General features: G+C 46.3%; 2 protein-coding genes across 4 annotated transcripts; one reads left to right on the top strand and one right to left on the bottom strand.

The window, feature by feature from the left end:
- Positions 1 to 52,104: 52,104 nt before the first annotated feature.
- On the bottom strand, positions 52,105 to 64,445 carry ACKR3 (atypical chemokine receptor 3). 3 transcript variants are annotated; one of them, XM_033424601.2, is made up of 3 exons: positions 64,301 to 64,393; positions 63,113 to 63,155; positions 52,105 to 54,052 (listed from the first exon to the last, which is right to left on the bottom strand). In XM_033424601.2, exon 3 carries the CDS (start codon positions 54,024 to 54,026, stop codon positions 52,938 to 52,940), a length of 1,089 nt encoding a protein of 362 aa, XP_033280492.1. In that variant the 5' UTR covers positions 54,027 to 54,052; positions 63,113 to 63,155; positions 64,301 to 64,393; the 3' UTR covers positions 52,105 to 52,937. The 3 variants fall into 3 exon arrangements, with proteins under 3 accessions (XP_033280492.1, XP_033280486.1, XP_004262605.1); XM_033424595.2 differs by having other exon boundaries at positions 63,060 to 63,155; positions 64,301 to 64,376; XM_004262557.3 differs by lacking the exon at positions 63,113 to 63,155 and having other exon boundaries at positions 64,301 to 64,445.
- Positions 64,446 to 114,106: 49,661 nt separating this feature from the next.
- Positions 114,107 to 284,619, top strand: IQCA1 (IQ motif containing with AAA domain 1). The gene is made up of 19 exons (XM_004262558.3): positions 114,107 to 114,469; positions 123,361 to 123,685; positions 127,280 to 127,399; positions 131,212 to 131,403; positions 133,832 to 133,903; positions 152,622 to 152,827; positions 178,267 to 178,351; positions 187,351 to 187,473; positions 199,108 to 199,183; positions 206,176 to 206,282; positions 206,440 to 206,541; positions 227,217 to 227,269; positions 230,702 to 230,784; positions 238,425 to 238,532; positions 242,785 to 242,984; positions 256,563 to 256,649; positions 266,933 to 267,110; positions 274,361 to 274,599; positions 282,316 to 284,619. The coding sequence occupies exons 1-19, from the start codon at positions 114,459 to 114,461 to the stop codon at positions 282,442 to 282,444; spliced, it is 2,496 nt and encodes an 831-aa protein (XP_004262606.1). The 5' UTR covers positions 114,107 to 114,458; the 3' UTR covers positions 282,445 to 284,619.
- Positions 284,620 to 288,358: the final 3,739 nt, after the last annotated feature.

Below are 288,358 nucleotides of genomic sequence, written 5' to 3'. Positions count from 1 at the left end.
ACGCTCCCCGCGCTGGAGCCCCCGCTGAACCAGGGTCCCCCGTGTGGCGGAAACGTGGGTCCGTGGATGCCCCTTTGCACGTCGGGGCATTAACCACCAATCCGTGTCGGGGCCCTTGGCCGCGGCAGCTCTAGAGAGCTCCTGTGAACTGATTTCATTGTGAACTTCACCTAGGCCACTCCAGCAGCTCTCAAACACCCCAGAAAGCATTTGAAAGGCCCTTTCCAGAAGATCCTGATTCACTTGGTGTGGGGGGACTCAGGAGCCCACAGTTTTTAAAATGTCCCATTGTCCCACTGGGGATGGGAACCCCAGGCCATCCTGTGATAAAAGGTGTCAGGAAAGACTGTGCCGACCCCCAGGTGACTTCCGGCCTTCCTTGGAGCCATGCCACTGTGTCACATCAGCAGGACAGAGGCTGAGGTCAAGGTGCCTGTGGTGTGTTGTTTTAAACTGCCTGCCCGTCTTGGGGCTGAATTCATCACCCTATGAACCTATGTACACCCAGTTCAGCCCACAAAGAGTCAGCATGGCCTGTCACCCTCCTCCCAGTTTCTTTTATAATAGAACGTTAAAATACTCAAGAATTGCAAACAGTTTTCTCCTTCCTGGCTCAGAGGGTCAGGGGAAGACTGGCTGCAGGGGAGCCTGAGCGAGCGAGGTTCCCGTGGCAAATACCAGAGAGCAGCCCTCAGCCTGGGTCTTGAGGTGTCCTCCATAAAGCCCCCGGGAGGGGAAAACACTGATTGGGAGGGGAGGGGAGGGAAGATAAAAATAATATCTGGTCCAGGCACCGAGCCAGACCTACTGTCTCACTTTGCCTTCCCATCTTCCCCATGGGGGGAGGGGGCCGTGGGTGCCAGCTTCCTGTGCCTGTTGTCCCAAAGTACCACGAACTGGATGGATTAAAACCACAGTGATTTTCTCACACAGTTCTAGAGGCCAGCAGTCCAAAATCAAGGCAGGGCCACGCTCTCTCTAAAGGCGCTGAGGGAGGCTCATTCCTGTGTCTCCCAGCGGCTGGGGGCTCCGGGCGTTCCCTGGCTTATGGCAGCATCCCTCAGTCTCTGCCTGTGTCCTCGCATGGCCGTCTTCTCTGCGTGTCTCCCTTTGTCCTCGCCTCTTCTCAGAAGGACACCAGTTGTCCCTTTGTCCTCTGCTCTTCTCAGAAGGACCACAATTGATGGTTGTGGATGAAAAATGTCGCCTCCCATATCAGTAAATAAAGGATGCTGCGGCCATCGAGACAGCAGCTACTGTAGCCTCCCCCAGCTGACTCCCCTCCCTGAGGGGAGTCAGGATGGAGAAAAACAGGATACTAGCCGTAGATAGTTAAGGTGCATATCAAAGGAATGATTTCAAATTTTTAAAATTTTTTAATTGAAGTATAGTTGATTTACAATGTGTTTATTTCTATTGTACAGCAAAGTGATTCAGTTATACATATATATATTCTTTTTCAGATTCTTTTCCACTATACTTTATTACAGGATATTGAATAGAGTTCCCCATGCTCTACAGTAGGACCTTGTTTATTTTATATACAGTATTTTGTACCTAATAAGCCCAGATTCGCATTTTCCCATATATAGAAAAGTGCTGAATTCATTAACTTGAGATGTCTGGTTTTTCCTTAATTAACAGTAATCTTTTGATATTTCAACTACGTGTTTTTTGTTGCAAAACTTCCTATAGATCCTGGCTCCTCCCTTCCCTCTTCGGAGGGGTCCCTCAGAGCTTTTCTGAGAGGCTGCCTTCTGGACTTAAGTCCTCAGCCAGCCCACCAAATAAAACATAATTCTCAACTTTTAGGTTCTGCCTTTTTTTTTTTTTTTCAGTCGACAGGGTCCACATGAACCCAGAATAATCTCTTCTCAAGATTCTTAGCTAATTACATCTTCAAAGGCCCTGTTTCCAAATAAGGTCACATTCACAGGTACCAGGGCTTAGGGGAGGGTCACTATTAAACCCACTACAAGGGGATCACCATGTTACCCCTATTTCAGAGATGAGGATATAGGAGGAAAAGTGCAGTAACTGGTAAGGGTATAAAACTGGCAAAAGCAGAACACAGAGCTGTGATGTGCGGGCGTGAGTCTGAGTGTTTGTTCTAAAGGAGAAAGAGAACTCCTTTGGGTGATGACACGCAAGGCAAAGTTTAGTTGCCAGATGGCATTGGTTTTGATCCTTCTAGAACCAGGGCTCTTGAGTAGTCTCTGTCTATGCATAGACTGTAGACCACCCATCCGTGGCATGGCCTCCGGCAGGCACCCACCCTCACAGCCAGGGTCTGTGACATTGGCCCCAGTGACAGTACCATGAAATAGAAAGATGCCATTTTAGCAAACACACTCACTGGCTTTTATCCCTGAATAAGCAAGGACGCTTCCTATGCTAATTAACCAAGACTCACAGGCAAGGGTCTCACCTGGGGCTCACAAGGCAGCCTTAATTTATGAGGATTGATCATAAATTCTCATTTAATGCGAATCATTCCGCAGCTTGTGGGGAATATGTCAGCTGTCACAAGCGCCCCGGGGCTGCGCTTCGCTGCCCCCGGTGAGCTGAGCCTGATGCTTGGAGAGAAGACACCTGAACCAGCCTCTGAAAAAATTACAGAAATCTAGGAAGAGACATCCAAGATCTCCAGATCACTGATCCAAGACTGAAGGAATTACAGTAGAAAATGTGACACTAGCAGGACAGATTCATCAGAACACACTTGCCACTTAGAGGAAGAGGGAAGTGGGAGAGAGAAGAAAATATGGAAAGTTAATTAACCTGCAAAATTTATAATCCTTCACCTGTAATTGAGAGCTAGAATGAGAATGACAGGGAAACAAAGAAGGAGAGGCGTTTCTCACGTGCAAAGAGCTCTTAGTAGCTGACCCTCCAATCCCGATACTGGACATGAGGACACAGGCCAGAGAAATCAGGAGACACAGCCGGAAGTCACCCTGCCCCTCAGGCCAGGCTGCTGGTGGAAGCCGCGCTCCTGGCTCAGCTCACCCCGTTACACCCCAAAAATGGGTTTCCCACTAAGAGAGTTGCCAAGTTTCCCTCTGACTTTAATCACCACCAGCTGAGGATTTTGCTTTCTCCCAAAACCAGTAGCTGGTCTCCGAATGTGCTGGTGCAGATCTTAGCATGGGTGTCAGGTTAGAGATGCTCGGGCTGAGTGGCGTCAGACAGAACTTGGGGTTCATTGTGCAGCTTCTTCTGCAAAGATGCCCCAGCATGAAAAAGCAGAGCCCAGAAATTGGTTTTCAACTGGTTGGAGTGAGCTTCTAATACTATGAAATAAATGCTCCGGAATCTTAGAGACATGGTAATGATATTTATCCAAAATACTCTAACATTTATAGATCTGATTAGTTTTCCACCACCGATGCCCCATGGACCCTGCTCCTGACCACCTCCTCTGCTCATGCCATGGGGCCATTTTCCAGGCATCTCACCCCCCACCACCACATCCAGACTGATGACTTGCACATCCTAATCTCCATCCCGACTCCCTCAACTGTCCAAACAGAGCAGATCCCCTTCTGTTTCCCCTCAGCTGCAAACCTCCTCTTCCAGCTTCAGTTCCTGGTGGGGATATTGGCCCCGCCACCCATTCAGCCTGACGTAAGGAGGATGTCGCCTCCCCTGGGGTTTCAGGCTGGCCCGCGGTCTCCACTTAATCCCCTCTTTGTCTTCCTCTCCTAATTTCGTAACTCATTTGATCCTTTTCTCCCCACATCCCCACCCTGGCTGAGGTCCTCTCCTTTTTGGAGCCTTTCGCAGGAAGCCATTGACCACTGTCTCACCACCCATGTCTCCACTGAGTGTCCCATCCACGGTGCACCCAGGTGGTCACGGACCCGCCTGAATGCCTTCCCAGCCTTCCTGCCCAACACGCTGCCTCAAGGCTCTGTGCCTGTTCATCTGCTGGCCCCCGGCCTGCACTGCCCTCCCCATCACCTTCCTGATCAACTACACCCTTTAAAAACGCTTTCGTAGATCGTACCTATGAAGCCTTCTCTGAACGCCCCCTGCCCCACAAGGTCAGTTCATTTACGCCACCCTCGCCTCCTCGGGCTGTCTCACACCACACATGTCATGCTCGTTCACTTTTTGCAGGCCTCCATCCCTCTGCACCATGGCTGGGAGCTCCTTGAGAGAGACCTGTCTTATGCCTTTCCAAATCCCCAGAGCCCATCTCTCTATACAGCACAGATTTACGGGTCAAATCCCCCTGCCTCTCCTCAGGGACACGTCGTGTTGACAGCCTGTACCTTTGACATGATGTGATGAAGGGTACTTCAGCTCTGTGGGCTGCCCCACCCAAAACCCACAACCCCAGTCCGGCCATGAGACACAAGGGCAGACAAACCCAGAGTGAGGGGTGTCCTACCAAACAGCTGATGAGACTCCTTAAAATCCCCCCACACTCAAAAGGGGAAAGCACAGAGAGAACTTCTCCATAAGTCTGAAGCCTGGTTTCCCAGCCAAGGTCAGATTCCAGCATCACCAGGGCATTTGGTTGTCAGGATGAGTGGTAGAGATGCAGTTGCTGTCACCCAGCTGCCTCTGCCTCACTGATCCCAGCACTGCTGGCACAAGATCCTATTGTAATAGTGAGTCACCCCCCCACCCAAACTGTCCCATGCTTCTCCTTGCCCTTGGAAAGAAACCCAGAGTCCTCACGCCGGTCTAAAAGACCCTGCTGGGTCTGGCCCTGCCTGCCCCCAAATTTATTTCACTCCCCTCCCTCCCTCCTCTCACCGTGGACCAGCCGCACTGGACCCCTTCCATCCCCCGGACACCCCAAACTCCACCTTTGCTGCCTGCCCTCCCCCAACCCCGATATACCTGACCCTTCAAGTCTCCTCTGAACTGTCCCCTCCTCAGAGCGGGCTGCCCTGCCCACCTGGGGAGCAGGTGCCCCCTCCAATGCGGGGTTTTGTCGCAGCCCTAGTCGTCCTCCTGATTTGAGAGGTCCTGCTTACTGGCCGCGTCTGCCACTGACCTGTCAGCCCCTTGACAGCAGGGATCACACATGCCTCATCCAGTAGATCCAGGGCCCAGAAGCTCATTAACACTTACTGAAGGGATGAAGGAATGATGCTGTCCGTAGTTAAACTTCAGGGAAAGACGGTGAGTTCTGGGGCCAACTAGACGGGGATCTGAGACAGGACTTCCAGAAAATGTGTCTACAGCAGAGCCTCCTTCCCTGTAAAACCCCAGATGAAAGACGCCATGTCACAGGGTTGCAGGGATTAAGCAAGATACGGGCTTTGAAGAGCCATGTGCTGCGTCTGGGGTAAGATGCTTGTTATCCCCTCATTTCTTAAAGATACAGTTAAGCCAACAGTGTACGTGTTTCAATCCTTTCCCAAACCAACCCCATGGCTGTCATCCTTCCAACCTGCAGAAAGGACTCATGTTTTAGCTCGAACGTAAGTCATCCAATATAGCCCATTAAAAAAAAAAAAAAGTCACCTTTCTACCCTTCTCATGTATCCTGAGTTCCAGAAAGATTCTAACAATACGTTTCGAAGCAACTTTTTCTGCTGGTAGAAAATAAAAGGTGAATTTGAAAGCTCCACTCGGAGGTGAAGGATGGTGAATTCTGTGCCTTTGTGGGTGGAAGCTGCAGTCAAAGGAAGAATCCAGAGAGAAGACGACTGTGAATAGGAAACCGAGAGGGAGAAAATAAGACAATGGCACTCAGCCCTCAGTCGCATCTTTGCTCTGAAACATCCCTCTCGTCCAATTATAAAAAGGAAAAAAATCCCCTTTCTTGGTGATAATTAGAACACTTATCTAAAAAGGTTAACAATGGTGGGAAAAGCATAATTTATTGCAGTAAAGACAAATGTCTGTCAAGGAAGACAATGTACAAAAAGGGAGAGAGAAACACCCCTCGAAGCAATAGCGGCTATGGGAGACTTGAATGGGGACACCAGGCCTGGCATCACCGTGCCCAGGAATACAAGAAGCATCGCACAGCTATTTGCCCCAAAAGAGGACACACGGAAGTGGCGAGGACCTGCTCCTGCCGGAGACGTGTCGCAGCCTTGTGTTGGGATGCTGGACTGCGCTTGGCGGATCTCTGTGAAGTGAGGGGCATTGCACACAGCAGTAAAGAGACATCCGGCAAATTCCCTCTCTGAGAGATTGGGACCCGTGGTGCACGAAGCCTCCTTCCCACCGGACGGCCCTGTGGGCGGCTGGCTCGTCGCCCTGGCAGTGTTCCCTGAGAACACGTGCAGACTGCAGCAACAGAAGTAACCTCGGGGGCCTTGCTCGCAGGCCTGTAGGCTGCAGCTGAGGAGGGCGGAGCTCAGGGCCCAGACCTCTGGCCCCCGAACACACGGGAGGCCCCCTTGCACACACCACATGGCCTGACTTCTGAACTCCGAGGTTCGAAGCAAAAATCGCTCCCCCTGCCCCGCGATGCCGGCTCAGGAAAGTACCTAAGATCGTGGTGTCGCCAGACAAAGAGCCAGTCCCAGACCTCAGCAGAATGACTTCCCTGTGCTGGGTTCTGAGTCACCAGAAAACGCACCACTGCCAGGCAGAAGGTCAGCCGGGGATCCCTCCAGGCTGGATTCTGGAAACGGCGGGCAGGGCAGCACCGGATGTGGAGTGCTGCCACGTCCGCTGGGTCACTGGAACAAATCCCAGCTCAGGCGGCTCGGCAGAGGCCATATCCGCGCCTGTTAGGGTAAGTGTGGTGGTTGAATGGTAGCCTCTCCCAAAAGATACTCCACATCCTGGAGCCTGTAAACGTGACCTGATATAGAAACACGCCTTTGCATATTTCATCCAATTACAGATCTTGAGATAAGATCAACTTGGGTGATCCAGGTGGCCCTAAATCCAACTGCAAGTGTCCTTAGAAGAGACAGAAGAGGAGACACAGGAGGAGGAGGAGAAAGCCACGCGAAGACAGAGCAGGGACTGGGGAGGGGCAGCCGCAAGCCAAGGAGCGCCGGGCGCCACCGGAAGCTGCAAGGCGCTGCCGCGGGAATCTGCCCCAGGACCTCTGGAGGGAGCGCAGCCCTGGGGACACCTTGATTTCGGACTTGCAGCCTCCAGAAGTGTGAGCAGGTAAACACCCGTTGTTGGAGCCGCCCAGTGTGTGGCGATTCATTATGGCAGCCCCAGGGAACAAATGCACTCAGTTTCTTTAAGTCCAGCCAGACTCAGAAGGTGGCTCCGCCCCCAGCAGCCACCTGCGGGGATCAGTGGACGACGGTGTGAGGGACCGAAGAAATCTCATGTCAGAACAAGGTCTTTTCCTCCCAGGTCACTCTGGAAAAACACCAAGGTCAGGTTTTCAAAGATGGCACTGGGCCCCCACCGCCAGCACCTCCGCCATGGTCCCTGAGCCCAGCTGTCCCAGGCCTCCCCTGGCGGCACTGCAGGCTGGCATTGCTGCCCCGCCCCACCCTTGGCCCTCTCCCAGACTCTGATTGTCGCAGGAGACTGTCCCCTTTACGAAGCGTGGGTCTGTGCGGCGCTCAAAGGCTGGCTGTTCAGACAGCAGCAGAACTTGAACAAATAAAGGGCTCCATTTCCACGAAAAGTTTGGAAACTCTGGGAGGAATTAAGTCAAACAGGTTTGTTTCTTACCTGAGTCCTTAGAGCAAGCTAAGGACCGTGGTGCCTGTCGTGAGGGAGCAGGGTGGGTGCACCGGGCCACAGAGGGACCCCCCCCCAAATTCACATCCACCCAGAACCTCAGAATGTGATGTTATTTGGAAATAGGGTCTTTTTGCAGCTGTAATTAGTTAAACTGAGATGAAGACATATGGGATCGTGGTGGGCCCTGATCCAGTGGGACTGGTGTTCTCATAACAAGGGCACAAACACACAGGGGGAGGCCAAGGGAACAAGGAGACAGAGATTGGAGTCACGCAGCCACAAGCTAAGGAAGCCTGGAGCCACCAGAAGCTGGGAGCGGCCAGGACGGACTCTGCCCTGGAGCCTCTAGAGCCTTGATTTCACGGCTTCTGGCCAGAACTCTGGGAGAATGAATGTCTGTCGTCTTTAAACCCCCGGTACCATGTCATGGTGGCCACAGGAAACGAGCACCGTGGGTACCCTCACCCCGTGCTGTGTGATCCCGTGGGGATGCCAGGTAGGGGCCATGCCTGCTCACCACTGTATCCATCGCTCCCTGGCCCTGTGGCCCTGGGAATGCTGCCTGCCCTGCCTCCTCCATTTCCCCATCTGTGAAATGAAATAATGATGCCCCACAGGGCAATGAAGAGAAAACCATAATTCGAGAAGAGACATGCACCCCAATGTTCATAGCAGCACTATTCACAATAGCCAGGACATGGAAGCAGCCTAAGTGTCCCTCAATAGACAAATGCGTAAAGAAGGCGTGGCACATGTATACAACGGAACATAACTCAGCCATGATAACGAATGAAACAGTGCCGTTTGCAGCCACGTGGATGGACCGAGAGATTATCGTACTACGTGAAGCAAGTCAGACAGAGAAAGACAAATATCATATGATATCACTTACATGCGGAATCTAAAAAAATGATACAAATGAACTTATTTACAAAACAGAAACAGACCCACAGACATAGAAAACAAACCTACGGGTACCAAAGGGGAAAGGTGGAGGGAAGGGATAAATTAGGAATTTGGGAGTAACAGATACACACTACTATGTATAAAATAGATAAACCACAAGGACCTACTGTATTGCATGGGGAACTATATTCAATATTTTGTAATAACCTATATGGGAAATGAATCTGAAAAAAGAAAAATCTATATATACGTATATAAAACTGAATCACTTTGCTGTAACCTGAAACTAACACAACATTGTAAATCAACTATACTTCAATTTAAAAAAGAAAACAGAGGGCTTCCCTGGTGGCGCAGTGGTTGAGAGTCCGCCTGCCGATGCAGGGGACGTGGGTTCGTGCCCCGGTCCAGGAGGATCCCACATGCCGCGGAGTGGCTGGGCCCGTGAGCCATGGCCGCTGAGCCTGCGCGTCTGGAGCCTGTGCTCTGCAACGGGAGAGGCCACAACGGTGAGAGGCCCGCATACCGCAAAAAAAAAAAAAGAAAAAAGAGTAAAGGAGGTCACGATCTGTAAGGCCTCGGGGACAGCGTGGGTCCTACACACACCAGACACTCCATCCACGTGCATCGCCTGCCCTGCTCCCACGCTCTGGGCTCACAGACCCTCCCCAGGAGGCCCCGGGGAACCCCAGGGCACTGGAGCCGCTGCCGACGTCTTGCTGTCGCTCCCTTCGGCCCCTCTGCATCTGGGCTTGGGGCGGGGGGAGCTGACCTTCTCCTGGAACTTTCACATCCCACGGCCACATCTTCATCACTCCCTTCCACCGCCCAGCCTCCAGCACGGCCCAGCGCCCCGGCTGTCCGCAAGGTCAGCTTCAGCATGGCCAGCCGGTGTGGCTGGGGCCTCTTTCCCTAAGTACTTTCCTCCAGGTAGGAGATTCCCTCTCTGCCCCTTGCCCAGGCCCCTCCGCTGGATCCAGAAGCTGGGTGTTCAGCACTCGCCATCCTCCTCCGGGTAGGACCAACCTCCCGGTCTGCCCAGGATCGCGGGACCTCGCAGGACGCAGGACTCCCAGTGCTAAGCTAGCACCGTCACAGCAGATCAGGACAAGCTGTTTACACTCCCCTCCAGCCCTGCCGGGCCCCTGAGTCTGGTAGAAAGTCTGCGCTGATCCCAGAGTCCTAGGTGAGTCAGTTGACCCGGGTCATACCCCCCGCCCACATCATACAAACCCTTCCTGGGGTCACCTTCTCCCATCTCCCCAGGAACCCACAGCCCAGAATGAGCAGCATCAGGACGACTTTCTCATTTGGTGAGAAAATCAGCAAATATTTCCTCAACACTAATCAGGAGATCTTTGCTTTCTGGGGTCTCACTTGGTCACCATATCTTCTAACTGACAGTTGCCCCCTTGAGACCCAGCAGCTGCCCATCAGCACAGGGAAAGCCTCGGGGCACAGCTGCCGATCTGCCGCCCTGGTCCCACTGATGTCACTGTCGTGCAAGCTCTTCATCTCCCGAACCCAACACTGACCACTGATGCTATGTGACCCTGCCTCCCCGCGGGCGGGGGGGGAATGACCCCGAGGTGGAGGGGTGTGGCCATGCAGGAAGAGGGTGTGAGAGCCACACTCGTGGGAGCAGAGGTCAGGCAGATACGAATCATCCCTGCCCTGCAATCCTAACATCGCAAGCTGGTCCCCAGAACAGTTCACCCCAACTCCCACCGCACACCTCAATTTCACCTCCCCTAAAGAGCGCGACCACGTTCTAAGCTTCCCTTTACCCCCGTGCACCCCTCACAGCTCAGTTCCCTCCCAGTTCACTGGGCAGGCAGTGACCCTACAGGGACAGGAGAAACTTACTGGCCCTGCCCATGATATCTCTCCCATGTTGATTACTTAGTTACGTGGTTCTTTTTCCGTGACGCCGAACTGAACTTGAGGGAGAGAATCACACCTGAGTGTTTGGGGATCCAGGGCACTGGGGACATACCGTTCGCACGTGAAGGTGGCTGGCCCTCCTGTTGCACCCATTCTACAAATAAGAAAGCTGAGGCTCAAAGACAAACCATTGTACCCGGGTCACACGGCAGGGTCAGCTCTGCGCCTGGGTCTCCTGACTCCTGCCCCTGTGCTCACGCATTCATCTAACAAACAGTTATCAAGGGCCGACACGAGCCAGCACAGCCTAGGGGTGAGGTAAGGCAATGAGCAAATGGACAGAAGTTCCTGCCCTCGGAAGCTTGAGTCCAGTGGGGGGGACGGGCCCTGAATAAACACGCAGGTGCCCATTGGTCCTCGGTAAAGAAGCCCAAAGCAGGGCACATCCGGGATGGGCCTTCAATGCCTGTCTGCTACACGATGGTCACAATGTTTCTTAAGCAAAAGAAAGCCTTTCCCTGACCCCCCCCCCAAATCTTACATTGAATTGCAATGAGTAAGGCTGACCCAAGGGGCTCTCTCTGGGTGGGTGGGACCCTGTACCCCAGCCCAGCCCTCCCCCGGCCCCTGAGGCCTGTCTGGGAAACATTGGGGTCTGTGGGCCCCAGCGGGAAATTCAGTCCAACGGCTGGGATCTCGTTTTACTCCACGGGCTTCACGGCCCCGACTTCAGCTGGGAGGCTGGCAGTACCAAGACCTTCCACCAGGCAGGCCCCGCTTTCGGGAGCCGGCCAGATTCCCTAAGTGACACCCAGGGGCTGCCCCTCGCTGTCCTGCCCACTCCGGGTGCTTCCTTATTGAGACAGAGGCGCTGAGAGCCTGGCACCCCCATAGAGAAGGGGGCCCCCCCTCGAGGGTGCTTTCCTGGAAATCGATGACGGTGACAAATGGCCCTCTTGTCTAAAAGGCTCAGATGTCTGTAACGGTGGGCACCCAGGCCATGCCACATTAGTGGGTCCTGAGAACAGGGGGCCGCCTCCCACAGGCCTTTATTCACAGGCCCACACTCTTTCCGCAGCGGAGACGGATGCAGCCAAGGGGCCAGCGAGGTAGGCGGCTGGTTTCTGAGCCCTGGACGGCAGGTTCCCTGGGGACTTGAGAGAAGCTTTTGACTGTGTTTACGCTGGAGGCTGAACGTGGAGAGGATGCTGAAATGAGGGTGGGAGCTGGGGGGAAGCGCCCCAAGTTCACCATTCTCCCCGCCCCCATCCCCAGGCCCTCCCCACCCCTTCTGTTCATTCCTGGTTTGCTTGAATTCTCTAAACCCTTGCACTGGCTTCTCTCTGTCTCCCCTCCTCTTTCCTTCCTCTCACTTTATTATTCCTGCCAGCTCTTTTCCTGGGCTGCATTAAGTGCTCACTCTAGAGTGGCTGGTGAATTGGATTAAAAAGCTGGAAATTATTAAAGGGAAATCAAGGTCGGGAAGCCTGGTCCCGCTGGTGATTGGTTTCCCGATTGCTAACAAATGGGCAGGATGCCATGAGGGCCCCGAGCTAGGAAACGAGAAAACTAAGGAGCGGCGTCCTGTCCTGCTGCCAGCAGAGTGGACGCTTGTGCCCAGGCCCCAGTGGCCTGGATGGCCTGCTCTCCCACCTGATGGGCACAGGTGTCGCCCCCTCTCCTTGACACCCTTGCCCACGTAGGCTCACTGCCCTAAGTTTTGTTCCCTCACACCTCGTGCTGCGCACCCCGATCCCCGACTGCTGGGATCTCCGTGTGACACACCTCCCACATCGTGCCCCTCACGTGACATCTCAGGTCACCTGGGTAGGCATCTGCCTCTGCACTATGCCCTCACCTTTGCAACCCAATACCTCCTGCTCCGGACGCATGATGGGGGCTCAGCCTGGCTCCTCTTCGACCTCCACCCCCACCCCCCCATCAGTCCCACGTGGACCCCTCACCACACTCCATTTCGATCCACCCTGAGGACGAGGGGCTGTGGCTGCCTCAGCTTTGACCCCAGGAGCTCCATCAGTGTCCGAGGCCGAACCACTGAATGTCACCCAGTGACATCCTGGGGCTCTGCCCAAGCTCCACGCCCCCATCCTGAAATCCAGAAGTGAACCACACGCCCTGAATACAGTCGCCAGTAAGGCAAAGTCACCAAAGATGCCCCACAATCCAGAAGACCTTTAGGACAAAGCTGAGAACCTGCCCAAGGTTTGTACTTCCAGCAGGCAAGGCTGCTGCGGCAGAGAAACACTCAACTCCAGAAACAAGGAGGCCACCAGGCCCCCATCCTTTTCTCTGCCCGTCCCCTCCTCCCCAAGGTTTCCCCAGAAAGATTTCCAAGTCCTCAACATCCCATTTCACACCCAGAACCTACCCCCCAACCTGCACAGAGCAGACGACCAGCAGGCTGCAGGGCAAAATGTTGATTCTGAAACATGATGAACCAGGCTACACTCAGACACTGGGAAGGTCCTACCACCCCGGGAATCTCTGCGCAGCTGGGTTCACCTGCCCACGTCTCCCACGTCAGTCCATCAGCGGGACACGAAGTGATGGATTTTCAGGGTTGGAAACTCAACCCCACTTCAGGCATAAAACTCCTCCACATGGTCCTAGGGAAGTGCGTGAATGCCTCCTCTTGGAAGCCTCTATTGACTGGAACCTCACCACCACTAACTCACAGTAGGTGCTGATGACCTGAGGGATCTTTACACTGAGCCAGCCGCCAGCCCCTCACCTTGGACCCCCATCTGAAAGCACATGAAGGGGTCTAACCCATCTGGCACTCACACTGGGATGCAGAGGCAGGCCCGTCAGGACCACATCTCAGCACCCTCAGCTCTGTTCACTGCAGAATCCAGCCCGTGGTGTCTTTTTGGATCCGGAGTTTGTTTCCAGCAAACTTAAGGTAACACAGAGCCTCCCATCATTTGAAATTTTGATCAACAGGTCATCCAAATTTGCATCAATGTCACTGATCACTGGTTGAGCAGCTAGGAAGAGGGCAGGGTCAGAGGGCCCTGCACGGGGGCACTTTGGCCAGAGGATGCTGGCTTTGCATCCCAGCCAGAACGGTCACACCGACCAGCCACCAGGGAGGAGGAGGGCCCCTGAGGGGCCAAGAGCTGAGTGTATATATGTCCCTGCCTCTCTCTGCTTTGTCACAGCTCACCCTTCTCCCTCCCCATATCCTCAAGTCCATTCTCTAGTAGGTCTGTGTCTTTATTCCCGTCTTACCCCTAGGTTCTTCATGACATTTTTTTTTCTTAGATTCCATATATATGTGTTAGCATACGGTATTTGTCTTTCTCTTTCTGACTTACTTCACTCTGTATGACAGACTCTAGGGCCATCCATCTCAATAGATGCAGAGAAAGCTTTGGACAAAATTCAACACCTATTTATGATAAAAACCCTGCAGAAAGTAGGCATAGAGGGAACTTTCCTCAACATAATAAAGGCCATATATGACAAACCCACAGCCAACATCGTCCTCAATGGTGAAAGACTGAAACCATTTCCACTAAGATCAGGAACAAGACAAGGGTGCCCACTCTCACCACCCTTTCTCTTCTTTTAAAAGAGGAGGGTGCTCCCCTGGCCGCACTTGGCCATCTCCCCTCCACTCCCGGAGCTGCCGTCCTCAGCCGGTCACTCCGTGTCCCTGACAATTCACAACTGTCCTCAGTCCTCCAGCAGCGAGACCCACAGCCTCTGACACTTCGGGCGCCCCTCCACCTGCCTCCATGAATTCCCATCCCCTCTGCAACCCTTCCTCTTCCAGATTCTCTCCTAACCTCTTAGAGTTTTCCTCCTTGGTTCATTTCTCCGGTCTTTCACCAACTCCCCAAATCCCCCCTAAACCCTACTCTTCCCCCTGTGTCCCTGAGATAATGACAAAGCCCTTCGCCATCTGAATGAAATCACAGAGGCAGCCCAGGGTCTCCAGGCAGAACTCACTTCTATCCCCCGACCCTGTCCCTGTCTGCCCAGGCTGCTGTAGCAAAGCACCATGGCCCAGGCAGCTTAAACAGAAATCTATTTTCTCACAGTCCTGGACTCCAGGAGGCGAAGGTCAAAGTGTCCGCAGGGTTTAATTCCTCCAGGGCCTCCCTCCTTGGCTCACAGACAGCTACCTTCTCCCTGTGTCCTCTCATTCTTCCCTCTGGATGTCTGTGTTCTAATCTCCTCTTCTTATAAAGACACCAGTCAGATTGGATCAGGACCCACCATAAAGACCTCATTGTAACTTAATTGCCTCTTTAAGGATTGTCTCCACATACAGTCTGAGGTACTGGGCTTAGGACTTCAACATACAAATTATGGGGGGCACGGTTCAGCCCAGAACATACCCCCTAACTGAGTACCTCACAAAACCGTTCTCTCCCTCCATCCCCTCTGCTCAGCAATGGTCCTTGCAGTATTGCCCGGCAGCAGGAACACATTCCCACCCCCCACCTCCCAGCCCCCAGCCCTCAGCCCTCAGCTCCCTAATCCACCTGCCACCCCGCCTCCAGTGCCATGCTGCTCTTGTGTTTTAACATCACTGTTGTAACCCTGTTACTTGCAGGAGAAAAAGATTTATGTCTCTTCACCCTCTGTCCCAGCTGTTTCTCTTCCCCACCCTCTGCTCTGCCCATCTGGCGCCCTGAATTGACACATGAACAAACTCTCAGGCAGGGGTCAGAGCTGCCCTTTCCCTTTCCCTGGACCCAATGCTCCCTTGTCCCTTACTTCTTTACCTGGAAAACCAAACCAGTCTGCTTCCTCCTCCAAGACCCCACCAAGGGGTCATCCTGCCCTCACCCCCAGTTGATGGTCACTCCATCCTCTGTGCACCCGAGTGCTTTATGCAGACCTGTCTCCTGCGTGGAGCCCGAGGGAGGCTGTTTGCCTCTCTGTCACCCACTCCAGCCAACAGAGAACAAGCCCCTTCCATCTCTGTATTCACTGTGCCTGGCACAGGGCAGACACCCCTTGGTCCTGGATAAATGAACGAATGATTAATTCAGTGAATGAACCTACAGCCTGGGTGCTCCTCCCCTCAGAGTAAACACAGAGCCTTGCAGAGAGTTGTTTTGCCCTAACTTGCAGTCTCTGAAAAATGAATCACTGTCTCTGAATTCTAAGAAATCCAATATCAAAGCCCCTAACAGGAAGCTGACATGTGCCTGTTACAGACCCAGCAGAGGAATTTAAGGAGGTCTGGGCTTCGCAGCATCCTCTGGTCTGCTTGAGCCTCAAAGCCCGGGAATGTTCTTCGGGGAGAACATTCATCCTGCCTGCCACGGTGTCCACTTAAGGGAATGCCAACCGCTTCACGCCACGCTGATTTTGCAGGTGCGCATAATTACATGTGAAGTGTTCCAGCAGCTCCAGTGAGGAAACAGCAAGGAAAGCCGGCCCCCGTCTGCTGGACGCAGCAAGCAGGACAGGTCGTGACTTTCATTGGCTGCAAGTCTTGGGTTATAGCTGGAAAGCTGGAACATTTCGGTTCTGTCTCAGAAGCCAGAAAGTTTGGGAAAAAGGGGAAATTTTCTGAATAATGAAGAGCCTGTTTGTTGGCGTGAAATCTACTCCTTGGCTTCTAGAAATGAATGCACGCTGCTTTCTAAATCTCACGTAGTCTCCTTCAGAAAGTGGGACAAAACCCAAAGCCTTGAACTTGTTCTGCATATGCCGAATCCCCTCAGTATTCTAGCCCACGTGCCTGCACCTTTTCTCTGGGTTCAATGCCACCTTACACAAAGCTCACACTCTGACGGCGGCCCCGAGCCCCTGAAACACAGCAGGTGGGGCAGCCGGCTCTTTGGGCCCCATTCTCCTTCCTGGCACAGGTCACAGCAAGCCCGCATCTCAGCTTCCCACAGGGGTTTACAGAGCCCAGCCTCGGGGAGATGCTGACCCAAGACTACCCACACAGCTCCTGCCCAGTCACTAGCAATGTCCTTATTTATGCATTCATTCAACAAACCCTTACTGGGCACCTACTCTTTGCCAGGCATGGTTCTAGGTGCTGAGGATACTACAGTGGAAAAGTCAAGAAAGATGCCCACGTCCAAAGCCCTGTAAGCGGTTGCTATTTCCTTATGCAGCAGAAGGGACCTTGTGGATGTGAGTAAGACGGAGAGATACCTCCTGAGACGGAGAGATGCTCCTGGATTATCTGGGTTGGGCCCTAAACGTAATCACAAGTATTCTCCTAAGAAGTCTTAAAAAAATTCTCTGATTACTCCAACCTCACAATAAAACCTAAAAAAAAAAAAAAAATCTATCCACACATCCTACCTGAGAACGGAGGATTCTATAATCCTAGGAGGAAAGAGCACGTCTTCTTTGCTATTTATTGGCTATCTAGAACATGAGGTATGTCAACAAAGGCTCAAAGGAAGAAACAAGAGATGTTATTTTAATACAAGCTTAAAAGGAGAAAAAGCCAATTGCATTTATGCACATGATTTTCTTCAACCTACACACAATAAGCTAAACATATTTCAAAAAAAAGAGAGAAGGAGGCAGAGGGAGATCGGACCACAGGAGAGAGAAGGCAGTGTGATGACCGAAGCAGAGGCTGCACGTGCTTTGAAGGTGGCAGAAGGGACCACGAGCCAAGAAATACAGGCGACCTCTAGAAACGGAAAAGGTAAGGAAACAGATCCTCCCCTGAAAGCCTCCAGAAGGAACCAGTCCTACCAGTACCCTGACTTTAGCCCAGTGAAATCAATTTCGGACGTCTGAGTTCTCAAACTGTAAGCAAATAAGTGCGTGTTGTTTTAACTCCCTAAGTTTGTGGAGTGTGTCACAGCAGCCATAGGAAACTAATACATACCTTCTCCCTCAAGAGTGGATTTCAGGGAGCCAGGGTACCCAGGCCTGGAAGGCACACCGTGGGCTATCTAACATGCCACCAGATTTCTAATATGCATTAATCCACTAATTGGGCAAATGTTACACAGCATATCTCAGTGGGGCATGGTGCTAATGCAGGGAATGGAGGTGACAAGGACAGCCCTACTGCCTGGCCTTGTGGAGCTCCGGCCATGAGGTTCCCTGCCCATGTCCAGCCACAGGGACCTCGCTCTGACCCAAGGAAGCCCATTTATCCGTGGACAGCTCACTCTTAGAAAGTTTTAAGGACTCCTTGGAAATTATAATATTTCTTCCAACCAGTTTGGAGAAAGGCTGCTGCCCAGAGATGAACGTACTGTCCCAGGGGCTTGTTCTGTGTCTTTATTCCACAGTCTACAAGCGTGGGAATGCAGCCCGAAGCTGAATCGCTCACCCCTTGACTTCATTACATCATCCTCCCAAATCCCCAGCCTCTTACACACCTGCCCTCATTCAGACACATCTTCTTTGTACCTACGCGACTGGTTTTCTTGAAGCCAAGTTAACTGTGCTTATGAAATTCCATCTTTTTAGGTATGCTCCAGTATTCCTCCCTGATTATACATCCAGCACATTCGCAGACTCCTTAGCTATCTGTCATCAGAAAAGTATTTCTTCTATTTTGTGTGTGTGTGGAAGTAGAAACTTCAACAAGATCCCCACGCAGATCATTCCAAGGTCTCCCCTCTCGCAGGAATGCCCTGCAAGGACATACATTCAAACGTCCTGCAACCGGATGCCTAGCGCCCTCCTTGTCTGTCCTCCCAAGGCAGCGCCAGCTTCTTGCCAAGCAAGAAGTGGTTAATGCATCTCCTTGCTTTCCTCTATCTGGAGACCCAGACATCAGCCCTCTGGCGTGCACATTCCATGAGCATTAGGGTACCAGGCAAAACCCTCCCAGGCGGATTCCACGGAAGATGCATGGAGGCAAAGAGCATGTTAATCAGGAGGCTGGCTTCCAACAGAGATCGGTGAAGCCTGCCTTATCGGTCCTGGGAGCTGCAGCCGGCCGCCCAGCACACTCACCAGCCCTGCCAGCAGGAAGCAGACACCAGTAATTAAGGGCACGCCGTTTACTAGAGACAAAGAAGGGTATCACCAGAAAGCTGAGTTTGGGAGGACTGAAAGGGCACAATCAAAATGTAATTGGGGGGTGACAGCCTCTGTGCATCCTTGCCAACCCCTCAGCAAAGCATATTCTCAAGCCTTGGTTCGTGCTGTACTTTGCTCCCACGCTGGTCATAGCATAGGAGTAAAGAGAGGAAGACAGCCTCTCTGCAAAAAATAGAGTAAGTTCCCAAAGCCACGCCAGCCACAATCCTTCCACTGCCCAGAAAGAAGCACTAATACCTTTAGGGCTTCATTTTTTGTCTTATCTTTGTGTGTAATCTTTATTTGGTGTTTTGTCTTTCCAGATCTTTCCAGCTCTGAGCGTAGACACACTGAAAGCTATGCTGGACACATGCTAGTGCCTTTGAAATATACATGAGGTTTGTTTGCTTCTTCTCTGCATACATGTAACCCATGGGTTATGCACTGTTTTGCCGCTCGCTGTTTCCAGGCAACAGTGTGGGTTGGGTTTCCTGTCGTGTCTGCGCGGATAAATCCACTCACTCTTCTTCATGGCAGCCGAGCGCTCCGCTGTAGGGACACATCTGAGATTGCCTCACCGTTCCTTCCATGTTGAACATTTGGGCTGCTTCCAGCGATCTTCTGTCCCTGACGTCTTTGTCAACCTGCCACCTCCATCATCCTCTGTTGGGGCTGGTGTCCCAGATCCGGGCCCTGAGCCTCCTCCCATCGCTCATCCATGAGCAGCACAGAAAACCATGTGCCACAGCCTGAGCACACACTGAGGTCCCTCCCTCGCCGTGGTCCACACAGTGACCTGGACGGATGGTCTCTGCCCGGCCTCTTGGTCATCCACCTGGTCTGCCTCCCCTTCCTGCACTCTCGGCTCCCTGGAGACCTCTGCAGAGACTGTTACGGGTCTGCTCAGGCAGAATGCGCTGCTCCCCGTTTGTAGGACACTTCTCACTGTATCACCCTCATTTTACATCCTAGCCCCTAGCACCATGCCTGGAATAGAGCAGGCATTCAGTAAGTATTGTTGAGTGGATGTAAGAATGAATTCACTGGGTTCACACCCACCCAGAGACAATGCTCATCTCCTCGTGGTAGACCTCTTTGGGCTCTACATGTTTGTGTTTCCTTTGTCATTATCGGCCACCCCTCAATGCCACGGCCATTTAACCAATGAATGTCTATGTTCTTCCAGATGAAGCTCTTGGTGGTGCTGCAGGAATCAGAGGGAGTTTACTGAACTCCCCATGTGCCAGGCAGAGCTCTCTAGGCATCTTCTCACCCAGTCTCATCCAGGAGTGACCAAAGGTCCTGGATGGCCAGGTCCAGCTGTACTGGGCTGAACAGTGTCCCTCAAAAATTCATGTCCACCCAGAACCTGTGAATGTGACCTTATCTGTAAATGAGAGTCTTTGCAGATGTAATCAGGTTAAGTAGAGGTCACGTTGGATTAGGGTGGGCCCCCGATCCAACATGGCTGGTGTTATGGACTGAATGATTTGTCCCCCCAAAATTCGTATGTTGAAATCCCGATCCCAAGGTGATGGTATTCGGAGGTGGGGGCTTTGGGAGGGAACAAGGTCATGAGGGTGGAGCCCCCATGAATGGTATTAGTGCCCTTATAAGAAGAGGTTGGAAACTAGGTGGGTCTCTTCCTGCCACATGAGGATACAAAACAGAAGCTGGCCGTCTGTAAGCCAGAAGTGGGTGCTCCCCAGAACCCAACCGTGCTGGCAGCCTGATTTCAGGATTCCAGCCTCCACAACTGAGGTAAATGTGCTATTCATAAGCCAGCCAGTCTTTGGTACTTTGTTACAGCCACGTGCACGGAGACAATCAGTGTCCTTATACGTAGAGAAGAGCCACACAGAGACACACAGGAGAGAAGCCGTGTGATGATGGAGTCAGCGATTGACATGCGGCAACATCAAGCCAAGGAACCCCGAGGATGGCCAGCAGCCCCAGAAGCTGGAAGAAGCCAGGAAGCCTTCTCCCCTACAGGCTTCAGAGGGTGCATGGCCCTGGGGAACCTTGATTTCAGACTTCCAGCCTCCAGACCTGTGCGACAGTACATGTCCCTGTTTAAGCCGTCTGGTTTGTGGCACTTTTACAGCAGACCTAGGAAATAATCCTGCCATCCTTCCTTCCACCCTTTCCTCCTCAGCCAGGCGAGCCAGGGAACCCGATGACACAAAATCCCCCTCCCGTTAGATTGATCACACACAGCCCTGCTGCCCTCAGGAGGGGCAGCCACCCGCAGAGGCAGCTACATGATTGGCAAAGCCCAGCACAAAATGAACATGCAGGCTCTCTGGTCAAAAATCTGTTCTTCTGTGGTCTCTCTCTTGACCTATCATGTTAGCTTTTGTTTGTTGCTTATATCCCTCTGGCTTGGGCACAGGGATGTTTGTGGGGTGACTGCAGACCTTTACAAGTGTCTGGTCCCACAACTCAGCACACCTACCCTGGCTCCCCACTCCTGTGCCCTCCCAGACCCTGGGTGCAGGGGTGGGTGGGGGAAGAGGGGCAGGGAGGCAGCAGGGGGTGCCCCCTCCATTGTCCCATCAGACGCCCATGAAAAGCACAAATTCAAAGATAAGACGATGAAGGATTCCAAGATGGCGACTGCAGAGCGTTACACCCCAAGGGCAGGGCCCTCCGAGCTCAGGCCCTGTGACTGGCCTGTCACACACGCAGGAGACCAGCCCTGATTAGACCAAACCAAGGCCACTCAGAAGAGGACACAACATTTATTGAGTCTGTGATGTGCTCAGGCTGAGCAATTTAAAAACCTTACCTCCACCAGGCCCTGGAAAGCCACACGGTGTGATTGTTCCTTTTTCCCAGATGAGAAGGCTAAGGCTCACAGGGCAGAGCAATGTTTACTCCAGAAGGTTCTTTCCGGACTCTGGCATCATCATTCCCTAAACACTCAGCCCCCTCTGACAGTCAAGTCTCAGCCACCAGCTGGCCCACACCACGGGTGGAGAAAGTGGCCTATTTCCAGACAAGGTTTGGGGCAATTTACACTAAAAAAAGATGCAATAAATCCCAAAACCACTGAAACAAGAATAAAAAGACTAGAAGAAAAGAATAAGGCGGGGGAGGGGGGCTTCCCTGGCGGCGCAGTGGTTGAGGGTCCGCCTGCTGACGCAGGGGACACGGGTTCGTGCCCCGGTCCGGGAAGATCCCACATGCTGCGGAGCGTCTGGGCCCGTGAGCCATGGCTGCTGAGCCTGCGCGTCCGGAGCCTGTGCTCCGCGATGGGAGAGGCCACAACAGTGAGAGGCCCGCGTAACGCAAAAAAATAAAAAATAAATAAAAATAAGGCGGGAGAGGCAAATATTTTTCCCAGAAAACCTAAGCTGGGATAAGCGACCTCCATTGCAGCACAACCTGCCACCAAGGGAGGACATGGGGCCCGCACGGCCCTGCTGCGGAAACAGCGTGCTGCCTGGGACCCGCGGGACGTGGGACCCGCGCGGCCCTGCTGCAGAAACAGCGTGCTGCCTGGGACCTGCGGGATGTGGGACCCGCGCGGCCCTGCTGCGGAAACAGCGTGCTGCCTGGGACCTGCAGGACGGCCGCAGAAGAGCACGACGAAGTCAAGAATCGGGGGAGGGCAGTTCTACAAAAAACATGCAGATGCGCCAAATCTGGCCTTTTCATATAATTATGCTTCTTATGAAAACTGAGGGCATCATGTCAAGGTGAGTGTGGGGGAGGGGAAGAGGCAATGAGTACAAAGGGCAGAGATCGCTTTCCCGCAGACCCAGTGTGGACACCCTAATCCCTAAGGACCTGGTGGCCTCTGGAAGGACTAGCGGGGAGTCACCACTTTCCCCCTGGCCCCGGATGCTCCATGTTGTCGACAGGGAGGAGATGCAGACACACACGAGCAGCTGGTGTGTGCGTGTTGGATGGCAGGGTCTGTGCCGAGAGCCGACGTCCTAGAGGATGCCCTGCCCCCCGCTCCTCCAAAACAGACACCTGTGCACACTACCCACACACACAAAATACCTATTTTTTTAAATAAATTTATTTATTTATTTATTTTTATTTATTTTTGGCTGCACTGGGTCTTTGTTGCTGTGCACGGGCTTTCTCTAGTTGTGACGAGTGGGGGCTACTCTTCATTGCGGTGCGTGGGCTTCTCATTGCAGTGGCTTCTCTTGTTTCGGAGCACGGGCTTCAGTAGTTGTGGCTCGTGGGCTCTAGAGCATAGGGTCAGTAGTTGTGGCTCACAGGCTCCAGAGCGCAGGGTCAGTAGTTGTGGCACACGGGCTTAGTTGCTCCGCGGCATATGGGATCTTCCCGGACCAGGGCTTGAACCCGTGTCCCCTGCACTGGCAGGCAGATTCTTAACCACCGCGCCACCAGGGAAGTCCCAAAATACCTATTTTAAGTAAAATAAGCAGTTAAAGTAGTCAAAAGAACATTGTCTTCTTTAAAAGGGTGGTGTTTTGGTCTTAGTTGAGATAAAAGTCTGTTACTAACAGAATTGCTTTTGGGCCACATAAAACGTGCCCTTGGCAGGAAGCCGCTCATTTGGTGGCCTTGGCAAACGCCGCCTTGGAGAGACTCCTAGAGAAGAAGCAAACCTGGTAGCTCATGCGATAGACCCAGCTCACCCAGTCAAGCATGGAGGAGAGGCCACCCAGCGTCTCTAGGGGCCCCAGCTGGAGCGCAGAGCTCGGGGCTGAACGACCAGCTCTAGCAGGCAGGGCCAAGGCAGCACCTGCAGGAGACTGTCAGGCTCCCTCCCAGCCCAGCACGGACCAGGGGCGCGCCCACCTCTGGCAAGCCCAGTGCCCCCAACTGTAGACGGGAGGAAGATGGTGAGAAGGGCTCAATGAACAGCCCAGGGCTGGAAACACGTCCTCCGAGATGCCACTTCCCTCCCACACCCCTGTGTGCCCGCCTGCGCGGTGCACAGGCAGTCTGGTCCCTTGGGAGAAGGCAACATGACAATAAGAAGCCGTTCGCGGGAACGGCTGAGCCCAGAGTGGCCTGACTCTTTCACAGGGATCTGTGGTCCCTGGAGGGAGGAGCTGCTGCCCTCCTGGGTCATTGTAGTCTGAACTCAAGCAAAGAATAATGAGGGACCTTGACTGATTGGAAAACATGACGATGGGTCCTGCTGGCTTTCCTTAAATCCCACTGTTCTGCGGGTGCTGGCAAAGATGGCCCAGAGAGAACTCACACACTGGAGCCGCGAAACGGGCCCCAGTGAGCCAGGGTTGGTGGGTCTTCTTCCCAACCAGGTGAGGACGCCCAGTGGTCGGCCAGTGTGCACAGCAGCCCCGGGTTCAGCGTCCTGTGGCCTTCCCGTGAGGACTGCAACGCCAGGAAGAACGTGCCCTTCGGAGACACAGAACGGCGGCTCATCAGGCTAAATGGGCAGCTTCCAGCTCTGCAACACGGCAGGAGGGAGAGCCTGGAACGGGGCACGGTGGTTCTGTAGCTCACGGAGCGGCCTGGATCATGGGGCTCTCGTCTTCCGACCCGGGTGCTGGCAGCAGAGAGCAGGGAGGAGGGCGAGCATGGGCCAGTGGCCTTCTTACGTCACGCTGCATAGGGCCTGCCTGCAGGTCAAGTAGAAGCCCCAGGGTAAGGACACAGGGCACAGGACTCAGGCCACCCTAGAACTCCTGTGGGAGCCCAGAATGTGGGCCCAACACTAACCCTCCCTTAGCGGGAAGTGGAGACGCAGAGACCCAGCAACTAGGGCTTTTTTCAAACTGTGTAACTGATCCGAGAGCCTGGGAGCCTCTGGGGATGCTTTAAGAGATCCGGAAGTTTCCAGGACTCACGCAAAGCTGGACTCACCCCTTACAGGGAGGCAACTGCAGTAAGGTGGCAGGTGAGCAGTCCCTTAGCTTCCGTGGGTGACACCCTTAGTTATCCCCAAACTATCTTTCTTAGGGATGTGAAAGAAGACTTGAGCTTGAGTCAATCATTTGTCGCTTTCCACAGAGTAAACTGCTCGCCTCGTCTCTTCTGGGCGCCTGTTCCAGGTCCCTCAACACTCACGTCTTGAGAACCTTGTGCCACACGCAGGTGCCACAGCCGACGGAGAGGTGAGCGAGGTACGACCCCTGCCCCTGGGACCTTGAGATCTAGGACAGAAGGAGGACCATGGGGTCAACATGGTCAGACACACGGTTAAGGAGCAATGAGCTCCAACCCCATGGCTTCCAAGGCCAGACTCGACCATGCGCAGCAGGCAATGGCCACGTTGTCACGTCCCCAGCTCCCATGTTTGACCCAATGGGAAAGCCCCCCGCCAACCTCAGGCTTCCTTAGTGTTGGTCCCCTAACACCAAGGTGACCAATGAGCTGCCCCTTCAGGGTCAAGCCCAGATGATTGGCAATGGCTCCTGCGGTCACTGCGCTGAAAGGATTTTGAGCCAGGCTTGCTAGCGGGGGCTGGCAGGGAAGAGAACCAGGACAGATAAGCCGTGCCTCCCACTGACCCCAAGGTGCCCGTGCTGCCACACGTTCACTGCCGACCTTCAGGTATTTCTGCCCAACAGGTCGGTTTCCCCAGCTCGACCCAAGTGAACGATCCAACTCCATCAGAGCTCCTGTAACTCGGTATCACATTGACCGTCACAGCTTTCCCAGTGCAGGCTCCATCCCACCCAGCTCACCGCTGGCTCTGAGTAAGCAGCAGGAGACCTGCCTGGCCCTGGGCACAGCTCGTGGGAGACTGTTAGCGAAATAAATTTGGACCTAATTTTTTCACTCAAGCCATCCACCGCCAAGGAGCAGGCTAGAAGGTTTGGGCTGATTAATCATTGTTACTGAAGCTGAAGGGAATTAGCTGTATAATTCTGAGCAGTTGAACTGGAATTCCACTGAGCTTTCATCACGAGACTGAAGCGTCAGCAAGGATGCCTTTCACGGGGCTCAGAGGTGTGATTACGCTTTCACGTTCTCTCCACTTGCCTCTGAACTAAGTCCAGTGCCAAAGGCTCACTATCAACTTACATTGTTTGCATAAAACGTTTGTGGAGCCACAACACACGAGGATTCCTTTATTGAAAACCCCGATGCCCACCCCAGGACTGAGGCACCTGCTCCTGGTGGTACATTTTGCACTGGCTGGTTTCCCCACTCTTCCCAGTGAGGCACTCTCGTTGCAGCTGTCCCTGTCACTCTCTGCCCAAAGCATGGCTTTCTTCGCTGTCTCCTCTCTGTCAAGACGGTCATACACAGGGCTTTGTTCCATTCGCTGTTGCACTGGCCTGTGGCCTTTGTCGTGGTGACCTGAAGAAAGCCCCTTGACCTCGTCTTCCTAAATCTGCCCCTTTAAGACCACAGGTTGTCGGCAGATTCTACTTGTGTACACTTTGGGTTATGTTTTGTTTGCAAGGACGTGAAATCTGCCTCCTGACACTAATTTCTAACATAAGTGTCTACAGCAGACAGATAACGCTCAAATTCCTGAACAGCCCTGGACCCCTGTCATTCTCCCCGTTTCTAAATTAAGCCACATGGGTGCTTGGGGTGCCATGGTGGTGTAGGAGTTGGCTTCCCGTTCTTCTGTGGTGTTGCACGTATTCGCATATAAAACATGTAGAAGGGGGCCTGATCCTGAATACGTGAAGCCATCACTTTCTAATTCATCCCAGCTCACATCAAAAAGAAAACCCAGGGCTTCCCTGGTGGCGCAGTGGTTGAGAGTCCACCTGCCGATGCAGGGGACACGGGTTCGTGCCCCGGTCCAGGAAGATCCCACATGCCGCGGAGCGGCTGGGCCCGTGAGCCATGGCCGCTGAGCCTGCGCGTCCGGAGCCTGTGCTCCGCAACAAGAGAGGCCACGATAGTGAGAGGCCCGCGCACCGCGATGAAGAGTGGCCCCACTTGCCACAACTAGAGAAAGCCCACGCACAGAAATGAGGACCCAACACAGCAAAAATAAATTAATTAATTAATAAAAAAATAATAAAACCCAGCCCACGGTCCCGTCGACAGAAGAAGGTCTTAGAATGAAGCAGACCCAGGCACCAAGGGTAGGAACAGCACTCCAGGCTGATGGCTGAGCGATCACAATGATACAGTCTTGCAAGGTGGCCTTGACAGTAAGAGACACGCTGGCTGAGAAGCCCTGGTCACACCGCAGGAACCCAAAGAGTTAGGGCTCTTGTCATGGGGGACCCGCTGGCACAAAGGAGCAGTACCTTCTCCTGTTTATTAAAATTCTAGCTCCGTGGCCCGGGAACACTGGTCTCTCCCATCCATATTCAGGGTTTGTCCCTTGTTAAGTGTTATCTCATTAAGGAGCTGTCATCTAAAAACTTGGTTTATTTTGAAAATCTATCCCTACATAAACAAACGGGGGATTATGCTGATTGAGTGATTCATCGTTTAGTTATTCATCATCAATCATCATTTAGTTATTCATTTATTTCCCCATTTTGTTCTACAACAAATCCCAAGGAGATTATAATATACATAATAACTTCATTTCTTTAAAAATGCCAAGCAAAAGTATATCATAAGTCAGGTGAGCTAAGAAAGTGTCTGGGAGGAGCTCCGAGTCTTGCATTTAAAGACGGCAGCTTGAGTTCATGGACTTCACTCCCCCTCACCTTAAACATTCTCACTGAATTCACTTTCAAAATAAGAGAGGAATTTTGTGACTGAGCTGGAAAATGATGCTGCTGTCACCATAGGCAATAAATAACCAGAACTTTCCGTAGGTACGTGGCTGGTGGGACACGGACCCCACCTGTATTGGAGGAGTGACAAAGTCATGCTGTGAAAGAACATGGGTCAGAATACGTTGCTGCAAATATCTTTGAAAAATACAAAATGCCATGACACCATTGACTATTTCACCATAGCCTGTGTTATTGTTTCAGTTAATGAACTAGTTCAACAAACTGATATGGAGATGTCATCATTTATCTTTCATCAAAATGAAATTAATAAGGAGTCATTGGGTGATTTTTCATGATGAAGCGTAAGCAAAAGGTAGCCTTCTTTTTTTTAATTTATTTATTTTTATTTTTGGCTGTGTTGGGTCTTCGTTTCTGCACGAGGGCTTTCTCTAGTTGCGGCGAGCGGGGGCCACTCTTCATCGCGGTGCGCGGGCCTCTCACTATCGCGGCCTCTCTTGTTGCGGAGCACAGGCTCCAGATGCGCAGGCTCGGTAGTTGTGGCACACGGGCACAGTTGCTCCGCGGCATGTGGGATCTTCCCAGACCAGGGCTCGAACCCGTGTCCCCTGCATTGGCAGGCAGATTCTCATCCACTGCGCCACCAGGGAAGCCCCAGAAGGTAGCCTTCTTGATCAGCGAACATTAAAAAGCATAAGCGCAGTTGCTGACAGCTCTGGGTCTTATACACAAGTGGAATCAATGACTTTTGCACCGTGTTCCATAGCAATGCCGGATTCTCTCGTAGAGGTGAAGAGGGAAGCCTCGACTTCCTGACTTCCCCCTTAACCAGAGCAGCTTGGATTTTTCTGTATTTGTTTGTGTTTTATTTTACCTGAAAAAGTTACGCATCTGAAAACTGTTAGAGCAGCGTTGAGCTAACGCGATTGCCTTGTTTACAGATAAGGAAACCGAGCATTGCCCAGGACCCAGACTCTCACCCTTACCTGGGATCTTTGCTAAATCAACTGGCTGCAGCCACAAGTCTGCACTTGCCTGCATTTCTGTCTCGCTATCAGTCAGGTTCATCCTGATCATACCTCTGGGTGATTGCGTGGTTTTATTATAACCAGATATAAAATAGTTTATAACAGGGCAGAATCACACAATGCAGGCAGACCTGACATTTTTCTCATAGGACTTGATGAAAAATGGAGTTATGACATTGTTTGAGATTATTCCAGAAAGCAAAATGCAAAACAAACTAGCCTGAGGATACAGCATAGCCCTCGGGGTATGTTAGATCCTCAAAGCCCTTTTGTTCTGCTAGAAGGTTTGCTAAATAATGTCAAGAACTGAAAATGTCAGTGACATCTAGTACTGAAGACTACAGGTTTTTTTTTAATGGTTAAACCCTAGGTTTTTACCTCCTGTTCAGCTTGGAGAAATGTCAGGACACATACCATGTGAGAGTAGCAAGCCTGAGGAGTGTCTGGGACAGGCTCACAGACCTAGGATTTCAGATCTCTCATCTGGAATCCATTAGGTGGTAATATTATTAAGCTTCTAGTCAAATAGAAAAAAAAACAAAAAACACTGTATTCATTGGAAATGGAAGGCATTTGAATGTCAGCAAGGTTTCCTACAGCCAGGGACAAGGTTTTCTTGAAAGAAATGGAGCAGCAGTCAGTCTGTTTTCCTGGCAATTCCACCCTGTTTGCACATGGTTGGAATATGTAGCAGTTCTTCCCTGGGCAGGGCACTTGACCTCCCCATAAGCCCTGTCTCCTTTGTCATTACCTCAGCCCTGTGGGGTAAATAAGACTCCTTTTGGCTGGTCGGAGAAGTTGTGAACTTAGCTGAGGTCACCCAGCCGAGAAGTGACAAAGGCGCATCCGGAATGCCACCCTGGGGCTCCTGGCCCAGTGCCCCATCCTGGGCACCCCCCTCCACATCCCTGAGCCACCGAAAGTCTCTGCGGTGGACTGAATTGTGCACCCCCAAATTTATATGTTGAAGCCCTAACCCCCCACAGGACCATATTTGGAGATAAGGTCTCTAGGGAGGTAATTAAAGTTAAATGAGGTCATAAGGGTGGCGCCCTAATTGAGACTGTGGCCTTACCAGAAGGGGAAGAGACCCCAGAGATGCTCTCTTTCTCTCTCCCTTCTCCCCCCACACACAAAAGAAAGGCCAAGTGAGGACACAGAGGGAAGCTGTCTACAAGCCAGGAAGCAGGCCCTCACCAGAAACCAAGTTCACCAGCACCTTGGCCTTGGATCTCTGGCTTCCAGAACTGTGAGAAAATAGACGTGTGTTGTTTAACCCCCTCATATGCGGACTTTGTCGTGGCGGCCTGAGCAGGCTGAGACAGCTGCTATCATCCAAAGCTGTGGGGTGTGAGTAGAAGATCTCAGAGAGGCCAAGGGAAAAGATCCCGGAAGTCAGAGCATGGGGGCCCCTTTCTAAGAGAAAGAGCAAATGAGGGGTCCAGGCTGAGGGCCCAACAGGGCCGGTCTGTGTGCTCAGGACTCTGTGGAGGTAACTGCTATGGGGCCTCCGATCTGGGGGTGAATCCACTGAAGGGAGGCCCAGCCATGGCGGGAGGCCATGGGCCCCACTCCCGCAGGCTTGGGGTTACACGGGGACTCCAGACTTACCCTGGCCAGCCTGCCAGGTCAGAGGCAATCCCAGAAGGGACCCAGAGTCAACGGCAGAGGTGGGACCCTGAAGGCCTCGCTGGACTGGACAGTCAGGCCCAGAAGAGCTGCCCTCCTCTCTCCCTTCCAGCCAGTGCCAGGAGGGAGCATCACAATGCCCCAGGGACATCACCAGGGGTCACGAGGGAGCTGAGGACCAGAGGATATGCGTGAGCCTGGATGGTCCCATCTGTCCAGGCAAAGCAGGTTCATGTGTTCATGAAACGTCTGCTGAGCCCTGACTACAGGCAGGGACTACAGTGCCCACTGGAGACCCGACGGGGATGGGCTCAAGCACGGGGTGGCGTCTCCTAGGGAACCAGGGCTCCCAGGGAGCTGCCAGCCAACCTGTAACTGAGACGTGGGCACCTTGGCAAAGAGCAGTGCAGAGCACGGAGGCTCTGCTGAGGCAGCTGCTAAACGAGGAGTTTGAACTTGTTAAGTGAAGAGGCATCCCTGGGGATTTTCAGGCAGGTGTGAAATGCCTAAACGTGCATTTCAGAAAGGTCACTCAGGTGGTGTTTTTGGAGAAGGGAAAGGCTGGAGGGGATGAGGCTGGTGGGAAGGTGGTACAATAGTCCAGACAGGGAGCCCCTGCACCAGGGTGGAGATGGCAGAGACAGAGAAAGAGCTGGTGATGGACCAGACGTGCACATCAGGGGATGGGGGTGTGCTTCCAGACCCCCTGGTTTCTGGTTTGAACAGCTGGCATGATCAGCCATTAATAAGGTGGGAGCACAGGAGGGCAAGTGGGGACGGTGGAGGCAAGGAGGCTAGCTTGCTTGAGTTCCTGAGACATCACCGTAAAGGTGTCCAGGGGTGGATGGGACACAGATCTGGGTCTCAGAGGAGAGGTCTAGACTGGATGCATGGAGTCAAGGATCCCTTGACCCATAGGTGGCATTTCGGTGAGATCACCTGCTGTAGGTGAATTGTACCCTTATCCAAATTCATGTGTCAAAGGCCTAAGCCCTCGTTCCTCAGAACATGACCACATCTGGAGAGCGGGCACTTAAAGTGGTGCTCAAGTTAAGATGAGGCCGTTAGAGCAGGCCCTACTCTAGTCTGACTGGTGTCCTTATAAGTAGAACTGTGGACACACGGGGGACCCCAGGGATGCACGTGCACAGAGGAAAGACCGCGTGTGGATGCAGCGAGAAGACAGCCTTCTGCAAGTCGAAAAGTCTCTGCAGAAACCAGCCCTGCCGACACCTTGATCTTGGACTTCCAGCCTCCAGACTGTGAGGAAACAAATTTCTGTTGTTCAAGCCCAGTCTGTGGCACTTGGTTGTGGCAGCCCAAGCAGAGGACAACCAAGGAATCCTGTAGGAAATTGGGATACTAGTGAGATGGAGAGGAAAAGAAGCGCAAATCAAGATGATTGCTGATGGAACCGTGAGAACCAGAGGAGCATCACATCAAGTGGACACTTCCTGGTGAGGCCACACACCAGTGAAAAGCAAGAGCTGTTTCTGTGGAGCAGTGGGGACCAGGCCAGACTGGATGGCTGGACGGAGCGGCGGGAGGGCAGACCATGGACATAGCAGGAGTAAACAGCCCTTCAAGAGGCTTGGGGTAAAGGGCAGAAACGGTGGGGACAGCGGTGTGATGGGACCAAGCGCCCAGGGAAGATTTTAAAATTCTGTTTTCTTTTGTTCTTGGTGAAGAGCATGTGTATTATGCGAGAAACTCAAGACTGCTTTTGTGGACAAGGAGTAGCACGTGGCTGGCATTGGACGCATCCTGCAAGATCCAACCAAACACGTACAGAACACTCCGCTGGGATCGTGCAGGGAATTTACCGAGGGAACAGTGGGCAGCATTACAGAAACGAAAAGGGCTGCTGAGACACCCAAGGAGAGTCATTCAACAACCAGAGCTGAACAGAAGAGAGAAAGAAACGCTGATGCCCGCACCAGGCTTGTCTAGCAGGACGGCACGGGGGAAGGTGCCCAACGAAGTTGTGCATCAGAGGACCTGGCACTTTCGGAACTGCAGCATCATCACAGGAGGGTCAGAAAGCAGGGCTGGATGCCTCTTTCACCTCGCATCTGCTCCTGGAGGCTCCTAGAGACAAACCCAGCCAAGGACCTAGGGCAAGAATGCCAAGCGAAGAGGCCAGAGAGGCCATGCCCCCCGGGTACAGCGTAGAGCTGATCATGGATTTGGGGCTGTTCTGGGTGAATTTTGTCTGCCCAAAAAAGATACATTGAAGGGCTTCCCTGGTGGCACAGTGGTTGAGAGTCCCCCTGCCGATGCAGGGGACGCGGGTTTGTGCCCTGGTCCGGGAGGATCCCACATGCCGCAGAGCGGCTGGGCCCGTGAGCCATGGCCGCTGAGTCTGTGCGTCTGGAGCCTGTGCTCCGCAATGGGAGAGGCCACAGCAGTGAGAGGTCCGCATACCGCAAAAAAAAAAAAAAAAAAAAAAAAAATACATTGAAGCCCTAACCCCGAGGACCTCAGAATGTGACCTGATTTAGAAACAAGGTCGATGCAGATATAATGAGTTAAGGTGAGGTCACACAGGGGTAGGGTGGGCCCGACTCCAGCATGACTGGTGTTCATATAAAAAGACAGCTGTGTGAAGCCGGACACACAGGGAAAGCACCGCGTAAAGACGGGGGATTAGACTGAGGATCTAAAAGCCCAGAAACACCAAGGATGGCCACCAAAGACTGGAGCAAAGAGAGCGGAAGGGGATAGATCCTCCCCTGGGGCCTCTGGGGGAGCAAGGCCCCGCTGGTCCTTTGGTTTCAACTTCCAGCCTCCAGAACGTTGAAACAATACTTCCCTGTGGTTTTAAAGTACCAGTTTGCTGTACTTTGTGAGGGCAGCCCTGGGAAACTAACACACGGGGATAGAGGCTAACCATCAGATTTAGGGAACAATGATGAGCAAAGTTCCTGGTTGGACTGGAGGGTCATGAACAAAAGGCGGGAAGTAAGGCTTCCTGGGAAGAAAGAGGAGGGGGCGGTGTGGGTGCAGAGAAGGAAATTGAGGCCATGCCCTTCCTTCCCCTGCTTTCTCCAGCGTGTGACAGGCAAGGTCCTCAGCCATGAGTTAGGAGTAGTGGCTGGGGTAGGAGTGGGGGAGCCGGGGAACAGCGAGGCACATGTGGCAGGGAAGGGACAGGAAGGTTTCTGAAGAAGGACGTAGTGGCCAAGTGCCTGGGCGACCTGCCTAGATTCAACTCCATCCCCTTGTCTGGCACCTGTCTTCACAGTCTTGCGATCTTTCTCCAGCGGCTACTAGCCCGGTATGGGGCGAGATGTGGGCTGTTGGTATCAGTCCACGGTGGGGACTTGCAGTGTGGACACTGCCAGGCAGTGCTGCCTGATAGGACTTTCTGCTGTGAAGGAAGTATTCTCTAAATCTTTACTGTCCAGAGGGAGGGCCACAAGCCATGCCTGGCCACTGAACGCTTTAAGTTGCTGGTGCAACTGACAAACGGAATTTGTTTTACTTTCGTTAATTCCAATTGAAACCACAGGTGGCGCTGGGCTGCCATACTGGATCTGGCATGGGTGAGCCGTGGTGGGTGTAGAAAAGGCCAGTTTCAGCCAAGGAGCTGGACCCACAAAGCCCGAGGCCAGGTTGGAGTCTCATCCAGACAGAGCAACAGCCTGAAATCATTAGATTCTCTCTTTACTAAATTAACTCCTCAAGGGGAAATTGGCACTGGCCCAGAAGTTGGTGGGTAATTTTGCGGAGTGAGAGTTGTGTTGAGGTGTGAACCCTGGAAGGAAAAGTCATTCTCTAACATCTTTTCTTAGTTGGCCAAGGCCACCATGCCCTGCAAGTACCTTGTGCTTGTAGTATGTGTGAGAAGCTTTCTGAAACGTTTTAAAACTTCCCAGATGTGCTGAAGAGCTTTGTCCTAGAGAAGTTACAGACCTGGTATTTTCATGGTGCTTTATCGTATCCTTGGGTCCTTCTCCCAACATTTTAAAGAAAGCTCTTGAGAGGATAAGTCGCCTGTTGATTCATTAAACTCAGTACAAGCCATTTGCCCTCTCCTGGGGCTTATTAAGCCACAGAGATTCCATAAAGAAGCCCCTGCTCAGATGCAGGAAAAATAAAAGAATTGTAAACAGTCACACAAAAGAATTCTAAGGATACAAGAAAAATAAATGTTGGGAAGTCTGTGCCCTGCCAGCAGTGGAAAAATACACACACTGATACCTGCTAGGATCACTGGTAAGTGGTCCTCTTCTGAGGGTCGGAAACACAGCCACAGGGCCTGGGCACCACGGCTCATAAACGCATGGAGGGTACGCAGCTTCCCAGATGCTGACAACCGGTCTTCATAAATCCCCGAGTGTAAAGAGGCCAGGGGTCTGCCATGTGTTTCCAAACGATAAAATTCAAAGGATTAATGACAACTTAGCTTCCTAGATTGATTAATAAAAAAAAAAAAAAGCATGCTACCCCTTTGTTTAAGCTGGATGTGGTGTCTGCGCTGCCCGCCCCAGGACCACATGGTTCTGTGTCCTCTCCACCCCAGCCCAGGCAGCTGTGGCATGGGGCAAAGTATCCCTTTGTGCTCTGTGAATTTTTCATACATAGACTCTTAGTGCTCTGGGGTTTTTTCCCCCCATTTTTTCAAACCTAATTGGAAAAAAGTCATTCCAAGAACCCTTATTAAATACTGTCATTTCAGAAGTGAGAGTGTAATGATGAAGATGTCATTTGGGGATTTGGAAAAACAACATTTTTTTCAAAATCTATGAAGTTAGCCTGCCCTCTTGAAGTTTGGGTGTTATCTCAGTAAAATGAGTATCCCTAGGCAATATTTTTGGAAGGGAAAGGGCTGGTCAACCCGCACACAGGTGACTAAAACAGCAATATTTCTCTCTCACCAAATAGCCCATGAGGTTTCTCTTACTAAAGCAACATCCAAAGCTCGCCTTTAGCTCCTGCTGGTAAAAATCAATTCCAGCAACAGACCGGGGAGCAGGGTTTCATGATGAATGCATTCATTCTCTGTAGAATGTTTGGTAGCGGAGCTAAGTCTCTCATAAGCTGCGGAGCCAAAGGTAAGTAACTCTGGCTTGTGAGTTTTGTTCTCAGTAGGAAAAAGAAACTATTTAAAATAATATTTCATGGTTACCTCTTCTGGAAGTTACATGCCAGGTGCTGGGGTGGAGGTGGAATCGGGGAGACCTGCCCGAGGTCGGTTTGGAGGCTGCCACCTTGTCCGTCTGAAGCAATGTCTCCATCACGCGATGCTCATGGAGAAGGCAGGGCATTGACAACTTGGGTTTTGTTATGATGACTGCTATTACTTACGTATCTGTCCAATACTCAGCCCCCACTGCCAGCCGCCGCTCCCCACAGAAAGAATGCAGGTAATTGGAGACAAGCCTGCCTTCCCGGGGCCGTAGCTGGTAAGTCCTGGCATGATTTATGTTGTTTGGTTTCCACTAAGGAACCCGCAGATAGCTGCTTTCAAAAACCCAGCCTGCCCTGAGGATAGATGTGGTAAGTCTGGGTCAAATTTATGAGAGTTTCATGAAGCACATACATCAATCAGCTGGATCTGAATAAGCGAAGTCCCTTCGTTCCCTCAAACGGCACGAGTCTCATTCATTCACTCCTTAATTCAGCGAGTATGGATGGATCCTCCTGTGTTCCAGACACTGGAAGGACCCGAAGACACAAAGAGGAGCGGACAGTCTCCTGTTTAATCATTCCACTGCCCTCCTCCCAACTCCTTTTAGGTGAAAAATACAGTAGAAGTTGGAGAACACACAAGTGAAACAAAACCCAGACCTATTCTCTTACATGCCATGGTGCTCACAGGTGGGCATGGTTCCCAATGTTCACATCCCTTCTCTGTCACACCTGAGATGGAAGAACAAGCAATGAGCATCAAGGGGGCCAGGTGCTCAGCGACAGAGAGGGGGCATGGCTGCCCTGATGGGCGTGTGGAGTAGGTGCTGATTAAGGCCCCTCGGGGAATTCCACCTCCTCCAGGCAGCCCTCAGGAGTCTGTGAGGCAAGCTGGAGCCCCGTCCCTTGGCCCCAGTGTTGCTCCAACAAACTGAATTAGTTGACTTTGGGGAACGGCGCCCCATCATGACTTACTCAGGCGCTGGCTAAGACAGAAGGTTACATGAATTGAGTCATCATAGCTGGGGCCAAGAATGTTTTTTATGTTCCCCACTGTTACCAATTTTCAAATATATGGATTCCTCAAATATTATGCACATAACCACAGGGCACGGTTCTAGAAACTAATAGCAGAGGGCTGTTAAAATGGAAAAGAACTTTGCATTTGAAATGTAAGAACAAACAACTTCTGGTAAATCTGTTTAAAAAGAAGGAAGATGTGGAAAGAATTCTTGAGAGGACCAAGAAGGCTGCAATGCAATCGGCTGCTTCTGGATCAAGTTAGAGTCTGCCACGTTTGCCAATGGTGACATTGAACTAATGGACTGATTCATTTGATAACAATCCTCTGAGATGAGTACAGGGCACTCCCAGCATCGTCCAAGCCTGTGTGTCACAAGTGTGCTCACCCATCCTCAACTGTCCTTTCACGATAATGTCCAACATTGGAGGAAATTAGAAAGAGAAGACTGTCAGGCGAGGGGAAAGGGGAGCCGTCCCTGAAGGGACAAGTGTGCTAGGCTGTGTGTTACCAAATGCAAGTTCATGTGCCTGACCCACAGTCGGCCAAACAAACGAAAACGGCAGAGTTCGGAGCAGAAAAAGATCTATTGCAGGGCCCTGCAAGGAGACGGGTGGGTCGTGCCCGAAAAAGCCTGAACTCCCTGAAAGGTTTCAGCAAAGCACTTTTGTATTTAGTATGAACTTTTAAAGGCAAGGTGAGGAAGGGGCGTGGTTTGTTGTTTCAAACTTCTTGGTGTCGGCATCCTTTGTTCTTGCCGCAGTCCACCTAGGTCAGGTCAGGTTCCTGTAAACCTCCAACAAGCCGAATGTTATTCTCTGTTCTGCAACTTTGTACATCTATATGAATGTAAAAGTGTTATACCCTTAAAGGTCAGAGCCTTGAGAACAGCCTATCCTGCATATTTCAGGCTCTAGGCAACATTCTTTTACAAAAGGTGCAGAGCCAGCACGACTAGGCCCAGGCAACAGAGCACAGGGGTTAAAGTAAAAGAAATAGATCCAGCATGGAGTCAGATGTGTTCTTCCCCATTATGTGTGTAGTAAGGGTCATTACAGAACTGTCTCAATTGACTCTCACCACACACTTTGAGATGGACGTTAGTATGGAATCCGTATTCTAGAGGAGAGAACGAAGGCTCAGAAAGGCTGAGTCACTTGTCCAGAGCAAGACTTTGAATTTAGGTATGTCTGATGTTGCCATCTATGAACTAGAAAGAAAGCAGCGAATGTTTGGCTGGAGGAAGCCAGCCGTGGGGGATGGGCAGTACTTGCTTCCAGAGCTGGGCTGTGAGCTTGGTGGTCCTTCCCAGGGAAATCCGGAATAAAAGTCTGGCTGGCTGAGATCCTGGCTCACAGATCTGAGTTGGCGGGATCCAGGAAGACTAGTCTGTTGGTGGCATTTGGCCTGTCCTGAAGTCAGGGATATTCAGAGAAACACAACCCAGGGTGGGGTGAAGCACACTTCATCTGACCCAAAGCCAAGCCTGACCCCAGCAATCATTAGCTCCTCGGCCTTGGCCACAGCTTCTTGGAGCTGCATTAAAATCCAAGTGGGTCCGCTCTGACTGCCGGTTCCCTCGCTGAGGGGAGTGTTGCCAAAAGAGCAGTCATCTCCTGTATTCACGCAATCGCTTATTAAGTCAACGAGCATCTCTTAGGCCTACTGCGTTGCCAGGCTTGGCATGAGACCCTGGAGGTACAAAGGGGCAGGAGGGGCCTCCCCAGCTGCCCTTCCCTTGGAATATGATTGAGTGAGAAGCGCAGCAAACACACACTCCGCTGAGCCTTCAGATCTATGGGCATTTTGTAGATCAAGTAACCGAAAGTAGGCCCTGCACAGAAGCCAATAACTCCCCATGGAAACAGCCATCTGTTGAAGGAAGTTCTGATTCGTGATTGGAAAGCAGGAGATAGTTGGCCACCTCTCGATACAAAACCTTCACAAAGCCTCAGGGCCTCTGATTGGCCCTCTCTAAGACAATCTCCCGTTTCAGACATTTCAGGACTTTTCACCAAAAACAACCCATGTGGTTAGGGTGTCCAGTCTTCACAGCCCACCCTCCCTACATGGCAGGGGTCTGGCTTTTAAGTTTGAGCTTTCTAGCCACATGAGGTCGATATTATTTTTATGAACTTCCAGGAAAAAGAATGGTCAGTTGAATAACCTGCAAGTGATCTTAGAAGACCCGACCCAGCTCTCAGAAAGGAAAGATGGGGAAAACAAACCACGAAGTAAAAATCAGTGCACTTTCCTTTGCTTAGTTTTAAACCCACCCCTTCATCCTTTGCTCCCTTTGACTGGAACCCCAAAGGCCCGATTTCCTATTTTCAGGTAGTCCTCCTGGGCTGCAATCCTGCTTGGCCTGCAGATAACTTCTGACTTTGGGAAATTCTGTAAAATAAATCTATATATCATCAGGTATATCTGCTCTTGAAACCAAAGACTCAAGGACTTACGCCTAACCGCATAGCTCAGCAAAGAGGGAAGAGGAAACAGAATTCTTTTGCAAATTGGGTTTGGGTTTGCGGCAGCGCTGGGGTTTGCTCTAAGCAGCTGGGCTGACCGGCCCAGAAAGCCCCCCGGGTCCCTGTGCGAGTCTGCCTGGACTGATTCCTTTTCTTGGCGGCAGCTGGAGGCAGTGGCCTCAAAACCAGCCAGTCCTAGGTTCAAAGTCAGGCTTCCTCCCCTTATACGCCTTGTGTGGGTTCCTTTATACATGAAGCAGGGGTGATAATCACACTCGATCAGGATGCCGTGAGATGAAGACATTTGGGAAGGGCTCAGCCCAGCATTTAGCATCTAGATGGGAGCTCCCTCCCTCTCGTTCCGTCTCAAACCTGAGACTGCACAGGGCTCTGCTCGGGACCTGGTCACCGCCCAATCCACCGTCTTCAGTGGGCTGCTCCCGTGGCACCATTGCTGGAGCTGTCAAAGCACCCAAAGCTTGAACAAAACTGCCAGGAGCTCCTGGTTTTGTGCACCAAGAACACAGGAGTTTTTTTTGTTTTTCTTTTTTTTTTTTTAATTAAAGTATAGTTGATTTATAATGTTGGGTTAGTTTCTGCTGTACAGTAAAGTGATTCAGTTATACGTCTATATACATTTTTTTATACTCTTTCTCATTATAAACCATGTTTTTATTCATTGTGTGGGCCTTTATAAGTTGAAGCACATGGAGGTATTTCACCAGGGACTTCCCTGGTGGCGCAGTGGTTGGGAATCTGTCTGCCAATGCGGGGGACATGGGTTTGGGCCCTAGTCTGGGAGGATCCCACATGCCACGGAGCAGCTGAGCCCGTGTGCCAAAACTGCTGAGCCCACGTGCCACAGCTACTGAGGCCCACACGCCTAGAGCCTGTGCTCCGCAACGAGAGAGGCCACCGCAGTGAGAAGCCCACGCACTGCGACGAAGAGTAGCCCCCACTTGCCGCAACTGGGGAAAGCCCTCACGCAGCAGCGAAGACCCAACGCAGCCAAAAACAAATAAATAAAAAATTTAAAAACAGAAAAAGAAAATCCATAGACTGTTTAGTATCTTAGTTTTCAGGTCTCTGAGCAGGAAAACACTGGATCCTGTAGAAAGAGGGTTCCCCACCCCCCGGGCCTCGGACTGATACTGGTCTGAGGCCTGTTAGAAATCGGGCTGCACAGCAGGAAGTGAGCGTCAGGTGAGCGAGCAAAGCTTCATCTGCCGCTCCCCGTCGCTCGCCTTACCCCCTAAACCATCCCCCACCCCGTCCATGGAAAATTTGTCTTCCACGAAACTGGTCCCTCGTGCCAAAAAGGTTGAGGACCACTGCTGTAGGAGACCAAGTCCAGGGATGCCTGCTAAGGCGGGGCGTCGTAGCCTCCAGGCCCCCTTGGTTATCATTTCTGAATGTATCTAGAGGCCATGGCACAGGACACCATTGTCGAATGGGTTTAAACCAATCGTGTTCCTGCTTTCACTGTTTGTTGTCATGGCATCTCTCTAAAGGCAGCAGATTGTAGCATGAAGAGCTTGGGGCTTAGTGGTAAAAGCTCTGACTCTCCTTCTTCTGTTCATTCATCTGTTTATTCAACAGCTCCGCATTGAGCGACTAGCAAAGAGCGAAGCCCAGTGCTGGGCGGTGGGTGTGCAGAGACGATCTGGCTCCTGGTTCAGGGCGCTCACGTCTAGCTGGGGACGCGGGACACAAAGGAAGCCAGGTCTAAGTGATGCAGGAGCCCAGAGGGACCATAACTTCTGTGACCACACCAAACCTGTCTTGAGTGTATACATTTATCAAACATTATGCCTTACAGTGAATACACTTTCTCTGAATGAATCCTCAAAACAAGCCCGTGAAAAAGATACCACCTGCATCCCCATGTTATAGTCATCAAAACCAAAGCTCTGAGATGTGTAACTTTCCCAAAGTCACACAGAGACTAATGGAGAGTAAAACCCAGACCTGCTAGGCCCCGAAGCTCCAACATTTGGCAATCCCTTCACATGCTGTTTGTTTCCCCTTGTACCTGAGTTGCCGCCCACACCCCTTTCTGGGTCGTCTGCCATTTAAAATCCCCAAAGCACCTTGATGGTAGGGGTAGGGAGGTAAAATAATTCATGATGCAAAGTATCATTAATAAATTCCTGAGTTTTCTACACAGCGAAGTACTTGCTGAGCTAAGCAAGATTTTGATGCATTTTCAACAGCCCTGAACTTAATTTGAGGCTGAGATATGGTCTCTTATTAAACATGATTGTTCAACTGATTTTCAGATTCTTTTGTGCAGCCAGGCTTAACCACGTGAGGTTCATAAGAGCCGTAGAGTCCTGTCTGGCCCGGCTCTCACTCACTGCGGGGCCACCCAGCCCAGGGTGCTATTGCTTCTGGATCTACTGTACCACAACTCAGTGGGACCCGATTCCACAGGAGTCGGACAGCCCCGTTTTTGCGGGTCCCTCTGTCCTACACGATGGTTTCAGCACAAGATTTGAGGCAGCCAGGCCCACCTGCCCCACGCACATCCCCTGGCCACTCACGCTCGCCTTAGGGGATGTGGAAACAGGTCTAATTGCCTCTCCCGTTACTAGAGGTGCACGTGGATCAGTTCTAATCCACAAGCTCAGGCTCTTCCTCAAGTGATGGGTCGGTCCATGCACTTCTCAGATGTCTCTTCCGACGTGATTTTTCCAGCGAATGTGGAACACATTTCCCAGGATGGGTAGAAATGCACTAGAAGACTTGCCTGCATATTGTGCAAGCCAAGGGTGAATAAACATTCAAGAGGAGACCATCTCCTCCCCCTGCTTCCCAAAGGGAAAGCTACTAATTTAGCTGTTTGGTCTCAGCACAATCTCACAATTTTAGTGCAATCTTAGAGCAATCTCACAATTTCACTGCAAGCCACTAACAGAAAGTTACTTTCCCACCTGTAAAGTTACAGCCATCTTTTCCAGCCCTCAAAAGGCATGATTGCTCTATCGGGGTCTCTCCTGAGACAGTGTTTTCCAAGATATTCAACTCAAAGCCACGGGCTCCTTGTTCCTGGCCAGACTCTGAATCAATGAATCCTGTCCTTGAACTTGACAAAGTCTCCTGCCCTTGGCAGGGAGAAGGTGGGGACATTCTTGATTCCCACCCATCACGCCCACTCCCTTGCAGTTGATCTTTTTCTTTTCTGTTTTCTTTTTAGTAAATTCTTTTTAGCATCTTTCCAAGATGCTCCTTTCTCAAGGAGAACCAGGACTCCGGTTGGGCTGGGAACTCCTGGAGAAACTCTGCCAGGACACAGAGTGCTGGGTGTCCACTCATCCCTCATCCCCACAGTTGTATTTGTGCCCTCCCGCCAGCCAGTGTTGCCTGGAGCATAACTCATCTGAAATCCACTACCCCAGGGACAATCCCCCAACCTCAGCTAAGACACTTGCCCTCCTTGTGTCTCTTTCTTCTCTATAAAACAAGTGCTGGCCTGAACCCCAGAGTCTGGCATCCGAGAAGCAGAGTTTGTAACTTGCGATCAAAGAGCCCGGGGCTTTGGGGTTTGGTCACAAATGAGGGTGATGACGAGGCTGGTCTCCTCATGATTTGTTTCACCCAACGGGGACTCAAACCAGGAAGATAAATGTGCAAGGTCCCCACAGTCAGCTGAGCCTGGGCGGTCCAGAAATGATGCGTTGATTAAGTCAGCCTCCAGGCAGACTACCAGTGACCACACCTAATTACTCACTGACCACTCGTGGCCTGACCCTTGGAATTCCACACCTGTGAGTCACTCACCCTCCTCAGCTGCTGGGCTGTGTATCCTTCTCCAGCCCGCTTGTCAGTGGTCACCCTGCAGAGCTGGTCCTTCCGCCAGCACCAGGGCCTTTGGTCACCATCAGGCAGGAGGTTAAGCCCTGAGTGCTAGAGAGGAGATATTCTGGGTTTCAGGATTCTACGTGGGCAGTAGTAGAAATAAGGTGGAGTTTTACCCATGCTAGTGTCGAGTATTGGAATTCGCTAAAAAGAAAACAGAAAAGAAAAAGATCAACTGCAAGGGAGTGGGCGTGATGGGTGGGAATCAAGAATGTCCCCACCTTCTCCCTGCCAAGGGCAGGAGACTTTGTCAAGTTCAAGGACAGGATTCATTGATTCAGAGTCCGTCCAGGAACAAGGAGCCCATGGCTTTGAGTTGAGTATCTTGGAAAACACTGTCTCAGGAGAGACCCCGATAGAGCAATCATGCCTTTCAAGGGCATAGAGACCTTGGTGAACGGTGTGTGACCTGTTGACCGTGCTGAAGAGCCATTCAAAGACCATGAGGCCCACCGGAGATCAGCATTTGGCAAGGAACGGAGCAGAGGTGGTACCCGAGCAGAGGCCAAGGCCACCCAGCAGGAGAGGCTCTGTGTCCGGGCACCACAAGTGGGAATTAGGATCACAGAGACGATGTAACCACTGCCAGAGACACTGACCAAAGCAGAGACAGGGAGGAAGGGACAGCCTGGCTCCTCCCATGTGCCCATCCTCCTGCTGGTCCCACCCCGTGGCCCAGGGTGGCCAGAAGCTGGGGACCAGGAGTCCCCCGAAGTGTAGCTTGTAGAACATTTGGAAGGATGTTCCATGCAGAACATTTGGAAGGATGACTCTGTCATATGTGTGAAGGGTGAGTTGGAGGGACAGAGATAAACCAACAAATGAAGCTAGAAAGGGCTTAAACTGAGGTGACGGCCCTGGTGGGAGAATGACAGGGTGGCTGCAGACCGTCAGGGAAGACAAATCCCTAAGACAGCTAGCTTGCTTGAACTTGAACTTCCCGTGTGACACAGCAGGTCGACTGCACTGACTCATCCGGCACCACCCCATCTCAGTCAGGGCCCAATCAGGAGAAGGAATTTGAACAGGGAAGGTTTAATATAAAGAATTATAAACTGTAACAAGGAATAACTGGCACACCTTCCCAAAACCTCACTACAAGGGCAATAGAGAAAATAAAAAGAAATATAAATACACATATACACGTGTGTGTATACGGATATACACATATATATCAATATATCAATGTATTCACCTTGACTACTCACTCACCGTCTACTTTCCATCTTCTAAAACTGCAACGAAATCAGAAGGCTTGCAGAGGGAGACACCAGTAAGAAACAAACCTATTTATGCCACAGATTCCAAAAAGCCTTAGAAATCTGAGCTACCAGGTGCCAATGAGAGGGTGATGTGGCCCAGTGGTGTGGTGCGTAACATACAGTTTGCAAGAACCAATTGCTACATTTCCAAGATGTCTGTGAGTCAGCTTTTAAACATGGCCATTATCAAAACTTAAATTATATAAACTTAGAATTTAAAGTATTTTATTAAAAACAAAGATAAAGGGCTTCCCTGGTGGCGCAGTGGTTGAGAGTCCACCTGCCGATGCAGGGGACACGGGTTTGTGTCCCGGTCCGGGAAGACCCCACATGCTGCAGAGCGGCTGGGCCTGTGAGCCATGGCCACTGAGCCTACGCATCTGGAGCCTGTGCTCCGCAACGGGAGAGGCCACAACAGTGAGAGGCCCGCGTACCTCTCAGGATGCATCACTTCCTAATTCTTCTATCACGTTTTGCCACCGTCTGCTCTTGAGGGGACCCTGGTCACTTGTGTCTATGTGAAGAATGTGCTACAAGCATCTCTTCCCGAATCTGCCTTCAGTGACATCACATGGTAGCTTGAAATGGACCATGATGGGAATATTGACACCACAGGAATCAAGAGACAATAGAAATCAGGGCTGTTTTTTCCTTCCAGAAGGTAGTTGTTAAACATTTAACAAGATGCCACTGGATGCAACTGAAGACATGTGATCTTAGACCCTCTCCATATCTCGCCCCTACTTCACACTCAGGAGACCAACCGTCCCAATCCAGACAGAAGAGTGTGTCCTATGGGGAAACTGAATCGGAGTCCGGGAAATCGGAGTCTGGGCTTTGGGAACTCAGGCCCAGCAGACAGTGGGTACAGGAGGAAGGACTAAAAATAGGGCAGTTAAGCAAAACTGTCCCCCCAGATGGTGAGACTCGCTAACCCCCTTCCCTTGTTTCCTTTCCAGGATGCCACGCATCAGGGTTACACTTCCCACACTGAAGGAGGAAGATCTGGAGAAAGAGACCAGCCTGAGAAGAAAGGCCCACAGCCACTCACCCTCAGGGCGCCGAGGTGAAGCGTCTCGGCCCCGTCAGCTAGTTCTGCCCCAGGGTTCGCTGGCCTCAGGGCCCCTCAACGCACAGTCAGTCGGACTTTCAGCGTCTCACTGTGATCGGTGGCTAGATCACCAAAGATCAGTAACTATTTGAGAAAAATCCTAATGTGAAAGACAGAAACCGAAACCAACCAGCAGGCAAACAGGGGGAGAAGGGCTTGGCCGGAGCCCAGTCCGTGCCAGGTCCCACGCGTGCAGGGCTGGGCTGGGAACCCCATCCCATCCGTGGGCAGGAGCGTCCCCGCAGTGGGTTGACCAGTGTCCCCGCAAAAGACACTGCCAACGGGAGCCTGTGAATGGGGCCTTATTGGGAAAGGGTCTTTGCCTAGGAGTGTAACTTGCACCTGGAGTCCTCCCTGCCTGAAGCCCCTATACTCCCACACGCCCAGGCAGTAGCCACGCGCCCTCTGGGGCATCCCCAGCCATCTTACAGACCAGGAACCCCAGAGACCAAGGGCAAGAGCATGAGGTTCCACTTAGCTTACAGATCCTGTGTGCGGTGGGGAGAGAATGTGACGGAAACTCTGGGAGCCCAGCTTTAAAAGTGGCCTCCGTGCCCTTCTCCGTGAACCTCCGGAGACCCTCCAGCTGCGATCAGCCTGCAGCAGGGCCGCCGAGCAGGACGGGAGTCCAGGCTCTCTGAGAACCGCCCATTCCTTCTAGAAACACGGGTCTAGTGGTCCATCCTACAGCCGTGAGAGCTGAGCACCCATTCCCCGAAGCCTCTGTCCGCTGCCCACGTCCTTGTCCTGAAGCCTCATCTTCTGTTCTCTGGGTGTGGGTGGCCATGATGACCTTGGCTTCTCACCTAGAAATAGGCTCCGATCACGCAGTGATTAACGACATCAGTGTTGATTACTTCTGGACACCTCAGATGCCTTCACTTCTCCTGAAAGCATTTACTTCTAACAGTGACGCCATTCCAGAAACCGTCCTGGGGACTGCCAGCCCACATCCGTCCCCTGGGCCTGCCCCCTGGGGTCCCTCAGGCTGGGAAGGGAGGACCCCTCTTTGTAAACGTTCCCTGATTCTTCCTGGGAAGGATCACTTCCCCCTCTTGGCTCTGAGCATCTCCAGAAGAGGCCACCAGGAATCTTCTCAGCATCCTGCCCATAACAGTTTCTCAGCATCTCCAGATGAGGCCACCGGGAATCTTCTCAGCATCCTGCTCATAACAGTTTCTCTGCATCTCACTGTCCAAGCCCCCTTCCAGGCTGGGAGCATAGAAAAAACGAAAAACTGGGACTTCCCTGGCGGGCCAGCGGTTAAGACTCCACGCTTCCAATGCAGGGGGCGTGAGTTTGATCCCTGGTCAGGGAACTAAGATCCCACATGCCACGTGGCACGGCCAAAGAAAGTTTTTTTTAATTTTTAAAAATTAAAGACAAAATAAGAAAAACCAAAGCCACAGCTGTCTCTAACATGTTAAAGACAAGCACAGAGCCTGGCACACAGTGGGCGCTCAATAAGGCTCCTCCGATCCATGACTGAATGAACACACGCACGGATGGATGAATAAATTAAGGGGAGCCAGTGTGGAATAAATCACAGGGAAAGATAATCACGGGCTGCACAGCTGGGCAACGGGCGATTTTTCATTGACACTCCAGCTCTGCACAAAATTCAAATTCTCATTAGCACACAGCCTAAAACACAATTCTCACTTTTAACCACGACCCTGAGAAAGGCAACGGTGGGGGAACCTTTAATGCCTTCTTCCTATTGATCACAGCCTCGCAAAAAGGAATGAAAAGCTCAGCTTCAAACACTTTGCTGTGAAAGGCTAAAAGGAAGCAAATTCAGCGTGGTATCGTGAGGCCCGGGTCCCTTTCAGACACACCGCGGCCACCGACTCGCCGGGTTTGTGACTCGCCCCGTGACATGCCGCCGTGCCAACACACATTCTGAGTCACCCAAGCAGATTTAATGCCCTCGCCACAATGACTCTCTCGGCCTTTTCTTCTAAACATGGTTAAAGGGAAGATTCCGACCTACCTAGGAAAGGATTTTAATCAGTTTAGTTCCGGAAATAACTATGGAAATTCAGATTTTTCCATTCTGCTGCTTCTGAACATTATATGCTAACAAATGGCTGATGAAGCCACCCCCAGCCCCGTTCTTTTCTTCCCCAGCCCATCGGGAGAAACGACTTGACTGGCAGCCCTTCTGAATCCCACATGGAAAGGTCTGAGTGAATAAGCATATGAAAAGGCAACAGAAATGAAGCTTCGGAAAATAAGAAAAACCCCAAAATCACCCATCACTCTTCACACACCCTACAGATAACCAGGCCCTCCCATGAAGAGCCCTCCCGCTATCGCCAATTATCTCAGTCCTTGGGAAGCACGAACCTGAGAAATCTAGACAAGGACGTGTGTACGGTGACCAACTGTACATTGTACGGGTGACCATAAACTCATTTGTAGACTTAAAACAAGCCCGGAAGGTACAGGCTGCACTCGAGGTACGATATTGAAGACACACCAGGCTGCATCGTAGTTAAGCACTGGGGCAGCATGAAATGAATCATGCAAAAAGCTTGGGGAATGTTCGGGGATTCTTTGGGTGGCTTCCCAGCATCTTGCAGCGTTCACCCTTTTAACCCGTCGCTCAACAGTACTTACTGGCCTAACTGCTCCTTTGACCTTTGCAAGAACCCTTTAATGGAGGTGGAGAAGTCTTTTTTTTTTTTTTTTTTCGTGGCCTCACCACGCAACTTGCAGGATCTTAGTTCCCCGACCAGGGATCGAACCCTCTCCCCCTGTACTGGAAGCACAGAGTGTTAACCACTGGACTGCCAGGGAAGTCCTGGAGAAGTCATTTTAAGGGTGAGAAAACTGAGGTTCGTGGAAGAACTTTTGCCAGCATCACAGAGCTATCGAGAGGCAGAACTGAATCTGTCACCCCGGTCTCCTCAAGCAGCCCTGTCACTAACAGTGTTCTTTCTGGGGCCTTTAAAACTAAATGGTGTAAATATTAAATTGGAAGGTGAAACCTCCCAAGGGCGCTTCAAATGTTGACTGAAGTTTAATTGGTGTGTGCCTTTTTTACAAGCATGTCTTTAGCTCTTAACCAGATTTGCGGAAGTGAAATCTCTTCAGGCACCATGAGGCTCTTGGTCTGAACCCTGCACGAGGATTGAAGGTACGTCTTGCCCTTGCCTGTCAGCTCGCAACCTTCTGCAGAGTTGAGGGGCAAGAAAAGGGAAGCTGAGGGCTCGGAGGCCCCCCTAGGATATACCCCCAGCCCCGGGATTGCCAAAGGGCCCTGCTCCGAGCGGATCATAGGAAGTCATTGCATAGCAGCCAGAATTCGTGTGTCTAGTGGTTGGCTAGTCCGAGACCAGGGTCCCTCAGTCTCAGCTCTACCGGCATCTGGGGCCAGTAATTCTTTGCTGGGGGCCGTCAGTTCATTGTAGGATGCTCTGCAGCTTCCCTGGCCTCCACCCACCAGATGATGGGAGCATCCCCACCCCAGGGGAGACAACCAAAAATGTCTCCAGACACTGCCCGATGTCCCCCAGGGACATAATGGCCCGGTTGTGGCAGATGTGCCTCACTCTTTCAGTCACTGCCCACAGGTAGATATTCTCTCCCAGTATTTCTCTGGAGTGCATTGTTTCTTGCAAAGAAGATGCAGACTGTGCCCCGAGGCTGTGGACAGAGCAGCCCTGGACCTGAGCACGTGCTCTGTGTGCCCCGGGGCTGCTGGCGAGCACCTTGTAGAGGCTGTGGAACTGGGTCATCACAGGAACCTTGTGAAGCAGGTACTACTATCATCCGACTTTATGAATGAGGAAACTGCGAATTCCCAAAGATTCCCCAGGACGTTAGTATTGAGGGCTCTTTGGGCCTCACGCTCAGCTGTCCCCACTCCAGCAGAGGCCCTCACTTCCCGAAGGCAGACCTCAGTGCTGTGGCCCAGACAACGGCTAGGCCACCCTAGACACGACCGTTGAAGCCGTGTCCGTGATGCGTGTGTTAGTGACCCCGTATGGTAACGAACCCACGTGTGTGTGTGTGTGTGTGTGCGTGTGCGTGTGTGTGTGTGTGTGAGTGCATGAGAGCCGGCTCTAGGGAAGTAAACTCTTAGTATTTTACAGAAATGTCAGGCCACCATCAGTCACTCAGAAAGCAAAAAACAAAAAAATTTTAAAAATTGCTGCAAATACAAAGTGCCTACAATAAGTAATCTAATTTCCTACGAGCCCTTTTGCCTAAACGAGCATCATTCCATGTGAAATGTCCCTGGATATTTTAGGATCCTGGCAGGCACTGCTTGTACGTGCACCATCAGGGGTATAAAGGAGCTTTCCTTGGAGGGTCCAAGACCACAGGCAAAGAGGAGTAAAGTGTTTTTTAATGCTGAGTGGACCTTTTCAAACATTTAGCTCACCGAAAACCATTGCTCTGGAGAGATGAAATCTCAGGGGCTTGTATCCACACAGAGTGTCACCCTGGAGCTTAAGACTGAAGCCTGGTCCTTCCAGAAAGGAGCTCTGCGGACCTTCCTGCACTAATCAGCCACCCCACTCACCCCATTCAGGGCAGATTCATGTGTGTCCCCAAATTCTGTGATACTGGGCTTACCTTAGATGGAATGTCTCCTGGACCCCTGGTTGGGGGTCAGTGTCCTCACAGGAGGAGCCCAGCAAAGGCAGAATTTCCACATTCCTGAAATGTTGGGTCACATCCCTGAGCTGTTGTCTCCTGGGGAGACCCTGAGAAAAGGCCAGCTGCGAGTGAGTTAAAATTCCTCGCTGCTCCGTCAGAGATCTGAACACAAACACGCACGGGGTCTCATCCCAGTTTGCTGCCAGGCTCCTGCGAGGACTAAAGTCCGTCGGCCAGCGAAGCGTTTTATGCCCACAGGATTTTCCATCTGGGGTTTTCAGTGGCATTATTTTTCTTCTTCACTTTCTGGGAAGCCAGTAAATTGCTCATACGTTGAACAAAGTGGAAAGCATTTATCCCTGACTGACAACAGCCTGCCGTCAGGGTGGCTTGCGGTGGTCCCGCTGGTCGCTGCCATTCGGAGCACAGTGCCAGGCGGGAGGGAGGGGTGCGGAAAAGCTTCCCCATCTCGGGCTCCAGCCAGGGCCTGTCGTGGAGCTGATGGCTGCTTTCCTCCCCAGCCCAGACCCCACCCTACGCTGGAGCTCCCGCCATCCACATGGGGTCCAAATGACTAACAGTGTTATTACTATCTGACGAGGCTGGCATTTTCAAAGATCTTTCCATCACAAAGGACGCCAGAAGAATGGGCCTCGCATGGCAGAATTCAGACTCTGGCCTCTGTGTTTGAGGAGGGCCAGGGTCTTCTGCCCAGCCCTTCTTCCCCACCAACGCCCACCTCGTACCCCAAACCTGGCACATGACCTCTGCCCACCCCAGGTCCACATCCGCGAGGTGGGCAGAAATTGTTTAAAATGTTAACTGATGATACCCCCATGGGTATTCTGTACCCTTGACCTGGGCCTCTGTCATCACATCTGCAGTGACACCATCCAGTACCGCTGCTCCCGAGAAGGATGTTATAGCCAGAGATCAAAGGGAAGGCTTTTGAGTCTGTATAAGCAAGTCTTCAAGCCCCAGGCAGGGCAAAGAAGGGGATTTCTGGAAGGACCAGAGAGACCTTAGTCACTGGAGCATCCCACAGATGGAGCCTGCATCCCGGAGACCTGTAGGGTCTGCGACACTGTGTGCTGAGCCCTGCGGGGAGACGAAAACTCCACACGATGCGTCTAGGTTCAATTCAGCCTCCCTCCCTCTGCACCTCAGCGCAGGAGGAAGCAGCTGGTGATTCTCCTGGGCTTCAGAGAAGGCAGAAATGCAGAAAAGAGCCAGGGGCAGCCCCCCGAGTACCCGAGTACGCCGTGGTCCAGAGAGGTATGGGACGGCAGAAAGAGACCCTTGAACAGGGCTGTCAGAAGGAGCCCTGCATGAGGACCAAGCAGGCAAGAGGACATCTCAGCAGATGCCGACAGGGGTGGGGGAGTTGGGCATCTCTGAACTGACCCAAGATGGGGCCTCAAAAGAGAAATTCAGTTGAATTGCTTCTGATACGCCTATGGTGGAGCTGAGCTTGGGGAGCAGTCAGCGCCCCACTTCACACTGGCTACGTGCTAAGTACGTTTCTGTCTGAATTTAGGCCACCAGAAAGCACAGAGCAAACCTGCAACCCTTTTCTATTCTCAGGAACCTGTATTTGGGTCATAATTTTCTCTGATTTCACTTTGCCATTCTGCTCTTATTTCTCCTTGATCTTGGTGTCTCGCCTATGCTTATGCCGTTATCCCACTACCCACATTATTATTATCTGACCCGAATCCTATTTGGAACAAGGCAAGGCATATATGGACCTGAGAACATATGTGTGTATCAAGTAGATAGTTAAAGTAAGTTATAACCCAGGTTTCAAAACTCTCAGGCATAAAGCCCTCTGAGAAGGGGGACCCTTCCTGCAGGAGGTTGGATCTGAGGCCTGGGGGCTGCAGGAGGCTATCCACTGTGGGCCGGCAGGGGAGCTGAAATGCACGAGGTGCTTTCCTATAGGATAGCAGCCCCCAAATTCACAGGTGAGACTTGGATCCTGGTCCGGGTTGACCTTTATGTTGGCAAATAGCTCTGTATGCTCATCGGTCCCATCAGAGGTGGAGCTGGTCATGGCAGCGTTGGGGCACCAGGTCCTTCTCTGAGCTCCCACTGAGGCTCAGCTGCTCCTGTGGCCCAGGTAGAGCTGGTGAGGGCACAGCAGAAGCGGCCATTCAGAGAGCGCGCTTTCTAACTACTAGTAAAGTGGGTTTACTTGGTGATGCACAGGCCAGGAATTTACTCACTGCAAGGCTGGAAGAAGAGCGTCATGGATAGGTTAACTGTTAAATGAAGAGTCTGTCTTGACCAGAGAAAGAGAGAGAACTTAAACCACAGAACCTCTGCAGGGAAGGTTCAAGGCCCATGCCGGATGGCCTGGGGGAACACGGGGCATATATGAGGATCGGTTCTGGGGCCCAAACCCTTTGGGCAGACACAGAAGGTGGGGACATTTCTGCACCAACTTTGTGCTGACAGGGGCACCTACCAACCATCTCCCCTCCCTCAAACACAGGGCATGAATTTTTTTTTTTTTTTTTTTTTTTTTTTTTTTGCGGTACGCGGGCCTCTCACTGTTGTGGCTTCTCCCGTTGCGGAGCACAGGCTCCGGACGCACAGGCTCAGCGGCCATGGCTCACGGGCCCAGCCACTCCGCGGCACGTGGGATCTTCCCGGACCGGGGCACGAACCCGTGTCCCCTGCATCGGCAGGCGGACTCTCAACCACTGCGCCACCAGGGAAGCCCCAGGGCATGAATTTAAAAAAAAAAAAAAAAAACACTCACACTCAAATTTTTCTCCTTTTATATCATTTCATCCAAGTTAATCTCTCGGGCTTTGCCTTTACGGTAGTACTCTTCTTTAAACACATTTATTCGGTTGATCATCTATGCTGTAAATATTTGTATTATCATCAAACATGCCACCTAATGCCAAACATGCTTTTAAAACTTAGACCCAAATGCCTTTTTAGGAAAAAAAAAACTTTATTAAAAAAAAATAACTTACAAATGGAAAGAACTCTCTGAAATACAAGGTTTGTTTCGTGCGCCGTGTTACAGACTGGAATAGTGTTGCTTTCTTTATTTTCAATGTAACTTTACAATAATATTAATGTCCCAAACTGCATTACAGAGCAGTTTTCGTTCCATATCCCAGACCGGGTCAAAATACCACACAGATAGAAAACTATCGTAAATAAAACATTTCAGCCGAGACCGGCATGTATTTATATATATATTTATATGTATGCGTGTGTGTGTGTGTATATATATATATATACTTTCAAAACAGCTAACAATTAATGTCATCCTTAGTCAAAACGGAAGTCAAACTAATGTCGAAACTACAACACTGAATATATGTCAGCATTATACCTCCCATACAATATTTAAAATATATTTAAACTTTCAAATACATTTAGAAGGTACATCAAGGGTGAGAAAAATAAAGTCTTAAGATTTAAATACAAACCACCATATAAAACCTTCAGGGAGCACAGAAAAGTCCTATTTTACAGAAGTGCAGGCAAGGCTGTCCCGCAGCTGGTGTGACAAGCAGCGGGGACTGCTCGGCACAGCCCCGCACGGTGGGTGCCACTCCGTCGGGACACACGGCCACGCGACAGACAGCCGCATTGGCACGAGAGAGAGAGAGAAAGGAGCCACAGGGACACACGTTCCCCTTTTCACGCAACCGCGGCATCAAGCCTGAAGCCACTTTGCTTTACTGTGGAAAATGACGCAGCCCGGTGCCCTGCTGGAAGCAAGCACACCATCCCGGAGGCCGTGCAGAGCGCGTCACTTGGTGTTTTGCTCCAAAGCCGAGTACTCGGTCTCCGACACTCGGGAGGCATCGATGAGCTTGGTGAGACCCGTTTTGGCCGAGTACTTGAAGATGAAGGCTTTCATCAGCTCGTACCTGTAGTTGCGGTTGATGAAGCTGTAGAGCACGGGGTTGACGCAGCAATGCACCAGGGACAGGCACTGCGTGACGTGCAGAGCCGTGAAGAGGAAGTTCTCCAGCTGGCAGGTGAAGGGGATGTAGTGGAGGATGGAGAAGATGTCCAGCAGTACCACGACGTGGTAGGGGAGCCAGCACACGAGGAAGACCACCACGTAGGAGAAGATGATCTTCCGGCTGCTGTGCTTTTCCTGGTCACTGGAGGAGGAGATGGCTCGGGCGAGCAGGAAGTAGAAGACGGCAATGATGGAGAAAGGGAGGGCAAAGCCCAGGACCACAGAGATCAGCTCCATGCTGATCAGCCACTCCTTGACGCTGTGCTCGGGGTAAAACGACCGGCAGTAGGTCTCATTGTTCGAAGCGGACGTGACAGTCTTCAGGTAGTAGGTGTCGGGCAGGGACACGCAGAAGGCCAGGAGCCACGCCAGGACACACACGGCGCGACGCATCATCTTCTTCTTGCGGCTGGAGGTGTTGGTGAAGTAGGCGACAGAGAGGTAGCGGTCCACGCTCATGCACGTAAGGAAGAAGATGCTGCCAAAGAGGTTGATGGAGAAGATGAGGTGAGTGACCTTGCACGTGAGCTCGCCCATGGGCCACTGGTTATGCTGCACGAGGCTGACCACCCAGACCGGGATGGTGACCACCACCCACAGGTCGGCGATGGCCAGGTTCAAGATGTAGCAGTGCGTGTCGTAGCCCGTGGTCTTGGCCTGGATGTTCACCCAGACCACCACGGAGTTGGCGATCATGCCAATCACGAAGATGAAGATGTAGATGAAGGAGAGCGTGTACAGCAGGACGTGCTTGTTGGGCATGTTGGCGCACTGCACAGTGTCCACAACGATGCAGTCACTGCTGTTGCACGGCCAGCTGATGTCGGAGAAGTTCCCCGGTTCCGAGTAGTCGAAGACGTGCAGATCCATGGTGTCACGGGCAGCGATCAAACGGCCTATGTGCAAAGGCAAACGAAAGGATGGAAGACCAGAACGGCTCCATTAGCAAACACTCCAGATCTGTAAAACGCTTTCCCAGTGCCCCTGTGTGCTCAGCGGTTTCCCCGTAGCTCCCTAGTATCTTTGCGAAGAAAGGAGAAAAGAAACCAAACATAACAGAATCTGCAAAAGAAAACACACCCAGATTCTAAATCCCTGTGGATCTAAATCCATCTCTCTCAAAGAGAGAAACAATGTTTGCTTTCTCTGTCTTTGCAGGGTTGTGTTCTCAAGACATCGTCAGCCTGGCTGTGCCCAGGGTGTGAGACCGACACAGTCCAGAGGCCAGAGGGACATCAGGCCCTGAGCCTCAAGCCCAGTAGTGCCGAGGGCCCGCTCATTCTCTGCTGGGGAGGGCAGAGCCATCTCACCTATGTCCCCAAGAGCGGCGGGGTGGATCTGTTCCTGGCACTGGTGTATTACAAGTGTCCTGCTCGCCTGTCTCAGGTCCACTGCGGTTTGCAGTCAGGAGGCCCCTGGAGATGCGGGCAGCGTGTGGCACGCCCTGCAGCTTCCCTGCACCCCAAACCTGCAGCCTCTGACTTTGCCATGTGGTTCACAACTCAGCGCAACCAACCAGCTGTCTCAAAGTGTGGGCCATTGCCTAGTTTTCCATCTTCTATTTGTCCAACTGCTTCAAAAGTAACTGGTACAAAGACCTGAAGCACAAAAACCACCACCTGCTGCATCTCTGGAGGGGCTGACTTTTCTCGTCTTCCCTGCTGACCTGGCATGAGGTCAACACTCTCAACTGTCACCATTTTAACACCCATGGAGAACCCAGGCCCGAGGCTCCACTATGCCTGGAAATGATTCCCCCACAAACACCAGCTTCGAGAGCTGCCCAGGGCTGTCTTCTGCTGACTGGTCCACCCAAGGGCCCTGAAATCCCTCCACCACCTGCCGTGGGATGGCAGCCTCACTGCATGACTACGGGAAGGAAGATGTAAAATGAAACTATTCAACCTGAGGGTGCCCTGATCGGAGTTATCACCTAGGGTAAGGAGTTTGTGCTTCCTTTTCACCTGTTGCAGGTAATGACTGACCACGGGCCAAGCTTATTTGCCAAGTTCATTTAAAGTGGACTCCAGGACTTCCCTGGTGGCACAGTGGGTTAAGAATCCACCTGCCAATGCAGGGGACATGGGTACGAGACCCTGGTCCGGGAAGATTCCACATGCCGCAGAGCAACTAAGCCCGTGCGCTACAACTACTGAGCCTGCGCTCTAGAGCCCACGAGCCACAGCTACTGAGATCACGTGCTGCAACTACTGAAGTCCGCGAGCCTAGAGCTTGTGCTCCGCAACAAGAGAAGCCACCGCAGTGAGAAGCCCGCACACGGCAACGAAGAGTAGACCCCGCTCGCCGCAACTAGAGAAAGCCCGCGTGCAGCAACGAAGACCCAACACAGCCAAAAACAAATTAATTAATTAATTTTTTAAAAAAATAAAGTGGACTCCAGGCCACATGTAAGAGCTCCCAGAGGATGAGGACTATGGTCCCTGGGTCAGTGCCCAGGTGACCGGGCTAAGGGTCTGCAGAGGCCCAGCTGGGAAAGCACCCATCTGGTGATCAGACCTTCCTGGATTGGGCTTCAGGTTCCTCACTCATTAGTGTTTAGTTTGAGACGAGCTAACCTGTCGTGTGCCGCTGCTTTCTCAGGACACCAGCACACATCTCACGGAGCTTCTTAAGAATTCACGGGCCTGAGACAGAACCTAACACAAGCAGACACTCAAAACTCCATGCCCGCCCCTCCCCCTCTCTTTACCTATTAGAAAGCACAGGCTCACTTAGCTTTTGCTCCACGTTCAAAACTGACTCTTCCCAGCTGCTGGGAAACGTCCTGCCCTGGAGGGAGACGCAGGAGCCACGCAGAGAGCGCGGTTTGATGCTCTCACCTCCAGGCTTCATGAACAGAATCCCAAGAAGTGAGACCGTCTGCTGCCTCCCAGGGCTGCCTCCAAACTCACGGCAGAGGACCTGCTCTTGAATCCCATTTACGGATACAGCCCTCAGGCTCCTGTCCCTTCTCCTCCGTGGGTTGTAAGCGGCCTCTGGTTCCCCTCCAGGTGACCTGACCACACCTCAGTGTCCCCTGCCACTGACAGAGATGGCTGGACCTTCCAGGAGGTGGCTGGAACCGCGGGCCCTGCAACCGGGAAGCCTGGTGGTCCTCAGTCACCCCACCAGGAGGACCCTCGGGCCCTGGGACCACCAGCTTGTCGCAAGACCTGACCCGTAGCGCGCCCATGCAGAGTCAGCCGGGTCAAGTTAGGACAAATAAACTGCTCACGTTAAGAGACTCTGGAATGCCCTGTGCTAAGAGGCAGCTCCAGGACCCCAAGAGGACACGGATACACAGAGGACGCCTCTGAGAAGCCAGGCCCCCGACCCACTGGATGGGCCTCAGTGTGGGCAGCCACCCCCAGACCAAGCCTTCGAGGTACTACCGCCCCCTCCCGCTGCCCGGGCTGCTCACCTGCCTGGAGCTGACTGTGCCCGCGGCACCCCTGACCCCAGATGAGGGCAACAGGGGATTTGCGCTTTCCTCGCCTGCCTGGCTCTAGCGTGCTGACGCTTCTCCCCCGTTTCCTTAAAATGAAACACATTTGCAGCATGGCTTAGTTTTATAAAGCGCTTGCACCCCGTGACCTCATCGGCCCCGAGCCCCTGCAGAGCAGAGAAGCTCAGCTAGAGGACGAGCCACAGCCCCGCCACAGCCCCACAACGGTGGGCTGGCCCCTAGCTGGGGCTCCTTCATCTGCCCGCACTGGCACAGCCCTAGCAGGCCTCGGCGGACACAGGCAGAAACCCTGGAGTGTGGGTCATTCACAGGGGCTGGAGGAGAAGGAAGGACCCCCAGCCTGTGCTGGCCTGACTTGGATGCCATGTCCTCACCTCTGTCTTCAACCCAAGGAGTCATTCCGCTCGCTGGGACACTCTTGTGCCCTGCAGGGTCCAGGTGGCGGGGCACTGCTCAGTGTGGACAGAGGGACGCACGCACGCAGGGGACCTCGGGGAAATGCCTCTAGGACCCCACTTCTCCCACACAACAGACCGTCCGCACTCACACCACTGGGGCTGGGCCAGCCCTCGGTGTTCCCTGAGCCGGAGCCGCGGTGGGAAAGGGCTCAGGGACCCTGAATCGGTCCTTTGGTCTCTGCCCTCTGGGTGACGAAAACCTGATTTAGTGACCACTGGTCCTCTGAGCCCAAAATGTTACTCGTGAACCGGGCACGTCACTCCCTGCAGCCGTCCTTTCCCCTCGCTCCTGGACAGCATGAGGGAATCTTCCAGAAAGGGCTGAGGGGAGAGCAGAGGCTGGGGGGCTCCTCGCTGGAGCTTGAAAGCCAATTAGCCAGGCTTCCCTGGTGGCGCAGTCGTTGAGAGTCCGCCTGCCGATGCAGGGGACACGGGTTCGTGCCCCGGTCCAGGAAGACCCCACATGCCGTGGAGCGGCTGGGCCCGTGAGCCATGGCCGCTGAGCCTGCGCGTCCGGAGCCTGTGCTCCGCAGTGGGAGAGGCCACAACAGTGAGAGGCCCGCGTACCACAGGGAAAAAAAAAAGAAAGCCAATTGGCCCCACTGATCAATCATCAATCACTGATCATCTATCACTGATCACCCATCAGCCCAGGAGATGAGGCCAGAGGCCCATGCCTTGGCCACCAGCCTCCTGCTGGGGAACCCACCCACCCCGACCCCACGGCCGAGGCTCCAGTGGTCCAGAGAAGGAAGAGAAGCACCAAGAGAGGAGGTTAAACAAGGAATGCAGTGATCCAGTCCTTCCCCGATTTAAGCGGGAAGCTGAAGGGGGAAAAAAAGAAAGAACGCCAGACGATAGCGTAGCTTCGGTCATTTGTTATTTTACATGCATTCTGTTCTGGAAACAAACAAGGGCTCTTTCCAGAAAAGAAACTATTATGATATAAAGACAATCTGCCATGTTACGTCACATGTGGTCCGTGGCTGTCTGAGCGTGTGTCCCAGAGGTCTGGGGCTAACGGTGTGCGCCCCTCACTGCCCCACTGAAGACAAGAATCTTCCTAAGTCACTGGCTTAGGTTTTAACAAGTGATGCTCTCAGAGCTCCTGACCCAAACAAACACATGACACAGCAACTACGAAATATCGACCCAGGCCCCTGGTTCCCCAAGACCTGGCCAAACCTGAGGGAGGAGGGGGTGAGGGAGGCTTTCCACCGAGCCCCTGGGGCCACTCAAACCCCCTGAGATCCCGCAGCAGAGTCTCATCTCCAGGAAAAGCGGGAGTGGGGATCACCCCATCCACTATGGAGGCCCCACTGCCTGTGCCAACCAGGAAGGACCTGCGGGCCTGACACTCCGCGTATACACAGTGACACCTCCCAGCCGTGTGGCTGGGCTGCGGACCCCAGGGCCTGGAGCAGATGCCCTCATCCACTGGGACCTGACCCCCTCTGCTGGAATAAACCAGCAGTTCTGTTCCTGTCAGCTTGGGCCAGAGCTGAGGAGGGACTTCTGGGTGTTAGTCCCACCTGCCCACTGCCTGCCTCCCTGTGGGCCAGGCCCCCCACCGGGGTGGACAGGAGAATGAGAGACCACTTCTGACACAGGTCATAACATCTGCATAAAGATTCCTGATGGAAGGAAAAAAAAGGGGCTTGGAATAAAAGATTCTTACCATTGTTTAATTTTACAAGTTCACATGTTCTCCTCTCAAAATACATATTCCCAGGTCCCCAAATGTACATGCAAAAATGTTTACTGAAGCACTATTTATAAACCAGCAAAAAACTAGGGACAACATAAATGTCTACCCACGGAGGACAGCAAACCACTGTCTGGAATATAATGCAGCTGTACAAAGAAACAGGAAACCTACTTTTACGAACGTGGAAAGTTACACTTATACATATACCGTAATCTCATGTACGTTAAAAAAAACCAAAATTATGTGTATTTTTATAGATAAATATATGGGTGTAAAGGAATGGGAAAAAGATCTGTAGTAAGTATAACTTTGGGCTGGGAGTGTGGGATGAGGGGACAAAGGGGGAACTGTAGTTTCTACTCTATACGCTTCCGTATGATTTGAAACTTGCTATCAAGAATTCTGTAAATGTGAATAGAGGGAGGAATGTTTCCCAGAACAATAAAGGTTCACGGCCCATTTTTTTCTAGACCAGGGAGATCCCACTGAGAACAAAGGAGTAATCATCACTTTTCATTCCCTTTTCCCCAACACGTACTGCTTTATCTCACCAAACCCCCCTCCAGGGATCACTTCCCATAGATTCCATGCCCAACACCTGCTTCTGGAGAGCATCGCACTTCTGCCAGGACAGGAAGTGGATTTTCCTACAGCCTGAGGATGGAGGGCCGGCATCCGTCCATCCCGCCTCCCGCACCGGCCTGGGGTCTGTAAAGGAACTCATCTGCCACTCGCATCCCCAAATGGTGGAAGGGAGATGCACCACTCATTTCTCAGGCTTATTATTCATCAATCGAGTATCCTTGGCAACCACTTCAAGCGGCCTGACACATTGAGCTGCTTCCAAATGGTTGCCCTGCGCTCACCAGGCCAGCTGGGGGCAAAGCCAGAATGAGAATCTCCAAGTTCAGGGTCCCCATGGGGTGGTAGTTTGGCCTGCAAGGAATATGTCCTTTCACTGGCCAAAAGTCACTCCCCTCCAGGACACAGACTGCCACGTGTTCAGGCGTCTGGCCGGTGTTCCCCAAAACTGCCTTCAGTATGATTGCAATTTCCGATCACAATCCCGGGAAGACCCTTCCCGACCAACCCCTGAGCCCCTCGCTCCCCAAATAAATTCCATCCCAAATATCCCCTCTGTTTCTCCCGCCTTCTCCCAGCCCGGCCGCGCATCTCCAGTCTGCGTCACTGGGCTATTGGTGTGTCTCTCCTCATCCTCAAGCTCCCACCTCACGACATCTTACTCTCTGTGTACAGAGCAGCCAGCAATGGCACCTGGACAAAGTAGGTGTTCAATGAATTCATAGTCAGTGAATCGACCTCCCCTAAGACCAGAAATCTGAGGTTATCAATGGAAGTGGAGGCCCAGAAGAGACCTTTCTGAAATCCTCACAGAGCTAAGATAAACATCACTGGTTTCTACGTCCCCAGATGTTTGTGGAGCCCCTTCTGTGAGGGGCACTGCTCTGGGGCATAACAAACTGGCACCATCACACCCGTCTGCCCCCAGGAACTCGCCAAGTAACCGAGAGGTTCAGGAAGGCAGGAGGGCGGTGCCGGACCCCCAAGGAGAGAGGGGATGGTGGGATGCTCAGTGATATGCCATGAGGAGGGTCACCGAGTCTGGCTGAAACAGTCAGGCGGGGCCTGTCCACGCAGGAGCCACCAAGGCCTTGAGCAAGGGACTGGCTTTGGGGCAGAAAAGGAGGAAAGAGGTGACACAAACCACGGAGAAGGCTTGCACTGGAGGCTGGGTGCAGGTCAGACTGGAGGCAAACGCCAGGATGCCGTGCAGAGAGGTGAACACAGGCCAGGCCGCCCAGGGCACCAGCTCGGACGCCAAGGGGCCCTCTGGGCCCTCCAGGACCTCTGCCTGCAGGTGGTCTTGTTAACTGGTCTTCTGCAATTGGGACTTGTGTCCTCCCAGGGTGGAATTTCACGGAGCAGCTCAGTGTTGTCCCAACAGGATGACCCAGCTCGGCTAATCTCGCTGCTGGGCACCTGGAAACTGAGGTCAGACAGGCAGCAGGACCAACAATCTCAGGGGTGCGGCTCGTACCAGCTCTCATCACTCTCCCCACTCCCAAGGGACTCTCCAGTGGCACTCAGCCTCTGGTCTCCTGTGAAAGCCCTGCCCCTTCTACTACTCAGCCCAGTGCAGTCTGCGTAAAGAGGGCCCGCATCATCTGTAAAGGTCATTAGGAAACCGCACGTCATCGGCGTTTGTTTCACTTCTTACCAATCCTGCATTAGATCTACGGGAAAGTCCAGGAAAGCTTCAGCCCAAGCCTGGGAGGCCACCTGCTGGGGCTGAGAGCAGAATGGGGGCAGCGTGTCCCCCACCCCGTGTCGCGCAGACAGAACAATGCTGTCCTGACTGCTTACTTTACACAAGTCAAGAATTGCTCTGAATCACTCGAACACTTAAAAAAATAAGAGAGAGAGAGAGAGAAAGAAAAATCCAAGCCCTAATTCAGATATGGGCCGCCTATTTCCAGAGTCCTCAGACACGCTACACAGACACACAGGGCAGCCTTGTCCACTGTAAGTATTGGGGGAGATAAAACGAACCCCACATCCAGAAACCTGATCTGCTCTATTGTGCTTAGCAGCCCAACAGGGAAGCAGTGCCGGACCCAGAAGGGCAGATCCAGAGATTCCCACGGCACAAAGGCTGCCGTCTGGGTTGATGGGTGTAACCAGAGCCCTAATTCCCACCCAGCTTAGTATCAGGATGAGGTAGTGGGAGGTCAGCCAGCCCAGGACAGCCACTCACCTCCGGCTACACACAACGGGGTTCCCAGGAGAACAGGACGCAATCTTAGACAAAATTAAGCGAAGACCTGACCAAGATTTCTGTAACAATAAGAGAACTGGAAGATGCTAGCCACCTGGCTGGCAGGGCCCTCACCATGCGGTCCCCATGCGGCCCCCTGCACCTTTATGTGTCCCTTGACCTAGAGCGGTCCAAGGCCACCTGAGGTGGTCTCAGCCCCTCCACCTTTAAATGCTTGGAACAAAAAAAGAAGGAGTCAGCTTCCAAACCTACTTGGGGCTCAGCAAAATTTTCACTATAAAAATATGTAATTCTCTCATCACTTGAAGAACCAAGCAACGTTTGTTTTTTTCCAATTCTAAGCTAGTAGATTCTTATGTAACCAAAGCATCAAAGATTCCCTGCAGAAAACCATTAAGGATTCAAAATCAGAGGACTCCCCCTTTTTTCCTTTCTTTCTTTTTTTTCTGCTTGCTTGCTTTTACTTTAATAAGACATATGTGTCCCAGAGCTCCAATTTCCTGGGCTTTAAAAACACTTGACATGACACACAAATGTCCACCTACACACATGCAGTTCGATTGGAAGCCCTTCTAATACTGTTTTTGCTCCTGAGTAAAACCAAGCTCCTTGGTTGCCTGTACGAAAAGGACAAATACTTTCTAGCCCCCAATTCCATTCGTGTTCTGCAAAATCACTGAGGACCATCTCAAGTCCTGAGTTACTCTTGGGGCTCACAGAATGACTCTCTTTCAGTCTCAGGTTTGAGTGACCAACTTCCCTTGTGTCTCCTGGAAAACGGGAGCCTCTCTGCCTGGAGTGATCACACAAAAAGCCACTGTTCCTGATTAAGTAGGTTTTTTTGTTTGGGTTTTTGTTTTTTTTTTCCATCCAGAAAGCCTATACTTTGCCTGTTCTGGACCTGATTAGAAAACATAATACCTTCTCCAGTCTCTCAAGACTTGCTGTTAATATGGGATAACCTCACCTCCGAAGTCCTGACTCAGTTAAGCATCGTCATGCTGCCTGGACTGTACTCTCTGGAACTTTTTTAAAAACTACGATTGCAATGCACACCCCTTTAAAAAACTCAGATGGGCATTTCTCAATTTTCTTTTGCTTTTCCACTCTAATCCCGTGCAGCCCTCCTCCCCCACCCCGGTTTCCAGGAGGCTGTGGCATCAGGCTCCGCAGTTGTGTGCACACTGGAGTGTTTATTGCAGAGACTGGGGAAAAAAGAGCAAATTGTTTCCAAGCTAGAGCTCCCATGTGCAACTCCGCTTCAGAAAAAGGCTCTGCATCTGGGGAAACTCAAGGGCTGATGAAAGAAGGGCAAGCAGTTTATCCATTTAAAATCTATGGGAAGTTAAGCACAGACACCAGCAGCCTCCACTTTCCTTTCTAGGCAAGCCTATTTGATCTCTGCATTTTCCTGGAATAAATAAAGGGACACAAAGGCAGCATCGGCACATTTAAAAAGAAAAGAAAAAGTTACCACATTGAGATTTTGCAGAATGAAGTTTCAGGGGATGTCAGGGCATCAAATACCTTCAAAGGGCTGTAAACCATTTCAGGGAGGCCTCTTCTACATCTGGAAAACGTAATTATCCTGGTGTGAGCAAGTGAATTGAGAGAAAAGAAGGAAGGAAAGAAGAAAGAAGGAAGGACAGATGGAAGGAAGAGAGAGAGAGAGAAAGAAAGAAAAGAAGGAAGGAAGGAAGAAAAGAAAGAAAGAAAAAGAAAGAAAGAAAGAAAGAAAGAAAGAAAGAAAGAAAGAAAGAAAGAAAGAAAGAAAGAAAAGAAAGAAAGAGAGAGAGAAAGAAAGAAAAAAGGAGACAGCCAGTCTGACTTTTACAACTTCTCATTCTCCCTGGAACTTACAAGTCTTGGCTAACCACCCAACCCTGACCTCACTGCAAAGTTTTTACTTTCCGTCACCCCTCAAACCTTTATGCAGGCTAACAAAATTCATGTTTTACTTTAGGAGTATAATTAAATTGCAAAATCCTACACTTATGTGTGTGTCTTTTTTTTTCCAGCTGAAGTTGGATTTAACACCTTCTGAGCGAACAATAGATACTCAAATTAGATCAGGAGGGATGCAGTCAAGAGACAAGACCACCGAGCTGTATTTAACATTCACCCTTACAGCTTCCGGACTTACAGGCCCTGGTAATCCTCCAAAGCAGTGAATTCAAACCACTCTGGACCCAAAGAGATTCTCAGCCCAGTTTTCTTCTTCGCTCAAGGATGCCTCTTCATAAATGGTACCTCTTTCTGGAATTACACATTCACTGCCAATTCTATTTCCCAGTGGATATACCAGAAGCAAAACAGGTAGGCAGCGGTGCCAAGCTGATCCCAATGCCAACCTTGAGCAAGCTGAATGGACAGTCTGCCTTCTTGTGAAGTTCTCTGCTTGCAAATAAACCCCAGATTCCTCAATCCAACGAACACACACACACACACACAGAGTGCCTTCCACTTCAGAAAACTGCCCTTTTTTACTTTCTGCAGCCAAGGTGAAGCCCCCAGTTAACAACCACACTCTGCAATGCAGCCCTGCAACACGCAGCCTGTGCTTTCAGAAACCAGACCTGCAGACTCTCCAACACCCATCACAGCTTATAAGAAAGAAGAGCTCTGAAAAAGACCATTAGCTTAAGAGCAGAGCCCCTGCCCGCCCTCCTCCCCTCCTTTCTAAGCAAGGCTGCTGACCCAGCACAGTTTCCTTACCTCCCGGCTGGACTCCGCTCCGGCTTAGGGCTCAGGGCTCGCCTTCCCAGCTCCTGCGCTCACTGCCTTAGGGTTGAGCACTTTGCAGGAAGTGTGAGCTCTCGGGCTGCAGATTTGCGTTATATACACTGCAGGGAGGCGGCCTCTAGATGGCAGCTTTGTAACCCGCATCTCCTCCCTCCCTCCTCCAGCCACCCCCTCTCTGCGCGCGCGCGCGCGCACACACACACACACACACACACACACACACACACACACACACACGCTTGCATGCACGCACACACTTGCACCCGCGCACACACACCCCTCTTGTAAACCCCGATCTGTAATTTCCGGCCAAGCTCTCCCACACAAGCATACTCTTGGGAAACCCCAGCCTGCCTTCATTTGCAAAGTTTAATGAAGCTACGAGGTCCAGACCCTGGGGGGGAGATGTGTCAGCAGAAGAGAAAAAAAAAAGGGCAAAGAAACCCTAGTGCTTTGCAAAATCATCAAATATTTATCTGGTCTCAGGTATATCTTTGATAATCCCATTAACACCAAGAATTCCTTTGAATGCCTCTTAGCTCTAGGGAAGACTTTGTTCCCAAGACAAATTGCTCTGAACTTCTGAACTTCAGTGTTGATTTATTAAGCCTGGGTTGTCTTTGTTAATTCCTCCAAAACAGAAGTAACAATTTTGGTATGCGAGCAATGAACGCGTACCACCGCATATACAACCAAAGTGAGGGAAAGAGCCTCGCAATAGATTTTAGTCGATTTTATTTAAATACTTTCATCTGTGAAGGACTTTAGGTGCAGAAATCTTGACGATCTAATGAAATGATGTTCTGAGGCACGCCCAGTGCCAGGCACACATTAGAGGCATCACGCGTGTCTTTTGATAATGTCCTTTACGGAGGTGAATTTAGCAAATATTTCTTTATTTTTATTATTGAAATCTACATTCTTATCTAGAAGTGGGTAGCTGGCGTTCCATCCGTGGGGGAATTGGACCTAAAAATGTGTTCCATATAACAATCACCGCTACTGCCCTATTTACATAGATCAGGATGCCTTAAGCTTTCACTTTTCAAGCCGCGCTGAGCTTTTCCCCCCAGTAACGCGCAGGGTTGTGGCTTTTGTTTTGCTTCTGCTTCTCATGGCGTTAGTTCTGTGGCGCAACTCCCTGCGCGCTGGCACCCGGTGTTCCCACTCTCACCCCAGCTGAAGCTTTTTGAGGTTCTTTTTATACTTCTACTAAAAATACCAGCAGACAGCCAAACGCTCCGTCTGGAGGATTGGGAGGTCAAACTCTCACGCGGCCAGAAGGCCTGGGTATGCAGAAAGCCCTTAACAAAAGAAATATTTTGTTTAGATGAAACTTCACAGAGCACAGTGGAAGTCACCGCAAAATGGGAGCTAAGAGCACACCTGCTCCGAGGGCTCTCACAGGGGTCTGCCCACCCTGTCCCTGCCCATCCGGGCGCTGTCCTTAAGAACTGGCACGGATCTTCTTCCTGTCCTGTTGCCTGGGCACCCAAAGCCCCATCTCCGAGCTCCCACAGTGAAAGCTGCTGTAAAGCAAGACCGCAGGCAGCTGGCTCTGCGCGCACGCAGGATTTGGGGAGACCGTACGAAAACCCTCGTGACTTTCTCGGTCCTGTTTTCTAACAGCAGGTGACCCTGTGTCTGAGCCTGATGGAAATGTACCTGTGGCGGCCAGAGCAGAGATCTCCTCCGTGACACTGACACCCAGGCTGACTTTCTATTTCTATGAACGTGATCTGTCCCTTAATGCGATTCTCTTTTGGCAGGTTTGGGGGCAAGACCGAAGCGCAGGATGGGTTTGAATCTGCTCTCAATTAAGTGCGCTACGTTGAAAAGAAAGCAAGCTTTGCCGAGAAACCCGCGACAGGACGCAGTTGCTGAAGTGGAGGAAGGAAAACGCAAAGTAGGTGTTAAAAAAAAAAGAACACGCTTCAGTTCAGACGCTGTAGGACCCGCGCTCCCCAGTGGCAGAGCTGGGGCGCCTGTCGCAGCACCAGGAGGACGGCGAGGGGTGCAGGAGCCGCGCGGGCACAGTCTGAGTGCAGAGCTGTGTGCATGGGTGCCCCCTGGGACGAGGCCTGCAGCCCTCCCGGGTCTGAGTTCTGCCTGGGTCTCCCCACCCCTGACGGAGAACCCAGTCCTGGGGGAATTGAGAGGGTAAGTAAGCCAATGTTCTGTAAGGGAGGAAGATTCCATCATCCCAAGACCTAAAATGTCTCTTGGAACGTTTGGAAGTCTGCCCCAGCTGGTGGAAGGATTGCATTTGGAAGGGAGGGTTAGTCTCAGAGGAATGAGTTTGGTTCCCCCGCAGTGGGAAACTGAGAAGGCAGGAATGGATCGCTCTCCCTAGAGCTGTCCCGGCTGACCCAGAATTCATAGATCCTGGACCTGTTTTGCTCGCCCTGACTACATAGTGCAGCGGGGGCGGTGAAGGGGTTTTCAGCCAAGCCCCACGCCCCATCCTTCCCTGTCTATAATCTGCACCTGGGATTTCAGACTCCGCAGAGCAGGCTGTCGCCTCTGGGCTCTGATTTGCCTGCAGATGTGGCACCATCATCCTCCTGCCTTGAAACCCCACCTCACTTTCAGAGGGATCCTGGAGGGCCAGAGTTGCGGCTGGCGGGCTGAGGGCTCCAGGGGAGCACAGTTAGGCTGGAGAGAGCGTGGACTCTGACAACTGCAAATATGGTCCCAGCTCATCTGCATCATCAGCCCAAGGTCTGAAGACTGGCTCTGCCCGAGGGCGGGCGTTTTGTGCATCCTCAGAGCATCACACAAGGTGTTACGGATTCCTAGAGCCAGCCAGTAGACATCTTGGCCCGGCGGGAGTCATCTCAGCCAGAACTGGACATCCCCCCAGAATAACAGATACTGACACCTTCTGTGGGGGAAGGACCTGGAAGGAAGGACAGAGCCCTGCCCACAAGGGGATGGGGGTCCCAGCCTGGGCTCCATCCAAACAGGCCTGATTTGGAACCTGAATTATACATCGTTATCTCCTTAGGCAACCAACCTCTTTGGGATCTTAGGTTCGGGTCTTTGAAATAATTATAATAGAACGTTCTGTTCTTGGCAGGTGCCTCTCGGGGTTAAATGAAAAGGTTAGAGGCACCTCACAGGTGCCAGGAAGGCTAGTTCTCTCCCTCTTCCTCCTCCCCTGGCCGCGGCCAAATTCTGGTGACACAGAGCATTTTTGAAGATATACAACCCAAGTCTTGCCACATTTTATGAGCTCTTTCATAAAGTTTGGCAAGTTTGCACAATAACAGCTCTGAGTGTGGAACTTTTGCCGGGCTCTGTGCTAAGGGCTGCGTTCTTTCAGTTAATCTTCACAGCAGCAGCCATTAGCCTAAAATGTCTCTAGTTTTGTCCCGCTTTTCTAACTGAGAAAACTAAGGCCCAGAGAGAGTGGGCAAACTGCTCTGGATAGCTGTCAGTGAATAGAAGTGGGATTCAAACCTGGGTTTACCCAGCTTCACAGCACATGCTATTACCTGGTGCCGCAGAAAGACATACTCTTAAAACAGAAAAACCATTGTGAGACATATATCAGGGTGTGTTAAGTTGGTTCCCTAAAAACAGACTCTCGGATGAGAATTCAGGGCAACTGTTGTGTAAAGGATGTGCTCCCAGAAGAACCTGGCACGGATAGGAGAAAAGACAACCAGAGGTGCAATTTCTAGCTAAGTCTCAGCTGCAGCCTGACCCCTCATGTCTCCCTGAAGCCTAAGTTCCACCCTAATTTGTCCCAACTCCAGGCAAGGGAGCTGGCTTTTGTGCTCCTATATCCTTCAACCAGTGGATTAGGGCTACTGGCTGATGGATGGGGTAATGTAACCCCCAGATACTCCCCATTCTCAACCTGTGTGGGCAAAGCTACTCCAGTAGCCCAAGGTCAGTCTCTCAGAGACTCACCCAGTCTCAAGCCTGGGCAGTAAACCCACATCAAGCGTTGGGGAGGGGTGCACAGAACTAGAAAGGGGTCAGAGGGAGCTGAGCGCAGCACCACCAGGGTCCACCGCACTGGGCATCTGTGGCATCTATTGTATCAATCTGACCCAAATAAGAGAGTACTCTCTAATCAAGACTCAGACCAACTTGTTTCTATGCCAGGCCCTTCGCACCTGACATTTTCTGTTCTTGGAATGCTCTTTCCAATAACGGTTATATGGCTGCCTTCTTCTCACTATCCTGTTTCAGGCTTGAATAAAATTGCTTTAGAGAAACTTGCACCACTCTAGCCAAAAAATCCTCCCATCCCAGTTACTCTGTCATTATCCTGTTTTCTTCATAACAGTTAATCACCATCCAAAGTCGTCAGTTCCTTGTTTGTCTTCTCCCCACTAGAGTGTAAATTGCCACAGGGCAAGAATGTGGCTGTTTTGTTTCAAGGCAGTATGCCTGTGGTCACACTCAGTGCTTGGCCCGTAGTAGGTGCTCATAAATATTACCTGCATAAACTCGGAAAAATCTCACTTTTAAATCAGGTTTTCACCCGTCCCATATTTTGCTCACCTTCTGACTCGTAGAAATGGAGGGGGGGGGTGCGGGGGGGACGAGGGAGAGGGTGGTATTTAGGAAAGAGCCCAGGTTAAGTGCTTTGAGGAAACTTAAAACATAAACCTTGAATTAGGAGGTTGAGATTAACATATACACACTACTATATATAAAATAGATGACCAGCATGGACCACTGTATAGCACAGGGAACTATACTCAAGATCTTGTAATAACCTATAAGGGAAAAGAATCTGAAAAAGAATATATATGTGTGTATCTATCTATCTATCTATATATCTATATATATATACACATATACTTATGAATTGCTGTGCTATACACCTGATTGTAAATCAACTATACGTCAATTAAAAAAAACATAAACCTTGAAAGTGGGCAGAAGACTTGAATAGGTACTTCACATAAAAAGATCTACAGATGACCAATACACATATGAAAAGTGTACGACTTCCTTAGTCACTGGAAAAATACAAATTAAAATCATAGGACCAGACAACTGGACACCCACCGGAAAGAATAAAATGAAAATGACTGAACGTTAACAAAGGTGTGGAACCACCAGAATTCTCACACACCAATGCTACTTAAACTGTATGTGATGAAGGACCAGCATTCTTTCTTCTTTTTCAATTTCCAGTGCATTTCAGACCAAAATATTGTGCCACAGAGAAAGACTAGTATGGAACTCATGCTACCTGGGCCTCATCATGCAAGTATGACATCTGCAGTGTCGGTCTTCACTGTCACACAAGGCTGCTGACTGTGGACTTGTATGCCACAGAAACGGCGCATTTCTATAAAAGTATCTAAATGCTCACTCTCGATTTCTGGACCTACCTCTTTGCAGACTAGTAGCAAATAGCTCACAACCCACACTTCCATTGACACACTGTGCCCTGATGGTGGAGGTGCAAATTGCCACAACCAGTCAGGCAGGATTTACTAAAATTAAACATACACATACCCTCTGACTCAGAAAGTACATTGTAAGGTATATACCCAACTTGAAGGTGCAATATTGCAGCAAAAAATATACCAGAATGCTCATAACAGGACTATTTATAAGAACCCCAAATTAGAAATAACCTGACATTAGCAGAAAAGGATATTACAGACCAGTATCCCTCATGAACATAGACATGAAATCCTTTAAAAATCAAATCAAATACAACAATATAGTTATCATGACTAAGTGGGGTTTATCCTTGAAATGCAAGGCGGGTTTAACATTTGAAAATCAATATAATTTAATTTACTATATTAATAAAATTAAGTATTTGAAAACATTCAAAATCAATTTGTGATAACAACTTTCAGCAATCTGAAAATAAAATGATTTTGATTTGATTTAACTCCTCAGTTTGATACAGGACATGTATAAACTTGATATAGGGCATGTGTGAATACTTAAGAGTTAACATCATACTTAATGGTGAAAAATTGAACACTTTACATCTAAAATTGAGAACAAGGCAAAAATATCTACTTTTACTATCTCCTTTCAACATTGTACTGATGGTCCTAGCTAGTGCCAATAAGGAAAAAAAAAAAAAGAAATAAAGGCAATGGATTGGAAAACAAGATGTAAAACTTCTTTTATTGGCAGTTGATGTGATTATTTACATAGAAAATCCTGATTAATCTACAAAACAAATTCAAGAACTAATCAGTGAATTTAGAAAGGCCACAGAACACAAAGTCAGTATAGAAAAGTCAATCATATTTCTATACATCAGCAGCAAACAATTAGAAAATAAAATTGAAAATTTTCTTTACAGTAGCATCAAAAAACATTTACTACATAGGAACAAATTTAACAAAAGATTTGTGAGACCTCTACACTGAAAACAACAAAAGCAGCAGTGAGAGAAATTAAATGAGAGGTATACCATGTTCATGGATTGGGAGACTCAATACTGTTAATATATGAATTCTTCCCAAATTGGTGTGTAGATTCAATGTAGTCCTAACCCAAATCCCAGATAATTCTTTGGTAGAAATTGGCAGGTTGATTTTTACATTTTTATGGAAATTGAAAAGACCTAACCATATCTAAAATTATCTTGAAATGAAAGAATGTTGGAGGACTCATATTTTGTGATTTCATGACTTAATATAAAGCCATGGTGATCAGTCTAGTGAGGTATTGGCATGATAGACAAATAGATCAAGGGAACTAAACAGTCCAAAAATAGACACACATGTACAATCAACTGATATTCAGCAAAGGTCCCATAGCAATTAGCAAAGTTTAAGAACAATGATATTTACTGTATCATGGTAGAAATCAAATAGTTGTCTATTGGGGTGAGGATTGACTGGAAGGGAATTTTCCGGGGTGAATGGCCATGTTCTGTATCTTGATTGGGCTAGTGGTTACATGAGTGTATATATTTATCAAATCTCATCAAACTGTATGCTTAAGATCTGTGATTTTCATTAAATTTTACCTCAATAAAAAATGCAAACTGTGGAATGTATATAAAGTGATATTATTTATATAAAATTTTAAAGCACTCAAAGAAAAGTATATATTGTTTAGGGAACTATAGTAAAAGCCTACTTAGATGGAAGAAAGGATATACACCAACCTGAAGACAATGGTTATCTCTGAGGAGAGAAAGAGAAATAGGATGGAGTGGGAAGCAGGAGCACATACACTGTCTCTATAATGTTTTTATTTCTTTAGGCAAAATACTCTCATTTGTAAGATCTTATTGGTGGGCACATTGGAATACTTTATATTACTTGTTGTTCTCCGTATTTGAAAATTTTCATTCTTAGCTTTTAAAGTTTAAGAGAAGAAAAAAAAATAACTTGAATAGAAAATTCTGAGTGAGGCATTGCTTTCTCTACGTTTACTTCACTGTAAAGTTTGACACAGAAAAGAATGTTTTCTTATCTCTGAGGGAGACCAGGAAACTTCTGCCAGGAGAGTATATCAAAGCATGAAAGACCTAATGAGATACCAAGCACATCAGGTCAAACCTAAGTCTCGTTTTTTCTGAAACTTTGGCAACATTCTAAAGTATTGTGATTTCACATTCCACAAACTTCAATATAAAGATTTTAGCTTCAAAGCCTAAAAACAATTTCAGCTCAAAAATATCTAAACCTGAAAACAATCAAAGAAGAAATATCTGAGTATAGCTAATAAAATTATTTCAGCTGATATGAGTTTTAAGATTACAAATTTTATATATGCTAATAGGGTTATATATTTTCATTTCCACGTATGTTTGAAAATGCCTCTACAGATCTTAAAACACCATATGAGGTCAAATTAGAATGGGAGACCCTTCTTTCCTTTCTCCCTCCTTCTTTCCTTCTTCCCTTCCTTCCTCTTTCCTTTTTATTTTTAAATAATTATAAACTTACAGAAAAATTTCAAGTAGAGAAAAAAGACTCTTCTTTCCCTGAACCATTTGAGACTGAGCTGCTGACATGATGCCCTATCACCCCCTAAATACTTAATGTGCATTTCTCACAAGCAAGGATACTCTCCTTCTTTAACCCAGGGCAGCCACCAATTTCAGAAAAGTAACATCAAGACAGTCCTGCCTCTAAGTCTCCAGAGCCCATTCGAGTTTTGCCAATTTTCCCAATAGCGTCTTGGGTAGAGAAAAGAGCCTCTGAATTGTGTGTTACCCTAAGTCATTATCTCTCTTTCCTTGTCAGCCTTGTAGACTGTCCTTACATTTGGGTTTGTCTGATGGTTCCTTGTGATTACATTCAGGTTATGCATTTTTGGCTGGAATTGTACAGAAATGAGGGTATGTTCTCACTGCAGCCCATCAGGTGGTGAACAATGTTCATTGGTTCCATTACAGTACTGACAGTGTTCACTTTGATCTCTTGATCCCTTGATGCATTGCAGTATTGACAGTGTTCACTTTGATCCCTTGACTCAGGAAGTGTCTGTCAGACATGTCCACTGTCTTACTCTTTTCTCCTACATAATTTTGACTGGACAGATTTTGAATGTATGCAGATATCTCATTCTTCCTCAAACTTCTGCTTTATTCATTGATTTATTTGTATCTATATGAATGTGTGGTTTCCTCTCTGTACGTTACAGTCCATTGCTCTCAGTATTTATTTTGCAGCTAATTGTCCCTGATTTAACCAGTGGGAACTGGCTTCTGTGTTCTTTTTATATATCCCTATCATTCTTTGAACACTTCTTGTTTTCAGGCACTAAAAGATGGTCCAGGCTCATCTTGGACTTTCTCTAACCCAGCCTGGAATTGGCTTTCCAAGAAGCCTTAGTGGAAAATGGTATTTAGAAGCCAAAATCTAGGTGCAAAATGTGCTTATCGTGGTACTGCAACTCCCCGGCTCAATCCGTTGTCAGTCAAGACATACATATGTATGCATACACACACACACACACCTATACAGACATACATGCACATCAAAATATTTATATACATATATATAAATATATAAAATAATTGGTTCTAACACCAACACTTCTAATTCCAATCCAATAGACAGGTTTTATTCAAGTACTCTCCCTTTCCATATTCAGAACTCCCATCTCCATAGCGGGGAGATTATCCTTATTATAATTACTGTCCTTATTATAGTTCTTTAGTCATCATTCCCTTTATACTAGTCTCTTATTGCTGCTGTAACAATTTACCATAAACTTAGTGCTTAAAAAAACCAAAAATTATTTTTTTATAATTCTGGACATTGTAAGTCTACAATCAACATGCCCTGGGGGCTTCTTTCCTTCTGGGAGCTTCAGGAGTGACCTGCCCCAGAGGGTTCCTGCACGCCTTGGCTCGGGCCCCTTCCTTGCATCACTCCAACCTCCGCTTCCATCCTCCCATCTCCTACTCCTGACTCCAACCTCCTGCCTCTCTCTTACAAGGATCTTGTGGTGACACTGGGCTCACCTGGGGAATCCAGGATCACCTCCCCGTCACAAGATCCTTAATTAATCACATCTACACAGTCCCTGGTGCACAGGTTACATTCACAGGTGTGGGGGACGTGGACATCTTTGGGGGTCTTGTCGCCCCTTCTTCCTCTGGGGTTGGATGTCCTCTTCACCATGTCTGGGCCCTGAGACCTCCTGCAGGGCTGCCCGGTGAGAATGTCTTCCTCCCCCTAGTCTGAGCCTCCATGGCTTCCATGTGGGCCCCACCTAATCAATTTAGGACTGTACTGTCAGGAAAGAAAAGGAAGAAAAGGGGCAGAGCCAGAGCCTACTTTCTAATACGCTTTCCTTACAAATCATTAACAACTAATTTCTAGAGTTTCTATTTAAAGTTATGCTCACTTCTGCAGAAACCTTATCAAAGAAGTGAACCAATGGCCCTCCTACATCTTTTTTTCTTTAAAAGTCAGGAGGACTGCCGTTGTTATTCTCTGTTGGTAATTGCCAGGAACCCAACTTGAATTAGTTTAAGCAAAAAAGAGAAATTTATTGGCTCATGTAACCAAACCAAGGCAAAGAGGGGCCAGAACTGGGCTCAGAGATGGCAGGAACCAGGGGCCCCAATGAGGACACTTTCAGGACACTTTCCGTTTCCCATCTCTGCTTCTCTCTCATCTTGGATGCTTTCTCCCAGGCTGGAATCAGGGTGGAAGGGCTGTTTTTCCAGTTAATAACTTCTTAGCTTCATCACCAGGTGCGAAGAGAGACTTCTCTTTTCCAACACCAGCTTGAAAAGTCCCATTTCTGATGTAGATCAGGAGCTACCCCTTAGGTCAACCCCTTTGGCCAAGGAGACGGGCTCATTTATGAATGAAACAGTCCTGCTCCCTCTTGCACGAGCAGAGGACGTTTGGAACAGACATTTGTGTGGAGAAATTACCCAGTCTCATGCCTGGTAGAGTGAAAAGATTGTGAATGTCAGGGAGGTCATAAGGATGTGTAGTTTACAAGAGGCAGAAGACTTGGAGAAGGAGCAAAGCAGGAGGGTCAGGTTCGTGTATTTGAAGAGCTGTCAGGTGGAAGACGGAAGATAATTATCTCCAGAACCAGAACCAGTGATGGATGCTGGCTCAGTATGTGGAGGGACCGTCTGACCATCTCAGATGTAGATAAGCTGCCTTGCCATGGATGATTCATAAGCTTGGCAACGCCACGCTGGGGATGTGAGCATCTGGATTCAATAGGACGTTTAAAGTCCTTTCCAAACATGGCACTCAGTGAGACCCTATTGTGATGCTCATTTATTCATTGCCTCCCAGCTACAGATTCAGCCCTTTTGCTTGTCCTGTGAAAGTGGATATGTGACCCCTTTTAATATCTTTTCTTTGCCACTTAGCCTGATGTTCAGCTCTGTGGGCAGAAGGTGCATGAGGGAGCCCGCAGGAGGCGGGAGGAAGTGTTTTGCTTCCTAGTTTGGGTGCAGCCAGCAGCTTCCCCCAGCACCCCTGGGTGGTTTTTAGCAGAAACCTGGTGGTTTTTTGGTACAAAACTTGGGTAACCTCTGATGAGACATTTCCTCATGAACAGCTTTCTCCAGAACCCTAGAGCACAGGGTTCTGGTAAGTCCTGATGGGGCATCACCATAGCAACACCCCTGCCACCACGGAGCCCCGGCCGTGCCGTCTTCAGTGAGGTCCCTGGGGGTCACGGCTGCTCTTTCTATCTGCCAATCGTACCTTCTTCACAGTTCTCTTTACTTCTTACTGTTCATCTCTCCTTACTCGATCCTCTGTTATAGTTAATAATTCTTTACATTAGACCTCCCCTGTTCAAGTGGCCTGTGGCTTCTCTCCCCTGTCTGGACCCTGATCAATACACCCACCTTGTTCCCCATGATGACTTCCCTGATCCCTCCCTTGAGAATTCATCATTCCCTCAAGGATCCAGAGACCTTTTACCTAGATCCGTGGGCACAGGCCTCAATCATACTTCACCTTATTTAGGTCAAATGCACAAAGGGTTAATAACCCTCGAGGGTAAAGGAATGTGTCTTAATCACCTTTTTTCCCAGAATGGAGGAAGGGAAAGGGAGCAGGTATCACAACCAACTGGGAGCTTTTTCAAACCACACTTTCCTCCTTCAGATTAAGTTCCACCGAAGCTTAAATCCACCATGGACTCCCAGCCGTGACTCAGCACTGCTCCTCAAGACACTGTGTCCTGCCCCCAGAAGCAAAAACACTCGGTGAGTCTCTGTCCTGGACCCTATCTAACAATGGCACAGAGATTAGATGTGAAAGAATTTTCTAAGCAAAGGCCCACACTCATGGAATAACAATGCTGGACAAATTCCCCAAAATGGCTAGAACAAGTTGAGATGAAATAATTAACATATCACCAAAGAAAACACTTTCTTCTTCTGAAGTCTGTATTTTTTGAGACATTTCCTCCTCCCTTCACTGTATCAGATGCCCAACCAAACTGCCTCCTTCCACAAGCCCAGCATCTGAACACAGCCAGGGTGGGTGGGGGGAGGCACGGGGCGGGCCTCCCATTCCCAACCTACAGAGCCAGTTCTGCAGGCCTCTGACCAGCCATATTTCATGGACTGGGCCACCTAAATACTCTCAAACACGACCAAGGATGAGGGGTTTCCTCCCCACCTCAGATTTTAACCAGGTGCTTCCCTATCCATGCCTTAATTTATTGAACTTGGGGTTCTGCTCTGAGCAGCTGGGTCATTTTCCAGCTTCTCCTTGACTGAGACCCTCAGGAATCTGTTTTCTCGCTGTTCTGACTCTTTGTCATTGGCTTCTCCATGTCTTGGTCTTTCTACCTCAGGCAGAGCTCTCTTTAAAAGAGAATTATGACTAAACACACCTGTGCCACTCCAGACCCCAAAGCACCGGGAACGTGCCAAAGGGGCACTTGAAATCAGAATGGGAAGAGACATGCATTACCTGCTGGCGGTTAAAATGCGTTCCTTCTACAAATGTCCCAAACAATTTGATACCATGAGCCTCACCGGGGGCCCGGGAAGGGAGGATCCCGTGCAAGTGGCCGGCATGAAGTCCTGTGGACATTGCCGTGGCCCCTCTGCTTCCAGCTCCGGGACCCTTAGCGCTGCGGCTCTGTTACCCCGCCCCTTCCGGTCACCGCACCCACATCTTGGTACATAGACCCTTTGTAGACAAACACACCTCATGGCGTCATCACAGTTTATCTTCTCTAATTTTTCAACAATCGCAGACATTTACATTTTTTCCAAATAAAAATCCTCTCCAAAGGAGCAGTGGTTCTGGGGTCACCACAGCCCATGGCGATCAGTACGACACACAGAATAAAACAGAGGAGGAAAAGGCTGGAAGGAAATACACCGGAACTCTCCAGGGGGTTTTCCTTGGGTGCTGGGGCCCGTGTTAATATGTTCCCTTAGTTCTGATTTTACGAATTTTCTCAGTTGTTCACCACGTAAAATAGAAATGAGTTAAATGAACTATAGATCAACGACAGGCTTTGTCCCCTCCTGCTGCCCTCACACACACCCACGTGGACACGAGTCTTCAGCCAGAGGCCCCCTACCGGGGACGTCTCCTCTGCTTCACATCTCACTCAGGGTTTCACAAAGCCCGTTTACATCTTAAAAGTTCATCCCCAGTTTGCTCGGGGAACCCTTGAGTCTTCCCCCACAAAACTGTAAATACTCTGAATCAAGGTACTGGACGGGAAACCCTGCAGAAAGTTCCACAGGGGGAGGAGACCATGTTTCAGTTACTAAAGCGGGGAAGAAGGGAGTCTGAGGATAAGGAATTAAAGGCAGAGGCCAAACACGGGTACCTGAGTCCCACTGCAGGATGAGATCAGCAGCCAGACCAGGCGCTGGGCCTCTGAGCCACGGCCGTGGTCTCCCTGACCCCCTGGACAGGGCCGGCCGGCTCAGAGGCGGGATGGGGCCCAGCCTCCCTCAGGGTTCCAGCTGCAGGAATCAGAGAACCAGGGCCCCAGGCCTCCAGGCAGATGGAGGTCTTGGAGGTCTGGGCTAAAATATAAATCTCTGCTGGCTGACACTGAAAATGAGAAGTACTGTACATTATTTCAAACAGCCTAAAATATAGTTTGTTGTTTGGAAATATTCCATTCTGCCTTTCAGAAGCCATCGTTCTGTGGATTAAGGGGTCAGGGGCAGGGAACAGGCAGATAGGCCCCATACAACCCGTTTTGACTTTGGGGTCTGTTAGTGTATGAAAGGGGGTGCCTGATCCCATTCTTCTTCCAGAGACGGTGCACCTGGGGAGGGAGCTGGCAGCATGGCCCCCTCCTGTCAGGGCACGACAGCACATACGGGTCTGAGGCCTCAGAATTCCAAGGGCAAAAGCTTTCTGAGTTCCCCGTGGGAAGCCAGAAGCACATTTTCCTTCCTGTGGCCACACGGCTGGCCCTGTGGGCAGCCACCTTCAGCTCAAAGTCACGGTGGGGTTCCTAGACACCTGGTCAAGGGGCTTCCCCTGTCCGGGGCGGAGGGGCACGAGGGCTCTGGGACATGAAATGTCAGCCTCCTGGCCGGGCCTGGGTGAGGAGCCCCGATGCTCTGAGGATGAAGGAGAAGTGGGGTGCCAGTCAGGCAGCCCCTCATCATGTTACCCATGATGAGATCAGCCCTGAGATCAGCCCTCAGGTGGGATGTGAGATGCAGAGGCGGACGGTGCCCTGTGAAAGAAGGCACCGAGGGCAGGTGCATCTCCAATGCTGAGGGACCAGGGAAACCAAGGTGGGAACACCCATGGGGAAGAAGACTCTGCCTCCAAAACAGGTAGAGGCTTGGTCCTAAGAGGCCAGGAGCGCCAGATACGGATGGACATGATGCGGAATGGCTTTATTTTAACAATAAAAGTATGATGGCAATAATAAGTAAATCTTTAATGAGCATCAACTCTCTGACAGAGACCTTTTATTTATCTCTGAACCCCAGTAACAGCCCCACAAAAAGTATTAATATACCCATTTTACAGATGGGTATATTAATCCTCAGAGAGGCAATGTGCTTTGCCCAAAGCCTTGCCCAACTATTCAGTCTCTGGCCTGGGTTAGGGAGACTGACTCACTTGCTCTCAGAGAACCCTGCCTTGCCTGGAGCTGGTGTAGGGCTGCGTCTCACCCTTCGAGTGTGGCACTGGCCTGAAACAAAACTAAGTAGTCCCCCAGGCATGGATTTCCTCGAAAGGTAATGCCATCAATCAACGTGTATTTTACTGCCCGATGACACGAAGATCGTTGACTCACCAGGGGCAGCTGCACCACTGGAAACTGAGATGTTGTCTCTCACCAGGCTCAGCAGGTCAGCACACTGGGCTGGCAGACGTGTGGGCCCCAGGATGCCCACCCACCCCCACATCTCCCACTGGGACCTCGTCTGGCAAAGCAGTATTCCTGCTCCAGCGTTCCAGCCCATTCCACCCCAGCTATAGACATGTGGAAGGACATTATCGATTTCTCCCCAGCACTTCCCACACTGCACAGCCTGCCTGAGGGAAGCCAGGCCCTCTGGGGACCGTGGGGATGGGAAAGGACAGGGTACGAAGCGAGAATCCACACTGCTGTGGCTTGGCTCCCTGCTGCAGAGCTAGAGCCCATGATTATCCACTTTGAGGGTGCACTTGTCAAAAGCCTAATGAGCGTCCCCGGTGGACAGTGCTGTGTCTGTCCTCGCCATCACAGTCACAGCACACAAGATTAGATCAGGGACGCGAGTCAGGTGGAAACGTCCTCAGTCACATTAGAGAAACTGATGGTTTTCAAACACTATTTACCCATCGGTCCTCTGGCTCTCTGGAAACAAGTGGATTGATTCATGGTTCGCATCCAATTGTCTTCTACTGAACCCAAAACATAATGTCCACATTCAAAATGCACTCTCCAGGGATGTACTGGGCACGCACCACAATAACATGGACCTGCCACAGCTCTGCAGGCACTCAGGTGTTGGCTCGCCGCCTCCCAGCTGTGGCACAGGCTGGGCGTGCACCGTACACCAATCTCCCGGCACCAGCTGTGAGCTTGTTTCTGTTCTCATGCCCAGAACTGCAGCCAAGGGAGGAGGATGCCGCCTTGGCGAGCATCTTCACTCCGTTATGATTTAGTTAAAAACGAAATCACTTGGAAACCTACTGGCAACATGCCTCTCATGGGATCCAGACCCAATAGTTGGTAGAGACAACTCAAGGAGAAGAGCCCTTGGGCGGGATAGATCCTCCAGTGTGCTGTGCGTGGGGACCCCGAGGATGGGAGCCTTCTGCCCGTAAAGAAGGGACACAGGGTACCCAAAATCACCCTCCATGCAAGAGCAAGGGACAGATGGCACGCCAAGAAAGGGGTGAATGACAGGAACCCAAAAAGGATGATGGACAGGTTTATAGACACCAACCAGGGATTGTGAAGCATATGGGGGCCAGCAAAGGTGGAAGCACCCCCTTTCTGCAACCCTTCAGGCCTGAAGGGTGGGGTCGGGGGTAAGAATGAAGCCTGCAGCAGGCAGAGCTAGAACAGGAGGAGAGAGTGGCTCCACGGACATCATGGGCTCAGACCAACCTCCCACAGACAGAGAGAGCAGGGGCAAAAACACCTCAGCCTTTCAAAAGCATCTCCACTCAATCTTATTGCAAAAGAGAAGAACTTATCTCATTTCAGACAAACAGAGTTTATCAAAATTTGTCATGGGTTCTTAGTAACTCACTAAAGCTGTCTCATATTTCCTTCCAAAGTTGAACTAAGATAATTAAGGTTCTCTATTGAATTAAACGACTCTAATTGATGACCAAAAGCTGGTCAAGTTAGAGTTTTAAGAATAGCCTATGTGTGCCCTTGCTGTCTGCCTTGAGGTCATATACCCCAAATGGTAATATGGCCTCTTTAGATACCTGTAAATGAGCTAATTGGCAAGAAACTCATCCAGTAAGTATAAATCACAATTAAATAAATACTGAACTGTGCCGATGTGAATTTTTATTGGCCGTTATGTCATAAAAAAGCCAACATCTGCAAGTCTCCTCAGATAATACTCTCCAGCCTCTCTGTGCATGTGTCACATGGAGCTCGTTTCCCAAGTGGAACGATGGCTCCATCCAGAGGTATGCAGTGTCCTCTCTGCTTCCTCTTGCTGGATTGATTTGTTCAAAAACATGGGACAGTAGCCAAGGGGTCAGGTCAGGGACCTCCACACACAGCACCACACCCTCCGTGGAGAGGTCAGTTAGGGAGACGGTGAAGAATCTTATCCTCTTGGTCTTGGTCCTGCTTAGAGGGAGAGAAAATACTCCCCGGGATTCATAATAACAGGCCAGACTTATGTGAGTTTGGGGGCTGACTTCATCCCACTTTTGTGGTCCAAAAACACCTTGGCTGAGAAGTTAGTTTGAGGTAGAACTTCACGCAGGAGCCAGACTGAAGTGAAAACAAATCTCTCTGGAAGACAGTGCTCTCAAGCCAGGCCTCAAAGAGTTCCCTGAGATGAAGAGCACTGATCATGAGCTCACAACCAAAAGAAACTCAGAAAAATCACAGAATACATGAGCAGACAAGGGACCAGGAATGCTGAATGAGCAGAAAAAACAAACAGCAAATCCAAACTTGCAGACACAGGTATTAAAATTTGGGGGGAGAGACAAGAAAATAAGAATGTAGAAAAATGAAGACATGGAAATGGGAATGAGAAATGAAAAGATATGAAGGGCTAACAGGAATGTCTAAGATGTCTTATGGAAATTCCAGAAGGAGAGACAGAAGAGAATGAGGAGGACACAATAATCAGGAAAAATAGTTCTGAATTGTCCAGAAATGATGAAAGACACAAATCCTCAGATTCAGGAAACACAACTGTTCTCAAGCAGAATACACAGAAAGAGCTCAACACCCAGATATATTATTTTAAAATTTCAGAGCACGAAAGAGCTCTCAGAAGCAACCCTCAAAAAAAGACAGAGTACCACAAAATAATGGCCATTAGACTGAAATCTGACTTCTTAGCCATAATAATGGAAGTTAGAAGTCAGTGGGATAATTTCTTTACCATGATCAATCTAGAACTCTCGATTTAGAATTGTCAGCCCAGGATAATTATCTGTTAAGAATGAGTGCAAAATAAAAAACCTTTTGTAGCCACACGCTATAAAGTTCAACTGTTTAAGTGCTTTCTAGTATATTTATAGTTGTACAACCACCACCAAAATCCAATTTCAGAACATTTTCATCACCCCAAGAGATACACTTAATTTTAAATTTAGTCTCTACTCAGCCATAAAAAGAATGAAATTTTGCCATTTACAGCAGCATGGATGGACTTGCAGGGCATTATGCTAAGTGAGACAAGTCAGACAGAGAAAGACAAATACTGCATGATATCACTTATAGGTGGAATCTAAAAAATACAACAAACTAGTGAATATAACAAAAAAGAAGCAGACTCACAGATACAGAGGACAAACTAGTTGTTACCAGTGGGGTGATAAAAGGAGGGAGGGGCAATATAGGGCTAAGGGATTAAAAAAGGATTACTATGGGTTTATATGAAATCGTATGTGTGAAATTTTTGAAAATTGTAAACCACTATAGAATTAAAATTTTTATTTTAAAAAATAAAAATTAGTTTCAAGTATTCATTTCCCAAATATCAACCACACACACACACACACACACACATACACACGTATATACTGTCAGAAATTAATCTTTTGTACCATCAAAAATTGAGTTTTTCACCAACAAACCTTCTTTAAAGGAATTTCTTTGAAGGTTCTACTTCTTGAATATATAAAACGATCTCAGGCAAAAAACGATCTGATACTCAAGAAGAAAGGATGAGCAAAATAATACAAATAAACTTATTTACAAAACAGAAACAGACTCACAGACTTAGAGAACTAACTTATGTTTACCAGAGGGGAAGGGTTGGGGGGAGGGATAGTTAGGGACTGACATGTACACAGGGCTATATTTAGAATGGATAACCAACAAGAAGGACCTACTGTACAGCACAGGGAACTCTGCTCAATATTCTGTAATTATGTAATCGGAAAAAGAATTTGAAAAAGAATAGATACATGTATATGTACCACTGGATCACTTTGTTGTACACCTGACACTAACACAGCATTGTTAATCAACTAGACTCCACTATAAAATAAAGCGTTTTTAAAAAAAGAAAAAAAAGAGCAAACAAAATCATAAACTTGTGGGTGAATCTAAAAAGATTCTGATTGTATATTTTTGGAGCTTATTCTTTCTGGACCAGGAAGATGTATGCTTTTGCAGATAAGCCTGGGGACAAATTGCTTCTCTTCAGAGCATCTCTTAATTGGGACTTGAACTTCAATGATTGTGCTTAGACCTTTATGGTGTATGATTTGAAATAAGTTAAAAACAAAAAAGGATAATATTTGTGAATAGTCATTATCTGTGCTGAGAGGCTCTGGGTGATTTTTATTTCCTTCTTTATACTCTAATATGTTTTCCGCATTTTCTAAAATCATCCTTGCAGAGATCTCAGAAGCATGGCCAAGCTGGCAGCCGGAGTGCCCACTCCAGGGTGAATGGACATCCACCCACCTTTATATTTTATAAAAATACATAAACCTCGCAGGACGCTTTTACTACCTTAAATCTAATTTCTGACCATAACCACCAAGAACTGAGCACATGCTTTATTCAATTTGTAGTGGAAAAGTAGCTGTGTATTAAAATAACCAGATGGAATAGGTCCTGCCCTTGTGCAGGGGGAGACTGATGGAGAGACACAGAGCAGAGTCTTCACTGGCCCCTGGAGCCGAGAGTCCTCTGTGGGTCGGTGCTGACAAGACATCCTTCCAGAACGAGCCCTGAAGGGGGCTGGGGCCCCTCAAAAGCATGCCAGTCATCAAAGTCCCCATTTTACCTACGACTGAGAAACAATCTTCATATCGCAAATTCAACACGTTTAGCCAGTTATCTAGTTTCTCACAGGACCGTGGAGAGTCAGAAAGAAAATTCTGTTGTTTGGTGCTTTGCAATTCACAAAGCACTGCTGTGTATTTTCTGCAGTCACACATGTGATGAATCTCTGAAAAGGAAGCAAAACCCTTGTGGTCATAAGATGGCTCCCTCCTCTGCAGTCAGGCTGAAAAAGGAGGCAGAGAACAGCTGCTCCGTAACTTCACTTCCTTTCCCACATGCTGTAGGCTTGGGGCTTTTCAGTTCTCACCATACTGTGTGTTTGAGGCAAGTGAACTGCAACCGCAACAGGCGAAATCACGCAAATAATTTCACCAATAATCATGACTTCTCTTTCTAGTGATGCAAAAGTATTTATTGAAAACACAATACACTCTCCCCATAACGGCTATAAAATAAATTCCCAGAGGTTTTATTTTACATCCCCAGAGAGAAGCGATCCCATCTTACATACCATGAAATCTTCCTGTTTTATAACCAAGATGCAAAGAGCATTAAACAGTTGCTGTACTGAGACTAAATCCATATGGTACCCCTCATTCCCTGCTCACTGTTGAAGACAAAAGTGTCTGTGAAGGAAGGAGAAGTAGAATATCAGGCCCAGCTGAACGTCCTGACCTTTTATTGGTTAGAACTACACTCAAAAGAGAAATCGATTGTGTCCACTTGCTCGCCTGCACTAAGTCCTTTCTGGAGTCCTAATATTGTGCGTGTCTTTACTACCACGTCTTGAACATCATCATGGAAATATGCCTGTGGCTCCCTGGGTCCATTATCATGGGGGCTAAAACATTTTCATTAGCCTCTTGCCTTTTTAAATACAGCACTTACAGAGGGTTCCAAGGACCTAGAGACGTGTGCACAAACGCGAAAGAAATACCCAAGTAGAAGCACTGAGAATCGCTATGGCTTTGAGACGGTGAATAAAGAGGGAAGCGTGAACGTTGTATTCTTAGGCAGGGTGACAAAAGGAGGGGCTGTGGACGCTCAGCAGAGGGGCACTTCAGAGCTGGCAATGATATCATGGGCACAAGTTCCCAAATGGGTTTGAGTGACAGAGCCCCTGAAGGTCAAGGTGTCTGTCTCACATCCTTCAGTTGCTAGAAACAGAAGCCCTCTCAACCTCACTTAAGCTTCCATCAATGGAGGATGTATAGAATGGGTGCAGGACGATCTAGAGAACCCAAAGGAAGCAAGAGTGGCATCCTGGGGGATTTCAGTAAACAGGAAACACCAGCCCCCTGAGATGCAAGGCTGCTGGGAGGTCACACGTCTCTTCCACCTCTGCTGTGGTTGCCTGCCACCATCTGCAGACCAGATTTCTCTCCTTTGGAGTGAAAAAGATGTAAAGATGTCCAAGTGTCTTCAGTTAAAAATAAAATAAAACCCATGTTGTGTCTTCTCGAGTTCTGCCATGCTTTCTAGGTTTCTTAAAATAATAGCCTACACTTTGTACCTCTACTTTCTTCCCAATCTAGCCCAGATCTCTTTTCCAAGCATCAAACCAATATTGACTCCTTCCTTGACGCACCTCAAATTCCTGGATTGAGCCAATCATCGTCCCCCTAAAAACTGTTCCTCCTCGTATTCCCCTGGCTCAGTCATAAGACCAGGACCCGTCAAGCTGGTCAACCCGGAACTCTGGGGGGAGTCATCCCTCCTCCTCTGTGCAGCCTCGATCACCACTGATCCAGTCTCTGGATCGCTCTGGAATCTGCTGGCAGCTCTATGGTCCCAGATACAAGCCCTGTGCTCCTGCAGTGGCCCCCTCACTCATCTCCCTGTCTCTAGACTTGGGGCCATCCCATCCGATGGGCCACCCTGCCACCAAAGGCAGCCACGGAGATGACAAAGCTGTCCCTAACATGACCCACAACACAACGGCCTCCCACTGTCTGCAGCAGCAATTAGAACCTCTCTGAATCCTAGGCCTCTTGGTGTCCATATAAAGCTATGACCCTTTTCAGGGGGAAAAAAAAATTAGAGAGGTCTGTAACCACTATGTTGAAGAAGCATAATTCATGGATACAATAATCTGTTAATTTTATATAGAGTTCCACTGTGCCTTCAAATTACCCTGGTAGGCTGATTCTTCCCCTGCCCTGAGATGGAATTTGTGTCATGTCCTATCACTGTTCTGGTCACTTTCAACCAATAAAAGTGCTCATATCAGTCAGTAATGACAATGTCCCATGTAGTGACGTAATCAAAATATGTGATTTCATTTAAGAGTTCTCCTCCTGGCCAGCACATGCCCACTACAGGCCAGGCACCTGCTTGGGAGGGTGGGGCCTTCACCTCTCCTCCTCCCAAAATGCATATTTGCCCATCACCCCTTGGGGATAGGATTGGGACACACAACACATCAATGACCCCGCGAAATCTTCCCTTCGCCTCTAGGCTGGCTTTTCTGTAACCTCAGTGTGTACGAAGAATTAAAAGTAATAAAACAGCTTTTGTCTTTATTGTGTGTGTGATTTCAAATTTTTTATTTTCAACAAAATTGAGGGAGGACTTGATTTAGCTGTCAGATGATAGAAAATTAAAAATAATACTTGATAATGGGAACATATACAAGAAATTATTTCGGTGCATAACTGTTATAACCATTCTCTCCCTTCTCATCTACTTTTTATGGGAACAAGGTGGTTTTAGCACTTACATCTATATTGGTCCTTCTCAAAATGTGGTCCAAAGACAGCTGGGTCCCTGAGGCTCTTTCAGGCGCCCATCAAATCCTTTCTCCAGCTACAAGTTTGTGTGCAGCCAGATTTTTCTTCATATATTTCGATCAAAACAACATATTACAAAAGATTAAATGTATAAGCAAGTATGAGAATCCAGTTGCCTTTTAAGGAAGGCATTAAAGGGATTTGTGAAAATGGAAAAGAATGCCAATATTCTCAGTATTTTTTTGAAAATATAATCTTCATTAAAAATATGTCCTCTATGGTTATATGTAATGGATTTGTTACTTTTATTTTTCATTTTTTTAATTGAAGTAGAGTTGATTTAAAATGTGTTAGTTTCAGATATACAGCAAAGTGATTCAGTTTTACATATATATGTATATTCTTTTCAGATTCTTTTCCATTATAGGTTATAGGTTATTACAAGGTATTGAATACAGCTCAGTATACAGCAGGACCTTGTTTACCTAAAAACAGCTTTTGTCGTCACCACCTCCAGCACGGGGCCACAGGCTCCACTTTAGAACACGGCGTCCATTTCTTGGAGTCTCAGCTGACACAGAAACGAAGTGGTTCCATTTCAACACCCTGCTGCACACAATTTCTGAGGCCGACAGCACATGAACCCCATCCTTCGTGCCCGCCGCTGCACCATGCTCTGGGCCCCAAAGCTCGAGGCTCTTCCTGGGCACTTTCTCTTCCATCTGCCGGAAGCAACCTCCCTTTCCTATCCTCTAGGATGAGTCCTGTTCATCGTTTCATACCCCAAATAGCACCTCGTCCAGAAGGACTCCCTGATCTCCTCTTAGGTTCAGGAAAGCATTTGTCACACTACCCTGCAATCGTCTTACTTCTTGGTCTCCCATGATAGATTTGTACTCCTGGAAGGCAAGAACCATACTCTTTGTAACCATACTCTTTGCAAACTGTTCAGCACAGGGCCTGTGTGTAGTAGGTCTTAGACACATAGTTTTCCATAGATAACTTAACTGGAAGACCCACCAGAGGGAACACAAACTATGACTGAAAGTACTAAAGCGTCATGGTGTGCTCTCAGTTTTTTACAAGACGCTCTCAAAACGCAGGGGAAGAAATTCCAGGTTGGATTCTCCTACGTGAGCGGTGTCCCAGATCACTACTGCTTTCCCTGAAGGTTTATAGTGTGTGTAAGGAGTGTCATACACTTTTTCACTTATATGTAAACTTAATTCAAACTGAAATGTAACTTCTCTTGAAATACCACAATGCTACTCAGAACGAAATCTGTACGACTCCTTCCTAACCCGAAACACATGTAAGGAGGATTATAAGTTTCTTGCTGCCAATTTACTCTGATGGCATAAAAGACCCAAGAGATAGTCCAAATGCTATAGGATAATGATAGAACTACAGCTGGTTGGGAAAGTTTCCAACGCCTTTTGAGGATGTGTGCCTCTGAGTAAGTAGGGGTAGCACTTTTGAAAATGGGGTCCTTATCTTTGGCAACTGCTGGGGTGAATGAGTGGCTGGAAGGCAGATATGGACTGGGATGCGTGGTCCCAGAGCATCCTCCCTCTGGTCTCACCCACCAATGAGATGCCATCTGCAGAGGAGCCCGTTCTGGAGATTAGCTGTAAGGTTGTTCTGCGGCCAGATCCCATCATAAGGCTCGGCACGATCATTTACATTAATTTGAATAAGTCTGGCCAAAGCAGTGAGATGTCTGTCCCCAGTGTCCCGACGTCATGAGCTCTCACTGCACATTGAGAGCACACGTGCGATCTCCACCTCTGCCCTGTCTCCCCGCCAGCAGCAAAGTTGCCCCGTGATGTACTGGTAAATGTTTAACAACCTGTTCCTTGGGGGAAAATGTCCTAATTTGTAGCTCTTGCCAATTTCCATAGTGTAAATGCTCCCATCATGGCTGATGGCAAGCTACCAACATGGCATCCGTCACTGAATGTGGAGTTGGGAAGAGAAGCACAAGCTGGTTGGACCCTACATTTCCACCCCTGAGAGGGACCCAGGATTAGCCAATTGCTTATTTGTGCATCTACCCTGCAAGCATTAAGCCCTCGCAGGATCACGGTGCTGTGCTGAGTTGCACAAAAGACAAAGCAGCGGGATCTGCACTGGGTGCTGGGACACAAGCAGACTTTCTCACAAGAAAGTACCAAGGTTTACAAGTATTGACCATTGAAAACGAAATAGAGATTTTTCCCTATACTAAGGTGACTCAGTCATCTTCCTTTAGTTGCACATTTCTGAGCAGGAGACAACGGGGTGGAATCCCAGCTATGGCACAGTTGTTACCGATCAGGGTTCTAGGCCTTCCTTAATCAATAGAAATTGATAAGAGGCCAGATGGGAAATTCAGGCAAGGCTTTAATGGGACTTGTGCTCCAGCACAAGGGAGCGAAAACAAGTAACAGGTGCCCTTGATGGCTTTCTGAGGGGGCAGGGAGCTGGTCCCCTAAATGGGGTGAGAGTAGGGGGGATGGGGGGTCTGGCTGGAGGGGTGACTTGGATGCCCTGCCCACCCCCTTGGTGGTGCTGGGTGCAGGAATCATGCTCAGGACCCTGCTTTTGCTCCCGACGTCTCAGAAATGACAATTGGGTTTTTTAATCTTTTTGCATCTTCTTGTCCATAATTTGCCCCAACTGCGCATACATGCAGTTGTTTTTAGTCCCTCATAATTTCTTTGTATTTTTTGCTTGAGGAGAGGAGACGTTTGTCCAGGTGCAAGCACTGCAGCAAAGGGTCCCAGGCCAGGTCCCAGCCTGTCTCAGTATTGCTATAAAGACAGATGTAACGGTCAAAGAAGCAGAATGGGCCCAGAAATAGGTGCACATAGGCGTACTCAATTAATTGTCAACAAAGACACCAATGTAATTCCCCGGGAACGCAGAGTCTTTTCAGTAAACGGTACTGGAAAAACTGGACAATTATGTGGGCGGAAAATGAAGCTCCACCCTTACTTTCTACCACGCTTCCCAGCCTCCGGAACGGCAAAAGACGAATTTCTGTTGTTTATAAGCTACCCAGCCTGCGATGGCTTGTTATAGCCCCTTGAATGGACTAGGGCAGCTGGTAAGAGCATACAACGGTACAACCATTGTGGAAGACTGATAACGGTTTCTTATAAAGCTAAACTTTACCATTAGCAACTTAACTCTTAGGGTTTCACCCAAGAGAAATGAAAACGTCCACAAAATAATTTGTACATTGAAACACAAAGCAGCTTTATTCGTAACAGTTGAGAACTGAAGAGAACCCAAAGGTCCATCAAGCAGTAAATAGATAAACAAACTGTGGTACTTTCATTCAATAGAAAACTATTCGGTAATAACAGAAAAACAGCAAACTACTGATAGAGGCAGCGACGGGGAAGAAACTCAAAATCATACTGAGTGAGAGACATAAGACACAAACAAGAACACTGCATGCTTTGATCTCTGTGAAGTTCTAGAAGCTGAGAGACCGATACGATTCCTACAAGCCTGTTAAGAAAGGCTCGCCAGCACAGCCTGTTGGGGCCTCCTTTGCCCTGAGCTGGGGTTGCCAGGTTCAGCAGATAAAATTTCAGGACACTCAGTTAAGTTTCAGCTTCAGATAAGCCACAAATATTTTTTTTTAGTATAAGTATGTCCCATGCAATTATTTGGGACATGGGTGGCACGTACATGCATGGGACATAACTTTACTAAAAAATGATTCATTTTTCATCTGAAATTCAAGTGTAACTAGGCATCCTGTGTTTTATCTGGCATCTCTGCACTGTGGTTTCCCGTGGCCTCTCTAAAGGCAAGCCAACTACTGACCGAGAGGCCCCCCCCAGGCTGGGTCCTTTCCCTCAGGCCCTCCTCAGAAAAGAGGGAAACAAGCCTGCCCTGGTCCTCCCAGCTCGCAGGCCCCAACTGTGCTCAGTGCCAGTTCTGCAGTTGGTTTCTCAAAGGGTGGAGGGGTGCAAGGTTTTCCCTCCCTCCAAGGGTCGGGGGGTTGTGGGGGGAAACCCCACCCAGGGAAGGCACGTGGCTTCCCCTGTGACCACAGATGGAGCCCAGTCTCTGGCTTGAATGGTTCCTTCTGACCACATTTTCATCATTTCACGTTGTGAAAAGGCACTGTTACCGTGTTTCTGTTTCATTTTGCTCATTCTTGCCTCCTCTGTCTTTCTTTTCAGGGGACATCTAAAGCTCCTGCAACTTTGCAGAACTCAATCACAGTTCATCAAGTTGGGGGTTACAGTGCACAAGACTTTTAGCCTGTTTCCAAGAAGTCAGACACCAGGTGTGACGTGCCCGGATATTAACTGCACCACACAAGGAAAGGGGGGTCTGATCCATTCATGATGCTTTTCATAGTAGGGACAAAAGAGGCCTTTGAGTCAAAATCTGTTAAGAGTGGTTCAGGGAATTATATTTAAAAGAACCATTTTTTAAAAGACTACCTACTTGGAACATAAACACTTTCTTATTAGGTTATTTTTGTTTTCCTAGCCTGGCAACTAAAAGAGGTATAATTTGCAAGAGTTGACTCCCTAAAAGAAGCACATTCACTTGCTTAAAAGAGCATGAATATGTGTCGGTGAAAGAAAGAAACTAAATTTGTTGAGGAAATTATACCTTTTGGGGAAAGTGCAAAAAATAATAATAAAGTAGTAGACAGGAACACTTTGATCATAAAATTATTATGCATTTTTCCCTCTGTAGAATATCACTAACCTTGGCTCATATATAATAGTTGTAAAAAGATGAAAATGTGAAATTAAAAGCAGGCCACTTCGAAAAAGTGAAACTCGTGGAATCTAAAGCCATTCTGAAGGACGGGTTGTAATGCTCTCATTGTGTCCAGAGGTGTTCCAGGGGGCCTGCACCTTTTCTATTTATGTCAGGGTGACCCCACTAAAGTGGCTTTAAAACTTGGGGTCGTGGATCATTAAGACTCTAACAAAAATTATGAACCTGCTTCCTGGAAAAGTGCACATACACCCATGTGCGCACAGCTTTACGGACTGTTTCAAGAGGTTCAGACACTGCCCCTGAAGTTATTCATGGATCCCTGGCCCAGAGTCCCTGGGCTGAGCAAAACCCACGTGTTTACCATTCCCTGCTTCCTCATGGCTGATCCCCACGCGGCCTCTCGCACTTAGAGCCGGGGCAGGCTGCCCACGGGGCTGAGCTTGGCCCCCTCCGTCTCCCTTTCAGCAGCTGGTAGCGTCAGTTTCCCAGCACTAGCGTTCCTAGAATGTGGTCACAAATCCCAGGAGGCTGGCCTCGGTGTTACGCTGCCAGGTGACGCCCACCATGCTTTTTCCAAGACATAGAGAGAGCAGAGGCAGTGGAAGTCCCCCTGTGCCACTCCCCGCATGTCCCGGGTCCAGTCCCTTGTCTCTTCGAGTTTCTGTTTCCCTATCTGTAGATGGGGACGAGGATGGTGGCCACCTTAGGGACTGCAGTGAGGATGACACGACATTATATATATAAAAGTTCCTGACATGCAGCAGGCACTCCAGAAAGGTTAGGAGGCCATCTGTTCCAGCTGTCACATAGTTTAGAAATTGATGTCTGCCTTTAACTGTCAGTGTTCATTCACCCTTGGACAGTGATTTACAAATGGCAAAGCATCTCCACTGGAAATTCATCACTGATAATACAACACCCACGGGATAGGAAAACTCGAGACTAATGCTCCCATTTTACAGGTGAGAAAGTTAAGTCTCAGGTTAAGTGAGTTGGTTCCTCCAGAACCAGACCGCCGGGTGGAAACCCGATGTTCCCTCCTCCAGATAAAAAGGTCACCCACAAGCCACCAGTGAAGTTCGTGACAACCCAGGGGCTACTCAGTCCTGATGCCCGGACCCGCCAAAGGGCCCTGGAGCTGCATTCCAGTCCCTCCTTGAGCCCCACCCCACATCCTCTCCCCGCACCTTCTCCTGCAGCCGGGTTCCTGCCGGTGCCACCTGTCAGCACCTCCATCTGCGGCCCCAGGGCTGCCCTGTGTCCATGACACCTGCCTGGTACACCCATAGCCTAGAAGTACCGGGGAGGGACGCCATGTAGTGAGGTTCCCGACGCGGGGCGCAGGAGACCCAGGGAACTCCTCCCTCTCCCTCCTCAGGTAGAGCATTCTGGGAGGCAGCCTCCACGTGGCTCTCAGAGGGTGCTAGGGGATGGGACCCGACAGCCCTCAGTGGTGGCCAGTGTCAGGAAGCACCTAGTAGGGCCCTGCCCTCCCAAGCTTCCCTCTCTCCAGGGCCCACAGCTGCCCCCTGAGATGACCTCCCCAAATAAACTCCATCCAGCTCTGCTTTCTGGAGGGGAATCCAGGCTGAGACAGGAGCCCACTCTCGGTCTCCATCTCCCCCCAGCGCCCACCCTCCTTCTGTGCCCACCTCCCTCAGCTGTCCCTGCTGATGGAGCCCACAGGCCAGTAAGAAAACCTACCTTCGAAAAAGCCACTGCAACTCAGGACTTAGAAGATTGCCGTCCAAAAGTACTGGGTTCCAATGTCAGGATTCCACATCTGACCGCCTGAGATGGCGCTGTCAGCTCTCCCCTTGCCTAAGGAGGCCCCAGCTGAGGCCTGGGCTTTCCTCGGTCATGGCCAACCAACTCTGGGGGGCAAAAGCACCGTTCCTAAGCCCCCAACCCAGGGCTTTGGGTCTTTCCACCACAGAGGAGATGCCGGCGAAGGCAGTGGCCTGTGTGGGCTTCCACTAAGCCCGCCTTTCCCTACTTTGACCACCGGTAGGCTGCCTGACGCGTTAGCCAGGACCCCGGTCCCCAACCTGGACTGGAATCAGGTCGAGATGGCTGAGTCCTCGGAGACAGAGCCTTCTTCTGGGAGACCCTTGGCTTTCGGTGGGTCCCACACACAGCCCCACACAATCTCCCACACCAGGGCCTGCTCATCCTGGCTGGCTGCTCCAATGCCAGGCCCATATCTGCCTGTATGCTTCACACACACCGCCAAGCTCTGCGCATGAAATGTTAGCAGCGTGATGAACCAAAACCATGGTTTTCCCTGGCACAGCTTCAAAAATCCTGCATCCCTCCCAATCCCCCTGTTCTAGACACCAACCCAAATCCCTGCTGAGGTTTCGACTCTTTCCAACCCTTCAAGAAGACCTCTAATCATGGGGGAGGACATGCCGGGAAGCACAGCAGGCAGGGCAAAGGCGGCCCCTGCCTTCAGGCTGGTATGTTCCTTGTCTCTGCTCCGCCCACCGTTGGGATGGGACTCACCTCAACCCTCCAAGCTCTGTGGCTGAGTTTGCTACTGTTTATGCTAACTGGTGCTCAACTCATTCCGAAACTCAACAAGCTGGTCACTAAGCTCTGTCTTCTCTCACAGAGAATTCCATACCCTTCACCCTTCTCCGTGGATTTTCTTACAGTTGTGCCTCTGCTCAGAATCAACTTCCCACCAGCCTTTCTCAGCTGATATGCCCACATCAGTGTTGAGTTCAGAACCTGTGCCGAGGACTGAAGGAAGACTGGCCATATTTCACGTGGGCTGTCCTCACCTTTACGTGGAAGGTTTGAGGATGATACGACATCTAAGAACCTAGGTGTTCAGCTCTGAGCTCCTGATTGCTTTTTGTACTTTCACTTGAAATTCTGATTTAAGTTTTTTCATTTTGTCAATAACCTTCAACATTAATTGCGTAACTGTTATATGGAGGCTGAGTCTGAGAGTTTTGCTTTTTTAATTTTTATTGGAATATAGTTGATTTACAATGTTGTGTTAGTTTCAGGTGTACAGCAAAGTGAATCGGTTATACATATACATATATCTACTCTTTTTTTTTAGATTCTTTTCCTGTACAGGTCATTACAGTATTGAGTAGAGTTCCCTCTGCTGCACAGCAGGTCCTGATTAGTTATCTACTTTATATACAGTCGTTGATACTGCGATTTATTTGGCCATTTTCCTAATATTGAACGTTGCTTTTTTACTGAAAATAAATTGGTACCGAGGGTTCCTCCTCTCTTAGGAGAGATTCCCAGGAGTGAGTAAACAGATTATAATATTCAAAATCACGGGCTTCCCTGGTGGCACAGTGGTTGAGAGTCCGCCTGCCGATGCAGGGGACATGGGTTCGCGCCCCGGTCCGGAAAGATCCCACGTGCCGCGGAGCGACTGGGCCCGTGAGCCATGGCCGCTGAGCCTGCGCGTCCGGAGCCTGTGCTCCATAACGGGAGAGGCCACAACAGTGAGAGGCCCGCGTACCGCAAAAAAAAAAAAAAAAAAATCACTTTCCTTGGGGGATGGGAGATGTAATTATGTCCTTTGGTTACTCATGGGAGGGAACATTTTTCCATCTTATTTACTAATTGTAGTTATTCTTGTGAATAATACTCATAATCCTGTGCATTTGTTCACCAGCTACTTGATGCGACTCCTATCAATTTGTGTGGATGTCGATGTAATATGGACATTTACTGTTATTTTTTATGCAATCCTTTCCCTCGTGTAAGTTATGATTGTAGACCTGCCTTGACTTTCCAGTTTGGGAGCGATTTCTGGATCCATCTCTGTGGTGAGCATTGCATAAGAGCATCCCGTGAAGGCCTGAAGCTAGTCAAGTTCTTCATTTCCTGACTGAGTTCAGATGTTCTTATCCATACAACAGAGAAAGCTGGGAGACGGAGCCTCCTGGTACTGATGTCTGTTCCACCATCTTCTCAGATGCCCATCGTGAAACTTTCTAAACAACATCATTACCGTTTTTTGTGTTTTTTTTTGGTTTTTTTGCGGTACGCGGGCCTCTCACTGCTGTGGCCTCTCCCGCTGCGGAACACAGGCTCCGGACGCGCAGGCTCAGCGGCCATGGCTCACGGGCCCAGCCGCTCCGCGGCATGTGGGATCTTCCCGGACAGGGGAAGGAACCCGTGTCCCCTGCATCGGCAGGCGGGCTCTCAACCACTGCGCCACCAGGGAAGCCCCATCATTACTGTTTTATAGCCTCATTTTTATTTACTAATTAAGTTTTCTCTTATATAAAAAAAAACATGACCTACCCATTTTTAATGTGTGGGTTAAATTTCATATTCAATGTTGAGGATCCGTAATAATTCTCTGTACTAAAAATCCTATATTGAGAAGATTCTATTAGAAAAATGAATGAGCCAAAAATGTTTAATACAGATGGCAACGTATACATGAAATTAACCTGACGCACTTTGTGAAGAACAATTTCACCTTGTTTAAAATGACTTGCAATTTAAACTTAATATATAATACTGGCCTTTCTGATAGCCTTTCTTGTTCTTGAGTAAAGACTCTATTAGACTGTACACTATATTTTATCAAACCTGTGCTTCCTACTTGTGAAAAGCGATGGACTGGGAGGCAGAGTTTACAATCTGAAATCTGACAAACGAGAAGAGAGTGGAGCACAGAACAGACGAGCAGAGGGAAGCAGCCCCACGGGGAAGCAGCAGGTGTTCTTCTGGAACTCTGGCCCTCGTCAGGTCCAGCTAATCCCGGATCCTGATTATGTCCTTGAATCTTCTTTTTTTTTCAGGAAAAATTGTTTATTCTTGTCTCTCGCTAACTCCCAGCGCTCATGGTCCTTGAAACTTTGTGATCATATTCAGCAAACTATCAAATACAAATCCAAACCAACATGAAGGGCCCAGTCTCTGCCAGACACTGTCACACAAATAGAAAAATGTTTAAGGGGAAAAAAGCCAAGTCTCTTATTTTAAATCCTAGAGGGACAGTCCGAAATAACTTGTGGTGGCATGTACTTACATAACTTTAGACTGTAATTTTTATTGCACTGTTAGTTCATGATCAGTCTTCTTCAAATGGGCCACCATTGAACCTTTTGAACAAACCCCTCTTCTTGTGTAAGTTAGTTTGTGCGGGATTCTTTTCCTTTTACCATGCGGTTCCAATAGGAATGTACTTTCCAAGGCTTTGTCAAATGCCATTTCTTATCGTGGGAGACTCTGGGGTATGAAAGTCTTAGGGCAACTGCACTCCTCGTTAGCTGTGTGACCTTGAGAAAGTCATATGACTTTCATTTCCATATTTATACAATAATAATAATAAGCTTGCCTCACTGGTATGAAGAGTGCTTATAAGCTATATAAAATGCTACATGACCCTTGGATAGTATTTTGTCCTCAAAACAATCCTGAGTGTTTTGTAAGGAAAATACCATCACAGCTGCTTTCTGGGTGAGGACTCATGCGATATGGAAGAGGAGGCCCAGCCCAGAGCTTGGTCCACTACAGCTTGGGCACAGAATCAGGGCTGAACCCCAGGCTGGGCCCTGGTCCAGGCTATTTCTGCAGGTCCACAGCTGTGAGGACCTGGGGAGGTAAGGCAGAAAATGAGTATGTCTGAAGTGATTTGGAGCTTTTCTTTCTGGAGAAAATACAAATATAAACAATAGGTTTTAGACATGGCAACAGACTCCCTCATCAGACCCTTCCAGGCAGAGAGCCAAGACGTTTCCAGGAATCACTCGCTGAGTCCCCAGCCAGGGTATTTAGACTATTGGCATTCAGTGCAATTACTGACATGGTTGGGTTGAGTCTGCCATCTTGTTCTTTATTTACTTTTTCTTCCTTTTTCCTCTCATCATGGAGAGGTCCAAAGGCCAAAAGCAGAACAGGCTCCACGACGGAGTTGCCCCAGGAAAGAGGCCCCATTTCAAGAAGGGAGGATGGAAGGATTTTTTAGCCTCCAAGAAAACACAGAACGCCCACCATCCTGTCCTTTGCCACTCAAACCAAGTTTATCTGATAAAGTTAAAGACATATTTTTGACTTGAGTAAAAAACGATGGTTTTAGTTATTCGAATTGCCGCTGTCGGTTCTATTTCTCTGGAGGCACGAGAAAATATTATTTTGGCAAATGCTTTGAACTCATTTCTTCAAACAATATTTATAAACATTTATCAAAAAGGATTATTTCCTTCTTGTAAACTGGAAAAAGACAGGCAATCATCACCACAGATCAGAGGCTGCAACAGGAAGAGTATATGAACATATCGCACGTGTGTTAGGTTTTGAATGACACTGACACGAAAGACTTTAACATTCAAGCACAGATTTTGTGTCTTTTAGACTGTTGCAGCTTTTCCCCAGTGTGTTGCTGTGCAGTCATCATGCTAATATTTGTTAAGAACACCAGACACGTGTGAATAGGTGACACTGCCTCAGGATGATTCCGAGGTAAGAAGCACGAAGCATATTCTTGTGCTAATAAGTCAATTCCGTAAAGATTAGCCCCTCCTCAAAGAAATGCAACAATAACTTTCAAAGTAAAACATTTTCATTTACCATAAGTCGTAAAAGAAAAAAGTTATCATTGTCTATCAATTAATATTACTTTCCGTCATTAACAACATAAATCATTACTGCACTTCCCAGGGCCCAGAAAAACAGAAAAGATACTCCAATAGTCAGACCTTCTAATCACACGTGGGGCGAGATCTGTTCATTCATATACAAACAAAAAGAAAGAAATGAAGAAGTGATACAGAGGGAAATATTACAGGCCCCATAACTCTTTAAATTAATGGATGGGGGCAGAAGCACGGCTGACTCAGGATCAGCTGGAGAAGCGATCCATCCCAGGCCACCAGGCAGGGACTAAGAATTCAGTCGGAGATGATGAGATGCTAGTGTTTGCAAAAAGGAAAGCAAACCCCAATTTCAGCTTTGTGTGAAGGCTGTGTTAACCCCAAGGCTTTTCGGGTTTGCAGCCAATAAACGGTGCTTGTCGCTAAGCCCATTGGAGTTGGTTTCTCTGCCATTTACAACCTAAAAAAATAAACAACAGCCTCGCGGGAGTTTAGATGAAGGAGAGATTGCTGTGGCTGGGCTGGTAGAAAAGGCTTGTGGCAAGTGCTGGTGGGATTCATCTGGTCTTTGAAGGTCACGGAAGAATGAGGTTAAGTGAAGAAAGGGGAGGGTGAGATCATTTGTGATGGTGGCCAGGAAGGCATCATTCAGTAAAAGGTCTCAACTTGGTGGGGAAGAAAGAGAATTAAAATTTTGTTCTTCAGAAGAATTCAATATTAACAAAACAAATGTGGAGGCTCTGGTGGATGGTTTGGTTAATCTTTCACCGGGGAGATGAGAAGCAGCCCTCGTCTGATAAACAGCTTGAGATTCCAAATACTCAACATTGTGAGAATTCATGGGATAAGCTTAGTCTTAAGCACAGCGTAAAAAAACCCACCTAGTGCAGCTACTCTGTAGAGCGACTGAGCATTCTCTCTTAAGTTGAAGAGAGATCTATCCTTCAATTCCACTCTGCTCCACTAGGATACATTCATTCAATCAGAAAAAAATTCTTGTATGCATACACAATGGCTCATGGGCCACAATGTTGGTAGCAGCACTGCCTGTGTTAGAAAAACTTGGAAACGATCCAGATGTCCCACAAAGAAAGAATGGCCAGATATATTTTTACAGTAACTATATAGCAGTAAAAATGAATGAACTAGAGCTATGAATATTGGATGAAGCTCACAATATAATGCTGAGTGATAAAGGGGATTCACAGAAGAATACTTACATTATGATATCATTTCAAAAAAATCCAGGGGCTTCCCTGGTGGCGCAGCGGTTGAGAATCCGCCTGCCAATGCAGGGGACACGGGTTCGAGCCCTGGTCTGGGAAGATCCCACATGCCGCGGAGCAACTAGGCCCGTGAGCCACAACTACTGAGCCTGCGTGTCTGGAGCCTGTGCTCCGCAACAAGAGAGGCCGCGACAGTGAGAGGCCCGCGCACCGCGATGAAGAGTGGCCCCCGCTCGCCACAACTAGAGAAAGCCCTCGCACAGAAACGAAGACCCAACACAGCCAAAAATAAATAAATAAATAAAATTAAAAAAAAACAAAAAAATCCAAAATCGTGAGAAACTGAAGTTTGTCGATACTGTAAAGAAAAGGAAAAGAAGGGAAAGACTAGGTTCATACTCACCCTGGGGGAAAGGAAGGAAAAGAAGATGATTGGGGAGGATACATTGGGGTCTTCAACTGAATTAGCAAAGATATTTTAAATCTCTGGAGTGGGAATCTATGTGCTCATCATGTAATTCTTTACATCTTTTTAGTTGCATGAGATATGTTACAATAAAATGTCAAAAAGAAAACCCCAAAACCCTACCCAAGTGGGAACTTCTAGTCTAAGTTGAGATGTGGTTGATGATTGCTATGGAAAGCACGCCTTGTGTGCCTATATTTAAGAGAAAGGTAACTCTCTCTGAGCCTGGAAAAGGAGAAAGGCTTTCAGTAATGCCTCCTAACTTGCCACAAGTTCAAACCAGGTCAACATGTCACTCATAATTCCTTCATTCTGCAGATTACGTGGCTCCACCACCGGTATTTATTTTATGCCACGAGCAATAGCCTTGTTGCCAACCCTCAGCGAGCTGATTTCAGCAACCGTGAGGATGCTGACGGTATCTGTGCCTTACACAACATGACTGTCAAAAGCCCACCGCACCGCCAGATTTCCCTGTAAACCAGATTCACCTCCACCTGGGAGGTTGGCAGCTCCAGGCTAGTGCAGCTCACCCTAAAGGCCACTGGTTACTACTGTGAACTTTTAAAGCATGTCCGTGTTCAGTTTCTTTTTTTTCTTACAGTAAGGCAAAATAGTTCAAAATGGTATTTCGTGCCGTGATGAAAGCCTCACTTACTCCTGCTTAGAGTGTATTGTTTTGTTTTGTTTTAACACGGAAGCGTCTCTAAGAAGGCAGAGACCCTGAAGAGTCACTGCCTTTGGTGACATTTTTTCTGCTGACTGCGGGCACTCATTAAATGCTCCGTAAAGGAAGCCAGTGAAATCGGCTGAGGAGGACCCTCCAGGACCCCGGCAGCCCCTCCCCGCTGCGTGATGCCTGCACTCAGCCTCACAACGTGCTGTTTTTAGGGTAGATTATTGTCCCTTTATTTTTTGGTGGCACTAAAGTGGATGCAACGATGATTAAGGTGCAAACTCTACGGTTGGAAAGGTTTCAAATTGGTAAGGAACAGACAAAAAGTACAAAAGAAATGACAAGAGAAGGTGGCATGTGTTAACTTCCTGTAAGAAGCTGAAAAGGTGATGGGTGGACTTCTGCATGGGGGTGCGGAGGCAGGTGACGTAGACGGTCTCACTGCAGGTGCATGCACAAAGGCACACAGGAGTCCCGATTCTCTTCTACTTGTGGAAGCTTTGCACGTGCAGGAGTCCAGTCGGTCTTGTAACAGCCGCATGTAGGACCAAGGTTTGGAGTAGCATCTGAAGTTTACAGAGGCTGCAATTAAAAGACCTAACTCCTAATAATAATAATAATAATAATAATGTCTACTAATTGTTTTCTTTATTAGCCAAAGTGGTGGGTTGTTTTTTTGTAATTGAAGTAGAGTTGATTTACAATGTTGTATTAGTTTCAGGTGTACAGCAAATGATTCAGATATATATACAAACATATATATATGTATGTATACATATATGTGTATATCTGTCTATTCTTTTTCAGATTCTTTTCCATTATAGGTTATTATAAGATATTGAATATAGTTCCCCGTGCTATATAGTAGGTCCTTGTTGTCAGAATGGTTTTTTAAAAATCACCTGATTTCATAGCCTGTGGCAGGTAGAATTCTAAGGACTTCAATAGTCACGCCCCTCTATAAGCCCCTCCCTGAGAGGGGGCAGGCCGGTGCCTGGGATGGGAGAGCCGCCCCCTTGATCAGGTTAGAAGCTGTAAGACTCCCTTGTGGCTCCCACAAGAGAGAACGTCTCTGGCTGGCTTTGGATAAGTGAGCTGTCTGCGCTGTAAGAGGGCCCTGGGGCTGGGACCTGAAGGTGCCTTCCAAGAGCTGTGTCCTGGGGCCTCAGTGAATTCTGTAACAAGCTGAATGAGCTTGCAGGGGGACCCAGAGCTCCATCAGGGAACGCAGCCCAGCCAGCACTCACCTTCAGCCTTGCGTGACCCTGAGCAGAGACCCCAGCTAAGCCGTGCGTGCGGGACCTCTGACCAATAGAAACGGTGAGATACAAAACGGACGCTGTTCAAAGCCCCCCCGGTGTGTGATCATCATCACACGATAGAAAGTGCGTGGAGAGCACATCTTCTGTGATTTGTATCCACTTCTTCTTCTTCTTTTTGCCGTTTCTTCCCATCTGGCCATTTCTTTTCTCCATTTGCTTCTCCCCGAATTCTACACCCATTGTATTGTTTAATAGTAATACAGTCTCCAAATCACACAAGAAAGGAAAGGTGACCCGAGTCCAGCTCCTTTTCTAATTCATCCAGGCCTTGAAACAAGCAGAAATAAAGACAATCCCTCGATGACTTCTGGTTGTGTAGAAAACAGAATTGTATCCTCACCAGAGATCTCTGCATCTCTCTGCAGATGAACTTAAGCGACTGTCGAGATGCGGGCACTGTCTGGTGCAGGAGGACGGGGGCAAGACCTTTGTGCTCAGCTCTGACTCTGAGGAGACCAGAACCTCTTTCAGAGTCTGGAGACCCTCAACATCCCACCGCCAGCCAGGGAGATGCAGGTCTGTCAAAACACGAAAATAATAACAACAGACATGGCCTCACCCAGGCCACCTCACCCTTTTATCCTTTGAGCCATAAATTCAGGCCTCTGGGGCACTTTGATTTTTTCTTGTTCATCCTAATGCCTTGTTAGAGGAATATGGATAATGGCTCCAAACTCAAGAGGCTTGGGAAAGGAAGCCCTTTCTGGGAGGGGCCAAAGGTTAAAATTCTGGATGTTCTAATGTCAAACTCTTCTGCACAAGGAAACGAGAGATGGACACACATTTCAAATAACTTCTGCATTTGAAACGCAAGATTGGAAGGAGTATTTGTGAACAGTGACAATCATACGTGCATGAAACATTTTAAAAGTTCAAGGAAATAACTGAAAATAATTTTGACTGCATATCATTCATTTAAATTCTAGATTATTATGATTTCATAGTGTAATATCATGTGATCTACCACTTTTCTGAAATGATTTTAAATTCAATCAGTTATAGTCATAGGAAGGTTATCAGCGCTGCAAACAGAGGTGCTGCTGTTTCTTATTAACTTCCTGTTATAGTTACTGTCTCTGCCATTAAATCTAGATGTAGCTAAGCATAAAAAGAACAGATGTTAAGAAAATAGTTCTGAAGCAGAAACTATAAAGGAAAAATGTTTGGCCAAGAAGCAGTCTCTCAGTTCGCTGGAAGAGGAAGCTAAACACAATTATTTGTTAAAATAAACATCATAATTCTGTCCAGACCTGTTGAATTCATTGGTACTGGACCAGCCCTCCTGCCATAAACAACCATACAACTGGACAAAAGTTGGGGGTAAACTGTTTTTCAGACGCTAGGTAGTGAAGAATCTGAGAGAAGAGAAAAGCAAGAGTGGTGGGAATCACCTCCAAGATTACCCTCTCTGGCTTGCTCGCTCCCATGGAGTCCAGTCCCCTCCCGTGAGCCGCCCTATGGAGAGGCCCATATGGAAAACCTAAGAGCCAACACGGAACTGAATCCCTTCCATCCAAAAGCCCAAGAGGAACTTGATCCTGCCGACAGCCATGCGACTAAGCTAAGCCAACTCTGCCCCAGCCCAGCCCTCAGATTTGTATTTCGATTAATTTTCAATAAGTATATTTTCAATAAATATAGTCAATAAATATATTATTTAGTTTCAATAAATATATTCAACATAGACTTGTCAGAATACATCGACATCATCTACAAATTAATAAGAAAAAGAAAATTCAATAAAAATCGGTCAAAGATTTCCATAGGCAAATGCCCAAATGGCCAAAGAAGCTTATGAAAGGGTTCTCGGGACCTTTATTTATCAGCGAAATGCAAATTAAAACCACAATAAGGGCTTCCCTGGTGGCGCAGTGGTTGAGGGTCCGCCTGCAGATGCAGGGGACGCGGGTTCGTGCCCCGGTCCGGGAAGATCCCACATGCCGCGGGGCGGCTGGGCCCGTGAGCCATGGCCGCTGAGCCTGCGCGTCCAGAGCCTGTGCTCCGCAACGGGAGAGGCCACAACAGTGAGAGGCCCGCGTACCGCAAAAAAAAAAAAAAAAAAAAACGCAATAAAATCATAATACCACAATTTCAAAGAAAAAGAAAAAGACAGAAAATACCAAGTATTGGTAAATGTGTAAAGTGATCAAAATTCTTATTGGTAAAATTGAAGAAAATGCTACAGCGACTTTGGAAAACTTTTTGGCCGTATCTGCTGAGGTTAGACATACGCATGCTCTGATCCAGCACAGGACGTGCACTAGGAGATATGTAGGAGATTGATCACAGCAGCGTTGTTCATAATAACCTCAGCCTGGGAGCACCCCAACCGTCCCTCACGGTAGAATGGATAACCAAACTGCAGTCTGTCCGAGGGAAGACTGCACAGCAGTGGAAACAAATTGCATCTCCGTGCAACAATGTGAATGAACTTCACACTCATAAGTAGGTCAAAGCTGCATTCAAAACAATGCACATCATCATATCATTCCGTCTTATAAAATGTAGTCTTCCCTTCTAAGGGAAAAATTAATCTTCGGTGTTCAGCAGTGTTGCCTTTGGGAAGCAGAGTCAGGGTGAGATTAGGAAGGGCTCAGAGAAGCTCTGGAATTTGGCTTTTCCTCTGTGTCTCGATCTATACAAGTGTTTGCAAGCTGAGAAGTTTCATTGAGCTGGACGCTTAAGAGTTTCACAGTTTTCAGCACTTATTATACTTTAAAGTATTTTTTAGATTGTAACTATTATTTTTTTATCTGCATTTCACCTGTCAAGACAAAAGAAAAGGATGAAATTTTTTTCTTAGCATAAAAAGCATACGGAAACAACTCCCTGGGAATATCTCAGGCAGGCACATGCCCAAGATGACATTAATATTTAAGCTTTAAGCTCACCTAAGGCTGCGCTGGTTATCTGAACCAGTAAGATGCCTCAAGGAAGAGGACCCCATCCTGAATGCTGTGGGGCCCCTCGTGTCCCAGCCCTGGTTCAGGGCAATCCCACATCTCAGGAGGACCGCACTTCTAGAGAGAAAGGATAAACCGAGAAGGGCAAGCAGAGAGACAACTGGAGGACAGATGAAGAAATGCGTATAAAAATTCTTACTATCCTTCTGCCTCATTTTTTTTTATTGAAGTACAGTTGCTCTTCAATATTATATAAGTTACAGGTGAACAATATAGAGATTCACAACTTTTAAATCTATACTCCATTTATAGTTGTTGTAAAATATTGGTCTATATTCCCTGTGTTGTACAATATATCCTTGTAGCTTATTTGATACATAATAGTTTGTACCTCTTACTCCCCTCCCTGCTTCCCTCTCCCCACTGGGAACCACTAGTTTGTTCTCTACATCTGGGAGTCTGGGAGACGGATGGTGGAAGGAATGTGCATATAAAAATTCTTACTAGCCTCCTGCTTGATTTTTTTTAAAAGCAAGATTATATTTCTATTAAGTCCGGCAGTGTAAATTAATTGATTAAGTAGGTGTTTTCTCTGCCGTTAAACTTCATCGTACTGCTGTAGTCAGGGCCATTGGCAATGCAAGTCCTTAAATAAGCCTCATTAATGTACCACTTCTGTTTTATGAACAATGCAGCTGTTATTTGTAATTGGCTCTCTACCCTGGGTACCCAAGAACTATTGTTTCATTATAAGCATTGTGAGAATAAAATAGCAAAAGAGGAGGGAACACGTATGAGAGTCAAATGGAAACAAAACAAAACAAAACAAAACAGAAATTGGACAGACACATGCTGGTTATTCAGAAGTAGTATCAAAATATAGGAGACTGTCGTTTCTGAGGAAGGTTTAAGGCTGAGTTTATCAATGGCCTGTGGAAATCGTATTCATTTTTAAAAGACAGCAGGTGTTAAAACAATGAGAAGTGACCTCCTTTGCACCTGGGTTACAAAAGCTGCCCCAATGTGTGTGAAAAAACAGGATAATAATAATTTGAAAAACATCCTGCCTCCGGCTAGTTCCTTTTTATTTTTTTCTCACACTGGACAGTTTTATTTATAGATAATAAAGGCAGCTTATAAGAATCACACACACACACATACACACACACACACTCTTACACTCATTTCCCAGTGGAAGTGATGTTTATGTGACGTAAAGTAACTTTGGTGTTTGTAGACTCTGTTATCTTTGGAATCCCATCCAGAATGTAATGTTCGGATTGCTCATATCCCTTTTAAAACAGTTTACTAGCATGTTCTCAACAAACTCTACCAAATAAGACTCATTTCCAGTCCAAAACATCCTTTGATATGTGATTATAATGGACTAGAGAGAAGCCAAGATTCACAATCAAAACTTCTTGCTGCTTGGGAATGTCGATCTCACCTGCTGGAGGAGTCTGTAACTATCACCGTGGTGAAGGCGTGGTGAACCCCACCTATGGAGCAGGTCTTTGACACCCAAGATTTCTGTGAACCCCCAAATTAGGAATACTGCTAGCTGAGTTGGGGATTTTGAGCAGACACCTAGGCTCTCCCAGGAGCTTAAGGACCAAGCTGCCACACAACAGCATGTGGTTCTAATTTGTGCCAAGTACTTTACCTACATTATTCACCTAGCGCTTTTCATAATCCCTGGAGGTAAGTGGAACTGTCCCTCTTACAAATTGTAACATTCATGGACATTGGGGGTTGGTCAGGAAGAGTCAAGACAGGAAATATTTCAACACCAGAAGTCTACCAACGCTTTACTTTAATAATTATGAATTAATGAAATCCATTCTTGATTCATTTCCAGTTGTGTGTGAAAACATAACAAGTTAGCATTTTATCCATTTGCTTTGGTACAGACAGCATCAGACACAAAAGCTGGCGTGTTACAGCAGAGAGTTTAATATCTGACATTTTAAGATACGTCTCTTCTGTAGAATGACATTTTATACTTAGAAGCATAGAAAATGCTTCTTACAGCTAAGTTGAGAGGAGAAGTCCTTCAAATTCGATTTGAACTTGAGCCCTTTTCACGTTTATCCATCCTGCTTCCTCTGCCTGCAGCCCTGCAGGCCCACCTGAGGAACACGTTGGAACTGAACCAAGGTCCACTCTGCTTCCTTCTCAAGGTGACTTCAAGGCTCATCAGGCCAGGGAGGGACCACAGCCATCACTCCCCAAACTCCACGGACACCTGCGTGCCAGCCTCCTCCCAGGCTAAGGGAACTCGCCTCTGAAAGATGATTCCTGTCCCAGGCGCTCAGTGAGGGAAGTGGGGAAAACTGCCAACGATGTTCAAACACCGAGTTTTCAGAAAAGCATCATGAACTAAACCTGCAGAACCCGAAGTACACAGAGTCGTAACAGCCAGGATTCCAGCACAGGGCAATTCAAAGACCACCGGAGGACGAGGCTCACCACGGGCTTTGAGTGATGTGGGCTTTGCTCTCACGGAGGCTCAGAAATGGTACACAAGCTGCTTCAAGTCACCCTGTTAGGAAACGGAAGGATTGGGACGAGGTGTCTGACGGTTCCGACTGTCCGCTATTCCATTCATAGTAATAAAGTCCCCAGTTTTTTTTTTTTAACTCTTTTTTTTTTTCTTTTTTTTGCGGTACGCGGGCCTCTCACTGTTGTGGCCTCTCCCTTTGCGGAGCACAGGCTCAGCAGCCATGGCTCACGGGCCCGGCCACTCCACGACATGTGGGATCTTCCCGGACCAGGGCCTGAACCCGTGTCCCCTGCATCGGCAGGCGGACTCTCAACCACTGCACCACCAGGGAAGCCCCAAAGCCCTCAGTTTTTATTTTCAAACGAACTCTGGGCTTACGATTGGCCTGATTACACTGCAACCTGTTTTTGAGCATCAGTGGAGCAATTAAAGTATTAAAGGAGAATAAGCGACATCCTGTGCTCTACAGACTAATAAGGATGATCCTCACACGGGTGGTGTTTCAGGAAATCTGTAACTAGGCAGAGGATGGAAGAGACGCAGCGTGACACTGGGCAGGTCCCCGCTGAGAGGAACACACGTGTGCTGCTCCCTAGAGATGGATGTGCTGTTTTCTGGGTACATCTGGGGTGCTGGGGGTTACGGCAAACCCGCGGAGACTGCGTCGTGCTGCTGACTCCACTCACCCTTCAAAGGCCAAATTCCATTGTATATATGGCACAAAATTTGCCATTTTAACCAATTTTAAGTATCCAATTCGGTGGCATTAACTACACTGACGATGTTCCACAAACATCAGCACTATTTCCAAAATTGTTCATCCCCCAGACAGCAATTCTGTAACCGTTAAGCAATAACTCTCCACTCCCTCCTCCCCTGCCCCAGCCCCTGGGAACCGCTAATCTATTTTCTGCCTCTATAACTTTGCCTATTCTAGATATTTCGTATTAAACGAAATCATACGATATCTGTCCTTTTGTATCTGGCTTATGTCAAGGTTCATCCATGTTGAGGCGCATATCGGAACGTTATTCTTGTTACGGATGAATGCTGTCCCACTGTATCTACACCTCATTGCGTTTATCCACTCATCTGTGCTTCTTGACTTTTAATTGGTCTCCCTGCCCCACGATCATGTGAGTCTTCTGCTCAAGTGGACCTCCACGGTCTACAGAGCTCAGTCCAACTCCTCTGGCTCTCCCTGAGCACACACACCTTCTGGCCGAGGGCTAGGATGCCAAACCTATTCCCAGATCAGATCAAAATGTCCACCGTCAGATGAATAGCTCCCCACACTTCTGCTTTTAAGCCTTTGCCCATGTTGTTTCCCCTGCCTGGAATGTTCTCCTTCTGTTTCCTCAAGTCAAAGCCAGTTCAGATCCCACCTGCTGCATAACCCCTTCTACTTTCCCAAGGGCACGGTGACCCCTCTCGCTCTTCTAAACTCCCAGGGGACTTGGCACCGTGGCATTTAATCACCTTGGAACTACCTCTCTTCTCCTCTCCTCTTTGAAGGCAGAATTCACCAGGGTCATCTTTTTTTACTGCCCAGTGTTGAGTACTGGGCTCTGTAGAGAAGAGGCATCAATCAACATCTGCCCAGTTGAGGTCACACATATCAGGAGGACGATGAGTTTTCCCAGAGAGCTGGCTGTTGAATTATGAGGCTGTGTAAAAAGATATGAACATTTTAAATGAAACAAAACACCAATTATCAGGACAAAGCATAGTCACTGTGGAAAAGATACTGATCAGTTTAGAGGAAATTACAGAAAGGTGAGTCAGAATAATGATTTGGGCCTCAGATGTCCAGGGAAGCAGAGAGTATGGTCACTAAACAAAATGAACTTGGTATTTTCCTGCCAGAAGAGAGAGAATCTAACACACCTGGGCATGGCAGGAAGGGACTCTGGGATAGACTCGGCAGGACAGAGAGAGATCAGGGAGGGTGGAGCAGAGCACGGGTCTCCCAGGAAGCCCAGGACTGTTCTGAGTCCTTCTGGGAACTAACCCCCGGGGCCATGTTGCTGCATCTGGTCAGTCCCCCAGCAGCACTGCCTGCCTGAGAGTTGGAGCCTTTCCTGGACAGGGTGCTTGGTCCAGCTGTAGAGTCTGACCATAGGGTAGAGTGCCTTCCTGCCTTATGTTCTAGTCTTGCTATTAGTGGGAAGAGCAGAAGGGGGTTTGCTGGCAAAGGAGGAGGGACAAGGAGGCTGGGTCCTTGAGTGAGAAGGTGGCCCTGGGAAGCGGGAAGCAGTGCCCCATTCTGATTGGTTAGTGGCTTGCGCAGCACCTGGTGGTATGAAAAGGCCCTGCTCCTGGTGGCAGCTGGAGTTGCCCTGGGCTGAGGTTTGGACAGATGAGCGGCTCTGGGGTGTTTTAACTCTGGTGCAAGCCTTTTTGGAGATTCAGGTGTGCGTGAGGACCCAGGTCCCTGGGGCTGGCTGAATTACCATGCTTCACGGGAAAGCAGGGTCTGGTGGAGAGGTTCTCAGTGACTGGTGACTCAGAAAAGAAAAGAAAAGAAGGTCAGGGCTTCCCTGGTGGCACAGTGGTTGAGAGTCCGCCTGCCGATGCAGGGGACGCGGGTTCGTGCCCCGGTCCGGGAAGATCCCACATGCCGCGGGGCGGCTGGGCCCGTGAGCCATGGCCACTGAGCCTGCGCGTCCGGAGCCTGTGCTCCTCAACGGGAGAGGCCACAGCAGTGAGAGGCCTGCGTACCGCAAAAAAAAAAAAAAAAAGGAAAAAAGGTCAGGTTCTGGTCTAGTGAACTTAATGCAGATCCAGAACAGATCACTAAAACGATTTGTGGGTTCTTAGAAAAGGAAGCAGAGACAAGTGCGTTCTCTAAAACAGGGCACACCTAAATTTCAATTTCCATAGTGACTAGCCTAGTAGAAAAGGACAACGCTGCCGTTGTAAGAGCGCTGTGTATTAGCGACAAACTTGACAGCATCCTTATCTCATGGGCTTGTTGAGGACAGAGAGGAGACAGGGCGGCTGGGGAGGTGGATAACTGGTGGACTGATGCTAACTGGACACATTTCTAGTGCTGTTCTGTCAGTCTGCTCAGCTTTCTCATAGAGAATGTTTTCATCGATGGCCTGGACCAGATTTGAGGGATGACATGGAATTGGATGGAAAGGTGAGCACACGGAATGACAGAGGGCTCAGCAGGTTGACTGTGGTTGACTGTGGCCGCCCAGCAATAGATGGAAGGGGTGGGAACCAAGGTATGGCCCCTGATGGAGTGCCTACCAGCCCCCACCTGGAAGGTTCTGTTTCATCGGTCTATGTCTAAAGGACACTGACAGTGAGCAGAGATACAGAGGGACTGATGGCAGGGGAACTTGAAATCTGGTGTTGAAGAACGTGGTCGTGCTTACTCTGTAATTAAGAAGACTGGCGGGGAGGGGATACATGGGTTTCAATGTTTAAAAGTCTGCTCCTGTAGAAGACGGTTGTTCTGTTTTGCCCTAGAGCTTTGATGGAAAAGCCAAGACTAATAGTGAGAGTTGTCCAAAATCAGATGGACTTCGTAAAGGGGCCAGGTGGTCCCTCCCGCTGCCAGAGTGTGGGCAAGAAGGGATGCTCAAGAAACAGGAATGTCCTGGGGGCTTAAAGCATCTGAGACAGAAGTAAACCAGACAATGGCTGGCTGGCTCTTCCAGGCCTGTCATTCCTCCAGCAACGGGATAATGAAGCCTGAGATCATCATTCTCCTGGATGTTTACCTCCTCTTCTCCTGGAAGGCAAGATCCGTTGATGCCAGACTCATCCTTTCCTCTTGCACAGTGGGAACCATTGTGCTTTGCATATAACAGGCATCATTTAATATTTGCCCAAATGACTTCACATATATCCAGAGGACCGAGAAGATGAATCTGCCCGGAGACCTGGCAGTCTGATTAGTAAGCTGCATAAATTATTAACTACTGAGGACAAAGTCGCCTTTTCAACTGGATCTACATAATTAAGTAGCAATGTTTTTTCTAAAAGGAAAAGTAGTTTGGGGAATACTCTTCTTAGTAACATTTGTCTCACAGGAAACCAAATTTTTAAACAAATATCAGTTAAGGTAGGTGTGGCTACCAACACAGAGATAATGATTAGGGGTGTGATCTTTAAAGGGAGACTAGCAGGTGGTCCGAACCCCAACTCCACCATCGACTGGAGGATGACCTTGGATACACAGTTACTTAACCTCTCTGAGTCTCAGTTTCCACGTGTGTAAAATGAGCATGAAAATATTACTCAACTCATAAAGTTAGTGGGACGATTTAATGAATGAATATATATCAGGTCCTAAACTGTCCCTGGCGTAGAAAAAGTGGTCGATAAGTGTAGCAACTGGCAGAGCTCAAGGGATCTAATCAGAGAACAACTCTGTTTGTTCTCCCGGTATGCAGAGTTGGGAGACCTTGTTTCCCTGTCGTATACTGAGTACCTGCTCCTCCTTTTCACATGACTTGTATCTTTCGATCACTGGATTTCATCCTCAAGTGTTTTATTTTCCAGAAGAGCTCATGGGATTTGGCTCATTTGGAATGTTGCCAACCCAACAGCCCAACTGCCTGATGCGGTTCTTTTATCTACCGCTCTCTCTCTTAATGCAGGTACATGCTGATTACGACGATAATGGCGGTCACATTTCCCAGCCGGTCCTTTTTCTATCTTGAGATGTTACAGACTGAGGCTGTAACATCTAGAGCCACTGTAGAGGGAAGCCATTTGACATCCCAGGGATGACAGCTCCGAAAGATAGAAAGCCCATCAAAGATTGATGATGTCACTGAGCCACTGAAATCATTGGCTCCCAAAGAGCCTCACCTCTATTCTTGTTAAGGGAGATTATAAATCCTCTTTTTTTTTTTTTTTTTTTTTTGCGGTACGCGGGCCTCTCACTCTTGTGGCCTCTCCCGTTGAGGAGCACAGGCCCCGGACACACAGGCTCAGCGGCCGTGACTCATGGGACCAGCCGCTCCGCGGCATGTGGGATCTTCCCGGATCAGGGCACGAACCCGTGTCCCCGTGTCCCCCGCATTGGCAGGCGGACTCTCAACCACTGCGCCACCAGAGAAGCCCTATGAATCCTCTTATTGTTTAAGCCATTGGACACTGGGTTTTCTATTACTTGCACTTGAAACATGCCAATTTACGTGAGTGCTGTATTTCCTGAGAGCTTGCATATTTTGGAATATTAACTGCAATGAGTAGAAATATCCTGGTTCACATTTTCCCCCAAGAACTTTGTAAATACCTCTAGCTTTTCATCTGACATTGAAAGGTACTGAGGAGAAATTCGAGGCCAACCAGATTCTCTGTATCACTTCTCCTTGAAGTTCAATAACATATCCAGGATATCTTAGGTGTTGGTTGTTCTGTGTCAGTTTTTCCTGGAACACGATGAGAACTTTTGATCTGTAAGTTTCATTCTTTTATTTCAGAAATGTTCCTTTAGATCTTTGAAAAACTTAATTGGAGCTTTCTTTTTCAGGAATATCAAGTAAACCTTTCCAATTGCTTGAACATCTGTCTTTTCCTTTTACCTTCCCTGCAATTGATTTAAGCTTTTCCTCTAAGTCAGTAATTCAGATGAATTGTGCCCAGTCCATTCCTTGGTTTTTCTAATTTAGTTCCTATATTGGACTATTTCTGATTTTCATTTGTTTCGTTAGCTATACAATCTTCTTTTCCTTCGAATTATGTTGTTTTATATTACTCCCAGCACTTACTCTATTAAACTTCTATTCTTATTAACTTATTCTATAGTATAAAACACATGTAAAGAATTTTCTTCTGTTTGGTTACCTTTTTTCCAGGCTAGGTTCTTCACCTGTTGTAATCCTTTTTTTCCTTCCCCTTTTATTGAAGTCTTGGATTTAGATAGTGGATATACTGCTTCTTATTCATATTTAATATGGATTGCTCTTTGTATATCTTCCAGTTCCTCGTATATAATGTGAGCAAATTCTCCTTGACTGCTTTCTCACTGTATCTGACTGAGTTTGAGAGCTGGAAAAATTGTATTTTTATCCACCTTTCTATAGCCTGGACACAGGGTAAGGATAAGGACCGATCCTCTGAGTCTTTGCAAGGTCTGTGCTCTGCTTTCTCTCCTGAGATTTTGGTAAACTCTTTTACCACCATCCCTCACGCTTCTTGGGAGTATATCCTATTCCTGTGACAAAACGTCCTTTGACTTTGAATCTTTGCCTCAATTCAGTGTAAAGTCCTAAAACGTGGCAAGCCCTAGTGATTTTTTTCTAGTTCCGAAAGGGCCCTGTGGGTGGTAGTGATTGTTTCGACTAGTGCTAGTTTTATCTCACCTGGATTTCCCCAGGTAGCTCACTTACCCTACTCACCTTTCATCTCAATTATCAGATTCCTGACTTCCTTGTATTGAAAAGTATTAGTGAGAATTCTTGGTACTTTGCCTACTTGGTACTTTCCATCCCTAGTAGGGATTTTGCGGGGGAGTGGGGATGAGATTAGACGCCATTGTCCACTGCAGGTTTCTATTTCATTGAGTAGCTTTTGAAGTTTATGGCATGAAGTTGTACTTAATTTTTTGTTTGGCTCTCCTTTTCTTTTCCTTTTTTTCTTTCTTTCTTTTTTTTTCCTTTTACTATTCTTTTGTTCATTTCATTAGTAATTGTGGGAGAAGGGTTGTGTGATCCAGATTTATTCTGTCCTTTTTACGTGTTTGCCCTCTATATACTCTTTCAAGTGCATTAGTTCTAAAAATGTTCCACTAGAAATTGCAGATTATAAAATATGCAAATAAACCTCAACAGTTACCAAAGATGATGAAAGAAGAACAATGCACACAAACACAGTGACTTGCTAATAACATCCACACGGCATCTTGCATTTACAACGCACTGTCGCCGTATTTCATTTTCATTTAGCCCCAGAAGGGCAGCATCTGCATCTGCCCTGCACCCCCAGAACCTAAGTCTGCGCTAGCCCAGAGTAGATACACAGTAAGGTTTCGAAGGAACGAATGACTGTTACCCCACTTTACAGATGGGAAGACTGGGGCTACCATCATTAAGGACCTCGCCCAAGGCGACATATCTGAAGGTGGATGAAAATGGGCAAACGGGAAAGCGGAACAACGGCGTGGAGGACAACGAGCGGGTGGACAGGACCCGGGGCCAATCCCGCGGAACGCTGGGCGGGTCCTCCGGGAGGCGGGTACTACGCGTGGTTCCTGCGAGGATCGCCGGTCTTCGGCAGGCGCGGTTGCCAGGGAAACAGCAGGAGGCGGCGCAGGCGCCTAGCGCGAAGGGGGCGGGAGCGCGCCGGCGGAGCGGACCCGCGCTGCTCAGGCGTAGCGTCCGTAGCTAGGTTCCGCCTCGCGCCTTCTCACTGCCGGGCCACAGTAAGGTTCCGGAGCCTGGGGGTCTAGACGAGGAGGCTCGAATCCCCCTCTCGGCGGCTGCGCGCCTCCCTGCCAATCGCCTTTCCCTTCCCATCGCCTTTCCCTTCCCGAACTGAAAAGATATCCCCAACCCCAGTCCCTCCCTCCAGAAAGAACTTACCCCAACGCCCTCTGGGTGTGTCCCGACCCCTGAAGCCAGCCGCCCTTCAGAGGACAACAGAAGAGCTTCCCAGCGGGCGAGGGAAAGAGGGAAAGTAGCCAGCATGTCGAACGCGTAAGTGATGGGCCGCCCAGCCATAGCCATGGGGTGGGCTTCTCTGACAAAAAGATAGCCTGCTGTGCTTCTTTTCTGTTTCTTTCCTCCCCCACCTCTTCTTTTTGCAGTTTTAGCAAGTAAACATACACCTCAGCAGAGAGCATCAGCTTCTGTGGACAGGGAATGCCATACACTTAGACCTGCCAACTCCCCAGGTGCTATCCCTGCCCCACATAGAGATGAGCTCCTCCAGGCCCAATGCTTATGCCCGCTAAGCCCTTGTGGATGTATTTTTGAGGAAGCAGTGTCTATGTTCAGTTCATTGCCTGCTTTTTTGTTAATCTAACCCAGTAACATACAGTGCTTTGTGAAAACACCCAGGTCCCGATATTTAAGAAAGATCTTGAGGAAGCTTTATTGTACCACGTTGCTTTTCACCAAGAAACGCCAGTCAGGTGGCAGTGGCACCAAAGAGTATTCACCCAGCACTGTGCCGTTTACACAGCACCAGCCCAGCAGTTATTTCATAATGGTCACCTCAAACATCTATTATAGTGCTGACTCGGCAGGCACAGTTCTGAGTGCTTGACTATAGTAACTCATGACTCCCCTGTAGTGTAAGAGCCTTTAATATTATTTCCATCTTACAGATGACGACTTAGGCACAAAGAAGCTAAGTAGTTCATACACAGCAAGGACACGGTGTCAACCAGGCACTGCAGCTCCAACCTGCATTCCAGCTCTCAGTAACCCTGTTTTCCAGGCCAAGAAATAAGAGCAGCGAGGCTAAGGGCTTGCCGGGCTTTGCGGGTGGGGGAGATCAGGAGTTCAGCTCTGGACGTGTTGAGTTTGAAGTGCCTGTTGGACATCAAGTGGACACAAGTAGACAGTTGAATTCAGATGAGAGGGCTGTGTATGAAATATAAATTCGACAGCTGTTGGCATAGACAGTCTTTATGAGACATGGGATGAGTGTAGACAGAAGAGAGAACAGGTCCAAGGACTAAGACTTGGTCATCCAATGGCAAGAGATGGAGGAGGTGAGACCAGCGAAGGAACCAAAGGAGTGATCATTGAGAAGGAAACAAGGTTGTGGTGCCTTGGAAGCCAGGAGAAAAAGTAGAGTTTCTTGGAGGAGGGAGTAACAGACTCTGTCAAATGCTGCAAGACAAGCCCGATGAGAGCTGAGAATTGACCATGGATTTAGCAGTGTGGAGTCCAGCGGTGACCTTGACCTTCGGGGGTGATGGAGTGGAAAGATGGACTGGAATGAATGTAGGAGAGAGGAAGAGGAGAGAAATCATAGACAGCACAGCACTGGCTTTTTAAAGGCATTTCGCTGTAGCTGGTGGCAAGGGAAATGGGGTCCAGAGAAAGAATTTTTTAAGATAGGAAACAATAGCCTATTTGTTTGCTGAAGGGAATGGCCAGTATAAATGAAGCGGGATGACATGGGAGGAGGAAGGAGAAGTGGGGTGACATCCTTGCTAGTGGGGACACGGGCCCCAGCAGACACAGAGAGGAGCTCAGGTGGTTTATGGCGGGAAGATGAGGCAGGGTAGAGGCTGTTTGATAAAGATGCTGTTCGGTGGGTAGACGTCCTGGTGGGGCCTGGAAAGATGATGTAGATGGTAGACGGTGGTGATGCTGAGGGGCCGAGGGTGGTACCCTCTGATGAAATGAGGTTGCAAACCAGGGAGTGTCGGGGGTGGGAGGGAGAATGGTCTGGAGGTGGCTTAGGAGCCAGGATCTGGCCCCACTCCGTGCTGTGGTCCGAGGGCTCTGGGACGGAGGGACGGCTGCAGGAGAGGCTGTGTTCTGAGGGGAGAGCCAGGCCTCCCTTAGAGCAAGAATGCCAAGGAATATTCCAGAAACAGTACAAACACCTAGATAGTATTGGAAGAATTTGAAGGTTTATCATATATAAAATAACTTGAGAATTCCCATTTTGCAAGATTTTGTATCGAAGTACATGTTTATGTCTGAATATTTAAGTCTTTTTTTCCCCCTCCGCCCACTTACGCATCAACCCTCCATCCCCCAGTTATAGGAAAACTGCCAAGCTGTAGAAATAACAATCTGGTCTTTTTCAACTGTCATATTCAGTCTTCTGCGCCCACAGTCCTTCTAACTTCAATATCTGTAACATTTCTAGGTCATGTGCTGAAGTCTGAAACCAATCACGTACTTTAAAAAAATTCTAAGTGGTCTCAAGGATAAAATACTACCTTCTCTTCATAAGGCACATTTAAAATTTCAAGAACACTTTAACGTCTGTTATCCCATTCCTCAGTAATCCTGTGGGGTGTCCAGGGTAGGTGTCATTATCCAGATTTGCCACTTGAGGAAGTGAAGGTACAAGGTTAAGTGACCCTCCTGAGACCGACTACCTCAAGAGACGGGTTCTGATTTTAAGCTTGGAGCACTTACAGCTTTAAAAACCACCTTGCCATACGCCAGAGAAATAAAAACATAGGTCCACACAAAAACGTGTATTGGAATGCTCATAGCAGCATCATTTACAAGAGCCCAAAGGCAGAAACACCCCATGTGTCCATCTACTGATGAGCAGATAAACAAAATGTGGTAGATACATGCAATGGAACATTATTAGGCAATAAAAAGAAATGAGATAGTGATACACACCACAACACAGTGGGCTTTGGAAAAGTTATTCTGAGTGAAAGGATCCAGTCACAAAGGGCCACCTGTTATATGATTCCACTTATGTGAAATGTCAAGAATAGGCAAATAAATAGAGACAAATTAGATGAGTGGTTGCCAGGGGCTGGGAGGAAGGCGGATAAGGGCAAATAGGGAGTGACTGCTAGCGGGTGTAGGATTTCTCTTTAGAGTGATGAAAATGTACTGAAATCAGAGAAAGGTGAAGGTTGCACAACTCTGTGCATATGCTAAAAAAAAAACCCCACTGAACTGTGCACTTTAAGAGGGTGAGTTTATGGTATGTGAGTTACATCTCCATAATGGTCCTATTGAAACATCACCTTGCCACATTCCGTGTCTCAGATCATCTTCGTGGGCACTGGCTCAGCAGAAGGATGCTGAGACTGTGGCTTTGAGGCAAGGTGGGGCTCAGGCTGGACTGAGGCTTCGAGGGACGTGGAGGCTGCACTGGCTGGGGGTCCAGGGAGCGATAGGGTTGTAACCAGTGGACACACGTGGAGGGGCAGCAAGGCAGCGGGGAAACTGGAAAGCTGAAGCCAGTCTCCAGGGGAGAGGGTAGCAGATGCAGGGTTGCATGCGCACACAGCTACTTAATATGTCCCCGTCAACCAACAAGCTTGCCTGGTCTGTCCAACAAGGGTCCTCCGAAAGACAGCAGGTGAGGAAGAAAGAGGCTGCAGCCCAAATGTCAGGACTTGGAAGGATCAAGCCACCAGGATGGTCTTCGGCCAAAGGTTCCAGTTAGGAGTCAGCTCTGCCCTGGCTCTGGAGGGATTCCTGCCTCTTTAACCCTGGGTAGAAGCCCGGGAGTGCACGGCACTAGGGCAACAAGGCTTCCCCAGGCTGGATCTGCCCCAAAGCAAAGTCTTAAATTCTAGGTGTGTCCCATCCATTCATTTGGCTTTTGTTTCCCCTGGTGGAAGCCTCCTTTACCCAAGATCCCTCGCTAATGATTGGTGTGGGTCTTTATGGGATTCAAGTCACCCCCCTGCACCCTATGGAAGCAGCCTCCGTGGGTGGCATAACACACCTTAATGCTTGCTGGTGCGTTAAATGCTTTGAAGTCTGATAAATACCCTTTATCTTTGATTATCAACTCCACCCCTACATATAGAAATTATCACTAGATTTATTTCCAGGGTCTCCTGGATATTATTACCAAATTCTTGCTCATATTAAATCTGCCTGTCACTCTCAAGAATCTGCTTTCTTTCTATCTGGTCTCTCCAGGCAGGAACAGAGACTGCCTTCTGCCTGTTCCAGTCCTCTGCAGCTAGCATTCCAGAATTTTCTTCAGCTACGTCTTGTGTGGCTCTAGCCATATGTATTCTTGAATGTTTAATGTTCTTGATCAGCACTGCGAATGGGGTTTTGGTTTCCGTATTTTTTCTCTGCATTTAGTTTTGGGGGCTTTTATCTATGTCTCGCAACTCTGCTGTATTAATTGACTTCTTTCTGATTTCCTTGGATTTTGCAGTGGTGCCATTTACAAGCAGTTTCTTTAATCTTTTGTATTGATCCCTTTTCCATCTGTTTCATCCTTTTTGTACTTGTATTTTCTAGCTTTCTGGTGTTTCTCTACGGAAAATATTTATGGTCTCTGGTTTTCAGCATTTTGAAGAGGTTGTCATCGTCAGCCTCTTTGGGGTGTGTGGACAGTATTCTTAATCAGGCATATGCCATAAATTAAATTTATTGAGCATCTTCTTGGCATCTGTGAAAATAATCCACAGTTTTTACTGTCCTGTGCGGTATTTCGTCCAGCTTTCCTGACTCTTGTGAATTTCCCGGGTGACCCCCGCCCCCCTTGGTCAGAGGGAACAATGCTTTTGATCTGGCGCTGTGTTTTGTTTGCTGAGTGGAATTTCAGATCCGAGTTCCAAACAAAATTAGCCTGTAATTTTCTTCTGTAACGTCGTCCTGCCACGTCTAGGCCCTGAGCCCTATTTATTCTACAAAACGAGTGGATTTTCTGTTTTATGGGAACATGTGTCGAGCCTGGTGGCACGTGGGGCCTGCGTCACCTGTCAGGTCAGTGAACGCCTTGGGTCCCTGGCCCCCTCTCAGATGCTGGAAGTCTGGGCTTTGGTAAACTAAGAACCTGCTCAGCTTCTTTGTACCCATTTATCATGCAACGAGTGAGAGGTCCTGGGCTAAGTAGAATTCTAACTTTTTTTTTTTTTTTTTTTGCGGTACACGGGCCTCTCACTGCTGTGGCTTCTCCCATTGCGGAGCACAGGCTCCGGACGTGCAGGCTCAGCGGCCATGGCTCACGGGGCCAGCCGCTCCGCGGCATGTGGGATCTTCCCGGACCAGGGCACGAACCCGCGTCCCCTGCATCGGCAGGCGGACTCAACCACTGCGCCACCAGGGAAGCCCTGGAATTCTAACTTTTGGTAGTAACTTTTCTCTGTTATAATGAAGTTGTCTATCAGAGTGCTCTTTCACTAGCAGTATCTTTAAAATATTGCCAAGTTTGGAGAATCTGGTACTTGAACCGAGGGATGGAGTGCCAGGGGCAATATTTAGCATCCAGCCTCAGTGGGCTGCTGGGAGGGAGGAAGAGTTTCATTTTTAGCTATAAATCTTGGTTTCCTTGTGGTGTCCAGCACTCCTCTGCCCTGGGATTTGTCCTGACAAACTAGAGGCAATAAAGGTTCAGAGCCTGTACTCTGGAGCCTGGCTGCCTGGGTGTAAATCCTGTGTTCAAATCACACAACTTCGGGCAGTAACTTCTCTGTGCCTTGGTTTCCTCATCAGTAAACTGGAGTAATAATAATACCCACCTCATAGGGTTTTGAGAATTACATGAGTTAATATATGTAAAGTACTTAGAACAGTGACTGATATGATGTAAATGTGAGCTATTACCCGTCATCATCACCAGAACCCTAAAGACTTTTCACATCAAGAGCAGCTTTTCACTTTGGGCCAGGAAGATAAAAATCTCCCATCTCTGCTCTAAGCACATAAAAATGATAGAAACAGCAGAAATTAATACAACATTGTATATCAACTATACTTGAATAAAATAATTTTTTTAAAGTATAGAAGTTAGTATAGAAACAGTAACAGATTTAAGTTCCTTTCTTGTTTTATGAGCACTAACATGTCAGTAGGTTTAGAAATTAAACAAAAGTCCAGCGAACTGAGCTTTCGTTAATACTATGATTTCCATATTTATCTTTCTCTAAAATTAAGGATGTTGCCTTGTTCTTAAATTATTCCAAGTACTCAGAATTAACAAAGGAAATGTTTCTTTTGAATTTAAGGTGATTTATTTAGAGAGCAGAGGTAGCTCAGTAGAGGCTAGCACAAAAAATGAAGTGACAACACAGTACTTAATTTTGAAAAATGTTCAGAGTATAGCTAAGTGGCTTTCCATATTTAAATAACCTAGTGTATGACATCTACTTAGTAAATGTTAATTATTTTTATTTGGAATTTTGATCAATAAAACAAAAATCAAATTATAAAAAAAGAAAAATATTTTTAAGGATTATTTTCATTTTTTTCTTTTTTTTAATATTTTTATTTATATTTTAAATTTATATTTATAATATACTAATATTAGCATATTAGTTTATATTTATACATTTTTATTTTTATTATATATATATTTAATATATATTTTTATATATCTATATATATTAGTGTATATTTAATAGTATAATATTAAATTATAAAATAAAACTAAAATATTTAAAATTGAAAATAAAAAACCTGTTTGTTTGTTTTTTTAATCCAAGTTGAAAATCTCTGCGCCAGGAGCAGAGTGGAAACCCAGGACAGTGAGCAGGCCAAACCAGGAGGCCTAGTCGGTCTGGCACAGGGGTGGGCAGTGCACTCTGGGATTTCAGCTCCTGAAAGGCCTGGGATCAGACCCTCCAGGAGGACTGGAGCTGGACTCCCATGGAATCCTGGGTAGGACCGCCCTTCCCAGCTGGGTCAGAGGCAGAGGGAAGGGCCACAGCCCATTCTGGGTCGTAGTGGGAAACCAGCTTTTCAGCCAGAAGGCAAGCTGTGGAACACATAAACTCAGAACACATAAAGAAGCCCCACAGTTTAGCAGAAAAACAATCCCACATAAAAACAGGTAAAACAAATGGATGAACAATTTAAGGAAGAGAAATTGCAGGTGACCAGTAGCACGTGGAAAGATACTGTCTTGGTAGCACCCGGGAAAGTGGGCACAGAAGTCTTTTATTTCTTACTTGTCATCGTGGCACACATTCTGGCTGTCTCAGGGCGGTGGCAGGGGCTCTTTTACTTTGGGGAGAGGTGGAGGTGGCAGTGTGGTTTGAATCGTGGTTTCAGCTCAGAATCGTGTAGACCGGGGTTCAGACGCTGACCCCGCCTCTGAGGGGCATCACCTCCCTCCCACTCCAGTGGAGCGGTGGGAGGCTTCCCCAGGGGTGCTTCGAGGATGACACGCAGCATGGAACATGGCAGGTGGTCAGTTTCAGCGCAAGATGTTCACACTTTCTTACCCACGGGAAAGTTGGGAGCATGCTTGAGGAAGGGCAGATAGTGGAGCAGAGGGCCAGAGGGAATGCCTGGGAATGACCTCGGGAAGGAAATGAGGGATCCCCAGTGAAACAAGGTGGATTGACCAGCATATTTATCTCCAAATGGCCTCCGAAATGGCAGTAAGGGATTTGAAAGACTGTAAACACACGAGGGCCAAGAGAACATTTGAGCATTTGACGAGAGACATCAGGAAAATGTAAGAGGAGGGAAAGCAGACTTGGATGAGAGGGGAGAGGTGGGGTAGAGAGCGTGGCCTGCAGGCCAGCAGAACCCTGGGAAGGTCTTTCAGAGGTGGGGGGCACTGGTTGGAGATCAGCAGAGAGCAGGTGCTAAGCTGCTCCCATCCTGGTGGAAGAGGCCGGTGCAGCAGCCTGGACACAGGATGCAGGACACAGGTGGGCGTGGGAACGGGAGGCCGGGCTGACAGCAGGAAGGCAGTGAGAGCCCGCAGCCCCCTGGACCCGCTTGCTTCTCAGGCTGGAGGTTGGAGCCGCCCTCGCCAGTGCATCCTGGGAAGACCCTACAGACAGAGACGGGCATTGGCGGGTTTCGCCCTCAACCCAGGGAGATGGCCAGGATCCTACCCACCCCATCACCCCCAGTTAAGCCCACTGGTTAAGAAGCCCCTTCCCAGACACAATGAACTTCCGGTTAGCTTTTCAGACCTGGGTCTTGGATATAAAATAGGAGCCAAAAATCAGCCAAATTTTGAAAGAAAATAAAAGTCTCTGCCATGAGTGTATTTGTCAGAGTCCCAGCAGGAAAGAGGGCATACTCAGCAGGGTGACTAATAAAGGGACCGGTGACAAAGCTGTGAGCTGAATCTCGGGAAACCAACAAGGGATGGGGTGGTGTCCTGGGGGTGGCAGGGCTGTCACCACCCTAAGGCTTTGCTAGGAGGAGGATCGTTTGTTGACTCACTGGGGGGCCGCAAGAGAGGATACATCCCTATCTCACTCTCCCACTCCCCGGGCTCCCGGCTGCACCCTCCACTGAGCGGCTCAAACAAGAGTGGGGAGCCGGCCTCCCCAGCCACAGTCTGCACCTTACTTCCTACGGTCAGTGTTACGGTTCCGAGGTTCGTAGGTGTTGCTTAGAGCTGTACATCGTTCATTTCTCACTGCTGTGTGTTTGTCTGTTGGAGACTATACTACAATTTATTTATCCATTCTCTTATTGATGGACGTTTGGAATATCTCCAGGTCTTTGCTTTTATCAAGAAATGCTGCTGTGATCATTCTTAATGCAGATTTACAAGAGTCTCTCCAGGGTATAATTGTTCATTCGTAGTTATGCCCATGTTCAACTTTACAAGGTATTTTCCAAAGTATTTGTTCCAATTCGTACTCCACCAGCTATGTATATGGACAGATCAGGTAACTATTCTGGTTATCAACTTCCTCATCTTTTAAATGGGTATAATACTGGCTTTACCGGTATAGTGAGGAATCACTTTATATCATTTAGGCAAAAGGCTTTTTAAACTATTTATTTGATGATAATAGCCGTGGTCATATCCAAAAATCACACGCATAACAAAACAGGACATAAGGGGTCTAAAGAGACTTGCAACCGTGCGCAGTGTCCTTAGCTCACGTTTATGGTATGTTACATTTTGTTATACCAGATGCCCAATATGTATGCCTTGCAGAGTAATTGTTTCTTCTTGTATTGTTGACCCTGTCGTCCCTCAGCATGTATAATAAGATGTGGCATCAGACCCAGGAAGCCCTCAGTTCTTTGCTTGATAAAGAACCTGAGAAGATGATGGAACCACAAAGAAATCAAGTTTTCATCTTCCAGATGTTAGCCACCTTCTACATAAAATATGTGCAGATCTTTAGAAACCTGGAGAACGTCTATGACCAGATGGTCCATCCACAGAAACGCATACTGATCCGAAAACTCCTGGACGGGGTGATGGGTCGCATCCTGGAGCTGAAGAATGAGATGGTTGAATTGGAATTAACCGAGTTTCATTACTTGGATGATATCTTACAGGATCTAAAGTTGGTTCCTGTAAGTACTCAGGGTGTTTTTCCTATTGGTTTCTTCTTCTTATAAATAAGATATATAGGCCTGTAACCAATACTCTGCAGACTTTCTAGTCGCATTTATTAGTTGCATGTTGTATTGAAAGTCGAAGCACAGCCCTTCAGTGAAACTATACTGCCGTGGACAAGGATTGGGTTTGCCCAGTTTTTGGCGCAGACAGATCTTTGCACGATCCTGGGGTCTGCTGGACACTGCTGTTGTGGGCTTACCTGTCACCATGGTGTCTGCCCAGGTAGGTTGGAATGGAGTAGGACGAGCCTTTCCCAAACATCCTCCCAATTTCCAATAGCCACGCCCCTACTTCTGTTTCCAAAGGAAATCTCTCTCCGGCCTTTGCTTCCCATCATCTTCTCGATGAGCAGCCTGTTGGTTGCTGGTTCCAAATTCCCAGGAGGATGCATCTCCTCCTTTGCTTTGGGTCAATGGTGACTCAGGAGGTGTATGGCAATGGGCCTTTGAGCCTCCGACACCAAAGAAGGGCTCCCTCCCCTTCTCTCTGATGCCCTGAGCACTCCCTGCCGGCACCTGTAACCACAGTGCCTACCTGTGAGCATTCTGTCCTGCAGCTGCCCTTACGACCACTGCCTGAGGCCCGGGGTCTCTTCTGGCTGGGTCTCTAGGGGCTGGTGAACACCCCGTTTCAGTGTGAGGAGTCATGTGAGTTCAGTCTTCATTTTGAAAAGATCGTTTCCCTAAAATAAAATTAGGAAGAGAAAGCGTTTAGTTTTCTACACGGGGTTTAATATTTCTTCCTTTTGAAAATATTCAGGCTTCTATAAAAGGATGTCCCTCTCTGGGATAAACTTTCCTAGCGTTATTACTGCATTGAATCAGAATGGACTAAAGAGAATACCGGGAATGAGTGAAGATGTTGAAGATCGTCTCAGAATGTTCATGTTTGTTGCATTCACGTATAAGAGCATGGGTTAAAGCACTAGATTGTTTAGGTCAGGAGTACTTTACCCACCCCCAGTGTGAAAATATCAAGAAGAACTCAGGACAAACATGAAATAAATAGTCATTAAGTCATAATAATAAATTTAATTAATGAGGTAATATTCAATTTATTAATTTAATTCCAAGAATATTAAGTAATACTCCTAAATTTAAGGAATAAGCAGTTTATGAAATTTAAATGGTGGGCTCCTTCAGTTTTTTCCCTGCTTTTCATTCTGTCTCAGCACCTCTGCGCTGGCTAGTTCATCTTCTTGAAGGCCATGACCATTGAGAAGGATGATGACTGAGTGACACATGAACACGATGAACTACGTGTTCTGCCAGCCCTGGAGGGTGTTGATGGAGCCGTACAATGACACTGAGCTCCAGGTGCCTAGGGGGTGCATCATGCTGCCTCAGCACAGGCTCCAGGAACAGTGCCCTTGCCAGGGAGACACACATGGACCAACCTCTGGGGATACCTGTGTGGCCCAGTTCTGCATGTCAGGGTGAAAGCTTGACCAACCAGCATCCTCTGTGGCTGGGCCTCTGTGGCTATCACCCACAGCTCCTCTGTGTTTTGTTGGGCCAGCACGCAGATATTCATACAACATGACCACCCCTGCCCATGGCTCAGGGATGGAGACCTTGGTGGCTGCACCAGCCGGTCCTTCCTTGAGAGATTCTGAAACTGGGACAGAGAGAGAGTACTTTCTGTCTCCAGTTCTGAACTGTAGTCTCCCAAACTTGTAAGTAGTTAGAGCCTTTGTTCACCAGATGCTCCAAAGAAAGAAGCTTCAGAGAGAAAGAGCGAGAGAATAGAGAGAGAGGAGAACAAAGCAGGATCCAAGAGGAGTAGAAGGAAATGACAAGTTCCTGAAGGCATCGTCTCCCCTGGACACATCCCTGATGCTGGCAGACACCCAGCTTTGTTCCTGCCCTTGTCCCAAGAGGCCCCAGATCCTTCCATCAATGTCCCCTTTGGCTAAACTAGCCAGAAGACTGTTTCTTTAGGTCCCCATAACATAGAGAAACACGTAGAGAAGAGAGAGATTCTCTGTTCCAACAAATTTACTTTGATGCCACCCCATGGAGAATGGAAACCCCAAGGCATCTGTGATGGGCATAAAATATATCACGGATGGGGGCTTCCCTGGTGGCGCAGTGGTTGGGAGTCTGCCTGCCGATGCAGGGAACGAGGGTTCGTGCCCCGGTCCGGGAAGATCCCACATTCCACGGAGCAGCTGGGCCTGTGAGCCATGGCCGCTGAGCCTGCGCGTCCGGAGCCTGTGCTCCGCAGTGGGAGAGGCCACAACAGTGAGAGGCCAGCGTACCGCAAAAATATATATATATATATATATATATATATCTCACGGATGGGATGCAGCAGCAAGCCTGAAGCAAGGGGTACCTACGTTCCCCTCTCTTGCATTCTCAAGTGCTCTGTTTCCTCACCTTCAAAATCCTAACTGTAACTTTATTGGTCCTACATGGACCAGACAGAGCCACGTCAGTAAAGTTTCGTCTTAAAATTTAGAAAAGCACAACACTTGAACATGCTTATTAATAAACAAAAATCACAACATTAGATAAAAGTGTCATCATTCTCCACTGACTGTCCACACTCACCCACTGGACCCTAGAAGCTCAGTCTTAGTTCACCCCAAACACTCCGTTAGCCTAGGAAAGTTTTGGTTTTCAAAAAGTGCTGCCACTTCCTGGAAGTCCTGGGTGTGCTATTCCACCAAGTCCTAAAGAGACAGTCCTGTATGCCAAAATGCTTTTTCAAGGGAAGGCCTATTCAGAATTCTCTGGACTGGGGAGATGTGGGGAGTCACACCAGAATGGGAAAAGGCAGAGCTGGTCCCAGGGACCAGAACTTAGCTTCCCCCCAGTCAACTGGTCTACCAGAAGGCAGCCATGAGTGTTCTCATAGAGTATCTAGGACAGTGTTTCTAGATACTAGGGCCAAAGGCCCACCCATGTTCTTGAATAACACTTCTACAATCTTGATTATTGACCTTGGAATGGTAAACATTCATTTGACCTCCACTAATTTGAAATATCTGTACACAAATGAAGAGCAGAAGTTTATATTAGTGTATAAAAACAAGTTTCCTAATAAATTAATTTTGTAAATGATTTTTGTAACGGGGTAATTTAGGTCAAAATAAAACCAAATTATTTTTTTTAATTGTGACTGTTCACGTACACATGGTCAATGGTGCTAATGATAAATTATTAGGTTTAATTCAAAGATCTCCATAGCTCAATTCTATGCTATCCTAATTTGCATTATTATTTTAGGTAAGCTCAGATAATATTATATTTCTTTAAAGAAAATTTGTTAAGCTGTCATTGGTTAATTGAGGCCTAATCGATACGAATTACTGGAATTTTACAGTAATGATCAAAATGGGCTATGGTTACACTTTCTCCTTTTGACTTCATTTATGTCTCCTTAGTGGGAAGGAACTGTCTTCACACCACTGGCTTCATCACCTCTTAAGTGAGGATGGGAAGTAAAGTGAGTCTCTGATGCCCTTGTCCTAACTGTATATTTTAAATGGATTTGAGTCCTGGAATCATGACCAAAATGCTGTTCTGCTTTCTCTTCTCTAGCAACAGTTAGATATCCCCATACCGAAGTATTTTCTGAAGGAGAGGTTGGAAGTAATAAAAGGAAGAGAGAAAATCCTTGCTCAACTATTAGCCGACAGTGGATTAGGCATAACTGAAGAGGTTCGTATATCATTTTAACACACATTATTCCATAATCTGTAAAACCTCCTTTTCTGCTGTTCCTAATTGTGCGACAAACAAGAAGACCGTTTTCGATGCGAGGAGCGTGGCACCCTTCCTCCCGTGTTATTCAGTCGCTAAGAAGTTGCATAACCTCTAGGTGTGTTTTTGACCAGTCATAACCATTCTTTTTTTAAGATCAAAACATAGTACTTCGTTGGTTAAATCAGCATCTCTAAGACTGAGTAGATTATTGACTCAGTTTACTGGTTCATCTCAAAGTCACCCAGCCTACAGTCAGAAGCAGAATGTCGTTCATATAAAATAATTAAGTGCTGAGATAGCTAGGAGCTAAAAAATTATGACACTCTCTGAAAATGCCGATTGACCTCTTGTAACTTCAAGCTGAGTGGCACTTAGATCACCTCGAATGGACTGTCTCTGGGGAAAGCGGGGGAAACCCTTAGAGACTCCCCTGGAAACTCAAGGGCAGAACCCAGTGGGTGTTCTGGCCCCATTCCTCCTATATCCCCAGTATGTGCGCGGCTGCCCCCTTCCCGGTTTCCGCAGCTGTCTTCGCTCCGACCCTCACTGCCTTCTCGTGGATTCTGTGGTCATCTCCGTTCAGCCTTCTCGTGGGCAGCCCTTTCCACAGGGCACTACCAGATGAACCTGATCAACCCCTCACTGCCGGCAAAACAGTGCCTCCCGCCTCTGGCTGGTCTTCACGGCCCAGGCATTAAGGCGGCAGGTGAGCATCACACAGGGACAGTTCAGAGTGGCCGGGGCACTGTTAGCAGCTATGCTGAGACTGCGTGCAGCCTGGGTGCACAGGGCAAACCGACACCTGTGGTCTTGGGGCAGGTAGGCCCCGTGGGGTACTGCCAGCCATGGTGTGAAGGAAGATTCCAGGTGCACCCAGGATGGCAAGGGGCAGGGAGAAGCATGTGCCCTGTCTGCCTGCTGAGGGACACACCTGAAGTGCATGCACTGCCTCAGCAGACACACCACGCCCCGAGCTGTCTGTCCTTTTGCACAGGCAGCGTCTCGCCGCAGCGAGGGTTTGGTCTCCTCGCTGTATCCCTGTCAATGTGATGCTAATTCTGCAGAGCCCAAGGTGGCCCAACATCCCTGGAGAAACCTTTCTTGACCCACCTCACTCACGACCGCCCCTCCTTCCTGTGCCCCTTCTCCAAACGACCGGCCCCCCTTCTACATTCTACGTTCCTTGAAGTGGATTCCTGGGAATCTGGCCTGGGGGGTGTCCAGCCGTTCCTTCACCACAGGCTCCTGGGTCTGTGCCGTCTGTCACCACATCATCACCAGAACGGAGCCCTCCCTCCCCAGGAATCCACCCCAAAGAGGCCCTGGCCCAAAGCGTTGACAAGCAGTGCAGAATCCGCGGAAGATCTTCTAGGGAAGACAGCGAAGGGAGGTTCCATGGCACACGCTGCAGTCAAACCCAAAGATCTCCTCTCTGCCGTTTCTCCTCCCCACTGTCCCTCCCGGTTTGTGCGGGGTCGGCAGCAGGAAGGTTTCTCTCCTCCCTCACTCCGCATCCAGCCCTGGTGGCTCCTTTCTCCTTGTTAGGTCGAGCCGTTCATCTCTGCTCCAGGCCCTGCTTCAGGGGTGCCTAATGCCCCGCAGAACACGGGGCTTCTGAGCAACACCCAGGCATCTGTGTGACCTTCCCATGCCCTTCAGTGTCTCACTGGACCCCCACTCTCACCTTAAGCTGCTTATTTCTTGCAGGTATATGCAATGTATACCCCAAGAAGAATTTTGATAAGGGAAAATGACTGCCCACTGCTATAGTGGTCATGCAGAATATTTCACTGATGTTCAAAAAATCCTTGTCAGACTGAGTAGATGACACAAAATCCCTCACTAGTATCCCGTAAAAGCTGAAATTATTTTAGAATGGCAGTATGGAACCTAAAGGAAATAGACAATAATAACTAATGTTTGCAGGGCACCTGCTCTGGGCTTAAGGGTTTTTACATACATCAGCTGCTTTAATGGCAGCATAATATTCATTTTACCCTCACGTGCAAAACGCATTATCGAAAAGGAGTGCTCACTGCAAATTCGAAGCAGTGAGATCCCTCTGAAAACCAAACCCTGAGCAGTTGTTGTCTGAAAGAGCTTCCTCCCGTAAGGCTCTAGGTGTCCCCATGCTGGGGGCAGTGGGTGCTTTCGTGGAAAGAGCGTGGCCGTCTCGGTTCCAGTGGGCCCCACCCCTGACTAACCGTGGGAACTTGCGTAAATTATTTTACTGTTTCCACGCTCGGTCTTCTTAAGTGGTCACAGTAATACCTGTCTTGGCCTTTGCTCTGTGAACTGGATGAGAACGCATGTGAAAAGCATCTGGCATCTGTAGGTCCTCAGTAAATGTCCCGTTTCTCCCCTACTTGCCCCTTTCTCTGCACCGTCCCCTGTTGCACAGAGAAATGACCGGACCGTCCCGGGAAACTTTGGTCCAGGGGATGAATTGGAGCACCTCTACCTGGTCCCACAGTGTCTTGCCCTGGACCCTGATGGGGTGGCCATTGCTGTCCTCTGAGGCCTGGAAAAAGACTCAGCCCATGATTGAGTGTTTTTCGAATTCGAAAGGCCTCTCCCTTCTGCCTCTATCCACGCAGGAGGCTTGGGTGAAGCTAGGCCAGGCCCACAGCTTATCCCTCCTTCCAGGGACGACGCCTGAGCTCATGCAGGACCCAGGATGCCCCCAGCAGCCTTGCTCTTGTCCCTCTCCTCAGAAGACAGCACCGTGCCTCACCGGACCTTGCCAAAACACACCCCACTTGAGATCTCCAAAGACAATATCCTATTGCATGAGCCTGATTTTCTCAGTCTTGATAGTAACTATCACATTCAGATGTTTTAAAGTGCAAGTGTGCAGGTACTGGCACACATTTCCCATATAAAGGTTTTTTTATTAATTAATTTTTATTGGAGTATAGTTGCTTTACAATGTTGTGTTAGCCTCTACTGTACAGCAAAATGAATCAGCCATGCATGTACATCTATCCCCTCCCTTTTGGACTTCCCTCCCATTTAGGTCACCACAGAGCATTAAGTAGAGTTCCTTGTGCTATACAGTATGTTCTCATTAGTTATCTATTTTATGTATAGTATCAATAGTCTATATATGTCAACCCCAATCTCCCAATTCCTCCCACCCCCCCCTTTTCCCCCTTGGTATCCATACATTTGTTCTGTGTCTGTGTCTCTATTTCTGCTCTGCCAATTAGGTCATCTATACCATTTTTCTAGATTCCACATATATGTGTTAATATATGATAAAGTTAAATAAATACCCCTAAAGTGATTTTAATATTAGTCATATTCACTAGATCATCCTGTAATTGATATTAAAGTCAGCATTTGACTTCATCTATATTTCACATTTCAAATCCTCATAGTAGATATGTATTGAATTTGTACATTTCTACTATTAAGTTAATGAACAGTGACAGCAATTTCAAGTTTATTTCAATCCATTTTATTGGCATTCCTTGTATAATTTGCTACCAACCTAAAACCTTGTGGAGCTAATTAGTATTTTGTTCAAAACGGTAGAGGAGAGCTTAAGGGTCCTTAAGTATGGGCCCATGGCGTGAATGAGGCATAGTATCAAAATATATGTGTTCACAGGAAAAAATGATTCATATCGAATGGCTATCATGCTCTCTATCAGCAGTTTGGAGACTCTCAGCAGGGTGGTGTTAGAAGTTAGCAGGTGATGTTTCTGGAATCAGCTGACGTCATGAACATGTTTAAACATTGATTTATCTTAAATGTTTTTGCAGAAATACCCTGTAAAGCCTATCCCCCTAGAAGAGGCTGTTAAATTAATCCAGGTCGCCGAGAGGGCGCGGCAAGGGCGCCTAAGAGCCATGTTCATGAAGCAGATCTATCTTCAAGAATTCAGAGCAATGCAAGCCAGGCTACTGGGCGAGAGAGTGGCCGACGTGGGGACTGCTGCACTGTGTATCCAGAAGGTGTGAACGGGGCGCTTTTGGACTCGGGGGCAAGGTGTCTTGACACAGCTGGAGATGCAGACCAGGGACGGGGGTGAGCTCTGAAACTCCAAATCCCCACATCCTACCTTTAGTAGGACTGTCCTAAATTCCAGAAGGACTGATTTTCTTACCCTGGGGAAACTGTTAAGCAAGCTTCGTTATATTTTTTTAAATTTTGTTATAAATAGGTGTGAAACTCAGGCATTTTGTTGAAATATTTTTAAAGATCCCCGATAACTGTTGGAAAGAATGTTGCTATATAAGTCCTCACTGAATTTTTAAAAAGACATTTACACGCAGACGTGGTAATTATAGAAGGGGAGCGGGTTAACACCTGGGAGCTTGCAGAAGCGTGTGCCATTTGCGGAAGCTCCAGTGACCACCACTAATAACCAGAACACAGGTGGTCCTTTCAGAAGGGGCCCTTGAAGTTTCCTTCCCTTTGTCAGATGACCACCCTCGAGTTATACCCCATCTTTTTTCAAATTGTGACTGAGGTTGCTCATGGGAAAATGCAGAAGATGGCAACGTGACACAAGTTAGAATTAGGTTGGGGAGAAAGTAAGTACAAGGACATAAAACAGAGCCAGAAGATCAGGAATCTTGTCCCTAATTGTGTTTGAATGGGAGTGGCGGGGGTGCTGGGGAGAGACAGATAGACTATTTTCTTTCAAGGTTCTGTGGGGATATAAGGTTTTTCAATATTTATTTTATTGAAGTGTAGTTGATTTATAATGTGTTAATTTCTGCTGTACAGAAAAGTGATTCAGTTATACATATATATATTCTTTTTCATATTCTTTTCCATTATGGCTTATCTCAGGATATTGCATATAGTTTCCTGTGTTCTACAGTAGGACCTTGCTGTTTATCCATTCTATACATAATAGTTTGCATCTGCTCATCCCCAAACCATCCCCACCCCCACCCCAAGCCTTGGCAACCAGAAGTCTGTTCTCTATGGGATATAAAGTTTTAAATGAGCATCTGAGTCCAAAGCTTGACTTGTACGATTCTTGGGTGTTACTGTGTTATATGCCTCCATGTTACAGTGGACATTTTTCTGTTAAAACTCTGAAGTACCACCCTTAGATTTAGCCCCTCACTTCGCAATCTAGAAGTTTCTCTTGAAGAAATACAGGTAGAGGAACCTCACTAACAAAAGCTATAGGCTATTTGCTCCCCAGCTTTATTGAGATATATTTGACATATAACGTTGTGTAACTTTAAGAGTAGGACATCGTGATTTGATATCTGTGTGTATTTCAAAATGATCGCCACAGTAAGGTTACTTAACACGTCCATCACCTCACATAATTGCCATTTTTTCTTGTAGTGACAGCATTTGAGGGCAACTCTCTTAGCAATTTGCAAGTATAAAATACAGTATTGTTAACTATAGTCACCATGCTGTACATTTTACCCCCAGAATTTATTCATTTTATAACTGGACGTTTGTGTCCTTTGACCACCTTCACCCATTTCCCTCCTGCACCCAGCCCCTGGCAGCCACTGAAGCTACTCTCTATTTCTATACATTTGGTATGTTTAGATTCCATATGTTAGTGAAGCATAAAGTATTTGTCTTTCTCTCTGTGACTATTTCTCTTGCCCACGAAATGCATACACATTGTCGCAGATGGCAGGATTTCCTTCTTTTCGTAGCTGAATAATACTTCACTGTGTGTGTGCATCACATTTTCTTGATACATTCATCCATCAGCAGACACTTAGGTTGTTTCCATATCTTGGCTGTTGTGAACAATACTGCAGGGAACATGAGGGTACATGTATCTTTTCAAATTAGTGTTTTCCTTTTCTTCAGATAAATACGCAGGAGTGGAATTTGTGGATCATATGGTAGTTCTATTTTTAATTTTTTGAGGAACCTGCATACTGTTTTCCATAGTGGATACACCCAGTTACATTCCCACCAACAGTACGGGAAGGTTCCTTTTTTCTCCACGTCCTCGCTGACACTTGTTATCTCTTGTCTTTTAGATAACAGCCATCCTAACAGGTGTGAGGCTGTTGCTGGGTCAGCAGTGGACCCTCCAGTTGCTCCCAGGGACAAGGGTGGGTCCTGTCTTGTCCCTGGGTGGACAGAACTGCCTCTAGTACCCCTTGTTCAATAGGGAGGCCCTGGACAAGAGTCCTCATCAGGGTCCACCGTTGGGTCCTGGGAGAGTAGACAATGGTTTAGGCCACTTCTGTGATTCATACTTTCTTTAAAATTTTTGCTTGTGATCACAAAAGAAAAAATACTCCATCAACACACACAGGTGCACAACCTTGACCGCATAATCATTACATCATTTAGGATGTGCAGGTTAAATGGGAGAAACAGTATGACCATGTTTTCTTTATTTTTTATGTATTAAACAAGTAACCATTTATTTATTTTTAGGTTTGGCGAGGTTTCCATCAGTGCAAGAGAACTGAAAGAGAGAGAGAAGAGGAGATGATATTCCTGGGTATGGTAAGTTTTCTTATAGACAAATAAGCATCTGGTTTTCTTAAAGACAGTAGAATCTGTAAGACTTGTGTCTTCCTTAGAGAGTTTTTGAGAGAAGAAAGGAAAGCAAAATACATGACTGGTGACTTAAGAGAATGGAATCGCCTGTATTATCTAGAAGCCTGCCCCAGGTGATCCAGAGACAGCAGGGTCTTGTCTGTTTACACGTCTGCCGGAATACACGGGCTGCTCCAAAGGTGGGACAAGCTGTGAGCTGCCCACCGATATCAGCCGTGCCCTACACTTTGTTAATATATGTTCGTATTCATGGTCCTGAGAACGGGTTTGCCCTGATACAGCCTCCTTCTTTTGGGTGATCTCCATGGTGATTACTGAATCAGAGTTGAAAGGGTATAGTACTTAGTTACGGCCGCAAACTTAGCAGCTGCAACAACACACGTCTGTTACCTCGGTGTCTGTGGGTCCGGAGTCTGGGCTTGACTGAGTCTTCTGCCCAGAGGCTCACGGGCTGCAGTCAAGGTGTCGGCTGGGGATGGGGTCTCCTCCTGAGGCTCAGCTGGGGAAGGATCTGCTTCCACGGTTGTGTGGTTGTGGGCCGGATTCAGTTCCTGATGGGCTGCCAGCTTGAACGCCTCCGTGTTTTTGCCAGTTGTTAGCTGGAGGTAGCCCCCAGCCCCTTGCCAAGTGGGCTTTCCATGCGGCAACTTGCTTCATCAGAGCCGGGGGGCAGGGAGCTGCTTACAATCCCACGCAAATGATACGCATCACCTTTGTCCTGTTCTGATGGTTATCAGCAAGTCATAGGGTCCACCCCGTGTTTTTTAAGACAAAAGTGATGAAAGTTATAGAGCAATACCCTGAATGTGGGACCAAATGCTGTTTTTTCTATTTACAATAATATCACTGATAAGATCTTCTAATTTACTTTAAATCCTAAGACCTCAGAAAAGAAAATTTAAATAGTCACGTTTCCGGTTGATCCCAGAACTCACTCTTTGCTCTTGCATCACTTTTTTTTTTTTTTTTTTTGCGGTACGCGGGCCTCTCACTGCTGTGGCCTCTCCCGTTGCGGAGCACAGGCTCCGGACGCGCAGGCTCAGCGGCCATGGCTCACGGGCCCAGCCGCTCCGCGGCATGTGGGATCTTCCCGGACCGGGGCACGAACCCGCGTCCCCTGCACCGGCAGGCAGACTCTCAACCACTGTGCCACCAGGGAAGCCCTCTTGCATCACTTTTATAATGGCCTGTTCTAAGCGACAGACGGCGTGGTTTTAGAATAGCACATATTCTCCTCCGGCCCCGCATCCTGACTGCTCCACGTGCACTTCAGCCTCTGTGCTTCACCTCTGTTGTCAGCACAGCATGGAAAACAAGAATTATTTTGTTTGAGGAAGGGATTCACCTCCGTGGTGCAGACACCCGGAAGAGCATCTTTCCCTGGTGAAGGGGCATACGCTCACCGCACCTGTGTGCGGAACCACAGTTGTGACGTCCAGGCTTTATTATCTTAAAAAACATGGTGACTCATATCAGAGTGGCATATATGATTCAAGAAATACCCTGATTTCACCACCTGCATTCTTGATTTCTTTTTGATCTTTGAGTTTCAAAAATACGTCAACATTAATTTTTGGAATTGAAACCCCCTAGGATCCCAGCCCTTCTTTTATTTCTTGGTTGTTGAGGTGCCATGATGAATCAGATGGGTGAGTCCTTGTCAGTTTTTAAGGATCTTTATGATTTCAGAACGGTGCTGGGTGCAATATTATTCAGCCATAAAAAGAGGGAAATCTTGACACATGCTACAGCATGGATGCACTTTGAGGACATTATGCTAAGTGAGACAAGCCAGTCACAAAAAGACACATGCTGTATGAGTCCATCTTTATGAGGCATCTAAAGTTGTCAGACTCATAGAGACAGGAAGTAGAAGGTTGCCAGGAGCTCAGGGAGCGGCAATGAAGAGCAGTTCAATGGGTATAAAGTTTCAGTTTGGAAAAAAAAAAGTTCTCCAGATCTGTTGTACAACAATGTGAATATACTCAACACTACTGAATGGTATACTTACAAATGGCTAAGATGATAAATTTTATGTTATGTGGTTTTCACCACAATTTAAAAATTGTTTTTAGTTCACTGAACATGGAAATGTATATTGAGATGGTTCTATAGGAATCATCACTATTCACTAATGGCCAAAACATACAGGTTAAAAATTAAATGAGATACTGTATTTCATTCAATCTAAGATGTTGTTCATTATAAGATACATCATGATTGAAAATGAAAGAAAATGTTTGAGCAAATAAACCAAAACATATCCCTGATCATAATATACAGCCATCCCTGTATATTTAACATTTCAGGTATGTTAAACCATGAAAAATATGTATGTTAGAACTGATGATAGAAGGCAATTTGTATCTGTCTTATTGGGGGGGAAAAGTTTTTTCAAGTTATATTGAAAATAATAACCACACTACCCAAGGCAATCTATAGATTCAGTGCAATCCCTATCAAATTACCAATGGCATTTTTCACAGAACTAGAACAAAATTTTTTTGAATTTATATGGAAACACAAAAGACCTCGAAGAGCCAAAGCAATCTTGAGAAAGAAAAACAGAGCTGGGGGAATCAGACACCCTGACTTCAGACTGTACTACAAAGCTACAGTAATCAAAACAATATGGTCCTCACACAAAAACAGACACATAGATCAATGGAACAGTATAGAAAGCCAAGAAATAAACCCATGCACCTTGGTTCAATTAATCTATGACAAAGGAGGCAAGAATATACAATGGAGAAAAGACAGTCTCTTCAATAAGTGGTTCTGGGAAAACTGGACAGCTACATGAAAAAGCATGAAATTAGAACACTCCCTAACACCATACACAAACATAAACTCAAAATGGATTAAAGACCTAAATGTAAGATCAAGTTATAATTATTGACAGGAGTGTGATGAGATGCTTATTCTCATACACGGTGAGTTAAATTGATTCAGCTTTTCTGAAAGAGGCAACACGATCATTAAAAGATATCCTTCCACCTGAGTTCTAGTTCTAGCTTGAGGAAATCATCAGAAATAAAGGTTTATGTGCATAGACATTTCCTACAGTGTTGTTTTAAATAATGAAAAATTGGAAATACACAATCCTAGTGTTCTAGAGTAGGGATGGAGTTAAATGATTTATGGTGGACCTACCTTAAAGTAGTGATAGACCACCATTAAAAAAATATGTTTATGACTCATTTTTGATGTGAAAATGCTCAGAGTGAAAATACAGGATTTGGAATTGTACATATAATAGGATTTCAACTAAATAGATACACACATACATGCACATACAAAGGAAAGAAAGTTTATATCGTGTTCCTTTTTTCATGTCAGAACTCTGGAAGTTTTTTGTTTTAATTGTATTTTCCAAAATGTTTAAATTTTACTGCATTAACTGGAAAAAAAAAAGGCACACATTTAAAAATAAAAGCAAACAGCCATAGAATATTATCAGTTTTTGCTATTCAGATCTCCAAATTGTTTGGTGTATGTACATAGGTGGACAGTTTATGATACAAAATTGTTTCTCTGTTCTACCCGTTAGAGACACAGAAATATGAGATGTAATGATAAAAACAATGGTTATCTCCAATTTTCTACTTTAAAAATTAAACCTGCGGTCAGAAGATTCAATCTAAGATAATCTAAGTGTAACATGAAATTTTATGTAAGCAGCAGTTTGACTCAACCACTTCCATTTAATTTAATTCAGCCGACATTTACTGAATATGATGCGTAACAGGCCAGAAACTTAGGGAATGGCCAAATGCTATTTTTTTAACCTAAAGTTTTAATGGCTTACATTGATACCACATAAAGATAGAGTAACATGTTTTTTACTGTAATTTTCCTGTTTTATTTTGTCATTTGTATATGCTCAACTCAAATAAAGGAAGTCTGTTTTAATTTTTCAGCAGTACAGAGTTTGGATAGTAAATAGGACAGCTTGTCTGTTTTGTATTAAATGCGACTTTCTCCAGTTTGCTTTTTTCCAAGCATGTCTTCTCTTGCTATTACATGTTCTATGAAATTTTACACCATTGAGAAATATATGCATTCAGTTTTTAAAAGAATGGTATCTTCTGTTTGCTGGCTGATTACCATAAAAATCCATTACCCCAAATCCTGGGAATGTTTTCAATTAAATACATTTTCCACTATATCACTAATTAAGATAGTGTCTACTCATTTTAAAATTTCATTTTTCCATTATTTTACTTTGTTACATCATATCAGTGTATAAACCATTGACTTCTCTGATCAAAACAGTATTTGTATCTTTGTGGGAAGCTTGGCCTGTTTCCAGGGGTGAGTATTTAGTAACTGAAATGAGAATTAGAGCAAACGACATAATTATGTCCTCAGTTCCTGACTAAATGTTGCCTTTACCATTGTCATATAAATTATTTTTTGATGTTTGCCATTTTAAATATTTATATTCTAAAATCTACAAAGGAAAATAAATAGCACTCTAAAAATTCATGTGCAGTTATTTTAATTGGCAGAGCCAATGGAGTGGATGAAGGAGGACACTTAATGAATGTAATACATTTCATTCTGTGGGTCCCTTTGAAATAATGTGTCCTACAGCCAAGACCATGGTGTATTTTATGTTACCCTGAAGCTATCAATGTTTACGTTATAATAAAGAACACTAGGGGACACTTATTAAACACGAAGAACTGTCACTTTGAAATGCATCAGCTAAATCCTCAAAACACCATAACACCCTGCTCACTTTCAAATTCTAACCTGAAACAGGCTACATTATAGATTATTTTTCGGTCAATAAATTAGACTCATTTCTTATTAACAAATAACCCCAGGTAGGAGCTTGGGCACCCAATGAATGCTCCCGAAAGGCGGCTCTCTCCTGAGGCTCCCCTTGGTCCGGGGCCCTCAGGGGCTCCTCTTTGGGAACTGCTGTCAAAGCCAAAATGAGCGAAGAATCAAAATGAAACCGTCTTTATGATCACACTTTGATTTCAGCCCCAAACCATGGCGTCCGGCTTGGTCCTGCGCATTACTCATTATATTTGGCACCAGATGACCTTTGGTTGTTTCTAGAAATAAATGTATTAAAAAACAGATTTGCCATGATTTATGGGGTTTTGTTTTGCTTTGCTTTGGTTTTATTTTACTTTTTAAATACAAAAAGAAGCTGTTTCCCTAAGTGTCTGGGGACAGCAGCATCTTAGAAATGAGTGCGCGTCTCCCCTTGGCCTTTGAAGGATTGGCCTGCCAGGTGGATGGAGTGGCAGGTGTCTGGGGCGGCCCCTCTACCACGTGGGTTGCGGGGGGACACTTTGAGCCACTCACTCACCCTCCCCCTGAGCCTCAGTTTCTCCTTCTGTAAGAGCAGGATAGTGTCACCTGTTTCACAGAGCTGTTAGAAGGGTTTCCGGACCCGGCCTAGAGCTTAGACGGGTTGCCTTCAAGGAATGGTGGCTGATTGCTCATCGTCTTGGGAAATTACATTACGTTATCCCGATAACTGAATGATTTTGTACAAAGGAAAACTATCACGGTACATCACAACCTTTCTATGTAACAAAACAAAATATTTCAAAATAAGTTGTTGCCTAACACATGCAGGCCACTGATTTCAAAATATAAACTGACTTGGCCCTTGTTATTTGCTGCTCGCGTTACCGACCAGGATTCTCAGCCTCCTTAATCAATAGAAATTGATAAGAGGCCCAAAGAAATTCAGGCTAGGTGTTACTGGGGCCCCTGCTGCAGCTGGAGGGGGCAAACACAAGTAGCGGTGCCCTTGCTCACTCCCTGAGTGCAGGCGAGCTGGTTCCTTGTAGGAGGTGAGGGTAGGGGTGTGTCCAGGTGTTGGGCTGGAGGTCTAGCTTAGGTGTTCTGCCCACCCCTTTGGTGGTGGTGTGCTGGGGGCATGCGCAGTACCCTGCTTTTGCTCGCGACACCCTGCTTTTGCTCCCGGCTCCTCAGAAGTGGCAGTTGGGTTTTTGGTCTTTATGTATCTGGTTGTTCATGATTTGCCCCAACTGTGCATGCACGCAGTTATTTTTAGTCCCTTATAGTCCCTTTCTTTGCTTTTTGTTGCTGGAGGAGACGTTTGTCCAGGTGCAAGCACTGCAGCAAAGGGTCCCAGGTCCCAGCCTGTCTCACTTAGATTTATGAACCTGAAATTAGTCTATTAAAAGTACAATCTGGAAAAGCAGTGCCATTGGAACAGCCCAGCAGGGTCCGAGCCTTACCCAGCTGCAGAGGGAGGATTCGGAGATCCCTAGGGCAGCAGGTACTGCCCACCACGTACACTGTGTGTGTTGCACCAGGAAAATGTTTGCAAACCAGGAAAAGCAGTGATCCTGATACAGGCATGCATGAAAGGCTCTTAGGTTGAGCAAGGGAATCAGAGCCCGAGGAGGACACCCTGAATAATTTCTGTGATTCAAAAGTCCACCTCAAGATGCTTTGGGAAAAAAAGAAAACTCACCGTTTTCTTTTCTGTTAAATGAGATCTTACAGTCTAGTTAACTGGGAACCTTTAGTTTGATTGTAAGTATTTTTTATTGAAGTATAATTGTCATGCAGGATCATATTAGTTTCAGGTATATATCATAGTGATTTGACGTTTATGTACATTTTGAAATGGTCACCCCACAAAGTTATTACAATATTATTGACTACATCCCCTAAGCTGTGCGTTTCACTCCTGTGACTTATTTATTTTATGACTGGAAGTTTGTTTCTCTTAATCCCTTTCACCTACTTCTTCTGGCATCCACCCCCCCTCCCCCGCCCAGTCCCCCTCTCCCCTCTGGCAACCACTTTGTTCTCTGTAACAGTGAGTCTGTTTCGGTTTTGGTTTGATGTCCATGTGTATCGATTTTTAGATTCCACACATAAGTGACATCATATGGTGTTTGTGTTTCTCTGTCTGACCTATTTCACTTAGCATAACACCCTCCAGGCCCATCCATGTTGCCACAAATGGCAAGATTTCATTCTTTTTTATGGCTGAGTAATATTCCTGTGTGTGTGTGTGTGTGTGTGTTGTGTATTATATATATATTCATTTATTCATCTTCTTTATTCATTCATCTATGGATGGACACTTAGGTTGCTTCCATATGTCAGCTATCATAAATAATGCTTCAGTGAACATGTATCTTTTCAAGTGAGTGTTTTTGTTTTCTTCAGATAAATACCCAGAAGTGGGATTGCTGGATTGTATGGTAGTTCTATTTTTAATTTTTTGAGGAATCTACACACTGTTTTCCATAGTGGCTGCACCAGTTTACATTCCAGCAGTGTAAAAGTGTTCCCTTTGCTCCATATCCTCACCAACACTTGTTATTTTTTTTTTTTTTTTTGGCTTTTTGATAATCGCCAGTCTGACAGGTGTGAGGTGGTGTCTCATTGTGGTTTTGATTTTCATTTCCCTGACGATTAGTGATGTTGAGCATCTTTTCATGTGTCTCTGTTGGCCGTCTGTATGTCTTCTTTGGAAAAAGGCCTGTTTATGTCATCTGCTCATTTTTTAATTGGGCTGTTTGTTTTTTGACATTAAATTGTGTAAGTTCTTTATATATTTCGAATATTAACCCTTTATCAGATAAATAAGTTGCAAGTATTTTCTCCCATTCAGTAGGTGGCCTTTTAGTTCTGTTGATAGTTTCCTTTGCTGTGCAAAAGCATGTAGTCCCATTTGTTTATTTTTGCTTTTGTTGCCCTTGCCTGCAGAGAGAAGTCCAAAATAATATTCAGATTGATGTCAAAGAGTTTACTGCCTTATGTTTTCTTCTAGGAGTTTTATGGTTTCAGGCCTTACATTAAAGTCTTTAATACATTTTTAATTTATTCTTTTTTTTAAAACTGTTTATTTTTTTTTTAATTTTTTTATCTTTTTGGCTGTGTTGGTTCTTCGTTGCTGTGCACAGGCTTTCTCTAGTTGTGTCAAGCAGGGGCTGCTCTTCATTGCAGTGCGCGGGCTTCTCACTGCGGTGGCTTCTCTTGTTGTGGAGCACGGGCTCTAGGTGTGCCCACTTCAGTAGTTGTGGCACACAGGTTTAGTTGCTCTGTGGCATGTGGGATCTTCCTGGACCGAACCCATGTCCCCTGCATTGGCAGGCAGATTCTTAACCACTGCACCACCAGGGAAGTCCCTAATTTATTCTTGTATATGGTGTGAGATAGGGGTCCAGTTTCACTTTTTTGCATGTAGCTGTCCAGTTTTCCCACCACCATTTGTTGAAGTGACTGTCTTTTCTCCATTGTATGTTTGTGCCTCCTTTGTCGTAGATTAACTGACCATGTGTGCATGGGTTTATTTCTGGGAAGTATTTATTGTTATTCTTATTCTGCTTTATTCTTGCCCTGGGTCCCCAGGTCGTCAGAAACTCAATGAGCAAAACAATTCTCTTCCTTTAGTCACCTGATCCCAGGATTCTTTGATCCCTACTCTAGGGCAGGACATTTGCCCTTATTCATCTCAGATTAGGGCCCATTACAAAGTCCTTTACTGCAGCATAGAAGAATGGTTAAGGCCAGGAACTCTGGAGCCAGCCTGCCTGGGTTCAGACTCTGATTCCACCATTTACTTGCAGGGTGAACTGGGGTGGTGTCTTGGCTTCCTGGTGCCTCGATTTCCACATATGCAAAATGGAGATAGTGCTAGCACCCAGGCAAAGATGTGTGTTAAGTATTAAAGAAATTGGTATCTGTAAAGCATTTAAAATAGTGTCTGACACACTGCACCCTGTGAGCACTAGGTAAGTGTTCATTGTTATTTTTTGAAATGGCTTATAATCGTGGGTGTAAATGCTCACATCACTCATGATTTAAAAATGCTTATTAAATTGTCATTTTTAATCTATTTAAGTTGGCCAAGATCAAAATGGTTAAGGTCACAATGTTGACAAGGTGTGGGAAAAAGGGCTCTGTCGTACACTGTTGGGGGGAAGAGTAAAGCAATCCTGCAACCTCTTTGCAAGGCAGCTTAGCAATATCCATTAAAATTACAAATGTATATTTTTGAGAAGTGTGATCTATAGTACCCATAAAAACCATTTTCAGACAAACTATTTTAAGCCAGAAGAAAACTATCAGTGAAAAGATACAAGAAAGCATATACAGGGTAAGAGCAGAGATTCTGGAGGTACATGCTTCGGGTCAAAGCTCCAGTCTGCCACTTCCTGGCTGTGTGACCCTGGACAAGTTCTTTGACCTCTCTGTGCCTCAGTTTCTGCATATATAAAATGAAGATAGTAATGGTACTCATACATAAGGCTACTTATTATGAGGAACAAATTAGTTAATATTTGTAAACCAGTTAAAATAGTGTCTCGCAAACTTTAAGTGCCATGGAAGTGTTTATTTTAAAACATTTTTAAAGAATGTAGGACACAAAAGTAGCAAATTTAGCTCCCACCACTAATCAATTACAGGCTTAACTATACAGTTCTATTCCAGCTCTTAATTAAGCAAATCTTAAAACTACTACAAGTTTCCAGAAAGTAGACTTAACGGACTAGAAATTGCTCTATTTTTAATTGTTTTGCACCCACTTGAAGTTGTGGCATCCTAAAATAAAGATTTACCGTAACTGTAGTATGAGCAGAGGGCAAAAGAAAACCATCAGCGGGCTTCCCTGGTGGTGCAGTGGTTAAGAATCCTCCTGCCAATGCAGGGGACATGGGTTCGATCCCTGGTCCGGGAAGATCCCACATGCCATGGAGCAACTAAGCCCGTGCACCACAACTACTGAGCCTGCACTCTAGAGCCGACGAGCCACAACTACTGAGCCCGCATGCTGCAACTACTGAAGCCCACGGGCCTAGAGCCCATGCTCCACAACAAGAGAAGCCACCGCAATGAGAAGCCCGCACACCGCAATGAAGAATAGCCCCCACTCGCCGCAACTAGAGGAAACCCGCCTGCAGCAATGAAGACCCAACACAGCCAAAAATTAAATAAATAAATTTTTAAAAATTAAAAAAGAAAAGAAAACCATCAGCCCTGACTCTCCCCACAACTTTTTTTCACTTCTTCTTGCTGGGTTCTTCTTTCTGAGTAGATGTGTTTATATAAACACAGATATACAAGTATAGATATATTACTGTGAAATGAAATGGTGAAACAGAAGAGCTTATTTTTATAAACCAAGGAACTTCCATGCACACGCACCCACATGCACACGATCTTAAAACGGACCAACCGAAGAGCAGTTTACTCCACAGCATGAGGCATTCCACGTGTAAAATTAGCGCAGGAAGCGTGTGGCGTGAGCCCATGGGCTGATGGGGCGGCTCTGAGTGCTCCCTAATGATGACCTGCCGGGGGCTGCATGGAGCTGATTAATCTCTGCACCGACCACAGCGGTCATTTGTTGGAATAGACCCTCTCCCTTCCCCTCACTGCTCCATCCACGCCTTAAGTGACCACAATACCCCCAAGACCATGAGCTCCTCCAGGAAGTTGCCAGCATTAAATCACTTATTTGCAAGGGGATTTGTGACTGATAAATTGAACAGATTGTCATTTGGACAAATGTCCATTTTATCTTACTAATTTGACCAAGGATTTTTAAAGGCAAAGCCCATCAAACATTAGATAAGCATTTTAAGTTAATGGACCACAGAGTCCTATTTCTCCACAAACCCAGGAGTCATCATCTTATGTCCTATTTTTACAGCAACATCAATTATTAATATGTATATTTTTGCTGACAGAGGACCTTGCTATAAACTTAGGTTTCGTTAACCAGTTCTGGGTCATTAACTGTGGAAAGCTTGTAAATATAATGGTTTATTCACATGGGAAGCCTTCATTAAGATGCATTATTCTACAGCTGATGTATTTCCGTATATAGTATATTATTGTGTTCTCTATTTCCCTTTAATATTCATAATTTATTTTTCAATGAGTTGCTGTCTATGCGGTGAGTTAACAAATTTGAATGCCATGTGAACAAAGTTGCTAAACAGGAAAAAGATGTTGTAGCCCAAAGGAAAAGCTACTCATTAACATAAGAATCTACATATATTATAACCTTTAAATTCAAAAGCAACTAGCGAAAGAAGCTACAAATGACCCCAAATGTATTTTTGTCAGAGAAAGTCTATCTCAAGCAACACGCATGAATACACACATATTAACAGCCCAGCGTGGTGTAATAGGAGAAACACAGACCCGGAGGAATCCAGAAACCTTATTGCCAGCTTCTTCATTCACATAGGATGGCTTGGGAGAGTCATTAAGTGATGGACCTCAGTCCCCATCTGTTCAATGGGATAATCAGGTCCTTACTTCTGTCTCAAAAGATGGATGTAACATCAGTAAAGAAATGTAGAGAAAGAAGGTGTGGGACAGAGTGCCATGCCAATTACAAAAAATCTGATGAGCGCTGGGAGACTTCTGTTTCACTCGTAGACCATGGACGTGTTATGAAGTTGGCTGAACACTGTGTAGAGCTTTGCCAGGACACCAGTCAGAGTTGCCTACTCATTAATTCACTTTTAGGGATTCAAAGGGGAAAAGGCCCAGCTCAAATATAGTTTGTATGTGTGAATCTATGAAAAAAATATGCTATGATTTACCATAAGAACAATGTAGTGGGGGGGATTTCATATGATTCACTGATAAAAAATCATAATATTAAAGCAAGACTTCAAGACAATTTTACACATTCATCAGAGACAAAGAAATTTGGGTCATTTGTAGCAGAGATGCATTTGAACATCTTCACGAAAACAATGGACTTCAGGGTAGTCATTGGAGAGATCAGATAAAAATCTCTGTGTTAGTTATAAACTTCTATTTCATAACACTAGGAATGTAAGACATTTCCTGAAAAATATGAGAATTGGATATTTCTTTAAATGATTAAATAAAGGGATTTCTTATCTCTTTATTTTGACACCAAGTAGATAATATAAAGTCATGGCTTTGAGCACTTACATCTTGAGTCAATTTAGATCACTGGCTTTTAACATTGTTCTTTAAAATGATTCTCTAATTCTCATTCTAGATCCACTTTCAAAGTCATTTTAGCGGTTTTTCCCTATCAAGAGTTGTACATTCTCACGTTCTCATTATACTAAACTTAGACAATTTGCTTAGTTTGTTACACATTCTAATGCATATTTTTATCAAGTATTATATGTGTGATTTTCTTTTCATTTTTTTTCCCCTGGCTTTATGTCATTAAGTGGATGCTGTATTCTGACAGCATCTCAATTGTGGATTCAAGTAGAGAAGTCACAAACCAAAACAATGGTCACATTCCCACCAACAGTGCAGGAGGGTTCCCTTTTCTCCACACCTTCTCCAGCATTTGTTGTTTGTAGATTTTCTGATGACGCCCATTCTAACCGGTGTGAGGTGATACCTCATTGTTTTCTCTAATAATTTGCATTTCTCTAATAATTAGTGATGTTGAGCAGCTTTTCATGTGCTTCTTGGCCATCTGTATGTCTTCTTTGGAGAAAAGTCTATTTAGGTCTTCTACCCCTGTTTTGATTGGGTGGGTTGTTTGTTTTTTTAATATTGAGCTGCATGAGCTGTTTATATATTTTGGAGATTAATCCTTTGTCCATTGATTTGTTTGCAAATATTTTCTCCCATTCTGAGGGTTGTCTTTTTGTCTTGTTTATAGTTTCCTTTGCTGTGCAAAAGCTTTTAAGTTTCATTAGGTCCTATTTGTATATTTTTGTTTTTATTTCCATTACTTTAGGAGGTGGGTCAAAAAAGATCTTGCTGTGAATCATGTCAAAGAGTGTTCTTCCTATGCTTTCCTCTAAGAGTTTTATAGTGTCTCGTCTTATATTTAGGTCTTTAATCCATTTTGAGTTTATTTTTGTGTATGGTGTTAGGGAGTGTTCTAATTTCATTCTTTTACATGCAGCTGTCCAATTTTCCCAGCACCACGTGTTGAAGAGACTGTGTTTTCTCCATTGTATATCCTTGCCTCCTTTGTCATAGATTAGTTGACCATAGGTCATAAATCAAGCCTTAGGAAATTGAAATTGTATCTAGCATCTTTTCCAACCCAACGCTATGAGATTAGAAATAAATTACAGGGGAAAAAATGTAAAAAACACAAACACATGGAGACTAAACAATACATTACTAAATAACCAAGAGATCACTGAAGAAATCAAAGAGGAAATCAAAAAATACCTAGAGACAAATGACAACAAAAACACAACAATACAAAACCTATGGGATGCAGCAAAAGCAGTTCTAAGACGGAAGTTTATAGCAATACAATCCTACTTTAAGAAACAAGAAAAATCTCAAATAAACAATCTAACCTTACACCTAAAGGAACTAGAGAAAGAAGAACAAACAAAACCCAAAGTTAGTAGAAGAAAAGAAATCATAAAGATCAGAGCAGAAATAAATAGAAACAAAGAAAACAATAGCAAAGATCAATAAAACTAAAAGCTGGTTCTTTGAGAAGATAAACAAAATTGATAAACCATTAGCCAGACTCATCAAGAAAAAAAGGGAGAAGACTCAAAAATCAGTAGAATTAGAAACGAAAAAGGAGAAGTAACAACTGACACTGCAGAAATACAAAGGCTCATGAGAGATTACTACAAGCAACTATGTGCCAATAAAATGGACAACCTGGAAGAAATGGACGAATTCTTAGAAAAACATAACCTTCTGAGACTGAACTAGGAAGAAATAGAAAATATAAACAGACCAATCACAAGCACTGAAATTGAGACTGATTAAAAATCTTCCAGCAAACAAAAGTCCAGGACCAGATGGCTTCACAGGTGAATTCTATCAAACATTTAGAGAAGAGCTAACACCCATCCTTCTCAAACTCTTCCAAAAAATTGCAGAGGAAGGAACAGTGCCAAACTCATTCTACAAGGCCACCATCACCCTGATACCAAAACCAGACAAAGATACTACAAAAAAAGAAAATTACAGACCAATATCACTGATGAACATAGATGCAAAAATCCTCAACAAAATACTAGCAAACAGAGTCCAGCAACACATTAAAAAGATCATACACCATGATCAAGTGGGATTTATCCCAGGGATGCAAGGATTCTTCAATATATGCAAATCAATCAGTGTGATACCCCGTATTAAGAAATTGAAGAATAAAAACCATACGATCATCTCAACAGATACAGAAAAAGCTCTTGACAAAATTCAACACCCATTTATGATAAAAACTCTCCAGAAAGTGGGCATAGAGGGAACCTACGTCAACATAATAAAGGCCATATGTGACAAACTCACTCTCAGTGGTGAGCAAACATCATTCTCAGTGGTGAAAAACTGAAAGCATTTCCTCTAAGGTCAGGAACAAGACAAGGATGTCCACTCTCACCACTATTAGTTAACATAGTTTTGGAAGTCCTAGCCATGGCAATCAGAGAAGATGAAGAACTAAAAGGAATACTTGGAAAAGAAGAAGTAAAGCTGTCACTGTTTGCAGATGACATGATACTATACATAGATAATCCTAAAGATGCCACCAGAAAACTACTAGAGCTAATGAATGAATTTGGTAATGTCGCAGGATACAAAATTAATGCACAGAAATCTCTCGCATTCCTATACACTAACAACGAAAGATCAGAAAGAGAAACTAAGGAAACAGTCCCTCTTCTTTGTCTTTATCATCATCATTTTAGGCTTCGCAGGCCACATGGTCCCTGTCCCACCTATTCAGTGTGGCCGTTGTAGTGTGGAAGCCACCATAGACAGCATGTAAATGAATGGGCATGGCTGCATTCCAATAAAACTTTACTTACGAAAATAAGCAGTGGGCCAGGTTTGACTCGTGTGCTATAGGTTACCAAACCTTTTTCTAGAGCAGTTAGTTTTTCCTCAAACCTGGATATTATCAGAATCACTTGAAGACTTTCCCAAACTACTAGTGTCTTACTTCTTCCTCACCCCCAGGATGGAACTGGGAATCCATATTTTTTTTTACTGCTTTTCAGAATTTTGAGGAAAAACGTGAACTTGGAAAAAAAACCTCACTGGTATATTTGAAGATGTGTTGCATCTAAAATAATTTCCCTGAACAAAGTGACTACTAAAAACAAGAAAGGAGCAAATATAAAATAAGAAGGAATTTTGGGAAGATAAGAGCATGCCCTAAAAAGCAAAACAATAATAACCCCTCTAAAATTCTAAATAAATCCAAATAATAAATGGACATAACTGAAAGCCAAATTAATTGTGAAAGGTAAAGATAGAGAAGTCTTCTGTAACATAGTGCGAGCAAGTAAAGGAGAGATGGAAAATACAAGAGAAAAGGCCAGATCAATCGGGTGCTCTGCCATTTATGTAATATTTGTTGCAGGGAGAAGAATGGAGAAAAAGAAATAATAGAAGGAAAATTTACAGAGGAGAAGACATAATTCTTTATATTGAAAGGACCCACTAAATGGAGAACGTGATGAATGAAGAAATGCTCACACCTAGATTCATTTTGATAAACTTTGAAAAGACGACGTGTAAAGCATCATAAGAGCAGAATAGCTTTACCTACAAAGGAACAATCATCAAATTTCCAACAAGCTGGTCGCTGGCAGCTCTGCCCATTAGCAGAAGTATCCTCCAGGGTAGCTACTAAGCTGCCGTTCAAGTGGGAAGGGCCAAGTGAGGACATTTTAGAAATGCAGGTACTTAGAATATTTGTGGCTGACCATATCCAGTCTGAAAGTTACACTCAAGGACATGCTTCACAACCTACATGTCCATCGACAGATGACTGGTTAAAGAAGATGTGCCGCATACACACGATGGACTATTACTCAGCCAGAAAAAGGAATGAAATTGTGTCATTTGCAGAGATGTGGATGGACCTAGAAACTGTCCTACAGATTGAAGTAAGTCAGAAAGAGAAAAAACAAATACCATATGCTAACACATATATATGGAATCTAAAAAAACGGTGCTGATGAACCTAGTGGCAGGGCAGGAATAAAGATGCAGATATAGAGAACGGACTTGAGGACATGGGGCAGGGGAAGGGAAAGCTGGAATAAAGTGAGAGAGTAGCATGGACATATATACACTACCAAACATAAGGTAGATAGCTAGTGGGAAGCAGCCGCATAGCACAGGGAGATCAGCTCGGTGCTTTGTGACCACCTAGAGGGGTGGGATAGGGAGGGTGGGAGGGAGGGAGACGCAAGAGGGAAGAGATATGGGAACATATGTATATGTATAACTGATTCACTTTGTTATAAGGCAGAAACTAACACACCATTGTAAAGCAATTATACTCCAATAAAGATGTAAAAAAAAAGAGAGAGAACAGTGAGACCAATAGCTCCCTCCCTCTGCTTGGCTCTAGCAGCCACACTTACACCTCTTCAGGAGCAGATGGGAGGATCTCTGTCTGCAGAAACCAGCTCAAAAGAAAGACATTTGGGTACTGATACTCAGATACCTCCAATAAAGCAGCTCTGACCTCACCAGTCAGCAACTCCCCTACACAGGTTCCAAACAGCTCTGGGAGCCTCCCTCCTAAATAAGCGTGAACCACCAAGGGTCACCAGTCACTTAGGAAAGACAGAGACCCAACAGAAAAGAAACTGGAAGAAAAAAAAGAGCAGTAAAATAAAACATAAATAACAAAATTCTAAAAGTAATAACCTTATGGAAATAAAATAGGATTATCGAATCCAGAAATTAGAACAAAATTCCGCAAAACAGGAGAATCAAAGAACAGTTGAAGTGCTGCTGAAGAGTTCAAATATAATAATAGAAACTTCAAAAAATAAAATTGAAAGAAAAAATTAAGAAAATCTCCTAGAAAATAGCAAAATGACAAAGAGATGGATGAGGGATACGTGTAAAGAAAATTGCAGGAGTTCTGAGAAGAAAAGAACTAAGAAAACAGAGGAAGGAAATTGTAAAGGAACAGTAACCAAAAAAATCCTTGTAACAAAAGGATATGGATTTTCAGGTTTAAAATGGTCCCTGGCTTTAGTTAGGTTGTATCCATACCTTGGCTATTGTGAATAATGCTGCAGTGAACAGGGGGGTGCAGATATCTTTTTAAGATCTTGATTTCATTTCCTTTGGATATATACCCAGAAGTGGGATTGCTGGATCATATGGTAGTTCTATTTTTAGTTTCCTGAGGAGCGTCCATAGTGTTTTCTGTAGTGCCTGCACCAGTATACATTCCCACCGACAGTGTACAAGGGTTTCGATTTCTCCACATCCATGCCCAACACTTGTCATCTTTTCCCTACTTGATACTAGCCATCCTTTGCTGAATCAGACTATAGTTTTTGGATTCTGGAAGAATATTTCCTCAGTTTTGGGCGCTATGCACAGTGTAGGTGACACAGACACGACACACTTTTATGTTTATCTGCATTATTATTTTCTCTACCACTTTATTAAGTCTATGCAATCAAATCACAATAGTAAATCAAGCCCTCGTTTGTAGCATTTGCTAATTTCGACGGTGTAAGTATTCCTATAGCCAACTGCAAGCTGCTAACCTGAATGAACACAGGAAGGTACGCACAGAAGTGACAGCATTATTACAGTATTTTCACCTTAGAGATACAACAGACATAATGACATCAAGAGCATAGATGACAATAAAATCCAGTAAAAATAATTATGAAGCAGTGAGTTTTTGGTATCGGTAACTTGCGTTGTTAACATAATTTAATCCTAAATTTATATAATTTAGCATTTAAAAATAACTGTGCCTAACAGCAAGCTTGCAAAGTTTCTGAAAATCTCTCAACTGGATCTCATGAGTCATTACAGGCTGGCCCCAGCACACCACTGAATTTGTCCTTAATTTGCTAACTTACCTGGGCTGAATCTCTGAACTCCTTAGAGCTCAGGATCTTTAGCTCATACCTATGATTCCCATGTGTGTTCTTCTTCTCCAAGTCCCTTTTAGTTCTTTCCATCCCAACCCACAAGGTAGCACTTTTATAGATCATTTGACATGGTTCCCTCTTGTGACGGACATTACTCTTATCCTGCCAACCTCATTTCTTGAGCGGTTCTAAAGAACAGGAATTATGTCCCAAAGTGACTTTGTATTTTCGGTGACCACAGCCCTCCACATGTTGCTGGACCAGTGCTGAGCATTTGGTGGGCGTTCTACAGCTAGACGCTGTTGCCTTTCTGATCAGCAGATGTGGAGAGAGAACATTCTGACAATAAGATGTAATAGCGTGAATGTCTGGAGTCAGCTGAGAATTTCCTGCTCTGGGGGGTCCTTAACAATACAGGGGATGTTTTCAGAGTTGGTTTTGGTGTCATTTTTCTTGAAATCAGAACACCCAAACTCTTTTCATCAATTCTCGCTTCATTTACTTTCTAATGCTGTATTCTTTCCTCTCCCACTAACCAAGAAGATTTGGAAAACTTTACCTTCTGTAACTTGAATGATTTTTTGAACGATTTACCGAATAAGCATTTTTTAAGCTAATTACCAGTTTCTGGGAAATAGTTCAGAGTGATCCCATACTTCCTCCCCATGGTTGTGAATTACTCCTTCAAGCCCTCCTGCAAGATCTGATTCTGTTGTTCTGTTTGTATTTCTTAATGGGTCTTTGGTAGAACACCATTGAAGATACTGACATATTTCATTATTGTCTAAAATTTTTCACCGCTCTGTAACCTTTATGATCTCAAACCTTTTGGCTTATATTTTCAGAACCCGCCTCCTTTGTTTAATGAAGTCAGTGCTGCATTAATCCAGGCTGACAGGGTGAGCCACCTGCGGGATGAGGTGCAGGTAAAGCATGAGGAAGAATACAGAGATGCCTTGGTTACAATCAAGGATGACTTGAAACTAATAGAAGGTCCCGACATCAAGGAGAACCTCCAAGATGAGATCCGGCGTTGGTTCATCGAATGCAGGTGAGTGTAGGACATCTATCCTGACAGTCGCTTCTGTGGTGGTTGACATTCTTGTGTGTTTTTAAGCACAGAAACATGTTGATATAGATTCATGTGGTTTTCTGGCTTCATTTTAGAAAAGTAGAATGTGAAGGCTAAGAATTTAGGCACTAATTCTTTTTTTAATGAAATTGCTTTTGTTCCTGGTTTTAAATACAGTCTATATAGTACCTCTATAGCCACATGACATTGAACGTCATGGGTGGATGACACAGCCCCAAGATGGTAAGCCTTCACAGGCCAGGTCTGTCTGAAATCCGAGGGGTCCGGCCACAAGCAATTCACGCTGCCCTTCCTTCTGGGATTTGACCCTAATTGTATGAGGCTCCACAGTCTCAGTCATGCTCCTTCTCTGTCATAATCCCTTGAAGCAGCTGCTGACTCTGCGACCTGATGCCTGGCCCCCAGGCCTCCCGTGAAATGATGGGAAGGTAGCAGTTCTGGGGACAAGGCCTTATGTGTATTAAGACCTTCTTGTATTAAGGGTCTGCCTATATTAAGGGTCTTCTTTAATGCTCTTAAGTGAAATGTTAAGCAATTTAAAGCTTGTTTTCAAAAGGTGGTTTTTGTTTACAAAAGATGTGCTCCTTTATTAGAGAAGTACAGCAGAACAAACACTTAAAGAACCAGTACAAGTTTCCACACAGTAGAACAAACGCTTTGTAGGCAACCCAGTTGGAGCAGCTTTAAAATCTATTTCAAGGGCTTCCCTGGTGGCGCAGTGGTTGAGAGTCCGCCTGCCGATGCGGGGGACGCAGGTTCGTGCCCCGGTCCGGGAAGATCCCACATGCCGCAGAGCGGCTGGGCCCGTGAGCCATGGCCGCTGAGCCTGCGCGTCCGGAGCCTGTGCTCCGCAACGAGAGAGGCCACAACAGTGAGAGGCCCTCGTACCGCAAAAAAAAATCTATTTCAAGAGGGGAAGGAAAGAGAGCAGATTGTGTGATCAGTCCCAGGGCCATGGAAGCAGACCCGCCACCTGTTTTCTTTGGTGGGTATTGTGCTGTACCACATTAGGTTCAGAGACACTCAGATTCCAACTTTGATGAGCTCGTCAGGACCAGGGAATTTAACTTGTTGGCAATAGAAAACCAAACTCCTTCTCAAAACATTACATTAAAAGATGTTTATGTCTGTGGTAGGCAGCCTCCCAGATGGCCTCTGCTGACCCCACCTCTTCCTCTGGTAATGTCCTCCCTTTGAGTGTGATGTAGACCTAGAACTTCACTTCTAAAGAAAAATATATGGGGAACTTCCCTGGTGGACCCGTGGTTAAGACTCTGCGCTTCCACTGCAGGGGGCACAGGTTCAGTCCCTGGTCGGGGAACTAAGATCCCACATGCTGCGCAGTGCAACCAAAAAAAAAAAAAGAATAAAAAGAATATGGCAGGGGACTTCCCTGGTAGTCCAGTGGTAAAGAATCCACCTTACAGTGCAGGGGACGTGAGTTCGATCCCTGGGCAGGGAACTAAGATGCCACATGCCGTGGGGCAACTAAGCACACATGCCACAACTAATGAGCTCACGTGCCTCAACTACAGAGCCCACGCACCCTGGAGCCCTCGCGCCACAACTAGAGAAGAGAAAACCCATACACCACAACTAGAGAGAAGCCCAAGCACTGCAATGAAAGATCCCTTGTGCTTCAATGAAGATCTTGCGTGCCACAACTAAGACCCGACAGAGCAAAAAATAAATTAAATAAATAAATCTTAAGAAAACAAATATGGCAAAAGCGGTGGGGTGGCACTGCCGTCTTGCTTGCCTCTCGCCCCCCTCACTTGCTTTCACCCCTGGCTCTGAGAGGGATCAGCTGCTGCCCAGCAGAGGGGCCCCATGGAAGGAATGGAGGGAGGTTTCTGGTGACAGCCAGCAAGCAACTTGGGCCTCCTTCCAGCCTGAGAAGAGCTGAATCTTGTCCACAGCCACACGCATGAACTGGAAGGGCATTCTCCCCAAGGCGAGCCTTCAGATGAGGCTGCAGCCCCAGCCAGCACTGTTTGCAGCCTCGTGGGAGACCCCGAGGCAGAGATACCCACCTGAGCCACATCTAGTTCCCTACCTACAGAAACAGTGACACAATAAACATGTGTGGTTTCGGTCTCTAAGTGTTGGGGTGACTTAGCATGCAGCAACAGATGTCTAACGTACATCAATTATTTTACAATGATTCAGAAAAACTTGAACAATCATAAGCTTCTCTTGTGTTAATTCTGTATGGGATTCTAACATGCTATCTCCTCAATGATACTTAAATTTTATAACAAAGTTTCTTCAGGAATGTTTGATATAACAGTTACATGCTTTTGATTGGGGAGTTCTGTCCTTTATTATATAAATAGGGCTTTGAAATAGTTATGGTTTTTTTTTTTTTTTTTTTTTTTTTGCGGTACGCAGGCCTCTCACTGTTGTGGCCTCTCCCGTTGCGCAGCACAGGCTCCGGACACGCAGGCCCAGCGGCCATGGCTCACGGGCCCAGCCGCTCCGCGGCATGTGGGATCCTCCCGGACCGGGGCACGAACCTGCGTCCCCTGCATCGTCAGGCGGACTCTCAACCACTGCGCCACCAGGGAAGCCCATAGTTATGGTTTTTTAAAATTCAAAATCGATTAATTTTGTGAGCTTTTCTCTTTATATTGTATTTATCAGGGATATTTTATTGCCAAACGGGATATTTTAAATGAAAGGAATATTTTAAAATGAGAAATTTGACACTGTATTAATTCTACACTGATAACTGATAATAATAAAGAGATAGAGAAAAGATGCTGATAGGGAGGGAGACATTTACATACGCATATATCCCCTCTTCACTTTATCAGCTTCCTCCTTACTTTTTTTTTTTTTTTTTTTTTTTGCGGTACGCGGGCCTCTCACTGTTGCGGCCTCTCCCGTTGCGGAGCACAGGCTCCGGAGCGCAGGCTCAGCGGCCGTGGATCACGGGCCCAGCCGCTCCGCGGCATGTGGGATCTTCCCGGACCGGGACACGAACCCATGTCCCCTGCATCGGCAGGCGGACTCTCAACCACCGCGCCACCAGGGAAGCCCCCTCCTTACTTTTAATTCTGGTGATGGCTTCATGGAGACATAAGATATACATATACATATGTGTCTGTGTGTGTGTGTGTATGTGTATATATACATATATATATATATATATATATATATATAGGCAGATAGATATCTCAAACTTATCAGATTGTACACTTGAATATGAACAGTTTATTATATATTACACGTCCATAAAGCTGTTAGAAATAGATCAAAGATATATCAACAAAGATGTTAGTGTTTCAGTTTTTTAAAATAGCATGTTTTTTTGTTATTCAAACACCAAAACCCAGTATTCCAATCACTAGCCTTGTTCTCAGACTACCCCGCTACCCCCCTGCCAAACTCCCACTCGCAGTATAAGAAAAACTTCATCGGTAACAATTGTAGGTAACAATCTCTTCTGGCTTAAATAGCCTCTTTAAGGTTGACTGTCTATTTTGAGTAAATGTGCAGTCACTTCAGATGCCTCCCTATCACGAATGTCCCTGTTTTTCTTCCCTTTGTGGCATCTGACTGCAAAGGGAAGTTACCAACCCTCACAGCATCAGCTGGGGGCCAGCAGAGTGAACAGCATCTGGGCTCGGGCTATGTCAGCGCCCTGGCTGGTTTCCACAGGCGGGTGGTGTAGCCATCTGGTCCACGAGGAGAGACCAGTCCACCTGGTCTTTGGGGACCTCCTCCTGTGGCCTGTGGTTTCTGCCACGTGCCCTCACTCACTGGACAGCTGTAATTCAGGCCTCTCACTTCCTGAACAGGCCTCATCCCACTGGATGCTGGTTCCTTCAGGACACCCACACTCCCCAGGAGCGTACAGGGTGCCCTTCTCAGGCCTTGGGGGACGGGCGGGATCTCTCAGACCTTCCACCAGCAGGTCCCCTCCTCCTGGCTCCGTCCAGCCCCATCATATGCTGCACACCCAGGAAGACAAGCACTGCCCAGATGGTCCCTGATGCTCTTCAGCCACTCCACGGTCTCTGCTGGGACCTCAGCACTCATCCCCTCCTTGACTGAGTCCCCTGGAGGATGGGGCCCAAGACGCAGATGGTGTCCCCACTTGTCCACCTTCTCCTCCCTTCCCCCACCACTCTACCTCACCAACTTCTTGTTCAAATCCATCCTCTGTATGAAACCCTCCCTGAGTGCTTCCCTACAGTTCCTCTCCATCTCCTCCTCGAGCTCTGCCCGCATCTTCCCCTTCCCGCTCCAGGCGATCTGCATAATCACAGAAACTGGAGCCTTGCTTCCTGAGAAATAGCTGTGCAGCCTTGGGCAAGTCGCTTAACCTCTCTGTGCTGTCAGTCTCCTCATCTGTGATACGAGAACAAGACTCAAACCTATTTTGTGGGGTTGTTAAGATATGGGAGACTTCGACCCCAGTATGCAGACCATTATTATTCCTACCGTATTGTACACATCTGCTCATTCATATGCCCCTCCCCCAGGTAAGTGGCAAGCCCTGTGAGGACAGTGCCTCGTGCTGAGGAGAGAGTGGTGGATACAGTCCCCATCCAAGCAGTGGGTAGTGCAAGCCAGCCGTATTGCGCTTTTCCTTTCTTATCTAATTACGTAATTGTGTCTGGAGGAAATATACTCAGGATGATTTTGTGCAATCATGGAACTTTAAGTAGAAAGGCATTGTTTCAAAAGAACTGTCTTCTGATTATTATCACTTTGGTTTATAATTGAAACCTTCATTTTCATAGTTAATGAAGATGATATGCCCTGTGTTCATGAACTTTCCTTATCAGCAACTTTCCTCCCTTTTCTCAGGACATCAGAGAACAGATGCCCACAACCATGTTTTCTACAAATGAAATAATTCTTTAATTTTAGATAGACTTTTATAATCCAATTTATTGTTAGGTGATATAACCAAGTTGAAAGCACTATGTACAATTATAACTCCAAATAAGCTAAAATATATTAAATATATGTATACACACATATACGTATATACAAAGATATATTCACACATGCATTTAATTTATTAAATATATGTTTGCATATGGATGGAGAATTTCTGGAAGGATACACTAGAAACTTTATTAGCATGGCCACCTCTGGGGACAAGAGCAGTGATGTTACTTTTATCTCATATTCTCCTGTACGCTTAGAAGTCTTTCTTTCAATAAGTATTATTTTTATAATGAAAAAGCCTAGTTAAAAATATATTAGAAGTAAAAGAAAGGCAAGAAGTTAATTTGGGATAATCCAAAATAAACATTTGAAATGTTAAAACACCCTAATTTTTTAAAAAGTATATTGATGCAATACCTGCAGAACACTCCTGGAAATTCTTTTGATGAAAGAATAGGGCGCCTTGAGGTTGGCAGTAACTGTGAGTTGCTCCCCCGTCTGAGGTGCTGGGAGGGTCATGGGAGACTCCTGATGGCCTCCTGGGAGCAGCCCCTCCCATTGGCTCTGGGCTTTCTTTGAAGACCCAGCCCTCCCGGCCAGTCCCCTTGAGGACATTCCATCCTGCTGTTACTGACCTGACAGTTTGGAGGCTGAGTTAGAGCAGGTCCCATGGGTATCCTGTGTGTAATTCACAGAGACGTAAAGATGCCTCCTTTTGAAGTAATGTAAGGTCGAGGGCGGATTTATTTTCATAATTGGATTACATTTATCTGATTGACTTTGATAAAATCCCTTTCCTTGCTTTTTTAAATCAAAGACAAATAAAAAGCAAATATTGTCTTTTGAAACATGAAACGTGATCAGTCTTCAGGATAAATTCCAACAGGACATACAGTGACAACTAAAGAATGACTAGAAGTTACAAATATAAACTCCCACAATTTTGAATACTAATTCTTAGCTGATTTAATCAATACTTGTAGTTGCCAAAAGTTGCCCAGTATTTTATCAAATACTAGGATTTGTGGTTCAAGTTGATTTTTAAATTATTTTAAAGGAAGTCTTTTTTTTCCAGTGTTAAAACTAATACATGCTCATTGTAGAAAATTTACAAGACAGTTTAAAAAAGAAAATTTAAATTGTCTATAATTTTAGTAGACAGAGATAGCTACTATAAAAATTTTTGGTAAATTGCTTTCCAGTATTTTTCTCTCATGTATATATTTTAACTACAGTTTTATGAATCCTTTTACTCATTTTTAAAAATTTAACACTGGGTTTCCCTATGTCCTTAAAATATTTTGCAAAAAGATGTCTTTCATGATTGCTTAACGTTCTGTTGGATGGATGGACTGGCTAATGAATCAATGTTTATCTTTTTAATATTTTGTCAAATTGATAAGAGAACAGTGCTGTCCCTTAATTTGCATTTATTTTATTATTTGGAGGGGTTGAAAAATCTTTTGGACTTTTTGTCAATAGCATTCCTTCTGTGAACTGCCCTGTCATTTATATGCTTCCCTTTGTGATGTCTTTTTTCTTAAGTGACCTCTAAAATGTAATATATATATAAAGTAGTTTAACCCTTGCATTAATTTGCGATTACTGCTGTAATGCATGACCACAAACTTGGTGGCTTAAACCAATAGAATTTTATTTTCTTCCAGTTCTGGAAGTCAGGAGTCTGAAATCACGGACTCGGCAGGCGTGCTCCCTCTGAAAGCTCTAGGGGAGAGTCGGCTCCTCACATCTTCCACTTCTGGAGGCTGCCGACACTCCTTGGCTCGTGGCTGCATCACTCCCGTCCCTGCTTCGTGGTCACTTGCCTCCTTCCCTTCTGTGTGTCTAATCTCTCTCTGTTCTTCTAAGACACTTAGGATTTCATTTAGGGCCCACCAGGATAATCTTATCCCAAGATTCTTAATCACATCTCAAATATAGATATCTTTGTTCTTATAAATAACATTCAGAGACTGCAGGAATTAGGACCCAGTATCTTTGGTGGCTGTTATTGAGCCTACCACAATCCCCAGCAACCCCATGAGATAAGTACTCTTCTTTCTTTCATTCGCTGGCAGCATTCCCAACGAAGGACAAAACGAGAAGTTCGTAGTCCTCTCGGTCAGCACCGTCCAATAGGACTTTCTGCAGTGGTGGAATTGGTCTGATGTGTTCTGTCCACTCCAGTAGCCACCAGCCACATACAGCTATTGAGCACTTGAAAGATGGTAGGGTGACAGAGGAGCTGAAATTTTAATTTAATTTAATTGTAATTCATTCAAATTTAAGCTTAGATAACCATGTGTCATTAGGGGCTACCATACTGGATGGCACAGTCGTGGGGATACTTGTTTCCAGAAGCTCTCTTGCTATCATTAGTATTTCTTTTGGCTTGGGACCTGTCACAGACCGTCATCTAAGTGTTACGATCCACGGATGAGCTTCATTTTGAAGTATCATAAAGTAACCTCATCCAACCCTTAGGGTGATAAAAGGAGAACCTTGAAGTCCATGGGAATGTGGGCTCTTGTCCGTGCAACAGCCTCTTCCTCCATTTCCCTCACGAGCATCAGAGGCACCTGATAGCTGTCAGCTCTGAAAACCGGGCCAAATCGAGGCCTTTGTCTCTTTGCAATTGGTCCTGTGTGGACCACTTCTCCCCACCTGCATTTTTTAACTGAGTTTGTTGAAACTATGCCCGGCATCCAGCTCACCTTCAATCTAGAGAGAAGTAAGACCCTCAAATGGGGCGACAGCCCTAGGACTGGCCCTGTGGCAGTTCTCCTGGGGTTTTAGCAGGTTCCTGTTAATCTTGAGGAATCTGGAAGTGGTAGTAAATTACATAGCCTTATTCCATTTTTTAAACCAACACACAGTCAGTCAGAGGTGATGGCTAAGAGGAAGGGCTCTGGGGGCTTTGGGATGCTGTTGGTCCTCAGCAGGGTGAGCCTGATGTGTGAAATAAAATGCCTTTTAATCTTATGATGTGATGGCATCTATCATGCTCTCTATAATAAACAAACACATTACAAATCACACAGGCACACACAGGAGGAGTGGTCTGAGAGCCAAGCTGCCTGGGTTCAAGTCCCGGCTCTAGCACTTACAGACTGTGTGTCCTTGAACCAGTTGCTTAACCTCTCTGTGCCTCCATTTCCTCAACTTAAAATGAGGATATTAACAGTATCGACCTCATGGATAGGATAATAGAGAATAATACATATAAAGCCCTTAGAGCAATGTGTGGCATACGATACAGCCTCAATAATTATTTTAAACGTACAGGAAGGCCGGTACATTCTCAGACACACAGTTTGCAGTTTGGAAGAGTTGCCGTAGCCATAGTGCCCTGCGTTTTCACTCCTGGGTCTGGAGCCTTTATATTCGCCGCTGTAAGCATCTTTTCAAGTGCTGCATCCTGATCTGCAGGACAGACTGACTGGGGATGGAGGCGGGCGAGGAAGGGCTGCCAGTGCTGGGGGTGGGGATAAACTGAGGGATGATAACAGGGTAGGCAGACAAAAATTAGACGGGGTGGAATGTGCTCTCAGTCCCCAGGGCGGGGGAGCCAGGACGTGACATGTCTACAGATCGCCAGCAGACGTACATCCTTCCTGGAAGAGGCCTTGGAATGCTTTGTTAATTTTTTTGATTAAAAAAATTAAGATATAATTTAAATGCGGTAACGTTCACCCTTTTGGGTACAGTTCTGCCCGTTAAGCTTTGTCATTTTAAGATATGTGGACCTGGAGAGACCTGCAGATTTGTCTCTCGGCCGCACAGTTTATGCCAATTTAGGGCTCCAGGAGTTTACACTGGAGGGGGCTCAAGAATTATCTGCAAGTGGAGAGAATGGTGCACTCACCACCCAGGAGAGCTCCCAGACACGTGCAGAAATTTGCTGAGGATGGGGACGTTTTTGGAGCGAGGCGGAACGACGGAGTTTCCTATCAGCCTGGAAAAGTGTATATCTCTTTTGGAAAAGACTTTCAGACCTCTCCCATCCAGCCTCCAATGCTGTCCCCCTGCCAGGACCTCCCGGGCCTGCACCGGCTTCCATCCCTGTTCACTCCTTCTGAACTTGCGTACCTGTCTACTGCTCCTCCAAGAGGGACCTCGCCAGGCGCTTCCCACAGATGCTCTTCTGGGATCCCGAGGCTTAGAAAGGCTGAGTGCCTTACTCGGGGTTCATGGCTCACGAGAGGCCATTCATACTCCAGTCTCTTGATTCCAAAAGCCATGATGCTCCCCCAACGGCAAATGTGTCTCCTTGTTCTGAGCATTCGAGCAACAGAAGCCTTGTCCTGTGTGTCTTGGGCTCCGTGGTCATTTCATAGGAAAAGATGGCCGTTGCCCAAGGCCAAGTGGCTCACTGGGTACCACCCGGAAACCAAGAGCTCTCCTTGTCCCTGACTCCTTCTCTGTCCCTGCTTCAAAGCCTCTTCCCGCAGAGTGAGGTGATGGTCTGTGTAGGTAAGAGGGAGAAAGACAGAGGAATCGTGGGATTTGAGAAAACTGGCTGATTCCAGTTATTTTACAGGTGACAAAAGGGACTCAGAGGGCTCAGGTAACTTGGCTAAAAACTTGGGTCGCTACGGGCAGAACTAAAACCAGGGTGAGCAGAGCAATGAAGCCTGATCATTGTGTAAAACGAGATGGGTTCTCAGGGAAAGGTTCAGAATTGTTCCGAGGACTTTTAAGGACATCAGAAAGAAACCACTAGAATGTTCACAATAGGTATCTTCCCGGGACTGGGACCACGGCTCTGTTTGTTCTTTTCCTTCGTATTCCAAATTTTCTACATTGAGCATGAGTTACTTTCAGAAAGAAAAAAGAAATTTCAGGAGGACAGTGGGAAAGGGATGGCCAGAGGAGGTGATTAGGGGTCGTTATTTTGAATTCCTTGCGTAATGATATTTTCAGTGAATTCTCAAAAGCAGCTGTGGTCTGTGGAGGAGATGTGAACACATGTGGATTACTCCTGTGAGAAGGTGAATAGCTTTTTTTTTCTTTGCCATTCGCTTTGGTGGAAAATATATTAGGTTGAATGGAGGACATAAGAAGAGGTGGGTGAGAAATCAAGGTTATTCACAGAGGCCTTGGGGACAAGTGCACACCTGCGTGAAATCACGTATTTTGCTGTCAGTCGTCACAGTAAATCAGACTAAGAACACCCAGCAGCTACAGGCTCTCTGGGCTTATCCAGGCACCAAGTCATGACGAAAGACAGGCCCTGAGGCTCTTTTGCAAATGCAGTGGCCAGACTCTCTCTCTGTGGTCCATGGTCATAGCCCTGGCTCCCAAGGTCCCCCCACCCCCACTGAGCCTCTGTCTTTCCCTCTAGATTGCAAGCCTTTGCGGGGGCAGGGCAGCAATGTCCTCTTTGGTTTTCTTCAAACCCAGCACAGTGCCTGAGATTCAGCAGATGTAACGCGTGTGCTGAGCTGAGCTGCGGTCACGGGCAGAGGAGAGCTGAAGGTCCAGCGAGATACTGTAATTAACGTTGGGCCAGATTGCAGCGCCTCTCACGCTGCTGCATGCTTCAAAAGCAGCTGGACAGCCCGTCAAAACGGGTTTTGCCCCCCACCCCCGAAGTTCTGATTCAGTAGGCCTTGGGTGGGAACTAAGAGTCTGCATTTCTTTTTCTGTATAATTACTTCCCATTCTTTTTTGTTTGTTTGCGGTACGTGGGCCTCTCACTGCTGTGGCCCCTCCCGTTGCAGAGCACAGGTTCCGGACACGCAGGCTTAGCGGCCATGGCTCACAGGCTCAGCCGCTCCGCGGCATGTGGGATCTTCCCGGACCGGGGCACGAACCCGTGTCCCCTGCATCAGCAGGCGGACTCTCAACCACTGCGCCACCAGGGAAGCCCACTTCCCATTCTTTTACTGATTTATTATTGTGCGTGTGATAAGAACACTTAACATAAGATCTACCCTCCGAGCAAACGTTTAAGTGTGCAGTGCAGTATTGTTAACTATAGGCTTTATGCTATACAGTAGATCTCTAGAACTTACCCATCTTGTATAACAGAAAGGTTGCACCATTTGACTAATACCTTCCTGGTTCCCCCTCCCCCAGCCCCTGGCAACCACTGTTCTACTCTCTGCTTCTCTGAATTGGACTATTTTAGATTTCTCATATAAGCGACATCATGTAGTATTTGTCCTTCTGTGTGTGACTCACTTCACTTAGCACAGTGTCCTCAAGATTCATCCATGTTGTCACCTATGGCAGGATCTCCTTCTTTTTATGGCTGGATAATACTCCATCGCATGTATGTACCACATTTTCCTTATCCATATATGTGTTGACGGACTTTTGGGCTGTCTCCATATCTTGGCTCTCGTGAATAACGCTGCAGTGAACCAGGCTGTGTGTAAAGAGAAAAACGTTTCCTCCTGTGTGTGTCTCCTTTACTCACCCACATCCACGCTGTCTTCTGACACCACGTGGGGGTGTCCACACATCAAGCAACTCTCTGCAACACCAGCTGGGTGTCCTACAATTCAGTGGAGTTCTGACACTCCCTGGAGAGAGCCTCAGACCCCCCAAGTTAAGGGCTCAGTCCCACAAAACTGCTTCCCCCAACATCAGATGTCGGTGTCAAATCCCAGGTTGTCACCTGTGCTGCTGACCAATCGGCTATAAATCGGGGTTCCCACGACTCCCCGCTTGGGTTCCATAATTTGCCAAAACAGCTTGTAGAACTCAGGGAAACACTTACTTACATTTACTTATTGATTATAAAGGGAAATGGTAAAGGATACAGATGGACATCCAGATGGAAGAGACACACAGGGCAAGGTGTTGCGGGGAGGGACACGGAGCTCCCATGCTCCAGGCACCACCCTCCCAGCTCCGCCACGTGTTCACCGACCCAGAAGGTCTCTGAACCCCATATACTTCGGGAAATTTTATGGAGGCTTCATCACATAGGCGTGATCGATCATAAACTCAATTTTCATTCCTCCGCCCTTCCTGGACAGTAGAGGGTGGGGCTAAATGTCTCAGCTTCTAATCGTGGCTTGTCCCCGCCCCAGGAGCCCACCCAGCATCTCCTCATTAGAACAGAACGCTCTCCTCTCACGGAAATGCCAAGGGATTTAGGAGCTCTGTGCCAGCAGCCGGAGGCAGAGACCAGTCGATACCTCTTCTGTTATTTCACAGTGGACGTGTAACTCTTTTTTTTTTTTTCAAATTTTTGTATTGAGATATATTCGATATACAGAAGACGTGTAACTCTTTGAGATCCCAATTTCATTTCCTTTGGATATATACCCAGAAGTGGGATTGCTGGATCACATGGTAACTCTATTTTTAATTTTTTAAGGAACCTCTCATACTGTTTTCCATAATGACTGAACCAATGTACATTCTCACCAACAGTGTTCAAGGGTTCCCTTTTCTCCACATTCTCCTCAACACTTATCTTTCCTCTTCTGATAACAGCCATCCTCACAGATGTGAGGTGACATTTCATTGTTATTTCAATGTACATTTCCCTGATGATTAGTGATGTTGAGCATCTTTTCATGTACCTGTTGGCCATTTGTATGTCTTCTTTGAGAAATATTTATTCACTTCCTTTGCCCATTTTTAAGCCAGGTTATTTGGGGGTCTTCTGCTATCGAGTTGTAGGAGATCTTTATATATTTTGGATATTAGTCCCTTATCACATGTATGCTTTGTGAATCCTTTCTCCCATTCTGTAGGCTGCCTTTTCGTTTTGTTGATGGTTTCCTTTGCTGCACACAAGCTTTTAGTTTGCTGTGCTTCCACCTGTCTATTTTTGCATTGGTTACCTGTGTTTTCGGTGTCGAATCTCGAACACGCTCCTGGGAGATGCTCAGAGTCCTGGTCCTGGGATTATACTTTGAGTAGGCTTGGGCTAGAGGCACTGCCACCCTCTGCGCACCTTCCAGGGAGGTGGGAAAGTGTAGGAAATCGCCTTAAGGAGTGTCAGAAAACCACTGAAAAAATTAAAACCAGTATTATCCTGGGAATGTGAAAGCCCCCAAATCTACTGACTCTCTGCTAAAGTCACTGGAAGCCGCCTCCGTCATAGGTACTTAATACATCGCAAGGCAGGACAAACTGTTCTTTGGACATGGAGCCTTTGGGTTTGTTGCAACAGGCTCTTAATTTTTGTGTCGTATGGTGACATATGTCAATACACATGTTGCTTCAGACAGAAATTATCATGCCTTTATGTTTCATTAATAGGTGCTTGTCACTCGATAGAACTAAGGTCAGAGGATCTTCAGAATTAACCTTTATACTCTAAAGCTTTTCTGTAATTCACTCTGTTGCTGTTTATGAAAGATTAATTTTGAAAGTAACGCATAGGAAATGAGTTTAAAATGTAAACATCTGTAAAGTTTCGTTTCCTAAACTTTCTGGACTCTTGAGTTAGGAAGGGCAGTGACTCACTCCTTTAAATGAGGAAAAGTCGATGGATGAATGATGTCTGGGCTTTAGAACTATAGGTGCGTGAACAGAAATGGACGGCCGTCTATTTAAATGGAAAATTCTCTCCCTTCCTTCCTAAAGTGATTTGTTCTTGCTTGGGTATGAATTTGTCTATACAGATAAATATTTCAGACAAAAGGTGAAAATAAAGCATATGTAACATTTTCTCAACAAAAGAGTAACCAAAGTCTAAATAATCAATGACGTCATCTGTAGTATATTGTTCCTTTTAATAAAATAAAGTGAGCGCAGGGCAGGGAGGTTCCTGTAGGATTCAAGCATGAGCAACGATAATACTTTGGAATCAAGAAGGAAGCTTCTGGGCTTCCCTGGTGGCGCAGTGGTTAGGAGTCCGCCTGCCGATGCAGGGGACGCGGGTTCGTGTCCCGGTCCGGAAAGATCCCACGTGCCGCGGAGCGGCTGGGCCCGTGAGCCATGGCCGCTGAGCCTGCGCGTCCGGAGCCTGTGCTCCGTAGCGGGAGAGGCCACAACAGTGAGAGGCCCGCGTACCCCCCCCCCAAAAAAAAAAAAAAAAAAGAAGAAAGCTTCTTTCTGGAGTAGCAACTGCTAATCATAGCCCACTAGTAAGTAGAACCATCAATGAATAAATCAGATTTTGTAATGTGCCACTGAGAAATCGCCTTGCTTTGCACAGCCTCTTTCCGCCTCTGCTTCGAGAGATGGCAAACCCCTCAGTTTCCCAACGAGGGCCATGGTAATTAAGTCCATGTGTAGCCAATTGCCTTTATTGAGTGTAAGTGAATTTATAGGCAGCAAGTGACACTTTCGGAGGCTTCTGTGCGGTGGCACAAGCTGCTTTCTTTAGAACGCAGGAGAAATTTATGAGCCTGCTGACATTAAGGGAGGTAGTTGGATGACTTGGGGGGGACCGGCCGGAAACCCCTCCATCCATATATTTTTCATACTTGGTGAAACACAGATAAATCTCTGCCCTGGGCATCTGAAACGGTGGGACCGTTGAAGCTCAGTGTCAGAGCTCAGGGGAAAAATTTATCATTTTAGTAGTTCCGCTTTCTAAATCACTGCAGACTCTAGAGCTGGTCCTTTTCACGTCTGTGAAAGAATTTTTGACAATATGCATAAATTTTTAATCAGCTCTAACTTTACCAGATGTTCTGTGCCTCACGTTTGCTAACTGAAACATAGAAGGCATGGGTGTTTTTCTCTTCAGGCTCCCTTAAATAAAAGAATATAAAGGTGGGTAGGTCTGTTGAAGGTGATTTTTATAAGAAAGTAACATTAATCATTGAATATTCTGTAAGAAATTAACATTGCCCTTCCCCCATTAACATTGTCATATATGAATTATAGCTTCTAGAGCTGAAAGGAACTTTAGAAATTGTCTGATAGACACACATTACTTACTTTTTAATAACGAATGAATAAACCTAGTTCAACAGCATCATTTGGAGGAGAGGGAAACCTACCAGCCTCCCACAGTGATGGAGCGATTTGCTCAAATCACACCTCTGATTAGTGGGAGCAGCCCACTTTTTTATTTTTATTTTTTTATTTTTTTGATGTGGACCATTTTTAAAGTCTTTATTGAATTTGTTACAGTATTGCTTCTGTTTCATGTTTTGGGGGTTTTTTGTGTTTTTTTTTTCTTGGCCGCGAGGCATGTGGGATCCTAGCTCCTGACCAGGGACCAAAGCCACACACCCTGCATTGGAAGGCAAAGACTTAACCACTGGACCACCAGGGAAGTTCCTACAGCTTTATTATTGGAACCTAAACCACCCGTGTGCCTTCCTTGGCCGTCAGCGCAGCTCTGCCTGTGTAAAGTGCCCGGCCGGGGAGCGGAGCCTGCAGGTTCTCGACTTGCTCCAAGCTTGGTTCTGCTGGGGCAGCCGGTGAAACTTGCTAAGCTTCAGTTTTCTCACCTGAAAAATGTTGATGGCAAAAATAGCACCCACCTCACAGGGCTGTTGGGAGGATTAAAGGAGACCATGATCTCAAGTTCTGAGCGCACAGTGCTTAAAAAGGAATATGTTACCATGGAAGATTCTTTGCAAATCATTTCAGTGCGGTCACTAGATCAGGTTATCCAGAAATAACATTGCTTTTTTTGTTGTTTGTTTTTTGCGGCACGCGGGCCTCTCCCTGTTGCGGCCTCTCCCGTTGCGGAGCACAGGCTCCGGACGCGCAGGCTCAGTGGCCATGGCTCATGGGCCCAGCCGCTCCGCGGCACGTGGGACCTTCCCCGACCGGGGCACGAACCCGTGTCCCCTGCATCGGCAGGCGGACTCTCAACCACTGCGCCACCAGGGAAGCCCTACTGCATTTTAAATAAAGATACAAGGTCATCTCCTTCAAGCCATTCAGTTTATAGGAGAGAGCCAGCAGCCAATGTAGAGCGGAATCTGCCCAGTGGGGTCCTAGGACCTCGGCCTTTCCAGCTGGACAGGCCACTTGACCTGAAGGAGCCGCTGCCGCTCGTGAAATCATCAACTTTGCCCAGCAAATCCCGTCTTGAGGCTGATTTTGGTCACGTGATATAAATGACAGTCCAGTAATCTGAAAAGAGAGGAGAAAAATCCTCGGACACAAAATATACCCAAATGCGTTGCTGGTCCCTCCTCTTAACAGCCAGAGGTCCAGGGCCTAGACCTTGCCTCCCTCTGTTCCCTGTCCCTCCTGGTGTCCATGGTAACCTCACCCAGGCTCACAGTGTTCCACTCCATCCCTGTTTGGTTGACTCCCACATGCGAGTCCCCAGCCCGGAGCGCTCGCTCTCCTAAACTCCAGATGTGGGGATCCCACTGCCTACTCAGTATCCCCACAGAGATGCACCTGGGGGTGGGGGCGACATCTCAGGCTCCACACATCCAGAAGTGCACTGGCATCTTATCCTCCCAAAGCTTCCCCACACAGCCCCCCACCCCAGCAGCTGTGAACCCACCCGTCCAGTCTCTTACCGTCACCCCGACTCTTCATCTTCTCTCAGCCCAGCCTGCAGTCGGCCAGAAAATCCCATTGGCTCTACCTTCCAGATATGCCCCAGGCCCACCGACCTCTCAGGCCTCTGACTTCACCACCACCTGGGGTCTGAGCTGCCTCAACCCCAGCCTGATGAACCCACCTCCGCGCAACCACCCGGGCTCCCTGAAATCTGTTTTCAGGATGAGGACAGTGTATTCACCACCTATTGCTGCATACATAACAGTTATCACTCAGACTTGCAAACTTAGTGACTTAAAAACCACACCCACTGCAGCTCCCACGGTCTCTGTGGGTCAGGAGTCTGGGCTTAGCTGCATCCTCTGCTCAGGGTCTCACAAGGCTGTGGTCAAGGTCCCACCTGTTTCCATGCTCTCCTGGCTGTGGGCCTCGGTTCTTTGCGGTTGGCTGGAGGCCGCCCCCGGCTCCTTGCCAGGTAGGCCTCTCACCATGGTAGCTTGCTTCACCGAAGCCAGCAAGAGAGAGTCTGGGAGAGAGGTGGGAATTACGGCCGTGGAGAGCCATCGGGGAAGTGATATCCTGTCCTCATGCTTCCTGTGTTCTGCTGGCTACAAGCCAGTCCTGGGTCCCAGCCCCACTCAAAAGGAAGGAGAGACACAAAGGTGTGGACACCAAGACACAGAGAACTCAGGAGATGCCTCAGAGTCTGTGGACACAGAGAGGAAGACTCATCCTTCAAAAACCTAAGGCAGGTCTTGACCCTGCCTTAAAAAGTGGCTCCCTTTCCTCTCCAGAAACGCAAGTTCGGGCTCGGTGTCCTGCGGCCACTGACAATCCTGGCTTTTCTTGGGGCAGCCCAGGGGCACCTCCTTCTTGGAGGATCGCCGTGACCAGGCCCCAGGAGCCTCCTCCACAGGGATTCTAGTGCCTGGGAGATATGCTTCCACAGTTTCTGCTCCCAGAACTGTCCCCAGTGCATGTTTTGTTGTTTGCTCTGATGAAATCTGGGAGAAGGGAAACTAGAGGCTTCCACTTACGTTACTGAATCCTCATTCTGCAGGATAGAAAATTATGTGTCATGATTATTTTTCTTGATTCATTTCCAACTTGTTTGTGTTTTGATTTTTCTGACTCACGTGTTCTTTCAGTTAGGACTTCTAGGTTTCCAAGTCATTCAGAGTTAGACACACGTGTTTATTCCTAGGAATAAAAATGGTTCAGTGGTAGGAGAATGCAATACTACGTGCATCAGGAAAAACAATATTATTCCAGGTCATGCAAAAAAAATATTTGATGAAATGGAACGCCCACTTCTTATTGTAAAAATTTAAAGACAAGGATTAATTCTTAGCACAATAAAATGTAAACTGAATAAAACAAGGATTTTTTTAATCTTCTGTTTACTGCTTTTTCCCTGTGCCTAGTCCGGTGTCTGGCACGTAGTTCTAAATGAGTGAATGAATGAATGAAACATCAAGTATTCTTTAAAACAAAAGAGAGCTATACACTTAATGAGGAAACACTGTAGGTCGTCCCACAAAAGGAAAGGAAACTATCGATGACTTTGTCCCCTAATAATTAGTGCCATGATATAAATTATTATCAATATAATGACATCAAGAGGAAACAATATTTTTTTAAATGTAGCAAAATGTATTTTTTAAAAATCAACCACAGACTAAGTATGAAAGAGAAGTATATGAAAGTTTAAGCAGTCTATAAATGTTAAAAGGAAGAAATTTTAAAAGACTTGAATAAGTGGTGAGACGTGCCATGTTTCTGGTTAAACAGAAAGATGACATGATTGCTCTGGGTAATTTATAGAAAGGACACAATTTCAATTAAAGTCCCAACAGGATTATTTATTGAACTTGAAAACGTAATTATTAAAGTCATTAGGATTAAAATAAGAAAATAAGAACCATAAGGAAGAACAGATGACACTTTATTTTCAAGAATATTATAAAGAAAAATAAGGTATTGATATAAATGCATTACACTAATATAAAAGCACAAGCATAACTCAGTGAAACAAAGTAGAGAGCCCAGGAACTGACAAACATAAATGGAAATAAATAGCATATGATAAATTAAGTTTAAAAAGTAATAAGAATGGAAAAAATATACTTGCAGTAACTAGATTGCCTTAATTGCTAAAGCCAACAAGCAGTGGGAAGCCGAATGGAGAACTTAACTTCCCTAGAGAAAGGTCACAGTTTTCTAACTACGGAAACAAAAATGTTTTCCGCTGGCTGTAAAAATTACAAGGTCTTTATAATAATCAAACCCTAAAATAAGACAAAAAAGGGAGTCAAACAAAAATAAAATTTATTTTTTATTGTACATTATTTTACCTTACCATTTTATTTAATTACAAACATGATTTCTATTTGTCATAGCAAGGAAAGCAATACTGAAGTATGTACAGAAAAAAATGAATGGGCTTCTTCCTCCAGGCCACATCTCTGAGCTAATCCAGGTGGACAGTGTAGGCGTTCCTCCTGCACCTGCAAACATAAACACAGGCAGACAAGGCTCTCCTGTCCCCTTTTCTTTTGATAACCCAGGTCGCTCCCCAGCCCAGTCTTTCCCCTTAATATTCTATCTTTAACATCCCTGTCCACATAGAGCAGACTAGTCTTTATGAGAATTGAATTTATTCATCCACCTAAGTATTTCTTAAGTGCTGGTGGTGAAAAGGTAAAGAGGAACAGGTGAAGTCTAGTCCTGATGCTGGATTCCACAGTGGGGCTTTACCGTAATTACATAAGCATTCCCCATTGCGTGATTATTTGCAGTTTCTTATTACAGTTTTTTTTTTTTACAGCTTTTGCTAGTACAAATTGTGCATCACAACATATCTCTGCTTTTACTTCAGTAAGGATTCCCAATAGTGGAATTGTTGGGTTAAAAGTTGTGTACATGTGAAAGGTGTATAACACAAACTTGATAGCTAAAGAATTAAGGAATCCATTGTCTAAGGGTTTATGCAAAGCCAGTAAGTGACTGTGATTAGTAGAGACATCCTGGGCTTCTTTTTTTTTTTTTTTTTTTGCGGTACGCGGGCCTCTCACTGTTGCGGCCTCTCCCGTTGCGGAGCACAGGCTCCGGACGCGCAGGCTCAGCGGCCATGGCTCACGGGCCCAGCCGCTCCACGGCATGTGGGATCTTCCCGGACCGGGGCCTGAACCCGTGTCCCCTGCATCGGCAGGCGGACTCTCAACCACTGCGCCACCAGGGAAGCCCCATCGTGGGCTTCTAGGCAGAATCCCAAGGTTAGAATTGAGGCACTTCTGTAAGGAACCGTTTGCCTTTGGAAAAGTCACTTAAACTCTCGGATTTTCCAACTTCCTCCTTTGCAAAATGGACAAAAGTGCTTATCTCACAGAATTTCTGTAAGGATGAAATGAGAAACAATTTGTGAAAGGCGTGTGTGAAAATGCTTTGTAAACCTGCATGCAACAAACACACAGTCAATGATCATTTCTGCTAAATAAGTGGGTCCAAGAGGTAAGGAGACAGTTACACAAATGCACATGCGCATAGCAGGTAGCAAAGTGCCAACCTCAGTAGCAGCTAAAGAAATGCGAATTCAAATTGAGCTTCCATTTTATACCCAAAACCCATAAAGGCATCAGAGGAAGAGGAAAGCCAATGCGTTGGTGTGATAGGTGAAGCAGACTGCAGGGGGCACTCAGAACTGTCTGGTGGGTTTGTGTTTGAATTCTGTTCTTTCCAGGAAACAACCAGGGCTTTTCTCTGTGTACTTCCATCACGGGCACCCCCTCCCCACCCCCGGCCCCAGAATAATTGGCTGGGACAGGGGGTTGTAGTTATACCGAATTTTAATTCTTCCCATTTAAAATAATGAGCCATCAGCATCCTGCCCAGAGCGTCCTGACTTTCAAGAACAGGTTGCGCCTGTTAGGAGATGCCTGTGAGGTGTGAACTAAGGTCACCTGAATTGATGTGAGTTTTGATGCTTGGAGCGCTAGGCTGGCACCTCGGTGTCTCAGTGCTCTGCCGCCTGCCTCCAGACGTGAAGCCATTTTTCAGGCACAAAAAGGAAATGGCAACAGCATTGCCTGAGTCACGCAGATGCCGGACAAACGCTACTTGTAGGCTACAAGATGTGCAGGACACATATCATAGCTGCAGGGCCAAAGACAGATTGTAAGCCCAGTCATGGACCAAGGGTTTGGCTGGAGGTTTGGACCAAGGGTTTGGATGGGGGTTTGGGGAGGAAATTAGGTGGGAACAGTTTGGGATCAGACGATGGGATGGCTGGGGATTCAGAGTCATTGCTTTACACACGTGAACCCTGCCTGGAAGCTCCTTTAGTGGAGAGATGGTGCAGGTCCCACTTAAGAGCCGTGGACTTGGAGGCCGTTATCCTAGATAACTTTGATCATAAAATATGGATGGGATGCTTTCTGAGTCAGTAACTAAGATTGGTATCAAGAGAAGAAGCTGGAAGAAATGTCAGATTACTAGAGCTTTCCAACCCTGGAGCAACTGCCCTGTGCCGTCACTTAGAGGGCTAATTCTCTGGTGGGGAGGGGGGCTTGGGGGCTTCTCAGCTTCTTTCCTCTGTAAGTTTCCAGGGGAGATCCAAATTTAGTGGTAGGGAGGTGTCACTCGTTTTTGAAAAATATTCAACAATCTCTAGTTTGTTGATAAATCTAAAGTTTGATAAATAATATATTCATATTCAGCATTCCTATTCAAATTTTCCTAAATACTTTTTATTTGACTTTTTAATTTTACTTTATTTTATTTTATTTTGATTTTTAACTGACAAAGCAAAAGACTTTAACGGGAAGGGGTGCCCGGGTGGAGAGCAGCAGGGTAAGGGAACCCGGGAGAACTGCTCTTCCTAAATACTTTTCAGGGAATGGATTTAATGAATACCTGGAAGTTTATCTTTTGGAAATTATACTTAATACTAATTAAATATTGTTCCAAAAAGTTGAATTCTTGCTTTTAGAAAACATGTCATCCCCATGAGACGTGCCAGCACGTGCTTGGTGGTGACTAAATGGTGACTAGGAGTGCAGAAATATCTGGTAAATCCTGCCTTGTCGAGTTCCAGATCCCTTTCTCAAACTTTGTGTTCTTGGGTGGTTTTTCACCTTTCTCGTTTCTCCTGTTCTGTAGATGCGGGTGAAATGTATATAGTTCAGTTGATTTCTCATGCAGCCATGTGCTGAGATCCATTTTCTGCATCACTTGGTCCATCTGATGGTTTGGATGCCCATTTGAAGAACCTGCTTTGGCCTTGCCTATTGCAGCAATTTGAGGGCAAATGGAAATTAGTTGGTGGTGCGTTGGGGGTGGGGGGGGGGAGGGAGTGGCACAGGGTGGAGGATACTAGCACACGCCTGCACGTTAACTTTGAAAATCAGCCGGACGATGAAAGTTCAAAGGTAATCAAATGTCTGTGGAGTTAAGATTCAAGCTATAATTGAGGGAAAGCTGTGATTTAAATAATCACCATGTACCACATCAGGATCTTTACCATGTAATGATTTTGCGGAGGATTTTGTGTTAACATTTCCTTTAAGTAGAAAAGAATTCCCGCATCTATGAAGGTACTTTCCAAGCTACAGAGAGAAACTGGGGTAATCATCCAGAAACAACTTAACATCCCCTCTCTTCTCCATCCCGAATGCACATCCCTCAGCAAGACCTTTGGTTGTGAGATAAGAGGGAACCTATTGTATTTGGTCAAACATGTACTTTATGCAAGGTAGTCAGGGAAGGCCTCTGTGATATGATGACATTTGAACAAAACCTTAAAGCGAGTGGGTGTGTGTGTTTTCTCTCTGAACGTGAACATCTCTCTGAGCAGGGAGCATGGGGTGGATGGAGAGCAACTGGAATGATGAGTAGGTGGGGGAAGGCAGGAAGGCAGCAGGGCAGTACCAGGGAAGCCGCAGTAAGTGCAGGAACCGGGTCAATCACCATCCAAACCAGGAGACTTGTAAGAATGAAAGGGGGTGCTGTTGTTAATTACGTATAACTGGGCCTGTCCCCAGGAAAGCAGGCCATAGGTTAACCTAATTATGTGGGCGTTGGTTTCATTTGGAGGGAGAGTTTTGGCAAACTTGGAGCAGAGAAACCGCATGGCGTGACTTATGTTTTAAAAGCATTTGTTTTGAGTCCTCAAAAACACTCAAGCTTTACAATGAAACAATAACAATTTACAATGGAATTGCTTGTGAAGTTGGTTGTCAAAGAAATAAGGTGGGTGGGTGTGAAGAAGGGAAAGCGCTCTAACTTTTAATTCAGTTGTATTCCTGGTTTTTATCCAAGATCGTATAGGCTGAACGATGCACACATAAGACAACTCGGTCAGGCAAGTTAACAAGGTTTGAGATATGAGTCTCGTAGACAAGCAGGATCTGGGGCCAAATCTAGGCATCAGCCCTGTGGTTGTGGAGTGTAAGCTGCATGAGGACGAGGTCTGACATCTTTTAACCTTCAGATCACTGTCTTCCATTGCAACATCCAGAATCTAGTTGGTACTAAATAGATGTTTGTTGATTGACTATGTGCATGAATGGATGGACGCCTAGAAGGATGGATGGATGGATGGATGGATGGATGGATGGATGAGTGGATGAATGGATGAGTGCACGAGGCCGCTCAAGCAGCTGCAGTCATGGTAGCTCCATTGACAGAGTGGCACACATAGTGTGTGGCCACCCGACTTCCCCACCGCTGGTGCGTATGTCCATAGAACCGCCCCCCAACCCCAGGCAGTGCACTGTGTTCAGTTCCTTTCAAAGCAGTACTGAGCAGCTGAGTCATGTGCCTGCTGAATGAGCCCATAGGAAAGTTTCAAGAGACCTGAGGGATTTTCGTCCAGACAGTGATGTAACTGTCCTAAGATGTTTGAGAAGCAGTCTATGAAAGGGATGGGGCCAACGCCCTGCGGTGGGGGCGGTTAGGGAGGTGCTGGCTGCCGACCTCTACCCAAGGCAGTGGCCCCAATTCAGACCCAATTCAGACTCGTCGCAGTTTTCACTGTCATGCACCTGCCTTTTTAAAAAGTTCCTTTAACAATATCCTTGAGGACCCCGTAAACAATAATTGTAAGACTCAACCCTTAAATACATAGCTTTTCAAAATTTACGTGAGGAACCTGGAGGCGAGGTGGCTGCCTTCTGCTGCACCCCGAAGTATGAGGGCCGCTCAGGATGGGCCCCTGCCATCTGTCCAGCTTCAGACTGAACCAGACACTTTTTCTGGAACCTCATTTTTCGGACTCAGGTTTGGGGCAACATTTTCTCAAAAATGAACCAAGCGAGCCTGAAGGGAAACAACTGAGGGCATTTGTCGCTAATAATAAAAGTCAAGCTTTCTAGCGAGAATTACAGTTTTGGAAATCTTGTAGTCACCTCTGTGAGTCTGAGAGCTTCTCGTTACTTAGCTTTGGGGTATGAGATTGGTGGCGTCATTAATGAAGGTGATTTTTGGTGCGGTGAAATGTGTAAGCATTGGGAAGTTCCACATAAGTCAATGAATCATTAGCTTTGAAATGACCAAGATGTTACAGAATCATGTTACAAAGTCATTTTGGGGTGAAAGACCTATTCAATGCAGAGGCACATGGGTTTTGATGTGACACAGGGAAGGGAAAGTTCTTGATATGATTTCAGATTCCACATCACCACCAGCCTTTAGGAAGCTACCACTTGTCGAGTTGTGGTGTAGAATCAAAGCAGAATGTTCACAGCTATCTAAAAGGCTATTAAAACTCTCCTCTCGGGCTTCCCTGGTGGCGCAGCGGTTGAGAGTCCGCCTGCCGATGCAGGGGACGCGAGTTCGTGCCCCGGTCCGGGAAGATCCCACATGCCGCAGAGCGGCTGGGCCCGTGAGCCATGGCCGCTGAGCCTGCGCGTCCGGAGCCTGTGCTCCGCAACGGGAGAGGCCACAGCAGTGAGAGGCCCGCGTACCGCAAAAAAAAAAAACTCTCCTCTCTTTTCCAATTACACAGCCGTGTGAGGCCAGATTTTCTTTCTATACTTCAACCAAAACAACATATTGTAACAGATTGAATACAGAAGCAGATACAAGCATCCTGCTAGCTTCCATTAAGCCAGAACAGTTACACTGTTCTCACTATTTTTTTTGTTCTGGGAAATACATTCTTCATTAAAAATTTTGTTTATGTGAACACATAACGGGCTTATTATTGTTATTTTTTAATGAAAATGCATATTTTGGAAATGTGTCAGGTTTAATGTTTAATACAGTAAATATCAATAGCTAGAACTCACATAAACAAAAGCTTTTGAGGATCATCAAAAATTATCAAGGGTGTCAAGAGCAACTAAGGCCAGAAGTTTGAGAACCGCTGTTACAGAGTCATCTGGAGCGTGGGCATCTCCTCTAACCCTCAGATTCTCTTCTTTTGTGGATTAATGGAACTAACTTGGTCGTTTTTTCTTTCTATATATGGAATAAATATAACACTCGTATCCAAGTCAGTTTCTCTTGGAAAAATTAACTTCATTTCCCTTCTGAAATCCCTCAACATTAAATTTCAAAGTCTGCATTTTAAAACATAGAAACTATATGGTTACAGGAAAAAGTTACTATTTGGAACTCTTAACATACGGGGCCTTAGACTCGCTAAAATCTAAAGCGTGCATGCGTATTTCACGCACTAGTCCTAAATCTGTAATTCGAACAATGCCATGCTTCTGTTTTATGTCAAAATCCTGTGTTTATCCTAAATTTCAAACAGGAAGAAATAGTTTGTGCTTCTGTCTTTTCATTTTTAACACAAGCACAGAGTATCTCAGTAATTAAAAGGAGAAAAAAAAAAAAAGGCAGAAAATTACAATCTGCTTCAAAGAGAGGTGTGTCTGTCTCACAGTCACAACTGCCTTGAGGAAGGAAACCTGTTCCTGAATGTCACCAGGTCCTTCTGCTTCTTAGAGACCGGATGTCTGGCCAGCAACTGGCAGGGGGCCCCTCTCCTAATAACTGTCACTCATTTCAGTGAACCTGACCAGAGCCAGCTAGTGGGGAATGCAGCAGAGAGGGCTGTGCTCATGGATGTTCATTCTGCCTTTTTTCCTCCTCAGGAACTTAACGGGCACATTTCCCAACTACCCTACAGAAGAAGAAGGAGGTTCCGCTATTATTTTTTCCAACAAGACACGACAACAGGTACAAGTATGCGTGAGAAATAAAATGTAAATATATCATAATCGCATTTCTTTAAACTTCAGAGATAATGACTTTTGCAGTGTTATTAGGTCTTGGTTATTTCCCTGCAGATGTTTACCTGGAAGTACTTTGGTTGTTTGTCCACTAAGGTGCTTACAAAATTTTTTAGATGAATCCATGCTTTCTCCTGTCTTTGAAAGTGATGTGACATCACAGGAGTCTCATCTTCTTAGTCAGTGATGAGCAGCTCGATTCCAGGAACCCTTTATGTTCTGGTCCCTGCCTGCCTCCCAGTATCATTTCCTGTCCCCGTCACCCCATCTTCACACCGTCAACTCCAGCGGTCCACTTGCTCGTCCTCCTCGCTGCTCACGCTGCTGCCCCTTTAGTGCCTTTGTACATCTTATGCTCTCCCCTCACTCCAGGATGCCTTCTGCCCTTCCTCCTCTGCTTAGCTCCTGCTTGCCTGTCAAGACTCAGCTCTTTGCCATATTAATGCTCTTCAAGAGAAACACCCTTGGACCATCTCTGTAGATGTTCTAGTGGCATTTGATGATTGACATCCAAAGCTGCTTTTAGAAATGCCTTAATAAACCAGAAATAGGAACACTCTTCTTAACCTCAGAGTATTTATCATAGAAACCAAGAGAAGATTTGCATTACTCAACAGTGAAACGTTTAGAAGCATGACCATTAAAAGTGAAACTCAAGAAAAGAATAATTGCTATCAGCACTATTAGTTAATACTCTCTGGAAGTTCTAACAAATGCAATAACATAAGAAAAAGAAAAGAAGTTACAGATATTTAAAAAGTGGTGATTTTATTATTGTTTTCAGATTATGTGATTATATTCCTAGAAAACACAAACTTATCGAAAAATTATATTGACATATTATGCAGAGTTGTACAGAATTATACAGACAAAATTCACTGAAGAAAATGAAAGAAGACGTGAATAAATAGACTGATGGTTTGTTTCTCTGGATAGAAGGATTCAATAAAATACACATTATCTTTCCATTGTTTATACAGTTAGTGCAATTCCAATAAAATCAAAACAATTTTTTATTGACAAAATTATTCTCAAGTTTATAGAGAAGAATGAATGCATGACAATATCCAAAAAGTTTATGAAAAAGAACTGTAATCAAGGGAACTTGCCCTACTTGATATAAATCAATTTATAAAGTAATTGAGCCATCACGGTACTGGGAAAGGAGTAGACAGATAACAGCAATAACAAAAATAGTATGTCATGTGCAGCATTTATTGGACAAATATTCTGTTCTGGGTCCTATGCAAAGAACATTATGTAAATTATAACTCATTCAATCCTCCCAACCCACGAAGATCAAGCCATTTGGCCAGATTCACAGTTAATAAGTTGGGGAGCTGAGATTCCAACCCAGATAATCTGACTTCAGGATAGTGTGCTCAGAAATTGATTCAGGTACTAGTTGGAATTCAGAAATATAATCCTGACCTAAGTGGAGAAGGATTAACTATGCAATAAATAACATTGGGACAACTGGCTCTCCATTTGAGGAAATTAGTTGAGCTTTACCTCCCTTAATATACAAAATAAATTTCAGATGCATTAAGTATTTACATGTAAAATACTAAACCACAAATTACCAGTAGAAATTGTTTGATATTTAATAATAATGGGGAGTAGTTTTATAAGTATATCACCATAGGCAGAAATCATAAAGAGAATAAGCTGACATCTCTGACTAAATGAAGCTTAAATAGCAAAAAATATCATAAATGAAATTAAAATCATGTGATAAAATGGAGAAAATATTAGCAACGTAGCTGACGTTAGGTATCTTTCATATGTAGAGTTCTTAGTAATAAGAAAAATCTGAACACCTCAGTAGAAAAGGCAAAAAATATTAAAATAATTTAAAAAAATTTTAACTCACTAGGAAAGAAATTTAAATATAATGTTACTGTATCTCTTTTCACCTATAGGATTGCTAAAACTTTTAACTTGTGATAATAATTGGAGTTGGTGAGCGTGTGGAAAAAAGTCACTCTCGCACATTGTGGCTGGATACATAAATTAGCATGACATTTTTTGAGGGCCATGGGCCAAGTAAATATCAAAATATTTACTGCGTATACCCTTTAACCCATAAATGCTCTTCAAGGAATTTATACTAAGGAAAAAATAGAAACAAGTTGCCATAGATGGGCAACAACAGACTTTTTCTATTAGCAGCAAAATAGTAAATATTTGTGGAACATACAGTCTCTGCTGCAACTACTCAACTCTGCTATTATAACATGAAAGCAGAGACAATATGTAAATGAATGGGCATGGCTGTGTTCCAATAAAGCTTTATTTACAAACATGGGCAGCAGGCCAGATTTGGCCCATGTGATATGGTTTGCTGATACTTGCCATAGGTGACTGAAACAGCTGTTCTTGTCTGCACTGTTCACAGCATTGACAGAGAAGAAACAGGCTGATGTTCGTTACTAGGGAATTAGTTAAGTAACGTGAAACATTAACTAAGCAGCAGTAAAAACCATGCTGTAGATGAGGTTTTTGTCAGCACTACTGACGCCACAGTCAGCATCCCTGGCTTCCTCTGCTTCCCTGCCTGAGCCCTCAGGATCAAGGGGAAGAGCTCTTCTCCCAACTCCCTGTCAAAAGCCAACATCAGCTCCCAAAGCCTTCTCTCCACCCTCCTGTCCTTCTCCCCTGAACTGTGTGACCACTTAATAACCACCCTCTTGTTGGCAGTTCGAGCCCTCCCTTGAGTGACTGTCATTTTGATGTGATGTTATTTCACTTTTTTACATGTTTAGGTCTTGTCCCTCCAGCTAAATCATCCGGCACAAGTTGTGTCTTGAAAGCCCATGACAAGCAGCCAGACATGTTTCATGTTAGTTTTTAAAGGTAACAATTATAGAATTAAGAATGTTGGTGGAATGTCTAAATTGTCCATCAGAAACTCTCAGAAGTAGAGTTAATGTCCAGTCAAACTAAAAGCAAAAGAAAACAGAAGATGTCTGGTTAACACGTACACTAAAATCAAACAAAGGGAGCCCCAAAGCAGCATGACTTTAAAAGGCAGATGACTGAAGAGTCAGGACAGCATCGTGGTGAAGAATCTGAGTTCCACTAGGTCTGCAGCCTTAGGCAAGCGACTTCCCCGCTGCGTCTCAGTTTTCTTGTCTGCGGATGGAGATGCTAAAAACACCTGCCTCCCTGGGCCGATGCAATAATTAGATGAGATGATACACGTAATGTACTCAGAACAGAGCTTGGCACCCTGAAATCATTCAGAAAGTCTTAGCAATTGTTACTAATGGGAGGAGAGGGAGCAGGAGGGAGAGGAAGAAAGGAAGAGGAGAAGGTGGGAGGGAAGGGGAAGAGGCAGAAGAGATAGACCAAACATAATCACTATAACATACACGTAAACAGTCAAATTTCTATTTGTAAAAACAAAACGGTGCAAATACTTTTTCTGAAGTGAGCATAATCACATTGATGCCAAGCCCCCCAAAAGATGGAATACAAATAGAACCCCAGGTCAGTCTTCCTTATGAGCATAAATGCAAAAATTCAAAGTGAAACATTAGCGAAACACTACAGTCAAGTGGTGTTTACTCACGAACGCAAGCACTGTTGTGTTTTGGATGTTCTGTGAATACATTGCATCATGTAAAGAGATCCAAAAGGGAAAACCATAAGCTCATCACTGTGGGTGCTGAAAGGGCATTTTACAAATTCAACTCCCTGTCTTGATATTAAAAAATAAAACAAAAAATGGAATATATGGATACTTCTTCAACATGACAAAATATTTCTTAGTTCAAAAGTTAATATCATGCTTAATGAAATTCACAAGAAACATTTCCACTGGTGTCATGAAAAATACAAGGATGGCCATTATCACCATTGACCCACAGGATCTATTGAACACTATTACACAAGAGGAAGAATGTAGAGATAGAGAATTGGAATGGAAGAGGGGAAATGGTCACTTTTTGCAGATATGTTCTGTACTTAGAAAAGCAAAGAGAATAAACTGAAAAACGCCTTAAACAATATGAGAAGTAAGACGGGGAGTTACAAAATTAATATGCAGAAAGAGAAAGCTTTTCGACGTTCAAACAGCAGCTACATGGAAAATATATTAAAAGAGTCCATTTAGGGCTTCCCTGGTGGCGCAGTGGTTGAGAGTCCGCCTGCCGATGCAGGGGACACGGGTTCGTGCCCCGGTCTGGGAAGATCCCACATGCCACGGAGTGGCTAGGCCTGTGAGCCATGGCCACTGAGCCTGTGCTCTGCAACGGGAGAGGCCACAACAGTGAGAGGCCCGCGTACCGCAAAAAAAAAAAAAAAAAAAAAAGAGTCCATTTACAATGGCAGCAATGACACGAAGATAAAATATCCAGGAATAAATTTGATAATAAATGTGTGTTCTATGGGAAGAAAAGCTTAAAACATTCTGAAGAATGAAAATGAGCAGATGGAAACCATATTGTGTTCTTAGGTAGGAATACTCAATGTTATAAATACTTCAACACTCCCAAACATCATCTATACATGTAGTATGATCCAAATAAAAATACCAATAGCATTTTGTTGGAGTGGGGAGTCAAGGTATGCAGAGGGTGACTAATTTGATTCTAAACTTTAGGTAGAAAGTTAATAACCAGGAATAACTAGTAAAATTCTGAGAACGAAGGGTAATGAGGAGGAACCAGCCCTGCCAGTTATTAAAACATGTTTTAAAGAGCCCATTGATACAGGCACATGACTAAATGAAAAAGAAAAGAAAATCAAGAAATATATCCAAATACACATGGAAATTTAGTATATAATAAAGAAGCATCTCATCTTTCTTGCAGAAGGAAAAGAAAAAAGACCATTTAATGAATGGTATTATAATAACCAGGTTGTCAACTGGAAAAGAAGAAAATTAATCTCTATCTCTTGATACTTTAGCCCAGAATGATTCCAAATGGAGCAAAGATTTAAATGTCAAACAAAACAAAAACACAAAAGACCAGAAGCAGCCAACAAAGAAATATGTCATAACCTCAGAGTGGGAAAGACTTTTTACCTCTGTCGCACAACCCAGGAGACATAGAAGAAAAAAAACATAAATTAAACTACATTAAAAAAAATTTTTAACCTGCATGGCAAAACCGACACCAAGTAAAGTCAAATGACAGATGACACACTGCAAGAATTATTTGTAATGAGCATCACAGATAAGAGATCAGTTTTCTAATATATAAAGAGCTCCTGCAGCTCTATAAGAAAAAACTCAATAACCCAATATTTTTAAAGCCAGAGGATATGAACAGTTCTCAGAAATGAAAATCTAAATGGATTTGAAACATAATAAAAGATGTTCAACATACGAAAAGATAATCAACCTCACACGTATAAGAGAAATGCAAATTAAAGCTACACTGACAGACAAAATTGATAGATTAAACCTCATCAAAATTTAAAACTTTGGGGCTTCAAAAGATGCCATTAAGAAAATGCAAATACAAGAACAGACTGGAAGAAGGTATTTGAAAACTTATACTTGATAAAGGATTTGTATCCAGAATGTACAAAGAACTCTTACATTTCAATAATAAGACAAACATTCCAATCAAAAAATGAGCAAAAGACTCGAATAGACAATTCACAAATGAATATATATGAATAGCTAATAGGCACATGGAAGGATGCTCAACACCGTTAGTCATTAGGAAGATGAAAGTTAAAACTATAATAAGGTACCATTTCACAACCAGTAGGATGGCTGTAATTAAAAAAAAAAAAAAAAGACAATAACAAATGTTGAGGATGTAGAGAAGAGGCAATCCCCCCACATGGCTGGTGGGGATGTAAAGTGGTGCAGCCACTTTGGAAAACCAGTTTGTCAATTTTTTAAAAGTTAAATACAAATTGACCAAATGACTCAGCACTTCCACTCTTAGGACTTTATCCAAGAGAAATGAAAACATATGTCCATGCAAAAAAAAAAAATTGTATGTGAATATTTATAGAAGCATTACTCATAATAGCCAAAATTTTGAAACAACCTAAATATCCATCCGTTGGTGAATGGGTGGGTGGAATGTGGTAGATCCATGCAATGGAATATTATTCAGCCATGAAAAAGGAACAAACGATTTATACATGCTATAACTTGGGGGAACCTCAAAAGCATGATACACAGTGAAAGAAACCAGACATGAGAGACCACATAGTATACAATTCTGTTTATATGAAATGTCCAAAAAGAGTAAATCTGTGGAAGCAGAAAGTTGATTAGAGCCTGGGGAGAAGGGCAGGAGAGGGAAGACAGATTAACAATTAATGGACATGAGGGGATCTTAGTAGTGGGGTGATGGAAATGTGCTAAAGATGATTTATGGTGATGTTTGCACAACTTGATAAATTTACTAAATAATGATTGAATTGTACACGTGAAATGGGTAAACGTAGAAAATGTCAAATATGCTTCCATAAAGTTACACATGTATTTTCAAAAAGAAAAATAAAACAGGTAGCAGGCCAGATATGACCTTTAGTCCCCTTAGTTTACCAAAAACGTGATGGCTGACTTAATAGGCACTAAAGTGCACCTCTAATTTGGGGAGGTTTTGCTATAGTTGAAGAGCACGAGCAAAATAAATTCCATATTGACACCTAAAAAAAGAACCCCAAAACAAATACAACAACATGCCATTTTTCACCCGTTCAACTGGCAAACATAAGCGCCATGTCGGTGAGCGTGTGGGGAAATGCGTAGTTGCTGGCATCGCTGGCAGAAGTGTAAATCAGCAGAACCCGGTGGAGGCCGTTTGATGGTATTATACCTGTATGTGCACGTGATCCAGCGTTTCTCCTCGTGGGAATTATCCTGCACGTATGCGCGCACACTTGCAAAATGACATTTGCATGCGTTGATTCATGGCAGCTTTGTGGGTAATAGCAAAAGATTGGAAATAACCTTAATTTCCATTGGTAGGAGAATGGTCAAATAAGTGACGAATGGGGAGGAAACATTTCACTACATGCTCTTTCGTAACTTCTGAAGTGTGGATGGTGTAAATGTTTTATCTATTCAAAATAGTAAATTGGGTAAAGATCTAGAGGGAACAAACAATGCTGTTGATGCAATCGATACACTGAATTTTATGCTTCACAAATAAGGATTTTATCCTCTTTTCAGATGCATATGTATATATATATATTCAAGTTTCTGAAAGTTTCCAAACTTCCAAGAACCAAAACATGTCCATTTTCCATAAGTGCACCAGAGCATAAAAGTCCTGGCAGCCACAGTTTGGTTCTATGAGTGGAGGTGAGCCTGATCCCCAAGGAAAAAATTACTATTCTGATAACAAGGGACTTTTAATCCTATCTAAAGACACCCTTTTTATTACCAAATAATGTGCACAACATATACGTCACCTCAACTCCCCAGTGCCCCCTCGCTGAGCGCCCCCCGCCCCTGCAGAATCTTCATTAGAGCCTAGGGGACAGGTGAGCCTGAGGATGGTGTGGAGTTAGACACATGACTGTAGGTTTTATTTTTTTAAGTCCAGATGCTGCCTGAATAGTCTGCTTTGTTCATGATAAAGCTGTTTTGAACACTTTTAAAGGTACGAAGTAAGCTCCTAAAAACAACATAGCTATAAATTCAAAAATACAATACTAGAAAATAAACTTCAGCATTTTAGCAAATCACAGCAAGGCAGAATCAAAGCAGGCTTGATCCCAGGAGGATGGTTAAGTACAACACACTAGGGGTGAAATGATATTAGCCCTTTTTTTGAAGTGCATACCTTGCTCTCCAGAAGTAACCACTGTGCTGAATTTGGTGTTTATCATTCCCTCACATTTCTTACACTTTGACTGTGTGTGTATGTATCCTGAAACCGTAACCGTCAAGTATCATTTTTTTGTTTCACTAGATGCATTTCACAATGAAGGATAAATTTAGAGGTATCGTTCAGCATCTTGCCTCTTTACCTTCTACATTATGCAGGTCATCCCGGTTAGCACCTGTTTGAATCCCGGCTCAAGCCACTTACTAGCTGTGTGTGTTGACCGTGGGACTGAACGCTCTGCGCCCCATTTCCCTCATCGATAAAACAGGTCGCTAACAGCTTCCACCCGTGGGCTGTGCTCGGCAGTAACTGAGCTCGTCTTTGTGACGCTCTTAGAGCCATGCCTGGCAATCATTAGTGCCGTGGACGGAAGTGTTGACTTCATTCTAAAACTGAGGAAACTGAGGCTCAGAGAGGTTATCCTGCTTGTCTCAGTCACGTGACCAGTGGTGAGCAGAGCCCGAGGGTCAAACAGGCTATGTGTCCCATCACGGTCACCATCCTACCTCCCAGAATTCACAGTGGGAGAGAGCTCAGTAAATACCTGCTGTATTGAATGGAATTATATAGCTTTTTACAGACTTCCACTAATTCTCCGGTGATGCTAATCCTATGTGAACCAGGTATTTTTTAACCAATATTTTACATTTTAGGAGAACAAATGGATTTTCGTAGGAAATACAAATTAAATCACAGGTGAAAGACACCAACTCTGAGGAGAGACGCATGATCATATATGGAGTCCAAGCAGGAGTTCTTGGCTGGGATCTGGGGAAGGGGTGTGCGTGGGCCGGTGCTTGGGCTGCGGCTGAGATGCTGACGGAGCCGAGACCTTTCCTGGTGTTCGTGGAATCCCTGGGGGCCAGAGCAGCTCTGAACCCACAGGGAATTGGTTCAGAAATGTCCACCCTCTCTATATATCTGCCCTCCAAGATCCCACTGCTGCCTCCACTGATGAATCCAGCCAAAGGCAGATGGCAGGAGGGAGACCAATGCTGCTAGGAGGGCTGGGTCTGTGGGCCCAGAGCAGGGCAGAGGAGGGACACTGCACAAATACTTCCTTCCAGATGGGAAAAATAGTCCTCATCTCGATCCAACTCTATGAAAAAGCCACGATGATTTTGTTTTTTACCAGGTTATCGAGGATATTATTGCAAGCCAAGAAGAGGAGGAAAAAACCAAAAAGAAGAAAGGGGAAGAGAAACCCAAAAAAGGCAAAAAAGGAAAGGAAAAGAAAGAAACAAAGGAAAAAAATAAGGTAACGTATTTGGAATTTGGGGATTTTTTTGCTTTTTTGCTTTAAATCTGTGGAATAATCTCAAATTTGTTGAGACTATAGTCACTCGTTTCCTTGGGAACCATGCTATCTACCAGCTGTTTTCCTTTTTTTCTTCTTTTTTTTTTTTTATGAAAGCTGACAATTTATTTTCTTATTTGTTATTTATTTTATACATATTCGTGTATATATGTCAATCCCAGTCTCCCAATTCATCCCACCACCACCGCCCCGCCACTTTCCACCCTTGGTGTCCATACGTTTGTCCTCTGCATCTGTGTCTCTGTTTCGGCCCTGCAAACCAGTTCATCTGTACCGTTTTTCTAGATTCCACATTTGTGCGTTAATATACGATGCTTGTTTTTCTCTTTCTGACTTACTTCACTCTGTATGACAACCTCTGGGTCCATCCACGTCTCTACAAATGACCCAATTTTGTTCCTTTTTATAACTGAGTAATATTCCATTGTATGTATGTACCACATCTTCAGGTTTTTTTTCATGTTGGTCAACTGTTGCCATCTTTTCTATGACTCATAAATACCTATGAGGATAAGGAGTGGTTTCAACAACTCAGATACTTTACATTATTCACAAATGTGATAGCCTTGAATTTTCATTCTTCAAGATAAATGATTCCACTCATCTTTTCTCAAGGGTAGAGATAAGGAACGGTTCTTGGCAAACTAAGTGACCACTACAAAGTCAAAATAATTGTGTCTGCTTTCACCAAAGTGTGTTCATTTCAATTTATCACTTCACGTCGACATCTTGGACCTGTTTTAACAGGACTTGTTTCTTACTACCCAAAGGAAAGCAGAGTTCAGAGTCACTACGGGCCGGGCATGCCCTGTGCCATGGGGCTGCTGGGTGGTGGGCGGGCAGGGGGGTGCTGCTGTCCTGGGTGCGATCGGAGGGGTTTTCACCCTCAAACATGTGGAGAGACCACTGCCAGCGTGGTGGTTCTCTCTCTGCATAAACTCCTTCTTTGGGAAATGGAATTCAGGCTGAAAGCTAGCGTCGTCTGAAAACGTGAATATGTTCACTGTAGTGGCTGGCCCAGACAGATACTGCTTCACAGCTGACCGAAACCCTGATCTGAATCGGAGTGGATCCCGAAAGGTTGTGTCCCTCTGTGACTGTCCAGAAGCAGAGGCCCAGGTCTAGCTCGAGTAGCCGTGGCCATGATCCTCATGTTCTGAGGATGCCCACTGACGTGCAGACTCGCAGATTTCTCTGTGGGAGAAGCAACTCCCTGGGGTCTGGTACGTGCATCACAGTGAGAGAGAAATCGGACGGGCTATGTAGTCAAGGAGTGATTGGACCAAGGAGGCAGAAGTTGTGAGCAAGGGAGAGGGGGTGATGGTGAATATAAAATGTCAATACCCAAAGTCCACAAAGATGCAAGTGATAAAAGCCAACCTCACGTTTAAAATCCTTTGGCTTGATTGAGGCCGACACTGCAGGCGAGGGTCCTTTCCAGTGGTCACGCCTGCACGGTGATATGCGGAAATCAAGCACCTGCCCCTGCTGTCCTGGCCTCTCTAACTGTGCTCCATTGTTTTGCTGTGCGGACAAAAGAAGAGAGACCCCTCCCCACTCACGTTGAGAACAACCCACTCCACTGTAGTGGATGCTGAATGGGGCCCCTCTGATGCCCCCTTCAGGACCAAGGGGCTCAATCCCCAGCTACCCAGGATGCGGTGCTGACCCCTCACACTTAGTCCCTCCCCAGGAACTGTTCAGGGTCTAGGGGGGTGCTTCAAGTGAAGTGAGCCGCCGCCACGGGGCACGGGCCTTCAAGGACAGTCACATTAGGGACTTCCCTGGCGGTGCAGTGGTTAAGAGTCTGCGCTGCTACTGCAGGGGGCACGGGTTCAACCCCTGGTTGGGGAACTGAGATCCCGCAGGCCTGCACAGTGCAGCCAAAAATAAATGAATAAATAAATAAATGAAATGAAATGAAGAAATAGCATCATCTTGGGGAAAAAAAAAAGATAGTCACATCAGGGTACAAAGACCCAGCCCCTCACCTCCCAGGACAACTCTGAAGTGTTCTCCCAGCTCCTGGGCTCCCTGTGGGATCAGCTACCACTCTCTTGCAATTGCATCCCAGTTCAGCTCCCCCTCTACCCAGTTCAGCTCCCCCTCTGTCCAGTTCAGCTCCCCCTCTACCCAGTTCAGCTCCCCCTCTGTCCAGCTCAGCTCCCCTTCTACCCAATTCATCTCCCCCTCTACCCAGTTCAGCTCCCCCTCTGTCCAGTGCCACTTCTCTCCCTCCCTCCCTTACAGGTGATATTCCCAACAAGCCACCTGCACGTCCTCCGTCTCAGTGTTTCCAGGGAACCCCACCCAAGGGACCAGCTATTTGCTCTGTCTCATGGACTTACAAAGCTTTCAACCTTGTTACCTTTGTGATATTTTAAAAAGGGTCTATTTTCCCTTTATGGAGATTAGTTGAAATATTCAGATGTTTTTATATGAGATCTTTCCCAAGTTTTCTGACTATATATATGGGGCTGGCAACTGAGAGATGACCAAGTGTTATAAAAATACTCAAAGAATAACCATACAGCTTTGCTGTTGTGGTTAGGGGTTAGAGTTAGGGGTGAGTCAGTATCTGCAAGTTAAACAAAACTCGTTTCCTCTGTTTCCTGCCTTACCCTCTAACCAGGATGAATAATAGACGTCTTTTTCTACAGGTCAAAATACTAATTTCCACACAAGGATTTGAATAGCTGGTCTCAGGAATGCTTCCTGATTCTTTAGGAATGATTTTAGAATAAGACTTTAAAAGTCAATGAAAAAGGCAATCTGATCTATAAGAAACATACCAACATCATTTAATTGTATCAAGCTTTCGTAGAGATTAACATTTCACATTTTAATAATCACATTGTCACTGTGTAGACCTGTACTTTTCATATAAATTCATTTGTAAGTAATTCTGAAGGATTTTCCCCATCATTTGCAACTACTTCATAAATGCTGATGTACTCAAACTTTGCTTTTTTGTCCAAAACCATTCATCATTAAGTGACTATTTAATAGCTAGTTAATAAAACACTATCACTCAACAAAGACCAGATTGTGTAGCAGATAGTTTCAGATTTTTATGGAACAAGCTTCACTAACAGTGAATTTTAATTTGCAAGTGTCAAACTCACTCATGCATATTTAGAGGAAGAGATGCTTAGAATAAAATTGAAATTCTTCCAGTTGTCCCTTTTCTTAGGCACTGCTTCAAAATTATCTTGCCAGGTGGAGGAGGGTTTTAAAAATTAACTGTATCAAGTGAGCTGTCTTTTGGGTTTGGGTTTTTTTTTCTTCTGGAACAAATTAGAATTTTACGGGTGCAGGCAGAACAGTAGGGCAATAGGGGGTCTATGGGTTCCCTGGAAACACTGAGATGGAGAACGTGCAGGTGTTTTTTTGGGAACATCACCTGCAAGGGAGGGAGGGAGAGAAGTAGCACTGGACAGAGGGGGGGAGCTGAACTGGGTAGAGGGGGAGCTGAACTGGGATGCATTTGCAAAGGAGCATAAATATCCAGGGAGTAGCTGTTGGGAGGGGCCTGGAGGGTGAGTGGATTGTAAGACTGGGCGGGGGCAGTATTCCAGGCAATCTCCAAGCCACAGAACCAGAGGACAACTTCAGAGCATGGATGACAGGAGGCCAGGATAGCTATGCAGTGTGTGGAACCCGGAAAGGCTGCAGCAGGCAATGAGTGATCCCTTGGGGGGCCTGGCAGAGACTTCTGCAGAGAGAAGGTGGACAGAGAGAAGACCCTGTAAAGAGGCCAAAAAGACAAGCTATAGACTAGGAGAAAGTATTTTCAAATTATATATCTGACAAATAATTTGTATCTAGAATATATAAAGAATTCTCAAAATTCAACAGTAAGAAGAAAAAGTGTCTTTCTTTGAAATCTTTTGTTTTAAATCCATCTCTAAAAGTATTGAGGATTGCAGGTAAGGAGATCCCCTTAAACGAGGGCTTTGATAGAGGAGATGCTGGTGGCAGAAGGACATTTTCTGCAGACCAATAGCAATCTCTGCAAATATGATTTCAATACCAACATAATTTTATTTGCCTCACTCTGGACCTCATGTTGGCTTTAGAAACAAAAATACAGAAAAAGAGCACTCTGTGATCCATCCCTACAATTCTTTTCTCTTTCTTGTTTTTCAATGTTCCGAATGTTCCACCATTTGGAGCTACTTTCAGTGGTTTTGTCCTGCCCATGACACATGCTCACGCGAATACTAAGGAGTCTTCTGTAAGTTTCCTCCAGCCATAAAATGACCTGACGTGGTGCTCACTTCTTCTGGAAAGATCCTTGGACCTATCCATATGCAGCACGATTAGCTTGAAAAGCTATTGTTTGTCCGCAGTGCCACCCAGCCGCTCTGACCACAGTGCCCCTTAGCCCAAGGAGGTGCTCCACATTGAACCGTGGAGCCAACCACGTTCTTATATAATTTTAGAGTATTTCAAACCAAATTTTGCACTACTTCACACAGATGGAAAAGTGAGTGTCATGGGTTTCCAGAGGCTGCTATCAGGAGCAAGGATTTCATTATGGAAATATACATACCGAGCATCTTCTGTGTCCACTGAAGTGCAGTAAGAGAGCGGATATAAGGAAGTGAGAGGCTTCTGGGTGTAGAGGCAGGGGCTCTTAACCCGGGGAACACGGACCCTATGGATACACACCCTGAAATTGTACGGAATTATGCGAGATGCATTCTCCTGGGAAGAAGGTGTATGGGTTTTCTTTATGTTTTCAAAGGATTCTTCCCTCTAAAAAGCTCAAAAACCACTGCATATGGAAAGGACATATTGGGTTGTTTAAGTGAAGGGCCAAGAGAAGCACTGCAGACTCAAAGAGAGTGAGGCTCTATCAGCATTGGAAAAGGTGGAGGCTTCCCGGAGGGGGTGGCATCTCAGGAGAGCTACAGGAGTGTATGCACATCTCGTCATCTCAGGGGAACAAAATCTCCTGGCCGCTGCCCCACCTCCTGTGCTGCACTTGCAATCTCTTCTTCCCGCGGCAGCCAGAGTGCCCGGACTCCAATGTAACTCTGATCAGCACTCCTAACAACGCTTGAAACTCAGGAGCTGTGCAGTATTTATTTCTGAAGGAATGAGGAAGTACTCGGGTGAGGACCCTAGGGTGGAAGTGGTGGACGGAAAAACATGGAAAAGATGCAGGAGATATGGCAAAGGATAACCAGCCTGGTGGACTGGTTGTTTGAGGTGGAGAAGGAGACCAGGAGTTGAGGTGGCTTCCAAGCGTCTTGAGCAACAGGAACTGGCTTCAGAACCTTGATGGTGGGACATCCAGGTAGACGTCCGACAGTCAGCTAGAGGTTCAGCATGAACTCAGGGGGGGTCAAGACATGGTGTCGTTGCAGGAGTTGCCCCTGTGCAGGAAACCCTAGTGAAGGCGGGAGGATGGGTGGGTTTTAGGAAAATCAGTGTGGGTGTATGTTGGAGGATCTGGATTACATCCATCTATGAGGGCAGGGGGAAGAGGTGAAACCAACCAGGGAGATGGAGAAAGCCTGGCGCAGGGAGAAATTCAGCACAATGCCGCTCCTATCTAATTTTCCACCTGGGTGAATTTCTAGAAGGAGGAAAGGAACGTTTCCCTTCTGTTCCCCTCAGTCCATTCACCATGAGAAGTGAAAACTAAGAATACGATGGAGGCAGAGTCAGGAGATTCTTGAAAGAGAAGGGACCACCGGTGTCAAATGCCGCAGAAAAGTCAAGGAGGAAGCTTGAGAAAGAAAGTGTGGTGATGAGCGCATCACTGGGACTATTTCAGGAGAGCGGAGCAAGGGCGGCAGGTGACAGGCAGGCAGGGGACTCTGGCTGAGACATGTGGGCAGCTGGTGGACACACCTCCTTCAAGAAGTTGCAACATGATGACGTTAGTCGAGAGAGGACTTTAAGATGGGGAAGAACTTAAATGTGCTGGGACCAAGGGAAAAGTGCCCCTGGCCTGGGAGAGCTTAAAATTATCAGGAGGTGATGCCGAATAGAGTAAGACAAGGTTTCTCGGCAGCAAAAAGCAGTCGAGGAGAAGCCGGGAGAAACACAGGCGTGTGAAGAAGGGAGAAGAGTGTGGAGAAGGGGAGACCATTGCTTTCAAATGGCCTCTGTCTTCTCAGTATAACAGGAAGCAAGTTTGAAACTGGTGTGACACTGCTCAGCTAAGAAGGACACAGCGAGGTACATGCAAAGACAACAGGCAGGTGGAGAACCCACTTACACGGGGACCGTCTCGGGCTTCGGTTGCTACAGCTGTCCCACCCCACCAGCTGGGTATCGCCCGGACCAGAACCAGACTGATTCAGGTGGACTGTGTTCTCTGGACCCTGATTTCCTAAACTGTGACTTTCTGGAAAGGTCATAGAGATTTCCTTCCAGGAGAAGTAAGCGCTAAAGACGGGAGGATCCCGGGATTCCTTTGCTGGCCTGGCCCTACCCTGCCAAGGCTCATCTAATTAGCACATCAAGCGTTATATAACGTCACTCAAGCAGTACGTGTTCAACGGAGAGGGGAAAAGAATCACTGCTTAGCAGAAAGAGAAAAATAAATAGAAGTTGCCCTTGCACCCAGGACCCAAAGTTAATGGTCATTAACATGTTGGTGTATATACCCTTCCAGAAATTTCTTTATGTGTGTATATATATATATATATATATATATAGTTTCTTAAGATACATTATTTCCAGTAACTGTTAATTGTCACGTCCTGTGGAGATGTGAAGTCAGGATACAGGTAAGGATTCTAAGCAGGAGCATGTCAGTTAAGCTACGAGAAGGCTGAGTGTTAGCTTGAGCTAAGTCTTCCTAAAGGGCAAGGAGGTCAGCCAGGTGGACAGAGGTAAGAGTGGCTCCCCAGCAAAGGGGGCCTGTGAGGCCTACAGGGGTGGGCGCAGAGCCTGGGTGGTGGTGAGTGGGCTGGGGAAGGAGACACGCTGGCGGTCTGGATGGCCTGAGGGAGAAAGTAGTATATTCCACAGTAATAGCCGGGAAGCTCCTTCTGACAAAAATTAAACCTAGACATCCACAGAGAGAATTGGGACAGATGTATTGAGGACATCGCTGTACATTTTTAGACTTCAAATGGTAGGTTTTGTCAGATCCGCCGTACATCTTTCATGGGGGAAGGCCAAAAAGGTCGAGTAACTAATTCTCCAGTCTCAATGGAATGTGAGAGCAGAAAAGGCAAATGGCATTCTAAATGCAAGCTTGAAAACAGTCATGAGATGATGAAGTATTTTTACAAGTCAAATTTCATGAGACATCACATTATTTTCATACATGTTTATTTTTAAAGGCAGTTTTTAATGATGATAGCTTCTGGGATGATTTTTTCACTTCTGGATCTAAAAGCGGATTATAATTTCACTCTCAGCTCAGTGGGAAGTAATCAGCCTCTTCCCAGTCACAGCAGCCTCACTCCTACCCCAGGACAGAGACCCTAAGGGAACCATCAGATAATCTGAAAGCCACAAGCGATCAGTTGGACATTTGGACTTGTATGTTAATAGGTATATGCTGAAACACATACACCCATTTAAAAAACGGAACAAGGGGCTTCCCTGGTGGCGCAGTGGTTGAGAGTCCGCCTGCCGAAGCAGGGGACACGGGTTCGTGTCCCAGTCAGGGAAGATCCCACATGCCGCGGAGCGGCTGGGCCCGTGAGTCATGGCCGCCGAGCCTGCGCGTCCGGAGCCTGTGCTCCGCAACGGGAGAAGCCACAGCAGTGAGAGGCCCGCGTACCCCAAAAAAAAAAATTTAAAAAAACGGAACAGGGACTTTCCAGTGGTTAAGTCTCAGCGCTTCCACTGCAGGGAGCAGGGTTCGAGCCCTGGTCGGGGAACTAAGATCCCGCATGCCGCATGGTGTGGCCGAAAAAAATTAAAAAAAAAAAAACCGGAACAGTTGTGACCCTACTTGAATTTTGACACTTAACCACTAATGTGAAGTGCCGACCGTCCCTCCACCCACAGACCACCTCAGATGCACACGTTGGCTAATAGAAAATTTCAAGAGGGCTTCTCTTCATCTGAGTCCCTCTTTAAGCCAGGCTAGAAATCATCCTAACGGTTAACATTTGGGGAGGGGCGTGGCCAGGCACACTGTTTACCTCTGTCTGCTCTCCTAACTTCACCAAGACAAATACCTAGGATACGATCTTTGACAATGAAAAATCTTGTGGAATCCTCTGCATTTTTCTCTGTATCGCTATCTCATTGATGACGATTAAGGAAAAAAATTGTGTATAAGGACCCATGTCACACGATAGATGGTAACTTACTAAAAATTGTCAGTTTCCGTGATATTTACAACATTTCTGAACGAATGCAAAGGCTGGACATGTCTAAGACGCTGTCTCTTATTGGGACTCACTGGGCCTACTGGGTGGCAACACCAGCGCACTCAGGTCAGCAGACAGTGAGATGGAGCCAGGGCGCGTGGAGGGCTCAGGACCTGGCTGGCGTGGGCTGGAGCTGGGAGTCACAGGACCCAGGTCCACCGGGACCAGCTCTTCTGTCCACCCCCTTCTCTGAAGAAGGCTGTATGGTGGCTGGGACCACCTGTAGGCAGAGTCCCCTACCTGCCTGTCATCTGTGTGCCCCCGCCAGTGCAGAGGGAGCCAGTGTGGCTGCCCAGTCCAGCTCCTCGGGGTCAGGCTGCTCCAGGAGAGGCGCGTCTCTCTGGCTAGAACACTCTCCAGCCACTCAGCTGCGCTGGGAGTTGTGCCCAAGAAGCTTCCATCAGAAAGGGATGTTGTTCAAGGCGGGCACCATTGACAGGTGCAACTGTACTTGTATGACCCCTTCACGGTGAAAGATTCAGAAAAAAAAAGTGACTTTGGAGTTGAGAGGGTAACACCTCCTCATGGAATTTCTCTCTCCCAATAATTGTCGAAATGAGAAAGATATTAAGTGCTTCAAACAGCAACCAAAGGAAAGGATATGTCCAATGAACTATTGACCAAAGGAAGAAATATCTCTGAAAAGGAAAGCAGACGTGTTCCATCGTGCTTTTTCTCTGGTTAAAAGGTGTCTCCTGTGACGGCCAGTTATGTCATTACCATGTGGAAAGTCGTGGGAACCGCTAACGTCCACTGTCATTCTGTGCAATCAGGATCAGATGTTTCCAGAACTGGTCTTAACAGTGTTTTACTCCCCTTGAGAACTTGATATTTATTATAGAAATAAAGCTGTACAAATAGACCTATAAATCTTATTTTTACTTACGTGCGTTAAACGCCTGGAGAACAGGCCTGATGCTGGTTCCATATGGGGTACAAAACGTCAGCAAGATGGAATCCTCCTCCATGGGGACCCACAGCCCAAGAGAGCAGCTAAGGCAGGCACACAAATAGCCCATAACATGCATGGAGAAACAGGTGCCAGGAAGGATGAGCAGATCTGCTGAGCAAGGGGAGAGTCTTTTTGATCTGGGACAATCCCGGACGGCTTCACAGAGGAGGGGATATTTGCCTCAGACCTAAGAAGAATTTTCCACAGAAGAAGATGGGAAAATGAATTCTGGTCAGAGATACGTGGGCACCCTGACCCCCTCCGGCCTGTGCCCGTGCTCCAGCCAGAGTCATGACCCGACAGGCAGATCCATTCATGCCAGGCTCCTGTGGGGACCCCCAGGTGGCTGCCCTGCTCTCAGACCAAGTTCACACTCTCTGAGGAACACGGCTCATGGGCCTTCCAAAGCCCGTCCCCTCTCTGTGTCTCTGTCTCTGTGTCTCTGTCTGTCTGCTGGCCCTGTTCCGTACGCCCCTGCCCTACTAACTTCCAGTTACCAAAGGCAACGCGGCCTTCCAGCTCAGACTCACACGGACTGGTCCCTCTGCTGAAAGCGCTTCCATGATGCTCCCCTTGCTTTCCCTCCCCCCGCCCCACCTCTACCCATGAAGGCACACACTCACCACCTGTAGGGGCTCCCAGAGGCCAAATACAGGACGATCTGAGTATCTAAAACCAAAAGAGAAACAGCACGTCCGTCAGCAACGCACTGACTAAAAACTACAAAAGATCCGTGAATGCCTGATGATACCCAGGTGGGGAGAGAGATGAGGAATATCTCTGAGAGTATTCATTAGCTATTTTAGATGCCCCTTTCTGTCCACGAATCATCTGTTTCATCCAAGGACATGGCTTTTTCCAGCACTGGTCTTCTCCGTGCTTCTCGGGCTGATTCTTCCCGAATGCCTGGGTGTCCCGGGCCGTGTGAGTGAGTAGGGCTCCTTCCCCCGTGAGCTTTGATTTCCTGTGGGTCCTGGAAGGTGGGTCAGTTGCGCCACAGGTGTGGAGCCCCCAGGAGTTCTGGGTCCAGGTTCTCCCCCCGCTTCTGCAAGGCAGGTGGCCTCGCGAGGAGGCTGTGTTAGCCCCTGCGTGTTCCGTGAGCTGTGGTTCAAGCAGGTCCCCCGTGTCACCCCACCCCCGCAGAAGGCAAAGTCCTCCCGCCACCCTGACCTCTTCCTGGGAGCTCCCATCGCTCTCGTGAGCTCATTTCACGTGTCTTCCCGACTGCCACGTGGAGTAGGGGAGGAGAGGTAGGCGGGGATCCGGTACACGGGCGCTGCCGAACCACGGCCCATGGCACGTGGGGTCCCAGAAACGAGGGCATGTCCTGTGCCCAGAGTCACCAGAGATGCTCACCGTCTTATGGCCGCTCCTCCTTCAAGCTGTACAGAGAGCACTTTGATTGCTTTGGGAAACTCCCCATAGACATGGTGTAGACCAGCATCCTTCCTTTTGCCCTTTGTGGGGTGACAATAGCCAGGATTTTGGTCATCGGGCACCAAACTCTTAATACAGTACAAACATTATTGCCCAGAAACGTCAGATGGGGCTTGGCGAGGTATGGCCCTTCACGACATGGAACAGCCCTGGTGGTGTAGGGCGACTTCTGCTGGGGGTCGGGGCAGACCCTCCAGCTGCAGTGGCCGGTGTCCCTGCAGCACCGATCTGGCTGCACAGGGGCAGCCGGGACCAAGGGTGGCGTGGCCGGGCTCTCTCTGCAGCGGGGGCCCGGGGCAGGGAGGCTGGCAGGACCTCCAGCTCAGGCTGGGGCTCAGGACTGGCTTCCTGGCCCAGGGAGGGGACAGGCAAGCCACGAAAGGAGCAGCCCGGGTGCTCCTGCAAACCACCACCTGACAAGTGGCGGAGCAGAACACAGACGGAGAGCAGCAGCAAACCTGGGTCACGGGAACATGGCGAAGGAGGTGGCAGGACGTGGGTGGGCATCAGCTTTCAGAGCAAGGAAGGAGCAGAGCATCAGAGGACAGGACCAAACTCGGGGTGGGGTACCCCAGGGAGCCTGAAGGTAGAGCCAGGTCTCCAGACCACCCCCGCCCTGGTCGGTGGACACAGCACTCCCTGCTCAGACTGGTCAGCAGGGAAACTGCCCAGGTGGGCAGACGAGGGGCTGGGCCTTCACCGCACAAACCAGAAAAGAGTCTACGTGCTTCTCTGTAGCCACAGCAACCACGATGTACGTGCCTCTTACTGTCTGATCACGACAGGTAAACTCTGCCTGGAGTTAACAAGTGTATTATTCTGCTTTCACAGGACAAAGGTGAGGGCTGGCAGATGTCGCCGAGTGTTTTCCTTCATACGATGCAAGAAGGAAACAACGTATACAAAGGTCAGTGGGACAGAATAGCTGTGCTCCTGTCCACCCAGTGCGGCCTCAGCCTCTGTTGGGCAGAATTTGGTGCCCAACCACGAGAGGCTGCAAACATGCGATTCACCCAAGACCTTCTGCCCGTCTCTCTTTTAGAATTCCTTTGGGTGGCTTCAAGGCATATACCTGGTAAAAGAGGAAGATGAGAACATCATCTAAGCCCCTGTTCCGTGTTAAACCCTTGAGACCCCAGCTGAACATTCTCTTGCTAGGAATGAAAGGGAAGAAGGATTTTCCCTGGATTGTTTAAATTAAGAAAATCAATGCCGTATGTATAGTAAAATGTTTTAATCCTGTTAGACTAAGACTCGTGCCTGAACACTGACACCTGAATCTTTTCTCCCATGTTCAGCATACTTAGCAGAGTACAATCTGTCTCATTCGGCAAGTGTATGAATTGGTCTTTGAGATACTCTCATTATACTTTCCTGTGGTTCCACTCCACCCTCACAACAAACCCCAACACAGAAGGACCTGCCAAGGCGACCCTGGCCATCAGTGTTATTTGGAAATTCCTGAAAAATGCAATAAGGGCGTGAAGTAGAATATTTCCAAACTCCAGTCACATGCGTGCCTCCTTCCTAATTCTGGTCTTAGGTGGACAGCACCGCTACTGTTACTTACTTAATATCTATTTTTAATTGATGCATGCTTTTTATCCCAATTAATTGAGCCTTATCCTCAGCAACTATATCAAAAGTCGTTGCAGGTTTGATATGCCGGTTCTATAAAATAAGAATGTCCGTGGACTTCCCCCCAGCAATCCAGTGGTTAAGACTCCACACTTCCACTGCAAGGGGAGCGGGTTCACTCCCTGGCCAGGGAACTAACATCCCGCATGCCGTGCAGTGTGGCAAAAAAAGAATGTCCGTGTACCTCCTGAAATTCTTTCACTTACCACTAGTGGCAAGGGTCCCACTCTACCTGAGATGCGGAACGAAGGCAGAAGCACAGGGATAGGATGACCCCAGCAGGATTTAGCGACTGCTTTAATTGGGGAGGAAGGAGGTCAAAGGGTAAATTAACACTGATAAGGTGCCCGAGACGCAGAAGGCTTTGTGTTTTCGTTCCCATCTTACTTACCTTTATAACAACCAGGAGCGGTAAACATCACTTACCCACCATCAGCAAGTCTGATCTTCTATCAGGTCTACTGATAGAAGACCTGCCATCATTCACGTTTAAGAACATCAACTCTTTTTCTTTTCCATTATGGTTTATTACAGGATATTGAATATAGTTCCCTGTGCTATATACAGTAGGACCTTGTTGTGTATCCATTCTATATAGTTTGCACCTGCTGACCCCAAACTCCCACTCCAACCCTCCCCCATCCCCGTCACCCCCTTGGCAGCCACAAGTCTGTTCTGTATGTCTGTGAGTCTGTTTCTCTTTCGAAGATTAGTTCATTTGTGTCATATTTTAGATTCCACACGTAAGTGATATCATATGGTATTTGTCTTTCTCTTTCTGACTTACCTCACTCAGTATGATCATCTCTGGGTCCATCCATGTTGCTGCAAATGGCATCACTGCATTCTTTTTTATGGCTGAGTAGTATTCCATTGTATATATGTACCACATCTTCTTTATCCGTTGCTCAGTCGATGGATATTTAATTTGTTTCCATGTCCTGGCTATTGTAAATAGTGCTGCAATGAACACTGGGGTGCAAGTATCTTTTCAAATTACAGTTTTGTCCGGATATATGCCCAGGAGTGGGATTGCAGGATCATACGGCAGCTCAGTTTTTTAGTTTTCTGAGGAACCTCCATGCTGTTCTCCATAGTGGCTGCACCAACTTACATTCCAAGATAATACCAACTCTTTAACAAACAATGGTGCCAAGCAATCACTATCAAAGCATCCACTCACTTACATATTCACTCAACAAACATTGATTGACTCCAGTGTGCAGGTGCAATGCTAGCCTGGAGCTACAAAGCTGGCGCATGCCGTCCACAGGCTCACAACACACCAGGTGCGGTGGCGGTAGATGGGTGGGGACCGTGGCACAAGTTGGATGGCTTGTTAGGCTGGCCTCAGCCGCCTCCGAGGGACCCAGCTAGGAATCGCAGTAAGTCACAGGCCTGGCTGTGGTGCCCCTGGAACTCAGGGCTGGGTCGCAGACAATAGCTGCCGTTTGTGAAGACACCACTTCACATGACTTCATGTATTGGTCAGTACACACTGTCTTTTGTTCCGTATTCTGCACATCTATCTCCAACCTTCGAGATAATTTTCCAGGCCTTCAAACGCGTTAGGTAATTGACCAGCTACTCTTCTTCTGAACACCTCCCTTCTGGAGCCCTGCCAGCTGTCCTCCTTGGGGTTTCCTTTGCCTTCTCTGACTGTCACCCCTTCATTTTCCTGTTACTCCCTCATTTTGGTGGAGCCTGTCCTACTGGGTGTCCTGAGAGGGGCTGCCGGTGGGGAGTCTGAGGTGCCAGGTACATCTCAATGCACTCGCACTCGGGATTTGGAAGGCCTGGCTCCTTTGGCCTCTGATGTAACTGCATATGGAGAAAGAAAGAAAAGTGGGGAAGAGCAAAATTCTCACCTACCTTAACAAGGAGTCAGGAGCCCGTGTCTAAAATGGACGCATCAAGAAGCAGCAGTATACGCGTGTTATCTAGACATTGGGAGAGGAACAACCAACCAAAAGAGCCCACGTGAAGCTAGATCACTTCACGCCCCCCTCCCCTGGGCCCCCCCCACCTCAGGGCTGTCGTGCTTTCTGTTCCCCTTGCCTGGAATGCTTTTCCCTTCAGGCCTTCTCCCGCCTCACCTGTGCCCGCCCCTGACCCCACTTTACTCACCTCCCTCTGACTTCCGTGTGTGTGTTTGCTGTCTCCCCGCAGGGGGTGGGACGGGGGCGCCAGGTCCTTGAGGGCAGGGCATGAATTTCATAATTTACAAATAGATCAGATTTATGAATAAATCTGAATCTAGTCAAGGCATTTTTGAATGAATGAATGTGGGAATAAATGCCACTGGACAGTGTAACTGGAAGGCAGAGTTTTTTTTATTATAATCTTTTCAATACTCTGACTTTAAAATAAGGTGCATGCATTATTTTGATAAAAACAGTAATTAATTTGGGGGACATCTAATGTTCCCATGGGAAGCCTGCAGCCCCACCCAGCAAAGCTCTTGAAATGACCCACACCTGGTGTGTAATATCTGTTTCCATCAAGACTAAGAAAACACAAGCCACTCGGGAGCAGGAAACATGAGGCGTGATTTTCCTAGTTTGCTGTTGGGGCATTTGATGAGTTATATGTCAGGTCTTCGGTAACTTACAGAAATTAAATGCTTTCATCTGAGAATTCTTTTCATAAAAATCAAAGGTTTTCCTTCTCAGACGAAACATTAGCATTTTAATCACTGAGATGAAGCGCCCTCCTCGGTCACCCCTCCACGTGCAAAAGCTGCCACAGCTCCCGCTTTCCCAATTCTGGGATAAAAGCTCATTCTCTGCTGTAGGAAAGAGCGGGCCGTTGTTTTCCTTTGAGAGCCATGAACAGCTTCCGGCATTCAGAAATGTCCATGAAATTCTTGAAGGGATTGAGAAGGGCCCTGTGCAAAAGTGTCATGAGAAAAACAAAGTTGCAGTGGAAAACGAGGTCCATTTACGCGAACTAGAGGTGAAACCGGGAAAGGCTGCTACGAACTGCTTTATCTGTAACATATAGTTACAGCTCCAGAAATGGGAACGTCACTGCTTTTACATAAATAATCACATCTTGCTTTCCTTTCTGTTGAATATTCTGTGTTCCTTTCATTTTGAAACGCATTGCTTCCCAGTCTTAGTAAATCAATCCCCTGAAAAAGCAGTGTAGCTTCCTTTAAATAACAAAGCAGTTTTGCTCTAAAAGATCTTAATGAAACAGGTGGCTTTTGCTGTGGGAGGAGATTTAGTCATCATACAAGGGGGAAATCTGCTAGGAAAGAGTTGTTATTAGTGAATAGCACGTTTTAACACAGTTATAGTATTTTCAAGGGGGAGAGCTTACAATTTGAAACCCATAAAAAAGAAGCATTATGTTATTCCTGCATTTCAAAGTTTTCCACAGTCTAAGCTTATGTAAATTTCAGAAAACGTACAGAGAAGGGGCGGTTGCCTTCAAGCCCTGAGCCAGCCTCGCCTTTGTGTACTCACACCTTCCAAGCTCACTGCAAAATCCCCCTTCTGGGGGGGAGGGCGGACAGGCACTCAGGCCAGAGCAGAAACTGAGGTCACCCTCAGACAGGCATACAGGAGGCACACCCCCAAACCTCTCCTGCCGTATCATCCCGTCCCATCGTCTGAGCCCTAGCGGCTGGGCCACCTCTCACGTGGCCACCCTGCTTGGGAAGGACATGTGGGTGAATCAATTCTATGAAAATTTCACCCCCTCTGTGATGTGTTTCTTGTCGATTTCTTATAAATCCACACTAACCACCCTAGAAAAAGTTTCGGTACTTTCATCATCCTCATTTTCAAAAATCTGCCCCTGAAACTTTGCATCACCCGTCGGTTTCTCCTTGCTATCTTCCTGGTACAGACTGTGACCAGCCAAGGGCTGGCCCCGTCCAGGCCGCACTGCCCTTGGTTGGGTGGTGGGAGGCCGGTGAGCCTAAGAGCCCTCGCCGGGCCTGGAAGCCAGACAGGCCGACCCCTCTGCCCAGCTAACTGACCAGGAAGTGAGCCAGGCCTGACCTGTGTGTGGCCATCACCTTGTGATGCCCCCTCTCGCTTCCAGAGATCTCCATGCCAGCCTCTGGGAGCAGCGTCAGGGTCTCCAGCCTCTGGCTTGTGGAGCCGACCCACACTTTGGGAAAACTGGAGCTGCACAGCCACATCCCGTATTGCTCCCCTTGCGTCCTGTGTGGCCCTGACTCGGACGCCGCGAAGAGGACACGCCCAGTGGTCCTCCGCCTCCTCACTTCCACCTGCTCTCTGGGCACAAGTGTTTTTAGAGTAGCCGCTGTCCTACCTGGTTCCTCGCTCCTTGAGAGGTTGGAGACTGTTGACAAGGAAAGGGAAGACTGTAAGACCAGCAGCTGGAAAGCGGTAGCATGGGGGACCCACCTGCCGGGGCTGCCGCCTGGCTGGAGCCCTCCAGGCGATGCCCTCGCCCAGTCGCCCGTTCTTGTGCATCTGCATCTCATCGCCCTTTTGCTCCATCTCCCCAGGATCTGCAGCCATTCCTGGCTCACACCACGTGCCGTCCCTTCTCCTTTCCCTTCTAAAAGCTTCTGCTCATCCCCGGCCTCCATGATTTACGTGAAGATTCCACCCTCCTCTCTCATCTGTTCGCCCACTTGACTCTCCGAGAATCTTCTCTACTGTCCACCTTCACAGTTGACACCTCCTGCTCTGTGTACCCAGACGTATGTTTCTGCCTGTGACCGTGACTGTCCTCTATGGCTTGTCCTCTAATGCCACCCTTCTTGATGAGCTGTGTCGGGGGACACAGTCCTGGCTAGTCTCAGGATCCCGTGAGGTGCTCGTAGGAGAAGCTGTGCTTGAGAAACTTCCATCCCATCGTTCACCGCCTGCCATCCGGGCCCCGCACGACCCCCTTTCTTCCCAAGCCATAGCCGTTGTCAGACAGAGGTGGGGAAACCCCTGCCTGGGGCCCCGTGGCCCTCAGTTGCCTTCCCGAGTTGCACGGCATCCGTGCTCCAGGGATGTGCTCCCGGCAAAGTGGCCCAGCGGAGTGGTGGTTGCAGGTTTGGTTCCAGAAATTTTCCATCACGTTCTGAACACAAATTCAGGGAAGAGATCTCATTTCCCAAACTGGCAAGTCTTTTTCCCCTGGGAGATCCCCCGATCCCGCAGCCAGGATCCAGTGATCTGCACCTCTGTGCAATTTGGAATTCCCCTTCTGAGAAAACAGGTTTATTCCCATTTATTCCAGTGATAGAAAATTACCCTTATTTCCTCTAGGGTCACATTTCTCTAACCATCCTCCTAACTGCCAGGCAAAAGGGAAATGTAAAATGTGTGTGATTTCAAAAACATCCAAAAAGTGATACAAAAATAGAGCCGTTGAATTAGGGGCGAGTAGTGGGTACTTGTGTATTCAATGTTGGCTCTTACTAGGAGCCAGGGTAAATTACTGGTGAGTTGAACTAGCAACAAAATCTCTCCTATCTTAGCACATCATTTGAAGAATAAAAATAATGTAAAGCATATTACAGAAACAGTCACCTATAACTGTATAATCCCACAATTAATGTATTATTTTTTACATGTTTTTAACCGTATGGAAGAATACTGTTTGTTTCATACTTTTTTATTGGATCTTTACACATTAGCAGTTTCCTTCTTTATTTTTTAGATATTATACAGGCACAATCCTTCTGTTTGGGAAGTGGAGAAGGGTGCAGAGCAGAAAACTGAGTTTGTGTTATATGTCACAAAACTGCGTTCCTTAGTGTCAACCACAAAGGAATGGGCACTTGCCACCTACCTCTACAAGGATTAGATCATGAGCCACTGCGGCTGCTGACTTCCAACACCCCCTGAAAGGAGTTCAAGGTGGAGAGCATGCATGAGGCCCTCTGTGCTCTGGGAAAAACTGGCAGAGCAGGTCTTCAGAATAGTTAGGTATTTTCAGGAGAAGATTTTATGAGCCCAATTCTTGTATCTCCTCGTATCTAGAAAAGCACTAAAATCCTTCATGGTGACGACTGCTCCTCGAGACGAGCAGAAACCTTCTGCCAAAAAATATGCTGGATTGCATGGACTCCCCCTTCACCAGAATCCCATATATGCTGACCTTCCCCCCCGCCTCTTCAGAGCAGTTTCTCAGAGCTCTCTGAGACGCTGTCTCCCGGGCTATAATTCTCATTTTGCCCCAAATAAAACTTGACTCACAACTCTCATGTCATACATTTTTTTTAAGTCGACATTAGTCTTCACGCTGAAAAAATTTCATTTTCTTTATCCTTCTGGAGTACAGACCTGTGGAAGAATAAAGATGAATCGTGGAATGTCCCCCAGGGCTATGATCCCGAACTGATCAAAGCAGACAAACGGAAAGAATTGGAGTCGGAGATCAGGCTGCAGGTAAGACTGCTTTTATGCTGTAGTCCCAGCAAGTCATTCGCTGCAGTGCTTTGTTACAATTTCCCGTTAATAACCTACCCAGAATTTAAGCTATTTTTAACTTCACAAAGAAAACACAAGTCATGCGAAGTCACCTAAACCTTTTGTATTCACCTAGGTTGACGAGCTGATGAGACAGGAACTAAAAAACTTAAAACTAGCTGTGAACAGAGAGATGGAATTATCGGGCAAAACAGGAAGGAAGAAAGGAAGTAAAGAGGTGAGTGGTCCTTATGCACGGGAAGCAGAGGGCAGATCCCAACCACGACCAAGAGCCCGGCCCCCGCGGGCGGTGGCCCATCCATGCGTGCTGCCTGCGGACCCCGGCTGTCCCAGGCTGATTCTCCGGGAAACGTGCCTACCTTTGGTGAATTTACGTCGGTCCACCAGGTAGCCCTCAGGGCTGTGGGCTCATAAATGAGATAAATCCAACAGTCTGGAAGTAACTTCCCCAGTCCCCCATCACTGCAGATCCGTGGTACCCAAGCCCCACAAGTGGGAGGAGACCTATCGGAGGAGCTGGGGCATGTGTCTCAAATGCCCACCCGTCTCTCCCTGTAGAAGCTCTGTAGGGGAAGCCAGTGGCAATGAGCAGGTTCTTTGTGAGTCGGGGAATCCGATGAATTGAATTTTCAGTTGCCACCCATCCGTCTCATAGTGGTTTAGAGTAGCCAGTTGGATTCCAGTATTCCATGTTCACATACTAGGGTCCTGAGAGATAAGAGAAAATATACATATTGGTGTCTGCCCCTGCTTGTTGGCAGGGAGCTCCTGGAACCCTTGTAAATTCCTAAGTGACTGAGTAATATTCCATTGTATATATGTGCCACATCTTCTTTATCCATTCATCTGATGATGGACACTTAGGTTGTTTCCATCTCCGGGCTATTGGAAATAGAGCTGCAATGAACATTTTGGTACATGATTCTTTTTGAATTGTGGTTTTCTCAGGGTATACGCCCAGTAGTGGGATTGCTGGGTCATATGGTAGTTCTGTTTGTAGTTTTTTAAGGAACCTCCATACTGTTCTCCATAGTGGCTGTACCAATTCACATTCCCACCAGCAGTGCAAAAGTGTTCCCTTTTCTCCACACCCTCTCCAGCATTTATTGTTTCTAGATTTTTTGATGATGGCCATTCTGACTGGTGTGAGATGATATCTCATTGTAGCTTTGATTTGCATTTCTCTAATGATTAATGATGTTGAGCATTCTTTCATGTGTTTGTTGGCATCTGTATATCTTCTTTGGAGAAATGTCTATTTAGGTCTTCTGCCCATTTTTGGATTGGGTTGTTTGTGTTTTTGTTATTGAGCTGCATGAGCTGCTTGTAAATTTTGGAGATTAATCCTTTGTCAGTTGCTTCATTTGCAAATATTTTCTCCCATTCTGAGGGTTGTCTTTTGGTCTTGTTTATGGTTTCCTTTGCTGTGCAAAAGCTTTGAAGTTTCATTAGGTCCCATTTGTTTATTTTTGTTTTTCTTTCCATTTCTCTAGGAGGTGGGTCAAAAAGGATCTTGCTGTGATTTATGTCATAGAGTGTTCTGCCTATGTTTTCCTCTAAGAATTCGATAGTTTCTGGCCTTACATTTAGGTCTTTAATCCATTTTGAGCTTATTTTTGTGTATGGTGTCAGGGAGTGATCTAATCTCATACTTTTACATGTACCTGTCCAATTTTCCCAGCACCACTTATTGAAGAGGCTGTCCTTTCTCCACTGTACATTCCTGCCTCCTTTATCAAAGATAAGGTGACCATATGTGCGTGGGTTTATTTCTGGGCTTTCTATCCTGTTCCATTGATCTATCTTTCTGTTTTTGTGCTATTTGTAATGAGGTGGATAGACCTAGAGTCTGTCATACAGTGAAGTAAGTCAGAAAGAGAAAGACAAATATTGTATGCTAACACATATATATATGGAATTTAAGGGGAAAAAAATGTCATGAAGAACCTAGGGGTAAGACAGGAATAAAGACACACACCTTCTAGAGAATGGACTTGAGGATATGTGGAGGGGGAAGGGTAAGCTGTGACAAAGCGAGAGAGCGGCATGGACATATATACACTACCAAACGTAAAATAGCTAGCTAGTGGGAAGCAGCCGCATAGCACAGGGAGATCAGCTCGGTGGTTTGTGACCACCTAGAGGGGTGGGATAGAGAGGGTGGGAGGGAGGGAGACACAGAGAGAAGAGATATGGAAACATATGTATATGTATAACTGATTCACTTTCTTATAAAGCAGAAACTAACACACCATTGTAAAGCAATTATACTCAAAAAAAAAAAAATTCCTAAGTGATAAGCACACTGGAAGCGTCTTTTGTTACAATGAGGCAATGCTGGGTGGGTTCCTAGGTGGCTCCCAGGTGGGGGCTGGTTACAGGGAAGACCAAGCCATGATTAGAAGCCTGGAATTCTCAGCTCCACCCACCCCCATTCTCTAGAGAGGGGACAGGAGATGGAAATGGAGTTAATAATTGATCAAGTCCACATGAGGAAGCTTCCGTGAAACCCCAATAATGATGGGATTTGGAGAGTTTCCAGGTGGGTTAACACTTCCACATCCTGGGAGGGTAACACACCCCAGTGTCACAGGGGCAGGAGCTCCTGCACTCAGGACCCTCCCAGACCTTGCCCTACATACCTCTTCATCTGGCTGTCCTTCTGTATCCTGTATCATATCCTTTAATGAACTGGTGGATGGAAGTAAGTGTTTCCCTGAGTTCTGTGAGCCACTCTCACAAATTAATCATACCTGAGGAGGGGTTTATAGCCGGTTGGTCAGAAACATAGGTGACAACCTGGACTTGGCAATTGGCATCTGAATTGGGGTGGGGAGCAGTTTGGTGGGACATCACCCTTAACCTGTGGGATCCAACTCTATCTCCGGGTAGACAGTGTCAGAATTGAGTTAGATTGCAGGACCCCCCAGCTGGTGTTGCAGAAAACTGCTTGGCGGGGGAAAACCCCGCACATCTGGCATCAGAAGTGTTGTGAACATGGTCCACTTTGATTCAGAGCCAGCCCTGCCTCTGGGGCAAGGATACTCCAGGCAGAGGAGCTGGCAGGACTGTGGGCAGCCTTTGCCCTTTGAAGGCTTTCTCAGGTTTCCATGGTCCATCACCTCTTCCTGGGACTCGCACACTCCCTCAGAGTTTACCACACTCCCAGCTACATTAGTGACTAGCTTCGCCAGCCCAGGGGCTGTATGGTGTCTTTACAGTGGCTCTATCCTAATGCTTTTTGTGTTGACTCTACAGTTTACAGTTTAACTCTGACTCTGAATGTCCTTCATGGGCCTCTACTGAGGCTCCATCTCTGTAGCCCACTGAGGGCTCTCTATAGGCTATTCCCTCATCAATAGGAAATAAATATGCCACCCATTGACCCTATTAATGAATTTCACATCTTCAGAAAGTGATACTTTCATGACTGAACATGGAAATCAAGCCAAACAAAACGGAAAATGAAGCCAGGAGGTGACTGTACCCCTCCAGCTGAGAACAGGCTTCCTCCTCTTACCCAGCATCTGATCATCAGTCTGGCCCAAGGGCACCCTCTCACTCCTCGCAGCCTGGTGTCTGCCCTCACCATGTCCTAACTCATGACATGTCACAGGGTGAGAAATTGCTATGAATTTCTCTCTTGGAATTAAACTGGTTGAACACACAATAGATGCACTCAGGGTACCCCAATAGATTGATGGTAATTGTGTAACTGTAGAGTTTTCAGTTCTCAAAATTCCAATCCAAATGACCTTGGGAGACATAATTATGATTTAATTTCATAAGCTGAAACTTAATTAGCTATACTAAATCCCCTCCTTAAGAAGACCATTAGCAGAAGGGGAATGGGCAACCTTGAACATAGAAAAGGAGAAAGAGGACTCAGAGGGATAGAATTTGACAGTATTATTTCAGCATTGTCCAGAAACAGTGACTTGATCAGAGATTATACAGCAGCCTGAGTGCTCCTTTTGAAATATAAATATGACCTTAGCACTCCATGCTGAAACCCTTCAATGACACCCCGGTTCCCCCAAGGATAAAGATGACAGGCTTACAAGGCCATGACCAACCTTGCCAGTGTCCTCTTCTTCAGGCTCATCACCCACCTCTCCTCCCTGGCTGCACTCCAGCACCCTGATCTTCCTCTTTGTGCCTCAAACACTCTGTGCTCCCTCCCACCACAGGGCCTTTGCACATGCTGTTCCCTCTCAAGAACTGTCTTTACCCCCACACCCTCAGTCCCGAGTGTAGTTAACCCCTACTCATCCTTGGGGTCTCAGTCCAAGCCCTTCTTCCTCAGGAAAGCCTTTTGGGACCTCCAAAGTAAGTCTGGTTGCTACACATACACTTGACGCTGAGTACCGTGTCTTCCTGGTGCTTTATATCACAGTTTTAATGTTACATTTACTGGTGAGATCATTTTGTTTGTTTCTGCCTTCCCAAATCTACTACTGAAGGGCCATGAGTCCAGCGACTATGTGACTGTCTTTTCTGCTCACCTTTGTAACCTTTTCTGGCACATAGCAAGTCCTCAGCACATAATATTGAATGAATTAATTAATCAAATCTAGATCCTATGCAGATTGACCCCTATAGGCTAAATAAGTGCCTCAAGATATCACAGTATGGCATAGGTAGCAATTCGGAGCATCCAGCCACCTCCTTTGCTTATTCCATACTCAACAAGCAACCTTCTGATGAGTTATTGTAGTTTCATGTTCATTTTCTTACAAGAAGGAAGGTTACAGAGTCTGTTTCCCTTGGCAATTATATTTCACATTATAATTTAATCTACTTACATTGCAGTCTACTCCACCTTCTCTTGTGATTTAGAGATCCAAAATCAGATCTTGGGGGATGTATCATCTTTACTGATTGTTTCATTTAATATTATTTATTGGGCACTGTATGCCAGGTAGAGTTCAAGGCATTTGAGGTACAGAAGATAACAAGACAGACAAAGAGTCTGTACTTTCAAAAACAAGTTTGCAGATATGCAGGACTGTGAATCAACCCTGGATTTGCTGTCACCCCCATTATGACATCACTGAGTGAGGTCCTGACTCTCAGAGGCCATCTCTCTCTTTCGAGCTCCTCTCTTGTTCTAATCACAAAAACTTTAAGGACATAGGAGTTCCTGAAGTGGCCATGAAGCTCCTTGAGGATAAGATTCTTGACTGGCTCTATATTTTGCATTCCTGAGTGCTAGCATATATAATGGGAAAAAATGCCATATTTAAATAGAAATTTAGAATCTACATTTAAAAGAAACAAATAAACATTCTGCAGTTGAAAAATATGGTATCCAAAAATAAGAAGTCTTCTAATTGGTTTAACAACAGCATAGACATCGCAAAAGGCAGGTTGACCTCAAAAACAAGTCAATAGGAAATCCAAACTGAAGTACAGAAAAAACAAATACTATAAAAAACAGAACAGAGAAGAAGAGAGATTTGAGACATGGTCAAAAGTTGTAACATATGTGTAATTAGAATTTTCCCCAAAAGAGGAGAATGGAACAGAAGCAATATATGAAAAAGTAATGTTTGTGAATTTTCCAAATCAGATGAAATACACACACCCACACATCCAAGAACCTTACTGAGGTCCAAGAAGGATGATTACAAAGAAAACCACATCTAGACACATCACAGTCAAAATACTGAAAGTCAAAGATAAAAGGCAAACTCTTACTAGATTTTTTTTTAAAGGCACATTTCCTTCAGGATAACAAAAAATAAGAAAGACTACTAAATCTCTCAACAGAAACCATGGAAGCCAGAAGGAAGTGTGAATAGCATCTTTAGAGACTGGAAAGAAATAACTGCCAACCTAGAATTCTATACCCAGTGAAAATATCCTTCAAAAATGAAAATAAAATAGAGACAAACAAAATCTGATTTGACTTGGCAGCAGCAGACCCATAATATGAAAATACTAAAAGGATATTCTTCAGGCTGAAGGAAAAGAATCCCAGATAAGAGAACAAAAGTGTAAGAAGGAATAATCATTTCTTCAAAATGTAAAATTTGGGCAAGTATAAAAAGCTAACTATTCTTAAAATATTCTGGTTTTTAAAGCAAGAATAAGGGTCTGTACCATACATACAAAGAAAATATATAACAGCAGCAACAGAAAAGTTGGGTAGGAATAAACAGACTTGTGAGATTGCTGCATTGTTCAGGGAGCCAAAAAGAGCTAATTTAAGGTAAATTGTAATAAATTAATGATGTATTTTATAATTTTTTAAATCATACTAAAATGTATAGCAAAAAAGTAATAGTGAAGATAAGCAGAAAATTTTTAAATAATTAATCAAAAAGAATACAGGAAAGGAAAAATAGGAATAAAAAGAAAAGAAAAGAAATAATAAAAAGAAAGCAAATATGAATTTGATAGAATTAAATCCAATTAATTTAATCCATAATTACCTAAAATGTAAGTGGACTAAATGTTCTATTTTAAAAGACAATGATTGTCAGACTGGAAAAAAAACAAAACTCAACTATATGCTATTTATAAGAAACACACTTTAAACATAACAATAGATATGTTAAAAATAAACTATAAACTATAGATGGTAATCTATAAACCATCAAAGTACTAGCCAAAAGATAGCTAGTGTAACTCAGTATCAGACAAAACAGGTTTTAGTTAATAACCACCCTGCACCATCCAAACACCACAGAAAAAATGTGGCCCCACTCCAGTGCACACCAGCAAAGGCTCCATGGGGAGCCTAGACTTCTTCCCTCATGAAGACATAGGAGACAACCCAACACCCTCACTGGAGTGGTGTCAGAGAAGATCAAATAAGGAACAAAGACTTTCATTCCTGCCCATTGGTTGTGAAGCCTTCCCATCCACTATGTCAGTGGAGACTACATGGGGAATCTATCTGGACTCCACCCCCAACTAGTGATAACAAGGCACCCCTCCCTCCCTGCTGGGATGAATCAGAGGAGACCTAGTGCAGAGTCAAAACTTCACCAGTTCCCAGTGGTAACAAGGACACCTTCACCTCAGTGTGAGTGGAGACCACATGGAGAGCCAGAACTCCCACCCCCACCCAGAAATATAAGGAGCCCCTCCCACAATGGATTGGGTAACCTAGACTTCTACCTTCCTGGCAGTAACAGCACAACACACACACACCCACACACACACACACACACACACAATTCCCCTGCCAGAGCAGTGTCAGAGTTAAAACAAGAGATTTAAATTAAGTTCAGAGTCTCATAACATAATACAAAAATGTTTAGGTTTTATTGAAAGTCAGTCATCATAGAAGAACCTGGAAGATCTCAGACTGAAGGAAAACAGACAACAGATGCCAAGTCTGAAGTGTCAGCAATGTTAGAATTACCTGGCAAACATGTTAAGGCAGCCATGATTAAAATGCTTCAATGAGTAATTAAAAGCTGCTAGATACAAATGAAAAAAAAAAAAACCAGAAAGCCTTAGCAAAAAAGTAGAAGATATAAAGGAGAACCAAATGGAAATTGTAGAACTTAAAACTACAGTATGCAAAATGCTAGATGAGCTCAGCAGCAGAATAGAGGAGACAGAGGAAAGAATCAGTGAATTGGAAGATAGAACAATAGAAATTACCCAATCTGAACAACAGAGAAAATCAACTGGAAAAAAAAAAAAAAAAAGCTAAACAGGAATTAGGAACTATGGGACTATTAAAAAAAATCTTATATTCATGCCATCAGAATCTCAGAAGGAGAAGAGAAAGAAGATGAGGCTGAAAAAGCACTTCAAGAAAGAATGGTTGAAATCTTCCCAAATTTGACAGGAGATATAAACATGCAGATTCAAGAAGCTAAATGAATACCCAACAGGATAAATCCAAAGACATATAATCTGAGACACATCATAACTAAGCTTCTAACTACAGAAGACAAAAAAAAAATCTGGAAAGCAGCCAGAGAAAAAAATGACCCTTTACCTATAGGAGAAAAATACCTTAAATGACTGTGGGTTGCACACCAGAAACTGAGATGGAAAGAAAGGGCACAATACTTTTTCAAGTGCTGAAATAAAATAACTGCCAACCAGAATCTATACCCAGCAAAAATATTCTTCAGCTGTGAAAAGGAAATCAAGATATTTTCAGATGAAGGAGAACTAAGATAATTTTTCACCAGCAGATTCACCCTGAGAGAATTTCTAAAGGAACTTCTTTAAATGGAAAAAAAAATGGTTCAAAAAAAAAAACCTGGAGCATCAGAAAGGAAGAAATAACTTGGTAACCAAAAATATAGGTAATCTGGGTATCAGTGAAATCACAAAACTCCATGTCATGGACCTCCTGGGTACTTCAGAAATACTAGAGGTGGCAGGTGCTCAGTGATATAACCAAGGATCGTCTACCTCGGGAGTCTCAAACTCAAATGCCTTCAGTGTCAGTCAAGTTCCATAAATGAGAGAAGCAGGCATAGGACTGTGATGAACTAAACAGCACACATGACTCAGCTCTGGCCAGTGATTGCCAGGCGGGAAGGCATACCCTGTCCTGCCAGATCTTCTGACTTTTCAAGAAAAGCCAGAAATCCTAACACAACATTGTAAGTCAACTATACTCCAATAAAAATTTATATATATATATATATATATATATATATATATATAGAATAGGCTTTTCTTCCCTTTCTAAATTACGTTATTTGATTGAAGCAAAAATTATGACATTGTTTGACTTGGTTCTCAGTGATGCAGAGGAAATATTTAAGACAATATTACAAATGACAGGGGATGGGTAAAGGCATGTAAAGGGAAATAAGATTTTTCTACTTCACTCAAAATGTGACATGAGTAGACTCTGATTCACTATGCATATATAATGTAACACCCAGAGCAACCACTAGAAAAGTATACAAAGAAATATACTCAAAGAACACTATCAAATGAAATTCTAAAAATGGTCAAGTCATCTACAGGATGACTTGTTTTCCTGTAGGATGACAGTTTTCCCTGTCAGGAAAAAGAAATAAAAAATATAACAAAAAATAAATAAAATGGTAGACAAGTCTTAATATATCAATAATTACATTAAATGTAAACAGTCTAAACACATCAATTAAAAGACAGAGAATACCAAAGTAGATTTAAAAACATGACCCAACTATATGCTGTCTGCAGGAACCTCATTTGATATATAATGATATAAGCAGGTCGTAAGTAAAAGGATGGAAAGAATATATCATGCAAACAATCAAAAGAAAGCAGGAATGGCTATTCTAGTATCACATAAAGTAGATTTCAGAGCCAAGAAAATTATCAAAGTCAGGGAAGAACTTACATATGATAAAAGAGCCAGTCCATCGAAGACATATTAATCCTAAATGTGCCTACACCAAACAACAGAACTATAAAATATAGGAAGCAAAAACCAATAGAACTGAAAGGAAAAACAGACAAATCCACATTCATTCTCAAGAACTGATAGAACACTAGACAGAAAATCATCAGCAACGATACTGAAGAACTCAACACCATCTACAAACAGAGTCTATTTGAAATTTATAGAACACTCCACCCAACAAACAGAATACATATTCTTTGCAAGTGCCCACAGAATGCATTCCAAGACGGACCTTATCTTGTGCCGTTAAACAAATCTTGACATATTGAAAAGAAATGAAATCATAGAGAGTGCATTCCCCTACCACAATGGAATCAAACTAGACATCAATAACAGAAAAATAATAAGAAAATCTCCAAACACACAGAAACTAAACAGCACACTTCTAATTCATAGGACAAACAAGAAACAAGAGAACTCAAAACATATAATGAAAATACAAGATATCAAAAATATCTGGGACAGGGCTTCCCTAGTGGCACAGTGGTTGAGAGTCCGCCTGCCGATGCAGGGGACACGGGTTTGTGCCCCGGTCCGAGAAGATCCCACATGCTGTGGAGTGGCTGGGCCTGTGAGCCATGGCCGCTGAGCCTGCACCTCCGGGAGAGGCCACAGCAGTGAGAGGCCCACGTACCACAAAAAAAAAAAAAAAAAAAAAAAAAAAATCTGGGACACAAATAAAGTAGTCCTGAGAGGGAAATTTATAGCACTAAACACATACACTAGAAAAAGAGGAAAAAGTTCAAATCCATCATCTAAGCTCCCACCTTCAGAACTTCAGAACGTAGAAAAAGAAGAGCAAAAAAAAAAAAAAAAAAGCCCACAAAGTGAGAAGAAAGAAGAAAAAGATAAGAGCAGAAATCAGTGAAATTGAAAACAGAAAAACAATAGGGAAGTCAATGAAACAGAGCTGCCTCTTTGAAAATTATCAACAAAATTGACAAACCTCTAGTAAGACTGACAAAGGAAAAAAGAAGTCACATATTACCAACATTAGAAATGAAACAAGAGGTATCACTACTGACTGCAGATATCAAAAGAATAATAAAGGGATACTACAAACAACTACACACAAAATTTGACAACTTACACGAAATGAACACACTATTCCTAAAAATACAAACTACTACAACTCATTTAATATGAAATAGATAAATTGACTAGCCCTACATCTATTAAGGAAGTTAAATTGTAATTAAAACAATTCCCCAGGTAGAATCTCCAGGACCAGATGGTTTCACTGGAGAATTCTACCAAATATTCACAGGTAAATTAACACCAATTCTACACAGTCATTTCCAGAATAGAAGAAACACTTCCCAACCTATTTTATAACAAGCTAGTGTTACCCTTAAGTGAAAACCAGACGAAAGCAGTACAAAAAAAAAAGGAAAAATATAGGCCAATATCCCTCATGAATATAGATACAAAAATTCCTAAAATATTTTCAAATAGAATGCAAAAATAAAGAGAATTATAAACCCTGACCAAGTGGGGTTTATTCCAAGAATGCAAGCCTAGTTCAATATTTGAAAATCAACAATGGAATCAACTATGTTAACAGACTAAAGGAGAAAAAAAATCACATGATCATATCAATTGATGCAGAAAAAGTATTTAACGCTCACCCATGATAAATCTCTCAGAAAAATTAGAGAACTTCCATGACCTGATAAAAAGAGTCTACAAAAACACCTACAGCTAACCTTCTACTTAACAGTGAAAGACTAAATGCTTTTCTTCTAAGACTGGGAATAAGGCGAGTGTGTCCACTCACTGCACTTTTATTGAACATAGTGCTAGACGTTTTAGCCAGTGCGGTAGGACAAGCAAAGGAAATTTAAAAAATAAACAGTTCCTATTTGCAGATGACATGATTGTCTATTTAGAAAATCTCAAGAAATCTACAAAGAAACTCCTAGAAATAAAAAAGTGCGTTCAGCAAGGTTGTAGGGTACAAGGGGAACATATAAAAATCAATCATATTTCTGTTTACTAGCAATGAACAGATGGACACCAAGATTAAAAATATAATAGCTCTTAAAATCACTCAAAAATGAAATATTAGGTGTAAAGCTAACAAAACGTGTGTAGGACTTGTATGCTAAAACTACACCATGCTGATGAAAGAAATCAAAGAAGATCTAAATAGATCAACATACTATGCACATGGATTGGAAAACAAAATGTAAAGATGTCAATTCTCTCCACATCAATATACAAGATTAATCCAATTCTTATCAAAATCCCAGAAAGAGGGCTTCCCTGGTGCCACAGTGGTTGAGAGTCCGCCTGCCAATGCAGGGGACACGGGTTCGTGCCTCGGTCTGGGAAGATCCCACATGCCACGGAGCGGCTGGGCCTGTGAGCCATGGCCGCTGAGCCTGCGTGTCCAGAGCCTGTGCTCCACAACGGGAGAGGCCACAATAGCGAGAGGCCCGCGTACCGCAAAAAAAAAAAAAAAAATCCCAGAAAGATAGTTTATAAACATAGACAAAATTATCCTAAAATTTATATGGAAAGACAATGAATCTAAAATTGCTAAAACGATTTTTTAAAAGAGGAATAAAGTAAAAAGAATCCATCTACCTAATTTCAAGGTTTATTATACAGCTACAGTAATCAAGACTGTTTGCTATTGGTAGAGGGTTAAACTGTAGATCAATGAAACAAAACAGACAGCTGAGACATAGGCTCACACAAATAGGCCTGACTGATTTTTGACGAAGATGCAAATGCCGTTCAAGGGAGGAAGGATAACCTTTTCAATAAATGGTGCTGGAGCAACTGGATATCTACAGACCAAAAATAATAATAATAATAAATGAACCTTGAGCTAAGTCTCACATATTGTACAAAAAATAACTCGAAACAGATCATGGACTTAGATGTAAAATGTAAAGCTGTAAGTTTTAGAAAAAAAATATAGGAGAAAATCTTTGGGATGTAAGGCTAGCAAAGAGTTCTTAAAATTAACACTGCAAGCGCAAATCCATTAGAGGAATATTTGAACTTCATCAGAATTGAAACTGTTTGCTCAGAGAAAGACCCTGTTAAGTGGGTGAAAAGACAAGCTACAGACTGGGACAAAACATTTGTAAAGCACATATCTGACGACGAGCTAGTATGTAGAACATACAAGGAACTCTCAAAACTCAACAGTTAGAAAACAAAACAATCCGATTATAAAATGGACAAGAGACATGGAGACATTTCACCCAAGTGGATGTACAGAGGGAAAAAGAGCACAGAAAAGGTGTCCAGCATTGTTAGCCATTAGAGAAATGCAAATTAAAACCACAGAGAAATCACTTCATACCTATGAGGATGGCTAAAATAAAAACAATGGCAACACCAATTGCCTAAGATAACGGGGGACAAACTAGATCACTTTTACATGATTGGTAGGAGTGTAAAATGGTATGACCACTCTGCACAAAATTTGGCATTTCTTAAAAAAAACATACAACTACCATAGAACCCAGCAATTGCATTCATGAGCATTTATCCCAGAGAAATGAAAACTTACACACACACACACACACACACACACACACACACACACAGACATTTGTTGCACCTTAATCAACTCATGATAGCCCAAAACTAGAAACAGCAATAAAAAAAAAAAAAACTAGTCATGTATACAATGACCTGGACAAATTTCTTGAGAATTATGATGAATAAAAAGCAAGAAAGTAACATACTCTATGATTCTGCTGATAGAACATTCCTGAAAGGACAAAACTGTAGAAACAGAACAGATTAGATGTTTCTAATAAAGCTGGATTGGCTGTGGGAGGGAAGCAAGGGTTACTCTGAAAGAGCAACTGGAAGGACCCTTGGGGTGATTGAAACATCCTGGATCTCAACTGTATCAGTATCAAGTCAAGATCATGGTTGTGACCTTGTGAGAAAGTTCTGCCAGATGTTACCCTTAGGAGAAACCCACTAAAGGTTACATCTCTCCATAGCAATTCTTACGGCTGAATGTGAATCCACCATTATCTCAAAATAAGAAATTTAAATTTTAAAATACTGAAAAACATGAAGTATAGCTACGTGCAACCACATATGTGAATCTTGGAATTGTAATACTGACTGGAGGAAGCCAGACCTAAAAGAGTTTATGGGGTGCGGAGTCAAGATGGTGGACTAGGAGACACGGAATTCACATCTCCTCACAACTAGGGCACCTACCAGGCACTGGTGGGGGACCACGGACACCTAAGGGGACGGAAGGTTGTTTTTTTCCTCTTTTCGATTGGAGTTCTGTTTAACCTTGTTGATTCTTTGTTGTTGATTCTTTTATGTTTTTATTTTTCTAACAAATCTTTTATTTTTCTAATTTTGTTTCATTCTTTATACTTTGTTATTGTTCTCTGCTTTTGACTTGTTTCCCACCCACCCTTTTTTTTTTTTTTTTCCTTTTTTCTGTTGTGGTTTTATTTTATCTTGTTGCAGTTGTTTCAACTGTAGTTTTATTTTTCCTAATACATTTTTTATCTTTCTAATTTCATTTTGTTTTCTATTCTTTGATATTGTACTGCTCCTTTTTTTCTTTTCTTTCTTCCTTCCTTTTTTTTTTTTTTTAACCATGCCACAAAGTTTGCGGGCTCAAGGTCGGGCTCGAGCTCCTGTGATGGGAGCTCCAAGTCCAAATAGCTGGATTAAAAGATAACTTCAGACCCCAGGGAATATCAATCACAGTGAGCCCTCCCGGAGGTCCTCATCTCAGCACCAAGACCCAGCTCTATCCAACTGCCTGCTAACGCCAGAAATGGACATCTCAGGCCAAACAACCAGTAAGACAGGAATGCAGCCCCACCCATCAAAAAAAATGAACCAACAAAAAAATATGTTACAGACTAAGGAGCAAGGTAAAAACCTACAAGATGAAATAAATGAAGACGAAATAGGCAACCTGCCTGAAAAAGAATTCAGAATAATGATAGTAAAGATGATCCAAAATATCGGAAACAGAATTGAGAAAATACAAGAAACATGCAACAAGGATCTAGAAGAACTAAAGAGAAAACAAACAGTGATGAACAATATAATTACTGAAATTAAAAATACTCTAGGGGCTTCCGTGGTGGCACAGTGGTTGAGAATCTGCCTGCTAATGCAGGGGACACGGGTTTGAGCCCTGGTCTGGGAGGATCCCACATGCCGCGGAGCAACTAGGCCCGTGAGCCACAACTACTGAGCCCGCGCGTCTGGAGCCTGTGCTCTGCAACAAGAGAGGCCGCAATAGTGAGAGGCCCGTGCACCACGATGAAGAGTGGCCCCCGGTTGCCACAACTACAGAAAGCCCTTGCACACAAACGAAGACCCAACACAGCCCAAAATAAATAAATAAATAAATAAATAAATAAATAAATAAATACTCCTCTTCTCTGTTTAAAAAAAAAAAAATACTCTAGAAGGAATCAATAACAGAATAACTGAGGAAGAAGAACGGATAAGTGAGCTGGAAGACAAAATGGTCGAAATAACTGCCAGGGTGCAGAATAAAGAAAAAAGAATGAAAAGAATTGAGGACACTCACAGAGACCTCTGGGACAACATTAAATGCACCAACATTCGAAATATAGGGGTCCCAGAAGAAGAAGAGAAAAAGAAAGGGTCTGAGAAAATATTTGAAGAGACAATAGTCAAAAACTTCCCTAACCTGGGAAAAGAAATAGTCAGTCAAGTCCAGGAAGCACAGAGAGTACCATACAGGATAAACCCAAAGAGAAACATGTGGGGACACATATTAATCAAACTATCAAAAATTAAATCCAAAGAAAAAATATTAAAAGAGGCAAGGGAAAAGCAACAAATAATATATAAGGGAATCCTCATAAGGTTAACAGCTGATCTTTCAGCAGAAACTGCAAGCCAGAAGGGACTGGCAGGACATATTTAAAGTGATGAAAGGGAAAAACCTGCAACCAAGATTACTCTACCCAGCAAGGATCTCATTCAGATTTGATGGAGAAATTAAAAGCTTTACAGAAAAGCAAAAGTTAAGAGAATTCAGCACCACCAAACCAGGTCTACAACAAATGCTAAAGGAACTTCTCTAGGTAGGAAACACAAGAGAAGGGAAAGACCTACAATAACAAACTCAAAACATTAAGAAAATGGTAATAGGAACATACCTATTGATAATTACCTTAAATGTAAATGGATTAAAGGCTCCAACCAAAAGATATGACTGGCTGAATGGATACAAAAACAAGACCTGTACATATGCTGTCTACAAGAGACCCACTTCAGACCTAGGGACACATACAGATTGAAAGTGAGGGGATGGAAAAAGATATTCCATGCAAATGGAAATCAAAAGAAAGCTGGCGTAGCAATTCTCACATCAGACAAAATAGACTTTAAAATAAAGACTATTACAAGAGACAAAGAAGGACACTACATGATGATCAAGGGATCAATCCAAGAAGAAGATATAACAATTGTAAGTACTTATGCATCCAACATAGGACCACCTCAATACATAAGGCAAATGCTAACAGCCATAAAAGGGGATATTGACAGTAACACAATAATAGTAGGGGACTTTAACACCCCACTTTCACCAATGTACAGATAACCCAAAATGAAAATAAATGAGGAAACACAAGCTTTAAATGACACATTAAACAAGAAGGACTTAATTGATATTTATAGGACATTCCATCCAAAAACAACAGGATACACTTTCTTCTCAAATGCTCACAGAACATTCTCCAGGACAGACCATAGCTTGGGTCACAAATCAAGCCTTGGTAAATTTAAGAAAATTGAAAGGGTATCAAGTATCTTTTCCAATCACAACGCTATGAAACTAGATATTAATTACAGGAAAAAAACTGTAAAAAATACAAACACGTGGAGGCTAAACAATACACTGCTTAATAACCAAGAGATCACTGAAGAAATCAAAGAGGAAATCAAAAATTACCTAGAAACAAATGACAATGAAAACACTACAATCCAAAACCTATGGGATGCAGCAAAAGCAGTTCTAAGAGGGAAGCTTATAGCAATACCATCCTACCTGAAGAAACAAGAAACATCTCAAATAAACAACCTAACCTTACACCTAAAGCAATTAGAGAAAGAAGAACTAAAAAAAACCCCAAGTGGGCAGAAGGAAAGAATTCATAAAGATCAGATCAGAAATAAATGAAAAAGAAATGAAGGAAATAATAGCAAAGATCAATAAAACCAAAAGCTGGTTCTTTGAGAAGATAAACAAAATTGATAAAACTTTAGCCAGACTCATCAAGAAAAAAAGGAGAAGACTCAAATCAATAGAATTAGAAATGAAAAAGGAGAAGTAACAACTGACACTTCAGAGATACAAAGGATCATGAGAGATTATTACAAGCAACTATATGCCAATAAAATGGACACCGTGGAAGAAATGGACAAATTCTTAGAAAAACACAACTTCTGAGACTGAACCAGGAAGAAATAGAAAATATAAACAGACCAATCACAAGCACTGAAATTGAAACTGTGATTAAAAATCTTCCAACAAACAAAAGTCCAGGACCAGATGGATTCACAGGCAAATTCTACCCAACATTTAGAGAAGAGCTAACACCTATCCTTCTCAAACTCTTCCAAAATATAGCAGAGGGAGGAACACTTCCAAAATCATTCTACGAGGCCACCATCACCCTGATACCAAAACCAGGCAAAGATGTCACAAAGAAAGAAAACTACAGGCCAATATGTCTGATGCAAAAACATAGATGCAAAAATCCTCAACAGGATATTAACAAACAGAATCCAACAACACATTAAAAGGATCATACACCGTGATCCAGTGGGGTTTATCCCAGAAATGCAAGGATATTTCAATACAGTCAAATCAATCAATGTGATACACCATATTAACAAATTGAAGGATAAAAACCATATGATCATCTCAATAGATGCACAAAAAGCTTTTGACAAAATTCAACACCCATTTATAATAAAAACTCTCCAGAAAGTAGGCATAGAGGGACCCTACCTCAACATAATAAAGTCCATATATGACAAACGCACAGCCAACGTCATTCTCAGTGGTGAAAAACTGAAACCATTTCCTCTGAGATCAAGAACAAGACATGGTTGCCCACTCTCACCACTGTTATTAAAAATAGTTTTGGAAGTCCTAGCCATGGCAATCAGAGAAGAAAAATAAATAAAAGGAATCCAAATTGGAAAAGAAGTAAAACTGTCACTGTTTGCAGATGACATGATACTCTACATAGAGAATTCTAAAGGTGCTACCAGAAAACTACTAGATCTAATCAATAAATTTGGTAGAGTAGCAGGATACAAAATTAATGCACAGAAATCTCTTGCATTCCTATACACTAATGATGAAAAATCTGAAAGAGAAATTAAGGAAACACTCCCATTTACCACTGCAAGATAAAGAATAAAATACACAGGAATAAACCTACCTAAGGAGACAAAAGACCTGTATGCAGAAAACTATAAGACACTGATGAAAAAACTTAAAGTTGATACAAACAGATGGAGAGATATACCATATTCTTGGATTGGAAGAATCAACATTGTGAAAATGACTATACTACCCAAAGCAATCTACAGATTCAATGCAATCCCTATCAAAATACCAGTGGCATTTTTCCATTGGTATGAACCAAAAATTTCACAATTTGTAAAGAGACACAAAAGACCCCGAATAGCCAAAGCCATCTTGAGAAAGAAAAACGAAAGAATCAGGCTCCCTGACTTCAGACTATACTACAAAGCTACAGTAATCAAGACAGTATGGTACTGGCACAAAAACAGAAATATAGATCAATGGAACAGGATAGAAAGCCCAGAGATAAACCCACACACATATGGTCACCTAATATTCGATAATGGAGGCAAGAGTTTACAATGGAGAAAACACAGCCTCTTCAATAACTGGTGCTGGACGTTGCTTTGTGACCACCTAGAGGGGTGGGATAGGGAGGTGGGAGGGAGGGAGACACAAGAGGGAAGAGATATAGTGATATATGTATACGTATAGATGATACACTTTGTTATAAAGCAGAAACTAACACACCATTGAAAAGCAGTTATACTCCAATAAAGATGTTAAAAAATAATAATAAGTGGTGCTGGGAAAACTGGACAGTTACACGTAAAAGAATGAAATTAGAACACTTCCTAACACCATACACAAAAATAAACTCAAAATGGATTAAAGACCTAAATGTAAGGCCAGACACTATAAAACTCTTAGAGGAAAACATAGAACACTCTATGACATAAATCACAGCAAGATCCTTTTTGACCCACCTCCTAGAGAAATGGAAATAAAAACAAAAATAAACAAATGGGACCTATGAATCAACTAACAAAGGATTAATCTCCAAAATATACAAACAGCTCATGCAGCTCAATATCAAAAAAACAAACAACCCAATCCAAAAATGGGCAGAAGACCTAAAGAGACATTTCTCCAAAGAAGATGTACAGATTGCCAACAAACACGTGAAAGGATGCTCAACATCACTAATCATTAGAGAAATGTAAATCAAAAGTACAATGAGGTAGCACCTCACACTGGTCAGAATGGCCATCATCAAAAAGTCTACAAACAATAAATGCTGGAGAGGGTGTGGAGAAAAGGGAACCCTCTGCACTGTTGGTGGGAATGTAAATTGATGCAGCCACTATGGAGAACAGTATGGAGGTTCCTTAAAAAACTAAAAATAAGTGGAAAAAAAAAACTAAAAATAGAACTACCATATGACCCACCAATCCTGCTACTGGGCATATACCTTGAGAAAACCATAATTCAAAAGGAGTCATGTACCACAATGTTCATTGCAGCTCTGTTTACAATAGCCAGGACATGGAAGCAACCTAAGTGTCCATCGACAGATGAATGGATAAAGAAGATGTGGCACATATATACAATGGAATATTACTCAGCCATAAAAGGAAATGAAATTGAGTAATTTGTAGTGAGGTGGATGGACCTAGAGTCTGTCATACAGAGTGAAGTAAGTCAGAAAAACAAATACTGTATGCTAACATATATGGAATCTAAAAAAAAAAAAGGTTCTCATGAACCTAGGGGCAGGACAGGAATAAAGACACAGATGCAGAGAATGGACTTGAGGACATGGGGAGCGGGAAGGGTGAGCTGGGACGAAGTGAGAGAGTGGCATGGACATATATACACTACATAGCACAGGGAGATCAGCTCGGTGCTTTGCAACCACCTAGAGGGGTGGGATAAGGAGGGTGGGAGGGAGATGCAAGAAGGAGGGGATATGGGGATATACATATGCATATAGCTGATTCACTTTGTTACACAGCAGAAACTAACACAACACTGTAAAACAATTATATTCAAATAAAGATGTTAAATTTTAAAAGGAAAGAGTTTATATTGTAAGATTCCATGTTCAAGAACAGGCAATGCGAATCCCCAGAGAAGTCAGAGTGGTGGTTACCCACAGACCCCAGAAAGCAGTGTGAGAGAGAATTCAGGAATGGTGAAAATATGTTCTGTATTTTCAGCTGGGTGGTAGTTATATGATTATATGTAAAAATTAAATGTAAAATGTTAACCAACCTGATGTGGGTATACTTTATGTACATTATGCTGCAATAAAAACAATAAATGAAAGCATGAATGAAATGATAGGGAGCAAGAGTCACCTGAGAAGGCCTGGGATAGAAGATGAGACAACAAAGGAAGATAGGGGCCAGGCTGCAGAATTTTAACTTTATCCTGTGGGCAATGGGGAGGTACTGATGGATATTTTATTTATTTATTTATTTGTTTGTTTTTTGCGGTATGCGGGCCTCTCACTGTCGTGGCCTCTCCCGTTGCGGAGCACAGGCTCCGGACGTGCAGGCTCAGCAGCCATGGCTCATGGGCCCAGCTGCTCCGCGGCATGTGGGATCTTCCTGGACCAGGGCACGAACCCGTGTCCCCTGAATCAGCAGGCGGACTCTCAACCACTGCACCACCAGGGAAGCCCACTGGTGGATATTTTAGGCAGAGTAGTGCAGCGATAAGCACTGCTTTAACGGACCACGTTCTGAGCACTGCCCTCCAGCCGGCACAAGGATCTGAGTGCAAAGCCCTTTGGGAACCAAAGTTGGATGGTTGCCTCAGTCTTTGGGCTCCAGGTTCAGGTCCTGATGCTAACAGAGAGGTGATCAGATACCAAAGAAAAGCACAGCTTGATAGCCTGTGCACTCGGCACTCTCATCCTTTGTAGCAAGCGTGCCAGGGCCCAGAAGAAGAACCAGAATGCTCGGGGCCTGTTGGGACTCAGTCCATGCAGGTTTCCGGGTGGCCACCTCACCTGCCAGTCCCTGTGTTCATGAAGTAAGTGTTGGAGCTCCAGGTACCGCGATTGACTTCCCACCTCCCATCCCCTACGCCACCCCGCAAAACCAGCTTCCTTAGCTAATCTCTAGAGCTCATTTTTCTTGTTTACACAAAGCTTGATTTTACTAAATGGGTTTTTTTTTCCATTTTCTTCCAGAAAGACAAAAAAAGGAAAGTGGGGAAGAAGGATAAAGACCCAACGGCTGACAGGTGAGGGGTGCATACGGGTGGGGGGCACCACAGAAAAGAGCATAGGACATGGCCTGAGTCCTCGGCCTGGTCTGGGAAAGGCAACCCCCCCCCCCGCTCTGTACACCACACCCCTTCATCCTGGAAGAGTATGGTGGGGGAAAGCACGGAGACCTCTCTTCAGTCCTGCACGCAGGCCAGCATCCTCGACTGGGGAGACGCAGTGGAGAGGCGGGGCCTGGGAGGCAGACTCAGGCCCCATCGCTTCTAAGGCCGTGTGACTTTTTTTAAGTTTTAAAATTCATGGGGTTCTCAAGAAAGTTTTTTGAGAAAATAGCATCCTGCTATAGCTTTTGAGGGAACACTGAGACTGCAGTCCTTGAGGGCAGAGACGGTTCATATTACATGCCCACCCCTGGGCCCGCCCGCTGAGGCCCTTCATAAGTGCTCCTTGAAGGAAAGGGTGAGGATCTGTCTCATTGTGAAAGGATACTTCCATTTCCTTAAGCCTCATCGGCTGAACTTTGATATTAACGATTATAAATGCTCATTTTTAAGCTGAAATGGCCTTCAGTGCTTTAATATTGGAAATAAATAGGGCCTAGGTTTTCAGACATTTTCAAGGAATTTAATTAAAATCCCTAGGAAGTGAATGTCAGAAATCACTTTGAACATAGACCTTTTTTCCCATGGGTTTGTTAATGGGTCACAGGTGTTGCTCCCTGTTTGGGGTGTTCCCTTGTTCCCCTTTTGGTGCGCTGATAACAGTCCCAAACTCTGCTTGAAAGAAGACCCATGAGAGAGGAAGCCAGCATGGAACCATCCACAGGAGAAGTGGGGACCGGACCACCCCAGAGCTGGTGCACACGCCCAGGGCCCTGGCAGGCAGCCTCTGGAGAGACACCCAGCCTTGGTGTGGGCTTTGGCTCTGGGGAGAAAAGGCTCCCACGGGATATCGCTAGAGGGAGGAGCTGCAGGCTTCCTCACATGACGTTCCATTGTTTAGGGAAAAGTTCAAGTTCAAGAGCTTTGGCTGACCGCTGCCTGGTCAGCATTCTGAGACTCAGGCGCCCAGTTCCTGGGAAGGAGTCCATCTACCGATGCGCCAACACTGACGCCTCCTCGGGGGGATGTTGTAGTCCCTTCCCTGGAGGAAGGTCCAGCCCCTGCCTACCCGCAGGGCCACTGCTGTCTTTCAGTGACTTTCACATGCCACGTTTCTCCTTTGTCCTTACCTCAGTCTTTCAGGAGAAGAAGATCCTGCTAAGTGTCTTATTGAGTGACCACCCAGAGCTAAACCCAAATCTTCCAAGATGAGCTGACCACTAAGTAAAAGTTATCTATTCACGTTCTCTGCGCTTAGAGAGTCGCTTAACTGAATACAATTCTGCTTTAACAACACAGAGCACACACGTGGCTCATGGACCGTGTCTGTTAGCCAATGAATGTGTTCTTTGCATAGGTTTCTTTACAGTTGAACTATTATAAATGAGCTACAGCAATTCTCTAGTGAAATGAAGAAAGACCAGTAGTATTTTATTCACTTTTATACCCCAAAGTACAGAAATACCTGATCATCCTATTCCTGGAAGGTTTTTCATTTTAATTTTAAAGACTCTGTGTTATTCATTAAGTGGGATTCCGTAAATGGGCTAGTTCTCTGCCAAGACACTGTAAGACAATTTATGTTTCTCTCATCCAGTTAGTATAAACCTTAAATCAGTATTTTTATCATAGTTTATAAGGTGGTTTTATTTTATTTATTTATTTATTTTTTTTTTTTTTTCCCCATCACAAAACTACTCAACAGTGTGCTGACAGTCAAGGTATTCAAGGGGCATTTTATGCTCCCTGCCATTCACAGGGATTGTTATTGTTGAGTATTGTAATGGCCTGAAAAATCAATTTAAACAGATTCATCACTCTTAGCTCCCTCATCTCTTCCTGGTCACTGTATGTGGCCGTGCTCAGAAAGGGACCATCTCTTCTCAGCCACTTCCTGGTTAATGATTAGGATGATCTATTATTAGTTTACAACTTGGGATTCCTCCCTGACTATTCCTGGGCATGATGCTTTTCTGTTCACTCAAGGCAGCCCCAGGCTGGTAGGCTGGCTGCCCAGACAAAAGGGGGCCTAGGGCTTTCAAACTGGCTCAGCCATATAAGGTCGCCATATAAGGTAGTTTTCGAGTTGAAATTTTTTATTCTGTCGCAAGAGTTTATTTCACTGGAAAGATCCAAATATAGATTTCTGTTCCCGGAGTCTTAAGATATTTGGTTTGGATTATTTTAGAGAATCTTATTCAATTTTATGTTAATATTTTACACATATGTTTATGTTAAACCAATATTCAAGTCAAAACACTGCCGTCGATACTGCCTTGGTATAGGTCAGATACTGTCATCCCAAATTCCATTACAATGAAAACTTTCTTAATTCTCAGCTGAGGGCACATGATTTTAAATATATCTGATAGAATAAAATTTCAGTCAACCAAAGACTGGAGTCACTGAATTAACATCTATCCCGATGGTTTTTGGCTTGAGTCTCACCGATGTTCTTGAGTCTCTTTTAATCACACTAACTTGGATCATTGAACAATCAAAGAACAGTTTAAAAATAGTTATATTTACAATTCTTCAGTCTAAAGAAAGACTGGGGTTGAACCAAAGCATCAGGCCCCTAAAAATGAAAAGGGAAAAGACAAAACATCTCGAAGGACTCTGCTGCCCCGTATTTGAGCATCTGAATTCCAGCAAACCAAGCCCCAGTTAATTTCATTGGGAGTTTCATTCATTAAGTGGGATACTATCTCCATTTTTTTTCCTCAAGTAGTATAAATTACCACCATGCTGGCTACATACCCGAGGCCACCTTAGAGAAGAGGTTTTGTCATCTGTAAACACTATGGAAGAGTATAACGTCCTCCTAAAAAATTATAATATTTTGTCTTCATATTAAAATGATTTCCATTATAAGCCTTTGTTTTTTATAGATATTTCTTTTAAACTATCATGCTACGGAGTTAAAAGGAAATGTTAATTTCGCGAAGGATTGATGATTTTCTACAGCGTGCAGACGCTAACTGAATATATAATTATGGCCCCATTAGGTTACTGTTATTGGGTCATTTCTAATTCATATTTGTGCCATCATGAAGGCTGATGAAAGTGGAGACTGCAGGAGTCATAGCTGGTCTCAGATGCCCAAAGATATAATTCTTATTCATGGGAAACATCAGGTAAACCCATGGACGAGTGCAAGTATTGTTTTTAAAAAGTCTAATTTATCCCCCAATTGTAGTAACGCTTCAAAAATCAATTTATTTGCATACATGCAAATGTACTTTGAATGAGATCCGGTTGAAGTTCTCTTGAGTATGTGATGATTAATGTCAGTACTGCTGATCTGATGTGTTTGCTCACCGAATACATGGTCTGCTTTATCCCCAGGACCATCGAATCTCTGTATAAGGAACTAGTGGAAGAAGGCTTACTGATCCAGGCTCTGAAAGTCAACCTCTCTGATTACATTGGTAAAGTACACAAGGAATAATGCATGTATGTGTCACAGATGCATGTCACCCCTTGGGTTCTGAGGACCCAACAGCCGGAAGTATGTTTCATCTGTGCTTTTGTCCAACCTAAAATCTGGACCTTAGTGGCTTGCAGTAAATGTTTGTTGGATTGAATCGATTTGAGTTCATGCTGTGCTGGGATCTAATGGGTCCAGCTCTCTGCCCTAATGTGGTAGAAGCAGGTTTCCAAACCTACTAGCAAGGTTCCTGGAGGCATTCTTCATGGCTTAAGCTGAATTGAGGAAATGAAGAATTGTCCATGCTCTCTGTTTATCCAAGTGCCCTAGGGGGCAGCCCCTGGTACTTCCAACACAGAGTCCTCACAGGAGAAATTCCTTCCAGAATTCCATCTAGGGGCCACCACAGGAGTAGCCGGGAGGAAAAAGAGGGGACATTTGCTATCACCATCTTCAGCTAATGTTTTTCTCTTAATTTTTAAAAAATACCATGAGGATCTGAAAACATATTTAAAGCTTAAAATTCGTCATACTCCTACCACCCTAATGCAGATATCATTTTCACTTTCATACATCTACAGTCAACTGAGGACATTTCGCCTACATAACCACGAAAAGATAATCACACTCAGAAAATTTAACATTAATGTTGTACTGTTACCACTAGGTAATATCTAGTTAATACTCAGTTTTCCCGATAGTCCTAATAAATAATGTCCTTTGTAACTGTTTGTCTTTCTCAATCCCAAATGCAGTCAGGGATCATGGATGTGACGGATCTCCGTCGTCCCCTTTCATTCCTTTAATCAGCACCAATTTACAGGTTTTTCCAGTCCTTCACAGCATTGACATTTTAAAAAGTCAGCTGTTTTATAGACTCTCCTTCAACTGAATTGGTTTGATGGTTTGATGGTTTCCTCCTAACTCGATTCATGTTAAACATTTTTTACAGGGAAACTACAGGTAATATTGTGTCCTGATTCCCAGTCTTTCACATTGAGGGCACAAAAATGACGCTTTGTCCCATCACTGGTGATGTTGGGTTTAATCACTGGTGAAGGTGCTGTTCCACAGATTTCTCCATTGTAAAGCTCCATTTTCCACTTTGTAATCAATGAATAATCTGTGGGGGATAGTTTGAGGCTCTGGAGATTCTGTTCCCAGCCATCTTAAAGGTTTAGGCATCCGCCGTGATGACTTCTGCCTGCATCAGTGTTTGCTATGGTGGTTGTAAAGTGGGAATATTCTATTTCTGTCTCCTCTTCTAGCAGGTACCATTTTTCTGGAGAGATTTCCCTCCCACCCTCCTTTTAAAATTGTTTTGGTATTAGAGTAGACAGATGGATTCTCTCTTTCTAAAATTGTATTACAACCCATTTCCGAGTTATTCATTCCAGCGTTTACACTGCCCCAGTTTTGGCCTGCAGGAGCAAAAAGACTGACATTTCCCTTGGATCAAAAAACTGATCACTTTAATCCCTTTGAAATAAAGCCACATTTCCTTCTCAGGGGCTTGGAGGAGCCTTCGTATTTCCTAATGGTGTAAGATTTTACCAGAATATGTACTGGAATATCTGTTGGGTTTCTATTTATTTTATGTGTTTCTTATTCAAGTACTGCAGGGTTTTCTCCTGGATTGCCTTGATTATGTTCTGTTAATTCTGTTCATATGAAAAAATAACACTTTTAGCAGAACCCTACCTCTTTACTTACGACTGGGATCTCTAAGTGCTCTCTCTCTCCTTGTCTGGTTTCTTTCTTCATATCATGTCTTTTTTGCTTATCACTGAATTCCTAGTTTTTAGTACAGTGCCTAGCACATGGCAGAGTCTCAGAGAATTAATGGACATATTTCTCATCTTCTTACTAATTTCTTATCCATCTTGGACTTCCTCACTGATCTCTTTGTCAGTTTCCAGGCAGCATCTTGAAGACGCTTAAGGTCAAAGCAAATGAAATCAACCTCTTAAGAGTGACCTCAAATGTAAATGACCCAGTCTAGCAAAATCAGTCAAACTGCCACAAGGATTGGCTCCCTTTGGTCTTTTCCACGTTTGTCTTCTTTCTCCCGGTTAAGATCCTTAGCTTGAAAAGATGGCAGTGCATCTTCCCAGATCCCCACATAAAAATAGACTAAAGCAACTAGATGGCAAAAGCAAAGGCCTGTGGACAACACGAAAACGAAATAACCAAGTTTCCCCTCAAAGCCCAAAGTGCAAGCCACTGGGGACAAAAAACAAAAGAACCCCAAAATAGCCAGCAAGCACTCACTGGAAAGCACAGCAGACCAGGGTAGTAACTGCAGCTGGAATTGGGAGGGGTTTGCCCACTTCAACAGCAGATGCGTGAAAATGGATAGAATCAGAAAGTATGAACGGGCGAGAACACTCCAACCTCTGGACGCTCTTGAAATTGACCCTTCCAAGACACGGCCTTATACTGAGAAGAAACTCTGGGGAGCAGAATCACAATTGAATAGGAACAACAGAGATGAGGGAGAGAAAAGGTCCAGAATAAATTGGGGGAGGGGAACAGAACAAGGACACCTCAAAAAGCAAGCCACCATACTCATAACATATATGAAAACAACAGAAGAGGGGACTCTATGAAATTTAAAAAGCTACCCTGACCCAAACTATCTTCTAAGCATATAGGAATGTTAACTCATATAAATTTAAGCAATGGAAGGTTTCAAGGTCAAAGCCCATGCCAGATGTCTATTAAAAAAGAAAGAATAAGGAGCAAAGTGTCATCACAAAAAGACACACCCACAAAGCAGACATAACTGGAACCTCCTCTTTCAAACCAAGCTAATATACATTAAGAAAATTATAGAAGATATGTAAGGATACATAAAGTGGAATTAGAAAAGTGCAGAAATGAGTTACACAAAATTCCAGGAATATTTTGGGGTTTTTTTGTTTGTTTGTTTTTGTTTTTTTTTTCTTTTCTGCGGTACACAGGCCTCTCACTGCTCTGGCCTCTCCCGTCGCAGAGCACAGGCTCCGGACGCGCAGGCTCAGCGGCCATGACTCACGGGCCCAGCCGCTCCACGGCATGTGGGATCTTCCCGGACCGGGGCACGAACCCGCATCCCCTGCATCGGCAGGCGGACTCTCAACCACTGCGCCACCAGGGAAGCCCCAGGAATATTTTAAATAAAGGAGAAAATTCGTTTTAGGACAAAACTAAATTACAGTGAATACAAGAATGAATAAAGTCCACAAACCATGCTTTACGAGAAATGAAATGTGAAAGACAGAAATTTTTTTTAAATAAAACTAGAAATGAAGAACAAGATTAAAAGGTTTCCAAAGAAAGTAACAAGTACTAAAGATAGGCAAAGAAAATTCACATAGGCAGGCAAACATAATACACATCCCTAAAGAAGAAAACCAAAGCCAAGGAACAGAATACTAAGAACTTTTATTCATGAAAAATTTCCTAAAACAGAAATGCAAACCACATAATGAACGATCACACTTTGTATGTGAGAATATCAACTCCAATTGACCAACACCAAGATGTATTCTAATAAAAGTACCAGACCTTAAAGTAAAGGGGAAAAAGAAACCTTGGGGCATTACCCCTTCTTCTTTTCCAGCCGGCCCAGAGCTGGACAAGCAGGGCAGGGTGGGTGTTGGCTGTGCCTCAGCGACTCCCCATGCAGGCAGGGACGGAGCACAGACCCTCAGACTCAGAATGTGGCCGCATGGTTTGGACATTCCCCACAGCCCAGGAACCCTGTATTCACAGCCAGCCCAGCTCAGCACTGCCGGGACACGAGTTGTTTGGGGGGCTTCCACTCTTTTCTAAACACCACTCAAATCCAAATACACACTAGAACCACAGCAGTTAGGGCTGAAGGAGACTTGGAAGGCAGGAAACGCAAGTGCGTAATGTCTGGTTCCCCCAAGGCCCAGCTCCCAACTCCCCCCACCCCCAGTTCCTTGCTCTGTCCCTGCGCACCTGCCCAGCTCAGAGCGCTGACCCTGTGCCCAGGAACCAGCCCCCGCCACAAGCTTGGGTATGCAAGAAATAGCACATTTCCTTATTCTTTAAACCACCGTAACTTAGCATCACGAGGGCTGAACTGCCATGGTTATTCAAATTCAATCCTTCTCACAAGCCTCCACCCCTGCCCCCAGTACCATCAAGGTCCCTGATTCCCAAATGGTGCCTGGATGCTGGGGAGAGATTCTGGGCGCTGGCGTCCTCCAAGACCCCTTGGTGCCTGCCTGGGGCCCTCTCTCAGCGAGGGGCTCTCTCCCCTGCTCCCTCGTCCTCCGTGCCACCAGGACACAGGGCTGATGCCCACTGACCAGAGACCCACTGACCAGCTGTCCCGTCCAGGCTGGGAATGTCTTCTCCCTCCTGCCTCTGAAGCTCGCACCCTCTGGGTTGCCAGTCCCTTCTGTAATCTTTCTGTGCCTCAGTTTCCACAATTATGAGGATGATAACAGCGACCGCCTCACTGAATTGCTGTGACGGTTTAATGAGTGCGGAAATGGAACACCTGAGGGCGCGCTGGCACAGAGCTAGCTGGCTGCCCCCCTGTGTTGCCGGGGTGGTAATCTCACCTATCTTCCGTGGGCTCAGGGTTCTCCAGCAAGAGGGCTTGTGACTTCCTGGTGCCTCCGTGCCCCTCCCTCCCTGTGCACGTCGCAGAAGCACGAGGCACCTGGGTCAGCCACTGCTCGAGGGGAAAATGCAGAGGGAGCAAACACAGCCAATACTCCCCTAAATTACCTGGCTCTGCCTGTGGCTCTGGAGCTGCTGCGATCAGTGGGAATATTGACACCCAGGCCAGGGCTGGTGTTTCTTGCTTTCTCCTTGGCATCCAGGGCCTGTCCTAAGAACAAGAAGATTCAAAGGGTTCCTCAAAATCCCACCTTACAAGACTTGACTTAGACATTACACGTGGAAAACATCTGAAGCTTCGGAATACCTGGGCCCCGGGGCGCATAATCTTGGCAGAGATATAATAATCTGTTGCAACCAAAGGTTAACCTGAGAAGTCTCTCTGTCGACCTCATTCTGGAAGCTGGTAGCCTGCATCCAACGTGAATTTTTATTGTGTAAACAATTCAGGAACCTGGATTGTAACCACGTAGCATGTGTCACCGTGCTCATCATCATCAGAAGATGCTCTGTGCAGCCCTGGTAGTGCCCGGGGCAGAGCTGGTGTGTCCTGGTGCAGGTGGGAGGCCCCAAGTCCTACGAGGATTGTCTGCTGACTTGAGGCCTCCTGTTTCTCTCGCTCCTTTTCTTTGAGTAACTTTTTTAAGAGGCTGTTATTTTTTATCAATTGTCTGTTCTTTATTCTCTTTTCAATGCTCTGTGGGGTAGAATGGAAACGTTAGAAGCTGATTTCACCTTGCTTTCTCAAATATTTTTTATTTCTCCTTATTTTTTAAGTGTGCTCGTATGTTCCCATTCTCTACAATTAGTTCCTCCTTCTGTGTTCATTTGCTAGGACTGCTCTAACAAGTACCACAGTAGGGCAGCTTAAACAGCAGAAAATTACGGTCTCCCAGTTCTGGAGGCCGGAAGTCCAACACCACGGTGTCAGCAGTGTTGGTTGCTTCCTCCTGGAGGCTCTGAGAAGGAATCTGTTGGCTGTAGCCTAAGAGCCCCTTCAAGCCCCCACCTCTGTCCTGCTCCCTGGACTTGTCAGTCCTCCCCTGCCAGGATGCTGAGCTGCCCTGGGGCTCACGTGGCCTAAACTGACCTCTTCCCCTCATCCCTCGTCTTGTCCCCTGGTGGTTTGCTGGTGATCCTTGGCTTCTGCTGTATCACCCCATCTCTGCCTTCAGACCTGACGTGACCTCCTCCCTGTGTGTGTGTCTGTGTCCGAACTTCCCCTTTTTATAAAGGACACCAGTGATATTGGATTAGGACCCACCCTAATAACCTCAGCTTCATTAACTACATCTGCAGTGATCCTATTTCCAAACAAGGTCACATTCTGAGATACTGGAGGTTAGGCTTTGACATACGGATTTTTAAGGGGACACAATCCTACCCATAACACAGTCCTGTTTCTTTTCCCGCTGTTGTCCTAGGTTTCCTTGCCCTTTTTCATGCTTTCTATCTCTAACACCTCTTCATCTGTTTCCTTCTTCCCTCACTCGTGGAAGACCTGGTGTCTGTGCAGGGAACCCTGAAGTCTCTAAATTCTGAATGAGTCCGTGGGAGGGGCTTATGGCTGCCGTGCTGGGCAATAGCAAAACGTAGTAACACACTTTCAGAATGAGTCTCCTCACTTGGCAAAGGGTCGTTCCTTCTATCAGAACCAACAGCCAACACTTCAACTTCCTTTGTCTAAGTCTAGAAAATGTGGCGCATCTGGGTATTAACTTGGATTTACTTAAGCAGGAAAATGGGGTCACTTTTATGCCCCCCCAATGTCATGTTTACAGCAATAAGTGCTGGATTTAACGGTGGCTGCAGGATCCCCTCCTGCTCTAGTGAAGGCGAAATGAACCGCTCTTCTATTTATTACCTGCTCATTAAAAAGCGTGCAGATCGGAAGCCATAATAGATGCTTTCATTATCACTCATTTCCCTCACTAAGACCATTGCCCTTGCCAAGGACTTTCTTTCATGCGGAGGCTTTGAAAGGCTGTGGCCCACAACAAAACAGCAATCATGATCTGGATTTTAACTCTCATTTTCTTAGCATTTGAAAATGCTTTAAAGCCGTTGATATTTTCAGGGTTTCATAGACGCCTACATGTATTTCTTCAGTGTTTTCATACACGCATAAAGGCATTTGTTTTACATATATAACATTGAAAGCTCTGCAGATCCATACATGTTATGAAAAGAAAAAGTCAGGAGGAAACAACATCAAGAGATTGTGATTCGTTTATCGAATATTTTTCCTTCAGATTCAGGTACAAATCAAGAGAGAATCATATGAGCATGTGAAAGTCCATCCTCATGACAAGTGAAGGCAGCAAAACTAATTTTCGTGGTGACCTTATCTAAATTAGTTAGAAAATAACACTTCAGATTTATGACTAGTTACAATGAAGCTCTTGGATGCCTTCTAATTAAACCTGTAAAGATTTATTTTGATATTATTCCTTCGGTAATCCTTTAAAAACGATAAAAATGTTAATGACTATCACCCTCAAAAGGAGACGTTTCTGTTTGTCCTAAATTAGACTCAGATCCTACCTTTCAAATGATTGCATTTCAGGATCAGATTTACACGGCTTCAATACAAATTTCACATCCATCTTAAGTAAGTTATTTTTAAAGTTTGTGCAAATGTTAGACATAATCTCTTGGAATAGAAATTAAACCAAACATACGTTGTATGTTCTTCATTTTAGAACTTTGCTCTTCACATATTCAACATTCAGAGGTGATTTTTTAAAATACTGGGAGGTTAGTATCATACGCAACATAATTCTCAGTTATTGTAGCGAGTATAGAAATGTTTTTGTGGCTGGACAGTTTTTCTTCAAGCCTTTATCTGAGAAGTTCTTTATAATGACTCTCCGTAATATAATTATATTTGCTCAGAAATGTTAAATTTGTATCCTGTGTTAATTTTGCAAGTGTCCAAATTATGCAACTCAGAGCAGCGTAGTTTCCCATTCATTTGTCCTCTATTTTTTTTCTCCCCAGGTGACTACAGCTACCTGGGGAGTACTCTTCGCCAGATGTCCACAGAACCCATGCCTTCCCTCCTGGATGTCCGACAGCTCATCACGCTGTACGGGATCCTGCCGCTAGGTAAGGACTCCACTTGCCCTGTTGTGCCTTTGCTAGTAGCAGGCGTGTCTGCTCGTGTGTTCCAGGTCGTCATCAGTGTGCATTGCAGCTTACCTCTTCTACTGGGAATTGGGAGTGAGGGTCGTTCTGCTGGGCTAGAGCATCCTGGAGCACAGAAAGGTACCGCCCAGGAAGCATATCTGTAGCACCTTTGAATGTCTGGTTAGCATTCTGAAGGTCCTGGAAGCTGTCATCTGGAGAGATGATGACCGAGGCAAGCACCTGCGATTCAAAGCGACCAAATTAGACAAAGGCTGAGGTTAGGCTTACCTGTTACACACAGGCTCTGTCACTGGGTCCTTAACAGAGCCGGCCCTTCGGGAGTCAGTGAAAGTGTATTTCTTGGATCTAAAGAATCAAGCCTCTGCCAGTTTCCACGGAGATTCAATCATGGTTGTTCAGACAGACGGACCAGAGTCTGCAGAAAAGTCGGGGCTCTCCGTAACAGATACCCACTCCTCTCGTTCACTTTTATTTATGTTTTCATGACTGCGTCACCTGGGGCAGGGGCAGGAACTCCAGCCAGGCCGTGCTCTGATGACCATTCTGAACTAGAAGTCGCATTTTGTTTATTTAATTTGCTTCAAAGTAAGATGGGAATCGTTTGGACACTTCTCACCTTATTCCACTTTGACTTAAAGAAGAACTTAAACCTATTGGCCAGAAATAGTTCATTCTTCTTTCAACTTCATGTCAGAAGCAGTCAGTAGAATAGGGGTCAACATAAATAAGATACATATATAACACAATATATAATACTTGGGGATCAACATAATTTGGGGTCAACAGAATCAATATACAATATTTAATGGGGTCTGCGTAAATAAAATAAACAGATGAGCCCTCAAACCTCATCGCAGCGTGATGGAAGGCAGTGGAGCCAAGGACATCAAGGGGTGTCAGGATTTTAAGGGAACTGCTCCCAAGTGAGCGCGTGGTGTGTTTGCATCCTCCACTGGCAGATACAAGGCGATGGGTGTCGTCTCCAAGCTGACCTGAGGGTTCTGGAAGAAGCGTGCCTGGGGGGCAACCCACTCGGACCCTCCTTTTGTCAATGAGAAACCTGAAGTCTCCCTGGTGGCTGACCCGCCCCACCAGGCCCCAGAGTCAGCGGGGCGTTTGTTCTCGTGACGGGTTCCTGAGTTTGCACTGTACAAACAAGTCAGACAGAGAAGTTCGCTCACACGGCAGCCTGCCAGGGCTTCGTCTAAATTTCATACGTCTAAACTAGTATCCAGGCACAAAAGGGAATGCGTTTGTTGGTCTGATTATTCAGGTCACCCCTGCCAGGACTAGGCAAGGCGGCCACTTGGAAGAGGGCACTGAGGACACACCGCAAGGCCACTTCCCACCCTGCCAGGCAACAAAGCTCGCACCGGCCCCCAGGGTCCCAGGAGCCTCGGCCAGGGCTCCCAGGACGAGCTGTGAACTTTCAAAGCCACAAGGGCAGTAAGGGAATGCCCAGGAAGCATCTGGTCAGCATTCACCCGCTCACTGCCCCCCGCCCTGGAATGTCACTGTCCCTGCAGCGTGGAGGGAGAGAGGGAAGCGCGGGGGGAGGGCGCTCACGGAGCAGAAGCTGCGTTTTATGTGCGGTTTCATTTCCCAGCGGAGGGGGACGTTGAACAGCTCTCACAGATGAGTAAGCTTTTCCAAGATGTTGAGGAACTTTCTCCAAGTCCGAGGTTGGAAGGGACAGAGCTGGGCTCAGGACACGGAACACTGGCTTCCTCGTGACTCTTTAAGCCTCCGAAAGTTGAAATGGGTGAACGCACAAAAGCCTGGAAATTTCCTCTGTCTCTTAGCAATTCTAGGCAATTTGTACAACTGCCCTTGAAAGGCGAGATGAGCAGCTAGAGCCATGGACGCCGTGGCAGGTCTGTCCCCAGCAACTCCCCGGCCCCTCCCTGCCCTGCCGTCTGATGAGCTGTCCAGAGGCCAGCGAGGCGCCGGCGCAGAAGCCTTTCTGGACCTCCCTCTCCACCTCTGCACGGCGCTGGTGACCACCCCCTTCCTTCTGGAAAGTCACATCCCTAGGGTAGATGACGTGTCCGGGTCTCCCCCGCCTGTGCCCCTCCCCCAGCGCTGTCCTCCCCTCCCTCCACCCCCTCCGGAACTCTCCTGGCCCCCTGGCTTCGGCCACCACTCTAACCCCCATCATCTTCCAGGGACCCTGCCAGCTGGCGTCACTCTCCACCCCACCCCCTTGCTGACCCCAGCTACCTCGCAGCCAGAATCATCTGACCTTCCGCTGCAGGCTGTGGTCACTGCGCCCCACCCCCTTGCTGACCCCAGCTACCTCGCCAACCAGAATCATCCGCCCCCCCAGGACCTGCCTGACCTTCCGCTGCAGGCTGTGGTCACTGCGCCCCACCCCCTTGCTGACCCCAGCTAACTCGCCAACCAGAATCATCCGCCCCCCCAGGACCTGCCTGACCTTCCGCTGCAGGCTGTGGTCACTGCGCCCCACCCCCTTGCTGACCCCAGCTACCTCGCCAACCAGAATCATCTGCCCCCCAGGACCTGCCTGACCTTCCGCTGCAGGCTGTGGTCACTGCTCCGCCCCACCCCCTTGCTGACCTCAGCTACCTCGCCAACCAGAATCGTCCGCCCCCCCAGGACCTGCCTGACCTTCGCTGCAGGCTGTGGTCACTGCGCCCCCTACTTGCATCCTTCTCAGACGCCCCCTTCCACCCTGCCCACTCTTCACCGGCCAGCCCAGACGCAGCCCCTCTCTCTGAAGTCCGGTCTGACTCACCCCCATGCACCCACCTCATCCCCCAAATGGGAAGTCCTTTCTTCCCTGAATCTCTGTCTCCCTCACGGATCTTAGCACGGATCTTTTCCTCCCCTTCTAGTTACTTCTCAAGTTTAGCTCCCCCCGGCCATGAACTCTACAGCAAATCCTGGCTCTTCCGCATGAGCGGCCCCCAGCCAAGGCCACAGACTGAGCCCTCAGTTATCCAGGTGTTGAGCGGGAGACGGGAAGAATGGCATCTCTCTGCTGCCGTGGAAAACGAGGTCTGCTTCACCATAACACATTGCCGTTTCCCACGCTAACCACAATGGAAGCGTGCCCGTTTAGCTTCATTTTAAAGAGAACTTGCTCCAAACTACTTTCCAAGTTTTTGCAGAGTGTAGTAGGTAACTATAAAAATTTGTTTCTAATGATGAGATAAATTCCCTAAGTCTTGTCAATCACACAAGAAAAATGAAAGAGAAGCACAATAATAATTAGAATGTTGATATGTTTACAGCTGATCCAGAAGAGCCCAGCAGCTGACCAAAAGCAAACTAGTGTGATAGCCGACGTTCCAATCACAGCCTTCTACAGGATTTAATTCTGTTCACTCTCTAATTACTTAGCGCCGACGTCTGCTCTGCTCGTGTTCAGGATGGTGGAAGAAATCAAGCCCGAGTTCCAATCTGGGCTCGAAGGAGATGGGCGATAAGGTTGAGAGCACAGGGCAGGGACCTCTGAGTGACCTAATAATTCACATCCTTTATTATCAAGGGTCAGGTTGACTCTGCCCCTACCGACAGACTAGAAACCAGGACAGACGAAACCAACAGGGACCGACTGCATAGCACAGGGAACTCTGCTCAATATTCTATAATAACGCGTACGAGAAAAGGACTTGGAAAAGAATAGGTACATGTATATGTGTAACTGAATCACTCTGTTGTATACCTGAAACCAACACAACATGGTTAATCAACTATACTCCAACATAAAATAAAAATTTTTTTAAAAAGCCAGGCTACTGCTGCCTGGATCTTGTTTTTTTCCCCCTTTTCCCCTGCATCTTCCTGTCCATCGCACATTCGTCTTCCTGAGCCTTCAAAGGCTGTAGTGCTGCTGAGAAGCAGAGAAACCCCCAGCCCCTTCCCCCAAAATGCCAGAGGTTAGTTACTGCAGGAATGTTCTCTAAAATTATGAGTGTGGGGGGAATGCTGGGGTGAGGGGTGAGAGAGAAGCAATGTACTGAACACCCAAGGAGACCTGACAGCTCCACCTTGACATACAAATCAAAGGTGTCACGGAGCTGGCTGAGACAGGAGGCGTGCCCCTGGTGAGAAATGCCTTCCACGCACCCATCACTGTTGCCGAGACTGGTGTCGTGCCATGGAGTCGTGGCCTTGAGGAGTCCCCGTCTAAGAGCCACTTATTTCCTTGGCGGGACCTTAGAGCCTCTGCCTCTGCATTTTTTAGGTTCTGAAGCAGTGCATGAGAAAGCTCCTTTGGTGAAATCCCTGCTCTTGGCTGGCCCATCTGGGGTGGGGAAGAAGTTGCTGGTCCATGCCATCTGTACCGAAACGGGAGCCAACCTCTTCGACTTGTCCGCAGCCAACATTGCCGGCAAATACCCGGGCAAAAGTGGCCTCCAGATGATGCTGCATATGGTCCTCAAGGTATTTATCACATTGCTTGACCTCCAGTTCTCCTCCTCCTTTCAAATTGCATTTTCAAATGCTGCCGTTAATTTCCTTAAGCCAACTAGCACAGACCCTCACAGATCATTTCCTTAGGCAGACATGCACATCCCTCTTAAACCTCCCCATTGCATCCTCCTGTAAATTACTTTATTATTGCATCTGGCTGAGCATCCAACAACCAGACACAGCTCCTTTCTTTGCGTAAACGCCCTCCTGTGCCATTCAGATCAGCCTCCTCCTGCCACAGGAATCCTTCCTGCAGTGCTCACAGGTCTCGTTAAAAATCAAATCCCTTTTCAGCCCACCTCCCTCCAATAATGGCATCAGATGTTTGCATTTGGGGGTATTTTTTCTCACGTGGCATACATTGAGGTCAGCTTCTCACACAGGAGATAAAGGAGGAACCCACAGGAAGCTAAGCTGACCGCAGTAGTGTAGATATTCAATTACAACCCAGTGCCAGAGGATGCCATGTCCTCGAAGGTGCATACACAACCCAGCACTGTGATCTTAGATAAGCTCTTCACCTCCCTGGGTCTCTGTTTTATCGTCACTGAAATGAAGGAGTCAAACCAAATGATACTGTCAGCCCTAGAAGCAATGCTTCTCTGATATAGTTTAGATATAGATGATGATGAAGATACATCAATGGATGGATGGATGGATGATAGATAACAGATAGATGGATAGATAGATAGAGACGCAATATACATACGTACGCTTGAGGATTACCAAGTTTTAGAGCATTCTGATACTCTATATTTGATATTAAAACTTCACAGGATTTCATTTTCATTTGTTTGAGTCCCTCAAGGTTGTCCTTAGGCTGTTCAGTTCATTTTCAGTTGCTAGCATGTCCGATAAGCCAGCTTTTACTATATCAAAGTGTACGCGGAGCAAGGACTGTCCGGTACTTGGGGCTAGATGTTAGCTCTGCCCCTGCTTTCAGGGGAGATGGTTACACATGAGCAGCCGCTCATAGAAATGGTTCCTTTTCCGTCTCCTCCTAACAGCCCCAGGGAGGAAGTGATGGCAGCAGGGTTTCCTCTCCCAGCCACATGGACCCCACGCTGCGCAAGTTAGGACATCCCGCCCCCACTTTCGTCCCTTGCTTGTCCTGAAGGAATCCATGGAGAGAGAAGTTTGGGGAGCTGGGAGGCGAGAAGGAGGGTGGGGAATAAAGAGCGAGCATTAAGCTATTTAATAGAGCGCCTCATACACGCTAAATGCTCCATGTCTTGTGTCATTGGATTTGATCTTCACAGCAGCCCAGTGAAGAGTTCATTCTCATCCCCATTTTACAGATAAAGAAACTGGGGCTCTGAAAGGTTAAGTAACTTGCCCAAGGCCACCGAAATCGAGTGGCTGAGCAGAGTTCAAACCTAGACCCTTCTCTTCCTGACCCTCCTGCACTATTTTTATTAAGGTAAAAGTTATATACAGTGACATGCACAGATCTGAAATATGGATATTAAGTGTGCACTTTGAAGAAATGGATACAAATGTGTCACCACCATTTTCATGTGCTTTTTGGTCCTCGTATAACTTCTTTTCTGAAATGTCTGTCCAAGTCATTTGCCTGCTTTTCCCTGGACTGCTGCTCTTGAGATTTGGAAGAGTTCTTTATGTCTGGATCCAAGTTCTTTGTGGGACACACATATGGCAAACGTTTCCTCTCATTCTCTGACTTGCTTTTTTGTTTTCTATTTTTTGTTGTTGTTTACTTGTCCTATCAGTTACTGAGAGGGGGTATTAAAACCTCCAGCTATGATTGTGGAATTCTTTTTTCTCCTTTTAGTCCTGTTGGGTTTTGCCTCACATATGCTGAAGCTCTGGTATGCATAAGATGTATCCACACTTAGGATGTTATGTCTTCCTGATGGGTTATTTTATCATTATGAAATGTCCCTTTTTGTCTCTAACAATACTCCTTATCTTGAAGTCTACCCAGTCTGATATTAATGGTGCCACATCAGCTTTCTTTATACTCTTTTATTTTCAATGTCTTTAGAGTTAAAATGCCTTTTTGTGGATAGCACATACTTGAGTCTTGCTTTCTTATCCAATCTGACAATATCTACCATTGAATTGGAGCATTTGCTCCCTTTACAATTATTCACATGGTTGAGTTAGGGCTCCCGTTTTGCTGTGTGTTCTCCATTTGTCCCATTTCTTTTTTATTCTTCTGTTTCTCCTTCTTTGGGGTAAACTCAGTACTTTTTATTATTTTATTTGAATTCCTCAATTGTCTTTTTAGCAATGACTCTTATTTTTCAGTGACTGCTCTACAAATTACAATAGTCTTTTTTTTTTTTTTTTCTTTGCGGTACACGGGCCTCTCACTGCTGTGGCCTCTCCCGTTGCAGAGCACAGGCTCCAGACACGCAGGCTCAGCGGCCATGGCTCACGGGCCCAGCCGCTCTGCGGCATGTGGGATCTTCCCAGACCGGGCCACGAACTCGTATCCCCTGCATCGGCAGGCGGACTTTCAACCACTGCGCCACCAGGGAAGCCCCAATAGTCATTTTTAACGTAACACAGCATTAATATTGTACTATTTTCCTTAAAATGTGAGAATCTTACAATATAATCCATTTATTATCCCTTGTCCTTTATGATTTTATCATACATTTTACATCTAGAAATGTTGTCAACAATACAATAGAGTGTTATTATTTTTGCATTGAATAGTCATTTGTCTTTTAAAGAAATTCAGCAGAAAAATTTAATATTTTATACTTACCCACACAGTTACCATTTTCAGTGCTTTTCATTCCTTTCTGCCAATCCAGGTTTCCATTTGGTGTCATTTCCCTTTCAGCTGCAGAACTTCTTTTACATTTCTTTCAGTGCAGGTCTGCTGGCAATACATTTTCTCAGCTTTCATTTTATTTTTAAATGTTTTTACATTGCCTCCATTTTTGAAGGATATTTTTGATGGATATAGAATTCTGGGTTGACACATTTTTCTTTCAGCACTTTAAACATGTTATTACATTGTCTCTGTAACTCCATTATTTCTGATGAAAAGTTGTCAAAAATTCAAATTATTGATCTCTTGTGTGTAATGTGTCAATATTCTCTGAATGGTTATAAGATTTTCTCTCTATCTTTGTTTTCATTCATTTGGCTATAATGTGTCTAGATATTTTTGTTTGTTCTTTGTACTTTAACTACTTGTGGCTCACTGTGCTCATTGAAACTGTAAATATATGTTTTAAGCCAAATTTGGGAAATTTGAGCCATTATTTCCTCAAATATTTTTTCTGCCCCACTTTCTCTCCTCCCCTTCTGAGATATATATATATATATATATTTGACTGCTTCATATTGTTCCACAAGTCACTGAGGTTCTGTCTCTCTAGTTTCCACATTGGATAATTTCTATTAATCTACATTCAAGTTTACCTACCCTTTCTTCTACTATCTCCAATCTGCTATTAAACCTATCTCGTGGATTCTTTTTTTGTGTTTCTGATATTTTGCTTTGCAGTTCTAGGATTTAAATTTGCTTATTCTTATAGGTCTTTATTTCTCTGTTGTAATTCTCCATCTGTTCATTCAATGTAGCTATCTTTTCTTTTAAGTCCTTGAACTCAGTAGTTGCCTTATAGTCCTTATCTGCTAATTCCAATACTGTGTCATCTTGCGGTTTGTTTCTATTTGTTTTTTCTTGTCTATGTGTCACGTGTTTCTGTTTCTTCATATGATTGATCATTTTTTATTGCACATTAGACATTGTGGACAATACATTGCTAACTCTGAAGCATGCTAGGCTTGGTTCTATCAGGCAGTTAAGTTGCTGGCTGATCAGCTTGAACTTGCAGAGGTTTTGTTTTCTGTTTTGTTAGAGTGGGTGTATTTTGAGTTCGCCCTTAGTCCTGGAACCTTGTCTTTACTTTGAGGTCTAAAAGGACAGCTTGACGTGTTTACCAAGCTCTTTTAACTTGGCAGAAGCTAAGGTATGTGCTCAATTAGTTTAGTTTTCCAGCTGTTGCTTTCCACTGAGCTTGTTGGAATCTTCCCCCATGCATGCACACTTGCAGGGTTACCCAAGAATTTGAAGATGAGCTGGAATTTGAAGCCCAGCAACCTGACTTGTGGCCTCTGTGTACTTAACCACCAAGCTCAAAGCACTAAGTTCTTCAGAGGTAAAGTAAGAGAAACCCATCCTCTTGCCCAAAAGAACACCTAAATACACTCATTCTAAATGCTGAATTTTGCTGACATTGTCAGGTAACCAACAGAAGCACATGAGTATAAAAATATTGGCATTTCGTGAGCATCTATATATCACAGACCTTATACTTCTCTCTGTTTTAACTCATTCACTCCTCACAACAACCTTACGAGGTGGGCAATATTGTTATTCCCATTTTGCTGATAAGAAAACTGAGGTACAGAGCATTTACGTGATTTTCCTGGGTTGCAATGCCGTGATGTGAGCCTGGTCGGTCTAGATGCAGAGGCTCCAGGTCTAACAGCTGCATTATTCAGCCTCTGAATTAAGCCGCTCTTCTCCAGCCACCAAATGGCTCAATTGCTCAGACTCCAGGACAGAGCCAAGGACATGATCATGATGTTCTCACTCTCAAGAGATTATTTGCTCCTGCCACTGAGAGGTTTGTCTTGATATCAGGCGAGCTATCTTTGTATTAATTAGAATCACTGCAGACTGGCATTATGTGGACCACAAAATGCTGGATGTCAGATTATCAAAATGTGGAACAGTACATGCATCCGCCTAGGCCACTCCACGTCGGAGGACCTGACACACACCTCATTTACTGTGTATATAGCCGATTAATGAAAGACCAAGAGGTCTCTGGAGTGAAAGTCATTCAATTAAAGATCACGTACAGTGAGCCTCTGTGTCCTGGCAGGACTGACGGAGCAGGTATCTGCATTGCAAAGAGGTATTTGCCTTTAATTAACCAAAGGAAAGAGGGATTTTATGGCTGTGCTGGTGAATCAGGGGCGGGAAGCTCCAGTGCGGTCCTGTTATGTGGGCCGGGGCCGCAGCAGCTTGAAGGCAGCAAAATATGGATCTGAGGCGTTTGCTGGAGAAGGTGAAATAACAGAAGGGCCCGATTACTCATCACGTCTTCTTATAAAGAATTCCTCTGACTGAATTAATCTCGGCAGAGCAAAGAATGCAACGCGTAGGAAGCATCGTGATTTCGCTTCTGGCCGGAGGCATCTGCTTTGCCCGCAACACCCTGTGCACGTGAAAACACGCTGGCGAAACGAGTTTCTGATCTGTTTCCCAAGCACAAGTTCAAATCTGTCTTGTTCTCATTATTTTGGGAGGGTTCCTTTATTTTACACACGATAACTCCAATGCATTCCTTGAAGAAATGCCTTTACCGTACCGGTTCACAAATGTTATTTAAAATTCTCTCTTCCAGCAAAGCTATATGTGGAAAGGAATATACATCTATTTAGCTAGGAAATATTAGAAATACATCTAACAATTAAGAGACACGGGATAAATGATTAATATTTAATAGGTGTTTTACAGACTAAAGAAGTTATCAAGGCAGAGTGCCAGCCTCCTCAGGTGTTTATGATGGTCAAGCAGGGGATGGAGAAGCGGGGAAGACTCGTTGTCTGGCCAGAAGTTTTATACACACTTTCCCTTTTAATTGCCCCAATCCCTGATAGGCAGGAATTCATGTCTCCATTTTACAGACCAGAAAACTGAGGCTCAGGGTGCTTAATTCAACCAAAAATACAAGAGAACTAAGGGGCTGGCATCTGGATTTAAGCCTAGATCTGACGCCAAAGCCATCACCTGGCCCCCAGCTGGCCTCCGAGAGAGTGAAGGCTGTGTCATGCCCGGCCCTGTGGAAGCTGGGCCGAGCGCAAGGCCATGCCCGGGCCAGAGTGTCCGCGTACCCTTTTCAGCGTGAGACATTTCAGCGTGAGAAGGTGAAGAAACTGGAGGCTGTAGCGTCCCGTTGGCAGCTCCCGCGGCACCCCACGCCCTCCTGATTTCCCCCTTCCCTGACCCTCCAGACCGCCCATGAGCAGGCGGAGGGGAGGCCAGCAGCACCGGAGAGCAGGACAGAGCAGAGCATCCTAATCCTGAGCTCTGGGTCCTGGGGGAGATGGTCCCTCCCTCCCTGGGGTCCTGGCTTCCTCCCTTTCCTCCTTTGTCAGAGGTCCGGCCACTGAGGGCTGGACTCAGAGGGAGACCTAAGAGAGCAGGGCTAACGAGGCCGCCCGGCCGGTGTCTGGGCCACGTGGCCCGTAGTGGCCGGCGAATCCGGACAAAAGAGCTGAGATGTTGCTCGTGCCTCAGCGCCACCCACCAGGGCTCCGTGCTGGGCTCCCAGCCAACGGCCGATGGCAGCTGGCCAAGGGATTTTGCCCAGATGTGCTGGTGTAAACAGCTGGCCCAGGAATCAGCAGATGGGGAGCCCAGCCAGTTACATCTCTGTAGCTCGTGGAGACTTACACTCCTGGTTAATAACCCAGACAAAGACATCGTGGCTATTCGAGGATGAGCTTCAAGAAACAACACACAGATGTACAGTAAATGTAATAAATATGTTAGTCACCCTTTTCAAGGTGAAATTCAGTAAGGGTAAAGCAGAGACCTACACCTGGCCCCCCAAAACAGAGCTGCTCAAATGATAGAGGGGGTAAGAGAGGAGGGGGAGAGGAGAGGGAAACAGAGAAACAGAATTTAGCCACTTTCGTGCAGCATCAGGTGTGGCGATACAGGAACTGGGGGCTGCTGCCCATGAGCCCTCAGTGGGCTGCTCTCAGAGAGTTGGGTCCTCCCCCGCTGGGTCGTGTAGACAGTTTCAGGTTGAAGAAGGGAACGCACGTAGGCAGCAAAACCTTTTTTTTTTACTACAGACTTTCCATTTTACAGCGGTTTTAGGTTCATAGCAAAACTGAGCCGCAGTCAGAGCATCCACACGTCCCCACAGAGGATGGGCGGCTGGGCTGGGGGGAAGGGCGGGTCCCAACCCCGGATGGTCCGGGCGCCATCTGCAGTGAGGTGTGTGGAAACGCGCTGTGGGCTGTAAGGCACGTGAGCGTCGCTGCATCTGCTCTTGTTCTGTGGTGGGTAATGGGAACGGGGTCGATGTCATAGGCATTAAAGAATTTTTAACCAGCTTGGAAACGCTTAGAGCGGGGAGTGCCCTAAACGTGGCTAAAAGGTGCATGGGGAAGGTGAGCATGGCCTTGCACCCAGGCGTTAACCCCTGTGCTTCCCAAAGTCGGCACAGAGTCAGGGCGGGTGGGCGTGAATCCATTAGTTCTAATGGATTAGCTGGGAGTCGGCTGGGAAGAGGGGGTCCCAGGGGAAAGTCTGGGTGATCTGTAAGCCTGACACCTGTCACCATCCAGGCACCATCCCCTCGAATTCCACCTGATAATCAGCAATGGTATCAGTGGCTTCCTGGCACGAGCGCTGACCTGGTTCCCCCATGTCACCTGTCCCAGTCCATCAGCTGTGCCTCCCTCCTGGTCCTCTCCTCTGCCTCAGTTCACCTTCCTTTCTATACAGGGTCAGCCCAGCCGGGCTCCTGACTCTTTAATCCACCTCTGCTCTTCCTGTGATTGTCATTCGCGGTTTATCCCAGCTCACACCCAGCAAGGACCTGAAGTAACTCCTACAATCACATAAAAGATAATGCAAGGAAATAGAAAGTTTGAAAATATCATTTGTAAATAATGGAAATAGAGAACAAAATGTCTTCACATATTAAACGGAAACAGAATCCGAGTGACTATAGTTCAGAAAGCTAAGCCCCGCCCCCCGCCCCCAGTAACCGCCCCCGAGCTCCTTCCCAGCATGGCAGCACCTCGCTGACGGCTGCCTGACTGCCCAGCAGCTCCCATTCAGACACAGGAGGCCACACACTCTGCAGGCCGGGACCATGTTTCCCAGACATCCCTGCCTGTCACCACAGATGCTCAGCAAAATCTGTGCGGGTTGGATGGATGGAAGGGCGGACGGACGGATGGAGAGGCAGATGGATGGTCCTTTTCAGTTTGGTAAACTAAGACACAACCACTGAAAAACAGAGCTGGGTTTTCCTGGGGTTCTCTATGGCAAACAAAATAGGACCCTTTCAGAAAGAACTCGCAAAGCTTCCAGGGGTCATTTGGGCAGATCTAATTAGTAATTCAAGCGTGCCAAACACAAACTGGTTTCCATTGTTGAGCCATTATATCCCAACCAAGAGACTCTAATTCCGATGGCGGATGCTTGACAGCATTTCTTTGGGGAACACAAAAGATCAAATCCATAAAACTCACATGGATGGAGAAGTAACTGTTTGCTAGCCCTTCCCAGAACTTGAAAAAGCACGTTTTGGTTGAAACGCATCTTTATTCCGGAATTGATATTCAATAGGACTGCAGAGCCCTCTACCGGCGGCTGAAACAAACTATCCCCTGTAACTTCTGGAAAGTTCCATCACGAATTAATTACATTTAATTGCCTGTGACCTCAAACTATCTGTGGGTAATTTAAATAAAGCCTTTTCGTTGCTAAGTGAAAATTAAAATAGTAAAGGCTACCATTTTTCATTAACAAATTGGCAAAGAGTTTTTTATGGTTAATACTTGTTGAGAAGAGAGTAGAAAAACAGATCCACTTATTTGTGGCTGGAGAGAGTGTGAACAGAGGGCCTCCGGGAGGGCAGGTGGACCACACGGGTGAGGACGTGAAGAGCTGGGAGGCCCTCCGACCGACTAGCTTCATGGCTAGTCGTCTAAGCGCCCGTCTAAGCGCTGTTTGGTTTAGCAAGAAGGCGGAAAGCCATCCAAATGTTAAAAAAAACAGGGGTTAGATGGATAAATGATGAGACCCCTTGCTAAAATGATGTTGGAGAAATAAATTTCGTACGAAGTGAACAAGAATATAAAGCAGTGTGTGAAGAACAGTCTTGTGCTTGCAAGTTTCAATACTGAGAAAGGTCTGTAGAGACAGGAAAGGTCTGATGAGCTGTCCTCAGTGGAGGGGGCAGAGGGTGTTTATGCCTGTCTGAATATGTATTCAGAAATTTTTACTAACCAGCGCTGCTTGTGCATGACAATAAGAAAGGGCTGAATTTCCGGGGCACGTGTTTTCAAAGCTCAGCCTTGCCTGCCTGGTGCCTGCGTGGATGTGCCTTGACTCTCCAGCACCTGCCTGGCCCACAGGCATCCTTCCCCTCCCCGTGGCTGTGAAGCAGGGAAGGTGTCTCCCCCGAAGATCATCCTCTCCCGCCTTACCTCCCCACCCAATGCCATCTCTAAACTCTGCCAGTGTTTCCTATCTCTGTCCCATGCACTCCTCAGCTCCCTGTCCCCTGGCTTCTGTCCCCTCCACACCCTGCCAAGGCCACCAGTGACCTCCTGGTTGCCAGACCCTTGGGCCAGCACTGGCTGCCGTCGCCCACCCCTCACTGCCCTCCACCGTCCCTGGGCTGCAGGAAGGCTCCCTCTTCCGTGCCCCTTTGTTCTCTCTGGGGCTTCTCTTCCTTCTCTCCTCCATCAACGTCTTCACCCTTGGTCCCCGCTCCACAGCCCTGGTCTGGCTTCCTCCCTTCTCCCCCTTTCCTTGGGAATCCCCTCCATCCATTCCCATGGCTCTGCTGCCATCTTCAGAGCCCTTTCCTGCCCCCCACCTCCCTCCTGCCCCCCAGACCCATCAGTCCTCCCGCCTGGATGTCCAGCTGCCCTCGGGCTCCCCTGGCCTAACCTGACCTCATCCGTTCATCCCTCATCTAGTCCCCTGTTTGGATTCCTGGGCCATCGTCCTCCTATTCTCCAGGCCTCGCAGCGTTGGAGACCCCCTGCTTCCTCATCCCTCCCCCAACCATCACCAGGTCTGGCAGATCCTAAATGCCCCTCCTGTCCGTTTCCTGCCCTCCCCGCCACTCCTCTGCTCCAGGTCTCACCTCCTCTCCCTCCAACAGCCTCCGAACCCTCTCCCTGCCTCCAGCCTCACCTCTCACCATGCCATCTGCACACACACACCCATCTCTTTCCCAGTCTCCGGGGAACAGTCATGCTTCACACCCCACCAGGGGGATTTTTCTCTAACACAACCAGCATCAAAGGTCACGATTCAAGACCCTTACAGACTCTCCACAGCTTCCAGGGCAGAAGCAAACTCTGTAGCATGGCCAAGGACTTTGTGACACCTTCCAGAATGACCCCGAGCAGCCCCGTTCGGGCACACCTAGCCCCGCACCTTGGCTCCTGTCCTGAGCATGGCAGATGCATCCCCTTCTCCAGGCTCTGGGACCTTCTGGAAACCATTGGAAGGTCTGTCTCCTTTAACCCTCATCTGCAGTCTCCATTTCTACTTACCCTCCTCATCTACTTCTCCCTCTTTCTGTCATCGGTGGTCCTTGCTGGCAGCCCATTTTCCTTGTGCCCCCCTCCCAGCTACACATCTGCCCTCCCCTTCTGTCGGTGGGGACCCCTTGAAGTCAGGGACCCCAGCACCTACCCCAGTGCCCGGCACATCAAAGCCCCTCTATCAATGTTGTGAATGAAAAATGAGAGAATGGCTTTCATTCTACACGCTGGACCCAAAATAATAAAACCAGACTTTCTTCCGCCTGACAGCCTTTCAACTATTTGAAATCAGCTCACTTGCCCCCTTGAGTCTTCTTTTCCCCGAGGAAAAGAGCCTCGGCTCCTTCCATTCTTCCTGGTGGGAGAGGTGTTCGGCCTGGGAGGGCCCAGCCTTCTGTACCCCTCTTCTCTGCCCAGAACTGACCAAGGTCACCAGAGGTCCCCTGACCAGGCACGCCACCGAGGAAGGTCAGGGAAATAGAGATTCATGCTCTGGAGGACAAGACAGTGATGGTCTTAGAGCCCTTCTTCCTGTTAGAGGGAAAGGTGATAGAGGAGGACACGGGCCAAGGGTGAGGAGATGCTCTGGAATAGGCATCTTCTCTCCATGGCAACGTGGGAGCCTGCTGCCTGGATGATGGTGCTGGTCTGGGGGTGTCAGGCCGACCCAGGGCTCGCTCTGGGCTCCACGTCTCTCTGTGCCGGGGGAGGAGGGGGTTTTACTGACTTCCTTCTCTGCCTCGGCACCTTATGTGTCAAGGGGAGTTGGGTGGGGCGCGCTTGCCTCCGCGTGGGGTACATGGAAAGGGAGTAGCAGTGCTGTCCTAGATCTCAAGGCAATTTGCAAATGACCATTCTTTGTATTGTTAACATCAAAGAACTCGCTTGGGAAATGTTTTCTGCTCATTTGATAATGACTGAGCCCTTCCAAACCATGTGGCCACCCAGGTCCTCTGCACAGCCCTGGGAACCCCAGAGCAGGTGACCGTCCCGAGGAAGGAATTCCTTCACAGGTGCATGTTAGAAACACAGGAAGTACGGAATTCCCCCACTGCTCAGAGGGAGCGCTCAAGTTCAGGGAGCAATCCATAGTGTTCCCATTCAATGGAATGGTGCGGCCAGGTTTTCAGAACAACTTTAAATAAGGTGCGAGAAATAAGACTGCTGCTTTCAAAGTTGTCCCAAACTAATAAGATGCCTGTGTTTCAAGTCCATCTATGCAGCTTGCCTTGTTAAAAGCGGAAAGAGAAAAGGAATGCTGGAATACTTGGTACTCACATCTGCAATTTCCATTAAGAACAGCTGGATCTAGAGAAAAGAGGCACACAGATAAGAGCCATGGAAGATCCGGTGTTTGCCAGGTGGACACAGGAGAGGCCGGTCTGCTGCCTCGGTGAGCGCACGAGTTAGCCTGAGACAGGAGCAGCTGTTTATGAGAAAACTGTGTTTCCATTGGTTTCCGTTCTAAAGCTAGGATTTTCAAGAGGGATTGAAAAGAATAAGGTTTTTGCCTTTGTTATTATAACGTATCTTTGTTCAGAGAAGCTGAAAACCTTTTATGTAAAGTATCTCATTTTCTTATTTTCTTTGGGGGCTGGAAGTAGGGAAGCTTTTGACTTAAACCCCAGATAGCTTTCAGTGGCACAGTGGTTCCTTGGAGCTGCCCCTCTGACCCTTGAGTGGGCCCCGCTGACTGCAGTGGGCAAGACAGCTGGAAAGAAGTTGGGGGTTAAAGTCAGGAGCTGAGAGAATGGATGCACTGATGTGGTTGAAAGAGATTAGGAGGGGGGACGGATAGACTTGAGGATGGTTAGACGTGGGAGGTGGGGCAAGGGAGGATGCTCGAGCATCTGGCTGGAGGAAGTGAGAGGACCCGAGGACGTGGCCACGCCCCCAGCACAGACCCGGCAGCCATCCATCAGCCTGGCCTCGCAGCCTGCTTCTGCCACTTTCTAGCTGTGTGACCTTGGACAGGTCATGTAGTGTCTTTGAGCCTCGGTTTCTCCATCTGTAAACAGGGATGATAACAACGCTACCTGCTACATAAGGGCTGTAGTGAGCTCAAATGAGTTATCACAGGTGACATCCTCGGAGCAGAGGGAGTGCTGGTCTGTGCCGGCCCTAATCTTGTGTGTGGTGCCCTGTACGATGCGTGTGGCCCGGGCCTGTCTCGCTCGCTATTTTCATTGCTCCACGCCAAGCTGCCTCGGGTACTGGGATTGAAACTTGTAATTCTGAATTCTTAAACTCTGTGGCTCAGGGCCTAAAGAATAACGCTGACCAAGGAGTGGTTGTCTGGTACCGTTTCCTCTCTGAACGTCCTGGCATCCCGGCGTGTGTGGGACTGGAATACGGCCAGCCCGGGGGTCGGACTGGCACGGGGAGCAAGCTGAATCCACTTTTGTCTTTGAACATGCATAATCTGCTTCCCTTGGTACGTAGTGCCGGCGGAAACAGACTCAGCCAGTGTTCATGGCGATTTTTCCATCATTTATTAAATGTCTGCCTTGGTATAGGAATCATATCTGCTGCCTTAATGATGTTTAAAGAAATATAAAAATAGGAGTACGTAACACTGTATGCGCTGTGGCTGGAGACCACTTTCATCTGTCACCGTTTTGCACAAAGCACAAATTGTTGCAAAAATACCCGAACTCTGCTCTCATGGGGGCGCTTTGAAGAGATTGTTAGGTGTGTGGCAATTACTCACGGGCCCACGGTAAGTCCCAGCGCTGTCACGAAGCCCCGCTCGCCCTGGAGGGGCTCAGAGCCACCTTCCAGACGAAACCACGGCCGCAAAGGCGCAGCCACACGGGGACGAACAAATGGCATCACGGGGGCCCTGGTGCTAAAACAGCTTTTCTCGAAATGAGCAAACTTGAATCAACCTGGGAGCGGGGCGTAGGCTGTAATTAAAAGTCCTGGCCCAATTCCCTTCGTTTGCAGCAGAAAACTATTGGTTTATTTCAAGCCAAACTGAGTCGAGGCTCGGGGTCCAGGAGCAGAACACACAGACACCCAGCGCATCCTGACCACAGGTGGAAGAGGGCCGGGCAGCGCCTCCATCCTGCGGTGAAGGAGGCTACAGGCCGTATGCGCAGTGCAGCCCCGCGAGCCCCCTCCACCCCACGCCAGCCGTCCCCGAGCCAACACAGCGGGCCGCCGAGTCCTGCTGTTGCCGGGGGTCAAGTGTGCACCCCAGAGGGAAATGCATTTACAACCCACCATTTCTCCTTGCAGGTGGCCCGCCAGCTCCAGCCCTCCGTGGTGTGGATTGGAGACACCGAGAAAACCTTCTACAAAAAAGTCCCCAACGCCGAAAAGAAGGTGAGGGCTTCTCATTTCTTAACGTGGCCCTTTCCCTCCTACAAAGGGGCCCCGTACCAGGGACTACCTCGTTTTTTCAAGACGGTCTTTCTTTTTCAAGGGAGGAAGGAAACGGAGGGGCAGCCGTCTCTCTGCCCTAAGCACTTGACTGCATTTGAAAGGATCCAGTGTCTGATTTTACGAGGCATAATTTAGAAGAAATGAAAAAAAGTACGGAAAAGGGGGGAGGGGAGCGTTAAACCCAAACCTACCGATTCAGGGGTAAGAAACAATTGAGAGAACTGTACTCAGTTACAGCAAATGGCACACACAGGAGTTATTATTAGGATTTCCTATTGTTCATTATAATAAATAGCAAAAGGCCTGCAATTTATGAACAAAGACCGTCCGTAGAACTGCCAAGCGCCCCACATTGGGTGTCCCCGGGGAGTCTTCTGTCAATTGCTTCCTTCCTCCTTTTCTCTCCTTTCAATGGCTCCCCTCCCCCGCACTTCCCCCGGCAAATCACCAGCAAATTTCCCACAAGTTAAAAAAAATTTGCAGATACACATGATTGTTATTCCACATCAATTTGCACCAAAGCAAATAGTGGTTAACTGTGAATTTCTGATTAAATTCATAAGGATTTTAATCACTTTTGCTCCTTATGTATTATACATCATTTTTAGCAGGTAGAGATGATTTGGATAAAGAATGAAAGCTGAATCTTTTCTTCCCCAAATGAGCCTTGATTGCCCTGTCATTTTAGAAACTCTGAAGAGGACTCATTTATTATTTAATCTGGGACTCTGGTAGGTAGCTCCCTCTGCTGGCGAAGTTGCTACGTTAAAAAAAAGTCCACATACAGTAAAGCAACTATACTCCAATGAAAATTAATTTTAAAAAAATAACAAAATAGGGCTTCCCTGGTGGTGCAGTGGTTGAGAGTCCGCCTACCGATGCAGGGGACACGGGTTCGTGCCCCGGTCCGGGAAGATCCCACGTGCCGCGGAGCGGCTGGGCCCATGAGCCATGGCCGCCGAGCCTGCGCGTCCGGAGCCTGCGCTCCGCAACGGGAGAGGCCACATCAGTGAGAGGCCCGCGTACCACAAAAAAAAAAATAACAAAATAAAACAAATCCTTTAAAAGGCCACATACATGCGAACTTGAAGGCAGCAGTTACCACGGTAAATCTAAAGAGAGAGGCAAGGCAGCGTTTAATCCAGGTGTCACACGCTTCACGTCACCAGAAGCTTTGTCTCATGAATGGGCGAGGGCTCTCGCACTGGACATCAGCCTGGAGCATGAGAATTCAGGAGACGTATGTTCCCGGCCTGCTTTGCCCTTCACCTTAGTTGGCTGTGTGTCCCTGAGCAAGTAATTTAACCTCTCTGAGCTTCCACTTCCTTAATTAAAGGGCTCCAGAGAGAATAGCCTCTGAGTTCGTGAAGCCCCTCTCGAATTCTCTCCCGTGACCCCCTCGAGCTGTCGGTTTGTCGCCAAAAATTACGTCTGCTCGTCTGTACCCCTCAGTGGGTCGAGAGTAAGAGGGATGGACACACCCGTTTGAGAGAGCCAGAGGGGCCCTGGGGGAAGGGCTGGCGGGCTCTGAGGGAGCGTCAGGCAGGAAGCGAGATGTGAGTTCAGTAGATGCCCCCCCAAGGGGAGTCACTGTGAAAGAGCAGGAGCCGGCAAAGGAGAGACTCCAGAACCCTCCCCTGAAGAGGCCCTTCCTTGCTGATCCCGAGGGGTTCTCTCCAGCACAATCTGATTCCCACAGATATGGTCACTGACTAGTCTTACTCCTGCAGAAAATGAAGGCCTTTGGTGGTACAGTCTTTGCTGTGGACAAATCGGACATTTATTCTGTCCACCTCTGCATTAGAAGAGTCTGTCGTCCGTCCGGGGAATTAACTGCACTGAGGACTGAATCACAACCTGGGAAAACCCCAGGATGCCTGATGAATACAAGCAGAAGGGTCCCTGGGTCCCCAGATGTCCAGAGGCCGGCTGGGGGCCTGAGCCAGCCCAGGCACAGACAGAGCTGCAAGGGGCATGCCCACCCCTGCAGCAGTGCAGCGGCCCCAGCTCCAGTGCCCCGGCCAGGGGAAAGCACGGTGGGCAGAGAACCGCTGCCCGGGCATCCTTCAGCTCGACGTCCTGGGCCTGCCCCTCGGGGAGCAGGGCTGCAGGGTTCCTGCTGCCTTCCTGCCTCTGGGGCCAGTGCTGGGCCAGCTCTCCTCTCCTTCCCACCCCACCTCCAGCTTCTGACTCCTGTCCTTACCCAAGTCCCTCAGCCTCCAGGGCCTGGGGCAGTCATGAGCATTGGATGTCCATGCTCTGGAGGTGATCACCAAATTCCAAGGGCAGCAGCTGCATCCGCCAACGAGAGGCACCAGGAGGTAGCACGACCGGCTCCACGTTGCATCACCTGGCCATCCAGGAACCCGGCATCCTTACTACCACCCAGCCCAGCCTCCGTCCCAAAGGCTCCCCCAATCCCCAAGGTGCTGAAACCTAGAGAAGAATGTCCACCTGCAGAGAAACCACCACCTACAGCCACAACACGGAGCACTCCCAGCGTCCGCCCAGGGCAGTGGAGGGATTCCAGGAACGCTCTTCGAAAAAACCTCTCACCACAATGACTAGCTCCACCCTCGAGGCCTCCACCTCTGGGCTCAGGCCCTTTAGGAGGTACAGTGCGGAGGCTCATGCAGCCATAAGGAGGGAGGCAACGGAGAAGGCCAGGTGGCAGCGATGGCTCCTGGGTGCAGAGCCGGGCACAGGGACCCCTAGGGCTGCTGCCACAGGCAGAGGACGCCCAGGGGCACAACGCGTAGGTCAGGAAGCCCCTAGCACCCTGGGAGGGAGGCGGCCTTCTCCTGTTTTGCAGAAGAAGACAAAGGCCCGAGAGGGCGCACAGCTGGTCAAGTGCAGAGCTCAGACTCCGAGGCTGGACCCCTCTCCCTGCTGGGATGCGGCTCCAGTGTCAGCACCGCCTTCCCGTCTGACCCTCCTCGCTTCTACTACACCTGCGTCCTCCCTCTTCCCCTCTTCCACCCCCAGGCTACTTTAAACCATATCCTGAAGACTGCCCGTGGGGCCCTCAGGTCTTACAGGCAAATGTGTCAGGCTCCAGAGTCCCCTGGACCCGACCACCCCTGCCCCCCACGTTGTCCTCAACACCCAGCCCCCAGGGACCTGGCAGATGCCTGGACAGCGCCCTCTCCCTCCCCTCCCAGGAGGAGGGCCCTCCTTTCCACCATCTGAGGCTGGAGCCTTGGTCAGCTGTTGGTGTTTGAGGCGAAGGCAGTAAGGAATGAGGCAAGACGGGCTGCTGATGCATCTTCTGCTCCGTCACCCTCATGACTCCATCTAGCAGGAGCCCTGCCCACGTGACAGTAGGGCCTCCACGAGGGAAGCGCTGGCTGGGTTGGAGCTGGCCGCAGAAAAGCAAATGGAAACTGCTGCATGGGTGTCAGACACTAATTTGAAATCGCCCACAATAATAGGGTGGTGTGGGGCTGGCAGGTCCAGCGGTGGGGGCGGCTGAGGAGGTTGCCAGGTGATGGGGAGGATGTTGGCTGACATGATGGATGAGCACACCAGTCTCATGCATAATGGACGCGGCTCTGAACCGGAACAGGAGTGGCCCAAGTGCCGAAGAGTGTTGGCTGAATATACTCACCTTTCATTTCCATCCCCTCCTAATGGGACTCGCCATCAGTGAAGATATCACTCTGGACGCGGCCCAGGATCAACATTTGTTATCCAAACAGGCTAATTAAGTTCAGTCATCCCTGCCGTTGTCAGGAGACACAGACAGCAATAGCATCTCCTGCCTCAGAACAGGCAGGGCTGCACCACTGTCACCATGGCAACCAGGCTGCTGGGGATGGGCTCAGACCTTGCAAGTATGTGTCTGCCCCCACCGAGTAGTAGTCTCCAGTCTCACCAGGTTAACTGTGTGAGGTAGGGGTCAGTCCTTCCTCCACCGGTCTTTGGGCAGCTCCATGTGCACCCCACACACGCCCCAGTCGCCCCTACCACCTTGCATTATTCTCCATCAAGCTTCTTAAAAGACTCTTCTCACCATCCCCGCTCACTCTTCAACCCACCACTGTCCACTCGATACTCTGCAGCTCCATGGAAACTGCGCTCACAAATTTCTTTGAAATCCATTTCGCCAGTGGGCCCCAGCTTGTAAAAAAAGCTCTGTCCTCCCTCAGCCCCCATAGCCTTCTCCTGGTCTCCTCGCACCCCGCCAACACTTTCTTCTGTGTCTCCTCCATGCACTTCCACCCACCCCTTAAATACACTGGTGCTCACTGAGATTCCATCTCAGGCCCACAGACCTTTTTGCTCTCCTCGCCCTCCTTGGGCACCAGCTTATCAAATCACCCGTAAGCCAACGAGTGCCCCCACTCCATCCCCAGCCCGCAGCTCTCCCCTGAGGCTCGGGTGCAGTCACCCGGCATCACCCAGAATCACCCCTGGGATACCTCCCCCACAGTGCTGCCGACTCAGGCAGGGCCTGTCCCAACTCCTCCTCCATCACCACCTACCACATGACCCTGCCCCTCCTCCTGCCTTTTCAAAGGGTTACGTTTTTAGTATAACAACTTTTCATAAGAGAGCTTTGGATCCACCCTGGTAAAATGAATTCTGAATATCTCCAGACTCTCCAAGCCTTGTCTAAACGCAGTGGGTTTTTTCCTGGCACAGGTGTAGATATTCCTGTAAGGAATATTCCTCCAGAATCTCAGCAGAGGTCTTTCCTCAGTGGCATGAGGCCCAGAGGCAGCTCCTCAGAGATGAGCAATTGACTCCTTATCATCCAGTGCAGTGGAAACTGGGGGAGGTTTTTACACCGTCATTTTCAGCCCCGTTGGCAATATTGCTAGTTTCCTTCAAATCATAAAGCCCCCGTTTTTCTGACTCTCCCCTTTAGAAACCTTTCTCTTCAACAGACCAGACCTAGCATTGATTTCCTACCAGCACTTATATTTCAAGCACCTGTCAGACAGACACATTATGCCGTATACTCCTCATGGCATCCCTCAGGTTAGGACCTATGATTATTCCCATTTCTCAGATGCAGGGACTAAGGCTCAGAGAAGTTGAGTAACCTGCCCAAGGTCACACATCTGTTAAGAGCAGAACCAAGACTGAGATCAGATCTGTCTGACCCAAAGCCCGTGCACTGAACCATTTGCTACGTCATCTGCCTGTTATTGTGGAGTTTGTTCCTTGAGCTTTTCATTTTTGCACAGAGCCCGACCCCTGAGGGAAGTTCAGTAGCAAAGTCAAGCCCCACCAAACATGCCTCCCTATCCTAGGCCGCCCAGAGTCATGGGTCTGAGCAAAGGCAGGTTTCTGCAAAGACCTGGGGTAGGGGTTGGGGAGCTGCCCCTTCGAGAGCAGGTTTCCATCCTCATGCCCATTTCCGGGATTTCAGGGTCATCCCTCTCCTGTGCTTTGCCCTCTTTTAAGCTCCTCTGTTGTCCCCAACCCCCATTCATGCTTCCTGGGTGGAGTCCTGCAGGGCCATTGTTCCCTTCTGATGGAGCCAGGCAGCCTCTGGACTTCCGTGAGGGCAGGAGGAAGGGATCAGAAGCTGCCTGGTGATCTGGCTTCAGGCCCAGCCTGTGAGATTTATTTTGCTGTAAAAATCCCATCTCTTTCTCTGCTGTGAGTTACATTACAAAACGTCCCTTTAAACTGAATCCAACAACACAGAAGAAGGATTATACACCATGACCAAGTGGGATTTATCCCAGGCTTAACATCCAAAAATCAATTAATGTAATATACTATATCATTAAAAATAAAGGACAGAAACCACACCATCTTCTCAACAGATGCAGAAAAAGCATTTGACAAAATACAACACCCCTTCATGATTAAAAAAATAGAAAGAAAAGGAAACTTCCTCAGTCTAATAAAAAAATCCACAGCTGACATCATCCTTAATGGTAAAAGACTGGATGTTTTCCCCTTAAGAGCACCTTTTCTATCCAACATTATATTGCAGGTTCTCACCAGGGCAATCAGGGAAGAAAATTAAGTAAGGCATCCATATTGAAAAGGAAGAAATACAACTATATTTGCAGATGACATGATCTTGTATACAGAAAATCCTAAGGAATTCACTAAAGCAGTATTAGAACTAATAAACTAGTTCAGCAAGATCGCAGGATAGGATACAAGATCAATATACAAAAAGCAACATTTCTATACACTGGCAAGGAAAAGATTAAAATTAGAATTAAGAAAACAATTCCAATTGTAATAACATCCAAAAAATCGGAATAAACTTAACAAAAGAAGTGCAAGACTTCTACTCTGAAGACTCTACTCTGAAGACTTCTACTCTGAAGACTACAAAACATTGTTGAAAGAAGTCAACGAAGACCTCGATAAATAGAAAGATACATCATATTCATGGATTGAAAAACTTATTGTTAAGACGACAAGAATCCCCAAATTGATCTACAGATTCAACACAATCCCCATCAAAATTCCAGCGACCTTAGTTGCAGAAATTGACAAGCTGATCCTAAAATCCATATGGAAATTCAAAGGACCCAGAACAGCCAAAACAATCTTGAAAAAGAACGGAGTTGGAGAACTCACACTTCCCAGTTTCCAAACTTACCGTAAAGCTGCAGCAATCAGGACAGTGTGGTACTGGCCTAAGGAGAGACATATGGGCCAATGGAATAGAACTGGTCCAGAAATAAACCCTCACATTTACAAAAAAATTGCCTTTTTGGACAGAAGTGCCAAGACAATTCAATGGAGAAAGAATAGCCTTTTCAACACGTGCTTCTAGGACAACTGGATTGCCACATGCAAAAGAATGGAAGTTGGACCCCTACCTCACACAGTTAGCCAACAATGCACCACAGACCTAAAAGCAAGAGCTAAAACTATGAAAGCCTTAGAAGAAAATAGAGACATAACTTTCTGTGACCTTGGATCAAGCAATGGTGTCTTGGATACAATATCAGGAGCACAAGCAACAGAAGAAGACTTAAACTGAACTCATCAAAACTGAAAACTTCTTGCTGTAAAAGACATCAACAAGAAAGTGAAAAGACGACTCAGAATGGGAGAAAATATTTGCAAGTCATTAATCTGACAAGGGACCTGTATCTAGAAAATATAAATGGCTCTTACAACTCAATATTAAAAAGACAAGTAACCTTGGGCTTCCCTGGTGGCGCAGTGGTTGAGAGTCTGCCTGCCGATGCAGGGGACACGGGTTCGCGCCCTGGTCCGGGAGGATCCCACATGCCGCGGAGCGGCTGGGCCCGTGAGCCATGGCCGCTGAGCCTGCGCGTCCGGAGCCTGTGCTCCGCAACGGGAGAGGCCACAACGGTGAGAGGCCCGCGTACCGCAAAAAAAAAAAAAAAAAAAAAAAAAAAAGACAAGTAACCCAATTTAAAAAATGGGCAAGGGATCTGAATACACGTCTTTCCAAAGAAGGTACATATGGCCATTAAGCACGTGAAAAGATGCTAATAACACCTTTAGCCTCCAGGGAAGTAAAAGTCAAAACCACAATCCAATACCACTTCACACCCACCAGGTTGGCTAAATAAAAGGAAACAATAAGAAAAACAGTAACAAGTGTTGGTAAGGGTCCAGAGAAACTTAAATCTGCTCTCTGCTAGGATTGTAAAACGGTGCAGACGCTTTAGAAAACAGTCTGGCATTTCTTTAAAAGATTAGACAGAGAGTAACCATAAGACCTAGCAATTCAATTCCTCTGTACGTACCCAAGAGATACGAAAACATTAGTCCATACAAATCTTATACACAGATGTTCATAGCAGCGTTATTCACAACAGCCAAAAAGCGTAAGAAAAACAAATGTCCATCAGCTGATGAGTAGATAAGTAAAATGGGGCATAACCGTACAATGGATACCGTTCAGCAATTAAAATGAAGTCCTAAAACACGCCACCACATGGGGGAATCTCGAAAATGTTACCCTGGATGAAAGAAGCCACACACACACATACAGACACATATGGAATGATTCTATTTATGAAATATCCATAAGAGACAAATCTGTGGAGACAGAAAGTAGATTAGTGATTGCCTAGGATTGCAGAAGGAGGTTGGGGGGAAATGGGCAGTGACTGCGAATGGGTGGGGTCTTTTGGGGGCAACGAACATGAAAACGTTCTAACATTAATTGTGGTGATGGTTGCACAACTCTGTGAATATACTAAAAACACTGAATCATACATTTTATTTTTTTAATATTTTAATTTTATTGGTGAATCATACGTCTTAAATAGGTGAATTATATGGTATGTGAATTACATCTCAATAAAGCTGATCTATACCATGATAATGATATAAACATAATAATAGATAACATAATATAACAATAATAGATATTTGAAGCCTCCTTTGCAGCCCTCAATCGCTATAGGCCCCTAAACAGGAAGGGAATTGGGGGTGGGGCAAGCAAGGCCCCCCACACATCCCCTCTGAAAGGCAGGGTCCCCAGAACAGGGGCAGGAGCAAGGCTGTGGAGCCACTAACTCCGTGCTGGCAGCTGGGGACCGGCTCATGAACTCTGGGTCTCGGATATCCCTTGGTCTCCTTGTGCCTCAGGCCAGCATCTCCGGGGTGAGGGTGAGAACGGGTCCCTCTCCTGGGGTGGCTGCGAGGATAAGGTGAGAAGGTTCATGTCAGGCACCGAGCAAGACCCCTGGAACTCAGGAAGCATGCAGTCGATGCTACCAGTACCATGGAAGCAGCCTGGGCGTAAGAAGTAATGAGCGAGGCTGACGGGCCGGGAAGTAACAAGCTGCGCTGTCCTGGGAGGTCAAGGCAAGCCCCCAACCTCTTGCCTCATTGGAGCCAAAAGTTTCTGCAACTTCCCACTGGGCTTTCCTCCGAACGGCCCCTCGGCCCGGTGTCTCGCTCTTTTCTCATCCAGTATTTTCCCTGCACCCCGTCAATCCAGACATGGAACTGGGCCTTTCTGTTGGTCAAACAAAAGGAAGGAGGAAGGGGCACAGCACTGGGTCCCCTGCATGGCCACAGCCCCTTGCCTCCCCCTTCCCTCCCCGGCATCACCCACCCAGCTCACACCCGCCCTGCAGACCACACTCCTAACACCACCCTCCCTCCCTCTGCCCAGCAGGCTGCCGTTCCAGGTCTGACTCCCAATTCCACGGGGCAGCCAAAGGGCCTCCCAGGGAACAGATTCCCCAGCACACGAGTGTCCTTGTCCCAAAGGCCCTGCAGCCATGCACAGCTCTGTCACCCCCGTGCCTCCAGTTTCCTGCCATTCGCGTTTATTCTCGAGCGTGGAATTTATCCCACGCCCACTCCCTTCCCTAGATGTTACCAGCCCCTTCCTGCAGGCAGACGTGCGGGGCTGTCTTCCGGCCAGGTGTGCAGGACACACAGGGCCAAGCAACAGGCGACCTCATCTCTATAGAGTAGCTCACATGTGCTGGGGCGGTTCCAGGAAAGCCCCAGGATAGGTGGGATCTTTAACTCTCTGGCTCAATTGCCCCTGAGCCAAATGGGAGCAAAAAAGGCCCAGATTGTTCTTGGGTGTCTCTGTGGAGGCCCCCCCATCACCCCTAGCCGCTTCCTCTTCTCTTGCTGCACTAGTTGTGGTTGATTAAAAGCCCATGCGTTGCCATGGCAACGTGGCCAAATCTGACATGCCCCCCACCCCGCCCAGAGGCCAGAAGTTATCCTCCCTCAGGTACCTCAAGTATTACTCCTGTCCCTCATTAGTGCTGAGATTATACTGAAATAATACAGGTTCAAACTACACCCAAACTGCTTCAGAGAGAAGTTTCACACTCTTATGTAACCAGCTGTTTTCAGATCTGAGATCCAAGACCTTGGTCCTCGTTGTCACAGCCATCAGCAAAGGAAATCTTGAGTTCACCTTCAAAACAGCTCAGAGGAACACACTGGAAACCAATTCTCAATCCCAGCCAGTTTCCTTCCGCTTGGAAATCCGCCCTGTTTCCCATTCTTAGGGTTAAGATGCTGGTACGTTCGGTCAGGTGCTTCCTTCCTTCCCCCTTTCCAAATCGGAACACCAGATTTAAGGAAAGGAAGAGCCAGCAGTTCAGACCATGCAAACCAGGAACCACGTCCCGAGACCCGACCCAGAACAAACTCTAAGAAAGTGTGTTTGGGCATCACTTTTTAACAAATGTATGCCACAGTGCATCCAACGCTATATTTTCTTTTGTTCTTGATTCTTTTTTTCTGTGTGTGGGCTTATTTTTTCCCCTCTCTCTTCCTCCCAGATGGAACCTAAGCGCCTGAAAAAACAGCTTCCCAAAATCCTGAAGCTCCTGAAACCAGATGACAGGATTCTGATTGTGGGGACAACACAGCGACCTTTTGACGCTGAACTTCAACCTCTTTGCAAAGTTTATCAAAAAATTATTTTGGTTCCCAGACCAGACTATGCTTCCAGATATGGCAAGTACCCCTCACCCCTTCCAGTATGCAGTAACCGAAGCTGGGCCGTCGGTGTGGGCTTGCAGGCATGTGGGCTTGAGCCAGGAGGGTGGCCTTGGTCACCCAGTGACCATCAGAAGGTGATGTAAGTCCCAGTGCCCCAGGACGTCAGCAAACTGCAAGCCATAAACATAAACTCCAGGTCCCAAGAGCAACAGATCTCTGTTCTGTTGTTAATGTAATTCTTTTTACCCAAGACAAAAGGAAACAGGACAGGGATTATTATTTTGAGCCCTGAAGGAGACAAAAGCCCCTGTGGGTGAGAATTTTCCTTTTGACAGGTAGATTAGGCTTGTCCCCGTGGTGGTGATGGCTTTCCCGTGCAAAAGCATTTCTTTTCACCTGGTCGATTTTTTTTTTCCAGGCTCAAAATACCAGTCCAAGGGAATGTTGATTTACTTAAACACTAAATACAACAAGAGCTTACTTTTTTTCCATTTTTTCCCTTGGATAGACAGATTCAAAATCACTTCTTTTGAAACCTATTTTTAAATGGGAACAATACAAAAAAGTGACCCTGGGAGGCAGTGCAGTGAAATTGGGAAGAGCCGTGGCACGTGGATTCTGACGAGCCCTGGTTCTGATCCTGGCTGTCCCGCCGAATAGCTGATGACCTTGAGAAGTAGGCTGACATTCTGAGCCTCCATTTTCTCAGCTCTAAAGTAGGAGAACTGTTCAGTTCCCAGGGCTGTGGTGACCCTTATATGAGATGGCTGGAATGCCCAGCACCATCTCAGCTCCCGGAGAGGACGGGTGGAGGGGGAGAAGGCGGTGATGGGGGCGTGGAGGAGGAATATTTAAATGGCAGGTCAGTAAATGGCCCAGGGAGCCGGCAGTGGTGCCGGTGGTGGTTTCCATTATCGATTGCTGTGTGACAGACCTCCCCAGTGGCTTGAAACCATAAAGTACGCCTCTCATGATTCTGAGGGGCCACTGGGCTCAGTGGGGGAGTTCTCCCCAAGGTGTTTCATGATGGCGCAGTAAATGGCGGCTGGGACTCCAGTCATCTGAAGACTGGACAGGGCTGGACATCCAAGACCATTCCCTCCATGACTGTGCTGTTGCTGGCTGTCAGCTGGGAGATCATCTGGGGCTGGTGACCAGACCTCCTCTACCCGGCCCCTCCCCGTGGCCTTCCACAGCGCAGCAGCTAGGTCCCCAGGGGGAACATCCTAAGGGGAAACGTTTCAAGATGTTCAGGCAGAAGCTGGAAGGATCCTTGTGACCCAGCTGCAGAAGTCACACAGAGTCACTTTCACCACATTCTACTGGTCAAGAGAAAGTCACAGGCCAGCCCAAGTTCAAGGACAGTGGACTACACAGCATGTGAATACCAAAGGTGCAACTCATTGAGGGGTCGTCTTGACCGCCCATGGTAGTGGTGGTGGTGGTAGATTTGGTTTAGAGATGATGATGGTGCTGTTGGAAATGGCGGTGATGGTGACCGCAGCCTGGAAGTGATGGAGATGCTGGTGGTCATGACCACAGCCTGGGGGTGATGGAGATGATGGTGGTTGTGACCGCAGCCTGGTGGTGATGGAGATGCTGGTGGTCATGGTGGCAGTCATGTTAGAGGAGATGGCAGTAGCGATGACATGGTAGCTGTGGTGCATTGCTGAAAATAATAAAAACTATTAGGTCAGACTTGGTTTCTATTCATCCTTCATTAGTCACAATAGCACCACCAAAACAGAGAGGATATATGTCCTTTCTGGTTGATCTTAAGTTCCTGGTCAGTGTGATTTGCTAGAAGAACAACCCTTTACTCCCCATACATTATAAACTCTTAGCTTATTAGCCACTCCGTTTGCAATATGCATTCGTTTCTGTCTTGATAAAGTGTGATCATAATCACAGTGTTATATGCAAAGCATAGGAAGACTTTGGGCGCAGTTATTTCTCCACCCATCTAGGGACTTCTCCATCTTCTGGGGCCTGCAAGCCCTCCACTGGATCCTTTGCAACCAGCCAGCATCAAAGGAAAAGAAAGAAAGATAGTATAAATGATCTCTCAGGAGATTTAGGGACCAGACTGAGGAGGGAACAACAGTTCTTCTAGCCTCATTGGCCAGAATGCCTCACGAGGCCCCACTAGGGTTCAAGGGGGCAGGGATGTGTAGTTTAGCCAAGGAAGGAGTCGACACAGAGATGGGTGAGCACCAGTGCTCTCTGCCCACTACAGAGGATTCCACGCTCCTGGCTTCATCAGAGCTTTCCCACTCCCGTGCCCCTTGGTTAGATTCTCTGTCTCTCTCTGTCTCACTGTCTCTCTGTCTCTCTCTCTCTCTCTCTCTCTCTCTCTCTCTGTATTGTATATATATTTTAAGCTATCTTAATGGAATAAGGTAGAGTATTATTAATTTTCAGGGCCTAGAACATTATTCTTGACTTTGAACAGTTTCGATTGTCTGACAAAACCATAGGCCCTTTCGAAATGAAGCTATTGATGTATAACAAGGACAGGTGTGTTCTTTTGATAAAGTGCCAGGCCTCTCTAGGGACTCAGATCACAAGACAGATTCCAGCTTGAATCCCCTCACGGCAGCATCGTGGGAGAGGAAGGAGGAAGCATCCCTTCACCGGTGGGCGGATGATAAACCTGCAGCAGTGGTCATCTTGGGCCCAGGGCTCTGTCCACTCAACCACATGTGTCTCACATATTTCTTTCTCAGTGGGTGATTTGTTCAGGCTGCCATTCTCACCAACATCATAAATGCTGCCCAGCGTTTCCTCCAGTGACCTTGAAGTTACCATAGCCACAGTGGCTGGGACATCTATCTTAAAGAAAGACTATTCCTGTCTTTGCAATGATCAAAAACGGTCTCTTGGGCTTCCCTGGTGGCGCAGTGGTTGAGAGTCCACCTGCCGATGCAGGGGACGCGGGTTCGTGCCCCGGTCCGGGAAGATCCCACATGCCGCGGAGCGGCTGGGCCCGTGAGCTATGGCCGCTGAGCCTGCGCGTCCGGAGCCTGTGCTCCGCAATGGGAGAGACCACAACAGTGAGAGGCCCGCGTACAAAAAAAAAAAAACGGTCTCTTGCATCCTGTAAAGCCTGGGCTGCAGATCCATAACTTGGGCCCTTGCTTGTCCACCTGTCTGCTGGCAGCTGAGGGCCAAAGGTGCATGGGACACTCTCGATCCAACTTCTCGGATTCTCCAGGCGGTGCGGGGGAGTGACAGGGCTGAGAAGAGAAGGGCAGGTCAGCCAGAGGAAACACGGTCCTTAAGGTTTACCAAATATAGTTCAATAGCTACCTCCTTTCCCCAAATCAAGCGGTTTCCTTCAAAATGTCTCTGCAAAGAAAATCCACCCCCAGGTTGATTAATGCCATGTCTAGTCCCCAGAAATCCCTTTGGGCTTCCTTCTCTCCACGTTCCTCATGCCTCCTCCTGTCTCTCTTCCCCGGGGTCTGCTCCGCTAATAACCCGATTCATCACAGGCCCCCCACCTTAGACCCTGTGTCTGCTTGGAGGGGTCCAGCCCATGTCTTTCTTTTTTTTTTTTTAAACATCTTTATTGGGGTATAACTGCTTTACAATGCTGTGTTAGTTTCTGCTTTATAACAAAGTGAATCAGCTATACATATACATACATTCCCATATCTCCTCCCTGTTGCGTCTCCCTCCCTCCCACCCTCCCTATCCCACCCCTCTAGGTGGACAAAAAGCACCGAGCTGATCTCCCTGTGCTATGCGGCTGCTTCCCACTAGCTATCTATTTTACGTTTGGTAGTGTATATATGTCCATGCCACTCTCTCACTTCGCCCCAGCTTACCCTTCCCCCTCCCTGTGTCCTCAAGTCCATCCTCTACGTCTGCATCTTTATTCCTGTCCAGCCCCTAGGTTCATTAGAACCTTTTTTTTTTTTAGATTCCATATGTATGTGTTAGCATACAGTATTTGTTTTTCTCTTTCTGACTTACTTCACTCTGTATGACAGACTCTAGGTCCATCCACCTCACTACAAATAACTCAATTTCGTTTCTTTTTCTGGAATCCTAGACTGCGGAGGCCAGAAGCTCATCCCAATCACATTATTCACCCTCTTGTGCTTTTGCAAAATCCCAAGTAAAAATGAATTTTAAGAGACTGTGTCATCTCAAGCACTAGCCAGGATAGAATCAATTGGGAATGCCAAAAGCAGAGAAGGGGCCCCGAAGACCAGATTCCTTTCAGCCTAAAGAAGGGGAAGGGGATGGAGATTAGTCTGAAGAACTGAAGAGCCCTCTACATCCGAGAAAGGAAGGTAAAACACGGCAGCAGGTCCAGAGAGCCCCTCAGCTGCCTTGAACCGTTTTGTAGCCCTGGCCTCTGGTCCTCACGGCCACGCCCGTTGCCAGTCCCCAAGCCTGTTGTGCTTTTGTGCCCACCACCACCCCCTCTCCCGCTGGACCAAAGGCTTGGCAGCCTGCTCGTGGCTCCAGTACAGGCTGTGGGGCTCCCACTGCAATGAGCCACCAGGCTAGAGCTCCCTCCACGCCTGAATCCCCTCTTTGCCCCAGAGCAGCTATTTAAGGGCCAAGAACCCATGATCCGGTGGCTTTGTACAACCAATAGAAGCTGTTCTTTTAAAGGCTAGTAAGTCTAGTTCATCAGACATGAGAAGGGAGTCAAGCCTGATTCTCTCTCCGCTTCTCTGGATCTGGAGGTGGCTGGGGGCAAGTGGGCAAGTCCCACCGCAGCTGTGACTGCACCACCATTAAAATATAATGAGCTTGGGGAAGTCATCAATGTTTCAGGTATTTTGACGAAGCTTGACCAAGACTTTACATGAATGTCATACACGTTCATCGTCAGTAGGGTGTTTACATGCCCACACTAGACCAGAGTAATTGTCGTTTTTTGCATCACTATTTTTTTGTTGGAGTATCGTTGATCTACAATATCGTGTTAGTTTCAGGTATACAGCACAGTGATTCAGCTGTACGTATATATGTATATTCTTTTCCAGATTCTTTTCCCTTATATGTTTTTACAAAATACTGAGTAGAGGTCCCTGTGCTATACAGTAAGTCCTTGTCGGCTATCTGCTTTATATATAGTAGAGTGTATCTGTTAATCCCGACGTCTGCATCACTATTACTGAATCTTTACTTGCAGGGATTTTTGTGTTAAAATACAGGGAGGCTGTGACTTTCATAGCTTAACAGGGAGGCACGGGAGAGCTGATCTTTGTCGCTGGGAAGCCCTTGGCCCCCACTGTTTGTCCCGTCCACGCTGCAGGTAGGAATTTCACCCACGGGTGCCCAAGTCTGAAGCTGCTCTGGGTTCCCAGCCTGGGGTATCTACCAGGTCCCCAGGTTTAGGGGTTCTCACCAGTGACTGTCCCATAAAACGTGTTCCCTTCTCAGGACCCAGAGTCACCACTCAGACCTGTTTGCACGGCTTCTAGATGTTATGAACGAGGACAGGAGACAGACGAGATCCCAAGGGATGGTGTCATCTGGTGGTTGTTGTTGCTGTGTGTTTTTACCACGGGCTGTGTCTCCTGATGTCTAACTCTACAGCAGTTGTATTTAGATAAGGGTAATCCTCCCCTGTTCCAATCTGTCTTTTACACAGATGTGCTTAGAAATACTCTGTAGTTTATTTTGTGTTAGCTTTTATAATTGATGTTTGACTGAGCATTAGGAAACTTTGGTACCAAGTGGAATGACTTGATAGTAATAAAATTACAGAAATAACAGTAATAAAGCTACAGGAGAGAAAGTGTCCACCATATGCCAGAAGAGTTTCTTCCAAGTGATTTGTACACGTTCTTGTCCTTATTTCTCATAGCAGCTTGAGAAGTAAATCTTTCTACTCCCACTTTTACTTTAGATGGGTTCAGGTCCAAATAAACCCACCAAGGAAGTAGCAGTGTAGACGCAGGAGGAAGATGTTGCTTTAGGCAAATTTGGGGGCCCCCGTGGCCCTTGCTGGTCTCACTGCAGCTCTCATCCCTTGATGGCTAACCTTCCACCGTTGGAAGACACCACAGGCCCCATGATAACATGCACCCCTTCCCAGCAACTCAGCTCACCTTGGGGCCAAGGATCTCCTGCCAAGGAGGACAGTGGAGGCACATTGTTGGAATAACTCGAGGCCCCAAAAGCCAGACTCTGATGTGGGTCCTAGTTACGTTCCAAGTCATTCTATCCCTTGACAGTCATTGGACCTTTTCATCTCATCAGGTACTTTTGGATCAATGTAGTTGGATGCTGCAGTCACGTCACACACCTGACAGTGCTCAAATCATGCAGTAAATCTTCAGTTGTTTAAACACTGTTTCAAATATTCCTCAAAGAAGGTCAAAATGCTTTAGAGACATCTGGCCAGATCTTCTCAGTACCGCGGCTGGTTCTGATACGGAAGGCCTTACCCTGTCTGCATCCTTCCTCACTGTCTGGATGGATAGAACTAAACACACCACAGCAAGTCTCATTTATTTCCCTGGAGCCTCTCTTGACAGAATAGACATAGTTCTCAAAGTGTAATCTCGTCTCAAATGTTGTATGGAAGACCATCCTATCTCTAAGGTTACGTAAACATCAGGGATAATTTCATAATTCATCTTCACAGCATCCCTGTGTTCTAAGTGAAATCTCCCGGTCACCCCAGGTCCCACTGACCCACACAGCAACAGGACTCCCACCTGGTAGATCTGTTAATCTGTGCTGTTTTTCCATTGTTGGGGGCAGAGAATAAAGGGTCCAGTTGCTCTGCCTAATAGGACGTGTGGGACAGTGTCTTACACCCAACGGGAACCGAGCCCTGCCATGGCTGATAGAAATTGGACTCTGCGTTCCAATTCCACGCATAAAAATCATGTAAGAAATGAACTTTATAGCTCAAAGAAGTCCGACTCCTACTTAGCCAAATGCCATAGACACCCACGTAAATTTCCAATGTTGGAAGATTTTGAACATCTTTGAAGGTACCACCCTAAAACTATACTGACCCTAGTTTAATTTTTCCTTGTCAATTCAAGGGGCTCGTTCGTAGTCTGCAGACCTCAGGGCCATCCACGTGCAGCCCTTATGCTTGAAACTCCCTCGGGGCAGAGCATTTGGTCAGGTGGCTTCCTGCTCATTTGAATTACAAATCGGAGCAGACCTCCTGTGCTCTCCTTTCTTGGTGAGCCACCGCTTTGTCCTGGGAACTGGGTCAATGCTGCTTTCTCTGTGGTGACTCCCGTTCTCTGTCTTTTCCATCATTTTGGATACAACAGTTTTGTGGAAAGAAATCATTCAGCGCCACGGCGGAGTCATCACCGGTGCCCTGAGTGTCAGTTGCTTGGCAAAGATCACCGACGGCTTCACCCAGGGCCACATCGTCCAGGTGGTGAAGGAGGTGCTCACGGAGCGCAGAATCCGGCAGCAAACTCACAAGCCGCTCACCGCCCTCGAGTTCATCCCGCCTCTCACCAGCATGAGTCCCGTCTACCAAGAGGAAGAAGAGAGCTTTAAGGTAAACGCAACGCCTACCTGGCCAGGTCCTAGCAGCAAACACTTGTCACGTCACCTCCTCCCTCCAGTCCCCTGGGATTCATGCATTTGGACTCTACCATACCCAGTAAAATTTAGAAACTCGAAATTTGGGGGCGACAGTATTTTTCTGGCCTTAGCAGTAAAGCATGTCTTCCAAATTTTAGGAAAATTGTGATCCATGACCTTATAAATGAACAGCCAAATTGCAGAACTGAGTAGCAGCTTCAAAACCATTGGATTTGCACACACACACACACACACACACACACACACACACACACACAGACACACACACCCCTCTCTTGGTTCTCACTGGTTTTTACTTCATAATTCACATAATGGAACAAGTTTTGCATGGAAAAAAACCAGTCCCTAAACAGTGTACTTCCAGCCAATGCTGCTTTTGCTCCATATTTGCCCTGGTACACGTCATCCTCTAGTACACTTGCGACAGGAAATCACAAGAAAATTCGCCAACACTTACTTTTCGCATTTTTTTTTTTTTTTTTTTTTTTTTTTGCAGTACACGGGCCTGTCACTGTTGTGGCCTCTCCCGTTGCGGAGCACAGGCTCCGGACGCGCAGGCTCGGCGGCCACGGCTCATGGGCCCAGCCGCTCCGCGGCATGTGGGATCCTCCCGGACCGGGGCACGAACCCGCATCCCCTGCATCGGCAGGTGGTCTCCCAACCACTGCGCCACCAGGGAAGCCCTAGTGTTTGTATTTTTGAACACACTCTGATATGTTCACGGAACTTTTTAGATCTGGAGGAAGCTTTGAGAATTAACTCTTCATATCCCTCGATATGGGAGGAAAAGAACTAGCCAAGAGTGATGTGCCTTTTCCAGGTACAATGAGTTTTAGAGCCTTCGTCCCCAAGGCCCAGGCCAGCAGGCAACCCCTCCAAATCCTTTGAATAAGAATGAGTACAGTTGTGTTCTCTTTCTGAACCTAAAGGTAGTTTTCTTGGCCAACTGGGAAAAAAAGGGAGGAGAACTGTATCCATGCAATTATATCCACCACCATCTTAGCCATGCAGTCACCGGAAAGAGAGTTGTAATTCCCGTTCAAGCCTCTTGTCTCTGAAAGCCTGCTTGGGATTAGGAAAATTCCCTCTATGAAGTGTCACTTTTCCACCAACTCTAGAAACTGTTTCCCCTCTGCTTTGCTGCTGATGCTTCAATGAAGGTTGAAAATAGTCTCAATACTGATCCCCAAAATAATGATCTGCACAAGGGTTGCACAAGTAGTTGATCTTGATCTTGATCTGCACAAGTAGTTTCATTAGGTCCCATTTGTTTATTTTTGTTTTTATTTCTATTTCTCTAGGAGGTGGGTCAGAAAGGATCTTGCTGTGATTTATGTCATAGAGTGTTCTGCCACTGTTTTCCTCTAAGGGTTTTATAGTGTCTGGCCTTACATTTAGGTTTTTCATCCACTTTGAGTTTATTTTTGTGTACGGTGTTAGGGAGTGTTCTAATTTCATTCTTTTACATGTAGCTGTCTGTTTTTCCCAGAACCATTTATTGAAGGGGTGTCTTTTCTCTATTGTATATTCTTGCCTCTTGCCTCCTTTATCAAAAATAAGGGGACCATACGTGCATGGGTTTATGTCTGGGCTTTCTATCCTGTTCCAGTGATCTATATTTCTGTTTTTGTGCCAGTACGATACTGTCTTGACTACTGTAGCTTTGTAGTATAGTCTGAAGTCAGGGAGCCTGATTCCTCCAGCTCCGTTTTTCTTTCTCAAGATTGCTTTGGCTATTCAGGGTCTTTTGTGTTTCCATACAAATTGTGAAATTTTTTGTTCTAGTTCTGTGAAAACTGCCATTGGTATTTTGATAGGGATTGCACTGAATCTCTAGATTGCTTTGGGTAGTATAGTCATTTTCACAATGTTGATTCTTCCAATCCAAGAACATGTTATATCTCTCCATGTGTTTGTATCAGCTTTAAATTCTTTCATCGTGTCTTATAGTTTTCTGCACACAGGTCTTTTGTCTCCTTAGATTTATTTATTCTAGGTAGATTTATTCCTAGGTATTTTATTCTTTATCTTGCAGGGGTAAATGGGAGTGTTTCCTTAATTTCTCTCCAGATTTTTCATCATTAGTGTATAGGAATGCAAGAGATTTCTGTGGATTAATTTTATATCCTGCTACTCTAACAAATTCATTGATTAGCTCTAGTAGTTTTCTGGTAGCATCTTTAGGATTCTCTATGTATAGTATCATGTCATCTGCAAACAGTGACAGCTTTACTTCTTCTTTTCTGATTTGGATTCCTTTTATTTATTTTTCTTCTCTGATTGCTGTGGCTAAAAACTTCCAAAACTATGTTGAATAAGAGAGGTGAGAGTGGACAACCTTGTCTTGTTCCTGATCTTCGAGGAAATGGTTTCAATTTTTCACCATTGAGAATGATGTTGGCTGTGGATTTGTCATATACGGCCTTTATTATGTTGAGGTAGGCTCCCTCTGTGCCTACTTTCTGGAGGGTTTTTATTATAAATGGGTGTTGAATTTTGTCAAAAGCTTTTTCTGCATCTATTGAGATGATCATATGGTTTTTATCCTTCAGTCTCTTAATATAGTTTATCACATTGATTGATTTGCATATATTGAAGAATCCTTGCATTTCTGGGATAAACCCCACTTGATCATGGTGTGTGATCCTTTTAATGTGCTGTTGGATTCTGTTTGCTAGTATTTTGTTGAGGATTTTTGCATCTGTGTTCATCAGTGATATTGGCCTGTAGTTTTCTTTCTTTGTGACATCTTTTTCTGGTTTTGGTGTCAGGGAGATGGTGGCCTCATAGAATGAGTTTGGGAGTGTTCCTCCCTCTGCTATATTTTGGAAGAGTTTGAGAAGGATAGGTGTTAGCTCTTCTCTAAGTGTTTGATAGAATTCACCTGTGAAGCCATCTGGTCCTGGGCTTTTGTTTGTTGGAAGATTTTTAATCACAGTCTCAATTTCAGTGCTTGTGATTGGTCTGTTTATATTTTTCATTTCTTTCTGGTTCAGCCTTGGAAGGTTGTGCTTTTCTAAGAATTTGTCCATTTCTTCCAGGTTGTCCATTTTATTGGCATAGAGTTGCTTGTAGTAATCTCTCATGATCCTTTGTATTTCTGCAGTGTCAGTTGTTGCTTCTCCTTTTTCATTTCTAATTCTACTAATTTGAGTCTTCTCCCTTTTTTTCTTGATGAGTCTGGCTAATGGTTTATCAATTTTGTTTATCTTCTCAAAGAACCAGCTTTTAGCTTTATTGATCTTTGCTATTGTTTCCTTCATTTCTTTTTCATTTATTTCTGATCTGATCTTTATGATTTCTTTCCTTCTGCTAACTGTGTGGGTTTTTTGTTCTTTCTCTAATTACTTTAGGGGTAAGGTTCGGATGTTTATTTGAGATGTTTTCTGTTTCTTGAGGTAGGATTGTATTGCTATAAACTTCCCTCTTAGAACTGCTTTTGCTGCATCCCATAGGTTTTGGGTCGTCGTGTTTTCATTGTCATTTGTTTCTAGGTATTTTTTGATTTCCTCTTTGATTTCTTCAGTGATCTCTTGCTTATTTAGTAGTGTATTGTTTAGCCTCCATGTGTTTGTATTTTTTACAGATTTTTTCCTGTAATTGATGTCTAGCCTCATAGCATTGTGGTCGGAAAAGATACTTGATACGATTTCAATTTTCTTAAATTTACCAAGGCTTGATTTGTGACCCAAGATATGATCTGTCCTGGAGAATGTTCCATGAGCACTTGAGAAGAAAGTGTATCCTGTTGTTTTTGGATGGAATGTCCTATAAATATCAATTAAGTCCATCTTGTTTAATGTATCATTTAAAACTTGTGTTTCCTTATTTATTTTCATTTTGGATGATCTTTCAATTGGTCAAAGTGGGGTGTTAAAGTCCCCTACTATGATTGTGTTACTGTTGATTTCTTCTTTTATGTCCCCTTTTATAAAAGGGGAAATAACTGTCTACCTAAAATTTGTATCCAGCTAAACTAACATCCAAGAGATCGGAAAAAATAAAGATACTTTAAGACACACAAAGATTGAGATAGTGTCCTACTCACTTAGCATTTGCCTTATGTATTGAGGTGCTCCTATGTTGGGTGCATAAATATTTACAATTGTTATATCTTCTTCTTGATAGATCCCTTGACCATTATGTAGTGTCCTTCTTTGTCTCTTGTAATAGTCTTTATTTGAAAGTCTATTTTGTCTGATATGAGAATTGTCACTCCAGCTTTCTTTTGATTTCCATTTGCATGGAGTATCATTTTCCATCCCCTCACTTTCAGTCTGTATGTGTCCCTAGGTCTGAAGTGGGTCTCTTGTAGACAGCATATGTATGGGTCTTGTTTCTGTATCCATTCAGCCAGTCTATGTCTTTTGGTTGGAGCATTTAATCCATTTACATTTAAGGTAGTTATCTATATGTATATTCCTATTACCATTTTCTTAATTGTTTTGGGTTTGTTATTGTAGGTCTTCTTCTCTTGTGTTTCCTGCCAAGAGAAGTTCCTTTAGCATTTGTTGTACAGCTGAATTTGGTGGTGCTGAATTCTCTTAGCTTTTGCTTGTCTGTAAAGGTTTTTATTTCTCCATCGAATCTGAATGAGATTCTTGCTGGGTAGAGTAATCTTGGTTGTAGGATTTTCCCCTTCATCACTTTAAATATGTCCTGCCACTCCCTTCTGGCTTGCAGAGTTTCTGCTGACCCCACATCCATTTCTGCTTCCTGTCATATCTCCAGGACTTGGCACAGTGCCTGGTCCCACCTAGATGTTCAGTTAACTTGTTTAGCAGCAAATGGATTGAGCAGATGGATAGAAGGAATGAAACTGTCACTCTGCTGAGTAATGTGATTCCATGGCTGTAGTTGCTGGTAATCAGGTCTATCATTTTCACCCTGAGAAATTTCACTGAGCTGCGCTTCTGACAACATGTCAGACTAGGGTCTTGCAGATTCTCCAACACATGTACCTGCACAATGGACATGATGGAGAAGATATTGAATGATAATGATGTAATAGTTTTAATAGTGTTAGCTAATACTTATGTGCCAGGCACCCTATTAACTCAGTTAGACCACACCATTTACCCTATTTTGCAGATTGGGAAACTGAGTTATAATGAGGTGTAGTAGGCAGAATATTGGCTCCCCAAAGAGGTCTACATCTACGTCCCTGGAACCTGGGCCTATGTTAGGTTACATGGCAAAGGGGAATTAAGGTTTCAGATGGAATAAGTTTGCTAATCAGCTGACCTTAAGACAGATTACCCTGAATTATCCTTATAAGTCCAGTGTAATCATAAAAGTTAGAAGAGGGCACAAGAAGAGAAACCAGAGAAATGGCAGTGTGAGGAATCATTGAGACTCCAGGTAGCACAACACTGCTAGCTCGAAGCTAGAGATGGGGCCACAAGCCAGGATAGCCGGTGGCCTCTGGAAACTACAAAAGACAAGGGGACAGATTCTCCCCTGGAACTCCAGAAAGGAACACAGCCGGCAGACACCTTGATTTTAGCCCCATGAGACCCATTTTGGACTTCTGATCTACAGAACTATGAGATAATAAGTGTTTTTTTAAGCCATGTGGTAATTTGCTGCAGCAGCCAAAACAAAACAAACAAACAAACAAAAACCACAAGAGGCAAAATGACTTGTTCCAGGTCACACAGCTTAAAAGGAGTAGAGCTAAAATTCAAATCTCACTCCAAAGCCAATTTTATTGACCATATTCCATACTGTGCCTCAGTAAATTAGGAGTCCATCACCTTAAGTACTTGGCCACCTCACCTTACGTTGAAAGGTGAGTCAATGCTCAAAGAAGAATGAGAAAATCCCCAAGTGCCAGAAACAAAGATAAATCTCAAACACAGGGACGAACAGATGCCTGGCTTGTAGCATAGAGAGAAATAAATGATAGAAAACAAAGATTAGGAGTTGTAGCAGATAAAATGACAAATCTGCTGCTTCTGTGACTGGATCTTTGATATCCCAATATCACCAAGGAGCATTAGCTTCTATACACCCTATAAGTCCTGGTTCTAGATGTGGGTTTAGAGAACCACGTGGAAGCAAGTGCAGTACTGCTAGGGAGGTAGGTATAATGAGAGAGAGAGACCAAAACAAATCTGAAAATCAAAATTCCAAAACATTTTAGGAAATCTAGTGTTACATATAATCTTCAAACAAAAATGATTAAAAGACAATAGTTTAAACAAAAACATTTAGATTAATATGATTAAGATGTTCAAGAAAATAAATGAAGGCATAACTTCCATTAGAGATACACACAAAGTTTTGAAACAAAGACAGGCAGAAATGGAATAAAAACAGATAATTATGAAAAAAATCACCAAAAGAAAGCTTTGAAATGAAAAATAAGGTAACTAACATAAAAAGCCAAAAAATAAAAGAGGTGTGAACTCTTTTCACAGCTCCCCCCAGAAGGCAACATAGAAAAATAAAAACATAAAACCTATAAACTGCAAGTAAGAACCTTTGAAGACACTGACACCCAACTAATAGCAGTTCTAGAAGAAGAGAAGAAATGTCAGAGCAACAATTATTTGAAGAAATACTTGCTGAGAATTTTCCTTAATTAAAGACGTGACTTCTTAGGTTAAAAACAAACTCCACATGACCAGCAGAACACATGAAACAAATCTACACCTACATGCATTATTGTGAACCTGAGAACAAGGCAACAAGCCAGTCTCAAGACGCCAGATTACCTGCAAAGAAGCAACTGGGAGATCAGACATCTCCTTGGCGAAAATAGACACCAGAAGAAAGTGAGAGTATATCTGCAAAGTGCTGAGGAAAAATAACTGTCTACCTAAAATTTGTATCCAGCTAAACTAACATCCAAGAGATCAGAAAAAATAAAGGTACTTTAAGACACACAAAGACTGAGATAGTGTCCTACTCACACACTTCAGACTGCAGTTTGGAAATATCAAATAAAATTGAAGATGCTCATGACCTACAACCAGGAATTCTATTTCTGTGTATATGCCCCAGGGAAGTTTTCTCATTGGTGTATGAGGAGATATAAAAGTTGTGAATTTCAACACGGTTCATAATAACAAAATATTGGAAATGACCTATATGTCCGTTAATGGGAGAATTGATAAGTAAGTTGTAGCATAGTCATTTAATGAAATAATATAACCACAGAGCTTGTAAACTGAAATGTTTCTCAGATTTCAAATAAATGTGAAAGTTGAGAAAAATGTCATCACAGGGCCAGCTGCAATCATTAAGTGCTTTGGGGTATTTTGGCTCCAGTATTTCTGCCATGTTTTTAACAGTATCCCTCAGTCCAGCTGCTGGTGGCCTTGTCTGAACCATAGGGAGCCATTCACATTACCAAGAAAACCCACACCTTCAGGATAGAGCAAGCTTCCCAGGAAGTCAGGTGCCTTAGTTGGGAAGGGTCGTTGGTTAGATCTGGCCAGTGATCCTCCTTAACCGTTAACGCCTTGAGATAGAAGTTTCAAATTGTATAGAAATACAGGTTGGTAAACCCACGTAGAAAGAATTTGTATTGAACATACATTAAATGCCCAACGTTTAATGGCTGCTTGACCCTTTCCGTTCAGCGAGCGTTTCTTTATTTTTAAGGGCATACTAGTGAATTCACATCATTTTGATATTTTCCTGAACGTCTGTTCGATTTCAGGACTGGTACGCCAAGACCCCTATGAGTAAAAAGCGAGCCTTGGCATTAACAGGAGATAACAAAGAAAACGAAAAGGACAAAGGAAAAGAGAAGGAGAAGAAAGGGATAAAGGAGAAAAAGAAAAAGTAATGCCTCTCTGAGGAGCCAGGGATGGAGGTGGGCCCGACTCTCCAGGGGCAGATTGACCATTGCCTGTGTGAAGACCCACACTGATGCCCGACGTCCGCCAGCCCTGCCCTCGCTCAGTTAGATCTTCGTAGGCCGACCACCAAGTCAGTTGTGCATAACAAGTGTTTCTAGAGCTTGTAATTATCTCTTAATCTATATTAAAGTTTGTATATAAGCAAAACTCACTCTTCACACACTCCACAATCTATCCCAGTTGGACACTTCATCTCGTCGGTACTAGTTGCTAAATTTAAATTTTGATACTTAGAAAATACCCTAATCTGACAACTAGTAAATTCATTCAGTCATCGGTGCTACTAGCTTTTTATTAATAATCTTGCACATATCTTAATAAATTAATTCTTTGCTCTATTCATGTATTCTGTATAAGGGAATAGAAACTTTTTCTTGGACTGACTCAGTAATTTGGTTGCTGGAGCTAAAAAAGATCTTTTAAATTAACGCTTTCAATCTTCTGACTTTGAAGATAGGGAAACTAAGGCCCAGGGCCACACAGCTAATATTTGGAACATTGGGACTATGTCATTGCCTCTTAGTTCCCGGGTTCCTGCTCTTGGGAAACACTGGAGCAGCGGCAGGCCAATGGCTAGATGAAAACTACCACCCCAAATGGGGTAAAAATAGGAGAAGAGAAACTCTAAATAAAGAAGTAAGAAATTCTAAGAAAGAAAAAGATTAAAGAATAGAAAGGTGAGGGTCAAAAGATAAATTTCAATTTTGTAAGAATCTGAAAGTTTACTTGGCGGCATATTGTAAGTAACCCGCTTCTAAATTGTGGTGAGAACACAAAGGAAGGAGACAAATTGAGCTGCGATAAATTCACTGGAATTTAATTCAAATTAACTACTGCGCAGTTTTTGGTTACACCACAGAAAGTTCTACAATCTCCTAGTCCATAGACCAAGCTAGATCTCCAGGCTTTCCTGGGATTTTCAGCGGGTTAGATCTTTAATGCCCAAAACTACCAGTGGTTCCCAGCTGTCTTCTGGCCACCAGCACATACCCCTCAGCCTGTGTCTGTACAGGACATAAACACAAATTAGGACAGAAAGAGACAGCCCCAGGCTCCCGAGTTCTGCATGTGCTCTGTACAAACTGGAAAGCCATCCCTCAGAGTCTGTCTTCTTGAACAAACTCCACCTTCCCGGTGCCCCGCCGTAGATTTGCCTTCTCATACCAAAGGAACCCCAATTTCTGCAGACTGTCTGCCTGCCCTCCCCTTACCCACCCCAGACTGTGTCTGGCCAAGGCTCAAAGTGGCCTGAGAGGTGGGCGGACTCCCCATCCTAAGCTCAGAGAGCAGTGAAATGTTCGTCTCTCCAAGGTGGCCCACGGAGACCCTTTCTTTCACATGTCATGGAAGCAGACTCTTGGTTTTGACCCAAGATGAGAGCTCCAAGGCTCTAGGGTTTGGTGTTCATTGCAAAATAATAGGATCTGGATTGTAAAGCAATGAAAATCATGATTGTAAAGGAATAAGCGTTATGAAAATGTTAATGGTGGACAACACCTTTTAACTTGGTCTGACTGTGAAAAACAAGCACACTTTTCAGAACTCATACAAACCTGTGTAGGTAGAGCTTACTCAACAATCACTAATTAATTTATAAAAAATGAAACAGACCCACAAACATAGAAAACAAACTTACGGTTACCAAAGGGGGAGGTGGGAGGATGTTAGGAGTTTGGGATTAACAGATACACACTACTGTAGCTGTAGCACAGGGAACTGACTGTATTCAATATCTTGTAATAACCCATCATGGGAAAGAATCTGAAAAAGAATATATATATATATCTGAATCACTTCACTGTTCACCTGAAACTAACACAACATTGTAAATCAAGTATACTTCAATAGAAAATTTAAAAATTTAAATGGCCACATGTGGCTAGAGTGCCTAGCATATTGAACAGTGCAACTTTGGAGTAATTTTGAGTCTTAAAAATTGGCAAAAATCGTCTACATATCGTCCCTACGGGCTCACTCTCTCATAGCACATTCACACTGAGACGTGATCTCCACTGGCCGCTCTGTTTTCTCCCAAACTGTGACTCCCTGCCCTTTCCAGTGCTAGGTTTTCACTCTGTTTCACGTGGCTCCCATCAGCCAGCCCCACCTGGTTACCAAGAACCACTATGTCCTCCCACCCCAGCCGGCTTTGCCCAGCTCACAGGTGCCCTCAACTCTGCACAGAGTGGGCCCCCTTGTAGGTCACTGCAAACTGCACAAGAGCCTGACACGCTATAGCCCAGCACTTGACAGTATTTGTACCATGGCGTCCTGCTCTGTGTGTGTGCCAGGGGATGGGTAGATTCCTGCACGTATACTCACGTATTCCTGCACGTATATTGCACTTTTTTTATACAAGTGGTAACATAGCATATATATTGTTCCACCCCCTTGCTCTTTTCACTTAATTATATACCTTGGGTATTGGTTCATATCAGCACACACAGATTGGCCTCATTTTATATTAGCTACGTAATACCCACTTGGTGGATATAGCATAATTCATCTGACCAGTCCACTCTTGGTCAGACATTTAGATTGTGTCCACCCTTTGCTATTCCATCAGTGCTACAATGAATACCTTTTTGCATTCTTCTGTGTGGACATGTACAGGAGAAAGATCTGTAGGATAAATTCCTAAAAAAGAAGTTATGGCAACGGAATGCTATGCAGTCATTGAAAAGGATGAAATAATGCCATTTACAGCAACATGGACTACTAACTACAGATTATCATACTAAGTGAAGTAAGTCAGAAAGACAAATATCACATGTTATCACTTACATGTGGAATCTAAAATATGACACAAATGAACTTATCTATGAAACAGAAACAGACTCACAGACATAGAGAACAGACTTGTGGTTGCCAAGGGGGAGTGGGGGAGAGGTATGGGGTGGGAGGCTGGGGTTAGCAGATGCAAACTATTATATATAGGATGGATAGACAACAAGGTCCTATTGTATAGCACAGGGAACTATACTCAATATCCTGTGATAAATCACTTTGCTGTACAGCAAAAATTAACACAACATTGTAAATCAACTATACTTCAATAAAAATAGAAGAAGTTATTGGGTCAGATTGGCCATGCACTTTTATTTTTTAGTTTTTTTAAGATTTTAATGCTGTTGGGACAAGTCCCTTTATTTATTTTTTTTAATATTTATTTATTTATTTATTTGGTTGTGCTGGGTCTTAGTTGTGGCAGCCGGGCTCCTTAGTTGCTGCTCATGGGCTCCTGAGTTGTGGCATGTGAACTCTTAGTTGCGGCATGCATGTGTGATCTAGTTCCCTGACCAGGGATGGAACCTAAGCCCCCTGCATCGGGAGCACGGAGTCTTATCCACTGTGCCACCAGGGAAGTTCCTAGCTGTGCATTTTTAATTTGGGTCACCCTGGCCAGGACACCAGGCGCTCACCCACCCGTCCTGCAGGAGGATGCTCATGACGTCATCATCCACTGGGCAGCTCATCAGACTACGAGCCTGTCATCAATCCATGTCTAAATCCAAGGTCCCCCTGGGAAAGCGATGCAGCCATGTGCTACAACTCCCATTCTTATCTGACGCAGAGACAGGAGACATGACAGCCCTGACGGGAGGAAAGCAAATAAGAGAGTGTGTGGGGTGGAAGGGCAGAGGGACTGGGGGAAAGAAAGGGAAACAGACCCTTCCTGGGAGTTCTGCTGGGGCCTGAGCTGTTCCAGGGTCATTATGTGACAATTAGCTCCTCTGGAGTGTGTTCTGAAATGAAGGGGACAGTAATTAATGTCATTAACCCTCATTAAGGGAGCATCTATGCAATGCAATCTGATTAAAGTGGAATTAAAGCTCTCGGTGGCTCTGCCCTCTGCCTGCCCTGAGGAACCAGCAGGTTCCAGGTCCAGAACCATTGCGGGCTAACACGGCATTCCTTCGAAGATGTTCTTGAGACCATCCGGGCTTAAACAAACACCTCCATCCAGAACTAGCAAGTTTAAGACCCCTAACGCTGAGGAAGCTACTTTTTTTTTTTCTGCGGTACGTGGGCCTCTCACTGTTGTGGCCTCTCCCATTGCGGAGCACAGGCTCCGGACGCGCAGGCTCAGCGGCCATGGCTCACGGGCCCAGCCGCTCCACGGCATGTGGGATCTTCCCGGACCGGGGCCCGAACCCGCATCCCCTGCATCGGCAGGCGGACTCTCAACCACTGTGCCACCAGGGAAGCCCTGAGGAAGCTACTTTTGAGGCTCTTCCTAACCCTCCATCCATGTGTGATACGAAGACAGTCACGGTGGTCGGTGTCACAGGGCTGTTTCAAAGAGCGGCACTATTTTCAGCCACTAAAGACATTGTGGGACCCAAACAACTGAGAGAAGTGGCTTCTGATGTCCTCGCAGCTCTGAAGATTTTAATTTAAGAGAGGCGTGGATGATGCTAACGAAAGCAGAGGAACCACGAAAGACCAGTGGGCTCAAAACCAAGCTGGCAGCTACCTCAACAGTGAGGTTTGGAAAATCAAAGGGAGCTTGACCCAAAATACGTGTCTCTAAGCACCTGTGATCCCCACCATTAGAATCACTCATTCGCCAATGCGTGGTCCCCTTAACCACCCCGGGTCACTAGAAGTCACGGCTGCAGCATTGCAGCGGTGTGGGGTTCACTCTCCAAGTCTTTTATTGAGCGCCTTCTACGTGCCAGACACCGAGATGCCCAGGGGAGCTGTTTTGCAGTCTAGTGGGGGAAGGGACATCCATGAAATGGTTGTGCAATGAATGTGTGTGTCTAGATCTGCACAAAGGGTGTAAGTACTGGGCACCCGACCTTGCCTAAGGGATCCGGCTTACGGCCGCCTGGCCTCATCCCTGCAGGAACGTTTTCCGGATGGAGAAGCTGAAACTCCATGAGTACCTGGCAGGTCTGATTCCTTTCGTCTTCAAAACGGCCACACTTAGTGCCCATATAACTACCTAAGACGGTGTATTTCGGGCCCCCAGCACATGGGATGTACTCAGTACGGGTTTATTGACTCGTACACATTCTGCAGTGCACTTTTCACATGGGGCTTTGGGAGGCAAACGGGAGCCCAGGAGTTGGCCTCCAGGAGTTTTGGCCTCTACCCCCCGCTCCCCTACCCCACGCACTGGACTGTAGTGGGATGACTCTCTCTTCACCCCAGCTCACCCAGTTCCTCCACGTGGCAGACAGACACAGTACCTTGCTCTTCCGTTTGGCCTAGGGATTAAGCATCTTAGCAATTTGGTCTCTGCAGTCAATTCTAGTGGTTTAGAGCAAAGGCCTTGCCTGACCCAAGCCCGGGCAGGCAGTTGGTCTCCACCCTGCGGGGCTGCTGGGAATAGTGGCCCCAGCTATGACCCGTGCACCCAGCACAGCGGCCGCCACCAAGTGAGGTCTCCGTGAGCACCGCTTGCTGTTCCATGACCACAGAGCTTGCGCTGCAGGGGAGATGACAACACAGCGCTGCGGTGAAGGTGGGGTGGGGGTGGGGGGGACACGCCTGCATCCCCAGGGCCAGGGTGCACAGTCCTGTGAGAAGCCCGGAGGCTCTCTGCCGGGTCCCCCTCACCCTCCATCCCCAACCATTTCACTTGGCTCTGTTTCCCTTGTTGAGGGCCAGTTTGGGGGTCTGGTAGACCTCCATCACCCCTCTGGGATACCCCTGCTCCCTCTCTAGAGCCCTTGGGTGGCCTCACTCAGACCCATCCTCAGGCCTCTCCCCGCCTGTCTGGAGGGAGGTCAGCCAGTGTCTAGGAGGAGGGCCGTGGCTTCTTGGAAAGCACCGTAGGCTGAGCTGGGCTGGGTCCAAATACACAAATGAGCTGGGTGACCTCGGCCAGCC

This window comes from Orcinus orca, chromosome 7, assembly GCF_937001465.1.
Source record: "Orcinus orca chromosome 7, mOrcOrc1.1, whole genome shotgun sequence".
Lineage (NCBI taxonomy): Eukaryota > Metazoa > Chordata > Mammalia > Artiodactyla > Delphinidae > Orcinus > Orcinus orca.
This window is presented reverse-complemented; position numbering and strand designations above follow the sequence as displayed.

Coding starts and splice junctions, on each gene's coding strand:
- ACKR3 (XM_004262557.3), bottom strand. CDS start 54,026: ATGGATCTGCACGTCTTCGACTACTCGGAACCGGGGAACTTCTCCGAC.
- IQCA1 (XM_004262558.3), top strand. Junction 152,828..178,266: donor CGTTGGTTCATCGAATGCAG/GTGAGTGTAGGA, acceptor TTTCCTCCTCAG/GAACTTAACGGGCACATTTC. Junction 199,184..206,175: donor AGGAAACAACGTATACAAAG/GTCAGTGGGACA, acceptor TCTGGAGTACAG/ACCTGTGGAAGAATAAAGAT.